Here is a 288,358-nt window from a genome sequence, read left to right on the forward strand (position 1 = left end):
ATCATAGGTGTGCTGTGGAGGCCAGTGACAGGGTTCAGGCCATGGGCATGCACATGTACAGCTGGATGGGGTCTAGCTGCAGGTGAGCCCAGCGGTGCAGGCCAGTGACAGAGGAAGATAGGGCCGCATCTGGGCCCACATGCAGCTGTAGGGGCCTTGGCTGTAGGTGTGCATTGGAGGCTAGTGACAGTGGTGAAGGGGTCTGTCTCAGGGATCTAAGCTGGCATCTTATGATGCACAGAGGCCTTGAAGGGCTGCTGGAGCAGATACCGGGCTCAGATGGGGCACAGGTAGGGAGCCATCAGGGACTCAGGTGACTGGTGTCTGCAAAGGGGAACCTGTGAAATCTGCAGGGGATCCACAGCAGCTGTGCTGGCTGGCATTGGTGTCTTCAGTGGTGAAAGCAGCTGCGGTCCTCTGCAGAGCAGGTCACTGTGATCCATGGTCACCACTGCTATGAGGCTGATCCTTATAGCCCCTACTCTTCTTCCTTGTTCTTAGCCATCTCTATATGTCTCAGCTTCGCTGGTCTCTGGGTAGGGTGAAATCAAAGTGAGTCCTTCACGTGGCTCCCCAAAAGACTGCAGAACCTGGACGCTCACCCTACTCTCCCTTTCCTGGTGAAAGGAACTCTTTCTAGCTGGAGCGGCCCCTCTTGGTGCTGTACAGTGCCCGCCTAGGGGATCGGATGATGCAGGGAAAATGAAGTTGTTCTTCCTTCCCTTTTCATTCAGTTATTCTCAGGTTTTTTCTTTCACTGTGTTGCTGATGTTTTTTAAGTGGACTTCTGTGCTCTCCCTGAACTATTCTTCACGGATAGCTGTCTAATTGTTGATCTTTCTGACCATGGAGGCTGGGGTCTCCTGCTCTGCCATTTTGGTCCCTTTCCTTCTGTCTTGAAATGTGTTTCTTTATTTGACTTTAGGGATACCATAATACTATATTTCCTACTTCACTGGCCTTTCCTTCCCAGTTTCCTTTGTTTGCTTCCTCTGCTCCACCTCTAAGATTGGAGGGCCCTCGGGGCAAGGCTCTGCTCCCTTTTATTTTTTCTATAGATATAAACTTTTTAGGTGAGGTCTTTAGTCTCAGAACTTTAATGAATCTCAAGTTTATCTCCGGTGTCAACTTGGCATTCTTATAGGCATGACTCTAAGACTCTACAAATCAAAACATGGCCAAAGAAAAACTTTTATTCTCCTCTCCCCAAAGAACAGGTTCCGCTCCTATCTTTGCCTATCTGAGTAAATGGACCCATATCTACTTGCTGATCACCAAAAATCTTGGAATTATCCTTTCTATTAGTTCTGTTACCATCTTTTCTACAAGTATATCCTGTGAATTCTACTCCCAAAATAGATTCCACATTCACCCAGTTCTTTCAATTGCCCCTACCTCTTCCGGTTCAAGCCATTTTCTCTTGTTTGGACTACTGTAACAATCAGCTAACAAGCCTTGTGTTTAAACTCTGATTCTTTGATTCTCCTCACTGGAGCCTGAAAGAGCTTTTGAAATCCTACACTGTACCCATATTTCTAGGCTTAAGAACTTCTAATAGAAAAAAGCTTATTTTTGCCCTTTGACCTTTTCACTAACTCTTCATTTTACTTGGATGTTCTTCCCATAGATTTTTACCACAGTTAGCTGCTTTGTGTCATTCAGGTCTTTGCATAAATATCACATCCTCAGAGATATCTTCTTAAATCCTCAGTCTAAATTTGCATTTACTATAACATTGCACTCTTAATTTTCTGCCAAATACTTATAACTACCTGAGAGTCTTCTTGGTTATTTGTTTGTTGATTTTTCATGAGTTGCAGTGCAAGCTCCATGATAACAATGACATTCTCTGTGTCTTTTCCCCTATGTCTCAGAATCTATGTCTATTGCTGTCACATGTAGGCATATATTTTTTGATAAAGAAAAAAATGATTGGGTCTTACAAGTGGACATATACAAAAATTATAAAATAATTTAGGAATAAATTTACCCTATCTGCATTAACAACCAACATCTGGGGAACCACATTCACAGTGGAAAAACTGATGGTGTAGAATGAAAAATAGTCACTAAGTTCTGTTTACTTACGTAGCTGTGAAGTGTCAAGAAGCTACAAAAAAATGCCTCAAGAGAAGGAGCCCATCAAGTAGAAGACTGGCAGAAAAAAATCAGTGTGGCCAAAAGTTCCAAATTAAGTAGAAGTTTACCAAAAATCTGAACCTGTTGTGTGAAGCACACAGACACATTTTATTAGCACCACTTATGAGTCACAAATAGCAGTGAATGGAAAGGCAAGAAACTAACCCCAAGTCAACTGTTGTCTCTGAAGACAAGTTCACAGGAATCCTGTTGTGCTGGAGTGGCAACAGGAAGCGACAGTGTGACATCTTAAGAAGTACATTATGTTGAGCTCAAGAAGAAAGCAAGATGAGTAGAAAATACTATATAAATAGCAAGCAGATCACAATAGAAGGAAATAATTGCCGTTGCTGGTATTCAGAATGACTAGATTATGCATTTTGGTAGAGGCAACTTTAAAGAAATAAATCCTTTCTATCCAAATCGGCGCAGCAGGCAATGAAACAAATATTTTTCAGTAATGCATTATAGAAGCAGAAAAGAAGGAACATCTCATTAGTTAATTTGGCCGAATGTTCAGTGTATTTGATGTCAGGTGCTCAGTTTCAGCCAGACTCCTGAAGTTTACAATTCAACCAAATAAAATATTAGCTGAATATTTAAGAGTTGGTGAAGAACTCAGCTTGTTAAACCTTTTTTTTTCCTATATATTCTCTTTGCTCTAAACCTGTTGGATTGTTGCATAAACAAAGTAGAAGTTTGCTTTAAGTAACATGGACTCCATTCCTTTCATAACCCATCAGTTTTGATAACTGAGGCTTGTCACCCTTACATAGCAAAGTGGCCTACTCTTTAAACAAAAATTTTAATAGAATGGTCAGGAAAACAACATAAACCCAAAATTCATGAACACTCTTCAAATAAGTTCTCAATCTTTAATGTGAATGAGTAGAACAATTCTTATGTCAATCAGATGGTTCTTGACTGTTGGAGCCTGATTAACATTGCACAGGATGAAATAGATAGAGGGGGTGTACGCTCACAGGGAACAGAGTTCAGAGAGTCTGAAGAGAGGAAAGGATTATACTTAATAATGGATATATTTTTGAACTCCTTAGGAATGTTTTGTTGCCTTGTGACTGCAGAGCACTGTGGGATTTTGCTATACTGTGTTTCCCTAGGGTCTTATCGTTAGATGGTTACCTAATTAGCACACAGCACATTCTTGCCTATGTTCTATTTGCACTGCAGATGCTTTCATTTCATACATCATTCACAACCTACAGCAATTACAAAGTGGTAAATGACCTTATGCGATAATTACACTAATAGATCTGTATTGTTTCACTTGGAGAAGACTGGAGAAATGAGGTGCCTGAAAGACACAAAGAGTAGTTGCAATTATGTTCTTTCTTTAAATCTGCAACATAAAGCAAGAAGAAAGATAACTTTCATCATAAAAGTTGTATCATATACTCAATCTAATGAAATCCTCAGGTAGAAATTTCTCTTAGAATGAATATAAACTTCCTGCTAATGTCTCAAGGTTGTACTTTTTCTTGGACAAATAGTATTTGGATTTATCAACTAGAACTGATATTTTAATAAATCAATAGTGTCCTGAACTGTTAAAATCAGGAAAAGAGGATGATTATTTTCCCTTAAAACTGCTTGACACCAGTCTTGTTTTTCTAATAGTTGTAAAAATCCACAAATAAGCTACGATCCTTGTCTTGAAAATGGTTGCAAGCCAAATCAGTAGCAATTTTCAAGAGAAGTGTACATTCATAAAAGATTGATGCCAATACAGAAAAAAAAAAAGAGACAAAAAATTGGTCAATGCTAGTTTCTTCCCTCCCCTCCCTTCCTTCCATATAATGAGGCACGTTAGGAAGTTGCGTTGAGATGATTCCCAGAAAGGATTTGTATAATATAAACACACTAATAAGACAATCTAAAAACTTATAACCAAGTGTATACATAGAATTTATTAATTTGACCTATATTACTGTCTTCCCCCCCACTCTCCCACCCCGGGACTTTATTTATTTATTTATTTATAACATCTTTATTGGAGTATAATTGCTTTACAAAGGTGTGTTAGTTTCTGCTTTATAACAAAGTGAATCAGCTATACATATACATATAATCGCATATCTCCTCCCTCTTACGTCTCCCTCCCACCCTCACTATCCCACCCCTCTAGGTGGTCACAAAGCACCGAGCTGTTCTCCCTGTGCTAGGCGGCTGCTTCCCACTAGCTATCTATTTTACATTTGGTAGTGTATATATGTCCATGCCACTCTCTCACTTTGTCCCAGCTTACCCTTTGCCTCCCCGTGTCCTCAAGTCCATTCTCTACGTCTCCATCTTTATTCCTGTTCTGCCCCTAGATTCTTCAAAACCATTTTTTTTAGATTCCGTATATATGTGTTAGCATACAGTATTTGTTTTTCTCTTTCTGACTTACTTCACTCTGTATGACAGCCTCTAGGTCCATCCACCTCACTACAAATAACTCAGTTTTGTTTCTTTTTATGGCTGAGTAATATTCCATTGCATATATGTGCCACATCTTCTTTATCCATTCATCTGTTGATGGACATGCTTCCATGTCCTGGCTATTGTAAATAGAGCTGCAATGAACATTGTGAAACATGACTCTTTTTGAATTATGGTTTTCTCAGGGTATATGCCCAGTAGTGGGGTTGCTGGGTCATCCACAGAAATAATCCCTACCCCTACTTTCTAGATCTGTTGCTGACGTAGTGAAAACCCTTTACGACTTAGTCTATGATATATTAACTGTCTTCACTAATGACATTCAAAAAATATTGACTCAGTTTCAATTTTCTTTGTACCGATCAGAAGCTTAAAGGTGAGTGAAGCACCATAGTATTTTTTCTGTACCTTAAACCGTTGTCAGGTGAAAACTATAATTAAAATAATTAATGTGATAGAGTAAAGAAAACATTAGCTTTATCATTAGAAGGGATGTGTTTTAGTCCTTGTATAGCTAATGCTTCATTGGATGTGAAATAATTAAACAAGAGGAGTTTTTAGCTGTACTTGAAGTGATATTCCCCCAAATGTTCCATCATATCCATGATCTGCTCACTGAGAATTCTATTTCATTGGCTTAGATCTCAATCTGGAAGTTACTTGTCCAAAAGATTCAAGAATGTAAGATGGATCATAGATTTAACAGTAGCTCTTCAGGAGGAAAAATAAAAGAGGGAAAATGAGGAAAGAAGGAAGGAAGGAAGGCAGAAAGGAAGAAGAGAGGGAAGAAAATAAAAGAAGTAAAACATGGCCTTTTCAAATGTACACATTAATTGTAAGTGTACTTATATTTTAGAATTATAAAAGTGTGAAAAAATAAACATATGATTTAGCAAGAAAGGATTAAAAATAATTTCCCTGGCTATGCATACACACACACCCTACAAGTAGAAGCTCTGACAGTAACTATACTAATGGCATTGAGCAGTCATTTAATTTGTTTGAACTTATAGTTTCTTCACCTGAAGATGATGGGGGGTGAGATCATAGACCACAATTTTCTATCATGATCTGAGCATGGTCTTATTCTATATTGATGGAGAAGTAGATTTGTTTTCCTTTTTAGAGCAAGATCTAGAACTCATATAGATGGAACACCAAAAAATGTCAGGGACCACCACTCACATATTTTAAGTATCTAATGAAAAATGTTAGACTCCATGTAGCTTTTGCCTGTTTTCTTCACTGCCCTGGTTTTGCTCCATGAGGTTTTCTGTTATATGTTTATCATGGTCACCATTAAGGTCAGATCTGTTTTTAGGCTGTCTGGCAATTTTTTCCTCCCCCTCACTAGTACCTCTTCTCACATACATTTTCCTCAAGTCTTTCTCATCTAGTCACACAGTGCTTTGCTTGACCCTCACTCCTACAGGGTAGTTTTAAACTTTGCTTCTTTTGTAATCTCAGGGGTTTTTTAGATGCTGTTTTGGTAACATCATGGGACCCACCTTTTTCCCCCCTGAACTAGTTGCCATCTGACAGAACTAAGAATTACATTATTTTCACTCTCTTCTCATCATAACTATTGTTATTTTATTTTATATTTTTTAAACCATACATTGTTCTTCTCTGCTCAAAGCTTGGCATTCTGAACTCTGAGTAATATTTCAAACAGGATGAAATGAAGTAGTGAGCCACACTGTGCCAAAATGAAATGCTTGCCCCTTCTAATCAGTGCAGTTAAATAAGAAAGACTTTGTTGAATGTCTTATAAAGCATTCCTAAGTACACATTTTATATGTAGCTGAGTGAAGAAACAATTGGGGTACTGTGAGTTGCTTCAGAGCATAAAGCTGAATAACACATTGAAACAACTTCAAGTACCGCAATTCTCTTTTAGAGAACTAACATGCTTTTCTTCATTAGAAGAGTCTTTCTTGATATTCACATTTGGGGAAACTGAGAATATTAATTTAGGCATTTTCCATTTGATTTTCTTTGTCCCTTTCTTTTGTCTGATGATCATAATTGAGTGAATTGGCTGTAGTAACTCAGAAGTCTGTTCACCTTGCTATCATGCAAATACCCTTTCTGAAAGCCATAGTCCATTTTTAATGGCAATTTCCCCCCTTTTGAGAGAGGGGAGTGAGGGAGAGGAGTGAAGAAAAATGACAACTTGAAAGAAAATCATACTGAAGGCAGTCTTGGTAACCTAGCTTATTAGGTACCCAGTGGGCTAGTCTCTGGTGCAGGAGGAAACAAAGCACAGGAATGTGTGGTCATTCACACATGAGTTTTAAAGTCAAAGAGTTTCAGTGTCCTGACTGCCATCTACTAGATTTGTGATCTTGAGCAAACTAAACAATTTCTGTGGGCCTCAGATTCATCTTCTTTAAAATGGGATCATAATAGGTCTTCCTTCTCAAGACCGAGAACTTTAATTTCTTTTTATTTCAGCATTTGCGTAAGCCTGTGGACACTTAATAATGTTATTCTTTGTTACTGGGGCTGCTGCTATTGTTGTATGGACCTTGTAACATAAGTTCAAAAATGACAGGGACAGTTACACTCCTTCAGTCAAGTCCAATCATCAGGCAGATATTTCACTAAAAGAATTAGCTAGAAGGAAATGCATTACTTCACACATTTGTTTCTTTCTCTAGTATCTTTCTTCTTAATTTTGATGACAAATTTTAAAGAACGAATGATTTAGCAATACTTTTCTGGAAAAGATACATTTCTGAAAAGAAGCGTGAGTGCTGTCTGAAAGAAGAGCAATTCTTAGAACTAAAAGTTTATAAACACATTGATTTGGACAAAAATTTTGCTTTTTTTAAAAAAGTTATTTCAGTTTCCTCACTTGAGAAAATAATTCCAGTTATTTGTTGGCCTATGTTGAAATGTCATGAGTAGAATGGAACAGCATTATTTTTCTCCCCTGGGGTTCAAGAGTTTATTCCTTTTGATACAACAATAAATCAACTGACAAAATGGAATTTCTTTGCAATACATATGCACCAAGTTAGGTTGCATGGACAAGCTGAGCTTCGGTTTAATTATAGAATCTCTGGAACATTTTATTATAAAGGAATAGTGCTTGGAAGCTCCTTAAAGAGGTAACTACAAGAGTAACTATGAGAAGAAGATGATATGATTAACAACAGTAGATCTTAAAATGATTTCTGCAGCTTTTGAAAAAGCTCACCAAGTCAAACAGCAATACGTATTGGGTGAGTACAAAATAATGCTGATTTAATCAATCTTTCTAACACTGTTATTTTCTTAAAGTGGACAAGATGATTGAAATTTTACATGAATTAGCATAGCTTTGTTTTACTTTCAATGCAAACTGAGTTTTTGAATCCAAGAATCCATGCTCAGTATCACAACACCTTTATGACATCACATATTTGGAAAACCCCGTAACCAGATCGGTCGCTTCAAGAGACAAAAGCCAACTTTGTAGTTATAGACAAGACACAAACGTTAAGCCAGCTCATATTTTCCTATAGCTTCTCTTTCTAGTTAAGTCTGCAAACTAATTTGGATTAAACTAAAACAGACTTTTGCTCCAAGCATTTTGGAAGTTTAAAGAGTTTGGCTAATTTTGGTTGTCTTTTCAAAATATTTCTTATATGGCTTCATGTCTGCGTCCTGGAAGGGGACCAATATATGCTCAAATCTTGTAAGAAGTTGCTCTTTTCTTCTTCCCAGGCTTCTGAAAGGCAACAAATACATGGAGGTTCTAAAGATTTTTGTCCACTTTCCTCAAATGAGGTGCTGGACAAATATCATTGCCACTAGGATCCAAAGTCATAGGGGAAGAAATGCAGAATATGCATTGCAAATAGGCTATTGTTTTTCTGATATTCTAAAACTTAGTAGGTACTTAAATAATTTTTTAAGGAAAGTAAGAAAGAACAGAAAAGTACGTTTTAAGTTCTTATCTTTTTTTTCTTCTTTCATATTCACTATGACTTTATTTTTTGCCAGTTGAACCTGAAGGCAGGTTATTTTAATTTCTCGTTTAGATTCTGTGCTAACATTGGTACATGGTACTACATAAGAAATCTACTCTTCTAAAAAATCTTTGCCACTGATGCCACATACAAATACCGTATGGACTAGCTCTCAGAGCCAAAGCAGGAAAAATCGCCAAAGGGTAAAAATAGTTCTTGATATGATGATATGCTGCTAAAAGCCACATGGTGTTTGGGTGCAGCATTTCACAGTCAAACAATCATAATTTCATGCCTAAAATGTGCATGTTATTTCAGGAAAATACAAAATCTGAGCATTGCACATTTGCTACAGAATGACCAGTGAGTGTTGCTATAATGATTTGTTTTTCTTTTAGAAATGAATATTTCTTGCTGAGCCTTTTCATGCCATATTGCCTAGGGGTGCAATGGGAGAAAGTACAAGCTGAGGTGAGAGTAGGAGGGAGTACTGAGTATATCTGGTCTTTTCTGCTAAGTTCCTATAATTCTACAAACTTGGTAGGTATTTTAAATAGCCTCTCTTCTTTTCTTTCTCCTCTGGAGTGTTAGGTAGTATAGCTTTCATCTCAGAAGAACTGAGCTTTCCGGGGCTTCTGCCTGATGGTAGGGGACAACCTTTCAGAAGGAGGGTTTATGTTCTGTCCCTAAAAGTACTAGAGTTCCCACGTAATCTTTAGTACATGTTTATGGCAGGAAAACCCTCCCTTAAAGTTGTAATGGATTTGAGAGGGCTCAGTTGGTCTGAAGGCATGGTCACTGCAGTGTAGATATAAGAACATAATGACAGTTTCACTAAGTACTTTTCATATATTAGTTAAGCTATAAGATGATACATACTCAGGCTGCAGGGGAGAAGGATAGTGAGGTACAAGGAATAATTAATGGGGACAAAATTTGGAAGCAAAAAAAAAAATTAATTAGGGTGTGTTTTTGTTTTGTTTCATTTTGGTTTGGTAAAAAAAAGTTGCTTACTCAAAGAGAAAAATGAAACCCCCAAATTATTGAACACAAGTTGAAGGTTTATGGTACCTAACAACTAGGAAAAAGTTTAAAAGCCTGGAGACAAAACAACAAAGCAGTGGAAAGCTTATGATAGTGATGATAGGTAATTAATCCAAAAATCAAACCAGAGTAAATGGAAAAAGGTCTAATTCTTTACTATAATAATAATTGACAGTTTTATATAAAGCTGTGTGCCAGGCACTTTAAGAAAATTAAATCATTTAATTATCTACAGAAAACTTTATTACTGTATCCATTTTACATATGAGGAAACTGAGGAAGAGAAGTTAAGATATCATAAGCAGACCTGTAGAATCCCAGCTGGTTTGCAAGCTGGATAGCTCTGAGAATAGTTGGGAACTGAGGCTGAAGCTGCAGAGACATAACCTGTCAGTATGACGTCAGCATGAAACTAGAGCTAAGGAAAACAATTACTAAATATTGGATTAATACAAGAAGACTATGTGAAAAGGAAATTATAATAAAAACTATTTAATATAATTGAGTGCTGTTACTCTGTACACTTGTTATCTACCTCAGCTCAATATTTTCTAGGCTGGCAATAACATATTTTAGAGCTGGAGAGGCTCTTAAATGTCATCTAGTCCAGTGGAATTCAACCTTTTTTTGAAAGACACTCATCTGAAAGACAGCACTCACATGCAGGGCACATCCCAAGATGAAGATGCTGAGGGCTAAAGAGACTAACTCAAGGTTTTACAGTTAATTATTAGTAGAGTGAGGGATCTGACTCAGCTGTTCTAATTCCTAGCTCAAATGATTGAATATATGTTTGGTGAGGGATCGCAGGAGAAGACAATGTCTCCAGGATCATACTGCTAAAATGGATACTGGGAATATTTATTGACTGTTATGTCTCCAGTGTTGTAATAATGCATAGCACAGATGTAATTCCAATCTTCACACTTCCTTTATCTAGCAAAGGAGAGAAACAGGGCAGTTGCAATACACTTGTATAGGGCATTCTCAGGCCATGAAGAACAGGTGCCAAATCTGGACTTTGGGAAGGTTTCCCAGATGGTCTTTGAAAAATGGGTAAGAATTGGTCAAATGAGGAATTGGAGGAAGATGAGTCCAGCCAGACCTGAAGAAGAAAGAGTGCTGTATAGGGGAACAACTAAAGGAAGTATTGTTTGACTTGAATGCAGAGTACATGTAATTGGAAGTGAGAGGGTAAAGCAGGAAGGTAGACAGGGGCCAGGTACTGAAGAGCTTTCCATGCAATATTAAAGAGTTTGAACTATATCTGGAGGATCTTGGAAGTTTTTAACAATATACTGATATTTATCAGATTTAAATTACAGCAAGCTCACCTAGTCTGCAGTGAGAAGGGACTCTTGACAAGGAAACCAATGAAAGAGGATATAGCCATAATCCATGTGAACAGGGAAGTACCTCTTAGTTCTGGAAAGTCCATGTAGATGGAGAGGAATGAATAGATTTGAGATGTTTAAGAGGCTAAGTGGTAAGTATCCTAACAATTAAGTGTGGGAGGTGAGAAAGAAATATGTGAAAATCAAAGTGTTTTGGACTGAATTTTGTCCCGCCTAAAATCTATATATTGAAACCCAAGGCCCCAGCATGACTGTATTTGGAGATAGGGACTTTATGGATATAACTACAGTTAAATGAGGTTATAAGGATGAGTTACAAATCCTTTAGAACTGGTATCTTTATAACAAGAAGAAAGGACATAAGAGCTCTCTCTCTTGCTCTCTCCATGAACACCCAGAAGAAAGGCCATGTGAGACACAGAGAGAAGGTGGCTATCTACAAGCCACGTAAAGAGATCTCATCAGGAACCAAATTGGCCAGTACCTTGACCTGGGACTTCTAGCTTCCAGATCTTTAAGAAAATTAATTTCTTTTGTTTAAGCCATCTAGTTTATGGTATTTTGTTATGGCAGCCCAAACTGACTAATATACTAACCTCTACAGTTTGTCACTCCTCTCATCCCTCGTATTACATAATAGTGACATTTACTAACTTTGGAAATATTGGAAAGGGAGTTTTAGCTGTGATTCTTAGAGGAGGAATCTCCCAAGGAGTTAGAGATTTAAGAGAAAAATCCTGAAAGTGTAGAGACACAGAAGTCAATGAAGATGACTTCAAGAAGGGAGTGGTCAAGTGTCAAATGCAGTGGAAAGGACAAGAAAATTAAGGACTAAGACAGTGTTCATTGGTTTTATCCATAGGAAGCTTGCATGAGAATGATTTAAAAGCTCAGGAGGCTGAGTGTCTTGTCAAGAGAATGCTCCACTCTAACATCCTGTTGCAGGAGCATAATTGAATGATGGCTTCAGCCATTGTCCTTCTGGATTTACCAGCATTGGGACAGAGTCCATATTTCCCATTAGCTGCTTAAGGCTAATGACTGAGCACAGTGGGAGTATAATGCAGATCCCTTTCTGAGAGACTTGGCATTCCTTAACTGAGCAACTCTGGTTCAAGGTGTCTCCACTGGCCAGGTTGAAACTATCCTAGATCTATGCTGCAGTCTGAGTCTCTTCTTAACCAATCCTCCTTCCTGCATGGCTCAGGAAGGGCTCATATCAGCCTGTCTGAAGACTCTCCCCACTTTCTATGCTCCCTCCCCTTTCTCCTTTACAGGTATTTCCCCCAAGAAGTCTCTTCTTGCACATTTAATTTTGTCCTGGTATCTACTCCTCTGAAAATGCAAACTGACAATTAGGAATCAATAAGAGGTAAAAACTGGACCAATGATCGTGCAAATGACATTTTCCAGAAATGTGGCTACTAGGAAAGAGTAAGCATTAAATGGGTAGAGAAGGTTCATTGAGAAGTCCGAAAGGGTAGAATCTAGAAGCCAACAAGAAAGTAGCCTTAAATAAAGGATACCACTTCTATTTTCACACAGTGGAGGAGGTGAAGGGGATAAAGATGCAATGATCTTGTAAGTTTAGTGGCAGGATCTTAAGACAGTTTTTATTTTCTGGCTCCTTTGTATTCTGTGAACTAGGAGATAAAGTCTCCCTTGAGAGCAAAGGGCATGTTTAGGGGTTTAAGGAAGGATGTCTGAAATAGACACTGTTGTCCCTGCAATGTAGAGAATTGGAGAGAGAGCAAACTAAGGAAACACAGCTGGACTTCTGGGCAGGTTCAAGGGCCAAGGTGACTTTGGTTGAGTGCTTTTATCTTTTTAGATGAACTCAGTAATTCTTCTATTGAGTGAGAAAAGCCTGAGAGTTGAATTTCAATTTCCCTGTTTTCAGACAATGCTTCCAACTACATACATCCCTGTCACTGTTTTCTACTGTTTGGGCAACTTGAATGAAAGTGTTTCTGAGAGTTTGAATCACAATGGCAGTTGTTTCAAGATCCCTGGTTCTTTAAGGAACCTGACAGAGCGTAGCAGTACTAGAGAGACTACTTGACTTTAGTATGAATAGTGATACCTGACTTCTAGTCCTTAACTAATAAAAATCAAAATGCTGAAACAATAAAAAGATTATCCTTAATATCTTCTCACCTCTCCTTTGCATACCTTTTCTGAGGCATTTCAAGTCTTCCTGCTGGACTACTCATGTAGCACCTACCATCTGGTCCCATCACTTATAAATAATGGAAAACACAAAGGGAACCCACGAGGGATGTTATTTCACCTTATTGGTAGCCTGAAAATACATCATCATGCTTGCAATTATAGTTTCATAACACGACAAAGGAATGGAGAAGAGAAATGAATGTATGAAATATCCTATAACAAGGAAAAGCAATATGAACAAACTGATGATAAGAATCAGAGATAACTGAGTTTTATTTCTTAAGATAGAAATTAAAAGATCTAGTTAGCTGTGAAATTGACACTGGCTATTGCTATATGCACACAGAAAAAGTGAATATCAATTTCTTCATTGTATTTGTCAAATCCCATTGGCAAATTTTTAGTAGATTGGTGTGTAAATAGAGAATTTGAGTATAAATGTATTTCTTACTGTTAATTATACATATCATTTGTTGAAAATTCCATCACCTGAAGGCACAATCAAATATGAACAACAGAGACTTTGACCTGACCCTACCACAAAAAAGAGAATGGATAAGGTGTTCCAAAATTAAATAACATAGAAAATCATAGCCATTAGGCGATAAATCGATCTTTAAACTTGTTTACTGGATTCCAGAGACATGAGGTAAAAACTATCCTGCATAATGAAGTTTTAATAACCATGAGTAAGTAATCTTTCTATATTTTATCTTCCTTTTTTTGTATGACAAACATTTATTGGTTGCTACCACATTTATGAAAGCCTCCTATAGACTGTAAGGAATTTAAGATAACATAAATTCATACTTTCTTTTTTGGAGAAAATGTATATTTGTGAGTAAACAGAGGATTTAAGACTACTATTATATACCATATGAGATCCTCATAAAAATGTTATAGGAAAAATGCATTCTCTTCATGAACAACATATTTTCTTCAGCCTACCTTTCCTTGAAAATGATGAAGATGCTTTTACTTTTCAATTTTTAACAAAAGAGGTGCACAGTTTTTTTAATTTTAGCAAATTCTGGTCTACTCACTGTACCAATAGGGGGAACTGGAATTAGGCATAATTTTTCAGGATTGATTGAATTTGTGTGTGTGTGCCTGTGTGTGCGCATGTATAATGTCAAGAGAGTAAAATATATGAGAAATGTTTTAGAAAGAATTTTCAAGGTAAAAACCAAGTTTATCCTAATTGCACAACCTATCACTATCTACAGTACTTCACAAGGTACTGCTTGGAGATAGATATTCATGTGTTTGAGGTACCATAAGAGTATTAAGACTTTCTGAGTAATTTGAAAAAAAAAAAAAAGTCAAAGAAATACTTAAGGTTTAATATAGGTTCTGTTGAAACCATATTTTACTTCTTCTTAATCAATAATCCATGAATTGGATACATGTGAACTTTTAATTAACTAAGGCATCATTTTCAGATTATTCCATTTAAATAATTTATCCAATAATTTGTAATAATTTTGTATTTAAAAAAAGAGAAAAATGTATTTAATATCATGCCACAATTTCTGCAAATTGTGTTTTCAGATGGTAAATTGATATTTAATTCTAAAGGCTTAGTATTTTGTAAATATCAGACATTTTAATAATAACAAGGATGATGTCTTTTAGGTTTTTACTTCAAATTCTCAAAAATAGTTATAACTACCAACTTTTAAATTTTACATTTAAAGCATGCAGATTGATGGCAGTTTTGAATAGCAAACAGAAAACTTAGAAAATCATAAGCTAGCTTTTATACTCATGCCTAAATTTATGTAACTTATTTAACTTTTATAGGCTTCGTTTTGATTCCTGTGATCCTTGACACATCTAATGTTGTTCGTTATGAGTAGGTTCAGCATTTCTATATCTTCCCTAATACATGAACTAATTCAGTTTGCCGTCAAATTTAATAAAATTATGAAGAAATAACATAGACACTGTCTCAAGCACATCACTAAGTAGTTAAAGTGGAGATCTCGCCATTGTAGGCCTATATGCTAAGGGAATTTTTATGTTTTTATTCTCTTTATAGCAGCTTTGCCATTATGATAAAAACAAAAAAGGTTGATTCTGAGTAGGATGGCAATGTATTCTCTAGTGATCTCTTGATAAGTCAGTTTCTCCTTTGGACTCTGGCACCCTGTGATTTTTACTTTCTTTCAAAGACCATATTTATTGGGACTGTGTTTTGTTTGTTTGTTTTTGAAACTCAGTCAAGCTTCATGAGGAAATAGCCTAAGAAATCATTCTCAAACTCAGATTCACACTATTTTTAAATCGGACTTGAGAGTGACAGGCAAGCTACTTGCAGGGACAGTCTCAGCGGAGGAGGAAGTGCCTGGGGCCCTAGCAGCTGAATGCCCCAGGCAATGTGTAAAGCCGGAACTGCTCTCTGAACCAGGGAAGGCACCTCGCTGGAGAGATTTGCTTGTTGGAGTTTTTTTTTTTTCTTTCTGCTTTTGAATCAAGATGGAGAAATCATTTTGCTCTGACATTATAAAAAAAGGAGTCAGGCAAGACTTAACTCATGAGATGTATATTCTGTTCTCAGTGTGTGCCTGTAACTCCCACTGACAGTGATGGCAGTTATGCAGATGCATGCAGAAGAAAATAGACTCTTTTTAACATTAAACATCAAATTTGGGTCTCCCCAGAGAAAGCTGGTCACTGGAGTGGCTGTGAATGATGCATTTTCATGCAATGTTTTAGTCATAAATCAATCCTGAATCATACTAGAGTCCTTTGCTGCTCTTCTGAGATCCTAGTGTATCATGCACACACTGACTCTATTTCAGACTGAGCTTAAATTCATTTACCAAAATAAGGTTCAAATAATTAAATGTGACTTTTATAATTGTTTTCCTCTGAAGATCCAGAGCCTAATCTGGCTGTGGTTAATAGTTTTAATTTGACTTATAATACAGTGTCAGTTTATTTAGTTGAAATTAGTTTTCTATTTCTCTCCTTTTTGTAAGCGCTGCCTGTTTACTTAACAATATTTGGCTTTGCCTAATGATATGTACAGAAGACAGTGCTAAGTGGAACATCAGCTGTTTACATCAGCTCTAACAATTAATGCATGTTAATTTTTAATTACACTGATTGTACTAGAGGCAGAATGTATGTTTCTTCACAGAACAGATGTACTAGTCAGCTTGGCTGGTGAACATGCATATCGATCAGATGTTGATGCTGCCAGCAATTCAGCAAAGTCTGCTAAGAGTGTCGGCTTCTAATGTACTTAAAGTTTATGGCTTAGAGTCCTGGTGGAGGCAGTACAGCTCGATGTTACATCCTCTAATGTTTACAGATAATCACAATATGTCTGTTTTGTGGTTAGCTCTACAGTGTATGATCAGAAGATTGAATAGGTATGAGGTGATCTAAAGGTGTCTTTGCTTGTGGACTGCTTTCTCCATTCTTATTTCGAGGCAGAGTCTTTCAAGATTTTATTTTGCCATTAAGAATTTTTTTTTTAATTCATGGTGGTTGTGTTAATATTAGGTGTCTGACATGGATGACCACTGTCATTACAAGGAGAAATTGAAAAGATAATGTAGTTACTTGTAAAGAAATCTGTCTCTATTGAGTCCTATCACCAGAGCTAGTTGGAAAATATATAGAAAATGCCAAGTAGTAAGGTAGCAGACCGCAGACGGGCCTTCAGTCAATTGTCAATTAAGAAGCAGTTATTGAATATTTCAATGTGCTGAGCATTTCACTAAGCACTATAGGTTGCCTAGCTGTGAGGGATAGAAAGAAATCTCAAAGTCCTTTGCCCCTAGGGGACTCAGACTCTTACTGGAGAAATAATACTCACAGACAGAAAACAATTAAAGAACAGTTATATACTGTGGTTGGTAATACATAGTTGATAATGTGTACATTCTTTTCAATAAAAAGCATGGAGAAAATGCTTTATGATAGAGTTGAACTAGAGTAGAACTGGAGTTGTTTACCTCCAAAATATGGTTTGACTATATAGGTATTAAGCAATTGTTTTTTAACTAGATTTGTCCAAATCTTCTACACTATTTTACAGATAAGAACATCAAATAAAAATGTTTTCTTTTAGCATATTCCCAGCTACTTCTCTCTAAAATATTTCCAAAGGAATTCCTTGGGTCTCTTTTCACTTATGGATAAAGAATGATTAGGTAGGAATAAACCAACCTAAGAAGGCAAAAGACCTATACTTGGAAAACTGTAAGACACTGATGAAAGAAGCTGAAGAGTTTACAAACAAATGGAAAGATATACCATGTTCTTAGATTGGAAGAATCTATTATTAAAATGACCATACTATCCAAGGCAATCTATAGATCCAATGCAATCCCTATCAAAATACCAATGGCATTTTTCAAAAAATTTTACAATTAGTATGGAAACACAAAAGATGCCAAATAGCCAAAGCGATCTTGAGAAAGAAGAAAAGAGCTGGAGGAATCACACTCCCTGACTGGAAACTATACTGCAAACTATACTACAAGCTAAACTATGCTATTACTACAGTAATCAAAACAGTTTGGTACTGACACCAAACCAGACATATAGATCAGTGGACCAGGATAGAAAGCCCAGAACTAAATGCATGCACTTATGGTCAGTTAATCTACGACAAAGGAGACAAGAATATACAATGGAGAAAAGACAGTCTCTTCAATAAGTGATGCTGGGAAAACTAGACAGCTACATGTAAAAGAACGAAATTAGAACATTCTCTAACCCATATACAAAAATAAACTCAAAATGGATTAAAGACCTAAATGTAAGACCAAATACTATAAAACTCCTAGAGGAAAACAAAGGCAGAACACTCTTTAACATAAATTGCAGCAATATTTTTTTCAAACTGTCTCCAAAAGCAAAGGATATAAAAGCAAAAATAAACAAATGAGACCTAATTAAACTTAAAAGCTTTTGCACAGCAAAGGAAACCTTCAACAAAACAAAAAGAAAACCTACTGGATGGGAGAAAATACTGCAAATGATAAGACCAATAAGGGCTTAATATTCAACATATATAAAACAGATCATATAACTCGACATCAAAAAAGCAAACAGTCCAATTCAAAAATGGGCAGAAGAAATGAATAGATATTTTTCCAAAGAGGAGATGAATATGGCCAATAGGCACTCGAAAAGATGCTCAACATTGCTAACCATCAGGGAAATGCAAATCAAAACCACAATGAGATATCACCTCACATCTGTCAGAATGGCTATCATCAAAAAGAACACAAATAATAAATGTTGGCGAGGATATGGAGAAAAGGGAACCCTCATACACTGTTGGTGAGAATGTAAATCGGTGCAGCCACTGTAGAAAATAGTATGGAGGTTTCTCAAAAAACTAAAAATAGAAGTACCTACCCAGTCACAAAAAGGAACAAAATTGAGTTATTCGTAATGAGGTGGATGTACCTAGACTCTGTCATACAGCGTGAAGTAAGTCAGAAAGAGAAAAACAAATACTGTATGCTAACACATATATATGGAATCTAAAAAACGGTACTGATGAACATAGTGGTAAGGCAGGAATAAAGACGCAGATGTAGAGAACAGACTTGAGGACACAGGGAGGAAGGGGAAGCTGGGACGAAGTGAGAGAGTAGCACTGACATATATACACTACCAAATGTAAAATGGATGGCTAGTGGGAAGCAGCTGCATAGCACAGGGAGATCAGCTCAATGCTTTGTGACAACCTAGAGGGGTGGGATAGGGAGGATGAGAGGGAGACTCAAGAGGGAAGGGAGATGGGGATATATGTATACTTATAGCCGATTCACTTTTTTGTACAACAGAAACTGTACAACAGAAACTAACACAACATTGTAAAGCAGTTATACTCTGATAAAGATATAAAAAAAAATAGAAGCACCATGTGACCCAGCAATCCTACTCCTGGGTATGTATCTGAAAAAAACAAAAACACTAATTTGAAAAGATATATGCACCCCAATGTTCATAGCTACATTATTTACAATTGCCAAGATATGGAAGCAACTTAATTGTCCATCAACTGATGAATGGATAAAGAAGATGTGGTATATGTACACAATATAATGCTACTCACCCATAAAAAAGGGGGAAATTTTGCCTTTTGCAGCAATATGGATAAACTTGGAGGGAATTATGCTAAGTGAAAGAAGTCAGACAGAGAAAGACAAATACTCTATGTTTTCAATTATATATGGAATCTAAAAAAATACAAAAACTAGTGGATATAACAAAAAAGTAGACTCACAGATACAGAGAACAAGCTAGCAGTTACCAGTGGAGAGAGGGAAGGGGGATGGGACAATATAGGAGTAGGGGACTTAGAGGTACAAACTATTAGGTATAAAATAAGCTACAAGGATATATAACACAGGGAATACACCCAATATTTTATAATAATTATAAATGGAGTATAACCTTTAAATATTGTGGATCACTATATTGTACATCTGTAACATATAATATTATACAGAAACTATACTTTAATAAAAAAATGAAGGTGAAATCAAGGCATCCCTAGATATTAAAAAAAATACATAAAAAATACTTAAGAGAATCTGTTGCTAGAAGACTTACTTTATAAAAAACATTAAAGGAAGTTTTCAAGCTAAAGGTAAGTGACTTCATACAGTAATTCAAATCAGTATAAAACAAATCCAGTAAATACAATTTTATAATTATAAAAGACAGTATAGATGCATATTTCTTCTACTTTCTTTCCTTACAGATTTTTAAAGAAATTGTTTATATATTTATAAACATATATATATAGTTATATCTATATGATATAGACATATGCAGTCATCCCTTGGTATCCTTAGGGATTGTTTTAAGGACCCCCTGTGGATTCTGAAATTCACAGATGCTCAAATCCCTTATAGTTGGCCCTCCATGTCTGTGAGTTCTACATCCATGGATATGGAGGACGGACTGTATATTTATTGAAAAAAATCCATGCATAGGTGGGCCCACATAGTTTAAACCCATGTTGTTCAAGGGTCAACTATAATATATTTGCCAATAACAGCACAGACAGGTGGGTAGATGCAAAGCTGTATTAGGTCAATGAAATGACTACAGATGGAACCTTAAATCAATAAGAATAAATGAAGAGACTTAGAAATGATAAGTGAGAAGGTTAATATACAAATGTTATAAATACACATTTGCTCACATTGTTAGCTTCTTTAAAATGCATAAATTATATAAAATAATTTCCATGATGCATTGTTGATTTATAGCAATTATAGATATAATATGTAGGATAATAATACCACAAAAAAAAAGTGAAAAGAGAATTGGACTATATAGGAATAATGCTTCCATATCTTACTGGAATTGTTGGCATAATATGAAGATGTTTCTTATGAGTCAGTATGTATATGGTAAGCCTGACATCAACCACAGAAGAAATAACTCATAAAATAGAATAAAAGATTAAAGAAATTAGAACACTCCATTAGAAAATATTTACTTAATGTTAAAGAAAGCAGTAAAGGAAGAATAAAGGGGAAATACATTAGAGATATAGAAAACAAAAAGTAAAATGGCAGGGCTTCCCTGGTGGCGCAGTGGTTGAGAGTCCGCCTGCTGATGCAGGGGACGCAGGTTTGTGCCCCGGTCAGGGAAGATCCCACATGCCGTGGAGTGGCTGGGCCCGTGAGCCATGACCGCGGAGCCTGTGCGTCCGGAGCCTGTGCTCCGCAATGGGAGAGGCCACAACAGTGAGAGGCCCGCGTACTGCAAAAAAAAAAAAAAAAAAGTAAAATGGAAAATGTAAATTCAACTATATCAGTAATAACATTAAATATGAATAGATTCCAATCATAAGTCAGATATTGTCAGATAGGATGAAAAAAGACCCATCTATATTCTGTCTATAGGACACATAATTTAGAGTCAAAAGTAAAAATAGTTTATAAAAACAAAGTATGAAAAAAGATATAGTATGCAAATAGCAACCATAAGAAAGTTGGAGTGGCTATACTAATTATAGACAAGATAAACTTTAAATAAAAAATATTACTAGACATAAATGGGGACATTTATAATAATAAAAGGATCAAGCCATCACGAAGATATGACAGTTATACACTTATATCTGCCTAACAACAGAGTACAAAAATACAATGAAAAGAAAATGACAGAAATGAAGGGAAAAATAGACAATGTAACAGTAATAGTCAGAGATTTAATACCCCACTCTTCAAAATGGATAGACCAAAGAGGAAGAAGATCAATAAGAAAATAGAAGACTTGCACAGCATTTTAAGCAAAGTAGACCTAACAGATATCTATAGGACACTCCACCCCAAAACAGCAGAATATACACTCTTCTCAAGTGCACAAGGAACATTCTCCCTGATAGATAATATGTGAGGTCACAAAAATCTAATAAATTGAAAGGAATATAAATAATATAAGGTAAGTTTTCTGACTACAATGGAACGAAACTAGAAATAACACAAAGAAATTTGAGAAACTCACATACATGTGGAAATTAAACAACACAGTCCTAAATGCCCAAAGGGTCAAAGAAGAAATCAAAAGGGAAGTTAGAAAATATTTGAGATGAATGAAAATGAAGACACAATATACCAAAATATATGGGATATAGCTAAAGCAGTGACTAGAGGTAAATTTATAGCTGTAAATGACTAAAACAAAAAAAGAAGAATGCTCTCAAATCAATAGACTTATTTTCCACATTAAAACACTGAAAAAAGAAGAGGAAACTAAACCTAAAGTAAGCAGGAGGAAGAAAATAATAAAGTTTGGTATGGAAATTAATAAAATTGAAAATTTTAAAAAATAGAAAAAAATCAATGAAACCAAATCAGTTTTTTTAAAAAAAGATTTAAACATTGGCAAATCTTTACCTAGGTTGACCGAGAAGAGATAAGATTCCAACTACTAGAATCAGAAGTGAAAGAGGGAACAATACTAATGCCTTTACAGATAAAAATAGTTATGAGATACTATAAATTGTGTGCTAATAAATTTGATAACTTAAATGAACTGGCCAAATTCCTAAAAACAAACAAATACTGAAACTGACTCAAAAAGAAATAGAAAATTTCAACATATGTATATCAAGTAAGAAGATAGATGTGATAATTAAAAATTTTACCACAAAGAAAACCCCAGGCCAAAATCATTAGAGAAATGCAAATCAAAACTACAATGAGATATCATCTCACACCAGTCAGAATGGCCATCATCAAAAAATCTAGAAACAATAAATGCTGGAGAGGGTGTGGAGAAAAGGGAACACTCTTGCACTGCTGGTAGGAATGTGAATTGGTTCAGCCACTATGGAGAACAGTATGGAGGTTCCTTAAAAAACTACAAATAGAACTACCATATGACCCAGCAATCCCACTACTGGGCATATACCCTGAGAAAACCAAAATCCAAAAAGAGTCATGTACCAGAATGTTCATTGCAGCTCTATTTACAATAGCCCAGAGATGGAAACATCCTAAGTGCCCATCATCGGATGAATGGATAAAGAAGATGTGGCACATATATACAATGGAATATTACTCAGCCATAAAAAGAAATGAAATTGAGCTATTTGTAATGAGGTGGATAGACCTAGAGTCTGTCATACAGAGTGAAGTAAGTCAGAAAGAAAAAGACAAATACTGTATGCTAACACATATATATGGAATTTAAGAAGAAAAAAAAATGTCATGAAGAACCCAGGGGTAAGACAGGAATAAAGACACAGACCTACTGGAGAACGGACTTGAGGATATGGGGAGGGGGAAGGGTGAGTTGTGACAGGGCGAGAGAGAGTCATGGACATATACACACTAACAAACGTAAGGTAGATAGCTAGTGGGAAGCAGCCGCATGGCACAGGGATATCGGCTTGGTGCTTTGTGACCGCCTGGAGGGGTAGGATAGGGAGGGTGGGAGGGAGGGAGACTCAAGAGGGAAGAGATATGGGAACATATGTATATGTATAACTGATTCACTTTGTTATAAAGCAGAAACTAACACACCATTGTAAAGCAATTATACCCCAATAAAGATGTTAAAAAAAAAAAAAAAGAAAACCCCAGGCCCAGATGGCTTCACAGGTGGATTATACCAACCATTTAAAGAATAATTAATTTCAGTGCTTCATAAGCTCTTCACAAAACAGAATAGGAGAGAACACTTCCCATCTTTCTCTGAGGCCAGTATTACCCTGATACCAAAACCAGACAAATAACGCCAGAAGAACAGAAGACTACAGCCTAATATCTCTTATGAATATGAATGCAAAATTCCACAACAAAATACTAGCAAGACAAATCAGCAACATATAAAAAGTATTATACACCATGATGAAGTGAGATTTATCTCAGGAATGTAAGCTTAGCTTAATATCTGAAAATCAATGTAATAGTATACCATATCAGTAGAATAAAAAAATAAAAAACACATGTTTATCTTAATAGACATAGCATGCAAAAAAATGCAGAGAAAGCATTTGACAAAATCAGACACTCTTTCTTAATAAAAACATTCAACAAACTTGGAAGAAAAGAGAACTCCTTAACCTGATGAAGGGTAGGTACAAAACCCACAGCTTGCATCATACATAATAGTGAGACTGAACACTTTCCTCCTAAGATCAATAAGACGAAGACAATGTCTATTTCCCTTACTTCTATTCAACATTGTATTAGAGATTCTAGCCAGGGTAATTAGGCAAAGGAAAGAAAATAAAAAGCATATATGTTGAAAATAAGAAATAAAACTATTGGTATTCACAGATGACATGATCTATTTATAGATAATCCTAAAGAATCACTGAAATTTATTAATTTTTAATGAGTTCAGCAAATTATTAGGATTCAAGATGAATATATGTAAAATCAATTGTATTTCTGAGTACTTCCAATGAATAATTTGGAAATAAAATTAAGAAAACATTTTCATTTACCATTGCATCAAAAAGAATTAAATGCATAAGGATACATATAACAAAAGTAGCGCAAATTTTATACTCTGAAAACTGCAAGAAACAAAAGGAGATTTACATGAATGGAAAAACGTCCCATGTTCATGGATTGGAAGACTTGACATTGTTGAGATGGCAGTACTCCCCAAACTGATCTACAGATTCATGGCAATCCTATAGAATCCCAGCTGGGTTCTTTTTAGAAATTAGCAAACTGTACTTAAAATTCATATGAAATTGCAAAGGACTCAGAATAGGCAAAACAACTTGAAAAATAAGCACAAAATTTGAATACTCAAAAATTACTACAAAGCAACAGTAATTGAGACACTGTGATACTCACATAAGGATAGACATATAGGTCAATGAAATAGACTTGAGAATAGAGAAATAAATCCATATATTTATGGCCTACTGATTTTGACAAGGAGGCTAAGACCATTTAATGGGGAAAGAATTGTGTTTTCAACAAATGGTATGGGAAACTGGATAATGATGTACAAAAAATGAAATTGGACTTTTCTCATACCATATACAAAAAGTAACTCAAAATTTTTGAAAGACATGGCCTAAATACTAGAGCCAAATATATAAACGTCTTGGAAGAACTATATAGGTAACTCTGGATGACTTTATATTTGGCAATAAATTCTTATTTATGACAACAAAATATGAATAGCAAAAGGAAAAAATAGATAAATTGGATTTCATCAAAATTAAAATCTTTTATGCTTCAAGTGACACCAAATGCCTCAACTGTTTCATTCTTGTTTGTAGTGTCTGTCCTCAAGATTCTGTCAGTCTGAATATTTGGATGCACAGACAATTGGACATAACACAAAGTGTAATGAAGTAAATGCTCTCACAGAGAATCAAAGAAGCTCATAAACAGAGGATGAGGAAACACAAAATACTGCTTGGAGGAGGGATTCTGCTTGGGGGGTTGTCGTAATGGCCATGAAACAACTCTGAAGCATAAGTAACATTTCAAAAATATAATTTTATCTGGCAGTTATTTTCTGTCTTTCCAGTTTAGAATGATACAGAAAATTAATTATCATAAGGAGCTTAATAGAAGGTAGTTAGTTGTAGCTAATGTCAGAGAATAATTTTACTGTATTTAATCTTAAAATATAACAAATATATTAAAAAGTAATAGTAATAATTAGAATAGCATTGTACTGGAACAAAGATCAAGAGACAGATCAGTGAATTCATCACCCAGAAATATGTTCAAGTACAGGTGGGAATAGAGCATCTCTTATCAGTGGGGAAAAGACAAATTTGTAAATGAAAGGATGATAGAATAAAAGCATTTGAGCAAAAAGAAGTTTAAGCTGGATCTCTAATTATCATTTACGAAATAAATTCTTGGTGGATAAAAGGTCTAAATATAAAACACTCAATCCAAACAGTACTTGGAAAAACATAGGTAAGTGTGGGAAAAGAATAGAAATACTGTTTTATCTTTTATTGTAAAATGTATTGGACTTTTTATTGATTGTTTCTTTTGCTGTGCAGAAGATTTTTAGTTTGATGTAGTCCCACTTGTTGGTTTTTGCTTGCGTTGCTTGTGCTTTTGGTGTCATATCCAAAAAATAACTGTGAAGACCAATGCCAAAGAGATTTGTCCCCATGTTTTCTTCTAGGAGTTTTATGGCATCATATCTTATGTTTAAGTTTTTAATCCATTTCAAGTTAATTTTTATTAGTGGTGTAGAATAGGGGTCCGATTTTATTTTTCTGCATGTGGTTATCCAGTTTTCCCAACACCATTTGTTGAAGAGACTATCCTTTCCCAATTGAGTGTTTGTGGCTCCCTTGTCAAATATTATTTGACCATTTATGTGGGGGTTATTTCTGGCTCTCTACTCTGTTCCATTGTTTTATGTGTTCATTTTCATTCCAGTACCATGCTGTCTTAATTACTATATCTCTGTAGTATAATTTGAAATCAGAAAGTTTGATGCCTCTTTGTTTTTCTTTCTTAGGATTACTTTGGCTACTCAGGGTCTTTTGTGGTTCCATACAAATTTTAGGATTGTATTTTCTATTTCTGTGAAAAAGACCGTTGGAATTTTGATAAGAATTACATTGAATCTATAAATGGCTTTGGGTAGTATGGACATTTTTAACAATAGTAATTCTTCTTACAGAATGGGAGAGAGTATTTGCAAATCATATATTGGATAAGGAATTAATATCTAAAATACATAAGGAACTCATACAACTTGTTAAGAAAAATACCAAATAATCCAATTAAAAAATGGACAAAGAAACTGAGTAGACATTTTTCCAGATAAGCCATCCAAATAGCCAATTCAGGTACATGAAAAGATGTTCAACATTATTAATCATCAGGGAAATACAAATCAAAACCACAATGAGATACCACCTCACACCTATTAGAATGGCCATAATCAAGAAGACAACAACAACAAGTGTTGGTGAGGATGTGGAGAAAAGGGAATCCTTGTTCACTGTTGGGGGGAATGTAAATTCGTTCAGCCACTATGGAAAACAGTATGGAAATTCCTCAGAAAATTAAAAATAGAACTATATGATCCAGCAATTTCACTTCTGGGTATATATCCAAAGGAAATAAAAACAGGATATCAAAGAGATTTGTGCACTCCCTTGTTTATCACAGCATTAATCACAATATCCAAGATAGGGAAACAGCTTAAGTGTCTGTCAATGGATGAACAGATAAAGGAAATGTGGTATTATATATGCAAGGAATACTCTTCCACCATGAGAAAGAAAGAAATCCTGCCCTTAGTGACAACATGGATAGACCTGGATGGCATTATACTAAGTGAGACATGCCAGACAGAGAAAGTCAAATAATATCTGATATCACTTTGATATATCTGGAATCTGAAAAAGCCAGACTCAGAAACAGACTAAAATTGTGGTTACAAGCTGGGAGGTGGGGGATTGGGAAGATGTTATTACAGGTCACAAATTTTCAACTAAAAGATGAATGAGTTCTGGAGATCTAATGTACAGCATAGTGATTATAGTCAACAATACTTCAAGTTGTTAAGATGCTAGATTGTAAATGTTCTCACCACAAAAAAGGAATGATAATTATGGGAAGTGATAGAGGTGTTAGTAATGCTAGGGTAATAATCATATTGCAATGTATAAATGTATCAAATCAACATGTTGAACACCTTAAATTTATACAAAGTTTTATGTCAATTATATCTCAATAAAAATAAATTAATATAAAAATAAAATGAAATAGATTACGCATAAGAGATCTAATTACAAAAAAAATTTTCAACCGAACTTTAGGAAGAAGATATACGTAAATTTTGTCTTTATAATTTTAAAGAAAGTAACTTATAAGCATGTCAAAAAGGCCAAGAAGCTATTATCTCTTGGTCTATTGTGATATCCTCATAAATGTTCTCCGTGCTACAACCTTCGTTCTCATCCTCTATAGTCTATTCTCTGTAGTGCAGGAAGAATGATCCCTTAAAAGTAAATCAAATACCCTGCTAAAAATCTCCCAGTGGCTTCTCACATCACAGCCTACAAAGTGCTACCTGGTTTGATACCTGCTACCTCTCTGACCTCATCTACTACTACTTACATTTCACTCATTGACTTGGCCTCTGGCCTCTTTGTCACACTTAGCAGGATCCTGTGTCACTTGCTGTTTCCCTGCTTGGAAGGCCTGTCCCTGTGTGGTTCACTCTTTTACTTCCTTCTGGGGTCTGATTAAATGTCACCCTCTCAAAGAGGCATTTCTCAATTGCCTTACGTAAATGGGCAGCTGCACACCCCTCAACACTTTTTGACTATTTCTCCCCTTATCCTTTGCACAACATAGGAATCACCTTAAAATGTAAGGTGATATGATAAATGATATGGTTTCTGTGTATCTTCCTCATCAGTAAGATTCAGAACATTAAAAAAGTGTGATGGTCCGCAGGGTTGGCAAGGGTTGGGGAGAATAGGAACATTTACACAGTCTTGGTGGTCGGGCATGTTGGTAAACTAGGTTAGAAGGCAATTTGGAAATATTTATTAACATTTTAAATGCTCATCTGTTGCACTTTTAGAACTCTTTAGGCTGAAAAACTCACACAAGAATCCAGCATTTACTTACGACCATTTTATTCCTTGACATAGTGGAAAGATGGAACCAACTTGAAGGTCCTAATGATACATCCATTCCCTGAAACAGCACACTGGCATATTTATTCAGGTCTCTGTTCACATTTTCGCTCCTGCCTCCTTGATCACCCTCTCTAATGTATGCTCCACATTTTGTTTTGTCTCCTAACGTGTAAGAAACACTTAAATATTTATTAAAAGGAGTCTATCAAAACTGTTATGAAAAGATAGTCATAGTATGTTGTCAAGAGCACAAAACAAGTCATAGATACCTTCAAGAATATAAACCAATCAGTGAACAATGATTCCTTCAGAAGAGTAGAATAGGGAACTAAGCTCTTTTGCTTTATATCACACTCAACTATTTGCTTTATTTTTTTAACAAGGAGCATGAGTTTATTTGACACTTTAAATTATCCAATAACAACAAAGTGTTGACCTTATCTTTAAAATAGTTGGCAAAATTGTAATTACTGATATCCTTCAACAATTTCAAATTGGGTTTGGTATTTGGGATTATAATTTTATTTCATGACATTTTCTTTCTAGAGAGTGTATGTGAATGAGGGAGGGCATGTGCACACAAGTGCAGTGAGAGTACGTGTGAGCTTGCATACATGTGTATGCATGTGAGGTGTTGCTTCTCTCTCTGTTCCCATTTGAAAGGTATGGGACACTTTGGGTTCAAACACGAAGGAGTTTTGATGCACATAGGGGAAAGGAACACCCTAACTTTTCCATTTATTATTCCTGCAACCATCCTCACCCTCCCATCACAAATGCAGTATTTTTAATTGAGAAAATGAAAGTTGACAGCATGTGTTCAGTATTCCAATAAGGCCCTATTAATTTAAGAAACTGGTATTATAATCCATATTTTCTCCATATTGTTATTCTGTATTTATCTAGCTGAAATTTATGCTGTGCCAACACATTTTGTATTTTAAGACAATTTTAGAATATGAAGGACTTAATGTAAAAATCAGTTCTTTTGCTGTGTCGTGCCAGAAAATTCCAAAGAAGTCAGAACTAGCTGCTCTAAACTTCAGAAGAGATGATTTTAACCCAAACTTGAAAAGCACTCTTGTTTGTAGTGTAAGAAAATAGGCTTTAACTACAACAGAGCTATGTTGTATAATAATCTGAAAAGGAAAAGACTGAAGATTTTTAGGCTGGTAGATTGTAATTACCTAATTGGAATATTAATTCCATTTGTCTTCCTTGGAAGGATGTTTCATCTTTTGTTTAACTCCTTGGTAGTACAACCAATTACTGAAAACAGGATGTGCCTACTTAAAAAAATTCCAATTCCCAGCATTGAGGAGCAAATTCACATTTACTATTAATTGTTTTCATTGAAACTGGGTACCCCAGAAAACCAAAACAGCAAGTGGTAATATTAATAATTTTTAAAACACTCACCATATTGTGCAATAAGTAAAACAGAAAATATGTTTCAGGGTTTTGGTTTGCTTCCCCAGAACTGAGACTACTAAAAGGGAATGAGTTAGTTGTACTTGTCAGTTCCATTCCATCTTACTTTGTGAAATGTACAGAGTTGGTACAAGGCTCATATATTTACTGGACACTGTTCCACTGAAAATGCTGAAGTCCACATACTCACCCACCCATGTGAGCTACGTCAGCATTACTCAAATAGACAACTTCTCCCTTTGGCTTGTTTCTGTAATGATAACAGTATCCTCGGTATGGAATTCAACACACCTATTGCAGTCAAATGTCAAAGGAGAGAAAAAAGAGGTCACTTTAGCATTTTGGAATAAGGTGTTAAAAAAATTCTTTGAAAAATTATTATCTGATTGAATCAAAGACTAGAAGAGATGGTATCATGCTTTCAATCAGGTCTGTGTTTATATTCTCCTGGACAGTAGAAAATATGCCCAATTATTAACTTATACACAAAAAGATTTCACAGACTCTCCTATGAATTCTAGTGGTCAGATGTACAGGAGACCTGTTATTTACTTAATGTATTTATTGATGTTCCACAGTTCTACAAACTGGCGAGAGAATATTTTACTTCATCATTTCTCTTGGGATGCTGCCATTTTGAAGGAACTAGAGCTGTCTCTGATGTTCTATTTTGTGCTTATACCCCCAAACCAACAAAGACTCTTAGAGAATTCTCTTTATAATTTGCCATGCTTTAAGCTTTCATTCTGTGATTCATTAGCCAAACCTTTTCTAAACATTAGAGGATTTAGTTCTTTGTATGTCTTAGGATTGTGTATTTATTTCAACTCTATCTCTTCTTTATAATGAGTGCACATGAATATCTTATATGTGAAACTTCCCGTATGTAGGGATGGTGTCTATTATTTATTCTGTATAGAAGCCAGCACAGTTCTTATATACATGTTTTCTGATGATGCTGCTGAAGAGGGAGAGGAAGATGACACCAGATTAAATGTGGCCAAATATTCTCAGAATGAAAGATGCTTGCTTCAGTTTATGCTCCTCTTAGGTTAGATGGGAGAAGCATCGGTTGAAATCATGGTATGCAAGTCATGTAGCTGTAGTTGCTAAAAAAAGTCAGGGCTTGACTTGGTAACAAAGGCCCTACTTTTTATTTTATTTAATATTTTTTAGATTTATCCTTTATATTTGTCCCGATATCCTGTTTCTGAAATCTGTGTTTTTGATAACTCTCTAAAATTTGTGAAATCTTGAAATTCAAGAAGTATGTCTTCAGATCATTCAAAGGACAAAATGTGAGTGAGAGATTAATGCAGTAGCACATTTGCTTTCTGAATGTTGCCAGTCCATTCTTCTACATTCATGTTGTGTTATGATTGTTCAGCTGATTATCCACTGAATTGCTTTGGCAATCAGCCCCTATTATTTCCTTACCAATTGCTCTAACATCAATCAAGATAGTCTAGATTTATGATGTGAAGACAAACAACCCTAACATCTCAGTGGCTAGGTCAGTTTTTTTCTGCTGCTTAAAATTTACTTCCAATTCAATAGCTTAAAACGACATACATTTATTATCTCACAGTTTTCATGAATCAGAAGTATGAGCGTAGTTTACCAGAGTTTTTTTGCTCAGAATCTCACAAGGCTGCAAGCAAGATGTTGACCAGGCTGCATTCCTTTCTAGAGATTAGGGTACTCTCCCAAGTTCATGTCATTGTTAGCAGAATTCAGTGCCTGAGATGGTAACACTGAGGGTCCAGCTCTTTTGCTAGGTATTAGCTAGGGAATACCCTTAGGACCTAGAGGCCTCCCAGAGTTGCTTGCCACAGTGTCCTTTCCTTGGGCAGTTCATATCCTAGCAGCTTCCATCTTCTAGGCCTGAAGGAGAGTCTCTCCTCTGTGGTCTATTAAAGCAGAGTCTTTTATATTGTAACAGAGTCCCTTGCCACAAAGCATAACCTATTCAAGGGGTTAATTGTCCCTTCACCTTTGCCATATTCTTTTGGTAAGAAGCAAGTCCTAAATTCTACCTGCACTCAAGGAGAAGGGGTTATACAAGGGTGTGACTCATTAGGACTCACTTTAGGATGTGCCTGCCACAGTGGTTTAACAAAACCAAGGGTTTGTTTCTTATGCATGCAAACTCTGCTGCAGTATTGAGTAACTATGCAGGGCAGCTTTCCTCCATGTGGAGACTCAGCCATCCAGGCTGACTCAGTCTTGTGACACTCACATCTCACATCAGATCGTGATCACTGCAGCAAGGGAACAGAGTGCCAGAGAGCCTCACACCAAGAGTTAAAATTATCACATACACTTATAATCAATGGGCCAAGACTAGTCACAAGTCTCCACTTAAGTGTAAAAGGATGGGATGTTTGATTTTCCCAAATGCCTGAGAGGAGAGAAAACCAGGTATGAGTGAGCAATCACGGTTTCTATCACAGTTATCCTAAGAAATGTTCCTTAAGATTTTTGATAGTGTATATGTGAACTTATTTGACTTGTTACAGACTGAAATGTGTGCCTTCAAAATTCATATGTTGAAGCTCTAACCCCCAATGTGATTATAGGAGCTAGGCTTTTAAAAAGGTAATTGATATTAAATGAGGTCATAAGGGTGGAGCTTAATCCAATGACCAAGGTCCTTATAAGAAGATGAAGATAAACCAGGGATACACATGCATAGAGGAAAGACTGTGTGAGGACATAGCCAGAAGGTGGCTGTCTGCATGCCAAGGAGAGAGACCTCAGGAGAAACAAAACCTGCTGACACCTTGATCTTGGACTTCCAGCCTCCAGAGCTGTGAGAGAGAAATTTCTATTGTTTAAGCCACCTGGTCTGTGGTATTTTGTTATGGCAGTTCTAGCAAATTAATGTAACACAAAAGAAAAAGAAATGTAATTAGCCTAATATTTAAAGCATTATTAACTTACTTTCACCCATTTGCTTATTGATTTGGTAGCCATCCTGTAAATTACATTTGTTTGTTTGTTTGTTTTTAAATTCCAATTCTACAGATCAGGAGGAAGAGACTCTCAAGAGGAAATGTAATTTATGCAAAGTTACCTAGTTAACCAGTGGATCAAACTCAGTACAATGTTTACTTTGTGTTCTGGGGTAATTCAAATTTTCAGTAATGAGTTGTCTCAGGCAAAACTATTTATTTAAGAAGCCTATAAACATTGGCCTTTGGCCATAGAAGAACTAAGCTTGCTACCTTAGTTTTATTAAGACTTGCCCCATGGAAACTTCAATTTAATTGAAAATTCCCATGCAGCATTTATTTTAACAACAGCAGCTTGGGGTTTAACTAAGTTTTCAAATTTCCTGTGGTGTGGAAAACAATATTTGAGGCACCTACTTGTAGCAACAATATTTCCTAGTGCTATTATTAGGGTACACCTGTTAATGGCCAGATTTCTACGAGTGGAATAACCAAATATCTCAGTTTGGGCAGTTTTTGTTAGTAAAACTGCAAATATGGCTGGGGGTGTAAATTCTTCTTCTGCAAAATATGGGATTGTTTAAATAATAAGGGAATACCCCCACCCCCTATAAAGTTTTGATCTTGTTTAAGTGCACTCTTCCACAATGTGGGCAATCATGAGTTTCCGTGGTACATTTAACATAATTAATATATGTGTTTGTATTGGCAAGAATCTGTCCTCATTCCTGTTTGTTTATCATGCAAATCTTACTCACCTTCCTACCTGTTTTCTTTACTGGCTATTGGCATCTGTCCTTAAAGTATACTTTAGTTCATTGAATAGTCAGTGCATAAAATTTGCTAAAATGCACAGAGCTCATTCATGATCATAAACAATGTTTTTTCTCTGTCTCTTTTCCTATTGTCCAAAACAGTTTAATATATTTTGCCTGAAGTCTTTGTTTTAATACATATATTTAGTGTCACTTGGTTATAGATTTCATGAGATTTTCTAATAGCCTTACAGTGTAACTCTTCCAATCCAAACCACTGCATCCCAATCTTATTTTCTATATTTGAGGTGTGTTTGTTTTGCTTAATTAGGATAGAAGTACATTTTCTATCCCCTGCCACCGTCACCACAATGAGCCATTCCAAGTCACTTTGGTGTCTATTCGAAGATTCAATCAGCTGTACCCCGTACCAGAACATCATCTGAGGTCCTGGTCGAGTCTCATGCTACACCCATCAAAACTCCCAGGTTTTGTTTCAGTCTGAGCTGATGACACTCTACAAATTCAGATCCACCTCAGGCTTTCCCCAAAGAGCGCCAGAGAGTGGTTAGCCACCATTTTCCAACTAATTCTATGGAGGTTTATGTGCTGGAGGATTTGCTTTAGGTTAACAGACTGCTGCAGTGTTAATAAAAATATATGCAAAACTGCACACACAGTCTTTTTTTTCTTAAATAAGTGCCCATTAAAAATAACTATATGATAATTAATGAGGAAGGTAGGTAGTACAGTGTAGATGGTTTGTCAATATTGTAGTGAGGTCATTCATCTGTGGAGCAGTGATATTCACCTACTTTCTCCTTTGCTTCAGAGATGTAGAGTTAATATTTCACTTCTGATTTTAGATACTTTCTCAAGCATTATTTTAAACAGGTAAACAGGGACTACTTCCAAGATAAAGAAAGTCCCCATTCTTTGATGAAGAATTCATAATGAAGGGAATCCTCATTCCAAATGGACTTCTGTAAGCCATCATTCCCCTGAAACTAATGTTCCTAAGTATGTGGGGAGAACTAGTTAAGGAATGTTAAATTAAGTTGTAACATACTTAGAAACATGGGCGATGTGTATATGGCACTAGTTTACTTTAAAACACTCCCTAATGACCTTTACAAAAATAATACGATAGCAATTTAAGATGAATATTTACAGTAGGTGGAAATAGTTCCCAAGTGCTAATTCCCAAACCCTTGTTTGTGAAACGTCCTGATTCTTTGATCTATATTTTTGTTAGGCTTCCTCAGGCAGAGATGGGCAAGATTGCCAAGACGATATCTTACTTGAGAACAGACAGTACCTGCAGCGCTTAAGTGGGAGGAATCAAGTAGTCCAGGTTACTAAAAAAAAAAAAAAAAAAAAAAATACGCTTGATTCGTCACATGATAGCACGTGCATTGAAACAACTAGGTACACTCGAAGAAAGCCCGAAAATATGTAAGAGCAAAGAGATTATATCTGTTAAGTGAAAAATCTGCAAATAGTAACACTTGGTACTTTTATATTAAAAGTGCTATTTTTAAAAAATTAGTTGTATTTGTTGATGAATATTGTCTTTTCCGTGGATATCTCTCTATTCAGGTCTTATGTACTTGTAAGTTGTGGGGAAAATATTTTAAATCAAAACTGTAAAATAAGCATAGATAGAGAGCTAACATGAGGATTTTTACTTCATTTACATTCATTACATATTATGAGTTTAATTACCTTCCTCATATAATACTGGTATGATGGAAAGATGCTGAAGAAGGCGTACTTCTGTGATGATTTTATTGATTGTGACTGATGGATGGCATCAACATTTCATAGTGAAGAATCATGGTTTTGTTACATCAGGAAAATTAAATTGGGAGAGTTATTTTCTTTCCCAGTGATAGTGGCAGTTAGAATATTTCACCTGTAATGAGATGTGTGCGTTATGTGCCATCGTGAACCACGGCTCAGCCATTAAATATATGTAAATGAAGAGAAACACAAGAGAGCCTGGGCATAATAACATGCAGAACAGAGAAATGGATCCTGGAAAGTGATTAATTTATTTGATGATGCCTCAAGTGAGGAATTTTAGGTCACAAATGAAGTGACAGAATGACAAATTACCATTTTAAAGAATTTACTGGGCATCATTACTGAACAATTGTCAGGTAGTTTATGGTGGCTGAGGAGATGGTATAAATATAGATCTTTTCCTTATCTGAGATGAATTATTAATCACCTTTTTAAAAATCTTTGTGAGTGATGGTTGGCTATCTGATTGGAAATAATGTGTTCTACAATTTTAACTAAATTCTAATATGATATGTAACAGGAATCTTTACAATTAAAGTCTCAGTGGAGAGTGGTAGGAGGTTTACAGTCAATTGCAGTTTTAATGTGATAGAAGAGGATGAATCCACTAGCATTTTTCAATAGATTTTCTTAGGTATATTATCCCTGCTGTGATGTTATTCAAATGTTTACAGTTTATTTTCATTTGAAAAATGACATTCAGATACTTAAATTGTTTTCCTTGGTTTATTAGTTAATGAAAATGAAATTCTAGTAATTACTATAGTTTTGCAGCATGCCACATTATTTAAAGTGAAGTGACTGCCTTTGTCAGCGGCATTATAAATATCATCTTCCTGTATTTTGGTCAATTTTTGTTTGTTTTATCTATGTCATGTCCCTTCTCTGTCTATATGTCACTGTGTCTAATACCAGTAAGAACTGGAGTATAGGAGACAAAGTCAGAATTTGAAATAAAGACGTTTTCTCAAGTTTCTTTTTATGTTTGGATAATTAAACACACACTAACCTACTTTGTGCATGGCACTAACAACACCAAAAATAAAAACAAAACTTGACAGTAAGAGGTACACTGAAAAATCTAAACACATTTTAAAATGTCTGTTTGTGTCAGGCTACCTAAAGCAGAGTTTATACATCTGCTCATATATGATCAGCCTCTTAGATCAAATGTACTTGCTATTACAAAGTTCCTTATACTTTGATCAGGATTAAGGAAAGGGGTTGTTTCTTAAACATTGTATGTTAGTTATCTAACGGAGTGGAAATGTCTAGAGAACTATTTTTAACAAGCTTGTTTCTAAAGCAAGCAAAGAACAGTTGCAGTTTTGCCTTTGAGATGGGAAGGACCTAAATGACTAATCTTTCACCTGGAAGAAGGCTTGAGATTTTGCTCCTTTTACATTAATATGTGCACCTCCTCATTTTAATCTTGATTCATTCTGAGAGTATACGAAAATTTTAAATAAGTATTCCCTGTGTTACCCATGACATCTAACATTGCTGAACTGGCAAGAAATTTAAATTTTGAATATACATGCTACTTTTTAACAAATTTTGTTTTTACTTTTCCCCTCAACCTTGGTAAAATTTTACTGAAACTTTGTCATTAAAAAAAGAATCCAAAAAGAATGTTTGCTGTTAATTTCAGGGTCCAGTCTCTACATGGAGCTGATTTTAAGGACCATCTTGGCAGTGCTGCTTCTGCGTGGTGCATTCCTTTTCCACAAAGCATGCTCCTGTCTCCCCTGCTATATGTGATGGCACCTTTCAGGTCAGTCCACTCCTGCATTTCTCCTTTAGAGACAACCCTCACCTTTCCCTTTTCCTTTATTCTTGCTTGCCACAGAAAATATAAACATGCAAACAAATGAGTGAGGGCATGCTCCTCAGAGGAAAATTCAAATACTGTATGAAATAATATAGAGATTGGACTTGTTTAAGCCAGCACAGTTCAGAGCAATCAAGAATGTATCAGAGGAGAGAATCACTGCTTTATGTGAACTGAGCGCTTCTGCCACACTTTAAATACCTTTCGTCTTCTGCCAGCTTGCATCAGCTGTCAGAGGGAGTCACAAAAAGGCAATGAAGATGCCTTGAACTCTAAAGCATTGAGAGAGCAAAAGAAAGGATTCCTAAGTAGAATAGTGAAGAATAGATTTTAAATGAACATACAGACATGGAAAAGGAGATGCCTTATGCAGTTAAAAAGACTATGATTTTTGGCTCTTAGCATGATTCAAGAGTATGCTACAGGAAGAAAAGGAACACTTGATTAACGGAAATGGCAATGAGTGGTCACTGTGCCACGTGTTGGCTATGCCCTTAATAGTCTCAAAAACTGGTGAGCAGTTTTGGGCCACAAAAAAACATCCAGACATTTTTCCCGATTCTACAAATTGAGATTTGTGAGGAATTTTATCATACCAGAATGACTTAATTATGCTCATTTCTTCTTTTTCTGTTGGAGTTGGTTTATTCCAGGACCAGCGCCTCTTCTGCTTTTTCCCTACAAATCCTTGCATTGATATGACATTCCTCATATCAAAAGGAAATCCAGCCACATAAGTTCCAGAAACCTTCTCCCTACTGCCTATTTCCCCAACATTCTGTTATAAAAATTTTCAAACACGTAGAAAGTAAACATCCATGTATTCACTACCTAGATTCAGTAGATACTTGGTATTTCTCTATATTCATTTTATCACATAGCTAACCATCTACCATCCAACCAACTTGTAAATTTGTAATTTTTAAATGTATTTCCAAGTAAATTTCAGACATTACATTTCCCCTAAATAATTCAACATGACTATCATGCCTAGACTTTAATATTTATTTTTGGATTTTTTCCCTTGAAGTAAATTTTACATCCAATGGAATATATACTTGTTGAGTTTCGATAAACACATGCATTTGTATAACCCAACCCCTTATCAAGATATAGGACATTATTCTCACCCCAGAAAATTCCCACATCTCCCTCCCAATCAATACCTTACCTCCACCCACAAAAGAGGAAACTGCTGTTCTTTTTTTTTCCAACAAAAATTAGTTTTGCCTGTTTTAGAACTTCATATAAAATGGAATCATATAGGATATACTACTTTGTGTCTGGCTTCTTTAACTCTGCACATTTTTTTAGATTCGTCCATGTTGTTACATGTATCAGTAGTTTATTTTCATGGATGAGTAATATTATATTTTCTGAATGTACTCCAGTGTACTCATCTCTTCTGCTATTAATGAACAGTTGGGTTATTTCTGATTTGGGGCTATTAGGAATATAGTAGCTATGGACATACTTTTATGAATATACATTTTTATTTCTTTTGGATCAGTATCTATGGGTGGAATTGCTGGCTCACAAAATATATGGTTATTATAAGAAACTGACAGAGTTCATTTCTACAAAATTATTGTGTGTTTTATATTCCCACCAACAATAAATACAAAATTCTAGTTGTTTCACTTTCTTGACAACATCTGATGTTGTCAGTCTTTTTATTTTAGGCTGCTTTGCGTTTTTACTTTTCTAGTTTTCCCCTCCTCTCTTCTATGTCTTCAATCACTCTCTCCAGGATTTTTTTTTTAATCGACCTTTTGACCAAATGTCTCCTCTAGCTGCCAAATTATTTCTCTACTCTATTTAACAACTAAGCTGCTTCATTTTATCAATGAAACTACCTTTACTTTATCACTTGAAAATTCCTGACTTTCAGATGCTGGGGTTCCTTAACCCTTAGTGCTGAGTCCTCTTAGTTCTAACTATGCACCTTCTCCCAGGAGAATCATGTTGATTCTCATGCATTTCAAGTCGACCTATATGCAAGCAATTCTCAAATTTATATCTCTGGCCTGGACTTCCCTGAGTTTCATCTGCCTGCTTTACATTTCTGCATATCTAAGATTCTGATATCTCCAAGTCATTGTATCTGATTTTGAACTTGTGCTGTTCCTCCAATCTCTGCTAGGATTGTGCATTCCTTTTTCTTCCTGTCTGAGAAAAAAAAAATCTATTAATTTTCAAACCCAGTTAAACAATGTAAAAGCTATATTTCAGGAATAATAAAAATAATCTAAAAGGAACACCTAAAATGCCTAATGTCTAAAAAGAAATTAGACAATACATAGAATGAATTAAAAATCCATGTATCAGTACCTAGTGGATGTAGCTAAATACATCCACTGAAGTGGTGTAGTCATGTAGTGGAAAATGTTCAGCCTTAAGATGCTTATATCAAAAAAGAAGAAAGATAAACATGAATGAGTTAAACAATTAAATTCAGACAATAGGAAAGGAGCAAAAGAAAAATCACAGATAAATGAAGGATGGAAAAAATATGGATCAGAAAAGAATAAAATAGAATCAACATAAGAAATAAAACAAGTAGCATGATCAAAAATGTCAAAAAATGTAATATTTGAATAGACTAATAAAATTGTCAGATCTCTAGCAAGCCTCATTGAAATAAAAATAGAATGTCCAAATAAACAAAATTTCAAACAAGAACTCTAAGAAAGCAGGCATAAATACAATAGACATTAAGATAATAATAAGAAAAAATAATAACATTGATACCAGTAAATTAAAAATGTGAAAGTGTAGCTAACTTGTCATATTTCCAGCAAAATTCAGCCTACTAAAACAAGAAGAAATGGAAAATGTTAGTGATTCTATAACTATTAAAGGTGTTGAAACAGTAATTAAGATGATCACATAAAAAGTTACCAAATCCAGGCAACTTTAAGGGTGATCAAACAAATATTAAGCAATGCCAAACATAGTTAATACCAAGCATAAACAAACTATTCCAAAGACAATAAAACAGAGAGTATTTTGCAAAAAAAATAAATAAAACATAACATAAAAATGTGTGTGGCTTGAATAGCATTGAAAAAAAATCAAACAAAAAACATATAAGAAAGAAAAATTATAGGCCAGTATCAATCATAACAATAGATGCAAAAATTATAAACAAACTATTACAGATGAAATCTGTCAATATATAAAGTATATGAACCATGTAGGATTTATCCCAGGAATTCAAGTTGGATTTAATGTTAGAATAGTTATCAATTTAATTCTCCATTTTAACCACTTAAAAGAAAAAAAAAGGACCTACAATTACAAAACATGCAGGGAAAAACATGTGGTCAAAGTAAATATCAATTTATCATAAACAAAACAAATAAAATATTAGATAACAAGGGATAGAATGGAAATTCTTTAATCTCAAAAGTGTATCTATCAAAATCCTTTATCAAATGGCATCCTAATATTGAAATGTTAAACTCATTTCCATTAAAATTGGGAAAAAATAAGAATGCTTGTCTTCATCTATTTCTATTGTAAATTTTGTTTCATTTGAAATCAGCACAATAAGACCAAAAAGTACAAATATCATATCATTATTTGTAGACATGATTGTCTATTATAGACTACTGAAAACAATGCAAACTATTAAAATGACAGCTTTGTAAATATATATTTATATGTATAGCATACATAAATTTTATATATATATCGCATCAATACAAGAAAGAAAGCTGATATAGCTATATCAGTCAGAATAGACTGGCAAAAAAGCATTATGCAATACTTAAGAATCAATTATAAAAAGAAAGCAACAATCAAAAGAGAGGAAAGTCATGAATAGGCATGTCATACAAGAGAAAATATGAATAGTTAATAAACATGAAAAGATGTTCAACATTCTAGAAAAATATCCTAGTGAATCCTTGCATATGACACTGGGAGATATATAGAAAATGTTCATAACAGTACTGCTTATAACAGAAAAACAGAAGGTCATTTTTTTGTCACAAAAGTCACAATGACACGTTTGAATGCAAAAGTAAATTGAAATATATGCATATGATAAAAGGATAGCATGCTGGTAGAACAATATGCCTCTCCATGAAGACTCCTACAAAGATAAGATTTAGTAAATCAGGATACTTCATTCATAATTACTCCATTTATAAAGTTTAACACTCTGTAAAAGTAAACCATATCTATTTATGGATGCATGCATAGGAGGCTAAAATATATATTTATTAAAGTGAATGGTAAACACTAAATTCAGAATAGTGATTATATCAGGGAGATGTAGGAGGAAAATGCAATTTTATTTTAAACAATGTGCTTTCAATGTACTCTTAATGTTGTAATTCACACACAGGTGTTTTATTACATGAATATTCAGTTCAATATTATTCTTTATATTTATATGAACATTATATACTTTGGTATGCATGAATTATGCATAATAAAATTATTTTTGAAAACAAAAATAAAAACACTTTGGATGTATTTAGTCTGAAGATAGAAAAAATCTGATATTATTCTATGTAAAAATGAATGCAAACATATTCTAACTAGATATATTCCTTTAACTCCTATTAAAGACAGAAAATTATACAAACTTAATGAAAATAAAAGCAAAAGTAACAAAAAACCCCGAAATCATGATGCCGTGAAACTTCTCCTGTGCACCTAAATTTATTTAGACAATATAGGATTTCTATATCTAATTAAGTTATAATTATATGTAAAAACTGTGAGAAGATTATAAACTAGGTAAAGTCTTAAAAATATAGTCTTGACTCTTTTGGGGGCGGGTGGGGCACATCTTAAATTACTATAATGAAATTACCAGTTGAAGTTTGCAGTCTTGGCCTGACGATTGCTAGAATCAGGCTCTGATAGTTGGTGCTGGATTGGCAGCCTAAACTTTATTTCACTTTATCTTGTTTGGGACTCCACCTAGTTTGGAAGATTTCTTTAAGGAATTCTCTCTGGTTAATCTTCAGTCTCTCTCAGACCATATTCTGTGCTTTCAAATTCACTCTGGTTTGATTATTAAAAATAAATTAAGTGTGGTTTCTGATTTGGAAAGCAAATTTGTGGTGATAAGGCTTTATCAACCAGCCAATAAGAAGTTATGGCCACCACATGAGAAAGGAAAACATAGCTTTACCTAGGGCAAGTATGGAAGGAAATTAAACGATATTACAATAAAGGTCACAATATTCTCTAAGTATAATAAATTCTTGGTATGTACTGGGTTTAGAAATTAATTTGCCATGAGAATAGTACACTTTCCAGTCTGAATGACTCTAGGAGTTAAATATTTTTATTGAAATATAATTGATATACAATATTGTTAGTTTCAGGTGTACTACAAAATGACTTGATATTTACATATATCATGAAATGATCACAAGTCTAGTAGTAATTTGTCCCATATAAAATTATTACAATACTATTGACCATATTCTGTATGCTGTATATTACATCCCTATGATTTGTTTATTATATAACCATTAGTTTGTACCTCTTAATCCCCTTTACCCATCACCCCTCACCATTCTGGCAACCACATGTTTGTTTTCCATACCTATGAATCAGTTTTCCTTTTGTTTTGTTTGTTTACTTATTTGTTTCATTTTTTAGACTTCAGATATAAGTGAGATCATGTGATATTTCTTTTTCTCTGCCTGACTTAATTCACTTAGCACAATACATCCATCCATGTTGTCACAAAATGCAAGATTTCATTATTTTAATGGCTTAGTAACATCCCATTGTGTGTATGTGTATATATATTTCACACCTTCTTTATCCATTCATATATCTGTGGACACTGAGGTTGCTTCCATATCTTGGCTGTTGTAAATAATACTGCACAAACATTGGGTTGCACATGAATTTGCAGGTTAATGTTTTTGTTTTCCTTGGATAAATAGCCAGAAGTGAAATTGCTGAATTATCATATGGCAGTTCTGTTTTTAATTTTTTGAGGAAACTCCATACTATTTTTCATAGTGGGTGTCCCAATTCACATTCCCACCAATAGTGCAAGAGGGTTCCTTTTCTCCACATACTCACCCATACTTGTGCGCTTTCTTTTTGATGATAACCATTCTGACAGGTGTGAAGTGGTATCTCATTTTGGTTTTGATTTGCATTTCCCTGATAATTAATAATGCTGAGCATCTTTTCACATGTCTGACGGCCATCTGTATATCTTCTTGGAAAAAATGTCTCTTTAAGTCCTCTGCACTTTTTAAGTTGGGTTGTTTGTTTTTTTGATGTTGAGTTGTATGAGTTCTTTGTATATTTTGTATATTAAACCCTTATCAGATATATCATTTGCAAATATCTTCACCCATTCAGTAGGCAGTTTTTCTGATTAGTTGAAAGTTTTCTTCACTGTGCAAAAGTTTTTAGTTTGGAGTAGTCCCATTTTGTTTATTTTTGCTTTTGTTTCCCCTGTCCGAGGGGACAGTTGCTAAGACCGATGTCAAAGAACATACTGCCTATGTTTTCTTCTAGGAGTTTTATCATTTCAGGTTTTACATTTAAGTCTTTAAATAATTTTGTTTATTTTGTGTATGATATGAGAAAGTAGTCTAGTTTGATTCATTTGCATGTAGCTGTCCTACTTTTCTTTTCCAGTTTGGAGTCCTTTAATTTCCTTCTTTTTTTTTTTTTTTTTTTTGTCTGATTGCTGTGGCTAGGACTTCCAATACTATGTTGAATAAAAGTGGTGAGAATGGGCATTCTTGACTTTTCCTGATATTGGAGAAAATGCTTTTAACTTTTCAGCATTGATGATGAAATGTTGGTTTGATGTTATTGTAGGTTGGTCATAAATGGCCTTTATTATGTAGATGGCCTTTATTATTCTATACCCACTTTGTTGAGAATTTTGTCATGAATAAATGTAGAATTTTGTCAAGATGTTGTTTTTTGCGTTAATTGAGATAATCGTATGATTTTTATTCTTCAGTTTGTTAATGTAGTGTATCACATTGATTTCTGGATATTGAACCATCCTTGCACCCTGAGAATAAATCCCACTTGATTATGGTGTTCGGTCCTTTTAGTGTATTGTTGAATTGAGTTAGCTAAAATTTTGTTGTGGATTTCTGCATCAAATTTCATGAGTGATATTGGCCTGTAATTTTCTTTTTTTGTGGTGTCTTTGACTAGTTTTGGTACCAGGTTGATACTGATCTACTAGAGTGAGTTCAGAAGTATTCCCTCCTCTGCAATTTTTTGGAATAGTTTGAGAAGGATAGGTGTTAATTCTTATAAAAATTAACTTGTGAAACTGTCTGGTCTTTGGCATATTCTTTTTTTTTTTCATTATGCTGAGTAATTTCTTCAGATATATCTTCCAGTTAATGAATTCTCTCTTCATCTGTGTCCAATTATTGCAATAATTTTTAAATTTCTATTCCCATACTTTTGTATTTAAAAATTCTATTTGGTTCCTCACAAAAGGGCTCTGTGTTTTTATTTTAAGTGTGTGTTCTTATTTCCATGTGCATTATATATATTTTTTATTTCTTTAATCATTTAAAAAAAGACTTTATTAGTTGCATGATCTATGCAGATTTTAGGGATACAGGAGTGAGCTAAAGAGAGTTCTGTCCTTATGGAACTATCATTTTAGTGTAAAATTTATTTTTATTTCCATGACCTATTGTTATTATGTTCTCTGCAAATAGGGGTAGTGGTGATATAAGTCTGTTTCTTTTTGTATATGTTGACTCATTAATGTCACACATTTCTATTTTCTATATTTTGAATAGTAATTTTAAAAATTAATTGTATGTCATCTTAAACATTATCTCTGCCTTTTCATCTCACTTCATGTTCCAGGATAACTGACACTGTCTCAATTGTTGGACAATTTCTCTCAAATTGTAGAGACATTTCAGTCTTGATACAATATTTTAAGGTTAATTTATTGGCTTGATTTTTCTGAATAGTAATTTATATTTCATATTCCCAACCCACTTGTTTAAGTTAGGTGTAAGTTAGGATATATATTTTTTTAGAATATTTGCTTTTTTCAGAGAATTGCATAAATGCAGTTTTGAATTTTTTAAATAAATGCTAATTTATTACAGAATGTTAAGATGATTGTATGGGAATGGCCTCAACACTGTCTAAGCTGCATATTATGAGAACTTAATGTCTCTAGATTGCTTTCGAAGATGGGAGAGTATTATAGACTGAATTGTGTCCACCCCCCAATTCGTATGTTGAAGTCCTAACCCCCCAATGTGGCTGTATTTAAAGATACTCTTTAAAGGGGTAATTAAGGTTAAATGAGGTTACAAGGGCAGGGCCCTAATCTGATAGAGATGATTTCTTTATACGAAGAGGAATAGACACCAGAGATTTCTTTCTTTCTCCACTTGTGTACAAAGAAGTGGTCATATGTGCACACAGCAAGATGTCAGCTGCCTACAAGCCAAGAGAAGAGGTCATGGCATCTTGTCAGCACATTGATGTTAGATTTCCCAGCCTCAAGAACAGTGAGAAATACATTTCCATTGTTTAAGCCACCCAGCCGGTGATATTTTGTTATGGCAGCTCAAGCAGACTAGTATAAAGAGGAAAGAGGGAGGTATTTTAGCTGTTATTGAGTGAAGGACTATGATTTCCAAATAAAATAATTTCAGTGCAAAGGAGAGGGAAAACACACCAAAATGATTCTTCCTGTTTAATATCTGCATCTAGGAAATAATCAAAAGATTCACTCCAAAATTTCAAAATCTTGAAGTGATTTCAGAGAGTGTGAATGAGAGAATCAGCTAAGCATTAGTAATGGATTTCAAGGTATAATGATATTGTAAGTGTAGAATCAAGCCTGTTAGATAAGGGGAGACTTAAAAGCCAATAAGCAATTAAAAAGATGTCCTCATCCTAATCTCAAGAATCTGTTACCTTACATGGCAAAAGAGATTTTGAAGATGTGTTTAAGTTTATAAACCTTGATATAGGGAGGTTACCCTGGATTATCCAGCTGGACCCAATCTAATCAAATGAGTCCTTAAAATGGAGAATCATTCTCAGCTGTAGTCAGAGAAAAAGATGTGATGACAGAAGTTCTTTGAAGGTGAAGGAAGGGGGCCACGTGCCAGGGAATGGGAATGGTCTCTGGAAGCTGGAAAAGTGAAGGAAACTGATACTCCCATTGAGCCTGCAGAAAGGAAGGCAGCCATGCTGAACTTTGATTTTAGTGCAACCCATGTTGGAATTCTATATTACAAAACTGTAAGATAATAATTTTTGTCGTTTGAGCCAGCAAGTTTGTTGTAATTTGTTATGGCAGCAATAGAAAACTAACATCAGTTTTGTTTTACAAATTTAGACCAGAATATATAAAATAAAGACACAAGAACGTAACATAAATATGCCAAAATGTAACATAGCACACAAAGAAAATATTAGTCCAACTACACTTAGTAATATAAGGATGCTGAATACTAAAATACCTATTAGTATTTTAATTCATAGTATGTACAAGAATATAAGTGTGTGTTACACAAAATTATTTAACGATTTTAACATTTAAAACGCTTTTACATCACCCACAAAAAATGTTTTACGTGTGCCAGTAATTCATAAAAAAAGGAATACAGAGATACAGATGGTGTATAAATACACAAAATGTATTCAAAATATACTTTTTAAAGTATCCCAATTCAAAGTATCCCAATTTTAGAATGAAATATGTTTTATCACCCCAAATTAAGTTTAAGAAAAAAAAGAAAAGTTTCTTGTACCTAGTGAACTTTGAGTAAGTTAGAAAGCAAACTCACACACCCCAGATGGAGTGTAAAATAATGCAGCATTACTAGGCCAGTGGAAAATTTGGAAGTGTAGAGTCTTTAAAATATCCCTATTTCACTGACCAATTTCAATTAAGGAAAAATATTGTGACATATGTTACAGTATCTCCAATTTTAGGAATGATCAAGATATGTGACAACATCCATTTATAGATATGCTCAGCAAAACATAATTTATAATAGCTAAAATTATATTACTATGGTTAAACAATGCCATATTAGTTAAATACACTGTGGAAAGTCTACAAAGGGTTACTATGCAACTATAGAATTATTAAATTATAAGAAGCTTTAAAACCTTGGGAAACAAACTATTTTTATCAAAAAACCTCATAGAATTTATCTGACAGTCAATAAGAATCAGGAAGATGATATGCATGTATTGTATACATAAACAGTCTCCTGCACAGAAAAGTCCCTTTTCCATTCCCACTATAAGAGATTCTACCTGATCCTCTTTTCCTTACTATGTTGTTCAACTCTTTCCCTCCTTTTCTTCTTCTCTTCCAAGATGAAATTCCCCTTTCCATTTTTTCTTTATTCATTCCCTTACTTTCTCAGCATCTCTCTTCTTTCCTTCCTTCCTTCCTTCCTTCCTTCCTCCCTTCCTTTCTCTGTCTCTCTCTTTCAAACTATTGGGTACAAATTTTGAACAAATTTTGAATTCCTCTAATTTTTTAATGCAGAATGTTTCAACCCTCCTTTATTTCCTGCCTTCTCCTTCAAGACTGCCGCCTTTTATCCATATACGATCTTCCAGGGAATCTTCTCTGATAAAGAGCCAAGTTATTTGATATAAGTTATACACCTTTCTAAATATAAAAAGCAGATTCAGTATCAGGTCTTTCGTAAAACATTTAATAGCATATTTTTCTTATTGCTTCTACACAGAAAACTATGCAAAAGCAAAAGTCACAAATGCAAAGAGATAATTATCTATAAAGATGTTCATCATAGTGTTTTTTATAATACATTTTAAAAATATGAAGTAATCTAAATGTCCTTTCCTTAATTAGTAGGTGCGTTTTACACTTTGCCATATTCACATTATATAGTATTATAATATATATTATGTTATATACACTTATTTATAATGATATATCAGTGTGGGCTAAATAAATGCATATTAGCAATATTTGTAACATGGTATATATATATATATATATATATATATATATATCTTCCTCAACTTACTATAGGGTTACATCCCAATATACCTATTGTTACTTGAAAATATAGTAAATCAAGAATGCATTTAATACACCTAACTTACCGAATAACATAGCTGAGTCCAGCCTACCTTAAACATGCTCAGAACATGTACATTAGGCTACAGTTGGTCAGAACCATGTAACAAAAAGCCAGTTTTATAATAAAGTGTTGATTATTTCATGTACTTTATTGGATACTATACTGAAAGTAAAAAACAGAATGTTTGTATGGGTACAGAATGGTTGTAAGTGTGCGGGTTGTTTATCCTGATGATCGTGTGGATCTACCAAGCATCATGAGATAGTATCATCCTGAGTATCACTAGTCCAGGAAAAGATCAAAATTCATAATTCAAAGTATGGTTTCTACTGAACATGTATTACTTTCACACCATCGTAATGTGGGGACTGTCTCTAAATGCTATACCAGAGAAGCTAGAAGAAGTTGCTTCAGAGATTTCAGATTTCATCTACAGTTCAACTTCTGAAGTTAAGGCCTGAGCATAAGGTATCTGCCACAGATAGTGTACAAATTGTGGACTAAAACAAGCAGAGAAAAGCATCAACCTTCCAGAGTTACTGTCTGGTTAAGGCAAACATGAGCAGTAAATAATGAGGAATATGAATTAGCTTTAGTGTTGAAACTAACTTGGTATTACTTGTATGTGAGATCTTAAGAGTATCAGATGAAGGCAGGTGGAGGCATGCTCTTGTAGAATGATGGCCCATGTTCCTTTTAATGAATAAATGTGCAAGCCAACATCCAAGTTCTCTTATTATTACAATCAGATTTCTTGTAGCTGTTTATGTTACTATGCATAACAAAAATATATTGGCCTATTTTTCTGATTTTTCCCTTAAAGCAGAAAGACTTTTTTTTTTCTTTTGTTGTAAAGAAGAAGGAATACATATTAAAGTAATTGATTTGATTTCTGTTTCATTGTCCACTGCTATTGAACGTCTAAGTGTTTGCGGTTGACGAAATAAAATGCCTCTAAAACAAACAAAAAACAAAAATAAAACAACAAAATACTGGCATGGGTTAATTCAAACAGATCAATCAGATGGTCTGGGATGGGACCTGAGAATTTCTAATATTGAATATACAACCCAGATAATTTTTATCATCTGTCAAATTTGAAAAACATTAAATTAGTTTAATAAGATCAACTTACATCTAATAGATAATTGAGACTAGCTGCTCTGGGAAAAGTTGTTTCCAAATATGAAGGAAAGGTGAGGTAGGTAATTTTAGGTCACATGTGATAGAACTGAGAAATTGCAACATGAGCCTATTAGGTACTTGAGAACATAAAGAAAATGATACTTTGAAGTGAAAAGTGGTGCAGAATAGATATATATGTACCAAAAATATTTTACGCATTTTAATTTCTTTCTTAGAATGGTATCTAGGCATCCTTTTATTCCCCTCTTACCCTTTCCTGTATGTAATGTCCAGATTTCAAACCAGTACTACAGGATTTATAAACTAGTCCAATTTTGGTTGAAATAATTTACTTCAGGACATCCTGGTCTTAACTACAATTATAAAATTATCTACATAAAATACATTCTAAAGTTCAGGGTTCTCTTATCAACATTCGAAGCACAGCTAAGTTTAAGAGTTGATACCACCTACAACTTTATTTTTACCATACAATTTATTTTAATTCTCCTTTCTCTCTAAAAATTTGAGAATATGTACACATTACCAGATCTTTAGCATCCAACATATATATGAGCTTAATCACAAGTGCCATAAAACAACATGATCTATGACAGCATTTCCCTGTCATTTCTCTTATAGGCAGTGAAGTTATTCGGGTTTAATATCTCTTTAAATTTTACATTTCACCAAGGAATGTAATAGCCCATTGTATGGCATTGTAAGGCAAAATGACTAAATTACAAAGATGTAAAGGGATGTTGTAAAATCTAGTGGAAATTTTCAAATTTGGACTTCCCACATAAAAGCAGGGCAAACTAAAAAACCTGAGTACCTTAGGACCTGTTGACAACCTGTTAGATGAACTTAATCCGTTGCTGAAAGAAATATAAAGGGGTGTTCAATTTAGATTTCTAAATCATGCTTCTATATTGAGCAAGGAAAAACCATGTATTAAACTGTTTATGGTCAATGTGTATGCCAGTTTATATTAAAACATTAAAAATGTTCCTATAGGGCTTCCCTGGTGGCACAGTGGTTGAGAGTCCACCTGCCGATGCAGGGGACACGGGTTCGTACCCCGGTCTGGGAAGATCCCACGTGCCGCGGAGCGGCTAGGCCCGTGAGCCATTGCCGCTGAGCCTTGGCCGCTGAGCCTGCGCCTCCGGAGCCTGTGCTCCGCAACGGGAGAGGCCACAACAGTGAGAGGCCCGTGTACCAAAAAAAAAAAAAAAAGTTCCTATATCTTTAATGAAGTAATTTATACTTGTATTTCAACCTAAGGAAATAGAGTGGGTAAATGTAATTTTACAAATGTTCTTTGCAACAATAAATTTAACAATAACAAAAATATCATAAATATATGACAGTGCACCTTTTTCACTAATCTGTAAACCACGCTTGTAGTTAATTTAATTTAATACATATAAAATAATTCTGTACACATATTTATTTGCTCCCCCAAATAGTAGGCAATTAATGATAGTACAGTGGTGATTCCAGTTCTAGGTCTTTGCTAATTTTTTAGTTGTGACATTGTATCCAATTTTGACACTTAGGAACCTCCTGCTACTGTTTTGCTACAAATATAGTAATAAAATTAGTATCAGCTCTTTGTTCTTACTTAATAGTAGGTGCTATTTAAATAATTTTAAAAGAAAAATCATGGTTGCTTTTATCAAAAAGTTTTTTATGATTTACACTTAGAAAATTTCCTTCTCAAGTTTCTATTTGTAGCAAACAGTTGACTTTTTTCACTAATTATCAGCACAGTGCTCCTTTTCTTACAGATTGATGTTTATAGTAAGAAATCTTCAAAAGAAATATATTTTCTTTGGGATTCATTCATGAGAATGGCCTTCATTGTCTTCTGTCTTCTCTCTCTCTATATGTGTGTGTGTGTGTGTGTGTGTGTGTGTGTGTGTGTATACGCATACATATGTTTATTTAAAATGTCATTTGTGTTGTCCATTTCTGTTTTTCATTTATGTTATTCAATTCACCTCTATCTTTAATGTATTGAAAACAGTATCAATTCATTCAAAATCACTAAATCAGTAAATTATTTTTATTTTTTTGCGATACGCAGGCCTCTCACGTTGCGGAGCACAGGCTCTGGACGCGCAGGCTCAGGGGCCATGGCTCACGGGCCCAGCAGCTCCACGGCATGTGGGATCTTCCCGGACCGGGGCACGAACCCGTGTCCCCTGCATCGGCAGGAGGACTCTCAACCACTGCGCCACCAGGGAAGTCCCAGTAAATTATTTTCAAACAGCTTAATCATATTCATTTCTGTGATAGCTTCTGAATCTTTTTTTCCTCCGCAGATTAGATTTCTTATTCTGACACAATCTTCCTCACTCTTTTAGTTAAATTTTTTTAAAATTTCAATTTCTCAAAAATAAAACTCTTCAGTTTATTTGTAGCTTCTCAATTTTGTCTTCTTAATTTGTATATTCTAATTCCTTAGCCTACCACTTCCTTTCACTCCTTTTTTTTAAATAATTGAAAGTATCAATAAATATTATCTTGATTTTGTGTTGAAAAACTCATTTTTTTCTCATAAAATTTTCTCATCTTCTCTTTAATACTCAAAAATTCTGCATCAAAATATCCCCCCCATCCTTGCTTCTCATTAGGAGTTATGTACTTTATTCTGTAACATCTTGATCAGTTATCATCATCGGATTCTGAACAGCTTTTACCATCTGTCATCTTGAAAGAGAGATGGTTGCCCATCTATTGTAAAAATGCTTCTATTTTTGCTCAGTCACAATGAGACAGATACAGGCTGTGTTATTACTTCAGTTTACCATATGAGGACTATGATGATTAAGCAGTTTTTTTCTGGTGGCATAACTTGCTGATAGCAGAGCTGAAGTAAAACCCTAATTCTTATTATTCTTAACTCAGTGAGCATTCTCTTATACATTTTTTTTTAAACTAATATGATAGTTTGAAATTTGTTGTGGTATACTGAACATACCATATGACTTCTCTGGTTTCATTTCTCTATCTGTGAAATGAGGTAGAGTTACACCCCTTTTAAAATACCTACATTGGGGCTTCCCTGGTGGCGCAGTGGTTGAGAGTCCGCCTGCTGATGCAGGGGACGCGGGCTTGTGTCCTGGTCTGGGAGGATCCCGCATGCCGCAGAGCGGCTGGGCCCATGGGCCATGGCCGCTGGGCCTGCGCATCCAGAGCCTGTGCTCCACGGCGGGAGAGGCCACGGCAGTGAGAGGCCCACGTACCGCAGAAAAAAAAGAAAACAAAAAAACAAAACAAACAAACAAAAATACCTACACTGAATAGAGTGATGTTTTACATGTATTATTGAGACTTCCATCAATTTACACTGGTTGGTTAATTGAAAGGACTCAAAAGACTCCACAGAGTGAACTCATGTAAGCCTGTAAGAAAAGTGAAGTATACAGCACAACAGGAGAATGAAAGAACACGCAATCACAGAAAGGTCCAAAAACTTCCAGGTACAGCCCTCTGGGATCCTTTTCAGCCTCAAAGGACATGCTTCAGGTTCAGATTATGAAACACCCAGATTTGTGTGAGGTGGCTCAGGTTCAAGGGAACCCAAGCACCCAATTCCAGAGAGGGCTTTTTGCCCACTGATCATACAGCTAAAACCATGCTTGGTAACCATTTACACCAAGTACAAAACATCCATTTATACATCCTGAAAGAATGGAGAGAAGCTGGTGCCTCCCATGGAGTTTCAAGCTTTAAAAAGAATATTATAAATCACTAACTAGTGTTATCTCAGTCTTACTTTTTGACTAAGAGTCCTTACCAACCTTCCAGATGTCCCTAGAAATAAACATAAATTTGCTTCTTTCCCACCCCTACCCCCAGTACTACTAATCTCACATATTGTTATTATTGCTAATGATGAGTACTAAAAGTCTTTGTGGTAAAGACATTTCATAAACATTAAGGGCTTTGGGGGTATAAAAGGAGAGGACATGTTACTAGATGGGACTATAGATGGAGCATAACACCTGGATTGACTCACAGGAGGGTGTGTAGATTTATTTGATTTATCATTAAAAGTAGGTGTGGGAGAATGGAGAGATGGTATAAATATACATCTTTTTGCTGCTTCATCCATGCTGAAAATGTAGTAAAGAAAGGAAAACAAATTTCCAGAGTTTCTCTCCATTTCAACAAAAATTTTATTCCCAAACTGAAATTCCTTTGGAGACAAAATAAGAAAGGAAGCATACAATTTGGAATCAGTAGACTAGTCAGACTGATGAGGAAGGATCAGAATATGTTGACCATCTATGTATGTAGACAAGTAGGAAAATATAAATACTTAGCTGATCTTGAATCTCAGAAAAGGAAATTCCAGAATGCCTAAAGAGAAGAGGGGCCTAAAAGGAAGAGATTTGAATATGTTAAAGTTAGAAACCTCTTGGGAGGTTTTTCTTCTGGATGTTTTTAAGTCTAGGCCACAATGTCTATACTGAGAGAAAAATCCAGTAGCCCTGGTTTGGTGTATTTGTGGTAGTAAATTGAGTAACTTGTATAAAGCTGGACATCAGGAATCAAAGAAAAATATCAGTCTTCAATTTGAAGAAGGCACTTTGTGTGGAGCAGGATAAACACTAGCCAATCTTTTTTTTTTTTTTTTTTTTAGTTGGGGTAGAGTTGCTTTACAATGTGGTATTAGTTTCTGCTGTACAACGAAGTGAATCAGCTGTATGTATACATATATCCCCTCCCTCTTGGACCTCCCTCCCCTACCTCCATCCCACCCATCTAGGTCACCACAGAGCACCAAGCTGAAAAGCAGCAATGCCAGAGCCTCAGTGGGAACAAAGATAAAAACCGGAAAAGTCATGTCACTTTACATACAACTAGAGAAATTTCTAATATGTAAAGGAAATTAGTAAACTGTGAAAAGAGAAAAAAACCTTAAAGGAAAATGATTTCAAATACCTAATTGAAGAAGATCTTTGCAACAGGGAAAACTGAATCACAGTTCCTCTAAAGTTGTTGCTTTTTTCCTGCTGTGTTAGCTTTTCAGAATTAAGGATTACCTGATAGAAAGTATATCAACCTTGAAGTATCTATCCTCCCAATTTGCTTGGTTCTGTTTGCTTTCTGAGCTATTTGCCTAGTGAAGATTCCTGGGTGCCATTGCCAGTGACTCATTTCCTAACATTTTTGGCTGTATCAACCTGACCCTGGGTAAGTGTAGATCTCCAACAAGACCTAAATTGTGCCTGTTATAGAGAAAACAGCAGCAGTTCTGGCTTGTAGATCCAACCCAACCAGACCCTGAAGGTTCTGGAACTTCTCACTGCTGTCGGACTCTGGTGAAGCATCGTACTGTGGTATATATATCTTTCCTAATGGCTACTTGGAGGAGATAGGTAACCAACATAAAAAAAAAAAAAATGGAATTTTGACCAGTGAGAGACAGGAGACAGGAAGGAACAAGTAATGGCTGTTATGAAGCATGGTGATTCCATATGGCCATTGCAGTAATATCTCATGTTACTGAGCATTGACCTAAGTTTTCTTGTAAAGCTTTGATTTACTAGTTCAAGTACCACCTTGGATTAGTTTTTCCTCTTTCTCTGTTTTACTTTCCTTTTCCCCTTATTCTTGTTGCCCTGGAATTGCAAATCTTTCTCCTACTTTCCCTCTGCCCAAAATTTTAGCATGTAAATTTTGCCATAAGCTAGAGGAGCCTGGCTATGACAAGAGGTGTGGTATTCTTTTCAGTGGGTAAGAACAGCAAAGAATAATATAAATATATCATATGTACCATAAATTGTGAGCTCTGTTATATATTAATAAGAGTTATTCATTAAAGTGCTCTGCAGCCAATGGTGTTTCAAAAATGTGTTTAGTCGAGTTTCTTTACTTAATAACCTTAAGCGTATTGCTTTATTTTTCTTCCTCAGAGCATTCATTGAGACTAGCATATCTGAAACCCATCATGAAAACAACATTTAGAGAGAAGAAATGATAGAAAACTTAAAATCCCATTGGATCCAGGTAGGTAATGTAAATAAGCAAACCAACCTGGTTGTACACCATGCTAAACTAGAGAGTGCTTGCCCCAGCTGAACTGGAGCACTTTCAGAGGATAGGTTGTATATGGGAATGTGGGTTCTGTGTTTTAGAATAAGTCAAACATCTATATTTGTTTAAAAAATATAAAATCTCCTAATGTAAAAAGTATTGACACCTGATTCTAATATTTAAAAGTCACTGCATGGTTCTAAGATAATATGTCTATAAACTGGGCCAGAGCCAATGGTTTGTGACAATGGTGAAATTACCATTGGAGTACTCTGATCAGTTGACTGTGTTCTAGGCACTGATGGCTGAAGGAAAAAAGAATTCAAAGAAACCTTTCTTATTTTCAAGGAGCTCACAAGGATCAAGAATATTACCACTTTATGTCTAGTTTATGGGTGTATACCCAATGCATTTTCTCAGATCATCCCAGAATGGAAAGAAATCTATCTTAAAGAAGAATTTGATATCCTTGTTCAGTCTGAAGACACAATTATACAACATATCAATTCTACTTCAGGATGTAATAAACTACTGGTAAGTTGTTTACTCCTTTTAATCCTTCCTTTCTGAACATTGATAATTGGATAAGGATTAAACAAACATTGATAATTATATTTTATACCTAGATACACTTCTTTTATGCAATTGAAGCAAATCCTTAGGTAAGTGGCTTCATTTCACAGAAATAATTTTTTTTAGAAGTTGAGTTAAAAAGATCATTTTCACCAACAATTACAACCTAGGGAAGTGTAACAAAGTTAATTATTGATAATGCTTCTAAAATCCAATCACATGTGATGTGATGATATGTAAGCAAAACCAGAATTAAGTTACAAGGCTTTTGTGAGTGACTATGTTGTCAGCTCATTCATGAATTCATTATTTCTACAACTAAAGTATTTTAGTGAAACAATAATGAACATTTTGCTTTCACTAAATATCAGTCTAACATGGTTGACAGTGGTATGAGTAGTATGGTTGGCAGAATTCTAAGATGACCCTCATGATCTCCACCCCATGGTGGTGTTACTGTCATTATTCTGTTATATAGAAAAAGGGATTTTGCAGACATAATTGAGGTTATTAATCTGTTGACATTAAGTTAATGAGATTATCCCCATAGACCTGACTGAATCACATGAGCTCTTTCAAAGCAGAAAGTTTTCTGAGGCTATCAGCAGAAGAGAATAAGAGATTGGAAGTTTGAAAAGTGTTGATGTAAAGGAGATTCTGTGTTGCTGAGATAGAGGGGGCCTTGCAGAGACCTTTTGGATCTGAGAGCTATTCCTGGCTGCCAGCCAGCAAGAAAATGGAGACTTTATCCTGCAAAATAAAGGAACTGAATTCTGCCAATGACAATAAGGAATGAAAGAAAGGAGGTATCTATCTTATATTTATTTTTCTTGTCTTATTACCTAAATAGGAGGATCAGTAAAACACTGAATCTAACTGGTAATATGTGGCATCATTATCTGGCGTCTGACTTTAACTAAAATGTTTCCAAGTTTCACCATTCTCTAGTATGCTTGCTGTAGGTTTCTGTAAAATAGATGCTACTAGTCTAAGAAGTTTCATTTCTTTTCCCATATTTCTAGTAGGAATTTTTTTTCTTTTTCTTTTTTTTCTATACAAATGTTTCGTACCTAAGAATTCTTTATTTTTTTAAAAGGCTTATAAAATTTACCTGTAAAAGCCTTAGTTCCTAGTGTCTTTTTGTGGGGAAGTTTAAATCACTAACTAACTTTATTAGGATAATAAATTTATTAGGATAATTTAAATTATATTTCCTATTTCTTTGTAATTCGATTTTTTGCAATTTATATACTTCTAGAAAAATATCAATTACTTGTAAGTTTTCATATTTATCTTCGTGGACTTGTTCACAGTGCTTTCCTTTTTTTTTTTTTTAACAACTTTATTGGACTTTAATTGCTTTACATTGTTGTATTAATTTTTGCTGTATAACAAAGTGAATGAGCTATATGTATACATATATGCCCATATCCCCTCCCTCTTGTGTCTTGCTCCCACAATACTATCCCACCCTTCTAGGTGGTCAAAAAGCACCGAGCTGATCTCCCTGTGCTATGTGGCTGCTTCCCACTAGTTATCTATTTTATATTTGGTAGTGTATATATGTCAGTGCCACTTCCTCACTTCGTTCCAGCTTACCCTTCCCCCTCCCCATGTCCTCAAGTCTATTCTCTATGACTGAGTCTTTATTCCTGTCCTGCCCCTAGGTTCTTCAGAACCCTTTTTTTTTTTCTTTTCAGAGTCCATATATATGTGTTAGCATACGGTATTTGTTTTTCTCTTTCTGAGTTACTTCACTCTGTATGACAGACTCTAGGTCCATCCACCTCACTACAAATAACTCAATATCATTTATTTTTATGGCTGAGTAATATTCCATTGTATATATGCACCACATCTTCTTTATCCATTCATCCGATGATGGACACTTAGGTTGTTTCCATGTCCTGGCTATATTGTAAATAGTGCTGCAGTGAACATTGTGCTACATGACACTTTTTGAATTATGGTTTTCTCAGGGTATATGCCCAGGACTGGGATTGCTAGATCATATGGTAGTTCTATTTTTACTTTTTTAAGGAACCTCCATACTGTTCTCCATAGTGGCTCTACTAATTTACATTCCCACCAACAGTGCAAGAGTGTTCCCTTTTCTCCACACCCTCTCTGGCGTTTATTGTCTGTAGATTTTTTTGATGATGGCCATTTTGACCAGTGTGAGGTGATCCCTCGTTGCAGTTTTGATTTGCATTTCTCTAATGGTTAGTGATGTTGAACATCCTCTCGTGTGTTTGTTGGCAACATTTATGTCTTCTTTGCAGAAACGTCTATTTAGGTCTTCTGCCCATTTTTGGATTGGGTTGTTTGTTTTTTTGATACTGAGCTGCATGAGCTATTTATATATTTTGGAGATTAATCCTTTGTCAGTTGCTTCGTTTGCAAATATTTTCTCCCATTCTGAGGGCTGTCTTTTCATCTTGTTTATGGTTTCCTTTGCTGTGCAAAAGCTTTTAAGTTTCATTAGGTCCAATTTGTTTATTTTTGTTTTCATTTCCATTTCTCTAGGAGGTGGGTCAAAAAGGATCTTGCTGTGATTTATGTCATAGAGTGTTCTGCTTATGTTTTCCTCTAAGAATTTTATAGTGTCTGGCCTTACATTTAAGTCTTTAGGCTATTTTGAGTTTATTTTTGTGTATGGTGTTAGGGAGTGTTCTAATTTCATTCTTTTACGTGTAGCTGTTCAGTTTTCCCAGCACCACTTATTGAAGAAGCTGTCTTTTTGCCACTGTATATTCTTGCCTCCTTTATCAAAGATAAGGTGACCATATGGGAGTGATTTTATCTCTGGGCTTTATCCTCTTTCATTGATCTATATTTCTCTTTTTGTGCCAGTACCATACTGTCGTGATTACTGTAGCTTTGTAGTATAGTCTGAAGTCAGGGAGCCTGATTCATCCAGCTCCATTTTCCTTTCTCAAGATTTCTTTGGCTATTCGGGGTCTTTTGTGTTTCCACACAAATTGTGAAATTTTTTGTTCTAGTTCTGTGAAAAATGCCATTGGTAGTTTGATAGGGATTGCATTGAATCTGTAGATGGCTTTGGGTTGTATAGTCATTTTCACAATGTTGATTCTTCCAATCCAAGAACATGGTATATCTCTCCATCTGTTGCTATCATCTTTAATTTCTTTCATCAGTGTCTTATAGTTTTCTGCATATAGGTCTTTTGTCTCCTTAGGAAGGTTTATTCCCAGGCATTATATTCTTTTTGTTGCAATGGTAAATGGGTATGTTTCCTTAATTTCTCTTTCAGAGTTATCATCATTAGTGTATAGGAATGCAAGAGATTTCTGTGCATTAATTTTGTACCCTGCTACTTTACCAAATTGACTGATTAGCTCTAGTAGTTTTCTGGTAACATCTTTAGTTTTCTCTATATATAGTATCATGTCATCTGCAAACAGTGACAGTTTTACTTCTTCAATTCCGATTTCGATTCCTTTTTTTTCTTTTTTGTCTCTGATTGCTTTGGCAAAGAAGTCCAAAACTATGTTGAATAATAGTGGTGAGAGTGGCCAACCTTGTCTTGTTCTTGATCTTAGTGAAATGGTTTCAGTTTTTCACCATTGAGCACGATGTTGGCTGTGGGTTGTCATATATGGCCTTTATTATGTTGAGGTAAGTTCGCTCTATGCCTACTTTCTAGAGAGTTTTTATCATAAATTTGTGTGCAATTTTGTGAAAAGCTTTTTCTGCATCTATTGAGATTATCATATGGTTTTTATCCTTCGGTTTGTTAATATGGTTTATCACATTGACTGATTTATGTATATTGAAGAATCCTTGCATTCCTGGGATAAATCACACTTGATCATGGTGTATGATCATTTTAATGTGCTGTTGGATTCTGTTTGCTAGTATTTTGTTGAGGATTTTTGCATCTATGTTCATCAGTGATGTTGGACTGTAGTTTTCTTTCTTTGTGACATCTTTGTCTGGTTTTGGTATCAGGGTGATGGTGGCCTAATAGAATGAGTTTGGGAGCGTTCCTCCCTCTGCTATAATTTGGAAAAGTTTGAGAAGGATAGGTGTTAGCTCTTCTCTAATAATAGAATTTGCCTGTGAATTCATCTGGTCCTGGGGTTTTATTTGTTGGAAGATTTTTAATCACAGTTTCAATTTCAGTGCTTGTGATGGGTCTGTTTATATTTTCTATTTCTTTCTGGTTCAATCTCAGAAGGTTGTGCTCTTCTAAGAATTTGTCCATTTCTTCCAGGTTGTCCATTTTATTGGCATATAGTTTCTGGTAGTAATCTCTCATGATCCTTTGTATTTCTGCAGTGTCAGTTGTTACTACCCCTTTTTCATTTCTAATTCTGTTGATTTGAGTCTTCTCCCTTTTTTTCTTGATGATTCTGGCTCATGGTTTATCAATTTTATCTTCTCAAAGAACCAGCCTTTAGTTTTATTGATCTTTGCTATTGTTTCCTTCATTTCATTTTCATTTATTACTGATCTGATCTTTATGCTTACTCTCCTGCTGCTATCTTTGGGGATTTTTTGTTCTTCTTTCTCTAATTGCTTAGGTGTAAGGTTAGGTGTTTATTTGAGATGTTTCTTGTCTTGAGGTAGTATTGTATTGCTTTAAACTTTCCTCTTAGAACTGCTTTTGCTGCATCCCATAGGTTTTGGGTCGTCGTGTTTTTGTTGTCATTTGTTTTTAGGTATCTTTTGATTTCCTCTTTGATTTCTTCAGTGATCTCTTTGTTATTTAGGAACGTATTGTTTAAACTCCATGTGTTTGTATATTTTACAGTTTTTTTCCTCTAATCTCATAGCGTTGTGGTAGGAAAACATACTTGATATGATTTAAATTTTCTTTAATTTACCAAGACTTGATTTGTGACCCAAGACATGATCTGTCCTGGAGAATGTTCCATGAGCACTTGAGAAGCAAGTGTATTCTGTTGTTTTTGGATGGAATGTCCTATAAATATCAATTAAGTCCATCTTTTTTAATGTGTCGTTTAAAGCTTGTGTTTCCTTATTTATTTTTATTTTGGTTGATCTGTCTATTGGTGAAAGTGGGATATTAAAGTCCCATACTATTATTGTGTTACTCTCAGTTTCCCCTTTTATTGCTCTTAGCATTTGCCTTTGTATTAAGGTGCTCCTATGTTGGGTTCATAAGTATTTACAATTGTTATATCTTCTTCTTGGATTGATTCCTATATCATTATGTAGTGTCCTTCTTTGTCTCTTGTAATAGTCTTTATTTTAAAGTCTATTTTGTCTGATATGAGAATTGCTACTCCAGTTTTCTTTTGATTTCCATCTGCATTGAATATATCTTTTTCCATCCCCTCAGTCTATATGTGTCCCCAGGTCTGAAGTGGGTCTCCTGTAGCCAGCATATATACAGGTGTTTTTCTGTTTTTTTTTTCCACTGAGCCAGACTGTGTCTTTTGGTTGGAGCATTTAACCCATTTACATTTAAGGTAAGCATCAATATGTATGTTCCTATTCCCATTTTCTTAATTGTTTTGGGTTTGTTACTGTAGGTGTTTTCCCTCTCTTGTGTTTCCTGCCTAGAGAAGTTCCTTTAGCATTTGTTGTAAAGCTGGTTTGGTGGTGCTGAATACTCTGAGATTTTGCTTGTCTGTAAAGGTTTTAATTTTCCGTCAAATTTGAATGAGATCCTTGCAGGGTAGAGTAATCTTGGTTGTAAGTTTTCCCCTTTCATCACTTTAAATATGTCCTGCCACTCCCTTCTGGCTTGCAGAGTTTCTGCTGAAAGATCAGCTGTTAACCTTTTGGGAATTCCCTTCTATGTTATTTGTTGCTTTTCCCTTGCTGCTTTTAATATTTTTTCTTTGTATTTTATTTTTGATAGTTTGATTAACATGTGTCTTGACGTTTTTGTCATTGGATTTATCCTGTATGGGACTCTCTGTGCTTCCTGGACTTGAATGGCTATTTCCTTTCCTATATTAGGGAAGTTGTCAAGTATAATCTCTTCAGATATTTTCTCAGACACTTTCTTTTTCTCTTCTTCTTCTGACACCCATATAATTCAGATGTTGGTGCATTTAATGTTGTCCCAGAGGTCTCTGAGACTGTCCTTTATTCTTTTCATCCGTTTTTCTTTATTCTGCTCCGTGGTAGTTATTTCCACTATTTCATCTTCCAGATCACTTATTCATTCTTCTGCCTCAGTTATTCTGATGTTGATTCCTTCTAGAGAATTTTTAATTTCATTTGCTGTGTTGTTTATCCTTGTTGATTTGCTCTTTAGTTGTTCTAGGTCCTTCTTAGACGTTTCTTGTATTTTGTCCATTCTATTTCCAAGATTTTGGATCATCTTTACTATCATTACTCTGAATTCTTTTTCAGGTAGACTGCCTATTTCCCCTTCATTTTTTTGGTCTGGTGGGTTTTTACCTTGCTCTTTCATCTGCTGCGTATTTTTCTGTCTTCTCATTTTGCTTAACTTACTGTGTTTGAGGTCTCCTTTTCACAGGCTTCAGGTTCATATTTCCCTTTGTTTTTGGTGTCTGCCCCCAGGAGATAAGGTTGGTTCAGTTAGTTGTGTAGGCTTCCTGGAGGAGGGGACTGGTGCCTGTGTTCTTGGGGGTTTGGCTGGATCTTGTCTTTCTGGTATGCAAGACCGTGTCTGGTGGTGTGCTTTGGGGTGTCTGTGAACTTCTTACAATTTTAGTCAGCTTCTCTGCTAATGGGTAGGGTTGTGTTTCTGTCTTCCTAGTTGTTTGGCATGGGGTGTCCAGCACTGAAGCTTACTGGTCATTGAGTGGAGCTGGGTCTTAGCATTGAGACGGAGGTCTCCTGGAGAGCTCTATGAGACTGATAATATGTGGGGCTGGAAGGTCTCTGGTGGTCCAATGTTCTGAACTCAGCTCTCCCACATCAGAGGCACAGGCCTGACACCCAGTCTAAGCACCAAGACCCTATCAGCCACACGGAAGTTTATTCCTTAACCAAATTGGAGTTTTCTGTAGTCTACTCCACCTCAAAGGGCCAATAATATTCAGAGGCAGCAAGAATTTTAATTCTTCATATTCTCTTTTCTTCCTGTGGACTTCTTTTTTTTCCTTTTTGTGTAGTCTAGCTTCAGTTTCTCATAGGGTGCTGTGTTCACAGACCTCGCAACAGTCCTTCAGACTAGAGCTCCTAATCCATAGTAGTTTCTTATTAAAAACAAAACAAACAAAACAGAAAAATCCAAAACTAGCTTCAGGGACTTCTGGTTTCAGGTTCTAAATGTAAAGAGCTTGGAATTCACCATTCTGTAATTACAACAAAAGGTAAGTTCAGCAAACTGAAAATTAATAACTTTTCTTGGAGAAAAAATAAGAAATATATTTATCTTTAGAAACCATGCAAGTCAGAATAGAATGAAGTGAAATAAAGTATTAAAAAAAACTTACCAACTTTGAATTCTATATCCAGAGCAGTTATTCTTCATAAGTGAGGGAGCAATAAGGACCTTATCAGACAAACAGAAAACTGTGGGAACTCACTGACTGCAAAACTGTCCTGCAAGAAATATTAAAAGCAGTTTTTCAGAAATAAGGAAAATAATATAGTTCAGGGCTTCCCTGGTGGCAGAGTGGTTAGGAGTCCGCCTGCCAATGCAGGGGACATGGGTTTGAGCCCTGGTCCGGGAGGGTCCCACATGCCATGGAGCAGCAAGGCCTGTGCACCACAACTACTGACTGTGCTCTAGAGCCCACAAGTCACAACTACTGAGCCCACCTGCCACAACTACTGAGGCCCATGTGCCTAGAGCCCATGCTCCACAATGAGGTCATAAGGGTGTGACCCTAATCTGATAGGAATAGTGTCCTTATAAGAAGAGGAAGAGACTCCAGTGGTGTGTATGCACAGAAGAAAGGCCATGTGATGACACAGGGAAAAAACATGCTGTCCAAAAACAAAGGAGAGAAGGTTCAGGAGATACCAAACTTGCTGACACCTTGATCTTGGGCTTCCAGCCTCCAGGACTGTGAGAAAATAAACTTCTGCTGTTTAAACCACCCAATCTGTGGTACTCTGTTATAGCAGCCCTGGCAGGGTAATATAGTAAGGAAGGGGGATTTATCTCCCAGGTTCCCACTTGTCTCTTTAATCTATGGGTTAAAATTTATCCCGCTAGGTATTAACTTCCTCATACTTAAAGATTACATCATCACTTGGAGAGCAGCTCTGTACCATGTTCCTTGGTACAGAGTTTCATCCAAGTCTGGAAATGTCATTAGAGCTGGAAACTCCAGATGTGTAGCTGGTTGGCTGAGATATGCAGGTAGCCAAATATGGGTGACTGGCATATGGTTTATGTGTTTTAGGAAATGCATCCCTTCCTATAATCTGAGGATATCCTTATCCTATATAACAGGGGAAGTATATCATTTTTGACTTCTTAATTGGAAAACTCATATATTTTTATTCTCATTTCTCTTATCTTTATTTTCATTTTACTTAAATAAGCATTTCACACTTAAATATACAATGAACACTTGGGATTATCTTGTTTAAAAGTGAGAAAAACTGAGGCCCAAAGAGATAATAATATTTGCTTAATTTGTTAATACTAAGGAGTTTGCTTTACCAAATTTGTTTTGTCTGGGAATTTAACTCATTGGGAAATCCAAGGAACTTCCCATTATTTCATGCTTGTATTTTATGAGGATATAGTAATAAGGTATGAGAAGCTGTAAGGTTTCAAATGGCACATAAATTGAGCTATTTACTTTTGTTTCCCAAATATGGTATCTAACATAACAAATCTTGTATAGAGTAAGGTGTTCAGTATAAAAGGTAAAACAGTGATATTGACATCAAGGTTAGCAGATGAAACCAATTACTTCTTTACAGTGAATTGCAAAATGTCCATTACCAGTGAGAAAAAGCTCAGCTAAGGCTTAGATTTAGTGTCTCAGTGTAGCTGGCATTGGATAACCAGGTTAACAAACTTGCGTTAGTGGCTGTCTTTTCGTTATTTATTTTTCTGAAAGTGCATTTTAAAGTCCAATATATTTTAATTAACAGAAACATATGATTATTAGAAAAATACATGAATCAGGAAGAATAAAAGGATTATAAAGAAAAAATAATCATCACAAATTGAAATTTTAAAAATGCCATTTCTTAAGCATCTAGGTTAACAAAATTATGAGACTGCGATACAATTTTGGGGACCTAATCTTTAAAATGAAAATAATGCATATAAGGCATATTCAGTGTTTGAGAGTATAACAAGAGCTAAATTACAAAAAAACACTCAGATTTTCTTCTTTACACTGCAACTAGAAGCAGATATTACCTATTTCCTCGTTTGATGCTGAGTGAATAGGTGATAGTTGCCGTTCATTCAGAATAGTTCATATGCAATCAGTAGACACAATGCCTTATGCGACAGCTCTTCATTTAGTTTAATTTACTGTAACTCACATGTATTAATATCCCAGTAAGCTCCCTGGTGTCCCATTTCTGGCAGCGTGTGTGTCTCATTTTCTCTGTATGAGATTCCCTTGTGAAATATTTGGGAACTCTATCATGGAAATCATCAGGAAGGGAAGAATGCTGCTTGGAGGTGTGGTTTTTAATAGGGTTGACTAGGTAATTTTTTACTCAAAAGATGAGTAAAAACATGTAGTTTGGATAAATTGTTTCAACATTTATTATAAAATGTCTAATAGCATATTGTGTTGAAAATAAGACCATTCAATGAATGCAATATCATTTGCTTTTCTTACTGTATTTTATTCCTAGACTCCACAAATATTTAAGTTCATACTATGTGTAAGCACAGTGGTATATGTTTTAGATATTCAAAATGGTTTGTAAGAAATTCCATTTTCACCAATATGATTAAATAGATACCTCCCACTAAAAACAACTATGAATGCTTGATAAACTATAGTCATCTATTTATGTATTTATTTATTTACATTAGTGTGGCTCATGGAATTTTATTCTATGCAATAGATTGTATTCCATTAATATCATTATTCAGTTTTGATGTACAATTTATATCAGATTTTTTCAATGGGCAAATCTGGCACTTTTGTCCTTTTGATTGTTCCCATTTTTAATACCTTCTTATTAAAGACAGTACAAGACATTTCAGACTTATTATTCATTTTCATATCCCAGCTCTGTAATCAACTTTTTCTCCAAAAACACCTGATAACCTTTATTGGAAAATGGTGTTTAGACACGAAGATCAGGGTGATAGGTGTGCTCATTGTTACCCATGTCATTGCTTCTAGGCCCTCTTTGTAGGAATATGACATATATAGTAACATTTTCACATCTATCCATTTATTTTTTCTCTCTTTCCTAAAAACCATGAGTTCATACTGATATTTTAAATTTCTAAAAGTGAGAAACTGGGCTTTCATTACTGTCAATATGTTTATTCATTTGCTCAAGCCTAGACCATACAGGTAGTTTCAAAATTACTAATTCTTATGACTACAAAAAGGAATTTGATCTTTATTTACTGTTCTCTTTGTACAATACATAAATCTAGAACATTCAGTTCAATTAGTTTTTTCACAATCAAATGCTCATGTAATTCCATCCCTATCAAGAGATAGAATATTTTTATTACTTCAGAGACTTTTCTCAGGTTCCTTTCTAGTTGTTACCCTCTCATTCCAAGCTAATTTCATGATTTTTTTTTCATGCATATTCCACAATCGGCTTATCCATTCTCCTGTTGGTGAACATTTAAACAATTTCCAATTTTTGGCTCTTATGAACAAAGTTTCTACAGCTATTCTAGTATAAAACCTTTTGTGAACACATTTTTATTTCTCTTGGATAAATACCTAGGAATGGAATTATATAGATTATATCATAGGTGTATGTTCAATTTTATAAGAAACTGCCACACTTTTCGGTAACTTATTGTTCTAGTTTACATTCTCATTATCATTTTGTGAACATTCCAGTTAGCCAACATCCTTGCTTGCATTTGGTGTTACTTTTTAAATATTATCAATTGTAGTTGGTGAGATTTAGAACCTCATGTTTACAATTTTTGCTTCTCTGATTTACTATTAATGCCAGTTACCCCTTCATGTGCTTGTTGTCTAGTCATATGTCTTCTGTAAGCTTCTATTAAAATATTTTGTCTTTTATTTTTAACTCTATCATTGAGATGCAGGTTTTTGTTTTTGTTTTTAACTATGTATAATCTGGATACAAATCTTTAATCAGACATATGCTTAGTACATTTTTTTAGTGTCTTTTGATTTAAAAAGTTAACATTTTGATAAATTCTAATTTATCTACTTTTTCCTTTTAGAGATATTGTTTCTGTGTCTTTTCTAATAAATTTTTGCCCATCCCTGAAAATATTTTCCTATGCTCTATTCTAGAAATTTTTTTTTTTGGTTGTTTACTTAAGCTAAGTTTGTACTACCCCAAATTTACTTTTAAGCATTGTCTGAGGTAGGAGTTGAATTTATTTTTTGTTTCCATATGGATATCCAGTTGTTCAGACACAGTTTTGAAAATAATTTATACCCCCTTTGGAGTCCTTTAGCACCTTTGTCAAAAATCAATTGACTATATCAATATTGGGCTATCTCTGGATTCTACGTAGAAATTTCTTGATTATTGTAGGTTTACATTAAGACTTACAGTCAGATAGTGTGTCTCTTACTTTGCTCTTTTTTCTCTATTATTGTTTTGGTCACTTTCATTTTTTTCATTTCCCATATGAATGTTAGAATCAGCTTATCAATTTCTATATGAAAAGTGCATTATCCTAATGACTGACTATTGATGTTAAACATCTTTCTTGTGTTTATTTACTGTCTATATATTTTCTTTAATGTAGTGTCTTTTCAAATATTTTTTCCATTTCTAATAAGATTGTTTTTTTTTTTCATTACTGAATTCTGAATAATTTGTATAGTTTGGACTCAAGTCCTTTATCAGTTATGTGATTGGAAATATATTCTGTTAGTCTGTAAATTGTCTTTTTATTAATAGTATATTAGTGGATCCTTTGCTGAGCATCCTTTTTATTTTTGATAAACTCCAATTTAACATTTTTTAATGGATATTGCTTCTGGTGTCATATATAAGAACTTTTTTCATAACCAAGAATATGAAGGTTTTCTCCAAAGATTTCTTCTAAAATATTTCTAGTTAAATGTTTTATATTTGCCTCTATGACACATTTTTTAATTTGTTTTGTATATGGTAAGGGTTACGGATTGAGATCATTTTTTCCCCATAGAGGTATCCAATTTGTCCAGCCCTATTTCATTCAAAGGTATTTTTATCCATTGAATTGCCTTTACACTTCTGTCAAAAATCAATTTACCACATTCGCGTGTGTGTCTGTTTGTGTGTGTGTTTAGTCTATTAATATGGTGAATTACATTGAGTGATATTTGAATGGTGAATCAGCCTTGCATTCTTGGAATAAACTACTTGGTTATAATATATTATAGTTTTTATATATTGGTGAATTTGATTTGCTAATGTTTTGTTGATATTTCCATCCATGTTTTTTAGTAATAGTGGGCTATTTTTTTCTTTTCCTGCAAAGTCTTTTTCTAGTGTTGATATCAGAGACGGGAGTATATTGGATTCATAAAATAATTTTTGAAGATCTTTTTCCTCAGTTTTCTAGAAAAGATTGTGTAGAATTGGTATTTTTTCCCTTAATTGTCTGGTAAAATTTGCCAGTAGACCATCTGGGCTTGAAGTTTTTTGTTGTATGGTTTTAAAACAGAAATGTATTTAATAAATACATAGAGAATTATTTAGGTAACTTTCTTTTTGAGTGAGTTTTGTTTATGTCTTTCAAGGAATTGATCTTTTTACTCTAAGTTGTCAAAATTACGGGCAAAACATTGTTTGTAATACTTATCCTTGAAATGAGTATCTGAGTTTGTAGTGAAGTCCTCCTTTTTCATTTATGATAATGGTAATATTGCTTTTTCTTTTTTTTCATTGTCAGTCAGACTAGAGATATGTCAATATTGTGTATATTTGCACACCTAGTAATTTTTAGTTTTTTTCCTGGTAATTTTTTGTTGATTACTGGGCATTTTAGATAATATGTTGTAGACTCTCTCTACTTTATCTTTTGAAGTGTATTATTTCTTAACTATTATGTAGTTACCTTGGCTGAACTCAAACTCAATTCTCACCTACTTGAAAGAAGGTGAAACCTCTGCTCAGTTTTCAGCTTTACAGCTATGGCATTTCACCTTGAAATCTTCCTCACGCATGTACAGGTTAGGGGTAAAACAAGGATTTAGGTGGCGTTTAAATGCAGCTTTTATGGCTTCTCCTTCTGTAGCTGTCTCCTCCTTGGGATTTCTTCCTTCATTTTCCATCCATTTAGAGAATCCTAAATGTTATCCTCTGCTTCCGTAAGACCAAGGACTGTGACTTTCTACTTGAGTTTTAGCTGCCCTTTACTGTGGGGACTATAAAATATTCTCAATGTGAAAAGTTGTATAAATTTAGGTCCTACATAGTATAGCACCCTTCTTTCAAGGATCAGCCTCTTCTCCTATTTCTACCTACATTTGGTCACTCTTCAGTGTCTTTAAATAGTTATTCTTTACATTTCATGCAGAGTTTATAATTGTTATCTGTAAAAAGCCAGTTTGACAGTAGCAACTCTGCCATAACTGAATCAATACCTACTCCACAAATATATGAAAGGCATCTTATATTCTGTTTTTGAGGCAAATGATTTGATATGCATATACAAGTATATTCATACCAGTTATTTTTTTAAATTAAGTCCTTATCATTTTTATTTTTGTTACTTGTTCTTTTGGATGGAGAGATTCTTAAATTTTCTATTCTGGTTGTGTTTTTTTGTATTTTTATCTGTACTGTATTTTTAATTTTCTTTCTCCTTTTCTCTCACTTTTCTTTTGGTTATACAATTCATTGCTATGTCATTACTTCATAAAGGTACACATTGTTATACTTCTTCTTATGTCATATAACACTTTTTTTCCTGCTCAATTATATTCTTCTTGAATTCTACCTTTGCATCATCTAATTTATTACATGATTTACCATTGGTCATTCCTTTCACTTAACTTTTCTGAGAATGTATTATTTCTTGAAGACAAATACTTTGTAATATGTTGATAGACAGTTTCCCATTTTCTAAACTTATGAGAATTGCATTATGGTGGTAATCTGTTGCTTAACTACTGGCCAAACACTTATACTAATAGAGAAGTGGATTTTGCCTAAGAACAGGTAATGTAAATTTGCTTGAAAATTTTCACTATGTCAAAATTTTAGTTTTTAATTTTCAAATGTGCTGAAGTCAAGTCATGTATAATATTTTCTTTACACTCCTACACAATATAGGGATTTCATTACCATACTTCACATTATAATAAAACCCTTTATTTGTTTCATATGTTGATGTTTGTCTAACTTCCCATTAATCATTTTAATAAATTTTTTAAAGAATGAACAGGGATACAGATACTTTTAGCAGTTTATAATTCAGTTATTAGCAGCAATATTCATGGTCAAAAGTGGCAAATAGGGATTTTCTTCACTCTTGAATATTCAGCATATTTTAGTCCTAAATGTTGTCTAAAAACTAAATTACATACAAGTTTGAATTCTGAAATTATAAAGAAGCTCCTGATGTGATTTGTTAGTTTTTTAAAGTATATTATAATTTAATAGTCTTTGACACATTTTCCTTGAATTAATTTTTAATATCGAGTTACAAATCAGAGTTTTAAAATCATAGTTGATACTAAATTGATTAAATGTTAAAATAGGCAACACCAAATTTATAGTCTTGATACATGTTTTTTTTGTTTAATAGATGATGAAATATTCTATGATCAATATTTCAGTTAGGATATCATTTCTTTCAGAGTATTTGTATTTATTTATATAAATCAAGTGCAAAATTTCTGAAGCAAATGAAGTCTATTTTAAGGTGTTCATTTTGAAATTGGCAATTAGGTAAGGATATATTATTTTTTCTTAATCTTTAAAATATAGTACTCAAGCATAACACAGATGATATAGTTAATTTTGAATTAATTAAAAACTTTATTGGTTTTTGTCCATAGACCTCTGATATTCAACATTATCATAATTATTAGACAGTTATGACCACCCACAGGGAATGCACCACTATGCTTGAGTCTAATGGTTAATCAAACAAAATTCAGGCTCTATTTTCATAACAGAGAATTAAAATAAAAAGCATAAAGCATGGCCAAAAGCAGTAAGAAAAGCAAGAAAAGTCTAGGAAATATCCTAAAGATGCATATTCTAAGTAATTTTTCACTAGACAAAAGAGATATACTTTGCTTAGTATTGGAACATAATGGATTGATTATTAAATTTAGGAAACCTGAATTCTAGATCCGTGTCTGCCACCTACCAGGAATATGGATTCAGAACAGTTACTTAAATATTTGAACGTGATCTGTAAAATAGGGATAATGATACCCTTTCTCTCTCCCTCACGGAGTTATTGTGAAAATCAAATCAAATAGTTTTAAACTTAAAAACACTTTCTAAAGCTGCCAAGCAATATGTAAAAATGATTTTATTTGTAGATATAGCCATTTCTCACATATTTCTTTATATTGTGTTCTTTTATTATCTTTTTAAGTGATTTAATATTTTCTACTCAATTTTCCATAGTCTCAATTTCATAAGAATATGAAGGAATATTCAACAGCTTGCCATATTGAAGAGTTTCATTATTATAAAATAGGTATGATCTAAAATGCACTAATCAAAGAGAGAGCAAGCAAAAATGGCTGTCCTTCTAGACTATATGGTTCTCATCTTCATCAATCAACCAAGATATTCTTATCTATTATGTACTCATGAAAAAACCTTATTCACTTCTGTGGTAGATTAAAAGACAGATTCATGCTATTTTGCCAGTTCTCATGGAAAGATGTGATCTATTTTCAGTCTCTTCCATCTGGTCTAGTCTTTGACTAATATAATGTGGAAATCACATTGTGTGAATTACCCAGCCTAGCTCTCCAGAGGTCTTGCAGCTTCTGCTTTCACCCTTTGAAATGTTGCCTTACAGCTGCCATGTTTAAAAAAAAAAACAAAACCCATTCTAACCTAGAAGAGAATGGGAGGCCACATACAGGAAAACTGAACCAGAAGCAAACTCTAGATTAGTTAGTGAGGTTATCTTGAACATTGTAGCCCAGCAGTCACTACAGTGACAGAAAATTCAGCAGAGGAACTATACAACCCACCTTCAGATTTGTGAGGAATAGCAAGATAGCAATTTATTAATGTTTTAAGCCACTAAGTATGAGGTGTTTTATTACACGATAGATAACTGATAAAATTTTAAAGGAGTGAGGTAACACCTTGGCAATAGCTTATTATTTTCCCCATCTGTTTATAGTTTTGACCACATTATGACTAATGCAAAAACTTTTTGTATACTAAGATAAAACTTTGACCGTGCTCAGTTTATTGCTGGCTTTCAGTTAAATGAAGTAAATTAGTAATGATTGAACAATAATCAGCAGTAGTTGTCCAATTCTATATATATAATTTCAACTTTAGTCCTGCTGATAAAATAACTATTTTTATTTCCTCTTTCAAGAGGAGTAAAGGTCATTGTAAGTGTATAGATTTTTGTTCCAAGTGAAAGATTTTTGCTTTGTGTTCATTCATGTATGGTGGTCTGGTCTCAGTCTTGGTTGTATCCTAGCTTCACTAGACTTCTCAGTGTACTAAGAGCATTTCTTAGACATATCTAATTGTTATGTTGGTTTTATATCATCACGGATGTTTGGGGTGAGAGAAGCCTGAATTGAATAAGAAGCAGTACTTTAAATCAGGGGAATTTTTAAAAATCTAAGTTTACAGATTTATTGGTGTTATTGTCATATTTAGATTCAATATTGATATTATAATACTATTATTTTATAATGAAGAGAAAAGATTACAGGAAAATATTTGTGTGGTTTTTTGAACAGAAATATCTTAGAATGGTGTTAGTAGATATCATTCTTAAGGAATAACCCTCTGGTCAGTTTTGAAACTAATCCTCAGTAAGGAGTAAACATATTTGGAATATTATCTTCTGAATAAATGGGTCCATTTCTTTTTTGCTAAATATTCATTCCTTAAGGATTAAATTGATTACCTGTGGATCCTATCCTAAGGTTCCAAATTTGTCCATTTGCCAAAACTTAAATCCATAATCTTTCTAATGACTCTTGGGCCTGAACAATGATTCTTGAGACAAGTTATCATGCTACTTTGACAATTATGCCCAAATTTGGAGAAGAAAAGTACATACTGGAGCAAGAATGCTATACTTAGCTTGCCTCAGAACTTTTTTCCCTTTAATTTTAATGTCAACAATTAGAATTTACCCGTAAGGGCATTGTAATCAGATAATGTCAATAGTTTAAGTCATGTTTGTGAGATGTGGTATGAGAAAAATCTTAAGTTTCCTCATCTTGGGACTTAATGTATTCTTCTGGAAGGCTTTTTTTTTTTCCATGTTGTGATTTACTGTTTTTACGTAAAAGTATATCTCTCTATTGCTTCTTTTAAATAGTCATATTAAGATAGATTGGCTTAGTTCATAACTTATTAATTCTTGATGAAATGTGACCAAACTTAAGGAAGTTGTAAGTGCCTCAGTCTGAGTTCTGTACCATCCATTCTCCAATTTTTCAACAATAAGCTGAAGGAATAAAGTATTCAATTTTGGAAAATAAAAGCTGTATTATACAAATACAGACTTAGATAAAAATACTATTAAATTTCCATGCAGATAGGATATATTCCAGATGAAAGAGACCACTTGACTATAAGGATTAGTAGCAATCTAACTGTCTAGAGTGGATAATGAAATCAGGAGGAAAGAGAATGTTATGTGACACTTCCAGATTTGTTAGTTGCACTAAAATCTTCATAAAGTATCTTAATTTTTAACAAAAGTTGGAATGGATACTAACATTGTTTCCTGGCCTTGATGTCACTTCAAAGCTGAGTATTTCTGAACATTTCTGTACCATAGTACCGTATTGTATTACTAAATACACTGCAGATAGGTTTCCCTACACTGATCTTTTTACTGTCTCTTTAGCTTTGCCTTTTCCAGAATATCGTGTTGTTGGAATCTTATGGTATTTAGTATTTTCAGATTGGCTTCTTTCACTTAGTAATATGTTTTTAAAGTTTCTCTATGTCTTTTCATGACTTGACAGCTCTTTTATTTTTAGTGCTGAATAATATTCCGTTGTTTGGATGTACCACAGTTTATTGATCCATTCACTTACAGCATTTACAGAAGGGCATATTAGTTGCTTCCAAGCATTGGTAATTATAAACAAAGGGGCTATAAACATTCATGTTCAGGTTTTTGTGTGGACATAAGTTTTAAAATCCTTTGGGTAAATATCACAGAGTGCAATTGCTGGATTGTATGGTAAGGGTATGTTTAGTTTTGTAGCAAACTGCCAAGCAGTCTACCAAAGTGGCTGTACCATTTGCATTCCCACTAGCAATGAGTGAGAGTTCCTGTTGTTCCACATCCTCACCAGTACTTGGTGTTTTCGGTGTTTGGGATTTTGGCCACTCTAATAGGCTTTAGTGGTATCTCATTGTTGATTTGCAATTCCCTGATGACGTGTGATGTGGAACATCTTTTCATATGCTTATTTGCCTTCTGCATATCATCTTGGTGAGGTGTCTGTTAAGATCTTTGACCTGTTTTTTAATTGGGTTGTTTTCTTATTGTTGAGTTTTAAGAATTTTTTTGTATATTTTGAAAAAAAAAAAAAAAAATATATATATATATATATATATATATATATATATATATATCTGTCTTTTATCAGATATATTCTTTGCAAATATTATTTCCAACCTGTGGTTTGGTTTCTTATTCTCTTGCTAGGGTCTTACACAGAGTTTTCAGTTATACTCAGAAGTTTTTAGTTATAATGAAATTTAGCTTATCAATTATTTCTATGATGGATTGTTTTTTGGTGTCATATCTAAAATATCATCACCATTCCCAGTTATCTAGGTTTTCTCCTATGTTATCTTCTAGGAGTTTTACAGTTTTGCTTTTGGACATTTAAGTCTGTGATCTATTTTGAGTTTAATGTTTACAAACAGGTATAAGGTCTGTCTAGATTCAGTTTTTTTGCATGTGAATGTTTTGTTGTTCCAGCACCATTTATTGAAAGACTACCTTTGCTCTATTGCATTGAAACCAAGCAGGACCCTGTGAGGCGTTCCCGGGCACAAAAACCCTTTCATGTCCCCCATTTATTGTTTGTAGGAAAAGGTTTCAGCCTCCTAGACCTTTCCTGAGTTCCAAAGGGCAGATTGAAACAGTTGCTAGAGGAGTGAGGGAATACAGAAACAAAGGAAAGGCCATCAGGAAACAATAGGGCAGTGGTGATGGGTCAGGGTCCTGGTTCCTCCTCAAGGGATATACATAACAATTTGATACATATCTCTGCGTTCTTCTACAGGAACTAAGGCCCCTACCCAGGTGGAGGATAGTAGCTTCAGGCTGAGCACAAGCATGTGGAACTCAGACTGTTTAGAACAAAAGGCTGATGATTGAAATACCTGGAACACCATCCTGTTACCTTATCACCAACCAATCAGAGGAAGGTCACACACCCTGCAGACCTCCCCTCATGCTTTGCCTATAAAACCTCTTCCCCATAAACCATCAGGGAGCTTGGGTCTTTTCAGCATGAGCCACCTGTTCTCCTTGCATGGCCCTTGCAATAAACCTTTCTCTGCTCCAAACTCCAACTTTTTAGTTTATTTGACCTCACTGTGCATAAGGTACATGAACTTGGGTTCAACAACAGTATTGCCTTTGCTCCTTTTTCAAAGATCATTTGAGTGTATTTATTTGAGTCTATTTCTGGGCTCTCTATTCTGTTTCATTGGTCTATTTGTCTCTTCCTTAGCCAATACCACACTGTTTTGCTTACTGTAGAGTTATAGTAAGTCTTGAAGTTGGGTAGCATCAGTCTTCCAGCATTGCTCTTCTCCTTCAGTATTGTATTGGCTTTTGGGGTGTTTTGTCTCCCCATGTACAAACATGGTTTATCTTTTTTTTCTTTTTTTTAAATTGGAGTATAGTTGATTTACAATGTTGTGCTAGTTTCAGGTGTACAGCAAAGTGAATCAGTTATACATATACATATATCCACTCTTTTTTAGATTCCTTTCCCGTATAGGCCATTACAGAGTATTGAGTATAGTTCCCTGTGATATACATTAGGTCCTTATTATTTATCTATTTTATATACAGTAGGATAGATTCTCTTTCATTGCCCATTCCAAAAGAAATGACTTTAATGTGTCAAAATTTTTCTTTACATATAGTACACATTCTGAATACTTGTAGTACTCTTTTTAAACCTTCAGTTTTTTCTCAGTTCTTCATAATTTCCTCATTTGCTTTGGTCTAATTCAGGTGTTCCACTTTCACCTGAATAAGTTTATAAAGGACTTGAAATTTTTTCTGACTCTCTCATTCTCTCTTCCTGTTCTTTCTTCCCCTCACAGCCCCTGGTTTCTTATCCTCTTTTTTTCTCAATGTTCTTTGAGAGTGAGGCCTTGGATTAACAAGTGCTTCACACTTTTTAAATAGCATCAAAGTGTTGTGAAGATCATAAACACATGGAAGAAAATAATTAAAAAATAGATGCAATTAAACATTACAGATAAAAAGCAAGTATTTCCTTTTATTACAAAATTTTAAGTAACTGTTTAGTGTTTTCTCAGAATTCTAGTCTCTATATTGAAATGTGGAAAATGTAATTTTTCTGAAAAATTCATCATTTGTTATAGTTTTCAGGTAAATTGCTATCACATTAATTCTGTCAACATGGACCCTTATTAAAATGAAACTATATTTCTTGAAACAAACATTTTCAGACTGGAAATTCTAAATTATCAAATTGTATTTATTGGTATAAATTGATTTAGAAAAAAATGAATTAAGTGCGTAAACTAGTTTCCATAAGATCACTGTAGTAAATTTTGCTGTTATACTTTCACAATTAAAATTTGCTATATGACTACTATAGACAACAATCAGTGAATCTCAGCTTCATCAAACTAGAGGTTGGCACTTCTTCATGTAGGGGATTGTATTTAGAAATTTCTTTGCCTTGTGAACTGATAGAGTACAAGTTGATTGACCTTCAGGCCTGGGATCTTGGGTCAGGCCATTGATAAAGTTCAGTGGCTAAGAAAGAGGTCACTGATTGCTATTTATAATTTGTTTTCTGATAATTTTATCATGCACATGTACTCAGAGGCCATGGGTTGCAGTTCATAAATTGAAACAAATGAGTAAAAATATGTAAAACTAATTCTGTCAGTTTTCAAAGCACTAAGATATTTGTTATATTCATTTAAATTAGTATGACTTTATGCATTAACTCTAAAGCTGAGGTGGACAGTAGCAAAATATCATCCTGTGTGTGCTCCTTTATGAATTTTCAGATATGAGTATTTATAAAAATGACATAGACAAAGAATTGCAAAAGTCAACAGAAAATATAAAGTGATGCTTTTCATGTGACTCTGACTCACAATTCTTCATTGTTATTCCTTTTATTTCTTGATAGTCAAGAATTTAAACAATTATTTCATGTCTTTCATATACATAATAAAATGTTTCCATCTAAAATATATATATTCCTTTTTAGACTTGTCATTGATAAGTATTCATCTCTCACTATTTTTCAAATCTCTTTATTGGTAAATTCTGCCAATACTTTTTTGGGGCCAAATGTTCTATTCTGCTTTATTGAAAAACACAATTCTATACTGAAGTTTTCTCAGCAAATTTTGTCTTATATTTAGTTAGGAAAATTCTTAATAGCTTGGAAAACATAGTATATAGCCATAGGTTAAAAGAATATTTTACTAAAAAACAACAGTAAGAATAAGCTTTAAAAAGCAAACAAACAAAAAGAATAAGCATTAATTATTAAATCAAAATGCCAGTAGATATTATAAGACATTAAATTAATTCTGAAAATGTTTTCCTTTCATTTGTATTTTCTTTTGCTTGATTTTCATGGAATTCTGTGTGGATGGGAAATACAAGGTCATTTCAAACAAGGATGATTGCATAACGCAAATCTAATCAAATTGAGAACTTAAAAAAAGGCTAGAGATGAGAAGTGTAGCCATTTCTACCAAGGCTTTACTATGCAGAGGACATTGTAAGGAAAGCTTTCCTTGGAATTTTGTTCTTGAAAAGCTGAAAGCAGGTAACAGAGCACAGCAAATAGTAAACAATCTTCAAGAAGTACATATGTGGCAACATAAGTGAATATTTGATCTTGAATTTTGGACAGCTCGGATATCCATTACTAGGGATCACTCATTACCATGTTCCCTTTAAGGATAGGTCTATATCTGTTTTAAATAGTGTGATATGTTTAAATGACCAGAATCTTTTCCTAAATAATTCAATTTAGAATACGTTCCTATTAAAATGTTTAAATGTCACATAGAAGATGAGCATGGGATTAGGGGTAGGGTGTTGATGCCTTTTATATTAGCACATAAACTAAACTTGGTAGGAAAGATTACTCTAATGGTTAAGTGACTGTTACTAGGGAAAGTGGTGTTTCTGAGAAAATAGTTGATCACACAGAGTGACCAATTTTGTTTGGCATAAGAATCCACAATAAGAAAGGCTGATGTGTGCACAAATCAGACTCGGTGTGACCACTGTTAGTGGGGAGGCTGAATAAAACTGTAGTTAAAAATGAGAGCATTGGGGCTTCCCTGGTGGCGCAGTGGTTGAGAGTCCGCCTGCCGATGCAGGGGACACGGGTTCGTGCCCCGGTCCGGGAAGAACCCACATGCCGCGGAGCGGCTGGGCCCGTGAGCCATGGCCGCTGAGCCTGCGCGTCCAGAGCCTATGCTCCGCAACGGGAGAGGCCCCAACAGTGAGAGGCCTGCGTACCAAAAAAAAAAAAAAAAAAAAAAAAAGAGAGCGTTGGAATTGGGCTGCCTCTATTTCAACTTTGGCTCTGGCTCAATCTAGCTCTGCGCTAACTGTGGGGAAGTTATTTAAATTCTCCAAACCCCAAGTTCCTTATATGTATTATAAATTAGAACTAATAAAGCAATTGGTGTGAGGAGTAAAATAGATTGTGTGTATAAAACTCTCAGAATAGTGGCTGGCACATATAAGTGTCCAATAGATGTTAATATGTTAAATGTTATTTAAATCTCACACTACTCTATAGTATGGTTTCTATGGTAAGATTTAACATACTATAAAGTAGAATGTTTATATGCTCACTGTATAGAAACTATTTTATACACATTAGTTGAAGATTACTATTAGTTGTGTCGCCAAGCATAATTTCTCCCTCAAGGGGGAGCAGTATTTCCCGTGGAGTTTAGGACTATTAAATCTGTAAAGTGATCAAGCAGCCCATAAACTATACCATGGTGGCAGCTGCCATGTTTCCTTGCCACACTTACATAGATTCAGCCAATGAGAAAACAAGGAGCCCAAATGAATCCACAAAGTATATTACATAGCAATTTTATAGACTCACAGAGAAACTTGGAGCTATACCTTAAAATGGGGCAAGGTAGACCTGCATGATACTACAATGAGGAATAAGGATGAGACTCTCCCATAAAAATATAGATAAGAAACTGCATGCAATAGCCATGTATCATTATTTGCAGGGCATATCACCAAGACTTGGTCAAGCATTTCACCAAAACTTGGTCAAGCATTGCCTATTGATCTATGTGGTTACATGCACTGTCTTCAGGTTACCATAGCAGATTTGTATCCCTACAAAACCATTTAGATTAAGAAGAGAACCAAAAGCTGGGGGATGTTATTGACCTATTTCAACCTCCTTAAGAGCTTCCCAAGTTCAGTATCCATTGTTACAGACACGGCACTGTCACCGTAATGTTGCTGTGCTTGTACCTCCAAATTTGAAAAAAGACTCAGTAGGACTGAGTCTCTCCTTCTCCTCCTCAAAACATACATTCCATCAATACTAAATGCTATAGTTTTCTGACATGCACACTTCCATGCACTTTTGGTCATGCTACTCTCTCTGCTCAGAATTCACCTCTGCCAATACCCTCTAAATCTGATGAACTCTTATTTATTATTTAGAATTATCTTAAGTTCATAAATATGCTCTTCCTTCCTACTTTCCCATCAGTGATCCTCACTGTCCTGTGCCTTGGATATATTTCTGTTGTGTTCACAACATTAAATTATTATTTCTCTTTACATATTTATCTCTGCTAACAAGCTCTAACACCTTTGAACTCCAGTTCATGGTTCATGGTTTTGCATTCCTGGCATAGAGTTCTTTAAGTTTCTGTTAAATTGAATTGAGTTGAATTTAATTAAATTGAATAGTTGTATATTTTTCTATGAAACTGTCCATACTCTTCCCTCACTTTCTTCTAACCAATGACAGGTATTTGAGAGGTAGACAGGTTTAAGGGCACATTCTTTTGAAATGGAGCAGAACAATGTTAAATGATCAACAAGGAGACCAATGCCTAGAATTAGACCATAGACGTATAATACTCAAACCAATAAGCTCACCATCTTGAGGACTGTAAAGATACTAGAAATATATTTTCTCTTTCTTTGCTGTGGTTTAGCCTTAAGAGGTCTATATTTCCAGACTTACAGGAAACACATACCATTAAAATATAGTCAGTTATTATTGGTGAAGTTATTCATCTGTTTAGTTAAGGAGGTAAAACTAATATTAGTTCATATTATCTTACACTTTGAATTAGTAATAAATTGTACTGAAAAGTCAGATAAATAGAGGATGTGGACTTTCTCTGTTCTACTAGATGCTTCCAAGGAAATATAATTGTTTGACTTGCCAAGGAAGTAAATAATTATCTCATAATAGGCTCTTGGTGGAATTAAGATTGTCATATATTTCATTTAACATTTGTCACTGTAGAAATAAATTCAAAGATGAAGTTTTTGATTTGATCTGTTTGCTTTTTCTCAGTGGGTCAAGTTTTGGCTAAAGATAACAGCATCATGGATATTCTCACCTACCGAAATTTTCTAAACTTGTCAGATAATAACAATCACCAGGATACTTATTATAGCTGTAGGTGATCAGTTAAATTTGATGAATTTGTGTTGGACCCCAAGAATCTTTTTTTTAACCTGAAGTCCAGGTAATTCTTATTTTTCAGTGTATTTGGACAACTGCGTCTCTATGCTATTTTAATGAATGAAAAAATTTGGAAAATTTTCAGGTCTTTTTGATCAGAAAGTACCCTTTTTTTCCTTCGAGATATCTACTTTCCTTTCCAGATTTATCTCTCACCATTAATCTTTTTGTTTTTAAGAAATCGTCATGATGGACTGCCTACACGCTCCCTTTTTCTTTTGCCCATGCAGTTCTTGCACTTCGAATCCTGCTGCCCATGAGTTTCCTTCACTTGGCTGACCACATTCATCATCTGAGACTTAAATCTAGTCTCCTCTAGGAATGGCTCCTTGACATCCTACGGCCGAGATGTCTCCACCTGTTGTACTCTAAACCACTTTTGCCTACCATTAATGGTCAGCATTTTTCACTGTACTATTATTTTTTAAATCTTCTCAACTAGACCATAGATTCTTATGGACAGGCACACTATTTATTACTCTTCATGTTCCCCAACTAGCCTAAATCTAACAATGGATGTCTAATAATGTTTACTAAAGGAATGAAGAGTACAAATTGTTTAGGTTCTATCTTTATAATTTTAAATCTCTAAACATGCATATCTTTTAGGAAATGTGCCTTTTTTTCTTCTTGTTGTGTCTCCCATCTACATGAAGAACTGTCATGGCTAGTTTTATATAAGTAGCAAGAGGTTATTAGCACAAAAAATTGAATTAACTAGTTTTAAAAAAAATTATAAAGTAATATATATGCAGATAGTGTAAGGAAATGTAAATTAAAAGTGAGCCTTCTTACTATCTCTAGTTCATGATAGATAACCATTATTAACAGTTTCTTGTTTGTACTTCTAGAAATGTTAATATACATGAAGCATATATAGGTAGATATAAATATCTTATACATATTCAAATAAGTACAAAGACACACATACATATATGTTTGTTTTGTGTATACTTTTATACATGTAAGATAATACTATGTTTACATCTTGGAAAAATTCATATTAACTTACATAAATCCACTTCTTTCTTTTAATTGGCTGTATATTATTCTATTTTATCATGATATAGTTAATCCCCTTCTACTGGGTAGTTAGGTTGTTTTAATTTTTTTCCCATTATAAGTAATACTTCAATGAATGTTCTTTCATACAATTCTTCGTGAAGAATGTTTCTAATTAAAGTAATATGGAATTTGGATACATATTTCTGAATTAATCTTAAGAAAGACTGCTACAATTTATACTTCTATCAAGAAGAGAATGTTTCTCCATACTCACTAATTTTGTGTTATTCAATTTATATTAGGGTGATCTCATGTGTTTTAATTAGCATTAATGTACATACGAGTGAACAGGAGTATTTTGGATATAATTAAGGATTTGTACTGCTGAAGCACATTGGTTCTTTGTCTTCATTTATCTTAGATACTATTATATCTCAGTTTTTCTCTGCTTTAAAGCTCTCCCAAAGTTTGTTTTTTCATCTTTTGTTCTCTAGTTCTCTGTTCATTTTCAAAACTCTAGTTTCCATACCCTATTTGAAATATAAAATGTTTTATATAAGGTTAGTTTTCCAGTTTTGCCATTATATTTGTTCCATTAGAAAGAATCTGAGACTGATACAGACTTAATTTTTTTTTCATTTTTTTAAATCCTTGCAATTTAATGAAATTTGAACAGTAATATTTCCTCTGGGTTTTGATTTACAGTACCTACTTACCTAGAATTAATAATACTACCTGATCCACAATTACAGAAAAAACTTTCAAAGTTAAGAAACAGTCTAAATTTGAGGTATAAAAAGAATATTCAGGGCTTCCCTGCTGGCACAGTGGTTAAGAATCCGCCTGCCAATGCAGGGGACACGGGTTCAAGCCCTGGTCCAGGAAGATCCCACATGCCACAGAGCAACTAAGCCCATGTGCCACAGCTACTGAGCCTGCGCTCTAGAGCCCATGAGCCGCAACTACTGAAGCCCGTGCACCTAGAGCCTGTGCTCCGCAACAAGAGAAGCCACCACAACTAGAAGCCTGCACACTGCAACAAAGAGTAGCCCCCGCTCGCCACAACTAGAGAAAGCCTCGCACAGCAACAGACCCAACAGAGCCAAAAATAAATAAATAAATACATAAGTTAAAAAAGAAAGAAAGAAAGAAAGAATGTTCATTTAAAAATATGGAATCCTTCCCAAATTTGGGTGTCATCTTTGCACAGGGGCCATGCTAATCTTCTCTGTATATGTCCAAGTTTAGCATATGTGCTGCTGAAGTGAGCACTAAACTTAAGTTTTCTAATTATAGATTTGCCTATACTGGTATAATTTGTGTGTGTATGTGTGCTCCAGTATTTAATTTAACTTGTTTCACTGCTACCTAAGTGCTTTACTCAGTGTTCTGGAGCTGCACTTGATGAAAAACACTAAAATAATCTGCATTATAAGTTTTGTGTATGCTGAGTCTTCAGAATATTTCATCTATCTTCATCCAATCCTAAAATAATAAAAACTGGAGATAACTTGTAATTATTTTAGTAATTTCTTTTTTTATTGAAGTATAGTTGACTTACAATATTTAAATATTAGTTTCAGGTGTACAACATAGTGATTTAATATTTTTATAGATTATACTCCATCTAAAGTTATTATAAAATATTGGTGATATTCCCTGTGCTATACATTACATCCTTGTATCCTATTTATTTTATACTAATTTCTTAATAGTCAGTCCTACATGTGTCTTAAAACATGAGCTCACTTGCCATTAGAAAGCTCTTTTTTTAAAGTTTAGCATCCTGTGTTTACCACCCTATTTTTAAAATGTATTTAAAATTTTTGCATCTTAAAGCATTTATGCTCATATATTAGCTTCTTTGAAACTATAGTTGAAAGGAGATATTTATGTTTGTTACATTTTGCGTAAGTCTCCCCCCCCCCTTCTCTTTCCTAAAGGAAGGCAGGTACACAAGTCAAGAGGAGAAAGGCAACTGACCCCTTGACCAAGTTGTTCTGTTTGGTGAGGTTGTACCACATTGCCCTTGTGAGGTTTACAGTAAAAGCGGAGCAGAGGTCTGGAGTAAAGGACTAACAGCGTTAGGATCAAAGTCCTAATTGTCTGTTTTCTTGAAGTTAGGGTTATTGGCAGCTGCCATTATACCATCCATGCTGCTGTCACCCAGCACAGCCAACCAGCATGCACTAATTGCAGTGGCCTTTTCATCAAGTAAGATCATCCCACTAAACACAAAGAGCTGTCTTTCCATTAGCACAGACAGTAGCCAGCTAGATCAGCTGGGCTCCTTCAGTATGATTGGACTGTCATATTGTTATGATTTGTTCAAGTTTAGAGCATTTAGCAGATACCCTTTGCACCTCTCTTTGTACCTGAATACTATAACCTGACTGCCCCTATCATTTAAGAGGGTACTATAGCTTTTCAAAGTTCAGCAGCGCACAATTGCAGGCAGGCAACTGGTTTCTGACAAGAGATCAATACTGTCCTTCCAAACGCTGGAGTCAAGCTGCTGGGTCTGTCAGAGGGATGTGTGCTGTAATTGGATCATGGATGCTGCAAGTCATCTGAGTTTCCCTTCAGCACTGTCACAGCTGTCAGATGTCATCCCTTTGTACAGCTGTCACTGCGGGAGGGTTGGGGCTCTTTTTCCGTTCTAACCCAATGCAAATGTCCACTTAGCAGATGAATATTGAAGATATTAGACACTTCTTTATGCCTTTATGCAAAATAAAGATCTGTGTCATCTGTGAATTTCATGGAAATAAGTTGCAATTTATTCACTGTGAGAAAAGTGAAGTGAAGCCTGTAAAAATGAGAAATTATTTGGTTCAGGCTATTAAAAAAAGGAATATTTTACAGAATAAACAACAATATGCAGATATTTTTCTTGAGATGGAAAAACTAATACTGTGCAGTATTTAGAATGGTCACCTGATATTTGATAATATATATATATATATGTATGGTCACTGAAACCTTTTATCTAAGTTATTACAAGTTAAACAGAAAGACATGTTCATAGCTGGGAAAATAATTGCGTAACCAATGAATGGCTTCTGTCAATTTCAGTCAATTTGCTTTTGTTTAAAGAGAACAGTCAATAGAAATGCATTTTATTTTATTGTACTTATTCTTATAACACTATATTTTTAAAAACAATGAGTGATTAGCTTCCAGAATTGCACAACTTGAGTCATGTGCACTTGCAACACGTAGTAAAAATGAAGAGATGTCGCCAATGTGGTTTTGGCAATTGTATTCTTAGTTCAGGAACTTCCGTTCATCATATTGTGATCGATCTGTGAATTTCCCTAGACTATCCTAGAATAAAGTACAATCTTAACTTTTTTTAAAAAATCATTTTCTTCTTGTCTCACTAAGCTGATGTCAGAATCATTTTTTTGGATGGTCAACAGGGTAATTTTTGATCTGGGTGGCTGACTTCCTTTTTCTTGAGGTCCAGACCACATACCACCTTCTCTGTCAAGCAAGCAGCCGGCACCGGCCCCAGTGACAGAGTAGCATGAACCTTATTTTCCAATATCTAACCTTAGCATTCTGTCATCCACCAGGGTACTCACTGGGTCAGCCCCTCAAATATCCAAACTTTTTCCCTCCATCTGGCATTATGAGGTGACCTTCACCTCATTTGCAGTGGCTCAAGTTTTTTGGACCCTAACATTAGTGGCCACCAAAATCAAAACATAGACATTTGACACACAATGTGCGGTAGGGCAGTAAGAAAGGAGGGAACCAACCACAAGAAAATGCACATTCATTTAAAAGACAATGTATTTGAAATGATTGAAATATATGCTAATCAGGATAAGAAGTCTTACATTTCCCCTTTTGCCTCAGTTAGCACTTTTCTCTCAATGTGATTTTACTTTTACAAGAAGCAGGATAAAAATCCTACGAATATTAAAGTGTTTTACTCCTATAAAATGAATTATTTAGCAATCAAATCTTAGTTGACTATCACTCGTGTAGAAAAATGGTCTTCAATAGTTACTTGGGCAGAAAATATAAGAATGAATGAAGTAAAAATTTTAAACTTAGTTTCTTAAGGTTATTCTTCTGTGATGATAACTGTGAACTTTATATGCAACTCCAGTGACTCAAGTAGGCACACCCTCTCTCTCTTTTTTTAACATGGTTTATGGCTAATTATATCAGAGATCCAAAACAGTCTTTTTTACATTTGCATTAATAAGGATGTCACATGACCACATTGAAGTAGAAGTATACATCAAAGGTAGATTAAAGGTTGGTTAAGCATCAAACCATGTTCCATATGTAAATTTATAGCAATGATGTGCTATAGAAAGATAGCTTACCCTCTGTTTCTCTGCTACTAAATAAAATTAAAAATTCACAACTCTGGTTTATGGGATTTTAAATGAATTTGATCTCTCTTTTGGGCAGGGCAAATAAGTGTTTTGTGATGTATTATTTTATAAAAAAAAAAAAAAAAAAGACCACCGTTCTGGCTCATTTAATTTTGCGAGTGAATGATCTAAGATTAACTACAGACTAGTCAGTGCAGTTTAAAAGCTGAAAGCAATTTTCAGCCATAGATGGTAATGCCACATTCAGTCCACAACCGAATGACTCTAAATGACTAAGCTTCGAGGTCTTTGTATATGACCACAGGGCCTGATAAAGCCATAGGAACACAGTAAAAGCACAAAAATAGTTCCAATTTATTTGGTGCCATCACCTTAATGAGATTAATACAGACGTGTTCATGTGCCTAATTGGTGATTTTGTTTTAACTAGTAATGAAGGATTAAAACTTCAGGCAACAGGCTGCTTGCTGGAAAGAGGATTTGAGAGGAAAACAAGATTTTAATTATAAAAAGGAAGCCTGTGAAATATACCACTGCAAAGTTAATAATAATTCTTAAAAAAAGAACTGATTAAAATGGATACCCTGGATTGTTCCTGGCATTTTGGGAGAAAGGGTGATTTTATGAGCAGAGCCACATACTGCTTTTATTTACCAGTAGACCCTCTGGCATACGAAAACATATAAAACTGTTCCTTATAATGAAAAAGTGTTAAAACTGAAAAGCATTGGCCCTCAGGCTACTGTGGAATTTAGAGTATGTAGCATTTTATTCTAATTCATTTTTAATGACTTACTATGACCGAATGACCTGTGGCTAGCTGTCCCACTAAATCCCACAGCATCCCAGTAAACCAGAGCTTCTTTGGAGAAGCTTCACCTATGACTTGCTATGGGTTTGCCTCCCTTCAAAGTCTAGTTGTAACCGTTTAAATGCTAACACTATTAAGCATGCTGCCAAAACACAAACACTCAGCCTAAGTCATTAAAATTTAATTATAAGGGGGCAGCTGAGCCCAGTTTGAGTTTTGAGTCTGAAAAATCTTATTTAAAAAAAAAAAAAACTAATAAACTACCCAACCAAACCTATCAGCATCTGTCTGTACTGGCCCAGTGAACTATATTTAAATAAAATTTCAGGTTTTACCAAAGTTCACATTAAAACATATTTGGGTTATTACTCATCTATCCCAACGGTAAAACGGGCCATTGTTTTACCTCGTCGTTGGTGGTGAGTTGTATAACCTGTGCCTTGTACGTCCCTGCCAGCATGTTAACTTTGTCTCTCAGAACAAATAGTAAAATAAAGGAACTATATCCCTCCACCACCAACTGAATAAAACCATATTATCTAGGTCATTCTCTTCCCCACGAAACTTTGGCCAGTGCTAGTAAGATGTCTTTCTGATTACTTAAAAATCCCTGAAATGCAAGAATTTGGTCTTTGATGTTCTATTATGAACCACTTTAAAAGGACTCTGGGTAGTGATACGGCGCAGTGTAAGATGCTACCTTCCCAGAGAATGAAGACAGAAATATATTTTACATTTCTTGTCAGATTGAACTTTAAGACATCCTGACTGCTTTCTCTATAATTTAAACATCACAGCCAAAATGGCAACATGCTTTGTTCAGTTCCAGTTGTGTGGAGTTTTAGTGCTTCATTGATTCAGAGGAAGGCTGAGGCTGGCACAGGGAGCAGGGCGACGGAATCACAGTCTCACTGCAGCATGTCAAGCCATTATATCTGGGACCAGAATGTCACCGTGGTCTCAATGGTTCGTCAGCTGAAGGATATGGTTAACAAATGTGAAACCAAACTTCAGAGGAGCTGGTTTTCTGTGCTAAGTGATCTGTATTCCCTCTGAATTTACTTTCCCCTAACCCCGTGAAATTAACAGTGCTTTCTGACATTCGACCCCCTGACCTCCCACATAATAAGAATTTAAAAAGCACCATGCATGAGTGTGTCTCTGTAATGCAAAACTGGAAAAAATGACCATGTCACAGTTTTATTATACAAAACCTTCTCAGTCTCCATTGCATGCTTCATATATGAGTGCTCAGTTTAAAGTTATTATAAAGAAAAACACAATTTTAAGAGTAATAATTCACTGTTCGTGACTTTTATAGACAATAAATTGTAGCAAATACATATTGCTACCAAAAAGCTTTGTACTCCGTTAATGCAGATATTTACCAAGATGAGTGTTAAAAATAGTCCGCTAGAAGACTCTGATGGTTCAAAGGAAGGGGTTTCCAGGGAGCCGATTGCCAAGGGTGCAAGTGCATGCACAATGTGTAGGTCTCAAGGTTTAAGAGGCAGAAGCAGGAAAGTGTTATGTGGAAATGATTTTGTGTTATCAGGCTCAGGGGATGACAGCATACAAGAGTAAGAACAAGGTGCTATGTGGCTTTTTCTTCACTGTGGAGTAAAGATTGGCACCTGGAAGTAAGGCTTACAGACAGACCTGCACACAGGACCTCTTCACCTAGGACTCATAATCACTACTCAAAGGAAAACGCATTTACCAGGGAAAAGCGGCTGTAGCCATCAGAAGTGTGCTTAAAACACCACTTAAATATCACTTTATACGCTATTACTTGCAAACTGTGGCTTCGTATTAAATTATACTTGCATAGGCTTTTGCTTAGGTGCTGATAATGCTTTTGAGGTTGCATTGGTGAAGAAGAATTTAGGCTGCTTTACAAGAGACGTGACCAGAATATTCCATGCAGCTGACAGTGACAGGGTGAAAAATTGCAGAACTGTACTTTCTTTCCCCATATAGATTGTAATTTTAATTGTCATTGTGGCCCTTCTGTTTTAATTATGGGACTTCTTTGATATATACCAGGACATCGTATTGAATGAAAATATGGTGCTATAATAGTCTCTTTATAATTAATGATCACATGTAGATCTCGGTGCATAAAAGGGAAGGAATAAATGAACAATTTATTTAACTAGGTTTTGGATTTCTTTCTGTCTTCCATTGAATATAAAATGATCCCAGGGCTTCTGAGAATGTTTGATATAAGAACTGCACAGGATATCTAATAAAATTACTTTAGGCTGGATTAAAAAACATATTATGTTTTAAAATGTTTTGCCCCATAATGGTAAAATGTATCTATTTACCACATTATTCTTTTAACATTTCATCTGAAACCAAAAAAAAAAAAAAATCGTTTAAATTTATTTACAAGCATATTTTAAATGTGTGTATTCTTAGATTTTCCTTGTGGTATAACAGATTCTTACAGGTAAAATGAGGGGTCAAGAAAGAGACTTTTGAAGCTTGATTTATCAAACTGCAAAAAAAAAATTTTCCTTTGAACTTTTTCTTTCAAAATAGAATAGATCTGTGCTGTATCCTTTCTCTGAAGGAATAAATTTTTTCTTAGTTACTACTAATAAACAGAAGCTGTTTTTCTACAAATCAAAAATGAGTTGTCTCTTCATAGGCAATTTAAGTGCCCTGAAAACTGTGAAGACAAAACGAAAAAACACAGCAAAGGCTTAACATTGTTCTGAAACTATCACGTAACATGCTTACCATATAGAACACTGTGACACAAATATGCTGGGCTCATATACATTTCAAGAGAGCCAGACCTCTATGGATTTCTGGAAAGCAGACTTATTTGTCCAGGGTCTGTCACGGTAAAACAGGAAAATGCCCCCTGACAAGCTTCTGCTAATTTTATTGTGGCACGGAGTCCTGTGCATACATCCTCTACTGTATGACTGCAGTTCAATTGCAGAGCACGATGAAATTGGATCGGCAGAGACAGGGACTACCCTGGGGTCAGCTGTGACCATGCCACTTCTATGTGATGTCTAGTTGGGGTGATGGTGTGTAAATAAACGTAGAGAATTGCAAATCTTGTCATGGCCACGCTGAACAGCTCAAGCATTTAAAGATGGTTGCCCGCAAACCTAACTGGAAGGTGGTTTCTCTGTGTGGTGGCTGAGGAAATACTCAGTTCCTTGCTGGAGTCGTCTTCTTGACATATCTGAAAGTACTGACCCAGCATTATGTTGCTGAAGGGCTTAATCACTAAATAGTTTTTCATTGTAGTGGAAAGTAAAGAAACAAGCTAATCATGTTTGAATATTGTGCTTTTAGAGTTATAGTGCTGATACCAAGGATACTTTTTATTTATATTATCCTACTTTGATTTATTTGTTTTTTTTAAATGAGGTGAAGCATCTTAAAGTCTTACTGTTTATTGAATTTAGCACATTAAAGTTCTATGAGTTCTTGTCATTATTATGAACTTTCCTAATGTTACAAAATAAAATATTATAGAATTCACATTTTCTGCTTATGAATCTAATTTTATTTAAATACTACTTACAGTACTCATTAAAATATACTTAGGTTTTCCTACCTTCAACTCATAAGATGTATTTTGTACCAGTTTTGCATTTACACATATCTGTTTTTCTGTTACTTTTCCCACATGCCAATTACCTTTCATTACAAATTTATAAAATCATTTACATTTTAGCAGTTTAAATGTTTCTGCTGACATTTTGTAACTATTACCCTCTTCTAGAATGGCATATGTTCAGGCAGTTAATAAAAAATTAAATGGAATAGCACTAGACAAGGTGAAGCTTTGTATCAGAGTGTTCTCCACATTTCTGAAAATACCATCTTTGTGTTGCCAACTGTGAAGTGAGGTTAGGTCTGTGCCAATATGTGTATTTGTCACAACTGTCACAGAGACCACGGACTAGCCAATCGCACAGCCCTTAATTAGACAGTTCTATTTTGCTTTTTAGAAATTATCCTCATGTAAAATGGTGTCTAAGACTCAAGAAAGGTGCTGAGAGCTAAGAATGCCAAAAATGCCAGCAGTAAAACACTTTGATTTTTTTGGTAGAAGATTTATTAACTGCTGCATGATTTCTTAAATATAGAAATGAAATATGCAACATAAAAGAAATTGTATAAACGTAGCAGGAAAGAAAGGCAATGTTAAGGGTTATTGAAATAGCAATAGTCTGAATTAAACATTACCATGGTATGATATGTTTTCATATGGATTTTAGAACTATAAATTAAAAAATCTACAAAATGAGCATTCAATTAGTGAAGAGATCATGGATGCCTTAAAAATCTTTATATAGGTTCACAATTGTGATACTGGCTTTATTTAAAAAATTCCATTTCAATTATCTATTACTGAAGGTAAATTACATATTTTGGTCAAATATTATTTATGTTTAACATTTTAAAAATTCTAGAAACATCTATATATAGCATAATTCTATAGATTTTTAGAAAATAAATTCAGAGTTCTTCATTCTCAAAGTAAAATGTATTGAATACCTTGCAATATCTTAAAACATGATTTTAATTTTTATAATATATTTATACACAGTGGTAAAGTTTCATGGAGAATGAAGTAGATAAAAATATATCAGTAAAATTGTGTCTGTGCAGTTATTTTATCTTCATATGCATTTTCCTTGTCTGTGAAAATGCATACTAATATACCCTTTTACTGATATTATCTTCATATATTTTTACATTTTGATAATTGGAAATTGAAATTACATTTATCTTTTAAGTAATAAATCATCAACACACTTGGTAATGTTTGCCAGTGATATTGCCTTTGGATAAAAATATGATGAATTTTATAATATTGCATATAAGTAAAAGTAAATCAACATGATTTAAAAAATATTGTAAAACTTATTATAAACTTCTTCTTTTATATGATTTCGTAGGTCTTAAGGTTTTTAAGCTAATTTCATCCAGAGTAGAAATACTTTGGGTTCCTGGACCCTGAGGGTGGGAAGTCCTAAAAATTCCAGTAAATGAAACCTACACAACATCATAAAGAACCTTTTTTAAGAAATTAATAATGTAGATGGAAGATTTAAATCTCTAATTTAGATGGAAGATATTTAGTTTATTTGTTTGTTTTTAACAGTGGAAATTTCATGTATGTTATGAGCAAAAAAAAAAATCTAATTTGGGGTAACTTGCACGGTTCATCCCATTTTGAATCTTTATTCAATAGGCATATCATAGAAGTTTTAACAGTCATAGCAGATTAACCTTGCCTGTGCTTTTGGAGGCTAGTCATCTGATGAATTTACATGCAGCTGGATGAAAATGCTATTTGGAGAGAGATTGAGAGTTTATTTGATTAAATCCCTTTCTCCACTACCTTGACCTCTTTCTTGTGAAATAATCAGAACTGTTTAGCAAGAATATTCAGGCATTAATAATGAATTGCTTTTGAGCTGGTTTCTTCTGCATGCAACAAGCCCATTGGTGTCCCTGATCTTTTCTTTTTTCTTTTGAAAATTGTGCTTTATTTAATGAACACTGTGATTAGAAACAGTAGAAATATATCTTTGAGAAATTTTCTTTTATAATTTGTAGGCCATTTTACTAGTAGTACTAATTGCTGTGCTTTGACCTCCCTCTTCTCCCAAAGACTGTCTCCCCACGATCTGTATGAAGATGGGATGTGTTAGGCAGGGCCATATACTTCAGTATGATTGGATGGCAGCTGTGTGGTTTATCCTCACCAACTGTAAGAGTGGTTTTGAGAGTTCACAGAATACTATGATGTTAAATAGTGCCATTGTTTGTGATACCATGGTTTGTGCACTTATGTACTTCCTCCATAGAGCTTTGCTTTCTAACAGTTTTGTTGCTCAATTTAATCAGATCACAGTTATTTTTTGGAACAATTATTAGGTCATATTTCATAGACTTACCCTTAATGTTAAGAAGAGGAATTTACCTCCTTCACACTCCTTGGAATGTTACTGGATGAATCCCAGGCTTTATTTGGCAATAAAACATTGGTCAGTGTTTGGGAGATAAAATAACTTTCAAGTGTAACTTTGACATGAAGTAATAGGAGCAAGTGGAAATTTTTAAAGTGCGGTGCTGTCACTCCTGGCATATTTAATGCTCTTGATAGTTGAAGGTGGCAGATTTGCTGTGTACATACATACACTACTGTACTGTCACCCATTATAAAGCTACAGTATCTTGTCTTTATACTAAATTGAGCTTCATTATAATGTGTTTCTTGATAATAACATGCACTTGACTGTAATATGTAAAATGCTTGGCTTTCATGAACAACTCTATGGAAAAGCTGTACAGCATCTCATTTGCATTTAGCAATTATGTTACATTTACAATATACTAAGCTGCAGAAAATCTAATCTAACATCATAATTTAAAATAATAATTTCCAGGACCTTACAAGTAAGATACAAGTCAGATTACAATAACACATTGTACTATTTCTCTGTTGAGTAAAACAGAATTGCTTCACTATTTTTTCCCTCAAAATTATTCAGGAAAGATTTAATTCTTTAATAATGAGAATAGCATTACATTGAGAGGGAAAGACCATTTAAATTGTTCATAGGTAGGTAAAATTTGTCTTTCTTGATCATAAATTAGTCATTTTGGGGGGATCTACTCATATCATTAATATGCTAAGTTTAGGGGAGAGGTTTTATGACACGCAAATGACCTGATAGCAATCCTGTTGTAAAGATCATATATCTGATTTTCAAAATGTCTATATTTTTAATTATGAAGTGAAGTGATACATAATTCAAAAATTCACAGTCAAGCATAACAGAAAAAATAGAAAATAAAATAATTTTCATAGTGACATCTAAATACACTCACTCTCAAACTTTTGTTATATATATATTTTTTGTTGTTATATTTTTTGATGTTTCAGATCCTATAAATATCATGTGTTGCAAATCTGATGCTTAATTTGACCATATGGATTTGAGGGTGGGTTTTACTTTAATATTGATACATACATTTATGAAGATTTCTGAAAAATATAAAATCTATTTAATAAGTATTTGAGAACCTATCATGTGCAATTCACTCTAGAGTACATGTTAGAAAACACAATCTTGCCACCAAGTATTTTATGATGTATATCAGAAGTAACATTTTTACATATTAATTATAAGAATAAAGTCAGCGGCATAAAAGAATGAAAACCTCAGCTCTTAAGGAAAGAAGTCATATTTAATAGAGGATCAGAAAATGCTTCATGGAGAAAGTTTTATTTTAGATGAGGCTGAAGTTCAATTCAATTAAACCCAGGAAGCATTTATTATCATCAACTATGATATGATCTCTGCTCGGAGGGAGCTTATAATCTAGTTGCAATAAGGACACATTGGAAGGGACAACAAATTCTATGTGAGCTGTTAGGAAAAGCCTTGAGAAAGAAGTCACATTTGACCAAGATCTTAATTAAATGAGATAAAGAGGGGGAGGAGGAAGCATTCTGGGATGAATGAAAAGCATAAGAAGCATAAGAAAAGAGAAAATATTAGGGTGTGAAGGAGCATGTATCTTCTGAAAAGAGAAGACTTGCCAGTGTGGCTGAATCATGGGAAACTGCAGCACTGTGATAGCTGGTGAAATAAGAATGGAAGCTGAGCTTGAAGCATCTTGTATGTCTGACCAGCCAAGTGACATCTGTCCTGATTTCTTTTCTCCTTTTTCTTTTCACCTTTTTTCCCTCCTTTATTTTTTCTCTCTCTTCCAGGAAGATACCCTTGACAGTTTTGCAAGAGCTCAGTTAGAATGGGAAGAAAGAGAAATGGAGAAATTTCACTTCAGATTGAGGCAAAGTCAACTGCTAGAAATAGGCTGAGTGCAATCTTAACTTCTGAATGATATTATGCCCCTGGCAACGTTTGTGCTTAACAATTTCCATTGCATTCTTTACTTTGTTTCCAATTAATGAGACAGTACTACAAAGTAGAGATCTTAAGTGAGAAATTTAGACGATAGTCCTTGTAGCTAAGAAAATCAACACCTTTCTATTCCCAAATTATGCAAATTAATTTTAGGGTAAATTAAAGGCCCAGGTTATTGTTCTGCCTCCATTCTGCTTTATTTTGTAAACAAAACTTTATTGAGTAGGAAGTAACTTCTTTTTTAAGAGCTTTTTTTTTTAACATCTTTATTTCTTTATTGGAGTATAACTGCTTTACAATGGTGTGTTAGTTTCTGCCTTATAACAAAGTGAATCAGCTATACATATATCCCCATATCTCCTCCCTCTTGCATCTCCCTCCCTCCCACCCTCCTTATCCCACCCCTCTAGGTGGTCACAAAGCACCAAGCAGATCTCCCTGTGCTATGTGGCTGCTTCCCATATATATGTATATGCCACTCTCTCACTTTGTCCCAGCTTACCCTTCCCTCTCCATGTGTCCTCAAGTCCCTTCTCTAGTAGGTCTGCCACTCTTTGGCTCGATCTATTTCCTGGCTGTATCAAATTCTGCATGTCAGTAAGGAGAAACCACAGCAAATAAAATTAATTTTATTCAGTTTTATATTCTTTAAAAAAACTATTTTTTTTTGGTTTGACTTTTTTCTTTCTCTTGCAAATAAGCTTTTACTTAGAAACTAAAATCAATAAAAATGTGCCAAAATTTAAAAAATATTTTAAAGAATCATATCCTCTCTAAATATACTTCATGTTTATACCAGATGTAAATATTTCTAATTTAAAGCAATGTCTTCATATTACTTAGAAAACCTATGAGAAATATCTTAATCATTAACTACATAAAGCAGTTACTCTAGAACAATCATATTGGGAAATATTATGTTTCAGCTATTTTTTATTCTGTATTACTCAATGCTGCGTAAAAAAAAATGTTTCATCCCTTCCTTGGGAAATCTGCAAGAGAACAATACTGGGAAGATGTATTTCCAGGAGCTAGTGTAAATGAAAAAATGAGAGAAATAAAACAAAAATATATACTTTACCAACAATGTTGATTTATCTCCTATTTCTAAATACTTATTGGCAAATTAACTTTGAATTTGACTAAATTCTAATGAAGCCTAAAATTGTAGAAATACTAACAGCAGCAAAATGGGTGATCTGACTCATGATGGGCTAAACCAAGTTTTTTAATGCTCAAAATATTTAGAAATTTTAGAATGTTTAGAAGAATGTTTTATCTATGTTGTGTACAACCAGGATGAGGTTGGCAAGACATTTTAGTACATTGCTTTATCTAAAAACTTGACTCTGACTATATTCTAGAAGTTTAATTGGCTATTCTTTTTATAAAAATCAAAAATGGAATTAAAAAAAATTCTCTATTGCCTTAATCAATCAGCCTTTCTAATATCACAGAACCTACTTGATCAGCAAAGTCTTCTCATCATCTAACCCAAATCCCTCCAGGCAAAGCTGAAAGTTCAAATTCAGTTCCATATATCAATATTTCGCTTTGTGATATAAAGTTATGGAACATAGCATGTGCCCTCCTGTAGAAAGAGTTTTGGGGACTGGAATCGACACCAAAGGTAAGGGCCGTATTTCAAAACTGAGTTTGCCCTAAGAAAGATGTCACATAAACAAGCATATAAGTTCATTACTTTAGAGCCCACTCCTCATTTTTCTTAAAAAGCCTTCATTGTACAGAGCAAAATGTGTCAGTATATCCTTTAAGTCTAGTACAGCAACACTTTCACTGGAACACAAAGGACTGCATTCGTAGTCTGAAGTTCCTTCTCATTTCAGTAAAGTCTCAGTGTCTCTTGGCAGTTTTCAATTTCATTCCTTGGTTACCTCAAAATTCTTGAAGTTTCACTCCTAGATTTTCTGTGCTTTCCTTAGGGCAATAACCTCATCCCACAATGAAAGGAGGTGGAATCTACTGATTTTGGTCATAGGTTGGTCATGGAAACTAGGCAAGGAATAAGGAGTAAGGAAGAATGAGGAGTTCAAGACAATTCTGAGTGATGGGGAAGATGAGGTGCTATTAATAAAATTAGAAAATTAGGAAGAAAGCATGCTTGAAGAAAGTGGTAAATAATAAAGCAAGATTCTATTTTACTTTGAAATTTATGGCTTGATGGTTTGCTAACCTTCATGAGAGTGGTTTTGGCCCAGGTGTGAGAAGCAATCCACATTTCAAGAGAGTAGAAGTTGGTGGATGATGAGATGTGCGGTAGAGATGATAGAGGACAATTTTAAATACTTGGCAGCAAAGGTAAAACCGAAGATAAGATGATGTCTTGAAAATGAAAAGGGAAAATTTTTTCTAGGGCAGAGAAATCATGCCTGGGTTGAAACGCTCTAGAAAAGTGAAGCGCAAGCAAGTTCAAATAAAAGAAGCATCACTTTCTTGAACAAAGACAGAGACTAAAGGCAAGAGGAAAAAGTTGAGGTTCTGAAGTAGAAGGGGGTGCTCACAGCAGATAAACTCCATCTTCTCATGAAATAGTAGCCAAGGCAATTTGCAAAAGTGGCTATTCTTTTGAGCAAGGTGGAGATTGTTTCAGAGTTCCTCTCTCTCTCTCTCTCTCTCTCTCTCTCTGTCTCTCTCTCTCTCTCACACACACACACACACACACACACACACACACACACACAATGTAAAAAGAATCCTGAGAAGTAGTGAGAGCCTGGCTATGGTTTAGTAGAGTTATTCTACATTTATTCTTCCAAAATACCCTATTCGAGTGGGGTTTCAATTTCTAATTGTTTTCTCCATTTCAGGATTTTGATTCTTATAATTAAATTTTAAACACTGTGTCAGATTTAATGTGTTTGAGGCCATTATGTGCCAACTTTGTAATATTTTTCCTTATGGTGAACTGAAACTTTCCTCTCTGTAGCTCTGGAGTTAATCTGTCAGAAAAAAAACCTACTCTCTCATTAGGAGTCCTTGTCAAATGCTATTGCATCCTTCTTTGCTTTCAAAACTCTAGACTAAACACTTTCTTTTGTTAAATAATTTCTGATATCATTGAATTTCTTTCATCTTCAATGAGAAAAAATTACACATTATTTTGCCTGAGAACTGAACGTACATTTAGAAATAGCTGTTAGCTCAAATAATGTAAATTATTACAAATAAAGACCTATTGCTTGATTTACTTTCTGTTTTGTGTATGTTTATATAAAAATTGTTCTATTTGGCTAGAACTCTATTCAATCAATTTACATAAATCCATGCTAACATTTCCAAAGATAGAGTGTCATGAGGATAATATGGAGGCAAGGAATCAGTAATAAGATTTATAAAAGACCTTGAGAAAAATATTCAAATATTTTTATTATTTGGAATTTTTATTCTTGATATTAGGAGGAAATGGACTATATATTAATCCCCTATGAGTAAATTTATTCCTGGAGTGGGGTTGGCATACTTTAGAACAAATGTGCGTATTTCTTATTCTCATTGCATTTTTCCAGATGATAAGAAAATGATTGGAAAATTACTTTTTATGGTTGATATCCTAGCTTTATTAGCTTTTTCCAATGTTATAGAGTAAGTCCACATGTTTATGAACATTTCCTCTACTGTGAGTGCCTATGTTCATTAAAAAGAAAATATTCATTAAATTATACTCCTCACATTATGTCTAGATAAGATTAATTCACTTATACAATATGATAATATTATTCTTCATAGATTGATTTCTTTATTGACCACCATTTAGATTCATTAGTTATTGATATACATGTTAAAATATGGGAACATTCTCATATGTTATAGGACTGTTTTTCTTTGAAATTTAATGTAAATCAAAAAATAACCTTCAGAGAATGCAAATAAGAGTATGCATATAAAAATTATTTGTATACTATTAGCTTTGAAATCATTGCAGCTAGCTTAGAAATGTTGGTAGAACTACAAAGCTATCTACTTGTTGAGTCAATAAAATAGTGTATACCCAATATTCAGTCCATTTTCCACATTAAAGCTAGTCTAAATATTAATGAAAATTGCAACAGAGAGAATTGCATTAGTTTCTGACAAGATTATAGACTGCAAAAGGAAATTTACAATCACTTGTCATAGCCTAGGCCAATTCAGAATCCCGAAACCCTCTGTCTTGTCAAGGGTTTTACCTTAGGCCATATATACCCTTCCCACCTGCCACATTTGCAGTAGGAATCTTCAGAACAGATTTATTAATCCTTCAAAAGCTTCCACACTGGCATAGTCTACACTGATTATCTAAAATGTTCAGAACACTTTGAAAAAATTAACCATTACCAGAGTGAATTTCCCCTCCTTTCTTTCCCCTTTCCAACCTAGAAGCGGGATTGAATGGAGAATCCAATCTTTTAAGCTTCCCCCTTTCAAAATAAAATCAAACTAGTATATTGAGATAATTTAAGCTGGTTCCAGGAAAGCAAAATTAGGGTTGTAATTTACTGTTTCAGAAATTCAAACCTAGTCTGAATTTTTCTCTTCTTTAGAGTACTGAGAAGTTAATGCATATTTAATTGTCTATGATTAATTCTAAATAATGTGTTATTTCAAATCCAATCATTCATTTGATTTACATTCTCTGGCATTTTCGGCTTTGCTTCTGTATTTCTTCCCCACTTTTCTTATCAATGGTCTTTTTGAATATATCCCACCCCAAATTAAGATTCTTAAATTCCACACAGCAGTTGCAACTTTAGTTTCTCTTCTATTTGTGAGAAGTGTTAATGAAATGTCATTAATTCCTTCAATTGTAGATTGATATTGCTTAAAATGACCTACGATTCTCTTACTTTGTGCTAAGGATTGCTCTAAATTCTTTGTATAAGTAGTTGCTTTAATTCTCAGAACAACCCTGTGCAGTATTGTTATTATTATTACAATTTTACAGATGGAAATTGTGGCAGAGTAACTTACTCAAGGTCAAAGAGCTAGTTGACAGTAAAGAGAGAAATTTTAAGTAGTGTAGCTCCCAATTTCTGTACTCTTAACCATAGACACTGCTAGATTTCCATAAAGTAGTAGTTTTGGGGGTCAGGGCCAAAATTTTATTCCCAAATCAGGTCAGTTATTCTTTTTTTTGTAAAATTCACTTTTATGCATAATGGTTATAGAATATGAGATTTTTATAAGTCTATTAGGGAAAGATTATCAACTTTGAAATCAGGTAAAATGGGCTCGAAGTCTCATTTTTATAATTAGCTTATTGTATGACTGATCTTGAACATTCTTAATTTCTCTGACCCTATTTCTTCACTATTATGAGGACTAAAATAGTGACATATAAAAAGTGACCAGCACAAAACCTGGTTCACAGTAGATTTTCTCCCTTTTTCCTACAACAAGGAGGAAATAATCTATTTTCCTTTTTCTCTGTTATTTCATATAGGTGTAGAAGTAATTGATATCCTTGGTCTAAGGCTGAAAAAAAAGCTGGGCATTTTATGTACTGATGTGCAATATTTAAGGATTTACGCTTCCTATTTTTCCATCTATGAATTAATTAGCCGTGTCACAATAGAAGCACTCTCCCCCTCTGCTCCAGAGTTTTATTTTGCCTTCTGAGGAATGAAAATTTATTTTACAGATATCAGTAGAACCACAGATGAGAGAGGGAGAAAAACACTCTCCACCATTTCACAAACAACCACTGCTTGCCATATTTTTGGAAAGTTTGTTCTTCCTTTGTGGGGAATGTAAGTAGCCGGTTCAAGTTCCATGTGTTTGGTGAAATGCTTAAATAAACTCTTTTAAAACTGGGGATTATGTCTGTTGATAAAGCACTCCCGTGAATATTTCATTGAAACCTGGATTACCTTTTTTTTCTTAACTCATTTGCCTTTTCAGACATACCATAAGGAAACCTATGGAACTTTTGAAAATGGAGAAAAGTCCTGTTGATCACTGACAGTACATTTTGAGTATTAATATATGTGGCCAGTTTGAAGGAGTATAATATCTGCTGTTAATCTGGGCTTTGCTTCTTGTGTTAATTTGAGGTACTAAGGCTACAGTACAATATGCTGACTATTACTAACAGTAAGCCTCAGTAAAAAATGGTTACTTGGTATCTCATTAATATGACAGAAGATTCCAGTAAAGCTGAACTTACTGACAGTAAGAATAGACAAATGGAAAGAATAAGTCAGTTAAAAGGTGAATGATTTTTAATACTTTCTAAAGTATTTGTCAAAAATGAAATGTGTCTGGAATGGAAATGTTGCTTTGCTAAACATTTGTATATTGCCACGAAGTTATTCAAGTGTCTGTATACATTTTGGAAGTATTTGAATTGTATGTCAAATTCAGGTTAGTTATGTGTTAATAATGTAAGTGTCAACAGAGATATTAGCAAGACCCAGGAAGAAGGCAAATGTTACACTTACCTTGTGCAGTGTTTTTGTTGTTTCTCTTTTTATCACTTATATAAGTTTCAAAACAAGTGCAGAATCACTGAAATGATTCAAACAACATAGAGAAAACTGAGCATATGAAAATTAAAATAGACCTAGAGACTCTTTCCTTTTCTGACAAATTTACATACTACTAATTCAATACTTAGGGCTGATGCTAAAATTTTAAGAGCTTAATGGCATTATCAGTTATTTACTATAACCATATTTGGGTTTGCTTTGTATAAAACAAATTCCCAAAATAGCTCCTCTGAAATCTAAAGTTCACTATCATTTATAATATTGGAAAATGAGTTGTTTTTAGCCAGTATCTTTTCCCAGCTAAAAGATATCTTTTAGCCAGTATCTTTATATATGTAAAATAAAATATATTTTATTTTACATTTCATTCACCCAGTTTCACTGTCTGGTGATGATCACCTGTGTAATATATGTTAGGAATTTTCACTTGAAGGACCATGTATCTTTAAATGTCTTCTCTTTATTCGTCCTAGTTCTAACACATGTAATTTCCCCTTTAATTTGACATCATTTAACGGCACATTACACGTCAATGATGTGATCTGTGAATATTTACAATGTTCATGTCATTTTTATTTTCTAATCCAATTTAAGTAGCTCTGCTTTTTATGACATCATGAATTCTTCAGTCTTTTTGGTCTTTTTGGGACTAATTATTCCATTAGTTCCTTTGAACTAGCTCTGTGTTGTCAGTCATTTCTTCCCTTTTGATCATAAGACCTTTGCTGCCCTCCTTTGCATGTACAGTCAGTTGTAGGTCTATGCAACCAAGCTAAGAAGTAAGTACTAAGTCCTCATCCTTGCAGACTGCTATTCCCAATCATTTCTGTACGGAAGGCACTTTGTAGGTAAATCTTTCTATTGTAAAACCATGGCTTCTAAATTTCTTACGTACTGAAAACACATTTGGATACATTTTAAAAAATATCTTTTATAAAGATAGTAAATATTTTATGCAAAATACTTTCACTTGCTAAGACAGAGATTTAAAGAAAAAAATGAGTAAAAAAATAACCAGTAGAAAAGCAGACTAAATTTCACTTGTTGCAGTATTACATGACACATAGTCTATGTTTATTTTTTAACGCTGGTTTGGGCAGAATTACAAAATGTCTTAGATTCAACTTTTGAAAAAATGTAGTCTTTCCTGGTACTTTCCATATCCATTTGCCTGCTAACTTATATGAGAGTTTATAGATGTGATTAATTTTAAATAGCATAAAGGCAAAAGAAAATTTGGAGTGATTTAAGCATGACTTTGTCTTTAACCCTCTTGTTTACTAGGAACTTTTTTTTTTTAACATCTTTATTGGAGTATAATTGCTTTACAACGGTGTGTTAGTTTCTGCTGTATAACAAAGTGAATCAGCTATATGTATACATATATGCCCATATCCCCTCCCTCTTGTGTCTCCCTCCCACCCTCCCTATCCCACCCCTCTAGGTGGTCACAAAGCACTGAGCTGATCTCCCTGTGCTATGCGGCTGCTTCCCACTAGCTATTTTACGTTTGGTAGTGTATATATGTCCATGCAACTCTCTCACTTTGTCACAGCTTACTTACCCTTCCCCCTCCCCATATCCTCAGGTCCATTCTCTAGTAGGTCTGTGTCTTTATTCCCGTCTTACCGTTTCCTCTGTGATGCTAAGGAGCTCTGCTGTCTGTTGCTGCCCTCTGTAGTGATGACTAAGAGAGCACAAGATCAGCTTTGTTAAACGCGTTAGAAATTGACTCTAAAAACTTTCTCCAGAATGCAAATGTAGCCTATTTGAGATTCACATATTCTCTGAAAATAAAAAGCCAATAGGAGTATTTTTGCATTTGAAGAGTTCTTCCGCAAGTGCTAGACACTGAGAACATAACCTGACTGCTTTTTTAGGTATCATTTTAAAATATTGCAATGTTATTTATTTAGTCTGATCGAAAGCACCACCACGAATATTTATATATAAACTAAAGTTAACCTAATATATTTTTAAAAGTAGATTTATGATTTAAGATTTCAGATTGGATGGCAATGGCTAAGAATAGTCCAGAATTTCTGCCTTTATAAGCCAAACAATCTTACATTAAGCCATTTAATTCTCCATGAGGCTGTTTCCTTATCTATCAAATGGAGATAATTTTAAAGCTAAACTCTTACAAAGAATGTAGTTTGTACTCTACCAAGCTCTACCCAAATAACAAGCATGGTTATTTCCTTATTTAGATTTAGTCTGATTTAACTATGAAATAGTTAAAATCTGTTCCTCCCTTCTCATTCTACTCCTAAACGTTGCTCCCACTGCCCCTTCTTCTGGGAATAAGGTTAGAGAGGATTAGTCCAAGGGACAGGCAGTTGCTGAAATCAGGAGGAACTTAACAGGACCTGGGTAGTGTCTAGGAAGAGACAACAGAAATGTGCCCTCTTGAAAAGAAGGCTGGATGAAGCTAAACAGGGATTAGGGCCCTAGCTAAGTGGCCTGAGGCTCAGGGCAAGGGATTCTTGGCAGAAAAACTCAGACTCAAGCACTACTGTAAAAATAAGGCCCTCTTTGCTAGAGTTAGGGTCAGTCCAGAATATGGTGGCCCTTTGAAAGCAGAGCTAATTTCAGATGATGTCTCTTTTAAAATTCTTTTATATTACAAAGTCTGCAGATGTGAGTTTGTGTACTAGCGTTGCCATTTACTGGCTGCCTCGTCTGGCCATTCCAGAGCCAGGTTCTTCAATTTCTCTGAGCCTCCGTTTCCTCTCGTAAAACTGGGGATAATTGTGAAATAATATTGCTAAAACTCCTGATCTAATGTCTATTATTAAAAATAGTAGGTATTTATACTTACCTGGCAGGGGAGATACCATGATCATGAAGATGGTTTTCCCAGGGCAAAGCTTATCCATTGCACTCCAGATGTGCTGACCCCTACAATTTCCCCAAATGTGGGAGACTCGACTGCATAATTTGTGGTAGTGGGGGACTGCGTTCAGACTGAAAGAGCAGTACTTATTAAAAGTTAACTGAGGGCTTCCCTGGTGGCGCAGTGGTTGAGAGTCCGCCTGCCGATGCAGGGGACGCGGGTTCGTGCCCTGGTCCAGGAAGATCCCACATGCCGCGGAGCGGCTGGGCCCATGAGCCATGGCCGCTGAGCCTGCGCGTCCGGAGCCTGTGCTCCGCAGCGGAAGAGGACGCAACAGTGAGAGGCCCGCGTACCGCAAAAAAAAAAAAAAAAAGTTAACTGAGTCTACATCTGGTCAGGATAAGTGCAGGAATTGGATAGGTCAACCTGAAAGTAACATCAATGACTTTATTTAAGAGGAACCGAAAGGGGCCATGAAACTCTTTTCTGTATTTCTGGACTTATATGACATATGTGATTGTCTGTTCTATATATTTTCACAGTAGAGGACTCTGGAACTCACTGTAGGAAATTGACATGTGGCCAGGGCTCAGCTCCTGTACCATGTTTTCTATGAGTCAGTTGCCATGTTCATGTTCGTATTCGTTCATACTTCGATTTTTCAAAGATACCATTCCTACAGTGCAAGTACTGCGTAAATCTTACTGTGATTCCAAGATGTGTTTACAGTTTGTGGAGGTAGCTCACATGATTAATATTTCAATGTTAAGAACCAATTTGCTTGCCTAAAGGATAGGTGGTATAATTAATTTTGCCTCTTTTTTCTGTTTAGTGGCATTGCCACTGCGAATTTTTATAGAGTTCATATTTAACTTTCAATGTGTGTTGGGAGAGCATCTTCAAAAAAAAAGGTCATTCAACGGACCACACATTGTTTTTATTTCTTTTAGCTTAAAAAAGAAGTGACCAATTTTATTAACTCACTTCAACATAGTCACCACTCAAAATGTTGGATGAGGAAAGGGTGAGGGTTTTGGAGGGTGATTGATAAAGCCACGATTCACCAGCCTTCTTACATTGTCTCAATTTTCTTTTGAGGACAAAAGAACACATTAAACGTTTTAATATTTAAACTTTCATAAGTAAAAGTAAGAAGTGATTTCTTTAACAATGTTCAAAGTGAACTTTGGAACTGATAAAAGTAAACATATGGGCCCTGGAGCCAGAATATCTGGTTATGAATCCCAGATTTGCTACTTCCAAGCTGTGTGACATTAGGCAAATGTCTATGCTTTTTTGTGCTTTAGTTTTCTCTACTTTAAATGGGACGAATTACAGATCTCACAACACTGTGTTGTGAGGAGTAAGCAAGTTAATACATGTGAAGCATCTACCTATATTTGTAGGTTTACAGGGAAACAAAATAATACAATGTAAATCCAAGGTTTAGAGACAGTTACAGTAACACAAAACAATACGCAGGCTTTAAAATTGTTGTCCAATTAGATAAGTTTTTCTTTGAATAATTATAATAAGGATCTTTATTATACAAAGTCCATAACATGGTAATGTTATTTAGAAGTCTCTGAAGTTTTTTTAAGAAAAAATTGAGCCATAGACTACTAGCAACACCCTCCATCTCTACCAGCTCAGGGTTGCTCCTTGGCTGTCAGGTTGTTCTTCAGTCAGAACATTTAGCAGTTTGATGGAGAACGTCTCCATTTTCTAGGTGCATTTAATAAAATATGTGTTTCTAAGTCCTGTGCATGTTACATTATTGGTGACTGGATACTTGTAAAAAGTTAAGGTGGTTGTTGGTAGTAGGCCTCCATGGTGATGGCTCTTATTTTTTAATGCCTTCTTTTGTAGTGTGCAGTTTAATCAATGTTTTAACTGTGAGTCAAAAGTACGTATGTTATGAATTCTCCTTAAAGGTTTCCGGTTTTTTCTTTTACTACTAATATACAAAATGACTATTTTATGTCTCTAATGATTGTGCCTCAGTAGCCCAATACAACTACTAATAGAGAACTACATGGTCTGCAATGAGCTATAATATAATTATTTCTATCCCGGGGTTGTGGGTAATTCAATCTTCAGTGCTGATGTACTCCGTTAAACATGGTGGATTTACACACCCACAGTCTTAGGTATATATCTAAAGAGGCCAGCTGGTATCATGAATAATAATCATTTCATTTTGCTATTTATCTAGTGAAAATCTGGTTTCTGAAAGCCTTATATGATTTTTCTCAGGTGCTCAATATTAATGAAGGAGAGAAATTTATATGAATTACCTAGACTTATAGGTAATTGAAACAGAGTCTGCCAAAAGTAGAAATGGTACTTCAAAGTTTGTATTTTAAAATTTATTTTTTTCCATGTGAATTTACTGAAAAGCTATTTCTCAAAACAGTCTCACAAGCAACTAATGCTTGTTGTTTACTGAAATTTGTACTATATTATGTATTCTTGGTAAGTTAAGTACAATAATAAATACCACATGAATGATTGAAATAGAATAATGGTGATATGCTTTGACCTTGTTTAAAGAGTTATTCTGTAGTTCCAGTTTACATAGCCTTCTACTCCTTTTTGTACTACTCTATAATTTCAAGAATTTAGAATATTAAACTAGCTCTGCTGCTAAAGGAAAATTGAGACTAACTGCTGTGATTACACATTTGTTTAGCAGCAAAGTTGCTAAGCCACAAGAGCTGAAGCAAACACTGAATCATGAAGACTATTAATTGAGATTGACTATTAATTGAGCTTTTGCTACCCCAAAGCATCTATTTGGTAAATATAGCACAAAGTACTTATAGATCCAACTGGCTTAGAATATTTTTTCCACCTCTGCTATGGTGCCTGAAGTATCTAGAATTAGAGATATTCCTCTGGGTTCAGGCATTATCACAATTGTTACCTGGAAGGTTAAACTGTTACTGCACATTGGCCTACGAACACATATGATCTTGTCAGATGTGTAGCTTGCACGGTATTACAAAATTAAAAAAAAAATTAGTATATTGGAATAGAAAAACCCCCAGTTCATGGATTATCCCGGAAAGGGTAACTTTGGGTGGCATAAACAATGCAGGGTTTAGCTCTGATATAAAATGTTATTATGAATCTAATTTTTTGCCATTGAGCCCAAGTATTCATTCTTTATGAAAAAATAAATCAATGGAGATATTACTTAACCTAAAATGAAAACTATGTAAGTTCTTTGGACTTGATGAATGACTTACCAAATATTTATTACATATTTTTTGGCATTGGCTGTGTGCAAGCTTATTTCTAGGATTGCTGTAAGGGTGCGATAGCTCAGAAATAAATAAAATACAGTTTCTGGTCTTTAAAATACTTTCAGTTTAAAGGAAGAGACAGTTTTTATACAAATAACAGTGGACAGTAAATGAAATAAGCTGAAACTCTTGAATAAGAAGGTTAAGGCCACATTTCAAATTGGAACACTGGAAAACTAATTGTAATGTAGGCATTCCAAATGTTTTCTAGAAAGTACTATGGAAATGTAGTATAAGGGAAGACTTTTAAAATAAACAAAACAAACATAAAACACTTATTTTATTTTATTTTATTATTATTATTTTTTTTGGTGGTACAGGGGCCTCTCACTGTTGTGGCCTCTCCCGTTGTGGAGCACAGGCTCCGGACGCGCAGGCCCAGCAGCCATGGCTCACGGACCCAGCTGCTCCATGGCATGTGGGATCTTCCCGGACCGGGGCACAAACCCGTGTCCCCTGCATAGGCAGGCGGACTCTCAACCACTGCACCACCAGGGAAGCCCATAAACACTTATTTTATTATAAAAATACATTCTTTTCCCCAAAATAAAACAAAGTTAAGAAAAAAATTTCACACTATAGATAAACGTAAATACATTTATACTTGTTCTTCCATGAAGACATATATATTTTTTCCATCAAAATGGGATCATTCTAAAAGAACTGTTTTCTAATCTACATTTTAACTTAATATATCATGGACTGCTTCCTATGGTAATAAATTACCTTATATAGTACTTGAATATTTATCATTTGTTTATTCATCTAATAAAAAAATACTCACTGAGAATTCACTATATTCTTGGCATAGTCACTGTCCAGGGATACAGTGGTATATATCAAAGACATGTGTTACTGATGGTATCAAATCATAGGAGAATTTGATGCAAAAGAACAAGTTGAATACAAGAAGACAAGGGGAAAACAGATTTTTTATCTCCTCTCTACTTAGTCGTGGTTGAGGATGTTAGCTAAGTATTTGGATAACATACATGTTCAATGAACTACAAGACCAAGGTACTGAGAATTACTTAAGTCTGTTCTGCTTACAAAACAGAGATGATGTCTATTTATTACAGATAAAGATGACATTATACAGTAACAACAATAATAACTTTAAAAGTAGAATGGGGTACAAGTCCTGGCTCCATCACCCAAAACCTGTGTGACCTTGGGCAAGTCAGTTACTGAGAATTGGTTGAAGACTTTCCACTGATTACTGGCCTGGCCCTAAAAGTTCAAAAGGTAGGTAAAGAAAATTCTGCTTTTCTGTAGTCACATGATTCTGATCATCTGAAACAGGAAAGCATAAATTAAATGCTGGTTGAACATACAGAGAACTATTTCTTACTAAAGTATATGTTTTCAACACAATAGTTTTATAATCATTTGTCTGTCATCCATTTATCCACCTGTCCATCCAACTATCTACCTATCATCTATCCTCTATCTATCTATCTATCTATCTAGCATTATCTATCTCTCTATCGTCTAGCACCAGCCTAATCAGCGGTAAGATCCTTTTTCTACATAAATGAGTGTAGATTTTAAATTCATTACAGATAGACAGAGATGGAGAGGAGGAAATTATTCTTTTCATAAATGCAAGAGCAAGTATGTATTAAAATATGTGTGAGTAAATATGTGTCCATATGTTTATGTGTGTACCTAGTTCCAGTCTTTTCCAATTGTTTCCCTCTACAAACCTTGTTCCCTTTCTTAACTTTTCCTCTACCTAACCAAATACGAATGCATCAGAAAGCTCTTTAAGTGGAAGAGGGTATGCTCTCCAGTTGTGTAGGATTGGTCCATATGTATAAAAAACTAAAGGGAAATAGAGAGCTCTTCGCTTAAAATTAGTGTTCAAAACAGAGAGTAATTAGGTTTAGAAGAAAACTCAGTTAAAGTTGTTATGTGACGACACTATTAGAATTAAGAGGTAACTGAGATTTCCCAAGTGATAACAGATAATTTGCCATTTAGCCTGTAATGAGGTTTGAAAAAAAGATGCTCAACAAGATATCAGCAGTAACTAGAAAGGCATTTCTTAGAAGGTCCACCCAGTGTGCAGTTATTCCTTTATCCTTATAAAAGAGACAAATTGTCTAATGCAATGTACTCTCAGTAGTTATCACTGGTGCTCCCCAGAAAGATTTCTATTGACCCTAACCATCTCTACTGACTCTTCATCCCCCGCCCGCTCCCTTGCCCACCCACCCCCTCCCACACCAGCTTTTCCTAGTTTTCTGCTGAGCTATTCTGTCATAAGCCATCTGGGTCAGATGTGGTGGGATAGTACAGAAAAATAGAACTCATAACCTTCGGTGTTGTAGTAATTACATTTTTACTTGAAATAGTCAGAGAAATATGATGCAATCTTTAAATGCATATGCAAATCATGTGCAAATTATATGCTAATACATGTGTGGCCCGCCTAACTATTACATATAACTGAATGCAGCCCTTGGGAAAATCTTATTGGAGATCATCGGTCTAATGAAAATTGCTGCTGCACGCTAATTATAGTGACATGTGTGCTGCTGTATTGCCCCTTAGTGGTGAGGGGGATGACAAAGGTTAGTTGAAGTTAGATGACTGACTGACAGAATTATGTCTGTGATCATAGATGTAAATAGCAAAATATCTCTATTCTCTAAAATCCAATTTTATGACTTTACACCTAAATTAAAATGCAACATGGGTAACTACTGACAATGTGTTCAGGAGGATAGGGGTCTAGGATACAAAAGACACAAATTACCACTTGACTGATTCGGTTTAATCTTTCTTTGCTGTCGTATTTTCACCAATTTTTCATTTCTTACCAATTGGTTAACTCATTGGAAATATGCAGATTATAGAAATCTACTCTATACATTTAGAGAAGTAATATCATGTTCACATTCCAAAAATAAGCTAAATGCTAAAAGGATTTAATAATTCCTTTGAAACAGGTAAATCCAAGTTCAGCTATGTTCAGGCTGTATGATTTTGAGCAAGTCTTTTCACAACTTTGAGCCTTCAATTACTCAACTATGAAAATATGATAATATAAACACCTCCTTGGGTAGCTCAAGGATCGCATGAAATACTATTTTGCAGAGCCTGTAGTATGACAGATACATGCTTATGGACCTATCACTCTATTTGAAACGAGTTCTTATTAAAAGTATTTGTAATATCTAAAAGTCTTCTGTTGTCTAGACTAATTTCTAATTTATGATATTTACATTTCCTAATTAGAGAGATACTCAATATTTGAGAGATGACCCATTCTTATTTAAGCTATAAACTAAGAGAAAAAAAAATTTAGTCTTAATTGTGATGTAGAATATTAAACAGAAGTATAATGTGTGATTGTATTTAGGAGTTCTAATACCACCATTTAAGACTTATGACTAAGAGGTGACGAGATTGAATTGTGGGAAGAGTGAAAGAATTACCTTAATTATTCATCAACCTAATTAGCTTAATTAATTTAAGCAGTTTCCCTGCTTGAAAGAAGTACTTTCCTGAACTTGTTCAGAAATTATATCTACCTTAATTAAAGCCAAAATAGGCAGAAAATGTTTAGTGGTTAGCTTATGATGAAGTTTAGGAATAAAAGGACTTGCCAGTTGTGTTGGTCAGGAAATAGATCGTGGAAAAGATCCCTTGATTTCTAAGATTTCTCAATTCTTGCCAGGCTTCTTCATTTATCTTGTTAAAAGATATTATTTTGCCATTTCAAATACTATGCCAAGTTAGAGATTTTAGCATGTTTAAGAGCTTCTTGAAGCATTGGCTAAAACCAAGGGTATTAAGATTAGTGTGTATGGGTGATCTACTGGATTTCTAACTGTAGAATATATCATTATTTTTAAGTTTTAAAAAGGGAGTAATTTATGTCTTGTTCCGTCAAATAACTGTGCATTTAAGCGACTATGCATGCCTGCCTTACACTAGGCATGAATTTAGGTAACTGAATATCCCTTTGTCTATGATCACTTAGAAACAGAGTGGATAAAGGAATATAAAGGATATGCAGCTCATTATACATATGATAAAAGAAAATGTTAGCAATAAACATATGTTGGGGCTCAATCCATTGAAAGGGCTATTTTGTATATAGTGTGTATTTACTAGTTACAGTTAACGCTTTCAGGCTTGTCTTCAGCACTGAGCATTTTCCTTACCATACAAACAGCATTAAGAACAGTGCTTTTCTATTATGAGGATAATGACAGCCAATATGATTGTTTGGGCATTACCCTTTCACTGAATTTGTTCTATGTGACACCTTAAAATTTACGTATAAGGTTGTATTATGATGGACACTTAGTTGGGCCTTAAATCTAACGTCACGTTTTCCCACACACAGATGACTTAATTACTAAAATTGAAGTCATTGTCCGGTTCTTAATGACTTAATTGTTTGGAAGCAAATTGATTTACCCTTTTTAATCTCAATAAATTCCTTACCTCCTGTGTTAAGTAGAAGGAGAATGTATGTTATGAAATAAAATTGAAGGTTTAAATATGTTTGATCACAGTTTTCTCCTAGTGTAAAATGTGTGAAATCAACAGATTCAACACTTTTAGCTTCAGGAAATGCTTGACTCTCTGAAAGGCATATAATTGAGTGTACCTGTGGTACGGGGCTATGTCTAATCAGTCGACTGTGTAGCTGGGTAGAGCCAAGTGCCATTCATCTGCCTCCCCTGAGATTTGTGGAAACAAGAAGGAGGAGTAGACATAAGACAAAGATATATAACCATGTTGACCACTGAAGTTCATGGTTAACAACTTAATTATCTGAGTTCAGCTATCACTTAGAAACAAACCTGTGCAATTTAGGCACATTTTGTAATTTACAATAGAAATAGCATAATGCTAAGGACATAATTCTACATTCTAATTCTTAATGTAGAATTAGAATCTACATTAAGTGTGTTTAATTTAATTTTTCTAATTATATTTCTAATAGCTTAAATATCTGCACTGATAAAACGGTTAACCACCTGCATTTAAATGCCACCTGATGCGTTTATTTTGGAACAGTAACAGATTGGTATAATTTGAGCTCAAGTTCCTCTGAAAATTCTTCTATTAATGGGTCCTAAATTAATCTTTGTGCCTGATCTGCAAATGATGTTATGAAGCAACAAGCATCATGAGAATTGCCATTACATGGTAATATCCTGTTTTTTTCTTTCCAGTTTGAATTTGGATCAGTGGATAGTTAAAAATAGGAATTTGCACTGGCATTTCCATATTCCTATGGTGCTTCAGTGTTGGAATAGTGCCTGTTTTTTTTTTTTTAAATCAATTCAGTGAAAAGTTTGCACAGCACCATGTGAAGAAGGTTAGGTGAACATGCACTATACCTACCGTGCCAAGTGAGCAAACATATGCAGACTGCCCCTATTTCCATATAGTTTCTATATGTTCCACATATTGTGCGTTGGTAAAATCATGTAACTTAAACTAATTCATTGTTCAAAGCAGTACACAATCTAACCTTTTGAAAATCTGATAAATGATATAGTTCCTCATTAAAAAAAAAAAGAGAAAAAAATGCACAAAGAAGGCATCAACGTTTCATCAAGACAGTCAGTCAAATGAAAGTATTCTATTTCTTTCTGGTTAGAAATGAACCTAGTCCTAGCAAAACTCAGAGAAGTGAAAAGATCAAATAGGCTACTTGTCCATCCTTAGACACACAATTATATTTGAAAACGTTAAGTCTTAACATACTGAAAGTAAAGACTTCCAGAGCTCTGACTCTAGTGATACCTCTCTCTCACTGAACCAGTACATGGTCCATGCTGAATACGCTGTTACTCAAGGAAGCATGAGACAATGCGGCCACAGGGAATAATGTACTCCCACAGAAGTTCTGATGTTAATTAGAAGTATGGTTTCGATTAGTAATGGTGATAATAATATTGATGATTGTTATTGTAATATCTGTTATCATCATTTTAGTTGAATTTGGTGCAGAAGAGAGCTGAGCTGGGAATCACAAGTTTAGGTGTTGGTGCTAGCTCTAACTCACAGAAGGTTATGTGACCTTGATTAAATCATTTACCCAATATGTGCCACAGTTTCTGCCTCTGTAAATGTGGAGGTTAATACAATGCGAAAGGGACAAAATATGAGCTTTGGAGTCCCCAAGACCTGGTTTCTATTTAGACTCTACCATGTATTATTGATGTGACAATTTTTCCAGAACAACCTCTCCCATCCTCACTTTTCTTTTGAGTACATTGGAGATAATTAAACTGATCAGACAGAGCTAAAGTCAAGAGTAAAGGGTAATAGCTCATAGTAGGTACTTAAATGTTTGTTCATTTTGTTTCATTATGACTACTACTTTCCTTGACTACGAATGTGGCAGAAGGGACAGAAACCATATCAGTAGCCAGTGATAATGTGATTAGAAAAATGTATGGGTTTGGAGTAGCTCCTCCTTACAGGACTCTCACAGTAGCCTTTGTCCCACGTGTAGCAAAGTGAATTGACCATGCCATCCTGAACCTGAAATGCTTAATTTGAAGCCTGTCCTCTGTGTCAAAGAGACAAGTTCACAGAGAAACTGCAGCAGGCTAAAGCAGTGGCTCTACTCTGGGAAATTCATAGATATTTTTGTTGTTCTGTCCACAACCATGCTCTTAAAAAGGACTGCATGACAGGGTTCGCCGATTGCTATTCGTTAAAGGCCCTTTTTATGGCCCTCTGTGGGATTATAAGGTGGTGCAAACACTGTATCTTAATTCATAATCTCCCAGCAAATGTAAAATGGCTGAAGGTTCACTTTTCCTAGAGAGTTTTAGTTCTTTCCTCTCTTTGGCAGAGAGAATTGAGCTCACTATGAGTTCTAAAATATACAATTATAGGAAGCCATGTTTTGAAATGACAGTGGGGATGAAAATGGCATGCGTGACTCCTGTTTGGACATGAATGACTATCGGAAAGGAAGTCAACCTTGAATGACACTGAGAACCAGGATAATGAAGCATGAATTGACAGGTGATGGGCTAGATTTAAAACATTTGAAGAGCCTGTATAATAAAATGAGTGAAATAGGTTGACTCGATCAAGGGAGATTATGGGAAATTATGTCATTTCTATACTGTTTGTTTCTGTGATGAATGAAGAACTTTATTTCCTTGACTCAGGTTTAAGATCTTTTCTATTCATAATTTCTCCCAAATCTACTTTGGAAAAAAAAGAAATTCATCTGTAAGGTATTATTATATTTTATCTCCTGGTCCAAATTGTGTATGCTATTTTGTGCTACTCAAGATGAATATTGTGGTGATGATGGTCTTATTTTCTTTCCCCGGTAAAAAAAAGAAAAACAATTCCAGGTAATGGTAAGTTTTGAGGCCATGAGAAATAGCCAGTACATGTCAAAAATATGTTGGTAAAAATTACTTAAAATTTCTTCAGTAGTAAATGGATAGGGTAAAAAAAAAGTATGCCAATTTGTATTCAAGTCATTCTTTACCCTTGCCAACATTTTCACTATCAACCAGTAGCATGTTCTGATTCAGAACTTGCCGTTGGAGTAGTGTATGTGTCTTGTCCCAAATAAGGGTTACTGACTCTTCTGAAAAGAAAAATTACTTCTAATTTCCTCAAAGCCTTGCTATCACTGAGTGATAATGAGAACAGCAGAGTGAGGCAGACAGATCTCAGAGGGGCTGAACTGCTGACAAGGAACTACCTGAGTGGACCAGGGATAAGGGCTACACTGCCAATCACTCTTCTCCCAGCAGAGAATAATGCCAGATAACCACGGGGCATATGTCAAGCATCGTTCAATAGGTCTACCTGTTGAGGTTTCCAGATTGACTGATAAAAACAACTTGTCTGCAGGTAGTTTGTCTACATGAGAAGTGACCCAGTTGCTCTATTTAATTGTGTGGATCCAATTGATACTTTAACACAGAAAAAAATAGGTTATCAAGGAGGAGTCAAGTTGGAGGTGAAGTAAGAGGGTCAGTCTTCCCTTCCATCTCCTTGAAACACATAATGTCTTGTAATCATAGCTAAACAAGTGTGCAGATACATCAGTAGCTTTTCTGAAAATGGATGTTTTTAAATTTATTGAAAGAAGACATTTTCTAAGAAATCATTTTTTTAATAAAGATTATTTTCAAATTAAGTAACTTCTTTATGTTTTCTTGGTGCAGAGGATCAGCAGATATAATGGAGATTTTAGAATCAGCAATTAGGTTTAAAGTTTGTCCACTTAAAGCACTTAACTAACTACAGGACCTCAGTTTCTGCTCTGTGTTTTATTGACCTTTCCAGACTCATCTAATGCTACATTTCAGTTATACTGAATGTGTTACTGTTTCTGAATCAAGTTATGGTCCTCTCATCCCTCCAGCGTTCACATGTGTTGTTACCTCTATCTGGGATATTCTTCGGTAATTTAACTTTAATCAGCTATTTCCCATCCCCACACATATACACACTCGTGTACCTGATTTCTCACCATCCTTCAGGACTTACCTTAAATGACACCTCCTCCAGGAGTCCTTCTTTGACCCCTACTTGAAATTAGATCCCGTGTATGACCCTACACATCTTCCATCATAAGGCATCTTATTGAATGATGTGTTCATGTCTTCCCAACAAGACCATCATCTCTGAGAGCAAAGATCGTGTTGCTCTCACTCAACACACTATCCTTAACACCTATCCCAGCTCCTGGGAACACAGGAGACCCTCAGTGAAAATTTGTGGGATGACATCCTCCAATGTGATTCGTTACTTATCAGAGTCACATATCCAAAATCTCACCAGTTGTGCTATATAACAACAGTGTAACACACAGTAGCCATTCACAAACATCTGTTCAAAGAATGATTAAACAAGTGAATGAATAAATGAGTAAAGTGTTGAGAAGAACACAAAAGTCTTTCTGTCTAAAGTATTTCTTCATAAAATTTGAAATCCTGAATCATATTTTTTTGTTGAATAGCTATTAATTCCCCACACAGCATGGACTATAAAATGACAGGAAGCTGAGCAAGTTCCCATCTGACAGCAGATCCTTGGGACCCTGGAAAAACAACAACAACAACAAAACAATGAAGACCCCAGGAAACAAAAGAGTGGAGGAGAAAGGAGGGCGAGACAGAAAAAGACTAAAACCACCTGCCTCTATTCGTTACAGTACTTCTCAGAGCAACATTTTTGAGGGCTTCTATAGCAACGACCTCAGAAACAAAGGAGACATATGCAAGTTCAAGAAAATGAAATCAGTGTTTAATTACTAAATATTCTACCTCTAAAATTAAAGAAAAAAAGCTTAAATAATTCAGTTTGATTTGGTCTCATTAGTCTGATTTCCTAGTATTTAGCCTTAATTATGTGATACATAAGCCCTAATTATGTGGTACATATACAGTGCACTCTCTAAAGTTAAAGATCAGAACGGATACTGACTTAAATGATAAAATATGTTAAATTATTAATGGTAATTAATCTTACAAAATAGGCATAATTAGTTTAAGTACTTTAGATATTATTCTTAATAGCATTACAAATAATATGACACAGTTTGATCATTTTAAAAGTAATTTATTGGGAAGAAAAGCAGTTCAAGGAATGTTTTTTTACTCAGGAGGGTGAAGGGATTGCTTGGTGCTGCTAAAATATTTAGCTGTCCTTGTTGAAAAGGTGAGCTTGTTTTAACCCATTAAGTGCTGTGTCCTAAACAAAATGGGAATTTAATTTTAAAGAACATTTTTTTTCGTGAATATATCATCCTTACAAATAACAGTAGCTATTCCATTAAGAGTTTTCTAATATTCTTTCATTCAGTGAGTTCTGGGTATCGTGCCATGAATTGTTTAGAATTGTTCAGTTTGTTTTTGTGTTTTCCCTTTTTATTGTTGAGTTTTTGTCTTCTGCTGAGGTTAATTTAAATTTTTGGTTATTTAACTTTGATGCTAGACCAAAGCCTTCTGTTTTAACTCTTTCTTTCTACCTCTGAATGAATCTGCTATTGTCATTTAATGTCTAACATGGGGTTAAACTCTGAGAAGTTCTACAGGAATATACAAGGAATACAGTTTGCCTTTGAAGCAAAATTTTGAAATGGATGTTTCTTTATTGAATGGGAACATGAATGGAATCAGATAATTGGTCATCTCTCCTAACTGGAATTTAGTGATGAAGAATAAGATGATAAATTACACACCAGAAATCATACTACTTGCTCTCTAGACTTTACTACAATGTTCCGAGTCCAGGTTTAAAAATATCTTTACTGTCTACTACTGAGGAAAGCTTATATAATCCAACTGCAGAACCTTTTCTCAGAATGTAGCCCAAGAGAATGACCAGAAACATGATTTCATCCAATAAAATTCTGATGTTATTAAATTAACCCGTTATATATGAATCAGTCTTGAACTTTGACATTCTAAGATGCTACAATGGTTAAAAGTAAGTAAAGAATGCTATTGAGCATCTGTCTCTAAAGTCATACAGGGAAAGTTTCTAATATTTGTTCTAATGACACCCTTCCACAATGTTCAAAATCAAAACAGCATTCTTCCCAGACACCACACTCACCATTTAATGTGTTTTTCAAAGCTACCATCACCAACATTTTGAGCAAACATCTTCCCAGTATTCAGACTCCCTAATTAGATGTAAAGCAGTGCTGATCTGATACTAATTCAAATTTGGCTCTACTGAATAAACACTCGTTAAGGACACAGATAAAGGTTGGCTCCTGAGTAGGAAGGCTGGCAAAAGTGGGGTCTGGACTTCCCTGGTGGTGCAGTGGTTGAGAATCCGCCTGCCAATGCAGGGGACACAGGTTCGAGCCCTAGTCCAGGAAGATCCCACATGCCACGGAGCAACTAAACCCATGTGCCACAACTACTGAGCCTGCGCTCTAGAGCTCATGAGCCACAACTACTGAGCCTGCATGCCACAACTACTGAAGCCTGCATGCCTAGAGCCTGTGCTCCGCAACAAGAGAAGCCACCACAATGAGAACACGTGCCCCACAACGAAAAGTAGCCCCTGCTCGCCGCAACTCGAGAAAGCCCGCGTGCAGCAACGAAGACCCAATGCAGCCAAAAATAAATAAATAAAATAAAAATAAAGTGGGGACTGTCAGGGAAAGGAAATCTCAACACTGTCACGATGTTTTACTGAGAGGACTCCAAGGAATACGTAAGTGATTTCCATACTTCTGACAAATTTAAATCAACGATAGTAAACTTTCTTCAAATTAGATCTTGCATAGAATCTCATTTGTAAAACAGATGAAACTGATATTTTAGAAGTCAGTGAGAACAATAAGGGTATTTCACTGAAAAAAGAAATATAAAATTGGATGTTACAGATGACATTGCTCCATTTCAAGAAAATCCACCCAGATAAAGTATAACATGTTTTATTTATTTTTCAATAGGTGGCCTTGAGTCTTAGACTGCTCTTCAACTGATTATCATAGTGTCACAAAAGAAACTTTCATCTGAGGTAAGCAGAGAAGCAGTTGTTGGAACTGTTAGTTTCTGTGATTTTTGTTTCATCACATTGTATTGGGATCTATATGCTTATTTGTTGAGTGTTCTTATACAAAATATTATTATTTTGAAACTCCTTATTTCATATTTCATATTGCTTAAGATATACATTACATCATACAAGGGGCTCTTTATGAGGTCTGTGCTGAGAAATTCCTGTTTGAACTTCATTCCAAAGAAGAATGGTGGTTTTGAGTCTAAAAAAAAAATCTTATTAACATTGTGACCTGTGTAATTGCCAAGTCTTATTTTTTTATTTTGGCTGCAAAAAACCTTGGGGCCATCAATTATGGCCAAGTACTAGGTGTGTGTGTATGTCTTTATACCATAAAATTCTGGCCTCATTGCCAGTATTTTTCCTTAATAGTCTTTTGTATATTTTCCCATATTTTAAAATACACTGTTGTCATATAATTTCACAAGTTATCTTAAATATTATCTGAAAAAATTGTAGATCAGAGCAACATAAATAATAGATCATTTCAAACAATCTGACTGTTTCTCCCAATGACTTTCCCACTTTTGAAGAACAAGACCACGTCTAATTCATTCTTGTATCTTCAGACCTAGGAAAGTGTTTGCCATTTAGAAGGATTGTTGAATTAATGAAAATACTAGTAATTCTATATCTCTACTTATAAAATTTCATTTTTTCTATTGCTTATTAATAAAAATATGTGATGAAGGCTTTTAATGATGTGGTTCCTTTTTTACTCTGTAAACTTACTTACTGTTTCTCAAGTTTGCAAATACCTGAGCATACCCTATGCCGTTTAATAATTATACTCTTGCATGCAATAAGCCGTGCATTATTCTTTGTCCTGGAATGTTTGTCTCCCATCTTATTAGTTTTAACCCAAGTATCACTTCCTCTCTGAAGGCTTTTCTAACTCTGTCAGAAGTGTTCATCACCCTTCTCTTGAATTTGCAATATAACTACCCTCAAAACTTTATATAATTTTTAATCAAATTGTATATTAATTTTATGAATATAACTGTTTATCCTGAAAGTCTATGATCTTTATAGGAGGTCACCTTTGTGTCTAACATATCATGAATGCTCCATAATTTTTACTAAATGTATTCTATTTAGCAAATTTAAAAACAACATTGACTGTCAGTCCAATAGTTTTAGCTTAACAGCTTGAACTGTTAAAATAGTCCATATGTTTGGTATTATTTTCACTAACTTTGGCTAATTTCTAGTTTTATTTTTACTGTCAGAGATGTCCTTGTTCTTTTCCTAAATTTAGAGATAACTGGTGTGATTAAATCTTTTATGTTTCTGAAAATTTTAGGAATGTTAACAATCATCTTTAGGGATTGAAAACATTGTCAACGTTAAGACTAAATATACACATGCATATATAATATATATTTAGGTAGGTAATTAAGCAGGAAAACAGTAAGCTAAACTGTATAATGTTGGGAATTGTGCAGACAGAGCTGCAAATTCTTCTGGTGCTGCACACAATGCATGGAATTGGAATGTTTGGTAGCTGTGTATTTGCTACCTCTGTTTAAATTTGTAATACTTATTGATTTCTAAATATTTTCCTTGTCTGTTGCCTGGAATTAAATTGATGAAAGTTTCAGAATCAACATCATCAAAAGAAACTCCTGGATTTTTCATTCATTTGCTTTTTTTTTTTTAAACCTCTGAAAAAGTTACAAAACAACCACAGTTACATTATTACATAGTGTTAAAGTTATAGCAATACATAGTTTTCAAATTGGAATGCTTGTGAGAGGTATTTGCACTTAATGAGAAAATATGTGTTAAAAGGACATTAAAACTGATTAGCTGCATATCACTTTTATATTTATAATCATATTTCAACAGTATTTGTTATGATATATGACAATAATCTCTATATGAAAATATACTCATGGAAATTAATCATACTAATTTAATACCAGAATGTTGCCTGCATTGTCCAATTTAATAATCATAACATCAAAATGTTAGTGTAAAATAGACTCATTTCTCTTAGGTATTTTCATTTTGGCTCTCTCCTACCTGATCCTTCCACTTGCCTATTAAACAGTAACATACTGACACCAAGATGTATGAAGAAAACATTTGAAGTCAATTCTTAATTCTATTTTCCCAAATTTCTCTCATTTGTTGGAAATCAGACACAAATGCATTTAGTGCATTGTTAATGAAAAATTTTAGGTAGTTTCAATACTTTAATGTTTTTTCCTTTCCTTTTCTTGCCTAATTTTAGTTTTTTAATGATTCATTTAATGAATTTCAATAACATGCTTACTTCCGAGGCCTTAGGAAATGAAAACATAGGTTTTTCCTGTATTTTTTTACATTATTCATTCTTTCAGCAAAACTTTTATAATTCATATTTCAAAGGAGGAGAGAGAAAGAGAGAAGAGAAGTGAAGAAGAGAGAAAAGAAGAGAAGAAGAGAAAAGGAAAGGGACACTCACTGGCCAGATCTTGGGCTTAGGAGAAAATCTAGCTCCAGTTAGGTGAGTGAACAGAAGTTGAAGATGCCCCAGAAAGGTGGGAGAAGCCAGGGATGGTTTGAATTCTATAGCAAAGTCAGAGTAAAAGTATTAATCTATCATAGGCTACTTCTGAACTAATTCAAAACATTCAGGAAAACAGTGTGAATATATAACTTGCCAAGTCTGTCCTTAATCAGCTTCCACCCTGCTACTCTGGGTGATGAATGTCTTTTGAATCTTAAGCACTGAGTTCCATCAGAGTGGAAAGGAAGGAAACTTGTTATCTGACTGTAATAATCAGGTGAGTCTTCAATGGAAAATGTAGTCTTTGAGTTAGACCTGGCAGACTTTTCACAAAGACAGACAGACTAGCATGATTTTTCTCCATGTCTTGAATACTCCATGTCAAGAGAGCAGAATGCTCAGGGAGAGGTAATAGGTAATTAGGTAGGTTTGGCTGACTACGTTTGAAATATATAATAAGGATTTTGAAAGTTAGGAAATAATACTAATTTTGCAGGAGTTTACATGATTGGAATTTAATTGTATTAAATTTAGGGGCAGTATTTTAAGTGGTTTATAGCAAGGAACATCTGAAGGAGAGGCTAAAATAAGCCTAGTAGATAAGAAGAGACTGTGGTATAGAGAAGTAAAAGTAGGTGGGGATCAAGTGAAATGAAGAGGCATAAAATGTTCTTGAAGATAGCTATTTTTAAAAATTTTATTTAACAGACCCAATAAGTACTTATTTTCTATTAGACACTGTTTTGAGCACTTGTAAAAGTTAATGTATTTAATTTATAAAACTTATTCCTAAATATTGGCTAGAATGAGAAACAATTTTAAAATGACTACATGTTTGTGTGGTCAGAAGAGTGAACAATGAACGTCTAATGGAAATATAATTTTAAAAAAATTTGCTATCGGGTGACCTATAGTTTGTATGTTTAATGAGATAATCTACGTGAAATAATTTAATAAATAGCAAAGCTTTGAACAAATGCCCAAGATATTATTGTTCTAATTATTCAAAATTGACCACAAACTTTAAAAAAATCATATTTGAATAAGCTTGGAGTCAGGCAGTAGATTATCAGAATTACAAGAGAACTAGTTAATATATAGCACTTGCATCTAGGCAACAGTAGAAAAAATGTTTGCATGATAACAGAGCTATATGGCCATTATTTGGAAACTGTTATGTGACTATTTTCCATGTACTTCTTAGCATATTTTTGAGATGGAAAATCCATGGAATGCTCCATTTTCCTTTTTGCATTAAGAAGCCTTGCATAAGAAACTCATTGTGCCAGAGTGATCATTTTGCATAGTTGATAGTTCCCATGAATCATGAAACTACTTTCAACCCACACATCATTTGACCCTTCTCAGCTTTTACACACAATCCCAAAAGACAGAACTTGGATAAAATAAAGAAGTGCCAACCGTGAAAAATTATACTGGATTAAAGACAAAGATGAAGGAATTATTTTGAGTGCTATATAAATGTACTATATGACATGCAAAGCAAAACGATGCACCATATTAGGGTGCATGGAACAGAGTGACAGAGTTAAGTAAGAAAATGAAACTCTGTGGATCCCCCAGTGGAATGAATCAGCTTAATTTTATTATTATTTTGTAAATGGTAAACATGCTAAGTTTTCTCTGAGCTTCTGTGTAAGTCAGTTTTCAATTTTATTAGCTATATAGTGTAGAAAAAAATATGGTCTAGACTTCTTGGAGAAAAATCTATTGTCTCCTTTGAAAATTTCTCACACTCTCATGATTTCAAATAGTATTTTTAAGCTTCATATTATCGAATATTTATCCATAGGTCTGGCCATCCCAAGATTTGTACATTTATACATTTAAACCTGCTCTAAACTTCCTGCTCAAAGTCCAGTATATTCCTTAAGCTTAACATATTTTGAATTGAATTGATTATCTTGTCTGCACCCTCACTGACCCATATGCCAACCCCCAAATTTCTTCCTCTTTTTCTGATTTGGCAGCGTGGGAAAGCCTGAAACTTAGGAATTTTCCTTGACTCTGACTCAGTCTTACATCTCTTAATGAAAAGTTGTTGATTTTACCTCCTAAGTATCTCTTTCCTGCCCCACTGTCATCCATGTACTCAGTATCTCTCTCCCGGCTATTAAAATAGCCTCTTAATTGATCACCGGACACCATTCTCTTCCATATCAAATTAGTTTTTCAGATTGTCATCAAAGTGATAATGCTAAAATGCAAATCTGGCTGTATAACACTTAAATTTTCTCATTTGTTTCCTAATGCCTAGATTATAAATCTAAGCTCATTGTTTGCTGCTGTACTACACATGTTTATCTCCCAACTTTAACAAACTCTCAGAAATGTGTTTGATAGAGTGTCAGTAGGACCAGGGGGGTCTATTCAAAATAATGTGTAGGGTGAATTGATCTGAGGAGTGAAGTGAAAATTTAGGAAGAGACTCAAACATGCCACATTTATTGGCACGTATTTATAAGCATTAAGTAGGTAATAGGTGCTGAGGACATAAAGACTGATAAGACAGGGTCTTTGTCCTTGAGTCATTGCTGGTCTCCTATGAGAGACATTTAAACTGCAAATCTATTTTTGAACAGGTTAGGAGGTGGCACCTGGGCAGAATCTTGAAAGACAATGAATGAGGTGTTATTTTAAATAAGTAAAGAAGAAAGCGTTCTTAATCAGAAGAAACATTGTGTCAAAGGTACAGAGACTAACAAGATCATACTAGATTCTAAAAACTATAAAAAATTTAGGCTACACAGTTAGCAGACACAGGCTACACAATGCAGACAAGAGAAGCAGAGGCTGAAACATAAAGGTCCTTGATTCTCATTGTACAACGATTGAACTTTGTTATTCAGGTAGTGGGATGCTTTTAGTATATGTTTACTTTTCTGAGGTTGGGGTGCATAAATACAAAAAATTTAAAAAGTATATGTAAAGTACAAATTAACAGCACCATATTAACACCACTTTAAATGTATGATAAACAGGGGTGACTTGATTAGCTCTGCATTTAGAAAGAGTCTTCCAATCTAGGGACGAGATAAAAGGGAACTAAATCATGCAGAAAGCACACTGATTTGGAAGCTACTGCTATAATCCAAACAAGACATATAAAGAGCCTGATGGAATGGAGAAAAGAGCATGTATTTGGAGATATTTAAGTGGTAGAATTGATAATATTTGATATTTGATCAAGGAAGTTAAATGAATGGAAAATACATTCCGTTCTAGTACAGCAGAACTAGAAAAATGAAAGAAAATTGATTTCTTTGCAATGGTGTAAACAGAATCGTTCTAGGTAAATTGCACAAATGAAGGACCAAGACCAACTATACACTTACATGCTGTCATTAAATGTTTATTTGGGTGGATTAAATCCATTTAATGTGGTTAGGATGTAAAAAAAGTAGTTATCTCAGTCACGTGTATACAAACAACAACAACAACAAAAACTAAAATGGAGATACAACATTCAGTTTTCAGAAATTTCAGTGTAAACAACACACTTTTTCTGATTTGAGGCACAAGGAGCTATACAGTATATAAGTTGTTTATTTTTTCTGTATATGACTATAATAGCCCTTTGAAGTTGGGAAGCTGTATCCTAAGTTATGGATATTGGTTCTAAACACCCTTAGGTTTTCAATATTCACCACTACTCCTACCCCTGTCTATTATTTATGGACAGAAAAGAGTCAATGAAGGTGAAGCAATGTTAAAAAGATAGAACATAAAGGGAAAAAAAAAAGCGATAAGTGACCTGAGAATCTACTCCGTTAAATTTGCTGAGCTTGATTTAAACCTTCAAACTAATTTTAAAAGGAGGCATTCTTCATTATTCTAACCTCAAATTCTGAATGTGATTAAGCTTAAACTTGAGCTTATAATATGATTAAGTTTTAATGGAATAATTTCCAGATTTCTCTTTTCTAGGCCTGCATGTTTTCTTTAACCTTAATTATTCTTCTGTTTAGAAGTTTAATTGTGTAAATTTATGACCTGAGCAACTTTATTTCAACAAAAAAGCATGGTGTATTGGGTATCCAAGTTTTCTGTCCAATTTTTCTTTTATCTTTTATTACTAATATGTTTACTGTTAACTAGGGAGTTAAATATACAGCTCCTCTTTGTTCTATGCTAAAAACAAAACTGGGGGAAAGTTAGATTGTAATTATTTTAAAGAGAAGCTGAGATCCCTAATGAAATCTAGAAGCTAGGAAAGTTGATTTGTGAAGGCCATGGGTATGCGTGAGAGCTGTACAGAATTAATCCAATGAGGAAATTTGAATCATGCTTCAAGGCAAAGGATGCCTGTGAACCAGTCATTACATAAAGACGTTTTTGTTGCCCCATGCCTTTGGCTTCTTAGTGAGGTTGTTCTTTTGGCAAATGATCTATCTTAATATTACACAAGGAAGCTTTGTGTGGGGCAGTGTATCATCAGAGTTCTCTTGTTCTATAATAATGTAAGGAAAAGAATGTGTGCAGTTCTAAACACTAGAGTCCAAAGTAAAGATCGTATTCCCTTGTTACATATATGTAAAAGTGATAGTGAGAAGCAACCACTTAAAACAAATACTAGAATTACAGAAACTCAACATCTTTGGAAGGTTATCTTCAAACGATGTCTTATAGTGCCGATAAGAACATCAATAATAGCTAATATGTGTTAGGTGCACTATACGTGCCAGTCATTGTACTAAGTAATTTTTATGGATTATTTCACCTACTCCTTATATCTACTGAAAAGATTGGTTTCATTATTATTCACAGTTCCTAGATGAAAGAACTGAGGCTTTGATATGTTAAAATTTTAGCCACAGTCATACTTCCTGATCCAGAATTTCAACTCAACTCAAATGATTTAAGATATGATACTTAAAACCACCATCCAATATTTCCTTCCAATAATGATGTAAATTTTGGTTCCTCAAGTAATGCTTAATGTTATGTGGTAAAGAGTTTTGTTTACCATTACGTTAAGTTAGATCTATGACAAGCTGAAAGAAATTTTGATACATTATCTGCCTGTCTCATATTGTCAACATTTCTAAATTGTATTTGAATCATGGACTTTTTTTTTAGAGTCCATAGATCCCTAGGAAGTATATGGACGTGCCTTAGGGAACAAATGACCCTATAAAATTATATCTTAAATTTCCTGTACCTGCAGTTTGCTATATTTTTCTGGTAAGTGAGAACATTGCTTCTTCAGAATTTTAAGCTGTATATGTATGACCCTCCAAACATTTAGGAACCATTAGTCAGATATTTTGTACTCTGAAAGTAAAAGAAATCTAAAAGTAACACTTTAACAAGCAAAAGGTAGAAATGAAGTGATCTCTGACTTTTAATAGGAGCAATGACAGCAGAAGTGTATAAAGGTTTAGATTAAATGTCACTAGGATCCTAAACAGTGATTTTTAAAATCATGTGTAAGAGAGTGTTACATCTATGTGATTTTGACTCGTTATGCAGTATCAAGCCCAGTTACAATACTATTTTTCAAATTTATTCATGTCAAATACGAATGACTATTTCAAATTCTCTTAATATGAATCTGTCAAATCTGTTCTAAACTTTGGCCTACAGTCATCTGGATTAACTGTTTTAATTCCATTTAGCCATCATTTTCACTTAAAAATAAATGTATTTGTATGGTAAGTGTATTTTTTTTTGTTTTTTGTGGTTTTTTTGTGCTTCACAAACATAATTTTTTATTTGCTATTTGGAATAAACACTGGGGAAGGGAGACACAAAAGTTAGAGACACCAGTTAAGAGAGTGTTGTATTGCAAGGGTACAAAATAATAGGAAAGGGCAATTACAGAGGTAATTAGGAGAGAAAACCAATTCAGGAAATTATGTTTCTTTCTAATTGATAGACTTCCAATAATTTTTTTTAACATCGTTACTAGAGTATAATTGCTTTACAATGTTGTGTTAGTTTCTGCTGTATAACAAAGTGAATCAGCTATATGTATACATATATCCCCATATCCCCTCTGTCTTGCATCTCCCTCCCACCCTCCATATCCCACCCCTCTAGGTGGTCACAAAGCACCAAGCTGATCTCCCTGTGCTTTGTGGCTGCTTCCCACCAGCTATCTATTTTACATTTGGTAGTGTATATATGTCCATGTCATTCTCTCACTTCGTCCCAGCTTACCCTTCCCCCTCCCGTGTCCTCAAGTCCATTCTCTACAACTGCGTCTTTATTTCTGTCCTGCCTGTAGGTTCTTCAGAACCACTTTTCTTTTTTTAGAATCCATATATATGGGTTAGCATACAGTATTTGTTTTTCTCTTTCTGACTTACTTCACTCTGTATGACAGACTCTAGGTCCATCCAGCTCACTACAAATAACTCAATATCGTTTATTTTTATGGCTGAGTAATATTCCATTGTATATATGTGCCACATCGTCTTTATCCATTCATCTGGCAGCGGACACTTAAGTTGCTTCCATGTCCTGTCTATTGTAAATAGAACTGCAATGAACATTGTGGTACATGACTCTTTTTGAATTATGGTTTTCTCAGGGTATATGCCCAAGTAGTGGGATTGCTGGGTTGTATGGTACTTCTGTTTTTAGTTTTTTAAGCAACCTCCGTACTGTTCTCCATAGTGGCTGTATCAATTTACATTCCCACCAACAGTGCAAGAGGGTTCCCTTTTCTCCACACCCTCTCTGTAGATTTTTTGATGATGGCCATTCTGACCTGTGTGAGGTGATACCACATTGTAGTTTTGATTTGCATTTCTCTAACGATAAGTGATGTTGAGCATCCTTTCATGTGTTTGTTGGCAATCTGTATATCTTCTTTGGAGAAATGTCTATTTAGGTCTTCTGCCCATTTTTGGATTGGGTTGTTTGTTTTTTTGATATTTAGCTGCATGAGCTGCTTGTATATTTTGGAGATTAATCCTTTGTCAGTTGCTTCATTTGCAAATATTTTCTCCCATTCTGAGGGTTGTCTTTTCATCTTGTTTATGGTTTCCTTGGCTGTGCAAAAGCGTTTAAGTTTCATTAGGTCCCATTTGTTTATTTTTGTTTTTATTTCCATTTCTCTAGGAGGTGGGTCAAAAAGGATCTTGCTGTGATTTATGTCATAGAGTATTCTGCTTATATTTTCTGCTAAGAGTTTTATAGTGTCTGGCCTTACATTTAGGTCTTTAATCCATTTTGAGTTTATTTTTGAATACGGTGTTAGGGAGTGTTTTAATTTCATTTTACAAGAAGCTGCTAGACTCTATTACATGATGTTTGTATTATTTTACATTTCCCACAGAACTGCATGAGAGTTCCGGTGACTCCATGTCCTCATCAACACTTGGTGTTTTCCGTCTTTATAATTTTAGTTTTTCTTGTATGTTTGTCGTGGAATCTCACTGTGGTTTTAATATAAATTTCCCTGATTACTAATGATGTTGAGCATTGTTTCTTGTATTCATCATCCATTTGTATATAATCCTTTGTGAAGCTACTGTTCAAGTCATTTCAACACTTTTAATTAGATTATTTACCATTTTATGACTGATACATTTTATATTTTAGATACATGCTCTTTGACAATTTATATGTTGTGAATATTTTATTTTGCTCTGTGGCTACCCTTTTCATTTATTTAATCATGTCTTCTAAGAACATAATATTTTAATTTTGATGGTTCACAGTTTATCAATATTTTTCTTTTATAGTTCCTACTTTTTGTAGTCTATCTAAGAAATCATTGCCTAATCCAAGTTTGCAAAGATTTTCTACTGCTTTCTTCTATAACTTTTCTACTTGTGACTTAGTAATGTTTAGGTCTATGTTCTTAAGATTAAATGTGTGTTGTGTGAATTAAATATTGAGATTCATATGCATATCCAGTTGCTCCAAGACTGTTGAAAAGACTGCACTTTCTTCATTGAATTGCCTTTTGCTTTTGTCAAAAGTGTAATAACTGTGAGTCTTTTTCTATAATCTATTCTATTCCGTTGACTAATATATCTATTCTAACAATAACACACTATCTTGATTACTATAGCATTGTCGTACGTCTTCCAAAATTCTTTTTTTATATATAAATTTATTTATTTATTTTTGGCTGTGTTGGGTCTTCACTGCTGCACGTGGACTTTCTCTACTTGCGGCGAGCAGGGGCTACTCTTTGTTGCAGTGTGCGGGCTTCTCATTGTGGTGGCTTCTCCTCTTGTGGAAAGCTGGTTCTAGGCATGTGGGCTGCAGTAGTTGTGGCACTTGGGCTCAGTAGTTGTGGCTTACAGGCTTTAGAGCACAGGGTCAGTACTTGTGGCACACTGGCTTAGTTGCTCTGGGACATGTGGGATCTTCCCAGACTAGGGCTTGAACCCATGTCCCTTGCGTTGGCAGGCAGATTCTTAACCACTGCGCCACTGGGGAAGTCCCCAAAATTATTTTTTAAAACTGTTTTTGGGGTTTCCCTGGTGGCACAGTGGTTGAGAGTCTGCCTGCCAGTGCGGGGGACATGGGTTCGTGCCCCGGTCCAGGAGGATCCCACATGCCGCGGAGCGGCTAGGCCCGTGAGCCGTGGCCGCTGAGCCGGCGCATCCGGAGCCTGTGCTCCGCAACAGGAGAGGCCACAACAGTGACAGGCCTGCATAACGCAAAAAAACCCCCTGTTTTTGGTTATTCTAGGTTATTTGCATTTCTACAAAAACTTTAAAATCAGCTTAATCAATTTTACAAAAAAAAATCTTTTGGAATTTTAGTTTGTGATTGCAATGAATCTAGAGATCACTATCAGAAAGATTGATATCTTAACAGTATCAAGTCACCCTGTCCTTGAACTAATAATTTTTGCAACTGTTTCTTTCAACATGAAAACTTTATATATATATGTATTTTCTTTAGAGTTGTTTCTTTAGATCCTTCATTCAATTATAGAGAGCTCTTTCTAGTTCTTTCCTTTTCAATATTTGTTTATCCCCAACTTTAAACTTGAAGGATCTCAAAGCACTCTACCACAACTGCAAAAAAGAAAAAAGTCTATGTCAGGGCAGGGAGGAATTGGTCTCTTCAAAATTATAAAACTAAAAGGTCATCTTCCACATCACACTCCTCCCCACCAGGTGAGCAAGATGGAAGCTCTACTCCAGGTGGATGCAGCCAAGATAAAGCTCCCTCTCACCCCAGCATTCAGTCCAGGGCTATGATTTCTCCCAGGAGTGCCAGATCAACAGCATTTCTAACCACCCTACCCACCTTGTAAGGCACTTGTAGGGCAGAAGCTCCACTCCAGGTGTGACAGGCTGAGAATACAGAACCCTCATTGTTATCACTACAGCTCACTCATAGGGCAATGGATCTCACCTGGGAAAGGTAAGCTCAGAAGACCAGAGGCTGCTACCTCCACCCAATGCCTCACTGATAGAGTAGGGTTTTCACTCTGAGAAAAACAGGCTGCTGTCCCCATGCCAATTCTGGAGCAATGATGCAGAGGAACTGTCCAGGGGAAGAGGCAGGATGCAAGAACAGAGTTCCATGACTCTCCCTAAGGGAACTGACTCTACTTGGAATAGAGTGTGAGGAAGTTCAAGCCTAAGAACACTGTGTCAAAAACAAGGAAGGTTTTGGTGGAAAGCAGTTAAGAGGAGGCTGGTATGAAAGCAACAAGGAAAACAGTAGACCAGTTAGAAGTTTCACAGAGAAAGAGGTAAGAAGTGTCCTCATGGGAATGTTCATAGCAGCACTACTTATAGTAGACAAAAAAGGGAAACAACTCGTGTCCAATAGCTGATAAGTAAATGTGGTATATCCATACAATAGAATTTTATTTGACAATAAAGAGAATAAAGTACATGCTGCAACATTAATAAACCTTGAAAACGTTGTGCTAAGTAAAAGAAGTCAGTTACATAAGACCACATATTGTATAATTCCATTTACATGAAATGTCTAAAATAAGCAAATCTATAGAGACAGAAAGTAGATTAATGGTTGCTTTGGTCTGGGAAGGTTGGAGGTGGGGTGATGTGAAGTGACTACTAATGGGTGTGGGGTTTCTTTCTTGTGTGATTAATATGATATAAAATTGCTGTGATGATTGTTGTACAACTTTGAATATTGAATTGTGCAATGTTAAGTGGGTGAATTGTATATGAATGATATCTCAAAAAATGCTTAAAAAACAAATTATAATAATAGAATTGGAGATTTTAGAAGGAAGGACAAAGTGGTTTAAAAATTTTGCTTATATTTGTGTGTTATGGAACGAATGTTTGCCCCTGCTCAATATATGTGCTAAAATATAATGCCCAATATGATAATATTTAGCGATGGGGCCTTTGAGAAGTAATTAGATAATGAGGGTGGAGGTCTCATGAAAGGGATTAGTGCTCTTAGAAAATGCCAGAGAACTAGCCCACCTGTGAGTGTAAAAGCTTACTCATTGAGGATACAGGAAGTCAGCTGTCTGCATCCCAGAAGAGGGTCCTCACCAGAACCCAACAATGCTGGCAGAACTGTGAGAAATAAATTTCTGGTTTTGATAAGGAATATAGTTTATGGTATTTTGCTATAGCAGCTGAGCTTTTAAAGAAAATTCTCTCCTAAATCATGCTACTGAGAAGGTAAGTTAACTCTAATAAAGCCAAAAATAAATAAATACAGGTGACCCATTTAAGAGAGGATTTGGGTAGGTCATTTAGATTCAGTCTGTAGATTGGCTCTTAACCTAAAAAAAGAAAAGAAGCTTACACATTTAGCCCCAGTTAACAGAGTACATGGTCAAAGTCTTATCTATTTTTAAAAATCATATTTGTCCTTAAAATCTCAGAATGATAGCTTGTATGTTGTTAATGGTGAAGGAAGGAGTAGATTAGTGGCCAAATTAGGATTTAGAAGGCTTGTATATATTTTTCCATCAGCCAGGGCTAAAGAATATTGAATAAACCTTATTTTTCTGAAAAGCCATTTAATCTAAAATTTTTAATTAAAATTTAATAAAAATTTTAATAATACTCTTTTTTTAATAGGAAGCCTACTCAAATACTATCAAAATTTTCCTCACATTTGTCCTTCTTATAATATTTTCAGTTTGAACCATCATTCTTTTAAAATTTTATTCAAACAAAATGTAACAGACTTGTAACAGTTGACCTGCCCTCCCTGTGTTCTACCTAGTACAGTGTTAAAATATAGACATATCTTTTATGAAGACATTAACCTCCTGATGCTATGCCTTGTCTCACCCACCCTCATTGGCTCTCTGTTGTCATAGAGCAATAGTTTACAAACTGAAATTCATATAACATTGAGTTGCACAAGTGACCCATTTGAGTATTTAAAAAATATTAGACTTACATTTATTTTGCTTTGTAATCTCATTCTTTTTTTATACCTTTATTATTTTTTAAATTTTACTGAAATATAGTTGATTTACAATGTGTTAATTTCTGTCCTACAGCGGAGTGATTCAGTTATACATATATATATATATATATATATATATTCTTTATCATATTATTTTCCATTATGGTGTATCGTAGGATATTAAATATAGTCTCCTGTGCTATACAGTAGGAGCTTGTTGTTTATCCATCCTATATATAATAGTTTGCATCTGCTAATCCCATACTCCCAGTCCTTCCCTCTCCCCATCCCATCCCACTTTGACAACCACTAGTCTGTTCTCTATGTCTGTGAGTCTGTTTCTGTTTCATAGAAAAGTTCATTTGTGCTGCATTTTAGATTCCAGATATGTGATGTCATATCGTATTTGTCTTTCCCTTTCTGACTTTCTCACTTAGTGTGATCATCTCTAGCTCCATCCATGTTGCTGCAAATGGTATTATTTCATTCTTATTTACTTTATTTATTTTCAATCTTTTTCCATTGTATACATACACCACATCATCTTTATCCATTTATCTGTCGATGGATATTTAAGTTTGTTTCCATGACCTGGCTATTGTAAATAGTGCTGCTTTGAACATAGGGGTGCATGTATCTTTTCAAATTATAGTTTTGTCTGGGTATATGCCCAGGAGTGGGATTGCTGGATCATAGGGCAACTCTGTTTTTAGTTTTTGAGGAACCTGAATACTGTTTTCCATAGTGGCTGCACCAATTTACATTCCCACCAATAAAGTATGTTCCCTTTTCTCCATACTCTCTCCAGCATTTATTATTTGTAGACTTTTTAGTGATGGCCATTCTGACTGGTGTGAGGTAGTACCTCATTGTAGTTTCGATTTGTATTTCTCTAATAGTTAGTGATGATGAGCATTTTTTCATGTGCCTATTGGCCATCTGTATGTCTTCTTTGGAGAAATGTCTCTTTAGGTCTTCTGCCCATTTTTCGATTGGATAGGTTTTGTTTGTTTGTTTGTTATTGAATTGTATGAGCTGTTTACATATTTTGGAAATTAAGCCCTTGTTGGTTGCATCATTTACTAATATTTTCTCCTGGTCCATAGGTTGTCTTTTCATTTTGTTTATGGTTTCCTTTGCTGTGCAAAATCTTATAAGTTTGGGTCCCATTTGTTTATTTTTGCTTTTATTTCTCTTGCCTTGGGACACTGACCTAAGAAAACATTGGGACAATTTATGTCAGAGAATATTTTGCCTATGTTCTCTTATAGGAGTTTTATGTTGTCATGTCTTATATTTAAGTTTTTAAGCCATTTTGAGTTTATTTTCATGTATGATGTTAGGGTGTGTTCTAACTTCATTGATTTGCATTTGGCTATCCAACTTTCCCAATACCGCTTACAATCTCATTCTTTTAAATATCTGTTTACCTATGTTTTATAATGTACCTATTATATTGGGGGGTACTAGAAATTAGTGGATGAGGAAGGGGAGCAGGGAGGGATGTTAGATGTCCTGTATGGCACAGTCCCAATCAATGAAGTTTTTTCCTGAGTTCTGTATCATTTTCAAAAGAATCACTGGATAGTAGCTGGGTGAAAAGACGACAACTGAATTTCATTTCCCAAGTAAGTAAAAGGTCTTTTTCTTTTACAGTTTTGTTGTTGCTGAAGTTTTTCAGAAATGTAGCCCTATGCAAATTGAGGGAAAATTTTAAAAACTTCACCATTTAGGAAAATTACATCACTTGTAACAATCATGTTAGTGGTATATATGTTGCCAATTCAACACACCTGAATCAGCCTGCCTTTATACGTGATTCTATCTTTAGTGATTCAGGTCCAAGCATCTGAATTCTTTATTATGTCTTCTAATGCACTCACGTCTGGGCATTTCTGTCTTGAAATTTTCTTCTTTATATTAAAGTTGTTTTTTGTAGTTAAGTATATGGATAGGTTATATTATCTATAAATTTTATTTGTAAATAGTGAAGTGAAGATTATATCTTTATACTATTTCATATATATGCATATGTGTGTGCACATACTACTCATATATAATAAATATATATTTTTTATAAAAATGGATCTTTGGGGCAGACAGAGTTGAGATCACCACTCTATGGGCTGATAACCATGTAATCTGTGGGCTTCAGTGCCTCCCATCAGTTTTCCGTTCCTACATCAGCCTTTGCAACTTCTCTACTCTATATGTTCTGCTTTCACCACACCGTACTGGCTGATCATGATTTCCAAATGTGCCATGGATTTTGGTGCCTATCCTATTCCTTTCCTCCATCTCCTTTTTCTGAAAAATTTATACTCCGTTTTATAATACTCTGCTCAATCGGAACACCGTTAGCCAGAGTTTATTTCACTCATTCCTGAACTACTGTATAATTTTGCCCTTATCTCCAAAACAACATTCCTATTTCTATCTTCCCAGTTAAACTGTAAACTTCTAAAGGGCAGGGGTGATGTTTCTTTTTCATTCCTCGAGGGCAAGGATTGTGTTGTATTCATTTCTATCAGCACTTGCTTGCCTAAAAGAATGTTTTTTGATTATTCACTAGTCAATATAATTTTCTTTCTCAATGAACTAAATGACAAATATAAACAGCTTAATGCATGACGTTGATTTGAATTTTTGCATTTTCAGCCCCCTCACACACACACCAAAAATTAAATGTTTATGGACACACAGTCCTAACCTCCGTTTGAGCCCTGGTGGCCTTACCTGCCAGGCTTCCTCCAGTACCTGCCACCACTGTCATATTTTTGCACATATTCTCTCGTGGCTCCGGCCATTGTCCCAAAGTAATGCCAATTTCTCATCAACTCTTCCTCTTTACATCCTGAAACAGAATTAAAAAACAGTCAAAACATTAGGAAAAATATTGTCTCTTTGTCAGCGTGTTTTCTCCAGCGATTTTGATTCCTGTGATTGAATTACCAGTCCGCCATCCAGGCATTCTTAACACCCAAGTTAGTTACTTCCCAAATCAACTGTTGGGCCACTTCTTCCCATAATACCAAAGTTGGCAAACAGCCTTTGAACTTGAGAAACATCTCATGTATGCAAAGCCACGCACTTTAATTAATGGGGGTAAATAAAATGGAGGTTTTTCACAAATACGCTTTTCATTAACAAATAAGTTGTGGAAGGCAATAGAAATTGTTTTAATTTAGCATCTTTACTTTAAAAAGATATTACATAAGCGTTTACAATTATTATGAAATATAGAAGTTTACTGAATTTAAATTTATGTAATAAATGTGCTTACAAAATTCAAATGGTAGCTAAAAAATTCAGTCAGAATAAAAGCAAAACTGATTACTATATAAAGAGTGAGCCAGTGTTATACAATAAGTGATGGTTTACTTGTTTACTGATTATCTTAGTGTAACCCAAAAGTACTACTAGTGTGGTTTCAGTAAATAAACAAAGGAATGGACTATACAGGGTCCTGTATTAAAATGAGAAGACAGGGCTTCCCTGGTGGTGCAGTGGTTGGGAGTCCGCCTGCCGATGCAAGGGGCACGGGTTCGTGCCCCGGTCCGGGAAGATCCCACATGCCGCGGAGCGGCTGGGCCCGTGAGCCATGGCCGCTGAGCCTGCGCATCCGGAGCTTGTGCTCCGCGTTGGGAGAGGCCACAACAGTGAGAGGCCCGTGTACCGGAAAAAAAAAAAAATGAGGAGACAGTTTTATAAGAACAGCATACTAAATCTTGAATATGATCTTTGAAAATATTTCTATAGGTAAAATTCTATGAGTCTTTCCCAGCTATGTTTCTGCCAATAGGAATACAATCTATGGTTTAGAAGAGATGTGTCCTTGTGAAATTCCCTGTAAATTTCCTTTAACAGAATCCTCTGTTCTTACTAGTAAAATAAGAGATTATACTTTTGTAATAAAATTTCACTCTAAAGATTAAATAAAATTTGTATTAAATGTGACAATAAACTTCTCTGTCTGAATATTTAATATTGAAATAACCCATAATATATAAATACTCTAAGAAATCTCAAACTACAAATAATTTTCCAAGTCTGAAAATTTTTTCCAGAAACTTTTTATCCTTGGAGGCCAGAATCATATAAGAAGATACATCCTTTAGGTCCCGTGCACCCTCCCTCCTTCTCTTCCTTTAAATACTGAAATTTTTTCTTAAATATTTTTGTGTGGAGATTTAAGCTTCAGTTTCAACCATTAATATTATGCCAGAAAAATAGGATTTAGAGCTGGAAAAAATAGTAGAAACCATATACTTTAATACAACCTTGGTGTTTTATTAATTCTAAATGAGTTCTAAAATTATGATGAATTTCTAGGGCACTCACCAAAGTAGTACTAGAATCTGGGTTTCCTTGCAATACTGGAGTCTTCTAATAATTGCAAGAAGTTGAAACGCTTGTGTTACAGTCCTGGTTGGAGCATTTTTGAAGGAAAATGAAATTATTATTTTTCTCTCTTCTTTATCCTTCTCTTTTTCTAAACTTCATAATCAATCTTTCTTCTACATGTCTCCAAAAAACAAATTATCTATCTTCAGTAAAGCTACATTTGATGTCAGGACTTCCTCAACAGCCAGTCACAAATGCCCTTTGTAGTAGTTGGTAATTTAATTCACCCTTTTATCAGTCAAGTTCAGCAGCTAATATTTGACAAGCAGGGGTTACAAACCTGGGTAGCTTTTGACATACACAATTTACTAGCCAGAATCCCAAATCAATGACTTTGAAACTGAATCTTGCTGCCAGTGTATATTTCTTTGATTGCATAGACTTTTTAAAAATTGAATTTGAATGCTTAATTAAGGGCAGACTTACCAGTGTGTCACAATTTCTACATACCCTGTTACTTCTGTGTGTGACATTTGATGTTCAGTTTATGTTATGGCTATGGAACTGAAACCAGCATGAATATTGCTTTGTGGTTGTTTCATTTTGTTATTGGAGAGGAGGGTGCATGGATGTTTTCTTCTCATAACAATAATGTTTGGGAAGGATGAAGACAGTCATCAGACTAATAGTGCCACTGATGCTTCAAAGACAAATTCTTCGCACTTGATTCAGGAAATCTTAAAGACCATAAAACATCGTTAACTGTACATAATATTGTGACATATTTCATATCCCTACCTTGCTAAATAGAAAGTGGCGTAATATCTGTTAATGTGATTAAATGGGTCAGTTTCTAAATACAGTCTTACTTAAAGCTGCTTTTACATATCTTTTAAAAATGGTTGATTATAGAATTTTAAAAAAAAACCCAAAACATTAAGACAGTTAATTAGTATTTTAGTATACATCTTTGAGTATTAGAATTAACTTTTTGTAATAATGATTTTAATTAGAAACACAGTAGTAATATTTTGGTTAGTATTTCATGATATCAATAAAAATATTGCATTGTCTTTTCCCATAAATGCAATGACAAACAGCAAATGGTAAAGATTTTACAAGCTAATTAAGTGTCATTAATGAGGGCTATAAAATATATATAAATTGTAGTTTCACTTACTTTTGGAGAATGATTATATTTGACCACAATGGTTAAAAGACTTAGACTTACAAATAATACTTAATATAAGCTTTCTTGTGAGAAATTTGGCATGAAAATTAAATATGGCCTGAATAAAAGAGTAAAAAAATTATTTTGCAAATCTTGCTTCAAATATGCTTCCTCTGCAAATGTATTAGAAATCAAAATCAAATAAATTAAAATTTTTCTTTTCAACCAACATTAACAACTAATGATTAATCTGAATCTGAATGAGCATGACAAATTGGAATCTTATTTGCAAACAGTCAAAATTATGAAAATCAATGCTGCATGGTCTAAATATTATTCTTCACTGACTAGGAAAATATAACCTTTGTTTTGGGTTTATATAAAATATATTATAATTGTTCATACAGTTTTATGAAGAAAGACTTTTCCATTTTAAAGTTATTAGATAATTTTAGTAATCATATTGACAATAAGTGGTTTATCACTTTTCATAATATTATTCTCAATATTTGTCAACATTTATTTAATTTTATTTAATTATTTTCATATTTGATAGTTTGCTTATCCTTTCAAAGTGTGAAATATACAAATATGCCATTTTATTTTTTTCCAACGGAATAGAGCTTTAAATTTGTATTTTCCTTTTTTTAAAAAAAGCACTTTTATTGTGTATTGGATCTAAAACAATGGTTTGATTAATATTAATACAGTCATGGATTTTTTTGTGTGTATTTCAAAATTTATATTCTCCATCACAACACTAGGAAAAAAAATATCTGTCCCTCCGCCGGACTACTGTTAGTTTGATGATTATACTAATATTAACTGCTTCACTTGAGTAAGCAAAGAAGAAGTAAAATACCAGTCAGACCAGCTGTTAATTCACAGAGTGTTGTACTATGCTTATTAAAAATACCCAAAAGATGTACCTTTGTGGTTCAGTCTTTTGAATTAGAATCAGAATATTAATCATGCCTCAGGCCTAAATTAAACATTGGAAGGCCCCTTAAGAATTTTCACCAAATTTTCTTGGATTTTTCTTTATTGGGTCTTCCTAGACTCTGTTTAGCTCTGTAATTGCTTTGCTCCTTTGTTGATAGGTTAAAGCACAATGTGATTTTCTCCATGTCATAATATTTAAGAGGACGGCTCAATGGTCTACTCCAAGTTGCAAAGTGCAGCTGAGACACTGATTTATAACAGAAATAGTGTTTACAATGTCAAATAAAGTGTGAAGTAAGAACAACTATGTATCTCAAAATCTATAGCTATAAAAGGATCTGAATCATTACTATCTTCATATCATTTATATTCTGAAGGGGTTATCTTAAGTGACCCTGCCAAATGTGGATGACCTCTTATATATGAGTATGCAAATGCAAGAAAAAATAAGGAAAACCTATCAAGCATGTTCAAAATATACTATAGTCTGATTTCAGAAAATGGTCAATGTTACTCATGAATGTATGCCTGAGTACTTACATATGGACCCAGTTTCAAAAATAGAAGTGTGTGATTAAGGTAACATTTGTGCATCTATCTGTCTAAGAACTGTGTCTTGAGTATACTGTTTATTTATACTGGAGGACAATTTGAACTCCACACATGAGACCAAAAGGAATGTTATAACCTTGAAATATTTCTTTAACATTTAACATATCTCTACCACCTCACTCTCCAGGCAAAAGGATGAAATGGAAAAGTATATCAATTTGAGAGAGTGTAGTATTTTTAAAATAATCAATGATAGTCATAAAGTGCCAGTGCTCTTCCTATATCACAACACTTTTTTTCCCATTTCTCAGTTGAATTTATGATAAACTACTAATATTTAAATAAGAACTTTGTTAATTCTGAACCCCCCACAATTATTTTTGGAAAGAGAAAACACGTCTCTTAAAATTGATATTTGATTTATTAACACATTTGTTTGAAGCAACAGGCTCAGGTTTTTAAGGGTTTGCTTAACAATATTTTGGCTAAACTGACAGTATGTGGACTTTATCTTAGCAGTACTTGTATATTATATAACACAACACAATAATAACTGCTGTGCAATGTGATAAAAACAAGGGGAAATTTTATCTATTCATAGTATTGTTAAGAAAAAAACAAAAAAAATTATATATTTTGGGGTGAAGTAGTAACAGCTTACCCACTGGTATGTTAACTAGTTCCTATTAAAAGACTTAGCAGAGGAAATATGAATTCATTTGACCTGTTAGGTATCTAAAAATTAGTGCTGTACACTGTTATAGGCAATTTTGGTAGCTATTAACCTGGGGGAAAAAAACCCAACACAATAACCAAAAGGAAGCATGTATCAATATTTCGGAAAGAAGTGTGACCAGTGACTGGTGAGTACTTGGAGAATCTAACTTTGCAAGTATGGCGCCAGTGGTGCTTTGTTGTGAAACAGAACTTCATTGATGTTCTGAACTAGACCATGCCTCTCTTCTTCCCTTCTCTTTGAAAATCTTCAGAGCTGCTTGGGTGATGGACAAATAAATTACAGCTTATTCTTAGAAATATGTGGATTATGAAGTAATCTGCTGGTTTTAAAAAAATCAAATGCAATTTTGTCAACTATTTTCATTAGAGATCAAACTGTGACCAATAAAGAAACAATAACTGAAGGAAAAATTTCCAGTGACCCTCTGTGATAACATTAGAAATGAAGATTAGAACAAATTCAATAAATATAAAATATTTAGTAAACGGAAGACTGATGAGATCTATGAGCTTATGACCTCTTCTGTTGCTCCAAACTATCATGATTTAGTATTTTTTTGAAGAGGAACTTATAATAGTTCTATAAAATCTAACTCTAACCACTATAACTATTTTACCAATTTTGTTTTGTGTATCCTCCATTTTTTGTTTGAATACTTTAAAGCACATCCCAAACAGCATATCATTTCACCCACAAATACTCAAATATCTGTTATTAACAAAGAATACCCCAATATTTTTGTTGTAGTTTTTTTAAAACATTTTAGCCATTTTTTAAATTGAAGCATAGTTAATTTACAATGTTTTGTTAGTTTCAGGTGTAAAGCAAAGTGATTCAGTTATATTCTTTTCCAGATTTTTTTCTATTACAGGTTATTACAAGATAGTGAATATCGTTCCCTGTGCTATACAGTAGGTTCTTGTTGTTTATCTGTTTTATGTAGAGTAGTATATATATGTTAATCCCAAATTCCTAATTTATCTCTCTCCCCTTGCCCCTGCTATCTCCTCTGGTAATATAAGTTTGTTTTCTATGTCTGTGAGCCTATTTCTATTTTGTAAATAAGTTCATTTGTATCATTTTTTTAGATTCTACTTACAAGTAATATAGCATTTATCTTTATCTGACTTAATTCACTTAGTATGATAATCTCTAGGTCCATTCATGTTGTTGCAAATGGCAATATTTCCTTCTTTTTTATGGCTAATATTTTACTGTGTATGTATACCACATCTTTTGTATCCATTCATCTGTCAATGGACATTTAAGTTGCTTCCATGTCTTGGCTATTGTAAATAGTGCTTCTGTGAACATTGGGGTGAATGTACCTTTCAAATTATAGTTTTCCCTGGGTATATGTCCAGGAATGAGATTGCAAGATCATATGGTAATTCTATTTTTAGTTTTCTAAGGAACCTCCATGCTGTTTTCCATAGTGGCTGCACCAATTTACATTCTCACCAACAGTGTAGGAGGGTTCCCTTTTCTTCACACCCTCTCCAGCATTTATTGTTTGTAGACTTTTTAATGATGGCCATTCTGACTGGTGTGAGGTGATACCTCATTGTAGTTTTGACTTGCATTTCTCTAATAATTAGCGATGATGAGCATCTTTTCATGTGCCTGTTGGTCATCTGTATGTCTTATTTGCTGAAGTATTTTAAAGGCTAACACCAAAAAGTTCCATTCCGCCCTAAATTCTTTAGTATGTATTTCTAACAATTAAAGTTTGTTTAAACCAATAAAATTAAAAATATAATTCCTGGGCTTCCCTGGTGGCGCAGTGGTTGAGAGTCCGCCTGCCGATGCAGGGGACACGGGTTCGTGCCCCGGTCCAGGAAGATCCCACATGCCGTGGAGTGGCTGGGCCTGTGAACCATGGCCGCTGAGCCTGCGCATCCGGAGCCTGTGCTCCGCAACGGGAGAGGCCACAACAGTGAGAGGCCCGCGTGTTGCAAAAAAAAAAAAAAAAAAAAAAATTTATATATATATATATATATATATATATATATATATATATATTTCCTTAATATCATCTAATTACCTGGTCCATGTTAAAATATTTCCATTTTTCAGATGAGCTCAATTTTTGCAAATAGTTTTTTTTTTTTTTTTTTTTTTTTTTTTTTGCAGTACGCGGGCCTCTCACTGTTGTGGCCTCTCCCGTTGCGGAGCACAGGCTCCGGACGCGCAGGCTCAGCAGCCATGGCTCACGGGCCTAGCCGCTCCACAGCACGTGGGATCTTCCCGGACCGGGGCACAAACCCATGTCCCCTGCATCGGCAGGCAGACTCTCAACCACTGCACCACCAGGGAAGCCCGCAAATAGTTTTTAAATAAGGATATAAATACAGTTTATACATTGCATCTGGTCAATTAATCCTTTTAAATAGTTTAAAGTATATTACAGTTCATCCTTTTTTTGACATTTATTTATTTAAAATTCTGGGTATTTTCCCTGAAGAATTTTCCACATTCTGGATTTGGTTGATTCCCCTGTGTTTACTATAAACTTACAGTCACATTTAGAGTTTGATTAGATTAAAGTTTAATTGACTCTTTACTTTGTATTTTCTCCCATCAGAAGACATATATCTAGCTGCTACACATTTAGTGATGATAAAACATATCAGTAATAAACTGACAGAAATATGAAAATATGCCTTACTATTTTTAACAGCAAACAATAAGAAAGAATGCATATGTCCATCAATAAGGGATTGGTTAAATAAACAAGGGAATACTATACAGCTGAATAAAAAAATAGAACATAATCTCTAGGATGTGCTGTTCAATGAAAAAGCATTTCAGAGAAATGTGGCATGGTATACGCATAACATATATGTGTATGCTAATATTATTTTATGTATATAGTATGCCACCATTTAAAAATTAGGAAATGTGTGTAAATATATGTATATAATATTTAGTTATATTAAAATAAGCATATAAATCATGAAATTTAAGTAAGTGTAGGTATCACCTAGAATGGATGGGAAGGAATAGAGTGGATGGGATAGTGATAGAAGCTGGACCTCTCTGTAGATAAATAATAGATTTGTAGATTTAACTTTGGAGCAGTGTAAATATTTTATGAATTATAAAACAAAATAATCCTTTATATCTGTAGGGTAACATAGACCTAAGACAAAAAACAAGCCTTCAAATAACTCTAACTTGTCTTCCATACCATGCTGTTGACTGTAAGGTTGAAGTTATTCTGAATTGGCTGTGTGTATATTGTGGGATAAGTCCAAAGATTGAGAATGTCCATTTTGATTAAAGGAGAAACAAATTTAAAATGAGATTATGTTAAAATCCTGTATTTGAATTGAAAATCATCAATAAAAACCGGCCATATACCATGCCTTAAAAAAAAAGTGGACACACACAGAATTTCTATGGCTCTCCACTCAAAAGGCCAGGAAATAAGACCAACCTAGTTTAAGTGAACATTCCTAGCACTCAGAGTGCAGTTTCTAAAATCTATTTTCACTGGAAGGACAGTAGCCCTTGCAGAAAAAGCTGATTCTATGTTCTAAATCTGGACCATGTAATGTTCAATATGAGCCTGGAAAATATGTTACATCAGAAAGCAAATAATTTATTCAAGAAACCTAGGATCATATTCATAAAATTAGAGTCAACCTAAATAAGCTCCCAAGAAGCAAAGACGAAATGATTTAAGCATCAATAAGGATTAGAGTACAATGGATTGTAACTCATCAAATATGTTTAAGTACATCAGTTCATAATTACATTAATATACTTAGTCACCTTTGGAGAAAGTTGGGCAAATATTTAGGAAATATTGGCAAATAAAGGAAATTAAGCCAGCATTTACCCTACAATCCTATATAATATGAACATCAGCATAAACAAATAGTCAATGACCAAAAGTTTGTCTTTATGAAAGTATTCCAGGTAATCAATGAAGAGGAATGTTGGAAGTAAAATATCAATATTTTTATGCCTAAGGAATTAATGGATCTAGGTTATGATTATCAATGATCTTCCCTCACAAAAAGGGAAACAATCAGACATTATATACTTCATAATGAACGTACACAAAACTACCTACAAAGCAATCTTGAACAAAAATCCAAACAAAACTGAACAACACTCTAGATCTGACTATAAATTTTAATAAATTGTGAGGATGGAAGGCCATGTTAAACTCACAAATTGGATAAAATATACAACATTCAGACTATGGAAAACTACAAGGGAAAAGACAGAATAAAGAGGCAGATATATAGAGGAAGGATCTAAAATGGAATATTTTAGAATAATCCAAAAGGAAAAAAGGATCCACAAATTGACTGTATGAATCTTAGTTGATCCAAATTTAGACAAACACTTCAAAAAATATTCCCAAAGAATCAGGGAAAGATGGACACACTTGATTTTGATGACATTAAGGTGCATTATTATTATTTTAGGTGTGCTGATTATATTGCAAATATATGTTTTAAAAAAAGAACTCATTTAAAGGACATTTTGGTTGCTTTCAAGTTTTAGCAGTTGTGAATAAAGCTAAAGCTCTACATATTTGTGTGGACATAAGTTTTCAAATTATTTGAGTAAATACCAAGGAGTGCAATTGCTCAATTGTATGGTAAGAGCATGTTTAGTTTTGTAAGAAACTGCCAAACTGTCTTCCAAAGTGGCTGTACCATTTTGCACTCCCACTAACATGAGCGAAGGTTCCTCTTGTTCTACATCCTTCCCAGCATTTGGAGATATCAGTGGTTTGGATTTTAGCCATTCTAATAGGAGTGTAGTGGATCTTGTTGTTTGTATTTGCAATTTCATAATGACATATGATGTTGAGCATGTTTAATATGTTTATTAGCCATCAGCGTATCTTTTTTGGTAAGGTGCCTGTTTATATCTTTTACTCATTTTTAATTGAGTTGTTTGTTTTCTTAATCTTGAGTTTTAAGAGTTCTTTGTATGTTTTGGATAACAATCCTTTATCAGATATGTGTTTTGCAGATTGTCTCCCAGCTGGTGGCTTCTTTTCATTCTCTTAATAGTGTCTTTTGCAGAGCAGAAGTTTTTAATTTAAATGAAGTCCAACTTACCAATTTTTTCTTTCAAAGCTCATCTTTTGGTGTTGTATCTAGAAAGTCATCAACAATACCAAAATTATCTAGATGCTCCCCTGTGTTATCTTCTAGGGGGTTATATTTTTGTGTTTTGCATTTAGCTCTTTGATCCATTTTGAGTTAAATATTGTGAAGGATATAATATCTATGTCTAGATTCATTTCTTTGCATAGATGTCCAATTGTTCCTGCACCATTTGTTAAAAGATTATTATTTCTCTATTGAATAACCTTTGCTCCTTTATCAAAGATAAGTTGACTTTGTGTGGGTCTATTATGAACTCTCCTTTCTGTTCCTTTTATCTCCTCTATTCTTTCCCCAACACCACACTGTCTTGATAACTGTAGCTTTACAGTAAGTCATAAAGTTGAGTAGTGTCACTATTCTGTGTTCTTCAATGTTATGGTTGGCTATGATGGGTCTTTTGCCTCTCTATATTAACTTAAGAATCAGTTTTGACAATGTCCACAAAATAACTTGTTGGGTTATTGGTTGAGTTTGCATTGAGTTTCTAGATCAAGTTGGGAAGAACTGACATTATTTATTTATTTATTTATTTATTGGCTGTGTTGGGTCTTTGTTGCTGCACGCAGGCTTTCTCTAGCTGCGGCCAGCAGGGACTACTCTTCATTGCGGTGTGCAGGTTTCTCATGGAGGCGGCTTCTCTTGTTGAGGAGCATGGGCTCTAGGTGCGCAGGCTTCAGTAGTTACGGCACATGGGCTCAGTAGTTGTGGCTCACGGGCTCTGGAGCGCAGGCTTGGTGGTTGTGGTGCACGGACTTGGTAGCTTCGTGGCACGTGAGGTCTTCTGGGACCAGGCGTCAGGCCCATGTCTCCTGCATTGGCAGGCGGATTCTTGGCCACTGCATCACCAGGGAAGTCCCAGAACTGACATCTTAATAAAATTGAATCTTCCTATTCATGTACATGGAATATGTCTCCATTAATTTCTTTTTATTTCTTGCATCAGAGTTTTATTGTTTTCCTCATATAGATCTTGGACATATTTTGTTAGATTTATACCTAAGTATTTAATATTTTTGGTGATAATGTTAATAGTATTATGTTTTTATTTCAGATTCCAATTGTCCATTGGTATTATGTAAGAAAGCAATTGACTTTTGTGTATTAACACTGTATTCTGCAAATCTTCTATAATTGCTTATTATTAGTTCCAAGTCTCTTCTTGTTGTTATTAATTTAGATGATCTATTTCTTCTTGTGTAAGTTTTGGCAGATCGTGTCTTTGAAGGACTTGGTCCTTTTCATTTAGGTTATCAAATTTGTTGGCATAGAGGTGTTCCTCATAATCCTTTAGTATCCTCTTAATATCTATGGAATCAGTAGTAATTGGCTCCTGAAATATCAGAAATAAATGAATCACTAATGTCAGAAATAAAAATTTCTGATATTCGTGATTTCTGTCTTCTTTCTTTTTCTTACTTAGTCAATCTAGAGGTTTGTAAGTTTTATCAACCTTTTCAAAGAACCATCTTTTAGTTTCGTTTTCTGTTGATATCCTGCTTTCAATTTCATTGATTTCTGCTAATTTTTACTACTTGTTTTCTTCTGGTTATGTTAGATTTAATTTATTCTTATTTTTCTAGTTTTATAAGGTAGAAGCTTATATTATTCATTTTAGATTTTCTTTCCTAATAGATACATTCAATGCTATGGTTTTCCCTCTACGTACTGCTTTTGCTCTATCTCACAATTTTGATGTTATGTTTTCATTTCCATTTCAAATATTTCTAAGTTCAAAATACTTTTTAATTCCTCTTGAGACTTGTTATTTGACCTGTGTGTTATCTAGAAGCATGTTGTTTAAACTCCAAATATTTTGGGATTTTTCCAGCTAACTTTCTGTTATTGGTTTCCACCTTAATTCTATTGTGATCTGAGAGCACAATACATATTACTTTAATTCTTTTAAATTCGTTAAGTTGTGCTTTGTAGTCCTGAATGTGGCCTATCTTTGTTAATGTTCAGTGTCAACATGATGAAAATGTGTATTCTGCTGTTGTTGGATGAGATATTATATAAAGGTCAGTTAGATCCAGTTGATTGGTACTGTTCAGTTGAATTCTGTCTTTACAGATTTTCTACCTGTTGAATTTATTAATTACTGACAGAGGGGTGTTGAAGTCTCCAACTATAAGAGTGGATTCGACTGTCTCTCCTTGAAGTTCTATCAGTTTATGGCTTATGTAGTTTGATGCTCTGTAGGTAGTTAATGTTACACATTAAGGGTTGTAATGTCTTCTTGGAGAATTGACCCCTTTATCATTATTTAATGCCTCTCTTTATCCCTGATAACCTTCCTTGCTCTTATGCCTGCTTCGTCAGAAATTAATATACCTATTCCAGCTTTCTTTTTATTAGTTTTTGCGTGGAATATCTATATCTATCTCTTTATTTTTAATCAATCTGTATTTTCATATTTAAAATGGGATTTTGTAGAGGATATATAGTTGGGTCTTCTTTATCCACTCTTCCAGTCTCTTTCTTTTTATTGGTGTATTTAGAACATGGTGCCTAAAGTGATTACTCCTTCTCTAACAACCTTCCTTTCTTTATATAGATCTGGGTTTCTTACCTATATAATTTTCCTTCTCTCTGAAGGACTTCTTGTAACATTTCTTGCAAGGTAGATGTACTGACTACACATTACCTCAATTTTTGTTTGTCTGAGAAAGTCTTATTTCTCCTTCACTTTTGAAGGATAATTTCTCCGGGGACAGAATTCTAGGTTGATAGGTTTTTGTTTCTTTCAGCACTGTAAATACTTTACTCCGCTTTCTTCTTTTTGCCATGGTTTCTAAACAGAAGATCAGTGTAATTCTTATCCTTGCTCCTGTTCGGTAAAGTGTTTTCCCCCATTCTAGGTTCTTTCAATATTTACTCTTTGTTTTTGATTTTCTGCAGTTTGAATATGCCATGCTTAGTAGTAGACTTTTTGGTATTTATCTTGATTGGTATTTTCTCAGCTTCCTCCATCTGTGGTTTAGTGTCTGTTGTTAATATTTGAAAATCCTTAGTCATTATTACTTCAAATATCTCTTCTGTTCCTTTCTTTTTTCTTCTTCTGTTATTCTCATTATATGTATGTTACACCTTTTGTAATTATGTTACACCTTTTGTAATTGTCTTACAGTTCTTGAATATCTCATTTTGTCTTTACATTCTTTTTTCTCTTTGCATTTCAGTTTGGGAAGTTTCTTCTTCTTTTTTTGAATTTATTTATTTGTTTATTTTTTGCTGTGTTGGGTCTTCATTTCTGCGTGCGGGCTTTTCTCTGGTTGGGGCGGGTGGGGGCTGCTCTTCGTTGCGGTGCACGGGCTTCTCATTGTGGTGGCTTCTCTTGTTGTGGAGCATGGGCTCTGGGTGCATGGGCTTCAGTGGTTGTGGCTTGCTGGCTCTGGAGCACAGGCTCGGTGGTGGTTGTGGTGCATGGGCTTGGCTGCTCTGTGGCATGTGGGATCTTCCCGGGCCAGGGCTTGGGCCCATGTCGCCTGCATTGGCAGGAGGATTCTTGGCCACTGTGCCACCAGGGAAGTCCTGAAAGTTTCTTTTGACGTATCTTAAAGCTTACTCATTCATTCCTCCTACATGTCTAGTTTATAGCTGAGCCCATCAAAGGCATTCTTCATTTACTATACAGTGTTTTTTATTTCTAGCATTTTCTTTTGATTTTTTTTGGAATTTCCATCTCTTTGCTTACAGTACCCATCTGTAATCATATTTGTTTAAAATTCTTGGTGTGATACTACCACAATCTTTGCCATTCTAAATCTGATTCTCATACTTTCTCTGTCTCCTCAAGTCATGTTTTTTGTCTTTTAGTATGGCTTATAATTATTCTGTTGAAAGCCAACCATTATGTACCAGGTAAAAGGAACTGAAAGTTCCTGCAGTGGTTGTTTGTGCTCTTGGATTTCTGCCAGCTCTCTGTATCTTCCTGTGTGTCACTAAAATTTGGAGGGAAGCAGTTTTCCATATTACCTCATCTCTGATAGATCTAAAAAGAGATATTGATTTTTTTCAATATATTCAGTTTTGTCTTATTGTAAGAATGAGAGTAATATTTCAAAGTTCCTTACAAGAAGGAACAAGAAGTCTTTTTCATCTTTTTTAGTGTATGCATTTACAGGTATAAATTTTTTTTAGTGAGCGCTGCTTTTACTGCATCCCATGTGTTTTGCTATGTTGTGTTTTCATTTTCATTTGTCTGTATTTTCTAATTTCTCTTTGATTTTTCTCTGATTCATTGGTTGTTTAAGTATGTGTTATTTAATTCCCACATATTTGTGAATTATTCAATTTTCCTTCTGTTATAGATTTTTTAGATTTATTCCATTATGGTCAGAGAAGATACTTTGTATTATTTTAACCTTTTAAAACATATTAACCTTGTTTTTTGGCCAATATACAGTCTATCTTGGGGAACATTCTGTGTGCACTGGAGAGGAATGTGTATTTTGCTGTTATTTGGTGGACTGTTCTATAAATGCCTGTTATCTCTAGTTGGTTTATAGTGTTCAAGCCCTCTATATCTTTATTGCTCTTCTGTCTAGATGTTCTGTCCATTACTGAAAGTGAGGTGTTGAAGTCTCAATTCTGTCCATCATTGTTTCATATATTTAGGGGCTCTGCCATTTGTTGTTTGTATGTTTATAATTAGTATATCTTGATGAATTGACCCTTTTATCAATGTACAGTGCCCTCCTTTGTCTGTTATAGTATTTTTTAACTTAGAATCTATTTTAAAAGATATCAGTGTAGGTAGTGACCCTTCTCTATTTTGGTTGCTATTTGCATGGAATATCTTTGCAATATCATTCTTTTCCCTTTAAACATATTTGTTTCTTTGGGTCTACAGTGGGTCTTTTGTAGATACCATATAGTTGGGTCATATTTTAAAAGTATTTTACCAAATCTCTGCCTTTTGATTGGAAAGTTTAATACATTAACATTTAAGGGAATTACTGATGAAGACTTACTTTTGCCATTAAAAAAAAAAGAACTCATTTTTTAGAGGAAATACTGAAAATTTGTAGATAAAATGGTAGCATGTCTGGTATTTCTTTAAAATTGAACTGGAATGGGGAGGGAAGTAGGTCAGAGTACAGGTGAAATAAGATTGTCCATATAGTAATAATTGTTGAAGCTGAGTAGTAAGTATGTTGAGTTTATTATACCATACTCATTATCTTTTTATCTATTTGAAAATTTCCTTATAAAGATTGAAAAGAATGTTGATCTGTGTTCAGGTGTTATCAGCTCAACCCCCCCCCCATTACACCTCTAGGATTTATGTTAATTATGTTAATGAACATTAGTAATTATGTTAATGCATTTAGTATCAATTGATAATCATTGACAAGATCCATTACTTATTAGGTTGCAAAATGGTGATTTTTTTTTTCTAATTCTGTCATTCCATTTCCATTTACTGGCTACAATTTATTGATAAAATGAAATTTACCTCAATAAATATCTAGTTACCTTGAAATAGAGTTTGTACAGAAAAGGCAGGAAAAATGCTTAATTTTTTTTTAACCTTTATTTAGTACTTTTTAGAGTAGCAGTTTGATGACCTAGCAATCTCCATTTGTAACAAATAACTAGGGTAAATATCATTGTAAATTCTTTGATTTTTATGTGCTTTATGTTTAAACCAAATGCTAATCACTATTATTTTTGATGAGCAAATTATCATCTTAATTCAGAGCAAGCCCCTTTGATTTGACTTTGGATTCTTTTAACATGACCCCATTTTCTCCCTTACTTGTAATTCCAAGTTGTCTCTGGTTCATCTTGAACTTTTCCTGCCCCAGGCCTGAAAAAGTCATTTCTGTAAGGAACTATCATTCTCTATGTAAGCAAAATATTTAGAGGCCATTGTCTGAGCTCTGGGGATTTTCTGATTGCTCATTTCTGTTAGGTTCATACCTTCTAGACCTTTTCAATAGATAAAGCTAGCTTTTATGTAGAGTTTGAAATAAAAATTAAATTATGAGTTCTTATATTTTCTAATCAAATTCAAGATGGTAGAGTTTTAGTTATCTGCTTTGATATTATACTTATATTTCTTGTTCCTTATATTGAACACCTTGGTATTTACTAATTATTTAAATTTTATTTATTATTTACTAATTAAATATTTAATCATTTAAATAAATTTATTATTAAATAATTAAATAAAATTTAATTATTTAATCCATAGATATAATATTTTCATTTTAACAGTGCTAATATAGCTGCTAATATTAAGATTACTGATTGCAGTTAAAATTTTTTTGAAGTCATTTTTGCTTTGATTTTGACTTTAAATGTTATCTCACTAGGTGTTTATAGTCAAAATACTTCATTTAAAAGTAGTCTGAAAATTTGCTTTCCCTCTGATGTTTATGCAACCAATTTATGTATAGTTAGATTTCCATTTTTCAGTTTGCTTTCCAATGTTAGGGATGGTGTTCTATTTTCTTTTTGGATTTTTAAAAATTATGTTAAATATATTATGGTTCCAAATTTAAAACAAAGTACCTTCAGAGAAGGCTAGTTTTTAAACCTAGCCCACACCCTCTTTCCTCCCTCTCATTTTATGTAATCATGTTGTTTTCTATGCATAGATATTAATAGGGAAATCTTGGTGAAATTAAATATACTGGCAAAGGATTCCCCTACAGTAAGTATATAAGAAGTGTTCATGATAAAGAAGTAGAGTTAGATATCATCAGTCTAAAAACTGTACCAACAACATGACAAACTACATTTCTCAAGGTAGCAGGCAAACTGAAAATGTAATAAACTAAAAATATAATCCCAAGGCATATCTAGTATGTCAACAAGACAGAGAACAATACTGAATCTGAATCTCTGTGTAGATACCAGGTGAATTAAAACAAAGAAGAGAGCTGAAGTTATTATAATGCTACAGATTTAAATACAGTTGACCCTTGAACAGCATGAGGTGAACCGCTAACCCCTGTACAGTAGAAAATCTGGTTATAACTTTACGGTCGGCCCTCCATATCTGTGGTTCTGCATCCTCGGATTCAACCAACCATGGGGTCATGTAGTATTAATTGAAAAAAAAATTCATATACAAATGGACCCACATAGTTCAAACCTGTGCCATTCAATGGTCAACTGTAGCACCCTTAATGCCTCAGAAAAACTGTAATATGGTATATTAAATACTGGGTGTCAATATAAGAGAAATGAGAAAACTCACAACACTGAAGTACAAGATGGCTAACCCAAGACATTTAACTGTCCAGAAATCTTTGGAAAATTCTTACTGTGTTTTAATAAACTGGGTAGACAATTATCAAAAATGGCAAATTTTTAAAGAGTTGGCTGATGTTTGCCATGCTAAACATTGTAACTTAAGGGGAGAAAATACTTCTTAGTCTCAATAAGGGAGATAATTTTAGTATTTTTACTTAATATTATTGTTAAGAATACTAACTTCCAGTTGCAAATAAATGAATCAGGGGTTTAAAATGTACAGTGTGTGTGTGTGGGGGGGGTGGCTTCCCTGGTGGCGCAGTGGTTGAGAGTCCGCCTGCCGATGCAGGGGACATGGGTTCATGCCCCGGTCCGGGAGGATTCCACATGCCGCGGAGCGGCTGGGCCCGTGAGCCATGGCCGCTGAGCCTGTGCGTCTGGAGCCTGTGCTCCGCAACGGGAGAGGCCACAGCAATGAGAGGCCCGCGTACCGCAAAAAAAAAAAAAAAGTACAGTGTGGGGAATATAGTCAATAACTATGTAATATCTTTGTATGGTGACATATTGTAACTAGACTTATTGTGGTTATCACTAAAAATATATATAGAAATACCAGATCACTATGTTGTGTAAACAGGAACTAGAATGGTGTTGTAGGTCAGTTATGCTTCACAATCAAACAAAACAGCATATTCATGGAAAAAGAGATCAAATTTGTGGCTACCAGAGGTGCAGGGTGAAGGGAGGGGGAAGTGGAGGAAGGCCGTCAAAAGGTACCAACTTCCAGTAATAAGATAAATAAGTACTTGTGATGTAATGTACAACATGATAAATATAATTAACACTGCTTTATGTTATATATGAAAGTTACTAAGATAGTAAATCGTAAGAGTTCTCATCACAGGAAGTTGCAAGATATTAAAATAAAAATCAGCATGAGTCTGGAGTACTTGTTAGGGAGTTAATTTTAAGCATGTAAGAAAAAAGAGATAAATATTAGATTAGAGTGGGAAGAATACATTGATATAGATGTGCTCTCCTGGGATTTGGAATTTATTATGTTGATTTGACTTGAGCATCTGGCATTGGCCTTAACAGTCTTTTATATTGCTTAATTAAAGCCTGGATTTAACAATGGTCTAAAATCAATGAGGTTGCAATTCTGGCGTGTTCCTAGCATATTTTAGGCTCAGGAAGAAGGGAATACTGGAGTGAATTTATGATGACCCACTCAGCCTCCCCTTAAGCATTTCTCAGATGAGACCAAGAGAACTCTTCTGGCATCCTTGCTGTCCTCTGTAGACAGGGATAATTGCGGAAGGCACCACAATGAAATGGGATTCTGTGGTTTCTGTGGAAGTAATGGGACGACTGAATGGGAGAGGCCAAATCATGGCTCTCAACTGTTAAAGAAAAAGCATATACAATGACCCTATAAACTACAGAGATGGAATAGTAAACAGGGATCTATTACACTGTCTAATTAATAGTGTCATTAGGGACAAAACAGGTAGTCTACTAAATTATTACTTGGCAAATATAAAGAGAAAAATTGCCTGATAAACAAAAACCCGATACAAATAACATGTGGGTATTCACAGTTTCTTATCCAGGTCTCTATCCTACCTTTGTCTTGCATAAATTCACTGATGGGAAATTATCTCTATGAAGTGGTCCATTCCATTTTTATAATATAGTCATAATTTCTACCTTTTGGTTCTTGTTCTCTCCAGAGCCTCACACAAAGAATCTACCTCTAGACTACCGAGTAGTTCTTCAAGTAATTGAAGACAGTTTTATGTTCCATTCTATCCTCAACGTTTTAAGTTCCTTCACTATTCTGGCTGTCACTTAGGTGCATTCCAGTTTGTTAATGACAATGTCTTGAGTCCTTCCATTGTGTGAGTTGAAGCCCAGAAGTTGGTCAGAATTATGACCACCAGGCTTACTGGTTACAGTGGTTCTAATAAAGCAGCCTAAGATTGAAATAGCTCTATTGCCTACTTCCTGAAAAGTTGAATTTAAAAAATAAAATGTAATATTAAAAGTTCTGGAAAGCATGGAATAAATAGTTGTTTTAAAATGTATGTTTATGACGAATCCTTTACAAAGTTCCCTCCTCAAACCCATATCATTCCCCTACTAGTTAAAATATGTCAGAAACTCCTTCTTGAAATGGACTTCCGGCATATAGTCGTGGATTTAATAGTCTCATTGGTGTAAAATTGCTTTATGCTCATGGTTCATTTCAAGCTGAGGTATAGACAGAGAAAACATGGTGAATATTTAGGTCAGAATAAACTTTATACAATAAGTGATATATTTTACCCACCAGAACTTCCTTTGCTTCACGTGACATGCTCAGTTTTCACAGGACTAAAACTTCTGCCTTTTCAAAGGACACTAATATGTGCTAACCTAGATAAAATCAAGGTTGATTTTAAAATAGATCTAGAATTAGTACACTTATAAGAGAGCTTGCCATAATTCGTCTATGTCATTCCTCCACCAGCTTTACGGGAGAAAGGAGAAACAAGGTGTATATACCTGCTGGAGATATTTTGCAAGTTAAGTTTCTATTTCAGAGCATATTAGGGCTAGATAACTTTGCACAGAATTCGGTCAACCATACACAGCTAAAGTTCTTCTACTGGATTCCATTGATTAGACATTTGGAGACCAGTGAAATACTTGAAATCAAATACATAGTTTTCACGATAAATGTACATGTGCATTTGTCTAAAAAACATCCTCAGATTTGTCAGATTTTCAAATTGGTCCACAAAATACACTTCCCAAAAGATTAAATGGCTTGGGTGGATAAATGTGATGTGTGATATATTCAGAAACTGATAGTCTTTGTTTTTAAAATTAGGGTTTTTGAAGGAGATACTGGAACTTCCAAGTGGGATATTCATGAGTGGAGGGACGTAAACTCCAGGTGGCAGGTACAGTTCAGCTTTGGCTCTGTTTGATTGGAATAGAACACTGTAGATATTAGTTCCTTTTTGAAAGAAAATGTTTCATTGTAGAATAGTATTCTATTTTTTAATGTGGTTATATTGCATTTATAAAGAAACCAAGATTGAAGCAAAATAAAACTGTTGATAAATTGGTGTGATTAAATAATACTGGAGAGAAAATCGGCAAATATCCTAGTTGGTGGGACTTATCAAGGACCTGATTATTTCTGTCTGAGTTTAATTTACATAGTTGTTAAGACAAAACTCGCCTTTCTTGAAAATACATAAGACTGTGTTTGTGGGGGGAGGAGTAAAACCTGTGGGCTATCATTTGAAAAACTTTTTGATCAGTGCCCTGCAAAATAATTTTGTGTAATACGTACCTTATTCGTTTACGGTTAGAAATTAAAGTGTTCCAATGTAATCAGCTAGACTTTAAGCATAGTTTTGGTTTTTTGCTAAGAAACTACTTGTCATATTCTATATCTTGTTAATCAAGCTATTGTTTTATATCCGTGTCTTCCAAACTTTAGTATCCACAAGAATCACAGAGGAACCATGTTAAAATGCAAATTCTGATTCAGTAGTTCTGGAGGGGGACTTTTTTAAACAAGCTCTCAGGAGAGGCCAATATTGCTGGTCTCTGGATCAAACATTAAGCAAAGCTCTGTCATATGCTTATTGTGTTTCTTCAATATATTAGGCAATTAAAATATTTTCAATTTCATATGAGTCTTATTTTTATAGAGTACATTCATTAGACAGAATTGAACTAAAAACAAATTCATTAAATATCTCTATATGAAAGAAATAACAGTTTATATCTGAAGTAATATTAAAGCATCATGCTAAAAATAAAAATGTTTTATGTTAGAACCTTTTAAAAATTGATTTTATGTGATGAATCCAGAGCTGTATAAAGGATCTATGGTTAGTATCATTGTCATAGATGCTCTAGTTCCGTTTTTAGGGGATATTTTTACATAGTTTATGAGACTAGAAAACCGAAAATTCTTACTAGCAATTTCTCTGTCATTTATTTGAATAATGAGATAGCTTCTGGCAATAGTGATTTTAGAGTGTGATTTAAAAGTACACACACACACACACACACACACACACACACACACACACACCCCCTACATCCTGCATTCAAAATCCAATGTTTACATGTAAAACTGAGAAGGATGAACCTAGTTTAAATCTGCAATCAGCACCTAGTTGACCTGCTGAGAATTGGCAGTGTTTTGAACCACTATGTGGCTTGTTTCCTAATGTACAGTAAATGTCTTTTAAAATGAAGGTGTGTGTGCTTTTTGACTTTGGCAAGAAGGACAAAACAGGAGCATAATGAACTGTAAATTTTAGTGTATTTATGAGTACTTATAGCTCACCGTAAAGTTTTACTTTCTGTGTTTTCTAATATTTCCTTCAAACTTGGCTCGGGCAGTAAGTTCGGTATGTTTGACCTTCTGACTAGAACAGCAACATCAGGTCCACGTTAGCCCGCAAATGTTTTATTCTGTGGAGAAACTTGCAGCGTGAGGAAGGCTGGAATGATTCCTAATACAACACGCAGCTGGCGCTACTTTTAGGCAGAAGTTTGCGTTTCTTTTTAATTTCAGTTTTATTTTTTTAAGATAGAATTAATGATTAGCCTTATTAGTAATAACATTAATTAGAAAAATGCAGCTGCCCTGGTCTTTCCAATGTGCATTATCATTTGTCCATACGGGAGCTTTTGAATGTGAAGATCCCTTTGAATGTAAAGGGAGAGGTAACTATGCTAGCCTTCTGCCTATACTTGGGATTATTTACAAACTGCAGATTTGAATCTCTGGACCTACTTGACTTGTACCAGTAGGGGGATGATTGCCCAAGTTAACTGTGTTAGGTTTGCTCCAGAGAAGAGGAAATGGTGTTGATTGACGATGAAGCCTCTGCCACTTCGATTGTGGCCTAGTACTTTCTATAAGATGTGTCTCTGCTATTATAGCTTGTTTCCCTTCATGCTGCCTCAAAGTGCACGCAGTGGGATAAGGGGAGAAACTGTGAGGGAGGCCTCCTCAGCTGGAGCAGGTCCTGCAGGCCCACTGGTGGGCGGAGGCCTGCTGGGGTGTCAGGGAAAGGTTGACTCTGGGGACCAAGGCTGTCACTCAAAGAGTCCCTACTAGATGGCAGTGCACAGGGGGCAGAGTGTACGTTGGAATAAGTACTCTTATTTTCATGTAAGAGAATAAAAAGTGTTTACAATTGTGTTCATCCAGATGAAGTATTTAAGGCCTCTTTTTTCCTCCTTTCACTGTTTTTTCCTTAATCACCTCATTAATTTGTAGTTTGGCTTAAAATAGCTAGTGGGCTGGAACTATATGGCTCATTTATTCTACTTTACTTTATTTACTTTTTCAAAGTAAAATGGATAAAATCAATTAATAAATTTAAGCCCATTTACTATAATTTAGAGAGTTGCTAAATAATACATCTTCCTTTCTTCACTGAAGTGCTCTAAGGTAATTCATCTGTGAGAGTAAGGCAACCCCTTTCTTGAGATATTTTTAAGGAAACGGCAGATTGCTATCATTCTGAGGTTTAAGTTCAGTTCTGCCCAGACCCAGGATACAGGCTAAACAGCCTGCACAGGGATTCTAGCATGTGCTCACAGAGAAATACTTCATCACTCACTTGTGTTACTTGTATGAAAAGCATAAATAAATAATTAATATTCTGATTCTCTTCCACCTGGGTTTAGCGGTAGCTCTTATTTCTAAAAGTGATATATACTGATGATGTGTTCGTTTTTTAAAACTAAATACTGTAGAGAGAATGGCAAAACCACTCTTCAGCACCAATTTGGAAAGCATTATGATTGAGAATAGTGTACTAACACGCAGGCACAATCTCTGAGATATTGTCAAGTATGTTAGGATGAGTAAAGTTATGTCTTGTGGGAAGGGTGGAGAAGATCTGGATCAAGCTGGAGGGGGCAGGAGAGGGAGAAGGAAAGACTTTTTCAATGGCCTAGAGAAAGAGATCTTTAGACCTGCCTGAGGCCAGGTAAACTGCTGACTATAATAACCCACCAATGTAGGCACAGGTGGTTTTCCTGGTTACAAAAAAAGGACTCAGAAAATGCTTTCAGGAACACAGCTCCTTCAGTATCTGGTAGCAATGAGAATGCACACAGGGGTGTCAGGGGTACTGAGGGGCATAAGAAAGGTGGGTAGACTGATGTCTGGGACAGTTAATGCTCCATAAACATTAGATGTAATTGAGGTACACACATACAGACACACACACACACACACACACACACACACGCCATGAGACGTATGGGTATATGTCAACTGTTTATGGAAGGAATGGTAAAAGAAATAGGGCTATGAAAGAAATGGGTACAACTTTCGTAAGGCTAAAAATATTTTTCTTTTTTCTTCTCTTAGTTTTTAATTAAGTAACTGTTTGCTCATTGTGGAAAAGTAGATGGCTATTTTTGTCACGCATAACTGTATTACAACTTTATTCTTCATAGTGTATGAATTTAACAAGGTTGACTTTTTTAGATGTATATCTACACCTTTATATCTTCACTAAGGAATCTAATAGCATAAACATAAGTGCTATAACAAATATCCAGTGAAAGATATTTTAAAGTTTCTCTTAAAAATCTGTGTTAATGACCTGATAATGCTTTGTTATGGCTTTCGGGAAATGTGTGAAGTGTTCTGACAGTATGTCAACAAAGTGTCAAATATGGTGAGAGAGAAGCTAAGAACTGGAATCATAGTGTCATGAAGTGTTAAAGCTGGAAGGGACCTTAGACCCCCTTCATGTTGGAAGTGATGGGGCTGAAGCCCAGGAGGATTAAGCGATTTGTTCAAGGTCACATCTAGAGCAAGAAAGGCCCAAGGAGTAGAACCTGGGTCCCCTGGCTCCCAGTCCTATGCCCTGTTAGGTTTGCAATTTTGCTCTTGACTATATTAATTGTTTTGTTTTGTACAAAATGAAACACAGATTGCAGAAATGGAGTCAGTTGTTTTTGGAATCTGAGTCATTTTAAAGGTCACCCCATCTCTCATAAGTCAGAGTATATAGCTATCTACCCCCAATCATTTATTTAAGCATTTTTTCCACATGTAACTCTTGGAGATATTAATTTCCCTGACAGTGCAAAGCAGTAGCTGTAGTTTTGAATAATACAGTCATTTCTCACTTTAAATCTACTTTTCACTGAAGGAAGCATTCTTGCTTTTTAATAATTATGTCCTTTCTTTTTGCCCCACTATATCCTGTCAGCCAAATGAATAAAAATCATTACCACAAGTACATACACACAATCATACATACACACACACATCACACATGGAGCTCTTGACAGATTTCAGAGCACTTTTGTATATGAATTCTTGCTATAATTGCAAATTAGTTACTTGGATGCTCTCAAAAGCCCATTTTATAGATGAGAAAATAGAGTCAGGGAGTTGTGATTTTTCAAAGTAAAGGTGGAAACTAAGTCGTTTATTTTCGAAATATGTTCCCTTTCAATATACATACACATAATGGACCATACATCTTTAATGGATTAATAAGGTAAATGAGATTATTTCAGAGTATACTGTAATTTTTTAGGATCAACATAAAGGAGGATTAAAATAATTTCTACATACTTCTCATTAATAAGGACTGATACTATTAGAAAATCTAAACCTTGACTAATTTTTGATGTTTTAAAATCTAATATTTTAAATTCTGAATCTGCTTTGAAAGATCAAATAGATTTTCCATATTTCAAAATTGATTTTAGTCATATATGTTCAGAGAATATATTTTATTTATAATCACGGTATCTATTTTTAATTTAGACTGATCTCCAGTTGGTTTCCATCACTTTCACTCTATTTTGCTTCTTTGCTTTTCCTCCTTAAGCCACTTAAAGAGTTAACTTATACCAACATATTGTTAACCAATACCAGTTATATTGGACAATGGAAATAACCAGTCCTGGGGCTTGTGAAGTGTCTTGAATCAGGAGTCAGAAAACTTGGGTTCTGTTCCCATCTTGTCCAATGGTTTGCAATGTGCCTTTGGTCTAATCACTTACATTTCTGAGTCTTAGTCCCGTCTTTTATTAAAAGAAGGTGTTAGGGGCTTCCCTGGTGGCGCAGTGGTTAAGAGTCCTGCGATGCAGGGGGACACGGATTCGTGCCCCGGTCCGGGAGGATCCCACATGCCGCGGAGCGGCTGGGCCCGTGAGCCATGGCCGCTGGGCTTGCGCGTCCGGAGCCTGTGCTCTGCAATGGGAGGGGCCACAATGGTGAGAGGCCCGCGTACAGCAAAAAAAAAAAAAAGGTGTTAGACCAGATGATCAACAAGTCCCTTTGATCAACATAAAGGTCGATGGTTTATAATGTATCTCTCCTGTATATTGGCTTTATTAAATTAAGATCTTATGTTATTGTATTTCTTAAAGCAGATAACGTATGTAAAAAATCCAAATATGAAAGACCAATTCAACAATTATTATACATATATACCTTCATGAACATACAGTCACAATTTCTCAGGCTTCATTAACATGCCATCAAAGTAACTACGTCTTTCAGAGAAAAACAGTGAAAACAATTTACAGATCTTTTAAGATGAATTTGTGCTTAATGTAGTTACTCAGTGGTAAATGTACTTAGTTAAGCATGTTAGTTCAACTGGTTCCCTGATTTGGTTGAGGTATAGACATTGAAACTAAGAGATTATAAGATAAAACCTTGAGGCCATAAGCTAAATTTCATTCTTCAGAATATGTGGACTCATTTTGGTTAGTTACATTTTTTTAACATAGTAGTATGTTTAATAATACCAAGATTCATCAGCAACTTCACACATATATATATATATACACACACACATATATGTATGTATGTATATACTCTTATGTACATATGTAATACTATGAACCCCTAGAAAATAAACTCCTCCTAAATGTTTTTAAGATCATATGTAACATACAATTTAATATGATTTGAAATGTGTTACAGGTTTTAATTTTTAAGGTCAGTGTGGGTAGCACACTCGGACATCAATAATGGGGAATAATTTCTGTTTGTCTTTGCTGGAATGTTTAAAAATCTCTAGCATAGGGTTAACATGAAGATATATTTAGTTTGTCATAAATATATCTAGAGTAGAATGGCTAATAGGTCCAGATCAGAATATTCAAAATGTCAATGGCATTTTATGTGTACGTACATTCCCAGAATCTGTTGGCATTGCTGAAAGCATGGCAGGAGTTGAGGCAGGCAGCGCTACCCAGGCAACATTGTATTGTCTTCTGCTTCAGAGGAAGACTCTGGCCAGTAGGTGTTGATAAAACCACATTTCTACTGTTGTTTAATATGCTGAAAATCCATTGTATTCGTTTCCTGTGGATGCTGGGACAAATGACTAACAAATTTGGTGTCTAAAAACAACAGCAATTTGTTCTCTCTCAGTTCTGGAGGCCAGAAGTCTGAAATCACTTTCACTTGGTCAAAAGCCAGGTGCTGGCAGGGCCACAAGCCCCCTGCAGGCTCTAGGGGAGATTCTGCTCCTTGACTCCCAATTTTTTGTGGCTGCTGGCATTTCTTGACTTGCGGCCACATCACTCCTATCTCTGCCACCATGGTCACATGGTCTTCTCTTCTGCACCTTATGTGCTTCTTTTTTTTTTTTTTTTGCGGTACACGGGCCTCTCACTGTTGTGGCCTCTCCCGTTGCAGAGCAAGGCTCCGGACGCGCAGGCTCAGCGGCCATGGCTCACAGGCCCAGCCGCTCCGCAGCAGGTGGGATCCTCCCGGACCGGGGCACGAAGCCATGTCCCCTGCATCGGCAGGCAGACTCTCAACCACTGCGCCACCAGGGAAGCCCCATGTGCTTCTGAATCTCTCTTGTAAGGGCATTTGTGATGGCATTTAGGACCCAGCCAGATAATCCAGGGCAGTCTCTTTATTTCAAGATCTTTAATTTAATCTCATCTGCCAAAACTTTACTATATAAGGTAATAGTCATAGGTACCAGGGATTAGGACAGGGCTTTATCTTTGGAGCCATTCTCTGCCTCCTCCATCCATCCTCTCATCATTCAACAATGTGTAGTTAGTGTGCAATGAATGCTTCAACCGTGCACCACATAAAATGACTTCTAATGGCTTAAGAGTTTGTAATCCAGGTGTAGAAAATTCACACATTAGTGCAACATTTTAAGAATAGTGGAAAGAAGATGAAAAACAAGAGATAAAACCCAGCTATTATTTAAGACCAAGGAAATGTTTTAAACTAATTAAAAGGTAGTATTTAATATTTAAATTTAATGTAAATATAATGTGACAGTTAGACTAGATCAAGTCTTTTTCAAACCCAAATTTTAATCAAAGTCCTTTTCTATTGCTCTGGCTGTGACTGTTGCATGCTTTTGCACCTGCTGCCTCCTATGCTTGGAAATGCCTTTTCACTTATCTTTTCTTTTCTTCTTGCCTTTTATGTCTCAACTCAAATATTAAAGCAGCATATAGGAGGCTGTATCACATAATCTTGATAAATTTTAGCTCTAATCATTAAGAGGGATTTTAATTATTCGTTGCTTATTTTATTATCTGTCTCACCAATCTCCCCATGGAACATTAGCTTTATAAATAAAGTTGAGATCTTTTCTATCAACTCCCAGCCCCTAGAATTGCACCTGGCATAACAGGTTTCAATGAGTATTGCTCAGTAAATTAGAGATTCTTAAAGATTTGTTCAAACGTCAGGCTCTCCAGGAAGCCTTCCTTGAACCAACTGCCTGGGAGAAGTTTTCCCTCCTCTATGCACCAACATTACATAGCTTGTACATAAAACTAACATTTGTCAAGTTGCATTATATTAATTTATTCATATAGCTATCTTTTAAGAAAATTGTAAGTTCCTTGAAGGCCAGGATTTTATCTTAGTCTTCTTCATATCTGTAAAGTCGTATCCATACTAGTTCCTGGCACATAAAAGTCCCTCAATGAATATTTTTTCAATGAATTACTCTCTGAAAACCCATGAACTGTCATAAAAGCAGTTTGTAAAATCCATCTATAATAGTTTTATGTGTAAAGCTGACTAAACTATAGCGCCCTATTATTTAATCAAACACTAATCTCAGTGTGGCTGTGAAGCTATTTGGTAGGTGTGGTTAATATCTATAATCAGTTGACTTTAAGTAAAGGAGATTGCTCTCTATAATGTGGGTGGGGCTCATCTTACCAGCTAGAAAACCTTGAAAGGAAAACTGAGATTTCTCAGAGAAGAAATTCTGCCCCAAGTTCACAGCATTAACCCTTGCCTGAGTTTTCAGCCTGCAGGCTACACAATACAAATCCCCCCAAGCCCCCACTCCCCACTCCCCCTCTTCCCCTTCCTTTCCAGAGAGCTCTAATTGATATACCATCCATCTTTCCATTTAAATCCAATTTAGGGTGGTGGTGAGAGTTTAACCATATCTTACCAGATTAGACTTGAAGCAATTTTGTAGGCTTTAGAAGTAAAGGAAGTAGAATATTAAAATTGAAATTAATATGTCCACAAAGGAAATGAAAAAAAAAAACCTTGAAAAATTGAACAAAGAGCTAAATAACAATTCAGAACAGTAAAGGATGTTTTGAGATTTTAAACTAATGATAAAAAGTTGAATTATATTCAATAACATTTACTTAAGATAGGGTAGTTCTCGATAATTTTTTTGGAAGATACTTATAGAGACTTGAAAAAAAATATCAACATGTCAATGTGTTTGTGTTATACCAGAAGAGGGATGTCTTAATAGTCATTTGAGATACTTCACAATAGTTTGCAACTTCTCAGCAAGTGGAGTTGGAAAAGTCTTTTTATTTTTCCCCTAGACTGTCGCTTTTGCTCAGGAAACTAGGTGATGTCCATTAGAAGTATTTCCTTTGAGATTTTCTCTACTATTGACTGAGCCATCAAAATTTTGATGAGGCTGCATCTCAAAATTCCAGCTGTTGGCCTCCTCCTGAAGTGGGAGTGAAGACAGGAACTGGTTACTCTCAGCTCTCACCTTCCCCAGCCTACCTGATCCTAAATGACCGCTTCCTTTTCAGGATCAGAATGCAAAATTCCATCTACACTGGATACAACTATGTAAAACATTGCTAGCATAACAAAATGTGAACAAAGATACAAAGAAACACAATTCATGTGTTTTGGTATTGATATTGTGAAATGTCTCTTTCTATCTTTTTTATTTCTTGTGTCTTACATGTTTTGTGCAATAAAATAAGACCACAATAGAAAATTATGTCTACCAGCATCTCTGATGAGATTTTGGTATACAAATAAAAAATGATTCGAGTGGGGTGGGTTTGATCAAAGTTGACTTGCTATAGGAAGAATTTCTCAAGAATCAGATGAGCCTCTTCTGGTTTTCAGTGTGTTAACAAAAGGGCCTCTCTTTCTTGGGAAGAACTTTGAGGTGGCCTGGGAAAGATCAGGTACAGTTGATGGCAGGGAGGAAGGGTAAAGAATATAGGCTGCTGACTTAGTCTGACCTGATCATTTCAGTTTCAGTACCTCTAAAACCTAATATCTCCTCTGTAAATTGGCCTCACTCCTGGCTTCTAATTTTTTAGGTAGCTCCGCTCTTCTCCAGCTGTAGGATCTCTCCATCTTTTGCTTTATTCCTTCTCATTTGCTCCCCCTACCCCAAATCCTATCTGTTCATCATTTTTTCTAGTTGTTATTGGTAAATTTTCTGCATTGTTTTATTCTACTGCAATCACCCTAACTCATTTTCACACTATTACAACAGCCTTTTAACTAGACACCCTAACATGTAAACTCTCACTCCTTCAGCCTTTTTTACATTCACAGTGACCAGGTTACTCATCCTATAATACAACTATCAGGATTCCCCTTGATTTAAAACATTTCATGTGTCTAAGGATTACAGGCAGGATATTCAAGATTCTTCCAACAAGAATCTTAGTCACACAGGTTCTTCCAACCAGAACTTTACCTGCCTTCTCCTTTTATCCTTCTCCTTTCCATTGTCCCAAATTAATCTCCTGTCTTCCAAACACAAACCAGTCTATGTCTTGGCTATACATTTGATTATGCACGATGTGAATTCTATCTCAATGCTTTGCCTCCTTCAAGAATAGAGCCAGAGATTTCCTTGTTCAAGAAATCATGGGAGGGTGGGAGGGAGATGCAAGAGGGAGGGAATATGGGGAAATATGTATACATATAGCTGATTCACTTTGTTATACAGCAGAAACTAACACACCATTGTAAAGCAATTACACTCCAATAAAGATGTTAAAAATAAAAAAGAAATCATGGTCAAATTCCAACATAAAGCCATCTTTTTCACCACTTTACCTCTGGTGGGTCTTTTCTGAGATACAGTGTAACGTAGCACAAAGATATACATTGACTCTCAGCTCTGCCATTACACCAGCTGTTGGAGTGTGGACAGATGACATCACCACTCTGCCTGTGTTTTCTCATCCACAGAATGTGGATTAAAATGTTTACCTTAGTTGCAGTATTTATCTCTGTGTGTTTATTTTTATTCATTGCTCCTCTCCCTCCATTATAAGTTTAAGAAGCCAGACATGTTGTCTGTTTTGTTAGTTGCTTTTTTTACTCCTGCATATAGATCGACGTCTGGCACAGAGTCGGAAATTCATACCATTTGTTGAAGGAATAAATGGTTAGGCACCTAGTAAGTGCTTCATGAATGGTGGCCATCATCATCATCATTTGTTATTACAGCATCTTTTTAATGTTGCTTGGCATTGCTATTTATTTTTTATGTGAAGTCAGGATTATATTATTTCTCCTTTATAGGTCCTTAGTAACTAGTTGGTACTTGGGCCTATGCAGAAATATACCATAGCTAATACTATGCAGGATTACATAGATCGATTATTTGGGGACATGAATGTTTGAGGATAGAATCAAAGCTTATTCAGTGGCATTTTTTTCCCCTAAAGACAACATATTCACATCTTACAGCAAATAATCCAAGCAGAGATTATCATCTGCCCATGGGCTCTTCATGCCACACATATTTACTTTTTTAGCAGTTATTTTTAATTGTTTTCTATTCCCCTACAAAGCCCATAAAATAATAATTTGTCACATTTTAATAACACCTCAGAGAAAATAATTTCTGACTAACACAGGAGAGTTTTTTTAAAAAGTCAAATTTACAGGCATGTATGTGAGAAGGGGTGATGTTATTGGTAGGATTCTACAGTGACATTTTAATGGTGCTATGAGAAATCAGTTCCAAACATCTAACCCCACTCCCAACCTATCCACCTGCACAGGATAATTTTGTAGCCACTCAACTGATCAATTAGTCTTACCTCATACACTATTATGTCTTTTGGAAGAGTAAGTTTTCATCTTCCTCAGTCAGTCATACCACAGCTTGGAAGAGTTCATTCTATTCAACCTTTCCTATGCAAGATTTGATAAAGAAAAATCAGGGAGAGCATGGCCAGCCCTGGCTCATGGAGTTTGATTGCTTCTGTATCCAGAAGATTTTCAACGCACCAGAAACTTACAAAACCTTTCTATACGCCTAGTTAAAACTGAGAGTATTCATCAACAATGACACAAAATAGGTGTCATTATCCCCATATGCAGACTGAACTACTGAGGTTCAATGAGGTTAACCCACTTTTCAAAGTCCTGCTCATAATCTGAAGGCCTTTATTCAGTTATGAAAAATCAGGCACTTGAACAAGTTAGAATCAATTATTGGCTTTAAATAACTTCTTTTTGTACATTTTCTTACCGGTGCCTGTAAAATCATCTGTGGTGGTACGAATTAAAGAGCAAGTTTTCACATCTCTCTACCAGGTGTCTCTTTCTCCAAGTGCAGACGTGCAGAGGGTGAAGAAAGGAAGAAAAAAAAGTATTTGATCAGTAATCATAGTGATACTGACCTGCCTATGTGCTTATTTGATAATTTTGACTGAATAAATTTCTAATAGTTCAGGGAGAAGAAAGTTATATTAACAGGAATTTGACATTAAATCTCTGGTAATATAGTCTTGAAAACTGAATAATATCTTTATCATTCCTTTTTCATAATAAAGGAAAATTCAAAGAATATTTTGTTCTTAAATTACAAAATTATGGTTCTGAAATTCAAGCATGTATAATTTTGATGTGCCCTCTCTATTATTTTTTGTAACCGTTACATAAATATAGATTCAGAATATTGTGACTGAAATTCCCAGAGGGCATTTTTGTGAAACTTAACAGCAAAATGTAGTTGACACTCGTTCTGTGTTACCCTAGGGCTACAGTTTTGATCACAGTCTGTGGGGATTCATTCCTGTCGGGACAATGAATTTTATACTCATGTTATAGGTAAATTTTACAATCCTTTTGCCTTTTTAAAGTAGAAATGAAGGAAGAACAAATTCAGTTAAAATATTTCAATCGAAAAGTAAAGAAAATAATAGTATCAAACAGATATAACATATAGACCAAAATCAGTCCCCTTTCAATTCTGATTGCCTAATTAAATATATTGTAATGCTAATATTAATGTAAATACATGCACATTTATACAATTACAATTATTTTTAACATTAAATTTATCACTATAAATAGAAAATAGGAACAAATGAGCTAGGAATTTATCAGTTGCTCTGTAATCATAAGAAAGCAGGGGCTATTTTGCTACTAAATCATATAAACAGTACAGTCCATTATATATCATCTTTGAGTTTTAAAACATTGTTAAGTCCTGATTCCCCTTTGCACAGGTATAAGATACCAGTGACAGTTGCTTTGAATTTTTTAAAAAAGTACATTCTGATGGTAGGTTCCCAAGAAGGTTAAATATAAATTAGTCATAAAGCCAATGGAACTGACAGGAAATGATTAGGCTGTATGATTATTTCTAAATGTATAGTGTTTTAACACTACTAGTGTTTAATTAAGGAGAAAAAGGAGTCAATTTTATTTTATATGATTATATAAGACCTCAAAAATTAATGTTCATCTTACTCTGTAATGCTGCAGTTCTAAAGCGATGTTGAAGACAACAAAGTCCCATTTGATAGTCTAGCCTTTCAGCAAAGAGCTCTTCTTCCTGTCTTTGATGTAGGAATGGTTGATTTAATCAATTATTAATCAAAGTTATGGCATTCTTCTTATATATTTAGGTAAAACTAAAAGATGACTTTCCCAAGCCTTATTGCTTAAATAAAAGTTTAAATAGACTATGAAAACACTGGACTTTGACATGGCAGATATGGCAGTGATTTAAGTTTCAGAGAGCCACTGGTCTCAACTGGGTGCTTAAATAAAAAGGTGTGTGTGTGTGTGTGTGTGTGTGTGTGTGTGTGTGTGTGTGTGTGTGTGTTCAATGCAATTTTCTAGAAGTAGATGATAAGCATGAGCCGAAATACCCAGAGCACTTTTGATAACCTTCCCATCACAAAAGGCAGGACAGACAATCGGATTTGTTTTCTTCACACAGGTGTTAAAGTTGACAGGAAGCAGCTGAAAGACACAGCCTTGTGGTGCGAGCCAGGCAGCTGGACACTGTGCATGGAGAATCTCGAGCAGTTGGTAACAGTTGGCAGCTTAACATAGAAAAAAAAAAAATCACTGCTAGCAAAATCTCAACTGCTGCTAATTAGCAGCAATGAACTGTGGGTAGGACAGTGCGTTTTAATGTGAGAAGATTTTTACAGTAACCACCACACTAAGGGGAGAAAGAGAAAGAAATGCTCCTTAGCTGACCCTCATGGCAATCCAAGCTGCATATTGCAATAATCCTGTAAATTACTATGCTTTCTTATACAGTAACTTGGAGTTAATTAGTAATTTAACATTCCTCTACACTATTAAATGTCTTTCTTACATTATATTATGTTGTTTCATGGGCTTACCTTAACACTAATGGGGTTTTGTTATATTTTCTCAAAGCAGTAACAGTAAAATAAAACTGAGCTAGAAAATTAATTAGTTATCTTTTACCTTTGATTTACCTGTTATTAACAATTAAGTGGTGGTACACGTTTTTAAAGTAGTTCTGGAGGTTAGGCTGAGATGAAGATGCTTCCAGAATATATTACAGAGGAAAAGTGAATAAAAATGAGTAGTGTACAGGCTTCAAGAGACTACACTGTAATGCCGAATGCAATGCAAACATGTTTCATATTTCCACTCTAATAGGGAGGGGTAATGAATGGTGGGTGGAGGAGGGAGGATAGAGGTAGAGGAGGAAAGCTTATTTAGCTACATTCACTAATTTTTAAGAGAATCTTTGCAAAGAAACATTCATATCATTCATGGGTTTATGCCATAAAATGTGAATATGCTAGAGTGAAGTAGTGGATTTTACCATATAGCCATACAGAAAAAAAAAATGCACTTTTTTTTTTTTTTTTTTTTTGCGGTACGCGGGCCTCTCACTGTTGTGGCCTCTCCCATTGCGGAGCACAGGCTCCGGACTCGCAGGCTCAGCGGCCATGGCTCACGGGCCCAGCCGCTCCACGGCATGTGGGATCCTCCCGGACCGGGGCACGAACCGGTGTCCCCTGCATCGGCAGGCGGACTCTCAACCACTGCGCCACCAGGGAAGCCCAAAAAATGCACATTTTTGTAGCTCTGTGGTTTGTAAATGCCAAAGGATTTTGTAGGATTCTGTGACTGGGGAGAAGTGATATTCAAAAATTTAAATAATACAAATTAATGCACACAATATTAACATTCAAGTAAAACCTGAGGTGAGAAATTGTGGTAATCAAAATTATTCTGATCACCTGAATGGAAAAAAATGTTAAAATTATTAATATGTTTTAAAAAAATTTCTTAACCAGCTACCTCTTTCTTCCCCTGCAAACTTAATTTCCCTATCGAAGGAGGCAAATACAGCAGTATTACACACATGCACTTTAAAAACTGTTCTTACTTAAAATTGAAATTCTGTGTATTAAAGATAAAGGAAGTGTTTTTATCTGGCATATCAGTGATCAATGTGAACTCGAAGGTGTAACAATTTAGTAAAAGCAGGGCTTCAGAAGAAGAAAAGCTACATATGTGTACGTGGAAAGGAATGAATTCAGTACAAAACACTTCCAAAAGATTTCGTCTCTTGGGGCTCCCTCTAAAAGAGTGTCTGCTACCATTTAAAACCCTATCCTTTGCAGCTGGATTTGAACATTCCATAAAAAATTCATCTGCGCTTTAAGAGATTTCTGCTTTTCTGTCCTCTCTATTGTTAGACAAATTGAAGTGTGCACTCAGAAGGAGAGTGGCAGTGAACTGCGAATTTATTTACTCATTCGATTCTAATATTGAGAGAATCTACTCACTCCGTTCAAAGGGTAGAGCAACAATGCAAGTGACATCAGGTCACCCAGCACTTCATAGCTACCTGTGAGATAGAATTGTTCTCCTTGCAGATAGGAAGTGACTGAAACCTCTTTTTCTCATCAATGTCTATTATGATTGATGGCTCTATGGTCACACTGAATATGCCCTTTTTAAATAATTCACAGTGTCATCACCATAGTACTAGTTTATAACTAGCCTGTTATTTTTACCTTTGTTCATTCACTATCAGAAGGTTAGATAAATTAAGTACTGTGTGGATTTTGGTAGCATTATAACCAACCAAAATACAGTGTTTATAGCCCAACAACAACAAAGCATCAGTTTTATTTTTTTACGACACTCTGAATGTCTCCCTCTCAATAAATCCTAAAAGGAAATTCTGATAAAGCAGAAGCACTTGTAGCACACTTTAACCTGAAACCACTCTTTGGTATTAAGACATCATTAAGACTTTCAGTATAAGAAGCAGTTATGCTGTAGTGAGACAGATGAAAGTTTATCTGAATTCTACACTTATTTCAAAATAAAATATTATGTTTATTTAATGCCTCCATAAGAACAAAATTTACAATTCACTTCCAAATATCTAATGCACAAAAAAGCAGTAAAAGCATATATTTAAAAAACATAATGCTTAATATTGGGAGTATACTATACAAGAAATAATATAATACTTTGATTCATTTTCCAAATTGATTCAAAATCAGTTTTGTCAGATGGACCAGCACTAAATAGTCACTAAAACAAATAATTACAAATTATTTGTAATAATACAAATTTTTTAAAATTGTGCTATACCCTAATCATTGATAGGTCCATTATACAAATTCAAAATATCAATTAAGGGACTATATACTGCCTTAAATAATCAGAGTTGCTTTAGATTTTAATTTTAATGTTGCGATCAATAGTAATTCAAAAACTTTTATTTGTGCAAGTTTTCTCACATAGTATGAAAGCTTCGAATCCCAGATTTTTTTTTTTTAATTTAGGTATCATGTACATATTCAACCTATAATAAATGTATAACTTTTAGAGATGAACTGTGTGGTTTAATAGACTTGTGTCTTTCTAAACATTTACCTTGGTGTTTTTCTTTTCAGTATCCTAAATTTGGATTCTTATCATTTGTTGATTTTACTGTTGAATTGTTTCTCTAAGTATTAATATCAGGGGGAATGAAAGACTATAAACTTGTCTGCACTTAAAGTATGTGGTCAAAGTCTCAGTATGCTGTCATAAGTAAAAGAAGTCAAACTGATAGCTAGTAATTGCCATGTGATCAGGAATGCTATAATTAAAAGTTCGGAGCTTCTATTCATTGATTTACCCAATAAATATTTATTGGCCACTAGGAAATGGAGAGACCTGGCTCTTGTTTGTATGAAGCTTAGATTCTACCAGGGAAGACAGACAACAATTTTTTTTTTTTTTAATAAATAAGGCAACCACAGACAGCAATATGTGCATTGAAGAAAATAAAGTAAGGTGATGTGCTAGAGAGAGACTGGGGTAAGCAGGTCTTAAGGGCCTTATTTAGACTGGTCAAGAGAAGCCTTCCTGTGTGGGTGATACGGTGCTGAGACAAATAATGAACAGGTACGATATGAAAAGATACGGGGCTAGATTATTCTAGATCAGTTAATCCCAGTTCCTGCTATGGAAAAAATAAGCATGGTATTTCAAAATAACTAGAGTGATGAGAAGGCTGATCCAAGATTGGGTCAGGGAGACAGGCAAGGGCTGGGACAAATGTGGCATTTAGACCATAATCTGTTTGGATGATATCCAGTTGTATGCTACTTAACTTCTGGGAGCCTCAGTTGTTTTAACTCCGGTATAGGGATAGGTTCAATAAGAAAGATCAATAAGAAAGTACCTAACACAGTGTTTGACAACTTGTAATGGCTCAATTAATGTGACATCTCTTTACCATGTCTTTTGAATGTAAAGTTTCAAAATTACTAAGCACAGAATTCCACATTATCCCTACTGATATTTATTAATTCTCGTTTTTATATTAATTAAGCATTCCCAATGGCCAAGAGTAGTGAGAGCCCCATCAGAAGAATCTTTTTAAGAGGGACAAGGGGAACTGGTTATAGGGGGGATAAAATATGAAATTAATATCACTTATTTAAAATGTTGGACAACTATATTTTATAATGATGGCAAAAATGAAAACAAAGTATTTTTCTAATTTTCATAAAATATTCAGAATTTATAAAATTCAGAATTCAGTCAGACCATATATTTAAATTTTACCTGGTATTTTTTTTAATTGGAATATAGTTGATTTACAATGTTGTGTTAGTTTCAGGTGTACAGAAAAGTTAATCTTATACATATACATATATCCACTTATTTTTTAGATTCTTTTCCCATATAGGTCATTACAGAGTATTGAGTAGAGTTCCCTGTGCTGTACAGAAGGTCCTTACTACTTATCTATTTTATATATAGTAGGAGGTATATGTCAATCCCAATCTCCCAATTTATCCCCCTCTTCCCCCCGGTAACCGTAGATTTGTTTTCTACATCTGTGACTCTATTTCTGTTTTGTATATAAGTTCATTTGTACCATTTTTTTTAGATTCCACATATAAGCAATATCATATGATATTTGTCTTTCTCTCTCTGATTTACTTCACTCGCTATGACAATTTACCTGGTATATTTAAACAGGCTTTTTGTGTGTTTATTAACATGTTGTGTTAATTCTTCCTTATATAATTATCCTTTATTACATAATATAGGATTATCTGTGACTTAAAAAATTCGGGAAAATTTGAGTGGGATTTTCAGAGGTGAATGTCACCAGCCTTGACACATGAAAGTGTGTCACTTATGAGAAGATTCGCAGCCAGTTCCAGCCAGTTATCAAATCAAGCCACAACTGGAGATTTGAACTCTAACAACAGTATCACAGAGTCATTTGTTATATTATGATTAAGATGTTGGCATTTGATACATCCTACTATCTACAACAGCGCTACATATAACCAGGGTTCTAATTAAAAATGAAAAATAAGTTTATGGTTTGGGAACCCAATCAGACTGGGGAAAAAAAAATCAAAGTCTGGAGTAAAGGACTCACTACACTAAGCAAATTTTTTCTAGAACAAAAGACAACAGATACTCCGTCATTTCTAACACTCTCTTCTCAGATATAGTATAGCATATTGTGGTGCAGTATATTATCACATCTGATTACTTATTATTGTGTGGATATTGGAGTTAAGAAAGATTGAAGAGATCATCTTTCCAAATCCTCACTTATCACACACTTTTCTAGGAATATAATAAACATAACAAATATAATCCCTACCCACATGAAGCTTGTCATTTGATTTAAAAAGACAAATCCAATAAAAGTGACTTTTCTAACCCTCTCCATTTCCCTCAGCTAAAAATGGAAAATTGGAACAAGAGTTCAAGTCTTCAGGCTTCTGATTTATTAATATTTCTAGTACTCCAGTCCTGGGAGTCAGAAGGATTATTTCAGTTTTCTATTCACTGACAAATACTTTAGAAATACTTTAGAAACGACCTTTGTATATGATATATTCATTAGCTTACATCTAAAAAAATAATTATTCAGACCAGTAGATGGGAATGCAGTTCTCAGATACTAACAACACCTTTTAATTTTTCATATGAGGAAGGCAAGAAACATAGACTTAAAAGAGAACTCCCATGGTCTAATGATGTCCCACAGAACAATGAAACAAAGCTGTTATTCAGGTTAAGTTATATGCAGAGTAATCGAACTAAGTTGGTCTATGACAACTTTCCAAATAAAACTTCTAATTCAAATTTTAAAAAAATGTTCTCATTACTGTAATACAAATTTCTCCAAGCTTTGAGAGCAAATGAGGTGGCATTAAAATTAGTATTCAAATTTAGTACGTTATTTCTTCCTGTTACTTGATATTGTATATTCAGCCCCCTATAAAATACTTTTGTCCACAAAAATATTTCCAAATGTTGCCAGTGTTTCTCTCACAGACTCTGCTCCAATTCTGCAACCACCAACTCTTGTTTAATCTGTTGAGCAGTATCTTGTCTGAAGCTCCTCCAGTCACGTCAGTTCTTGCTGTACTTGCCTCCACTGTATTGGGCATTGCAGTTATCACCAACTCACCAGCAGCACAGCCATCTCTACAAGATCCTTGCTGTTTAATCTTCTCAACTGAGTGCCACGTTCATTCCTACTGTTCCTCTAAGAATGACAGCTCACATTTGGTCGTTTTACTGTTCTCTTTCAATGCCCAAAGTGATTTGGTACCAGTGGACAAATGGTATATTCTCTTAGGTGTTAATATTCTTTTAGGGGGTGTCCCTGAGTAGTACTGATTGGACTCCAGTATTATAGAGCTACAACTCTTAATTTACTTACCAACACTCTACCATGTATATGATCATGTCTTAATGAGTTAATACTTATACTACAAAATTATTACTCCTTTTTGAACATCTAGGTAAATTAGGTCAAACTTATACTTAGCTCCTTATCAATGGACTCAAACGAAGCTAAAATTAAGGTTTTAAAGAATCTTAGAAATGCAATGTGAATAAAGGATAATGTTTTTAAACAGAAAATGAAAAGCTAAGCATCATTGCCAACTCATTAAGATTTCTTTCTAAATACCAAGACAAAGAGCAAAGGTCAATACTTGGGTATCCATCTTATATTTCTTTATCCTGCATGAGTAATTCTCTAGTGACTTCTAGATGGTCTACATATTGGTGGGATATTTAGCTACTGGAGGACATTGATTCTGCCAAAAGTTCAGGCTTTCTAATACAAAAGTTTGAGCTTACATGAATTACTTCTCTATCCCAAAATTGCAGAGAGAAGGAGCATTCATTTTATCTTTCGCCTTTTTGTCTTTAATGGATAATACCTGAATTTTTGTATTCCATTGACAGTGGAAAATATTTGAAGCCAACATGTTATCTTACTGTTACTAATATAAAGGGAACAAAAAAACTAACAGAAAGTGCAAACAATCAAAAAGAAGACTAACTTTATCATTGCTGTTGGCTGATGGCCTTGTCTGATCAAAATACAGTAAGAAACCCTGATCTAAGAACTGACTAGGATTACACAAGAGTTTTATGGATGTGACTGGAGTGTGAGAATTCCACATTGATTGTACATGTGTTTTAAAGGATTGATCTTCTACAAAAACAAAATAGAAATAAATTACCCTTATCCATACGAAACACATTATGAGCAAGATTGGTTTCCCAAAATTCATGTAGATGGGATTGTGGTGTCTGAATGGAAGTCTTTGCTTTATGAAAATTATAATTATTTTGATTTTTGTCCACAATCAGCTTGAAATGTTGCAAAACTCTGCAGGTGCTCGCTGTTATAACAAAACCATGGGAACAGATGGTGCAAGGTACCAGGCCAGCTCAAGGGATTAAATTTGAGGCTTTTGAAATTTAAAATGGAAGCTGGGTGATCTTGGGAAAGTGTGCCTGCCAAACATGGTTGCTTAAAAAAAAAAAACTAAAAATAAATTATCCAAATTCTCTTGACAAGCTTATTTACATTCAAATGACTGGGAAATATTAAGTGGTTATAAAGTACTCCTGGCAGGGTATGGCCTACCTGACCACATTAAAATATGAAATGCTCACATCCATTATGGTGCTAAGGCTTTGCCTGCAGTGACCCCCCTCTTAGGTTTAGTTCCTAATGGGAACCAATTTCTTTGGGCAAGGTGGTACATTTTAGGTGCTAAAATAAAGGTAACCTAAACACTATCTCTTTTAACTAGACAGAGTGAAGTATCTTGGTTGAATCGTTGAGGATGATTTAAAGATTTACATGAATTGCTGTTGGTAGAATAAATGAGAAAAGCAAAGTTTCAAAAGTTAAATGGTCATAGATTTACTTGTCTTAAGAACTAAACCCATGCTAAAGACATATTAATGAAAACTTTTAAAATATCAAAGTTGTTATTTTTGTGTCTGCACTCTATTTTTTATAATAAAATAATGTCTTATAATACATATTACCACATCTGAGCAACTGCTATGTAACATGAAATGTGTGTTATATTAACTTTAATGCTCCCAAGTTTTTTTTTACAAGGTAGATACTATTATCTGTATTTGCAGATGTAGAAACATTCTAAATTACTTGGCAATAAGTTTTGTAAAACTTGTTTATAAGACTAGGTGAGTTCGGCTTCAAACATCTTTTTTTTTTTCTTTTCAGTTTGCCAAATGTATTTGTATCATCTCATTTGATCCCATCAGCAATACTTGAGGGACTTCCCTGGTGGCGCAGTGGTGAAGAATCCGCCTGCCAATGCAGGGGACATGGGCTCAATCCCTAGTCCAGGAAGATCCCATATGCCGCGGAGCAGCTAAGCCCGCGCGCCTAGAACCCGTGCTCCGCAACAAGAGAAGCCACTGCAATGAGAAGCACGCGCACCGCAAGAGTAGCCCACGTTCGACGCAACTAGAGAAAGCCCATGTGCAGCAACGAAGACCCAATGCAGCCAAAAAATAAATAAATAAAATAAATAAACTTATAAAGAAAAAAAAACAATACTTGGAAGTGAATGCATAGGTGATAATACCCATTTTATAGATCAAAACAACAGAACTTTTGAGAGGGACTGAGAATTGCAGCATTTCACGTGACCATGAAATGGCAGAGCCAGGCATAAAGCATGGGTTTCCTGTACTGTATTCAGTATTATTCGCATTGACTGACTGATTGGGTTATATAACCCCGGAGTAGAATGAGGCATTTGAGGATGTGGGTGCATGTAGTTTAGTCTTTATTGTTTCCTCTGAAAAAAAAAAAGAAAAACATCTAGTGGCTTAGATCATCATGTTTCTTCTTTTTTTGGGTTATAGTGTTATTCATGATCATGGGTTAGAATTCTTTTTATCTTCTCTAGGGGATTTGAGGCTTATAAGAAGTTAAATGAGTCAGACCTATATGCAAGATATTGGTCTAGGCATTTGAGACATAGAGCCTGACATTAGAATAATCATAATCTAGTTAAATTGTATAATACATATTTGTATTATACATATTTGTATATATAATTGTATAATACGTATTTACATATTTGATTTCATCTAATCGCTTTAAAAATATGTTGAGTTAGTATTGTTATTCCTATTTTAAATATGAAGAAATTGAGGCTCTGAAAGATTAGTTTATTTTCCTGAAGGCACAAAGCTGAAACATGGGAATGCTGGAATTCATGTACAGGTCCAACTGACTAAAACCAGAAGGGGACTGAGAATGTACACAATTGAGATGAGATGTAGAAACTGGGATAAAGAGTCAGAATTGGAATGTAAATGAGGTGATATGAGAACATTCTGATTGGAGGAGGTTCTCATTATAGGCGGTAACGTTTGGGTTGAGTTCGTGAAGGGGGATTTTGCATCATAGACTAGGGAATGAATGGAGTTTAAGCAAGGGTAGTGTCAATAAAGCCATGGAGTCATGAAAGTTCATTCTACATTGAGAGAAAAGTGGAATGTGAGTTTGGAAATCCTCATAACGGAAAAAATAATCAAAATGATAAATACAGAGCACATTTGAGGAGGGAGAGGTTCAAGGTCATCTATTTATCTTGGATTTGAGAAGGCTATTATAAATGCTGAGGTAAGTGGAGCCACTGCAGAGCTGAACCATCTGTCTTTGCATACATTTCTCCCAAGTACCTAATGAAATGTTTCTAAAGCTAAGCTTTAGATTACACAAGAAGGCTTGGATATATTCAGAAAAAACGTTTACATTGTTTATGAGAATGTGTTTTTCCTTCCTAAGGTTTACAACACTTTTCTTTTCTACTATCTTCTTGACTCATTCATTGTGAAAGCCACAGTGCTTTTTCATGAAGAACACAGTCTTTATTCCAAGTTTTAAAGTCCTATACATTATACCTGTATCTCGATTGAACAGAGAATTGAATATAAATAAAATCCATTATGTTTTATAGATCTTTGATGAAGATTTATCCAGGGTAAAAGTGTGACTTTTATTCATCCACTATTAGTGGGTGAGTTTTTCTAGTGTCTGCAGTATCAGTGACCATTTCGTACTGATTAATGGTGTTAAAGTAGGAATACATGTAGTGGAGACTTGCTATTCTCAGTAGACCTGGAAATGGAATGCTTGCCCAGCTTTATGTCTCTCTACTTTGCCTCTGTTTACCTACAGGAATATTTCCAATATCCCTAAAAGTTGTGGCCATATTTGCAACTGCAAAACCAAGTATAGCTTTGCTAAATTTGTGGTTATCATCTATATAAATATGAGAATAGCTATAGAGGAAGCCATTACAAACAATTTATAAAATAAGATTAATTGCTGTGCAATCTGTTACTTTGAACCACCTTCCTAAAGAAATATTTTGCCATTGACCAGGTCACTCATAAAATTTCCTGGTTATACATCAGCATTTTAGCAACTACAATTCCTAATAGACTTTAGAGGAAGAAAACCATCTACTTCTCCTTATTCATTGAGACACTAAAATGAGCCAGCTCACAAGCACTTAGAGAATAACAGACTCAAAGTGAAGTGAGGCAAAGATTGTGTTCAGATTGTGTTTCAAGAATTTCACTAGCATTCATGGTAACTATTATTTCATGGAGGAGTGTGGGTTGTACAGTCTTTCTGTATATTTAGAAAAAAATCAAAACTTACTACAACATTTTTGAGAACATTTAAGCACAAGAAAGAAGGCATGTACTTTTCACTCAGACATGAACTTGATAAGCAGAGTTGTGCAAGGCTGAAGAGGCCACAATACCAAAGCATCTTACAAATCCAATATTACTGGCCAATCTTTGCTTGCATCTTTGTTAATGTTCTAGATAACCTATTAATTATAACTTTATTATTCGTATGAAAAAATGTGCCTGGAAAATAATTTAATCATTTATTAAGGCACTTTATTTACTTTCATCACAGTTTTTTCCCCTAAGAGTTTAAGTTCATTGACAGTGGAAAGACCCTGGAAGCCACAGTAAGTTCATTGTACAGTTAAACCTTATGACCTTGGAAAAGGAGAACCAGCAGCTGACCTGATGGTATCAGATGTTAAAGGCCTGGAAGGACCTGACAGTGGCAGGAAAAAAACAGGTTGATGAGGATTTGTGCCATTGACAGCAATTTGATAATAATAATTGACCGACTCTCTTTTCTTCCTCCTTTTATATACCTGATCTAGTTTGTCTTAGTAAAAATTTTGAAGACTTTCATGAGGTATTATGGTTATAGAGATGGAATAAACAAAAGTCTGCCAGCATCAGACCAAACCTTTCTGCTTTGCACACCAGACACTTGATTAGGATGTTTTATTTGGCAGGTACAGGCTGACAGGCAGAACTGATTTAAATTAACTAGAGAAGGAAAAAAATGTGGCAATCTAAATTTTAAAAGGGAGAATTTATAGCAAAGGCCTGTGTCTGTCTCCTTGTGCTGTGTCATTGAGCACATATGGCTCTTTATATTAGCCTGCCCCATGACAAAGCCAGTGTTTATTCTGGCTCCTGCTTAGAAAAAAAGTGAGCTTCAGAATAAAAGCATGAGGGACTGGGTCGAGACATTAATTATAAATGTACAGTTCTTAGAATGTTTTTCTTCAAGACTTTACTCTCTAGTAAGATTTTCCCCTTATATTAAAAAAGAAATAACTTGTCATCCGAGGTCCTTTATTTTTCTAAATAGAAAGACAATGCCTTCACTAAAATATATGTTGAGGCCAAAATTCCATTAATACTATAGCCAAGTAAAATATTATCCAGCTTGGGAATACTGCAGCACATCAGAATTATAGTTTCTAGCATTTTGATACATAGTAATGATTTTGGTGTGAAAGAATATATTATTCTAAGGAAGAAAAAATACATTACTTTGGTTGCATCCAAACTATAAAGCATTTCTCATTTAAAATTATCCATCTTTTTTCAATTTAGAAAGAATTTGGTTCAGTTGAGTCCTATTTTTGCAATATCTTAGGATTTTAAAATATCACCCTGTTTTGAAATGTAAATTAGCACACATTGGTAGGAGAGGAATGGATTATGAGTTATATATGGGCCAAAACTCTAATATCCAAACCATATGGTTCTAATCCAAATTGGAGTATTTCTTTTTTAGTGGAAATAATTGGATTTATTCTGAATCACTGCGACATTATCCATTTAGTTTTCAGGGAACTTTGAAAGTATCTCAATCTAGATGAAGAAGTGGACAGGTAAGTCATTTCCCTCCTGTCAAACTGATAATGAAAGCTACTGCTATAACACAGGCTATCACAAAAGAGAAAAAAGAATACCCTTTTTCATACCTCCTCCCCCACAAAGTGTATGGCATATATGCCTCAATTCCAGATGTAATAAATAGAATTAATAGTTAAAGCAGAGTAAAAGTTGTGCATCAAAGATGAGCCATTTCCATTGCAAATAAGCCCAGAAAAGACAAACATTGACCATTTCTTACCATGGGGTAGAAAGAGTCTTGCAGATTCTCTGTAGAACACCAACCTAACAATTAGTTGAGACTACTTTTCCATTAATCAACTAAATATTTGCTATGAAATAAATTAGGGTTTAAAGGAACTGAAGGACATTTGCAAATGCCTATGTTTTAATGTGTATGATACATTACAGAATTTAGAGTCTTCACAATATGTTAAGTTTCAATTTCTACTGAAGTACAGTTGTCTTAAAATGATTTAAATTATATAATAATAATGAATATCTGACCATATTTAGGGCCTAAGTATTATATTTTTCTGAAAATAAAACAAATTCCAACAGTGCATTTCAAAATCAAATAAAGGAGACTTCCTCTTTTAAGACAGAAGAAAAATAAAATGCCCCTCTTTTCTTAGAAATAACATCAAAACAACAAGGAGAGCAAGAAACAGAAACATATATTCTTCCTTGACAAAACTAGGAGTCGACTACAACCTCAAACTACAATTTGTGAAGAAGCACTGCTAAATAGAAGAAAAATCAAACAATTATGTGACGGTGCTGTCAGAAGAGGTCTCAAAGTGGCAGAGCAGGGTTCTCTAAAAAAGGAGAGAGGTTTACACCGAAGAGCAGATCAAACAAACTGCAGCTTGGAGTAATGGAATGATGGAATGGGTGTGTGCTGCAAGTGGTAGTCAGCACCTATGCTGGGGCATGAAAAGGAAGCACAGACATAAGGGATGAGTCTCACAGAGACCTGTAGTTTCAAAAGCACTGTGACAGTGAAGCAGAAAAAGAGAAACACTGCATTGGAAAGAAGGTTATAACTGTCAGTATACGTGGCTAGAAAAAAGTAAAAGTAAAAAGCTTGTGTCATAAGGAAAATTCCTGCTATTCTGGAACATGGCTCCTTCTCTACATAGACTCCCTCCAAACAGCCTCTCCAGGAACAATTCATTCAAAAATAAATATAAAAAACAAATGAGCACAGACTGTAGAGTAATAATATTTATAAAATAATATTTATAAAATATTTATAAAAAGACAGTGCAAAGAAAAAATAGGAGAAAGAACAAAAGACAATGGCACATGGAAGACACATGCTGGGAAACCATTTTTATAGAGCAGACAAAAATTGCAACAAAAACATTGCTCTGAGTTACATAAATTTAAACTTTTATGAAGTATTTGCCTTTATAAACTAAGAGTCCAAAATAGATATACAAAAGCTTAGGAAAGATGTAATTAAAAATTAAAGCTAACCATGAGCTGGTAGTAATCAGGAGAGCAGAGAAAGATTATAAAAAGTGTGATGTATAATTGAAGTCCATAGTGAAAGCAATTCAAAGGAGATTTTCATCTCTGAAAAAAAAGCCCCCCCCCACTAAAAAAAAACCCACGATAACAGGAATGGCAGCAGTTAAAAGAGTTTTGAAATAAAATGCAAATAAACAAGGGTTTTAAAAGATTAGAAAAAATGTATATAGTCATTAAGAAATGGCTAACTCATATTTGATATTCATGAAGATGACAAACAAAAACAGAAAAAGACATGCTTTAAAAAATTCCAGAAAATCTGAATCTATAAATTAAAATGGCATATCTTATTGTAAAAAAAAAAATGATGCAAAACAATCAATACCCAGACACAGCCTAGGAAAAAATTAATTAGTGAAAACAACAACAATATCAATCTCTGGCATGCAACATAAAAATGAAAAACAATGACCATCTCTTAAACATCTTTTGGGCCAATGAGAAAATCAAATCAATAACTTTAAAATATCTAGTAAATAATGACAACGTAAACTTACACGTCTAAACTCTATGGTCAATTAAAGTGACGCTCAAAAAACTGTATGCCTTAAATATTTATATTAAAATACAAGTAAGAATAAAAAGTAAAGTAAGGCTCAACTAAAGAAGTTAGAAGAATGAAACCAAAGTAAACCTTAAGAGTCATGAGGAAGGAATCAATAAAGAAGAGAGCAGAGATTAACATTATAATATAGAAAAATAATTCAATAATGAATCTAATAGTTCTTTTCTTTCAAAAAGAACCAACAAAATATAAACATTTAGCCAACCTAATTAAAAATAAACTGACAAAACATAGATATACATGAAATGAGAGATGACATTCAAACAAAAGTGATAGAGGAAATTAATATAAATAAGTAATATTTAAATGTGAACTCAGAAAAAAAAGTATATCTAAGTAGACAAATAACATAAAATACAGAGATTGTGGCCAAAGAGCTATCCTCAGATGAGTACCAGGCTAAGTTAGTTTCACAGAGAAATTATACCAAACCTTAAGAAGTCAAAACTCAAATGAACCAGCTGTTCCAGGATATACAGAAAAAAAATCCATATTGTCATAAGTGACATACATCTGTATAACTGACATAAATAACACACAAAAGAGTGTACAAAACAATCATATAAGATGAATATTGGTATAAAAATCCCGAATAAAGTATTAACAAATAGAATTTAATTGTACAGTTAGATTACTACCTCAAGATGTACCTCAAGATGGACCACATTCTATCAAACAAACAAAAGATCTATCTATAAAAGGACTATGAGAAGATATACTAGATTTTAAAAATAATCTCATAGCAGTAAAATCATTTCTATTTATGTAACAGAACTCAGAAGACAAAAAAGAAAATATCGAAACTATAAATACATAAGCAATAGGAATATTCTGCATGGCAAGATTCATAATAAATGAAATCAAAGAAAAACATTGTAACTTAACACACAAAATTTTTGATTTCCATAATATGAAAATCAAGTCCAGACTATCAATAAAAAGGTCAACAACACAATAAAATATTTTGTACCTAGTTAATTTTAAAAAATTATCATGTAAAAAGTTGTTTCAAAACCACTTCCCATGAGAAAAATAAATATAAAATTGTGAGAACCATTCTTCACATACAGTTTGGCCAACTCAGAGTTCTGCTGTGAGAAGTTACAGTTCTTTAAAGAGTACTGTATTTCAAATTTAAAATGGACACACCCTTTGCCCAAGTAATTCTACTAGTAGGAACTTACCCTAACGTTATAGTTACACGTCTATAAAGCAATCTTCCTCCTTTGAGATTCATGCAATGTTGTTTGTAGCTGCTCAGGAAAGATCCCTTGAAAGGAACTTTGTTCTCCTCTTTTTCATATTATTCTCAAAAACTGACTAGTAATGGTGGTTTGTGAAAGGAAGGTGCCATACCGAGTATCTGTAATCGAGTTCTCCAAGAAACAGACACTGAGACAGAAAGAGCAAGAAGTGTTCTTGGGGGTGAATATCAGGAAGGGAGTAAAGAAAACAGAATCGGGCAGAGGCAGGAATTGCAGTCTAGTCACAGAAATTACAGAGGCTTTACCTAATTGTACAGGAAGCTCTGGAACTAAGATGGCTCTTCAGATTGTCTCAACTCGACACATAGGGGCTGGGCTGGGTCTGTATAGCCCTGGCCTCAACCAGTCATAAGATGCAGTCTGCCTTTGGGAGGTGTGACTTTGAGCTGGGTGGCTCTCTTTAGCTGAGGACAAGCCCATGAGAAAAACTCAGTGGAGAGAGCTTTCAGCTGCCAACATTCCCAGAAGCTTTGAGGATGAATGTCTTAGTTCCAGCAAAGGGAAGGCGGTGGAGGGTGAGATCCAACACATCACAACTACTACACTGGCAGATAGTAGGGAGAGGGATATTTTCTTTTCATTCCAAGTCCTTCTGTATCTTTTCAATTTTGTGTTGGTATCACAATATATATGCTCACATAATACTTATTCAAAAACAAACAAAAAACAATTGAAAACAGCAACCACAAAACAAATGCAATGAGTGAAAGGAATAATTGAAGCATAACTGTCAGCCAAAGAGATACAGCAAAAATCATCTGCAAAACACCATTTCCCCCAAGCTGTTCCACAATTCTCTCGTCTTTGCAAAATTATGGTGGGAAAGAATATGGGGTGTTATATTCAGTAACAAGCAGAACATCATCTGAACAAAGTCCTGTTTGAATGCTTGACAGTCTGCTTACTTCATCAAGTCTTTGACAATTGCTAGGCTTCAGCCTACATGGGGCCATAATCTCAAGGACAATAAATTCAACCATACCTCATATCCCTGTCATCTGTGGCCACTGCCCAAAACTTCTGACCCTTCTAATCAGTAATAATCTTTCCTATACTTCTCTGCATTGCTTCTTCCTTACTTCTACCCACTGTCTACATTTCTCCCAACCCTTTCATCTGAATTCCTCTTGTCTCAGTCTATGTATATAAAAACTCCCTTTCATCCTCAATCTTTTCAAGAAGAATTCCCTCCACATCCATAAACTTAATAGGAACCCTACTCTTTTTTAAGTACTGCACTTCCTCAGCAGCCTACCTATGCAGATGCTGCTCTTCTTGCATAGGTAACACATGGAGGGAAGTGCAATTGTACAACCGGGTAGCCATTTGACACAAAATATCTGTTTCATCTTCCTCATTGCTCCTTTTGTGGAGGGAGACATCTAGACCATTGCTTTGTCACATGTGTAAAGCCCACCTTCTTCTTTTGAGCTTCAAGTCATCAAGCTGTACCATCTCTTTCCCCACTTGTACTCTTTCTCCCAACCTAGCTGACCTGGACTAGTCCACTAACACAGAAACACCCATCTCCAGAGAAAGAGAGAAGGCAGCGAGAGCAATCTCCATTCCTGATTTTATAGCTCTTGGGTTGAACTCCTTGAAAGGTCCAGTTATCTTGCCAGTGCCTGGATTCCACGAGAAAGTATTGTATTCCTTACAGGTAATTATTTTTAGTTCTTGTGGGAAAAGTACTTGCCATAGGGAAAAACACACTGGCTACTTGGGAGGCAAAATAACTGTTTGTCCTAATATTTGTACTTGAATCATATTATTCAAGTTTCCTTGTGTCTTTAGGTCTCCGTTTTTCATCAACAACCCCTTTAAAAACAGTGTGGTGCAGTGGATAGAACACTGAATTAACGGCCAGTAACCAGATTCTTTTTCCTGTTAATCTGTTTCATTTTAGGAAAGACAGTTAATCTCAGAGAGTCTTAATTTCCTCCCATTGGAGATTACCAAAGTAGTCAAAGAAATTCAATAATAAAAATAAATAAATGAAAATAATTGATAGTCAGAATTTTGGCACATGGTTGTGGAAAATCATTTACCCTCATTTGTCCTATGCATTGGATAATTTGTGCTCACTTTTTTTTTTTTCAGGGCAGAGAAGCCCTTTAAATGAAACTTGGTATAGGACCCCATTTCTAAAATTAATATTTATCATTATAGGATAGTGTCATAACTTATAAGTGTTATTAAATGATGGCACAAATTATGTCAGCCTGTAGTATACATTAACAAATTGGCAATGCTACTAACTATTATTCCATAAGATGGTTTTGTTTCAAATAGTACAATAATATGCTATCTCCAATTCTTTGAGCAGTAAACTCCATGAAGCATAAACTGAATTCTTCTCTGTAATAAAGTTCCAATATATTAATAAATTATGATTTAGTGAATTATGTTTCTTATGAAATGAAGTATGTTCACTCTTCTCTTAGTCTACATATTCCATTCTTCTGACTCCCTTTAGAATTGTTGGGTTGAAGAAAATGAAAATACATGTGTATATATTTTCTAAGCTCTGAAATATTAAAATATTGTACATATATACACATTTATATGTATATATTTGTCACTGATATAAACATGAAAAAAATTAGTTTCTGTCTATTTTCTGGAACCATGCATAATGTTTACCCATGTCCTTTCAAGCTTCATTTAAAAATATGTTGGTAATACAAGTACGTATTTAAAAATATTAGCAAACCCTTTATGTTACTTGAATCTCTTGCAATTATTAACGGATTCACCAAAGCTTCATTATTCACCAAACATAGAGTAGTTAACATTTAAGCCTTTTAACAGTGGTCTCCAAGTTGCTTGTAGATGTTTTATTCAATAATAAGGATTGTATTGTTTAATCCTATGAAAAGATACTGTAATTAACTGGCAAATTGCTACAGCATTGGTAAGTATTTTAAACCTTAATTACTTCTTCCTTTTGCATTCTGCTTCAGATCATCAGGTAGGAAAGTCTGGCACATACACTTAAAAAAATAGTAAAAGAGCATTTAGTTGAAGAACCAAAATATTAATACCGAAGTTTCTTTATTTTACAGATATTCAAAATCTAAACTGTCTGGTTCTTTGTAAAGTTCTAAATTAACAGCTAGGACAAAAAGAAGCTTAATTTGTAGGAAAGAAATCTCAGATGCAAAGAACTTATTCTTTTAAGCTCCAGAGAAATGTAGTGCATTTATCAGCTTTGAGTGGATATCATTGTGTTTATAACAGAGTGGAGGCACCATGCAATTTTGCTCTTGAAATTGGTTTATATAGATGACTGGTTGCTGTGAAGTGTGTGTCAGAGTTCCATGCAGCTGTTATGAAGTAGTACAATTGTCATCGCTTCTTACATGGTTGTTGAGAAGAGCTTGAGAGCCCAGCTCAGTCAGCTGTTGAATAGATAACCCAACACAGTTAACGTGGCATACATTGTAAAGAATTACATGCCTACTACAATGAGCTTTGGGCCTTTGGTCTAGATAATAATCCTGGTGGGTGTACCACGTGTAGTGGCTGTCTGATCACTCAGATATAACTGACGAAACATAAAGAAAAATGTCAGTCGACTGAAAGAAAAATGCTGCTGCAAGTTTGTTTAAGGTTCATGTAAACGACTATGTGTATTTTTTAACCCCAAGTCGGCTAAGAGCTTGACGGCAACGTTCGATGTCTCACACTGCAATGCAAGATCTGGAGATGATGACCTATTAAGGCTGCATTTAAATATGCTGGTGTGTATGAAAGCCCTGTCTTAGTGCTTTCGGTTACAGAGATGAGCATTTCTGTTTCATGGAAAATAAATCCTTTTTGAAAAACAACTTACATGTCCAGTGTATAAATAAAGCAATACTAGAAAAGATAATTATTGACAACTTTTGAGTAATGATGGCATTTCATGTTATTTTCCAAAAATAATCAGAATGGCAGTTTAGGCATTTTGGGTTATTATTAATTATAATGAAATTAAAAAGTGGGAAGGAAACCATTATTTGCCATTTAAGCATAGACACAACAATTAGGATAACTAACATGTTAAAATAATATTCATGAAGCCCAGTGAGGGTGAAAACAAATAAAGTTATAGGATTTCCAACTTAAAGCTTTTATTTATTTTTTGTTGTTGTTCCCTAACTTGTGTTTCTGGACTTGGTTGTCACAGCCCATACAGCATGTCACAAATATGGCTTGAACTAGGAATGCTTTGATTCCCATGCTGGCTGAGAGGATTTATGGATATAACATCTTAACTTGGAGAGTTTTTTCGTATCTAGTAATTTATACCTTCAAACTCACCATTTTGTCTACTTAGCTTCCGTAAATAATAACTGGTTTATCAGCAAATGACATAAATAAAAAATAAACAAAATAAAGTCCTAGTTTTCTTTAAGTGGCCCACATAATAGGAAACTGAGTTTTCACAACCTGAGCTAATTTAAGATTCTAAGTAACTAGATTTTACTAATATGTATTTAGAGTTTATCTTCAAACATCACTTGATCAGGAATATTTAAATGTTAGTGATATATTTTAAAAAAGAGAAAATTCTTTTAGTCATTTCCCCAAATCTCATATTCTTAAAGTCAAATGTCTTTTAGCTCAAACTCTTACAAGAAGCATGAATCACATTTAAATTTACGACTGATTCTTTCTATAGTAATAGTGATAGGTTCAACTACCTGAGAAATATTTTAAATAATATACTATCTACCATTTAAAATATGTTTGTTTTAACTCCTACTTTTATTACTTATATTTTCTGGGGGTTGTCTTCTGATAAGCATATTTGTTAAAATCACTGTTCCTCAAAGTATAGTCCAGGTACCAACTGCATTAGTCTTCTGATACAAAGTTGCAAACATTTAAGCTTAATAAGCTACCTTGTTTATCAAGGTCCCCCTTATACACATGAAAATCATATCCCTTATATATTTTAAAATATTATGAACTTGTGAAAAATATTTATAGATCTAATAAAATTGAGTTTTCTGTGATGATCATTTCTGAAAAATTATATTTTGTCATTAAGGTCACCCCAAAATGATCAACTCACACCTAATTAATCACAAGCCAATTGATGTCTTTATGAAGTTATGACCTTATGTTTTCTCAATAATAAACTCTTCAAATACTATCTTTGCTTATTCTAGAAGGACTGTAAAGCACAAGAGTGGCTGGACAATATGCGAATGATATATTTTCTGTCCCCATTTTTAATGGTATGAGTTTAAAATTTCCAAAATAAAAATATTTGAACATCCTGTATTAAGACAAATGGAAATGAGGAAGATTTAACGTGGCCACAAATTATTTTTCATTCCTCCCTTCAGGAAGTGAATTTGTTTTTCAACCCCTTGAATCTAGACTGGTGTTTGAAATAGCTTTGATCAATGGTATGAGGCAGAAGTGACTTTATGTGACGTTTGAGCCCAAGCCTCAAAAAGCCTTGAATTTCCATGATTGATCTCTTGGAACACCGTTGCCATTTTGTATGGAACCCGGGCTATCCTGCTAGAGAGGCTATATGGCGAAGATTCCAGGCATTATACCTGACTGACCAAGTTAACCACCAGACTCATGAGTGAGGCCATCTTGAAATATCGATCTCTGTTCAAATCTCCAGGTGACTGTTTCTGTATAAGTGACACCAAGCAAGGGCAGGAAAACTGTCCATCTGAGTGAGCCAGCCCAAAAGGCAGTCATGAATAAATAAATGATTATTATTTTAATCCATTAATGTTTGGTGTGGTTTGTTACAAAATAATAGATAACTGAAACAGATGGTGCTTATTCTGATGATTTCTTTGAGAAATATTTTTGTATAAATGGCACCATAATAATAATGATAATAGCAGTTTCTATCTCAAGATATTAACTTGTATTTCAACAACTCTCATTCTAAATGCAACAACCGAAGCACAGCATATACATATTTGTGGCTGAAGACATAGATTTCCAAATATTTGCCCCTTGTTATAAAATAAGTGATCTGAATAGTGAAAATTTTATTCCATTGACTGTATTGGAAAAAAATACTTGTTTTTGTCTTGTCTAAATGAAAATAAATTTGCTTTTTTCTTATATGAATTGACTAACTTTTTTAATACTTTGACTATGTTTGGTTACTTGGAGAAAGAAAATTCATCCTTCTCTTAAAATAGGGTCGTTCATTGTCTCACCTTGATGATAGTTCCTACCAAGTCCATATTTCTTGGATATGTTAGAGCTAGTCAGAGCCAGCCCTTAAGGAAAAGATAGCATTTTAAATATTTACTCTTATTTAAAAACTATTTGAGTGACATGGTTTGACTGACCCTGAAGCTAGTTAATGAATTATTTGCTAGAACATGCCATTTGGTGCTAAATATATAGATTCTGACAGTGATTTTTATAGATATATTTCATCTATTCAAGCCTGGTTGCATTTCTGAGCAGTAGGAGTAGGTTATAGTCTAAAAAATAAGACATTTCTGTCTTTCTTTTGAGACAGACACATGGGACATTTATGAGTTTGTTTCCTTCCTTCAGCCATCACTTCTTCTGAAGGCGGAACAATAAATGGGGAGGTCCTCCTTTCAGAATCTAAGCTGGAGTCATTGCCAGAACTTTATTCCAGTGGGAAATGTTAGCAACATTCTGCCCAAGAGCCCTACATTCTTGTGTGAGAAGCCAAGTTCATATTTTGGAACCCATAGCTTGATGGACAATACTTGATGTAAAGCCATTTCTCACAAAATAAGCAAAAAGGCAGGTTTAGAAAACAAGCAGGTAAACAATACCAAAACACAAAAATAAATTATCTTGAAAACTTGCGGCTATCTTCCAACTGATTTTAACAAGTAAACAAAACAGATTTCTGGAAGAGCACTAAGCATAGAGAGTTAGCCATTTTTCAACAGTTATTTTCTTTTATTTGCATTTTTTAGACTCCATCTTTATTTGGATTTTTTAGATTCCATCTTTCATTTAAAAAATATTTATTTATCATTAATGATATTTGCAATAGCCCAGATTTACCTAAAATTATAATTGCAGCATGACTATTGTATCTGGATTTATTGATGTAATTGGAGAATTTATAAGTTATGTATCTTTAATACTTAGTAAATATTAAATACAAAACATGCCATAGGACTTTGCATGGTTAACATACAAAATACTATATCAATTTCTGAGGGAGAAAATTATAAAGTCTTTGGTTGCCAGTATTACACAAATGCAGAAGTCACCTGTGTTTCAGAGAGTATGTGTTAAAAAATTTAAAATTAGAGTAAATCACAAGTTAGATATAGAAGATTATTGCCTACCAGATCAATTTCCAAACACCTTTTAACTTCAAGGCACTTGTTCCTGTTGGTATGTGATTCTCAGCCTCCTTATGCTCAGAAGACACTTGCTGTGTTCCCAGCAGGAAGCTCAAGTTCAGTAGTACATTTAGAATCAAGCTTTTGAGCCTAGGAGCTGCTAAGAATTGTTCAAATATGAAACACGTATTCACAAAAGGGCTTGTAATATATTTGTATGGTGTCTGAAATTTGACCTCTCAGAGAATATTATCATATATAACCTTGAGGGCTCTTCCCACACCCAGATTTGCTGAGACCTAAGTTTCTGCTCTAGACAATAAAAGAAAATAATATGAATGACATAATTATTTTAAGACATCTAAACAATTATTTATTTTCACTAAAATTTTATCCTCCTACTATGGATACACTGGTAGTAGATCACATGATCCTTTCACATATTTTTTCTGTAACTCATATATTTTGATTCATTTGTAGTATCATCTGGTTGATATTAAAACATAGATACATTCACTTATTTACTTGTTCAACAAGTTTATGGAGCAACTATTATGTGACAGACTCTCTTCTAAGCTAAGGAGATAGTAGTAAACAAAACAATGTTCTCCTGCTCTCCTGGAGCTTGCATTCAAAAGGGGGAAATAGTCATACTGAATACCTAAAAAAATACCTAAATAAGTCTGGGCGTATACATGCTCACACACATGTAAAAAGAGGCACAAATGAATAATTATGATTAAAAAAAAGAATGAGTGAAAAGGGGCATTATTTTCGATAGCACAGTCTGAGAAGATCTCTCTGAGAGTATGATATTTTCCCACAGACCTGAATGAAATGAATAAATGAGGCAAACAAATATCAGGAAAAGTGGCATTCCAGACAGAGGCTGTGAAGGGAGAACTTCGAGGAAGTGTCCAGGAATAAGGAGGAGGGCAGGCAGGTAAAGCCAACATAATTGCACGCATGTTAAATTTTCCTGGTTGCTTTCAAGCAAATTTCCATTTGTATTTTAATTCAATATATTGGCATTTTTCTTCTGCAGCCTCGCTTCAGTCAGTCTTATTCCACGTAGTATTCTCTTCTCAATCACTCCCTCGTGTTCCACCTGCTTCTGGAGTCATGAACTTCAAAACTTAGCTCTTCACTGTCAATGGCCTATCCTCGGGGGCCCAGGAGGCCAGTGGTAAGGACAGTTAAGTCGTTTCATCCAGATATCAATGCAAAGCACCCCACTGGCTTGACTGCTTTTTCACGGTGCACTTTGGACATCCTGAGATCTCATTCTGCCAATCTGAAATTTTCCACCTCAATTTGGGCATTTTGTCTTTCCCCTTCAGACACATTATTGTAGAAATTCCCTCACTGATCTCTCTTTGTTCACTTTCTACTTGTTACTCCTATTGGTAAATGATAGTTTGAATTCCAGCCGTGTTCTTAAAGGTTCTGGGTCCTTGCTCTGTAAACGGCTGTCATTGTTGGGCTCTTTCTTCTGTCACATAAAATTATTGGTGAAAATGTTAACTCTGCTGGATGCTAGAGCAGTGCTGGTTCTTTCCCAGGATTGAGGGTGATCCAGTGAAGTCTCTTCATTGACTGCTGACTGCTCCTCATGTCCTACACACTAAAGAACTTGCCATTCAAAGTGTGATAACAGACCTGCAGCTTCAGCAGCACTGCAATCACCCAGTAGCTTAGAAATGCAGATTAATGGGCTCCATCCCAGATTTGTTTAATCTGATTCTGCATTTAACGTGATCCCCAGAGGATGCATATGCACATTCAAGTTCGAGAAACACTGCACTAATGACCTCACAGCAGAGTTCCTCCCAATAATAAAGTCCTTTAAAAATTGTCTCCAAGTTGTCATGGTGTGAATGATTGTTCTCAGAGGAACACAGTAGATGCCAACCTACACTGTATTATAATTACCACACCAAATTTGATTATTTTTGTTGTACATTCAAACTATCACTTCCCTATTTCTGGCACTACAAAGTGCGCCAGCCTCATCTTGTAGATGTCCTGCCCAGTCCTAGACTCAGCCATTTCTCCAAGGAGCCCTGGTTCCTTTTATGTAGAGGATGGTATTAGAAACCAAGATTAGTGCACTAGCTGTGACACTGAGGTATCATTGCTCCTAGGTACTGCAAATGACAAAACAAGAAACTCCAGTATATGTGAAGTATTATAATTGTTAACCCATACCACTGTGGGAAACAATTTTATCAACTGCAATACAGTGCTAATGTACAATTCTTCCCATTACAAATATTATAAGTATTTTTCACCTGCGTAATGTCTGTGGCGATTGTGACACCCCTGAGCTACACAGAATATTATAGCATATTCAGCATCCCTGGTCCTCACCCACAAATGACAACACTGCCTTTCCTTCAATAAGACAAATTACAAGTTTTCTCTACAATTTCACCCTATTGAGAACAACTGACCTACTAGAAAGCCAATATTAATACAAGAAGTAAAACTCCCTTTAAAAAAGTATAGGCAGGGCTTCCCTGGTGGCCCAGTGGTTGAGAGTCCGCCTGCCGATACAGGGGACACGGGTTCGTGCCCCGGTCCGGGAAGATCCCACATGCCGCGGAGCGGCTGGGCCCGTGAGCCATGGCCGCGGAGCCTGCGCGTCCGGAGCCTGTGCTCCGCAACGGGAAAGGCCACAACAGTGAGAGGCCCGCGTACCACAAAAAAAAAAAAAAAAGCATAGGCAAACTTTGCGCAGCTCGGTTGCTCCCTCTGTTCTTTCTACAAATGTGTACAGACAGAATTTTTATATTCTGGCAGTGCTCCTTTGGTACCTTTTCCTTTGGTGCATTCTCCAGTGGTCCTGAGAACACCTGGACTATAGTCTTTTTAAAAATTGAGCCTAGTGGTTGAATCCTAATACATGGGAAAGAAAATCTGACATGGTATGGAAAATATATATTTTTAAAAATTGTAATGTTTTCTTAGACACTTTTTGGTATTGTGGGATAAACATACCAAACTACTAAAAAGAAACTCTGAGAGCGAATTTTGGCGCTAAGACGAAGAAGAGGTGCTTTACATTAAGCTCTTAGGAAGAATTTATCTCATATGGAAGGAAGTCAATACATTTGGAGCCTTGGGTTGTTTTCAGGTAACTTTATTCTACTTCACAGTTTCAAGCTCTTGTCCTGTCCTAACAAGAAAGGATAGCAGTGATTTTTGAAAGAAACTATTTAAGCAGATTCCCCTGACTCTGGCCTCACTTACTTTAAATTGTATTTCATCCAATAAAAACTTGATGTTTTTAAAAATAAAAATCTGGCCATGTTTCTCTCATGCTTAAACATTTTTCATTATTATCACATGGTTGAGTAATAATCCAAAATTCTGTGATTTTTCCTTTTCTATAAATCTAGAGTCCACCTCCAACTCCTGCATAAAGAAACTATTTACCTGTCCATCAATAAGCCATGTGGTATTGTCATAGCTTTTTAGAGTATTTTCATATTTTATTAAAATTATTTTTTTACATGATTCTTATTGTGTTCTTTAACATAAGGGCCATGTCTTATTCAGCTCTCTACTTTGTAACATACTTACTGATTCTTAATAGGTATTTATTGAATAATAAATCATAATTTAATGAAAATGAATATACATTAATATAATCAAACATATGTTATATATTATAAATGTATGGTTAATAAAAACATATACATATATATCTTTTTAAAATATGTGAATGTTTTTCTAATTTGTTAAAATGTAATTTTACATCTTACAAAAAATTCTTCAATATCTGAAGAGTGAAAGAAAGCATTTTTATAAAGCAATTATTAACATAAGCATTAAGTGTACTGCATCATAGCAATTAAGTAACATATGGCAAAAGTTCATACCACCTAAAGAGATGGATATATTTTTTTGTTTGTTTTAATAGAACACTACAGTTATAAATTTGTGTTCTCTAAGGTTAATACTACTGAAAAACATAATTTGTTTATATATTTTCATTGCATTTTTATTAGTTGCAATCCTTTATTATAATTAATTAGTCTACATATGACACTTTGTGCTTTCAGTGATCATTAATTAGTTCATTATATGCATAAAAAGTGTAAGTCAATGTTAACATTCCCATTTTACAGAAATAAAATTTTATTTTTGATGATCAGAGTATATAGAACATAAACTATTCTTACCATTTTGTCCCTCAGCGATCAAAAAATAGTAGTGGGTAGTTGTATTCTAGAACATTTTCTCAGCTTTGTTTTATACAATAAGACACTTGGATGGTATAAATAATAGATATAAATTTCAATATTTCATTTTAATTTAAAAGTGAATTAACAGAATAAAGTAAGTCACTGTTGAAGGAATTTAAGTTAATGTTGCATGTGGTTTGAGTTATTAAAAGGGCACACACTATGAAAAAATATTAGAATACCTCAACTTTTTGCCCTGATTCCTTTTTGTCTCACTAGTCACCCCATTCCAGAAGCTTCCATAGATGAGTGTTTTTGTTTTCTCTTCAGAATTAGATAAATGGAAATACTTCAGAAATGTGTTCATAATTTCAAGCAAAGTCAGGGATTGCATTGGCTATGGAATTCAATAGGATTGCCTGGTATTTCTTTAGATATATTTAGATCACTATCACTTAATAAAGTGCCTTGACCACTTGTTCAAAGCCAGCCTTTAGAAGGGTGTGCACAATTAGGAACTCTCCATATTACGGTGGGAGTATGAATTGCTGCAAACTTTTAGAAAATTTTAGATCACATTTAGAAAATGTGACAGTATCTATCCTAGCTGCAAATGCCCATTTAAAAAAATCCCTTTATGACATCTCTCCTACAGAAAATAAAAGATTTTTTTTTTTTTTTTGCAGGCCCAAGCTGGAATCATCTGGAATGTTTTTCAAAAAGGAAAGTATTTGAATATACTTTGTTATAGCCATACAACTTAAATAAAGCTATATGCACTGATCTGGAGTAATGCCTATGACATATTAACTTTATAAAGCAAGTTGCAGAGTAAAAATATATCAAAGCATAATTTTTGTTAAAATATTTTAAATATGTATTTTTGTTTACACAGGTTTTATAACCATAGTGCTGTGTGTGAATAGATTTCATTGATCTCTTATCATTGTATACTTCAGGGAATGGGGATCACATAGTAATATAGAGTCATGGTCATTATTATTTACTTTCCTTTCTTACACTTCTATGTTAGTTAACTTATTTCAGTGGTGTTAAATATCTTTTTAGTTAAAAATAAGAATAATAAGTAATATATTGGGGGGAAAGGAATAAAAATTATATCTTGGAGTGGCTTTTGTTAGAAGATCTCCTATAATGATTGACTAGAGTTGAAACTATAGAAGAATTATGACATATAATAAAATGTTACAGTATAGTATCTGATTTATTAGACTGACTTTTTAAAAAATGGCAACTTGTAAAGGCTTACTAGTTGATTTCCTCATCTTCTTATCTCCCTAGTTTATTGCTGTTCTTTTTTGTTGTATATTATATATACTGTTAAATGGATTTTTCCAAAGTTGTTATTTGGGGTCTTGTCCTTTAAATTCAAGCACTTCTGAGAAATAAATAGATTGTATACGAAAACTTCACTAGCAAACTAGTTGTTTTGAACCATTGTACTTTTTTCAAAGCTTGGATTGGATCCTATGCTTGACTCACATTTATCCATTTGGTTCTATTTTCATGTGATCTTGGAGATACAGAGCTGATATAGTTCTTGGGCCTTGAAAATGTTTATTTCAAGCCCAGAATTTTTCTAACCTAATGTTTTTCAATTCTGAACCTAGCTAGTCTCTCCGCTCTCCCTGCAGTTTTCTAAACCCTACTGTCAGTGTCTAATGGTTGAAAGAGAAACCCCTTAAGGTACATATCATAAAAAGGCTAACCCGAGGTTGAGGTAAGAGATGTAGCTAAGACTAAGGGAAAGATAACAAATGAAAGAATTGAGACAGAATGTGGAGTTGCTGAACCAGCAGGGGCAGGGCAGGGTTTCGCCATGGAATGTTTATGACTCTGATAAATTATATCAAATTAGGCCAATCAATATCACTACAAGATAAACCAATACTTTAATCCTGAAATATTTTAGAGTCCTGCCTAATTTCAAGTGGGTGTTGCTGCATGTGTACCTCCTTTTGCATATTTCAGTATAATCACTGAAATCTACTTCACCTACTTGTAATAAGCGTGGAATGGAAAGACTAAATCAGCGTCAATAGATATTTTAGAGAGGCATCTTCTTGTTAAACTATAGTTAAATGATTTTATGACAGACAATGATCCATTCTTTCCTTGTCTTCTAAAGTTCCAGGCAAGAACTTCCTAATCAATGGAAAACTTTTAGCAGCATCGACGTTATTGAAATTTGCCAAATATGAAAGATAAGATATAAGACCCAGACTAATGGAGAACAGGTAAATACTTGTGCCTAATTCTGCTGAATAACAGATCATCTTTTCTGCATCTTTGTAGAGCAGGTCTATCTTGAGAATGGCCTCCAGAGTGTGAAATTACCCCATGGTGCTGTGGAACAAGTCAAGGATATTTTATGGATATGGTCATCTATCCTGACTCTTCACGTGCTCTGATAAACTCTGCTCAGTTGAGAAAAATCATCACCATTATTTTATATGAGACTGTATTTAACCAAATAGATTTAAAACTTACATGTCACTCTTCTTTTCATTTTAAGCAAAAATCTAAATGTGAAATTTTAAGTGGGACTGAGCACATATAAATTTAATTTTAAGAAGCAATTATTTTGCTTTTCACACAAACATTGTGCCAGAACTTTGATGTTAGGAGAAGACAAGGTACACTGCTTATATCCTTTGCATTTAAGAAACCCACAAGTCATACTTCTAAATTGTTCTTTTGTTTCAGTTTCTAAAATTCCAAACACTTGCATCATTGATTTAAGTGTCACCTGAAATGTGTAATTGCAAAAACATTCTGAAAATTAAAATGCTTATATTCTTTTACCCATCCATTACTACTGAGGTGTTAAAATAATTTATTCCATTATATTAACAATTGGTTGATGCATCAAAAGATAATTTGCCATGTAATTTTGTTAAACCTGAAACTGTAGCATATTTTCTTGATAATACCATTAATATATCAAGAGTAAATAAAATGTTTAGTGGTAGGCACATTAATTATCGCCTTCATCTATCGGTGTTTAAAACTTAGAAATAATTAAATGTGCTTTAATAAGATATGGTTTTGAGAAAGCAGGATCATTTATGAATTGCTAGAGGTGCATGGAGCTGCGTTTCCCTTGAGAGACGGAATTTATGCCTAACACCCCGCTGATTGTTCAGGAGGTAAAGAACCAATAGCAGCATGTACAGAGGTTTAATTTAAAGTGTGTTTCTCACTAGGCTGCTCACAACACTTAATTAAACTCTGCTGTTTTGGCAATGACAAATGCTGTAGTGCAAAAGGAACCAGAGTTCCAGTGACTGAGAAGCTTTTGTAATTTCTTTCATGTGCACTGGCAGCCAGATCCAGGTCACAAAAGAAAGTAAGAATAAAAGAAGACGGATTTAAAGTGTTTGGACAAAGTTGTCACTTTTAAGCATCTATTTTAGGTACCCACAAAAGTGCTGAGTTATTTAAAGGATTTAATCATGTTTGTGGAAAATATGGCATGTGACCAGAGACAACAATTTAAAGTTGTTGTGGGTTTGGGAAAAAGCTTCTTTTTCATTAGAGAGTATAAAGCCTGAAATAATAAGTGATTTGAATTTAGATAAATATGTAGTGGAAACATTACTAGGCAATATTTTTATGATACATTTTATATGTACTTTGCATAAAATGCGTAAGTTCATTTCTGGGTATATTTTCAAAATTACGAAAGTCAATTATATGGAGCAAAGAAAAAAAGCCGAAATTTTAATATTTATATAAAATTAATTACAAAGTGAAGCACAGACAACTTTTAAAAATTCTTCCTCTAGAAATACTTAGTTTGAACAGTAGCCTAAAAGTTCCTTTATATGAATCATCATCTCTTATGCCCAGTCACACTTACATAGCACAGTGCTTTTCATAGAGCCATGGCTCCATTTTTATATCATCTTTATTCCCAAATGAGATAAAAAGTAAAAAGAATAAAAGATTGAAAAAGACACAAACAGTGAACATTTATTGAATGATGTTTACTATGTGTCAAAAACCATTTAAACGCTTTTACATGTGCAAACTCACTTAGTCCCTATGATAATCTATGCATTCAGTACCAGCATAATCACCACTGTACAGATCAAAAGACTGAGGTGCAGAGAAATTAAGAAATTTACACAAGATTACACTTAGTAATCATTTAGAGAGAGAGAGCAAAAATTCAAACACAGGTGATCTGTTTCCATAACCCATATCATTAACTAACATACCATACTGACAAATAGAATTATTACCAATTATAAGCAGAGAAATCAAATCAAAGAGAAAGTGACATATACACATCAATTCTTTCCTTGCTTATCATTAAAAATCTATGCCCTCTCTGAGAATCATATTGCTGGAAGAAATTCAGATATCCTCCAACTCCTGTCTAGGTACAAAAAAAAGAGGCCCAGAGAAGTTAAGGAAGTGCACAATATCGAAGAATTAAGCAGTGGTAGAACTAAAAATAAAACTAAGCTTCCTACTGCCAGCCTTTTTGCTTTCCAGAATACCATGCTTCTTTGCTCCTGACTGCAGGCATACCTTATCTCAGAAAGAAATGCTTATACCAGGTATTACAAATAAGTAATGGTCTATTATTGTTTTCTGTATTAATTAAAATATGACCATATTATTAAAATAATTATATCAGATTTTTCACTTGATTGAATTTTGTAGATAATAACTTATACCGACATGGTGCTCAAAGTGGTTCAAATATATTTCTCTGAATGGTTCATTTTTTGTCTATTCAACTGGTATCATAATTTCAAATAGACTCATGTCATAGAACTATAGAAAGAATTACAGAGCATGGAAAATATAACTTTCATTCTCTAATAGATGAGCATTCCATTGTACCTGAAAGCATCCAGGTAAATAAATAAATAAACCCAAAAATTTAACAAATTTGCACGATAAATTTTCATTTTCACAAGACTCCAATAAACAATTTGCTAACTTATTTCAGCTCTTGGAACTTGCCATATTGGTTTAGAAAGTTGCCAGAGCTCAACGTTGTGTAGTATCATGAAATCTGCTGCAAATTTGAAACAACTAAAACTTGTTTGAAACCAAATAGCATGAAAATATTACGGAAGGTGGGGAAAATTAGCTTAGCTCATTTCAGCTTTATATTTGGGGCAGTTTTAGAACATGCTATGTTTAAAACTATAATAGAAGTTGTATAATTAAATCATATCAAATATTAGGTTATTCATGTACACTGTAAACATTGTTGAGGTCTAGAATAATGAACTCAATAAGAATTTTATGTCTTTGGACCTTCACGATAGCAGAGGAGTAAGACGTGGAGACCACCTTCCTCCCTACAAATACATCACAAGTACATCTACATGTGGAACAACTCCTACAGAACACCTACTGAATGCTGGCAGAAGACCTCAAACTTCCCACAGGACAAGAAACTCTCCACGTACCTGGGTAGGGCAAAAGAAAAAAGAAAAAACAGAGACAAAAGAATAGGGACGGGACCTGCAACTCTGGGAGGGAGCTGTGAAGGAGGAAAGGTTTCCACACACTAGGAAGCCCCTTCGCGGGCAGAGACTGTGGGTGATGGAGGGGGGAAGCTTCGGAGCCGCGAAGGAGAGCACAGCAACAGGGGTGCAGAGGGCGAAGCGGAGAGATCCCCGCACAGAGGATCAGTGCCAACCAGCACTCACCGGCCTGAGAGGCTTGTCTGCTCACCCACTGGGGCAGGGGCGGGGGCTGGGAACTGAGGCTCAGGCTTCGGAGGTCAGATCCCAGGGAGAGGACTGGGGTTGGCTGCGTAAACACAGCCTGAAGGGGGCTAGTGCGCCAGAGCTAGCTGGGAGGGAGTCCAGGAAAATGTCTGGACCTGCCTAAGAGGCAAAAGACTGTTGTTTCAGGGTGCATGAGGAGAGGGGATTCAGAGCATGGCCTAAACAAGCTCCAGAGATGGGCACGAGCCACGGCTATCAGCGCGGACACCAGAGATGGGCATGAAATGCTAAGGCTACTGCTGCAGCCACCAGGAAGCCTGTGTGCAAGCACACATCACTATACACACCTGCCCTCCCAGAGCCTGTGCAGCCTGCCACTGCCAGGGTCCACCTGAACAGAGACAATGAATCATCCAAAAACTGAGGCTGTGGACTTTGGGAGCAACTGTAGACTTCGGGTTTACTGTACGTGACTGACTAGTTTCTAATTTTTATATTTTACTTAGTATAGTTTTCATTGGTGAATTTGTTTATTGGTTTGGTTGCTTTCTTATTTTTTTAAATTACTTTTTTATTTTAATAACATATTTTTATTTCTTATTATAATAACTTTATTTTTTTGTTTCTTTTTTTTCCTCTCTTTTCTTCTGAGCCGTGTGGCTGACAGGGTCTTGGTGCTCTGTCCAGGGGTCAGGCCTGAGCCTCTGAGGTAGGAGACAAGAGTTCAGGACATCGGACCAGCAGAGACCTCAGGCCCGCATATAATATCAATCGGTGAGTGCTCTCTCAGAGATGTCCATCTCAACGCTAAGACCCAGCTCCACTCAACGACCAGCAAGCTCCAGTGCTGGACATCCTTTGCCAAACAACTAGCAAGACAGGAACACAACACCACCCATTAGCAAAGAGGCTGCCTAAAGTCATAATAAGTTCACAGAAACGCTCAAAACACACCACTGGATGTGGTCCTGCCCACCAGAAAGACAAGATACAGCCTCATCCACCAGAACACAGGCACCAGCCCCCTCCACCAGGAATCCTACACAACCCACTGAACCAACCTTACCCACCTGGGGTAGACACCAAAAACAAGGAACTACAAATCTGCAGCCTGCAAAAAGGAAACCCCAAACACAGCAAGTTAAGCAAAATGAGAAGACAGAGAAACACACAGCAGATGAAGGAGTAAGGCAAAATCCCACTAGAGCAAACAAATGAAGAGGAAATAGGCAGTCTACCTGAAAAAGAATTAGAATGATGATAGTAAAGATGATCCAAAATCTTACAAATAGAATGGAGAAAATACAAAAAATGTTTAACAAGGACCTAGAAGAACTACAGAGCAAACAATGATGAACAACATAATAAATGAAATTAAAAATTCTCAAGAAGGAATCAATAGCAGAATAACTGAAGCAGAAGAAAGGATAAGTGACCTGGAAGATAAAATAGTGGAAATAACTACACAGAGCAGAATAAAGAAAAAAGAATGAAAAGAATTGAGGAAGGCCTCAAGAGACCTCAGGGACAAAATTAAATGCACCAACATTCGAATTATAGGGGTCCCAGAAGAAGAAGAGAAAAAGAAAGGGACTGAGAAAATATTTGAAGAAATTATAGTTGAAAACTTCCTAATATGGGAAAGGAAATAGTTAATCAAGTCCAGGAAGCACAGAGAGTCCCATACAGGATAAATCCAAGGACACACATGCCAAGACACATATTAATCAAACTACCAAAAATTAAATACAAAGAAAAACTACTAAAAGCAGCAAGGGAAAAACAACAAATAACATACAAGGGAATTCCCATAAGGGTAACAGCTGATTTTTCAGCAGAAACTCTGCAAGCCAGAAGGGAATGGCAGGACATATTTAAAGTGATGAAAGGGAAAACCCTACAACCAAGATTACTCTACCCAGCAAGGATCTCATTCAGATTTGACAGAGAAATTAAAACCTTTACAGAAAAGCAAATGCTAAGAGAATTCCACAACACCAAACCAGCTTTACAACAAATGCTAAAGGAACTTCTCTAGGCAGGAAACACAAGAGAAGGAAAAGACCTACAATAACAAACCCAAAACAATTAAGAAAATGGTAATAGGAACATTCATATTGATAATTACCTTAAATGTAAATGGATTAAATGCTCCAACCAAAAGACATAGACAGGCTGAATGGATACAAAAACAAGACCCATATATGTGCTGTCTACAAGAGACCCACTTCAGACCTATGGACACATACAGGCAGAAAGGGAGGGGATGGAAAAAGATATTCCATGCAAATGGAAATCAAAAGAAAGCTGTAGTAGCCATTCTCATATCAGACAAAATAGACTTTAAAATAAAGAGTATCACAAGAGACAAAGAAGGACACTGTATAATGATCAAGGGATCAATCCAAGAAGATATAACAATTGTAAATATGCACCCAACATAAAGCACCTCAATACATAAGGCAAATGCTAACAGCCATAAAAGGGGAAATTGACAGTAACACAATCATAGTAGGGGACTTTAACACCCCACTTTCACAAATGGACAGATCATCCAAAACGAAAATAAATAAGGAAACACAAGCTTTAAATAACACATTAAACAAGATGGACTTGATTGATATTTATAGGACACTCCATCCAAAAACAACAGAATTCGCTTTCTTCTCAAGTGCTCATGGAACATTCTCCAGGATAGATCATATCTTGGGTCACAAATCTAGCGTTGGTAAATTTAAGAAAACTGAACTCATATCAAGTATCTTTTCCGACCACAATGCTATGAGACACGATATCAATTACAGGGGAAAAAAAGCTGTAAAAATACAAGCACATGGAGGCTAAACAATACAGTACTAAATAACCAAGATCACTGAAGAAATCAAAGAGGAAATGAAAAAATACCTAGAAACAAATGACAATGAAAACATGATGACCCAAAACCTAAGGGATGCAGCAAAAACAGTTCTAAGAGGGAAGTTTATAGCAATACAATCCTAACTTAAGAAACAAGAAACATCTCAAATAAACAACCTAACCTTGCACCTAAAGCAATTAGAGAAAGAAGAACAAAAAAATCCCAAATTTAGCAGCAGGAAAGAAATCATAAATATCAGATCAGAAATAAATGAAAACGAAATGAAGGAAACAAGACCAAAAATCAATAAAACTAAAAGCTGGTTCTTTGAGAAGATAAACAAAACTGATAAACCGTTAGCCAGGCTCATCAAGAAAAAAAGGAAGAAGACTCAAATCAATAGAATTAGATATGAAGGAGAAGTAACAACTGACACTGCAGAAATAAAAAGGATCATGAGAGATTACTACAAGCAACTATATGCCAATAAAATGGACAACCTAGAAGAAATGGACAAGTTCTTAGAAAAGCACAACCTTCCGAGACTGAATCAGGAAGAAATAGAAAATATAAACAGACCAATCACAAGCACTGAAATTGAAACTGTGATTAAAAATTTTACAACAAAAAAAGCCTAGGAGCAGATGGCTTCACAGGCGAATTCTATCAAACATTTAGAGAAGAGTTAACACCCATCCTTCTCAAACTCTTCCAAAATATAGCAGAGGGAGGAATACTCCCAAACTCATTCTACGAGGCTACCATCACACTGATACCAAAACCAGACAAAGATGTCACAAAAAAAAGAAAACCACAGGCCAATATCACTGATGAACATAGATGCAAAAATCCTCAACAAAATACTAGCAAACAGAATCCAACAGCACATTAAAAGGATCATACACCATGATCAAGTGGGGTTTATTCCAGGAATGCAAGGAATCTTCAATATACACAAAATCTATCAATGTGATAAACCATATTAACAAACTGAAGGAGAAAAACCATATGATCATTTCAATAGATGCACAGAAAGCTTTTGACAAAATTCAACACCCATTTATGATAAAAACCCTCCAGAAAGTAAGCATAGAGGGAACTTACCTCAACATAATAAAGGCCATATATGACAAACCCACAGCCAATATCATTCTCAATGGTGAAAACTGAAACCATTTCCTCTAAGATCAGAAACAAGTCAAGGTTGCCCACTCTCACCACTATTATTTAACATATTTTTGGAAGTTTTAACCACAGCAATCAGAGAAGAAAAAGAAATAAAAGGAATCCAAATCGCAAAAGAAGATGTAAAGCTGTCACTGTTTGCAGATGACATGATACTATACTATAGAGAATCCTAAACATGCTACCAGAAAACTACTAGAGTTAATCAATGAATTTGGTAAAGTAGCAGGATACAAAAGTGATGCACAGAAACCTCCTGCATTCTTATACACGAATGATGAAAAATCTGAAAGAGAAATTAAGGAAACACTCCCATTTACCACTGCAACAAAAAGAATGAAATACCTAGGAATAAACCTACTTAAGGACACAAAAGACCTATATGCAGAAAACGATAAGACACTGATGAAAGAAACTGAAGATGATACAAACAGATGGAGAGATATACCTTGTGCTTGGATCGGAAGAATCAACATTGTGAAAATGTGAAAATGACTATACTACCCAAAGCAATGTACAGATTCAATGCAATCCCTACCAAACTACCAATGGCATTTTTCACAGAACTAGAACAAAAAATTTCATAATGTGTATGGAAACACAAAAGACCCTGAATAACCAAAGCAATCTCAAGAAAGAAAAACAGAGCTAGAGGAATCAGGCTCCCAGACTTCAGACAATACTACAAAGCTACAGTAACGAAGACAGTATGGTACTGGCACCAAAACAGACATATAGGTCAATGGAACAGGATAGAAAGCCCAGAGATAAACCCACGCATATGTGGTTACCTTATTTTTGATAAAGGAGGCAAGAATATACAGTGGAGAAAAGACAGCCTCTTCAATAAGTGGTGTTGGGAAAACTGGACAGCTACATGTAAAAGAATAAAATTGGAACATTCCCTAACACCATACACAAAAATAAACCCAAAATGAATTAAAGACTTAACCATAAGGCCAGACACTATAAAAGTCTTAGAGGAAAACATAGGCAGAACACTCTATGACATAAATCACAGCAAGATCCTTTTTGACCCACCTCCTAGAGAAATGGAAATGAAAACAAAAATAAACAAATGGGACCTAATGAAACTTAAAAGCTTTTGCACAGCAAAGGAAACAATAAGCAAGATGAAAAGACAACTCTCAGAATTGGAGAAAATATTTGCAAACAAAGCAACTGACAAAGGATTAATCTCCGAAATATACAAGCAGCTCATGCAGCTCAATATCAAAAAAACAAACAAACAATCCCAAAAAGGGCATAAGACCTAAATAGACATTTCTCCAAAGAAGATATACAGGTTGCCAACAAACATATGAAAGAATGCTCAACATCACTAATCATTAGAAAAATATAAATCAAAACTACAATGAGGTATCATCTCACACCAGTCAGAATGGCCATCATCAAAAAATCTAGAAACAATGAATGTTGGAGAGGGTGTGGAGAAAAGGAAACTCTGTTGCACTGTTGGTAGGAATGTAAATTGATACAGCCACTATGAATAACAGTATGGAGGCTCCTTAAAATCTAAAAATAGAGCTACCGTACAACCCAGCAATCCCACTATTGGGCATATACCCTGAGAAAACCATAATTCAAAAACAGTCATGTACCACAATGTTCATTGCAGCACTATTTACAACAGCCAGGACATGGAAGCAACCTAAGTGCCCACTGGCAGATTAATGGATAAAGAAGAAGTGGCACATATACAAAATGGAGTATTACTGAGGCATAAAAAGAAACGAAATTGAGTTATTTGTAGAGATGTGGATGGACCTAGAGTCTGTCATACAGAGTGAAGTAAGTTAGAAAGAGAAAAACAAATGCCATATGCTAACACATATATGTGGAATCTAAAACAAAAGAAAGCAAAAAATGGTTCTGATGAACCTACGGGCAGGAGAGGAATAAAAATGCAGATGTAGAGAATGGATTTAGGACACAGGGAGGGGGAAGGGTAAGCTGGGACAAAGTGAAAGAGTGGCATGGAGTTATGTATACTACCAAATGTAAAATAGATAGCTAGTGGGATGCAGCCGCATAGCACAGGGAGATCAGCTCGGTGCTTTGTGACCACCTAGAGGGGTGGGACAGGGAGGGTGGGAGGGAGACGCAAGAAGGAGTGGATATGGGTATATATTTATACATATAGCTGATTCACTTTGTTATACAGCCAAAACTAACACAATATTGTAAAGCAATTATACTCCAGTAAAGATGTTTAAAAAATGATAATAATCTTGTGTCTTTGATTTTTAACAATGCAGGGACAAGTATCACACTCAATGAGGGAGGGAGTCATAATTCTCTTTCCTATTGGAATACATTGCATAATCAACTTGACAGTTTATAAGACACGATCCACCAGAAGCACCACATTTGAAAAGCTGTGCTGGGGCATGTGAAATGATACCTCCAGAAGGAAAGTAACATCTAAAGCTTTCAATTCAAACACAGTTTTAATCCCATTCATTGGCAGTGAAGACTTAGTTTTTGGAGGGCTACCAATACCCATGAATTTTGTTTTCCACTTCTTCACATTTAGGCAACTTTACATTTAACAGAATTCACAGTTTCATTCTTAAGGTCCTAGTTGATCATTTTGATCAAGTGATTTTAGCTTCCACAGTAGACTTCTCAAAACTTTGTATCATATCTAGATGATTTTCAGTTTTTGAAAATCATTTACAACTGCGTTGAAAATTCATTTTCTCAATTGTAAACAGTATGTTATTACTCGGGTAAATATCTTTCATTTTGGCTTAAACCACCTTCCTATAAATGCATTCTTGGACTATCCTATCAAAACTATGCTCTTTACCCTTTTTATTCTTTATTGCCAAGCTCAGTTGCCTTCAAAGCACTTGCCAAATTTTGAAATTTCTTAATGTACATACATGTCTCTTTATTTTTATTTCTATTGCCCCTTCTAAATAATAAACCTAGGGCAGGGACAAAAATATTATTCCTGTTTCAATCCTTAGCATCGATAAAATCCTTGTCATTTAAGCTGCTCAGTAAATTTTTACTGAATGAATTAATAAATAATGAATGTACAAAAAAGGTTGTTCAAATATCTATAGATTCACTATTGTTTCTTTCTACATATTCTTTATTTCTTGTTTACTACTACTCTGTAAGTTCCTTTTCCTGGCTCTTTACTCGGGAGATTTGACCTGGTAGGCAAAAGTTCACTGTTCTACCCAGAACAGAGAAAACAATTTGAAGGCTCCCATATTCTAAACTCTTGGATTACAAAGCACAGGTTTTCTGAAGCTTGATAGGTATTTATCTACAACAAGAAGCACATAGTCAAGGACAGATAGGATTTCATAGGTGCAAGCGGCTGGTGTGACTGAGTATCAATGTTCTTGTGCTCAGTTTGCTTTCTAACTAGCTGTGTAATATTGGGCATATCATTCCAGCCTCTCTGAAATCTATATTATTACATGTAATATGTGGGGATAATTCTGTCATATTAGAGACAGAATTATCTGTCTCTAATATGACAGAATTATGGTGAAGAATCAATTGAGCTAACATATTTGAAAGAGCTATGACAAGTTAAATAATTATACAAATTAAAGTTACAGTAATAGTAATGACCAGTATGTTGAAAGTGTATGATACTCAATAGTTTTTTTTTAATATAACAAGCCATCATTTCTTTGATTTTTGTTTTAGTTTTTTCTATCTTCAGTAGCAGTAATTTAAGTTTGCTCAAACATTCCAAGCAATTGTTCTATCTCCTCTATAATGTATTCGAGCAAATGCAGGAAAACACTATAGTGAGGTGTAGTGATAGTTACAGTTTATTATTCCTAACATTTATTAAAATAGACCTTTTCTCTTTGGCCTTCCTGCATTTTCACTCCCTTCGATCTTCCTAAAAGCTGAATGGCTTCTGAGAAGTCAAAGCTGCTCCGTCTCCTGTATTCTCACGATGTCCTTTGCAATGTTTTAAATGGACTTAAGCTGTAAAGGGGCTTAGTAAATTTCACCTCTCTAGACACTCAACTCTCTTTGCTCACATCCCATCACCTAACATGTAGTGGTTACAGATTGTACTTGAGTGGTTAAGGCTGAACTTCACGTCCCAACATTTAGAGAAGCAATTCAAAGCAGATAGTGAGCAATTCAGCCAGGGCCTATTTACCCTAGTCATTTATTTTAAAACCCTAACACTAAAACCAGACCATTTTAAATGGTAGATAAAAGGCAGTGAAATTGATGAATGCCTTTTGGCAAGTACAGTTGAGTTTCCAAGGGGTTTTATACATTATTGACACTGTCAGTGATTTCGGTGATTGTGGCTACAGCTGGGATGTTATTATTACCATGTTGCAACACTTCTGTTGGGAGGTTATTCCGTGGTCACAGCTGGAAGTGTTAGTGGCATTTGATGTTCATGACCTGCAGTAATTGTACTATTTTATAAGAAGAGTTCACAAAATCCACAGTCAAGAATTAAGCTGTGCCCAACCAAGTGACTTACGCTAGTAGGCAAAAGAATGAACAGGAGTGGCCTCAGTCAGAATTCAATAGTTGCCACGAGAGACTGAGCAGGTCGTTGTGAGGGTAATGTTACCTCACAATGGCACCAATCTACACAGAAGTCTAGGGGTTGCTGTGTTGGCACTGAAACATCTCCTTCAAGGCTGTCTTTGGGGTAGGAATTTTTTATGCCTTTAAGGCCAAGTTAATTCTATTCCACAATGTATTGTGTGATGAATAACCCTTTTACTTTCTCTAAATTTATTTTTTTCAGATTATAAAAGTAATATATGATCTTTATGGGTAATCTGAACAATACAGCAAAGGATAAAGAATAAATTTGAAATCGCATTTAATCTCACCACTCTGAGGCAACCACTTTTAATATTTCTTTGGATGTCTTTTCAAATATACATGCATATATGTTTTAAAAATTGAATTAATGTTTTATACATAATTTAAAAAATTATTCCTTTACACACTTAAGACTAGGACTTAAGTAATGAACTGATTCATATAAAAACAGGAATCAGTGACATTCTTTTAAAATTCTGAAATAAAGAAGAATAACTTATTACAAAAACATTCATCAGGCTTTTGACAAAAACAGTCTGTAAAATACGTTTCCTTTGGTGTGTTGCTTATAGGCAACCTTAAAATGGCAAGGATCACACCTAGGTAGATCAAGCAGTTGCTTACCTTACATAGGACAACGGGGCACTGAGAGACAGCTGTAATATCCTTGCCTCCACAATACTTTCCTTGTTGACCATTTCTAGTTATCTAAATTCAATCCTGAGGCATCAGTCTTTTAGAGCACAACAACAGTGTATGCAGAAATCCTTTGTTGAAAAGCAACCGTTTTTAGTGGGGTAGGACAAGTATTATATTATCAGTTACTGCCACTGGCTATTTGGCCAATGGCTTCTGAGATTTTGGAAAGCAGAGAGCAGAAAACTGAGGAAAAGGAACTCAGGCAGGCAGTTGGTGATGAGGGAAATGAGGAATATGACTGGTGCATAGGCTGCAATTTATATGTGTGTATATATGTGTTACCAAAGTCATAGGATTGTCCAGGTCATCAGCTAAGTGCTGGATTTCATGTCTACCTGTGTGTGTGTGTGTGTGTGTGTGTGTGTATATATATATATATATATATATATATATATACACATACTCCTAGCACAACAAACACTCATTAGAGTGTTGTAGTCCAGCACAAGTCAGAAGGTACACACGCCGACCTCCTTGTTCTGAATAATAGTTATCTTCTCAGAGTAATATAAGCATTATCGTTGAATCTTCCCTCACTCTCACACCTACTATTTAAAATACATTGTCATGATTTGTTAACTTTACCTAAGTAATGATCCCTTCTTACTAATTACTAGGGCCTTATCATCTTTCACCTGGCCTGTTAGAATAGGCCCCTCATTAGTATCCCTCCCTCTAATATTTCCTCTATCAAATATTTCTACACATAATAATGCATGAATATTCTCAACAAACTGTTTAGTCCGCTGATCAAAGCTGGCAGTAGCTCTTCATTGCTAATAATAATAATACCAAAGAGCTTAACTTAATAAATGAGATCCTGGACTTCCCTGGTGGCGCAGTAGTTAAGAATCCGCCTGCCAATGCAGGCGAGACCGGTTCGAGCCCTGGTCCAGGAAGATCCCACGTGCTGCGGAGCAACTAAGCATGCAAGCCACAGCTACTGAGCCTGTGTGCCACAACTACTGAAGCTCACGTGCCTAGAGCCCATGCTTCTCGAAGAGAGTAGCCACTGCAATGAGAAGCCCGCGCACCGCAACGGAAAGCAGCCCCCGCTCGCCGCCGCTAAAGCCTGCGCACAGCAGTGAAGACCAGCGCAGCATAAATAAATAAATAAATTTATTAAGAAAGTTTTTAAAAAATAAATAAGATGCTCTAGAGTATAACTCAAATCTCTCTCCCCAGACTTAATCTCTAATTACTTTATGGCATCCTCTACTTCTGTTTACTTGGTCTAACTTCTGTATCTTGTACTTTCTCTCCTCTGTGAGTTAGCACACATTGATCCTACTATTTTTACTCCTCTCACCATTATTGTTTGTTAAAAGTATTTCTACATTAAAAGTGCAAATTAAATCATTTATTTTCTGAAGTCAAAAAGAGAACGGCAAATGCCATATGATATCACTTACATGTGGAATCTAAAATATGACACAAATTAACTTATCTATGAAACAGAAACAAACTCCCAGACACAGAGAACAGACTTTGTGGTTGGCAAGGGGGAGGGAGGCATGGGGGAGGGATGGATTGGATGTTTGAGATTAGCAGATACAAACTAGTATATATAGAATGGATAGCAAGGTCCTACTGTATAGCACAAGGAACTATATTGAATATCCTGTAATAAACCATAATGGAAAATAATATGAAAAAGAATATATATATATATACACACATATATGTATGTATAATTGAATCACTTTGCTGTACATCATTTATTAACCCAACATCGTAAATCTATTTGTAATTAGTTACTATTTGTAATCTAACATTTGTAAAACTATATTTCAATCAAATACATTTTTTAAAAAGTGAAACCAAAAAAAAGTTTTATATTTTAGCTCCTACATTGAGATCTTTGACACATTTTGAGTTAATTTTTGTATATGGTGTGAGATCTTTGTCTGACTTCATTCTTTCTTTTATGAATATCATAAAGAAATTATTCTTTCTCCATTGAATTATCTTGTTACCCTTGTTGAAAATAGATTAACCAGTATAGTGGGTTTCTTTCTGGACTCTCATTTCAGTTCCATTGATCTATAAATTGATCCTCATGCTAGTATTAATATAGCTTTGTATTGTAACCTGAATCATAAAAACAAAGCCATCGTCCTTCTTCAATTCTCAGACTTCAGCCAGTTTACAGACCCAGAACTCTTCGGGTGAAGGGGAGGCCAGTCCCCCTTGATGAAGGACCCCAGTATAGTATCGAAAATTTATGCGGTTAACCTTTCTCCCAGACTTTCCCAAAGAGAACACCTACCTTATGCCAGGGTGACTGTACACTGCGGAAGGGAAATAATCAGAACTTTAAGAGACTATCAAACACTGCTCTGAAATGACACTAATTCCTGGAAAACCAAAACATCACTGTGAGCCTCCATTCAGAGTTGGGGCTTACAGAGGTCAGGCAATCAATGGAGTTTCAGAGTTCAGGCAATCAATGGAGTTTTAGCTATGTCCTTCTTTCTGGGCTGTGGCCAATGGTTTGGCTATACAGTCAGGGACTTGGAAGGCACATGATTTGAAAATTGATGATACTTTCTTACTGTGATCCTGCCATTTTTCTAAAGCAAATACACCTTGGGTTGTTGTAAGTCTGCTTAATTTCCAGAGTTTGGTAAAAGCTGATTTCTGCCAGTGTTCTCATTGCTCTTCTGGGAGAGGACTTTGAGAGGTACTTATCATGACATTCCTTCTGATGCCTTGAAGCTACCATTTCTAATACTGAAATTATACATATGTTAATTAGATACAAATTAATTAATTTTTAAGAATGGGGAACTAGAAGCAGAGAAAGACCATGAAAACTACAGGCAAAAGAGAAAAGTTGCAAAGTGTGTATGAAAGCACGAGCTCTTTATGAGTACATGTAATAGGGGAGTTAGATAAATTAGAGTTTAGCCAACCTTTTTTATACTATATTATATAAGTGTAATTAATGGTTAACTCTTTCTGGCTGTGAAATATATCAATAGCCTTAGAGTTATGCTTTATATTATGGGATAAGCCTGTGTTCTATATTTTATTTAAAAAGTGGAGGGAGAGGTAAAGTCATTTGAAACTAAAATGTAAGCCTTTGTAAGTTATCCAGAAAACTGAGGTATGGGTGACAAGATATGAGTAAACTCTAGATAAAAGTTGCCTATTTAAGCACTCTTAGGGAAGTGTTTGATTATGAATGTGTAAACTTTATAGTCAAAAATATTTGCGGAGGCTTCCGGGAAGATGGCGGAAGAGTAAGACCCAGAAATCACCTTCCTCCCCACAGATACACCAGAAATACATCTACACGTGGAACAACTCCTACAGAACACCTACTGAACGCTGGCTGAAGACCTCAGACCTCCCAAAAGGCAAGAAACCCCCCACGTACCTGGGTAGGGCAAAAGAAAAAAGAATAAACAGAGACAAAAGGATAGGGACGGGACCTGCACCAGTGGGAGGGAGCTGTGAAGGAGGAAAGATTTCCACACAGTAGGAAGCCCCTTCGCAGGCGGAGGCTGCGGGTGGCGGAGGGGGTAGCTTCGGAGCCGCGGAGGAGAGCACAGCCACAGGGGTGCGGAGGGCAAAGCGGAGAGATTCCCGCACAGAGGATCAGGGCCGACCGGCACTCACCTGCCTGAGAGGCTTGTCTGCTCACCCGCCGTGGCGGCCGGGGCTGGGAGCTGAGGCTCGGGCTTCGGTCGGCGGCAGGGAGAGGACTGGGGTTGGCGGCGTGAACACAGCCTGAAGGGGCTAGTGTGCCACAGCTAGCCGGGAGGGAGTCCAGGAAAAGTCTGGACCTGCCGAAGAGGCAAGAGACTTTTTCTTCCCTCTTTGTTTCCTGGTGCGCGAGGAGAGGGGATTAAGAGCGCTGCTTAAAGGAGCTCCAGAGACGGGCGCGAGCCGCGGCTAAAAACGCGGACCCCAGAGACGGGCATGAGATGCTAAGGCTGCTGCTGCCGCCACCAAGAAGCCTGTGTGCGGGCACAGGTCACTCTCCACACACCCCTTCCGGGGAGCCTGTGCAGCCCGCCACTGCCAGGGTTCCGGGATCCAGGAACAACTTCCCCGGGAGAACGCACGGCACGCCTCAGGCTGCTGCAACGTCATGCCTGCGTCTGCCGCCGCAGGCCCGCCCCGCACTCCGTGCCCCTCCCTCCTCCCGGCCTGAGTGAGCCAGAGGCCCTGTATCAGCGGATCCTTTAACCCCGCCCTGTCTGAGCGAAGAACAGACGCCCTCCGGCGACCTACACGCAGAGGTGGGGCCAGATCCAAAGCTGAGCCCCTGGGAGCTGTGAGAACAAAGAAGAGAAAGGGAAATCTCTCCCAGCAGCCTCGGAAGCAGCGGATTAAAGCTCCACAATCAACTTGATGTACCCTGCATCTGTGGAATATATGAATAGACAATGAATCATCCCAAATTAAGGAAGTGGAGCTTGAGAGCAAGATTTATGATTTTTTCCCCTTTTCCTCTTTTTGTGAGTGTGTATGTGTATGCTTCTGTGTGAGATTTTGTCTGTATAGCTTTGCTTCCACCGTTTGTCTTAGGGTTCTATCCATCCGTTTTTGGTTTTTTTTTTTCTTTTTTTCTCTTAATAATTATTTTTTTTATTTTAATAACTTTATTATATTTTATCTTACTTTATTTTACTTTATCTTCTTTCTTTCTTTTTTCCTTCCTTCCCTCCTTCCTTCCTTCCTCCCTCCCTCCCTCCCTTCTTTCTTTTTTTCTTTCTACTTCTACTAATTCTTTCTTTCTACTTTTTCTCCCTTTTATTCTGAGCCGTGTGGACAAAGGGCTCTTGGTGCTGCAGCCAGGAGTCAGTGCTGTGCCTCTGAGGTGGGAGAGCCAACTTCAGGACACTGGTCCATAACAGATCTCCCAGCTCCACATAATATCGAATGGCGAAAATCTCCCAGAGATCTCCATCTCAACACCAGCACCCAGCTTCACTCAACGACCAGCAAGCTACAGTGCTGGACATCCTTTGCCAAACAACTAGCAAGACAGGAACACAACCCCACCCATTAACAGAGAGGCTGCCTAAAATCATAATAAGCCCACAGACACCCCAAAACACACCACGAGACGTGGGCCTGCCCACCAGAAAGACAAGATCCAGCCTCATCCACCAGAACACAGGCACTAGTCCCCTCCACCAGGAAGCCTACACAACCCACTGAACCAACCTTAGCCACTGGGGACAGACACCAAAAACAACGGGAACTATGAACCTGCAGCCTGAAAAAAGGAGACCCCAAACACAGTAAGATAAGCAAAATGAGAAGACAGAAAAACACACAGCAGATAGAGGAGCAAGATAAAAACGCACCAGACCTAACAAATGAAGAGGAAATAGGCAGTCTACCTGAAAAAGAATTCAGAATAATGATAGTAAAGATGATCCAAAATCTTGGAAATAGAATATAGAAAATGCAAGAAACATTTAACAAGGACCTAGAAGAACTAAAGATGAAACAAACAAGGATGAACAACACAACAAATGAAATTAAAAATACTCTAGATGGGATCAATAGCAGAATATCTGAGGCAGAAGAACAGACAAGTGACCTGGAAGATAAAATAGTGGAAATAACTACTGCAGAGAAGAATAAAGAACAAAGAATGAAAAGAACTGAGGACAGTCTCAGAGACCTCTGGGACAACATTAAATGCATCAACATTTGAATTATAGGGGTTTCAGAAGAAGAAGAGAAAAAGAAAGGGACTGAGAAAATATTTGAAGAGACTATAGTTGAAAACTTCCCTAATATGAGAAAGGAAATAATAAATCAAGCCCAGGAAGCACAGAGAGTCCCATACCGGATAAATCCAAGGAGAAATATGTCAAGACACATATTAATCAAATTGTCAAAAATTAAATACAAAGAAAACATATTAAAAGCAGCAAGGGAAAAGCAACAAATAACACACAAGGGAGTCCCCATAAGGTTAACAGCTGATCTTTCAGCAGAAACTCTGCAAGCCAGAAGGGAATGGCAGGACATATTTAAAGTGATGAAGGAGAAAAACCTGCAACCAAGATTACTCTACCCAGCAAGGATCTCATTCAGATTTGATGGAGAAATTAAAACATTTACAGACAAGCAAAAGCTGAGAGAGTTCAGCACTACCAAACCAGCTTTACAACAAGTGCTAAAGGAACTTCTCTAGGCAAGAAACACAAGAGAAGGAAAAGACCTACAATAACAAACCCAAAACAATTAAGAAAATTGTAATAGGAACATACATATCGATAATTACCTTAAATGTAAATGGACTAAATGCTCCCACCAAAAGGCACAGATTGACTGAATGGATACAAAAACAAGACCCATATATTTGCTGTCTACAAGACACCCACTTCAGACCTAGAGACACATACAGACTGAAAGTAAGGGGATGGAAAAGGATATTTCATGCAAATGGAAACCAAAAGAAAGCTGGAGTTGCAATTCTCATATCAGACAAAATAGACTTTAAAATAAAGAGTATCACAAGAGACAAAGAAGGACACTGTATAATGATCAAGGGATCGATACAAGAAGAAGATATAACAATTGTAAATATTTACACCCAACATAGGAGCACCTCAATACATAAGGCAAATACTAACAGCCATAAAAGGGGAAATCAACAGTAACACATTCATAGTAGGAGATTTTTACACCCCACTTTCGCCAATGGACAGATCATCCAAAATGAAAATAAATAAGGAATCACAAGCTTTAAATGATACATTAAACAAGATGGACTTAATTGATATTTATAGGACATTCCATCCAAAAACAACAGAATACACATTTTTCTCAAGTGCTTATGGAACATTCTCCAGGATAGATCATATCTTGGGTCACAAATCAAGCCTTGATAAATTTAAGAAAATTAAAATTGTATCAAGTATCTTTTCTGACCACAACTCTATGAGACTAGATATCAATTACAGGAAAAGATCTGTAAAAAATACAAACACATGGAAGCTAAACAATACACTACTTAATAACGAAGTGATCACTTAAGAAATCAAAAAGGAAATCAAAAAATACCTAGAAACAAATGACAATGGAGACAAGATGACCCAGAATCTATGGGATGCAGGAAAAGCAGTTCTAAGAGGGAAGTTTATAGCAATACAATCCTACCTTAAGCAACAGGAAACATCTTGAATAAACAACCTAACCTTGCACCTAAAGCAATTAGAGAAAGAAGAACAAAAAAAACCCAAAGTTAGCAGAAGGAAAGAAATTGTAAAAATCAGATCAGAAATAAATGAAAAAGAAATGAATGAAATGATAGCAAAGATCACTAAAACTAAAAGCTGGTTCTCTGAGAAGATAAACAAAACTGATAAACCATTAGCCAGACTCATCAAGAAAAAAAGGAAGAAGACTCAAATCAATAGAATTAGAAATGAAAAAGGAGAAGTAACAACTGACACTGCAGAAATACATAAGATCATGAGAGATTACTACAAGCAACTCTATGCCAATAAAATGGACAACCTGGAAGAAATGGACAAATTCTTAGAAATGCACAACCTACCAAGAGTGAATCAGGAAGCCATAGAAAATATGAACAGACCAATCACAAGCACTGAAATTGAAACTGTGATTAAAAATCTTCCAACAAACAAAAGCCCAGGACCAGATGGCTTCCCAGGCGAATTCTATCAAACATTTAGAGAAGAGCTAACACCTATCCTTCTCAAACTCTTCCAAAATATTGCAGAGGGAGGAACACTCCCAAACTCATTCTATGAGGCCACCATCACACTGATACCAAAACAAGACAAGGATGTCACAAAGAAGGAAAACTACAGGCCAATATCACTGATGAACATAGATGCAAAAATCCTCAACAAAATGCTAGCAAACAGAATCCAACAGCACATTAAGCAGATCATACACCATGATCAAGTGGGGTTTATTCCAGGAATGCAAGGATTCTTCAATATATGCAAATCAATCAACGTGATACACCATATTAACAAATTGAAGGAGAAAAACCATATGATCATCTCAATAGATGCAGAGAAAGCTTTTGACAAAATTCAACACCCATTTATGATAAAAACCCTGCAGAAAGTAGGCATAGAGGGAACTTTCCTCAACATAATAAAGGCCATATATGACAAACCTACAGCCAACATCATCCTCAATGGTGATAAACTGAAAGCATTTCCACTAAGATCAGGAATAAGACAAGGTTGCCCACTCTCACCACTCTTATTCAACATAGTTTTGGATGTTTTAGCCACAGCAATCAGAGAAGAAAAGGAAATAAAAGGAATCCAAATCAGAAAAGAAGAAGTAAATCTGTCACTGTTTGCAGATGACGTGATACTATACATAGAGAATCCTAATGATACTACCAGAAAACTACTAGAGCTAATCAATGAATTTGGTAAAGTAGCAGGATACAAAATTAATGCACAGAAATCTCTGGCATTCCTATACACTAATGATGAAAAATCTGAAAGTGAAATCAAGAAAACACTCCCATTTACCATTGCAACAAAAAGAATAAAATATCTAGGACTAAACCTACCTAAGGAGACAAAAGACCTGTATGCAGAAAATTATAAGACACTGATGAAAGTAATTAAAGATGATACAAACAGATGGAGAGATATACCATGTTCTTGGATTGGAAGAATCAACATTGTGAAAATGATTCTACTACCCAAAGCAATATAGAGATTCAATGCAATCCCTATCAAACTACCAATGGCATTTTTCACAGAACTAGAACAAAAAAATTCACAATTTGTATGGAAACACAAAAGACCCCGAATAGCCAAAGCAATCTTGAGAACAAAAAATGGAGCTGGAGGAATCAGGCTCCCTGACTTCAGACTATACTACAAAGCTACAGTAATCAAGACAGTATGGTACTGGCACAAAAACAGAAATATATATCAATGGAACAGGATAGAAAGTCCAGAGATAAACCCATGCACATATGGTCACCTTATCTTTGATAAAGGAGGCGGGAATGTACAGTGGAGAAAGGATAGCCTCTTCAATAAGTGGTGCTGGGAAAACTGGAGAGGTACATGTAAAAATATGAGATTAGATCACTCCCTAACAGCATACACAAAAATAAGCTCAAAATGGATTAAAGACCTAAATGTAAGGCCAGAAACTATCAAACTCTTAGAGGAAAACTTAGGCAGAACACTCTATAACATAAATCACAGCAAGATCCTTTTTGATCTACCTCCTAGAGAAATGGAAATAAAAACAAAAATAAACAATTGGGACATAATGAAACTCCAAAGCTTTTGCACAGCAAAGGAAACCAAAAATAAGACCAAAAGACAACCCTCAGAATGGGAGAAAATATTTGCAAATGAAGCAACTGACAAAGGATTAATCTCCAGAATTTATAAGCAGCTCATGCAGCTCAATAACAAAGAACCCAATCCAAAAATGGGCAGAAGACCTAAATAGACATTTCTCCAAAGAAGATATACAGACTGCCAACAAACACATGAAAGAATGCTCAACATCATTAATCACTAGAGAAATGTAAATCAAAACTACAATGAGATATCATCTCACACCAGTCAGAATGGCCATCATCAAAAAATCTAGAAACAATAAATGCTTGAGAGCGTGTGGAGAAAAGGGAACACTCTTGCACTGTTGGTGGGAATGTAAATTGATACAGCCACTGTGGAGAACAGTATGGAGATTCCTTAAAAATCTACAAATAGAAGTACCATATGACCCAGCAATCCCACTACTTGGGCATATACCCTGAGACAACCATAATTCAAAAAGGGTCATGTACAAAAATGTTCATTGCAGCTCTAATTACAGTAACCCGGAGATGGAAACAACCTAAGTGTTCATTATCGGATGACTGGATAAAGAATATGTGGCACATATAAACAATGGAATATTACTCAGCCATAAAAAGAAACGAAATTGAGCTATTTGTAATCAGGTGGATAGACCTAGAGTCTGTCATATAGAGTGAAGTAAATCAGAAAGAGAAAGACAAATACTGTATGCTAACATATATATGGAATTTAAGAAAAAAAAATGTCATGAAGAACCTAGGGGTAAGACAGGAATAAAGACACAGACCTACTAGAGAATGGACTTGAGGATATGGGGAGGGGAAAGGGTAAGCTATGACAAAGCGAGAGAGAGGCATGGAGATATATATATATATACATACTACGAAACGTAAGGTAGATAGCTAGTGGGAAGCAGACGCATAGAACAGGGAGATCAGCTGGGTGCTTTGTGACCGCCTGGAGGGGTGGGATAGGGAGGGGATGAGGGAGGAGACACAAGAGGGAAGAGATATGGGAACATATGTATATGTATAACTGATTCACTTTGCTATAAAGCAGAAACTAACACACCATTGTAAAGCAATTATACTCCAATAAAGATGTAAAAAAAAAATTGCATCATAGAATATTTCTGAGTAAAGCGATTGTCACCATATAATCCTGATAAGAATATTACAGAAAAATTTTAATTATTATGACAAAAAATCCATAGTAATATAATTCATTAAAGTACAGAATCAATCAAATAAAAGAAGTATTCTAATTTTCATAGTTGGATATAAATTAAAGATTTTATGTAATAGAACTCAATTTCTTTTAAAAATTATTTTGGAGAAGTAATTTGAATTCTTTGGAAGATTTGTGAGTGTACATATTCTTCTCGCTCACTCTCTCTCTTTCTTGCTACTAATATATTATATTTAGTACATGATTTGAATATAATGATATTGAACCTAGTAATTATATAAGGAATATGTATTTGAAAAAAATGTGTTTTGTTCAATTCTGTTGTTATTACTCTATTTGGGGTTTGTTTCCCATTTTATGTTTAGTGGTAATAATACAGGAAAACATCATTCAGATGGCCCGTGGGCTCTTCTAAGATTTTAGGGAGCAAATAATCCCACAAACAACTCTGTAGGAGATGTGTGAGGCAAACTTACTGCCTAGTAAGGAGGTAGGCAGCTAGAGTGTTTTGAGTGCCTACTACATGAGAGCATGGCACTTTTCATGTTTTCCAATATTAAAGTCATCAAGGAACTTTTTCTTGTGCTTTTCTATATAATCTCAGGTCTGAATTCTCCTCTTTTCACTTATTTACTTTCACCTGTGTATTATTCAAAGAAATATGCTCTCTAACTACTTCAGCCAGCACCGTCAATCTGGTGCATTGCTTCAGCGATTAAATACAGACTATAGAGAACATAGTTATTTGAGACAAGTACAAAATTTGCTTTGCTGATTATATTTTTTCCTCCTTTTCTACTCTTCCTTTAAGAGACTGATTTCTCTGTCTCTTTTTTCCTTGTCCTCTCTCTCTTTCTCTTTTGTCATTCTTCCCTTCTTCCTTTCTTTCCTTCTTTCCGTCCCTCCCTCTTTTCTTCCTTCCTCCCTTTCTTCCTTCCTTCCATCCGTGTTCAGTGTGTTTGTTGTGTGTTTCTGTGTTTGCATGTGTGTATATTAACCTTCTCTTTAATTTTCACCTTTCTATTTTCTTAGAGGACCCAGTAGGATATCTGAGATATATATTTTTTTCTTTCTCTGCATTATTATCTCAAAACGCTAAAACAGAGACGAAAACCAAAAAGGCCTCCAGAACTACGGAAGCTGATCTTTAGAGAATTTTTCTCGTGGAGCACTAGAGGTGAGTGAATGGAAGCAAATTACTTTCTTCCTCTTCTCTTTCCACTTTAATCTTGGTCAACCTTAAATACACACAGAGCTTAAGTTTAAAAGCCCAGCGTCTCCGTCCAATTAGTGTTTCTGTGAGAGAGATTTGCCGATGCCTCCAAGTCCCTTTATGATGATCTCAGGGTTATCTAAAAATCCAAAGATTCTGATGTCGTGCTTTTTCAGGAAGTAATGAAAAGTATCTTGTGCTGATTGGAATGTGTGCACAGAAGGGAGAGAGGGTTAAGCACTTTGGGGAAGAGCAAAGGATGAGATTACCTGAACTCTGCTTCTCTCCGGTGGCTACAGGGGCAGTTGTTTTCAGCAGAGCTCACAAAACAGACTGCAGAATAAGACTATACCTTTAAAAATTATTGCAAAGGTCCATCCAAATCCCACAATGAAGTGTGTGTCTGAGCCACTTCTACTTAATTTTTAGCCCAGAAGATGCTGCTAAACTTTCAGTGAGAAATGAAATATTTTATTTATATTTAGATAGCATGAATTCTTAAAATACATCAGGAATTATGATCAACATTCACAACTGATTAATTTGCCATTAGTGTTTTTTATGTAAAAAATGTTGAAGTCATTTTATTTTAAACATTCTTCAAAATTTAGAGAGAAACAAAACATTTACCAAAAAATTTATCCGGAGTAATAAAACCAATCTAGAATTTTGGTATACTTTCTTCCAAAATTATATCCTATATATTTATATTTAACTTTTTCTTTATTGGATTTATCCATAATGCAGAATTATAACTACTTATTGTATAATAAATGAAATAATACAGGGCTAAGGTGTATAAAGACAAAGCTAAACATGTTCTCTGACCTCCCCTGTGCTTCTCCAGTCTCACCACCGAGTAACCAACATAAAAAATGTCTCACATAGGGCTTCCCTGGTGGCGCAGTGGTTGAGAGTCCGCCTGCTGATGCAGGGAACGCGGGTTCGTGCCCTGGTTCGCAAAGATCCCATATGCCGCAGAGCGGCTGGGCCCGTGAGCCATGGCCGCTGAGCCTGCGCGTCCGGAGCCTGTGCTCCGCAACGGGAGAGGCCACGACAGTGAGAGGCCCGCATACCGCAAAAAAAAAGTCTCACATATTCTTCAACACATGTTTTTATACAAATATACCTTGTGCTTATTTTTACTGATACAATCATACTACACCCATCAATCTGCAACTTTCTAATTTCACTTAAGGTAACATAATCCTCCAAGTCAGTACACATAATTCTAACTATGTCATATTATACTCCTTTATATATATATATATGTGCATACATAGACATATATTTAAACAAACAAGAAGAGGATATATCATGTGACTTTGTTTTTAAGGACTTTTTTCTTTTGCTTCTCATTCTCCTTCTATTTCCTCTGCATTTCTACCATTTTTGCCTACCTCCCAGATATATAGAACCAAAGTGGTAATAACCCTTGAATGGGATGGTATCACGGTAACCCATGGTTGATTGAAATGTACAGCAGGTTTTAGGTGAGGCTTTGGCACTAATAGTCTGAATACCAAGAATGCTCTACTTTAATGACCCAGGAAGGTAAAGACGATTAATGAACATGACAATTATCTCATACATATGCTGGGGCAATAAGATCCCCCCATGAATTCTACAAGCATTTGAGTTGAATACATATTAAGACTCAAAACAAAGAAAACCACTGGCATTTTTGAGCCTGACTGAAAGATAGTCCCTAGAAACAACTAAACTTGCATATAAGACTTTGTGTAAGGATTAGAAATGGGACCAGGGCAGAGAAAAAGTAGAACTTTTCAGTTTATGTGGCTGGTCGACAATCTTCCCACCAGTGTGACTCTATTGCTTCCTTCTGATCTAGAAATTTTCTTTACAGAGCTAAGGACATTGCCAACTTTAGCCTAAGGTACATAAACCAAGGTTACTCTGAAATAAAAGTAGAGCAGAGAGTGAGAATAAGAATATAAAAAATTCTTGTGTCTTCCACCTCAAATTAAGGCTAGGGAAAATTCAGTCCTCATTACCAGAGATTTCCATTTAATCCAGCAGAAATGAAATAAGCACTTATTTAAACAGTTTAGCCATACGTTTCTAGGTCATAGAAGCACATACTATATAACAATGGACACATTATCTCAGGTTCAGATGGTGTTAGGTTAAGATAGGGAAGAAGCAAAAAAACTTGTGGCACAAGAGTTGAAGAAATATTTTGATATAGGTAGAAGAACTATTTGAATCTATGTTAAAGATTTACGTGGATTTCTCCTTAGTCTTCACAGATGCAGAGAGACTCTAATTAATCTAGGATTTTGTTGTTTTTGTTCTTTTTTATGATAGATTTACCTGGGTTTGGAGTATTGGTCTCACAGTTATTTTTTTCCATCCTTGCAAGTTTAGGAGAGTAAACGCTGATATAATTGTTTATGTTCAATCTTCAATTTCTTTACTGAGGTGAAAAGAACTCAATAAATACTCATGTTCTTAATATTTCCTATATCTTTTACTTTCTGTCCATTCTCTTGGACAATTTCTTTTTCTTTATGAAAAATTTAGCAAGTTTAGCAAATTTATTCATGTTTGAAGAAACATGTGTTGTATTTTTCACTCCTTTACCTGTAGGTATTATGCTTGCTGAATAATTTAAAGGTAAAATCAAAACTTATAACCATCAATGATAAAATACAGCTGAATTGTGCTTAGTTTTACTTTGAACAAAGAAATAAATTATGGCTAAAAAAGGGACAAAATTTAACTATGACAAATTAAACAAAATTCCACATTAGGCATGGCTAAATAGATTAAGACAAGTGATTATGATTTTAGTATCTTTCTGATTAGAAATACTTGTGATATAACCTTCAGGAAATTAATTTACCAGAGCTTTACAATATTTGTGGGTTTTTTCCTCCTAAATTCAACCACCAAATGTGCTTTAAATATTATTAATGAAAGAACTTGTGTTAAGTTGTAGATAATAGCCTTTAATTTATCCTATTTTAGTCAATTCTTAATTTTCTCAACCATAAAGAGAAGTTATGTTTCTAGATTGTCTCATAGGTTCTTCCTAAAATCAAAGTATTACATCTCATTTTTAATCTTTAGACAAATTCCGTTGCTTCTATTTCCATAATGCCTTGACTCATTTCTATAACCCTGTGCATTTTCTTAAGTTTGGGACTCTTACCTGTATTTTTCAATAAATATTATTATAACTTATTTGCCTGTCTCCAGTATGCCCTCATTTTAATTGTACCATCTATTTCTAACACATTTTTGTTTTTAATATAAAAATTTGATAATATCACTGTTAGTCATTTCTTTAAACATTAATAGTGAAGTTCACCAGTTTAATTTAATTTTATCATGTAGGAAAATGACTACAATTCATGCAACCCTTTTAGGATTATATAATTTCTATAAGCAGAAAGGTAATGGTTAAAACATTCTTGGATAGAAAATGTTGTAAACTTCCAATTATATAGTCTAGGTGTTGATAACCAATATTCCTTGTAAATTTGGAATTACTGGGACAAAATCAATACCTAATTTTGATTAATAACTCTGGATAATATGAAGTTTCTGTTTTATGTTTTTCAAAGCTTAATGCAATAAATTTTCCACTTTGATGTTCTTTGACATTTTGCAAATTAAATGGAGCCTTAAATATGATCCTCTTCAGTACAAAAGTGGACAGAATCCTTTGTGACTACTTTATTAACTTCTGTCAGAGCACTCAAATCATGATCCCACAAGGCAACTGTTCGTTTGACAGATGATGATTATTGTTATTATATTTAAGATACATAGTGCTTTAAACTGTGTTTCATGGAATGGTGAATAAGCACACATAAATGAAGCCTCAGTAAGAGATTTTAAATGGAGGAAGAATAAAGCTTATTATGATGCTATCCTTTTATTAAAATTGTACAACCACTACTTTAAACCAGTTAGAATTGTACTTTCAAAGTGCAGATCAGGGCTTCCCTGGTGGCGCAGTGGTTGAGAGTCCACCTGCCGATGCAGGGGACACGGGTTCATGCCCCGGTCCAGGAAGATCCCATGTGCCACGGAGCGGCTGGGCCCGTGAGCCATGGCCGCTGAGCCTGCGCGTCCGGAGCCTGTGCTCCGCAACGGGAGAGACCACAACAGTTAGAGGCCCGTGTACTGCAAAAAAAAAAAAAAAAAAAGTGCAGATCATTCTATGATTCTGACATGCACAAATAATAATAATAATGATGATAATATAATAATAGTAACAATAACAACAAAATAGTCATAATGACGCAGTGCTTACTAAGTGCTACATACTATTCTGAGTGATTTACATGCATTAACTAGTATAAACCTTACCAAAACCCTAAGAATTAGGTACTATTATTAGTCCCTGTTGCAGCTGTGGGAAATGAGGTGCAACTTTATCAAGTAATATTTCCCCAAATCACAGAGCTAGTGAATGGTGGAACTATGTTTTGAAACCAAACGATCTAGCTACAGAATCCATGATCTTGATCGGTATGACATACCTTCTTGTAACTCAACTTTTAAGATCATACTGTGCAAAAGGAGTTATGCAAGACAATTGGGGGTTGTAAGAATCCTACAACATGCTCTCTTAGTTTTAAAAACTGAAATCTAGTTTACGAAACGTCAGAATAGCTGGCCGTATAAATGAGACTAAAAGGTAAAATATGGCTCTCCAAGAGTGTTGTGCAGTTTTGCAATCTTATGACTTTATTCATGCTCCTCTACATTCTATATAGCAATCTGTATGCTCTCTATATTCTGTATTCTTTCTGTGCTATTTTCCTCTAAGAATCCTTCATGTATAATAACCAGTTTACGTAAAGTTGTTTATGTTCCTCCTAATAGCAGAATGCACTCTTTTTTTGTGATCCCATTGTACCTGGTATTTTTACTTCTATTTAGGACTTTGGGCCTACTATGTGCCAGACACCATTTCCACAAATGAAAGCTAGAAGTAGCAATAGAGCAACACATTAGTAATAATCCTAGTAGAGAAGTTCATGAAAAGACATATTTGTTGGCCTGGCAGTTAATGGTGGCAAATTGAACACATTTATTAGCCTCCATTTCCTCCAATGTCTTTGGTAAAACAAGAGAAAGATGTTTCCCTAAAAAAAAGGGGGGAGGGGCTGGTGATGGATAAATCCACAAAATTAAAATGAATATAAAAATAGAAAAAAATTTTTGAAACTTGAACACAGATAGATGAATGGTCACTGTCAGAAGATTCCAGAAAGATGAATCCAGTAGTTCTTTGGTAAGAACCAAGAAGCCTATCGACACTTCCAAGGTTTACTAGCAGACCTTTGAATTCCCCGGCTCTTCTAGTAGCATAATAAATATAATATATACATAAATAGTATAAAAAATAATATAATAAAAATGTATTCTATTTCTATTTGTTCTAGAAATTCTGACTATTCCAATCACCTTAGCCTAATTTTCTGATTCTGAACTTAAACGGCAAATGGTTGAGAATTAAAGAAATAAAGTTTGTTAAAGCAAACTTCAAAATGTAGTAATGGGAATTTTAAGTAAACTATTCATATTTTTTGTGAATTCTCACCCTCTCTTTAAAAATTATTTCTGTTTCTTCAGATATTCTATTGCTATTTTTTCAAGTAGATCATTAATATCTTTTAAACCTTGTAATATAGTCATATTACATTGTTATTAGACATAAGTGCATATTAACACCTAATAACAATAGCAATATTGACAATAATAATAACAATATAGTTGTGAGTAGCATATAATACTGCAGTTCTAAAATACATAAAGCAAAAAATTGGCAGAAATAAAGTAAAAAAAATATAGAAAAATCCACAATTGTAGTTGGAGGCTTTAACTTTCATCAATAAGTAATTAATAGAACAAGTAGATAAGAAATCAATAAGAATAAAGAATTGAACAACACTATCAGTTAAGTTGACCTTATGAATGTTTACACAAAAAGAGATCAGTAACAGTAGAATATGAAATTTTTCTCAAATGTGAATAGAACACTGACTAATATTGACCATATGTTGGGCCAAAAACAATATTAAATATATTTCAAGTGATCAAAGTCATTCATACTGAGCATGTTCAAGGACCACCATTTGGTATTTAATTAAAAATCAATAGTAATGAGATATTTATTTTTAAAATAATTTTTCTTCCAGTTTTACTGAGATGTAATTGACATACAGCACTGTATATGTTTAAGGTGTATAGCATGATGATTTGACTTACATCATGAAATGATTACCCCAATAGGTTTAATGAACATGCATCATTTCACATAGATACAAAAGAAAAGAAAAAGAAAAAAAGTTCTTTTCTTGTGATGAGAACTCTTAGGATTTACTCTCAGCAATTTTCATATGTAACAGAGTTAATATTATTCATGTTGTACATTACATTGTAATTTTACATGATAATTTATCTTATAACTGGAAGCTTGTACATTTTGACTGCCTTCATCCACTTCCCCTCACCCGCACCTCCTGCTTCTGGTAACCACAAATCTGATCTTTTTTTCTATAAGTTTGCTTGTTTGTTTTTTAAACTATAATTGACCTTCAACACTATGTTAGTTCATGGTGCACAACACAGTAGTTAGATATTTCTATACCTCACAACAGCTTTTAATGTATCTTAACTAGGAGGGCTCGTAGCTCTCCAAAGTCAATTTATAATGAAACCTGATTTCACCATATTATTTACGTTTTTGTATTACCTTTATTCATTACTGTCCCTTTCATAAAACTGAGTCATCTATAATTGTATTTTCCCTGCATCTATTCATTCTCCTCATAATATAATCTCCAGATTAAGGGCAGGGTGATAATTGTAAAAATGTAAATCTGATCACCATTCTCCCTTGTTTCAATTATCACAGAGAGTTTTTTAAAATTCTGAGATAAGTAAACATTTGAAATGTTTAAGCAGAAATAAATCGGCTTTGCAATGCTAAATGGAAGAAGACAGAAAAGAAAAGTTTATTTCAGAGATAAGTTATTTATGTGTGAATATTATAGAAATATTTATTTGAGCAGTAGCCCAGAAGATAGATCCTATGTACTTTAAAAAAAAGTTGACAATTTAATAGATAAATTAATATTAAGATTGAAAAATTAGAAGATCTTGCTATTAAAAAACAACTCTGAATAAGTATAAAAAGGATTGAAAGGATGAGTATACATATATTATATATATAATATATTATCAAAATATCATTTAGATACAAATAAGATAAAAATAAAAATGGGTATAAAATGTTTCAGAACAACATTGTAAGCTGATAAAAATTAAAACTTGTGGTGCACACTAAGTTGTATGTCCCATGTCCCCATTGAGGATGGACTTGTAGCAGCTTCCGGCAGACAGATTCTAGTTGTCAGCTACTTCAGGATCTATCTTGGTGGCAGAGAGCAGCCTTTTGTAACAGCTCACACTTCCTAGGGTGATCCACATCCAACGACTGACAGAGAATATGGTATCAGGACAGCCATTCTGGAGAGAAACTAGGATGGGTCATATATGCTCCAGAGATCCATATGGCATTGCCTAAGGCATGTTAAGCTTATATTACAGTTCAGCCTCTCTCAATCCTGCTTTCCACCTTTCCTTCCACAGATGTTGAGCCCTAAGAAATATCCTGCACGCTCAAGTCTGTATTAGTGACCAATTGCAAAAAGCCTAACTAACAAAAGAAGATTACTCATAATTATGAGGAAATGGGAGCCTTTTCACTTTTTATACACTACTGATCCATTTTGCAGTAAGCATATCTTTCCACTTTCCTTTTTACATGTGATCATATAAGAGGATTACATTAGTCACATTCTTTATCATTATGTAAAAGTTTGGAAATTATCAACACAACTTTAAGCAGCAAAGAAAAATCCAACCATTTAATTAAAATGATCAATTCTACCTGACACTTTGAACAGAAAGAAATCAGAATTGCAACTAAAAATTATTTTGAAAATAATTATAATGGGCGGCATGTTGTCTACAAAAAGTTATGCCAGTTCTTCCAAAAGTGCACCTCATAGCAAATTCACAGACAAAAATGATTTTATTTTTAAAGAACACAAGTTGAAAATAATCAACTAAGCACCCAACCCACAGAGTTAGGCAAAAAGTGTCTAAAAAATAGGAAGAAGAAATAAACTATAGAGAAATCAAACCATCAAATCAGAAAAAAAGGAGAAAAATAACTATAAATATTTAAATAGACCCAAAATGTAGATATGATACATGGATAAATATCATCAGGAAAAAACAATAATAAACAAGCATGTGACTTAGGGCTGTATATATGAAATGACTATAAACAAATAATTAACTACATGCTAATAAATGTAGCAAGCTCTAATGGGCTTGCTACCAAAGGGGGACTTCTCTTGTGGCTCAGTGGTTAAGAATCTGCCTGCCAATGCAGGGGACACAGGTTTGAGCCCTGGTCTGGGAAGATCCCACATTCCGCAGAGCAACTAAGCCTGTGCACCACTACTACTGAACCTGCGCTCTAGAGCCCACAAGCCACAACTACTGAGCCCGTGTGCCACAACTACTGAAGCCTGTGTGCTTCAACGAAGAGTAGCCCCTGCTCACTGCAACTAGAGAAATCCCGTGCGCAGCAACGAAGACCCAACACAGCCAAAAATAAATAAATTTATTTTTTAAAAAAAAGACAAAATAGGGGAAACTAACATGTAATGTTACCAAGTCCAAGCTTGTACTGCTCACCACAAGACAGGCCAATAAATCAAGAGACGAGTTTGTTGGGGCAAGGAATAGTGACTTTATTCGGAAAGCCAGCAGACCAAGGAGATGGTGCACTAGCGTTCCAAAGAACCATCTTGCCCGGGTATGGATGTTAGCTTCTTTTACAGAACAAAGAGGGGGAGGTGAGGTGTTAAAGTAAAAAGGTGACACATTTTGCAAATATTTCCTGGTTCAGACAAGCTGCAGAGGGGATGTGTTAATTTCTTCTTTCCTTCAGCTATTCAGAGGTGGGCCTGGTCAGGATGTTTCCTGTGAGCTTAAACAAAGGTATTTTAGCTTAACACTCAGACATGGGAGCCAGGGTTCCAGGGCATGGGCCATTATGTATACTTTAAGCTATAGGCAACATCTCTTTAGTGATTAACTTATAGCAAAAGCAATAGATAAAATACAAAGATTAAAAGAAACAGATCCAATATGGAGTCAGATTTGTGTTTTTCCCAATGACAGTCACACTTATGACTATACACTTACTGGGCATGCTGGCATCTATGCTAAGTAATTTACATGCGTTATACCACTTAATATGCTCAACCATCTGAAAGAGTATTTATTTCATTATCTCCACGTTACATAAAATACTAAGGCTTAGCTAGTATGGACACTTGCCTAAGATTATAAGACTAAGAGTGAAATGGAATATAAATTCAGATTTTTCTGATTTTAAGTCTTAAACTATGAACTTCTGCATACTACTGACTCTAAATATCAAAAATATAATATAGTAAAATATCAAGTATCAAAAATATTGAGTATCAAAAGTGATGAAATCACTGTGTGCTATTTTCTAAAAAGAATAATCCAACATTCAGATAGCTATTTGTATAATACTTCACATCAATATTTCAAAAGGAGAGAAATATTAACTCCACTTAACACATGCTAAGAAGGTTATTGGAAATATTTGAAATGCTTTTCTAATTTATACAAAATGCTATTATTCTACAAAGCTATCAGTAATCTAAGTTCTAGATAACAGATTATTTTAACCATGGGTTTTCTAGCACTTGACACAATAGCTCTTTATCATTTGCTCATATCAGATAATATTACCTGTATTGATAAAATATAGGTGAATTTCCTATTAAAATTTATATTTCTTATATTCCCATACTTATTGTTTAATATCAGATATATCAAAAGAAAAGGAAAAAGCTATAATATTAAGAAAGGAAAATAGTATTATGATTATTTACAGATGATACAATTCTTATCAGGGCAAACCAAAGTAAATTAACTGAACAATTATTAGACTGAGTAAGAGAGTTTAATAAGATGACTGGTAAGAAAATAAATGTTCAAAAGTTGAGTTTCTTAATGAAAGCAATAACCATATAGAAATATAATGAAAATAATTTTTTCACAGTGAAAAGAAAATCTGAAAATTCAAAATAATTAATAATCAATCATGTGGAGGCCCTAGAGAAACAAAACCATCAAATTTTAATGAGGAAATTATAATAATAATGTATATCTTACACATATAAGATATATATTATATACATATATAATAAAATATATCTTTACCCATAAATATTACTTTTAGTAATCTTAGATATATAGTTATTCAATTGTACAACAGATTAGAGAAGAAGGTATAGAACATCAGTTTGTGAGCTTGAGAAGGAACAGTTCTGTACTTCACGGTATACCCATCTTTATTAATATGTACATTGTATGTATATTTGTATATGTGTACACACAGACACAAACATATATGTATACAAATATACACACATGTATATATGCCTATGTTGTGTCTTTTTGGATTAACAAATTTTATAATTCAATATTATCTTTCAGTAACAAAATAAATGCTGCTGAAACTAGAAATAGTGATTTAGAATAGCAACAAAAGAATTTACCAAGAACAAAAAGTAAACAAACATTAAAACCATTAGGAAGGTTTCTTCTGAAAATATTATAAATGCTCTTTTACAAATAGTATGCAATCTCTTGTCATGCTTGCTTATAACCCTCAATGGATCCCCATTTCAGTAAAAGTAACTGCGAACCTCCTTATACTGGCCTTCAACTCACCTTATCTCTTCTTCAATCCACCTCTCCAACCTCATTGCTTTACTGGGTCGTCCTCACCCCTTCCTGTGCTTCACGGACACTGGCCTCCTTACTTTTCTTCAGCAAGCACTATTTGCATTTGCTCTTCTCTCTGCCTAGAATTTTCTTCTGCTAGATAGTCACATATATCACTTCCTCATCTCTGGGAAGTCACCTTCCAGCAAGGCCTGCCCTGACCACTGTATTTAAAAGTGCAACCTGTTCCAGTTCAAAGATCCTAAGGAGGAAGTATACTTGACATCTTCTAGGAATAGCAAGGAGGCACTGTGGCTGCAGAAGAAAGGAAATGTCTAATCTGTTAACAATTGTTATTACTTCATGATAGGAGTTGGTTATAGAGTAGTTATACCTTACATTTTCCTGTATTTTTGAAATTTTCCATAATAAGAATTATTACCTTAATATTTGGAAAAAATAAAATTACAATAAACAAATACAAGTTAAACTGATAACACAATAAGGTGACCCCAGAAATTAAGAGTCAAATATATGAATGGACTATATACAAGCATTGATGCAGTGTCCTTCTTCTCACTGTGGATGAGTATTTCCAATGGTGAAATGTCACTAAGCCTTTTCTGCATCTGGGACCACTTCCCAAGCTTTATGCTGCATTTGCTCTGTAAGACTCCTTGGTTCTGCCTCCGTGTACTCTGGGACAAAAGAAGTGAGAGATCACTCCAGGAATCTATGCATCACTAATACATTTCTGTTCATCATAAAAAAGAATCACCATATCATTCACGACTTTTTAATTTTATAATCATTTAAAATCTGTTGACATCAGGCATAAGATAGAAAGTAACCAAGTTAGCATTATGTCCTTACAATAGTTTATAGAATAAACCCAGCAGCATTCTGAGGAGCGCACATACCAAAATATCCAGCCCATTCCAAAACTAAATGTAATTATCATTGTGCAACATTTGGGAAAATAAAACTTTATTATCTGAATAAAATTTGATTTGTATAAGAGATGAAATGCCAAATAATGAATGAAATATTGATACTGATTACTATAGACAGTGCATTAATGTGTGGGAAATGAGTTTATGAGAAGACACATTGATAGATAGGTAGATAGATGATAGATAGATAGATGATTAGATAGATACGTAGTAGAACTCAACAGATTTCACACACAATTAAAAGAAATATATTATTGCCCCTATTGTCAAGGCCATTAAAAAATTTTTTCTTCCTCAAATTGGAAGCATAAATGAATATACTGAATATGACTTTTGCATTTGAAAATGACCAGGCAGACATATAAGAAAAAAGGGAAACTTTGTGTTTGTGGTATTTGCATTTGTTGACTAGAGGTAAAAAGACGTCAGTGTTTTTCTTCTACTCTCCTCACTGAAGCCTTTGCACATGTTAATTCTCCCAGAATAAAATATGAATTAGAAAGGCACTCCTCTCACTATGTAAATACTGCCTCTCATCACAGAACTCCTAGGATGCTTGAAACTTGTTTTTGAGAAGATTCGACTGTATTAACTGTGTTTTTTGAAAAGTAATCCTGAGGTAATTTTCTTTAAAAAATATAAAAAGGTAAATAATAATTACCATGAGAAAAAAATGACGCTTTTAATTAGGTTTTTATCTTTAGCTTAGAGCTTTATTTAAACTCTATTTTTGTCTCTTTTAAACAAGATATTCATACAATATTGCTAAATTCAAATCATACTCTATGTAAGGCACTGTGCTAAAAGCTGGGCAATATTCTTAATCTTTCGTCTTGGTTTCAGGAGGAAACACAGAAACTCACACATTCTCAGAGTTCAATAAGTATTTCTTAATTGGATATATTTATAAGAAAAAAATTGTCAGATCGTGTTATGAAGAAAAATAAATGAAGATAAAGGGATTAGAGAGTGCTGCAGTAGAGGGCGGGGGTTTTATTTTATAGAGAATAATCAGGGAAGGACTCAGAGATCAATAACCTCTGAGCAGAAAAGGAGGGCTTGTGAGCGTGAACCAAGCATTTCTCGGGAAAAATCGTCATAGGCTCAGAGAAAAGCATACACAGAGGCCCTGAAGAAAGAATGCATTTGTGATTTCCAGGACAGAAAGCAGGGAAGATAGCCAGTAAGAGATTGAATGTGGACTAAACAGGGATTAGTCATGTAGGACCTTGTGGGCCTTGGAAGACTTGTAGTTTTACTCTGAAAGTCATGAGAAAGCATCAATGGCTTTAAGCAACAACAGTGACACCATCTCACTTAGGTTTTAAAAGGATCACTGTGTTTTGTATTATGAATCAACTACAGAGGAACAAGAGTACAGTTAGACCAGTCGGGAGGGTATTGAAAGAATTCAGGCAAGAGTCTATGATGGTCTAGACCAGAATGTCAGTCATGGAGGTGATTAGAAATGTCTGGATGTATTTTGAAAGGCTAACAGTGTATTGTGCTTACGCTCAAAACCCAAACTGGCTTCTCATCGGACCTTGGTCTGCAAGTTCTTCCAGGGGCAGTGTCCTGACTACTTCTCATGTCTGATTTCTGTTAGTCTCTCCATGAATGCTCTCTTGTGTGTCAAATCTATTCACAAATGTCATGTCCTCAGAGAAGTCTTCTCAGAATACCCTCTTAAATACACCTACATCATTTACTTTCTCCTTGCCCTGGTATTTGTCACTTCATAACACTTATTACTATCCATCATTATATTACTTATTTATTAATTCTCTATCTCCCCTTTCAGAACATAAACATAAAAGAAAATATATTTTGAAATAGATTCAGAAAAATTCAAACAAGCTTGACATGAAATTGCTGTTAGTCTATAGATGTCAATTATGTTACACTGCTGAAAAAATCTAAAATCTTAGAAATACTAATTGAATTCTAGCTTCATTATAATTTGTGCTCCATACCTTATTCATTATGCTGTTTTCCACAATTAGATAATTACATTTTAATTGTAAATGTAAGGAAAAATTACTAAGCCTATATGTATTTTCCTTCACATTTATGATTCCATCACACTTAAAAAATAAGTACAATTTCTGTAAAAAACAAGGGTATGTAATCATGAGATTGTTTCACTACATTAATGATCTAATACTATAAATGTCTTGGCACTGATTATGTTGCTGCAGTCCTAAATTAATTCAAAAAGTTTTCTGATGGCCAAATGTGCAAGGCTATGAAGTTAAATTAGACATTACCCTGCCCTTGAAAAGCTTATAGTCTAATAGAGAAAAGCACATTGCTATCAATTTGGAGAGAAATGACATCTTGACAATATTGAACCATTTCATCCATAAACACAATTTATTTCCCTTATTTGGTATTCTTTAATTTCTTTAATGAGTGTTTTAGCATACAAATCTTGCACATGTTTTATGAGATTTATATCTAAGCATTTCATTTTTTTGTGTGTGCTATCAATTTTATGGTTCTTGTCAACAGCTAGATTTTGATTTGATTGTATTGTCTTGAATTTTTGTTATCAATTTCATTGATATATAACAGTATTTTAATTATTTTCTTCCTTTTGCTTGCTTTGGGTTTAATATAATTTGTTTCTAGTTTCTTAAGGTGGAATCTTAGATCACTGATTTAAAATCTCCCTCTTTTATAATTCATATTATCATTTATACTAATTATATAATTTTGCATTTAGTATAAATTAATATGTATTATATTTATATGCTATGTTATAGAATATATATGTGTATATAATTATAGTTATAACATTTAATTTACTTAATTTTTCTACTAAGCACTGCTTCAACTGCCTCCCATAAATTTTGATATGTTTTGTTTTAATTTATATTCTATTCAAAATATTTTCTACTTTCCCTGTAACTTCATCTTTAATCCATGTTTTTATTTTAAAGAAGCCTGTCCGTTAATTTCCAAATATTTTAGGATTTTCTCAATATATTTCTGTTAATGATTTCTAGACTTGAGAAGAAGTTTCATCTGACTCTTTGCAGTGTTCATGCCCCATCTCTCCGTGAAGGAAACTCTCTTTCTGTAGTTTTCAGAAAAGGTGGTTGCCTTGAGACTTCAGTTCTCTAATAGGTCCAACAAAAGTGATTTTTCAGATTAACTGGATTTTTCTTTCGATTAAGTTGAAAGATACACTCTTTCCATCTTTCCCTACTCTGGGTAGAAGCCAGAACTACTTTTGTTGTTTGAAATTTCATACTTCCTACTTTAACCAATATATTAATTTTTTTCTTCTTTATTGTTCTTTGCATCTACTTTTTTCTCCTAGTTTCAATTTCCTTCTGTCTGAAGTAGATCTTAGTATTTTTATTTTTAATCTATTTTATGTAACTGATAAAGTCTTTCAGTATTCATTTGCATGATGTTGTCAATAAGCAGTTTAGGGATAGAGATCTAAGTTGAGAGTTATTTACACAGCAAATTTTAATGATACTATTGCGTTCACCCTTGCTATTTGTTGCTGCAAGGAGACATTCATTGCCATCCAAATTATTATTTATATTTTCTCCCTGATTGTTTTTGTAATTTTCTCTTTGCCTTTAGAATTAGAAATTCTATTACAATGAAACTGGGTTTTTGTTTTGTGTTTAAGTTGTCCATCTCAGTGCTCAGTGAGCTTTCTGGACCTGAAAACTCATCTTTTTTGCTGGTTTACAGTTTGGAAAATTCATAATCATTATTTCTTTCAATGTATCTTCTCAATTTTTCATCTTCTCTTTCTATAATTCATAAGAAATATAATAGTGGATTTTCTCATTCTACTTTCCATGCTCTTACTCTCTCATATTTTCTTTCATTTTATCTGGATTCTGTTTTATTTCCTGAAATCGATTATACAATTTGCTATTTTCTTTCAATTTGTATCTGTTTTAATCCACCCATTGGATTTATTTTAATCCATCCCCTGGGTTCTTCATTTCAATGAGTATACTCTAGTGTTTCTTCTATGCATATTTTTCATATTCAACATCTCTGAAATTTTATTCCCAATGACATATTAAAATTATCCCCAGGTGTGTGTTATTATGAAGTTGTCATTGTCTCCACATGTATAAGTAAAAGCATTAGTCTCAAAACTTGCAGAATACTTGTTAGTCCACTTATAAAAAAATCTTCAAGGAGATTTTGGATTTAAAAATAGAAATATATTGCCAGTAGCTAATGCCAAATAACTGGCCATGCCTCATATCTACCTCTTATTTTTCTTAGAGTTACACATGATACCTTCAAATGGTATTTGAAGGACTGAACAGATTATATTTTACTTTTGTTAAAATACTCAGGTTTTTAATATAAGCTAGAATAAAATAATATAATTTTCTATCAATTATTATTAAGCTGAAATTAATAAAAATCAACTAGTCTTTATCAAGAAGCTACTATGTATATGATATAAGGCACTATGTATACATGATAATAGTTAAGAATATGGCATTTGATTCAAACAGGCTTGTCTTCAAATTTAGGCTCTACCATTTAACAGCTGCATGACAAGCAAGTAGTAAGTCACTAAACCTCTATATGCTAGAGAATACCAGATGACTCTTAAGTCTATTTTTCCAGTCTTCTTAATGATGCAAACCTGATGTTGAGTTTAACACATTGCTCCAAAGATTAAAGTCTATATTACCCAGCCTATATTATAGTTATATGAGGCCATGTGGCTAGGTTCCTGCCTGTGTGATTTAAGGAGAAAAGCAGCATGGAATTTATTGAAAGCCTTCTTAAGAGAATGGGGCAAATCCTTTTCTTCCTTCCTCATTTTTCATACTGGTTGGAAGATAAATGTAGTAGCTGAAACTGTACCAGTTAGCTCTGATTATGTGGTCATCTGCTGAGTAAGGCAGCGTGGAAAGAGGGAATTCTGACTTCTGATGACACTTCGAAGTTACCATGGCAGCTCTGGTCTTCTTTTATATGAGAAATATAAATGTGATGTTATAATATTGATATTTTTTTCTGTAATATGCTGATAAACTAATCTTAGCCAAGTCCTTGTTTAAGCTTTCTTCTCATGTTTCACATTTGTATAATTATAGTAACTTTTTCATTAGGTTATTTGTTGCAAAGAACAAATAACATATGAAATTGTGAAGATCACTGTCTGGAACATAGAAATTGCCTTAAAAACATTAGCTATTTTTATTCACTGAAAAATAATTGATAGGTGGTTTCTTCCTTTGAGAACCTCCCACATAATGATGCCCACTTTTTCTTTTTATCTTCTACAATCCATGTACCAACAATAGTTGATTCGCAAATAATTTCAATATATAAAATTTATCAAACTAGCTAAGGAATATGTGCAGATCCCTTTAAAAGAATTTGATTAAATGTATTGCTTGAAAAAAAGTTATTTCTTGTATATGATGCATTTACCATCTATGATTATAGTAGAAATTGATCATTTCATGTATAAAGTCCACCCAGATATTTACAGAGGTAGCTAAGAGAAATTTATTTGACCTTTTTTAAAGTGTGTGTGGTAAGATTCAGACAAAGAATTCAATACGTATTCTGAAATTTTTGAATAATGTACGGTTCTTTAATGCCTAATAAAAAATTGTTCCATTTACATGTGTTGTACTACTATTTTCTTGAAAACATTCCTGGGAGATCAACCCCTCTTTAGATTGCGTGAAAAAGCTATAGACCTCAGAGATTTTGTTTTAGCCTACTTGAAAGCAATCATTGAAATTTCGCATCTCTGCCAGTTGTCCCAGGTTTACAGGGATCCAAGATTATTGGCGACCCTGGAATTCCACTGCTTATGAGATCCCATATTCTATTTGGACCAACAGGAGAGATCTGGATGTCAAGCATGAGTTGCACTGTTGTGATTAACTAAGTTTCCACAAGTATTGGAAGCAGGGTAAGGAGAATGGAGAATCCAGAAATCTTTTCTTTGAATCCATATAACAGATAAGATGTCCTCTGAATTAGTCTAAATCTCAGTAGGTGCTGAATCACAGAAGCTTCTGCAGCAGTTACCTAAAGAGACCTAATTTTTTTGAGAACAGAATATGCATGTTTTATTATGGAAGTTGTCTTATCACAGTACCTGCATATGTACGATGAAATTCTGCAATCCTAAGAAGTGCTACTCCTTATTTTATTAAAACACATAGTGAGTAGCCACATAAAACCTATATAATTTGCTGGTTTGTGAATCAAAGCCTTGGGCAAACCATTTTTTCTTTTGTCTCCTATACTCACAGGGCAATCCCAGTGTTAAATTGCTGTACATTGAGAAGACATTTTTACACTCTGACCCCCTAAAATAATAACTGTCAAACATGTTTTATTTTTTCTGTATCTTAGATTTTATCTCGATCCTATTTTTTCTTTATTGTGTTATTAATGAGTGAAGTGTATATGTAAATATTAAGATGTACGATTTGGTCAATAAAAGACATACTTTTAAAACAACAAAAAAGTAAGATGAAAATAATGTTTTACTAACTTGGAAAGTGAAAGAGAAAGTGTTAATTATTCTGTGTTGGAACAACACTTACCTTAATACTGATCTAGAGACAGATACCATATTTATCTTAAACTACCCCAGAGCAAAGAACCTGTGAAGAAGACAGTTACCTTTGGAACCATTTTTATCATGTAAATAGCTCAGAAAAGGATACTGCCAGTTACATCTTTAAAATACAAAACTGCATGCATTTCACTATTTTGTAAATGCCAGAGAGATGCAGCATCCGTTAGAGTTAACGGTGCGGCACTTTTGTGTTCAGTAGCATGAATCATTAATCATGAGACAGGCCATATTCTTGTACTGCTTCTGCTTTCATTACTTGGCCTAATTAAACAGTTCTCTGAACTGGAATCTCAGATTCCTCTGTTACAGATTATCATTAATTATGGTGAAAGTGCTCAGAGATGTTGGACTCAATTATATTCTACTCAACTCTGGCACCGTGTGATTCATTGCGCAGCCTGCTCTGCAGATGTACTCTTTTCTTATCTCGCACTCTCACTTTTGTAAATTGGGCTCTGGCAGCCAACAAACTAAGAGTTATGTGCTGCGTTTTCATTAAAAACATGTTGGAGAAGCACAGACCAATTAAGGATTCTGTATTTTATAAGGAGTGATGAGATGAACAGTGGATTCTGGGAGAATTAGCTCAGTGAAGAAGCAATCTCAATCCCATTGTATTGCAAAATTCGGTGCCTATTTTCTGTTTGGGGTTCAACTGGTTAAGTCGCTGGCTCAAAACTTCTTTAAAAATAATTTAAAATATATCAGTCTATTGCTAGTCAATAGGAAGAAACTCAAAATTTTGTTTGGTGCTTGTGTGAGCTACTGGAAAACATTCCTAGTGACATATGCCAAGCACATTATAGCTCAAAAGATACTAATTTCATCAATTTTGACAGTCATTTTCCACGCTATGTAATGAAATCTGTTCAATAGCACTAAGTCTAGGCAGACTGGACTAATAAATGGCATAGACAAAGCCAGAGTATCAGGATTTGCAGGCTTTTGGTAATGTGAAATGTGTGTGAGGAAAGAGTGTATAATTTGACATATAGCACGTGCAAATCATATTATCCCAAAGTACTTCTACTGCATTTAGAATTTATTGGTTTAAGGATTCTCTTTTCTTCCTTCATTTGTTTACTCCTTCCTCCCTCCCCTCCTTCTTTCCTTCCTTCTTTATCTCTGCCTTCTTTTCTTTCTTCCTTCCTTTCTTGTAGGAGAATCAAAAGATCTTCCTTTTGTTTTGAATATTATGGAGATTGTGTGCACTTCAAACTGTATTTTAACAATTAAAATAAAACAAAGCTTACAATAAAATCATTTCTTCAGTTTTCCCATTGGCTACAAAACCACACACAAAATATAATGTCTAAAATCATGGGTATTTAAACATTTCATGGAAAGACAATGTTTACCTAATTTAAATTAAAACTACAAAAAAAAGAATGATATGAACTTTTCTTTGGAGACTGTCCATTAAGAAGTTGGAAGGACATTGAGACATCATGGCTCATAATTGCAGTGTTAAGTGTGCAAACACATTTGGGAAGAGCCTAAGAAGGATATCTAATTTTCTCTTCCTTTCCTATCATGAGTTTTAAATTATAATAGAAATTATCTGTTTATAGAACATCTGTTCTTAAAGTGAAATCCACTGTCATTTAATTTACTTCTGCTGTCATTTTTTAAAAATAACAAATTTTCAAGGTTTTTACCTGAAAATATTTATTTAATAAAAATGAGTATTGAGACTAATTTGTGTAATATGGAAAGTTTGTGTTATTGATAAGAAGAGATAATTATCTAGTTCAATAAGAAGTTATGTTGGTTTTCTGTGTTGTTCAAACAATTATTATTGAAGGATATGATTTCACAATATCATCTCCAGGGACAAAAAAAAAAGCTTTCAGAGCTGTACTTACAAACCAATCATTTATTTAAATACAGCAAATGGCTTAAAGCCAATACTTGCTACCACGTAAACATATTATTCTAATCAATATATGAGAAAAATATATAAACATTATTTGTTCAAAGTAAGTATGAGGTTAAGAGTTCTCTCTTTCCCTCATTCCACTTGAAAAGTATGGTGCCAAAGCAGTCAAAACTGGTGTGTTTGTTGCCCTTTGTTTCTCATTTGAGAGGTTAACAGAAATAACACACGGTAGTAACATATCACAAAGCTATGCTCAAGGGTGAAATATAAACAGCTCTGTAAAATGTTTGTTACATGATGAGTAACATGTTTCATTATTGCTAGATTTCTACTTTTACAGGCATCACCTTTGTTTATCTGACATTAAATTGTCCTCAACCTCATCTTAAAACCTCTTTTCTACAATGTAAGGTATTAACTGTGTATATTCACCCACAAAAGCAGCTCCAAAAATAAAGGGCACATCCTTTCTCTTACTTTCATATTTTCTAAAGTTTCTATTTTGATTTTTCCTAAATGAAATTTAATTTTTATATATTTCCATTGACTATATGTCCATTTCTCCTGAATGCGGTCAGGAAGAGAATAGAATTAAAACAATGTGGAGGGAAAAAAAGTTCTAGATGTAAGCCTTTTGGCTTAACAGTTTGTAGGTTTTCATATCCTGCAGTAGTTTCAGGTTTTAATATATATGAAAATCAGTGGTCTTGTATCTATGCATATGTGTCGTCTATAATATAATTTTGACAGATGGTGAGCTGGATAAATCTAGTCCCTGGCTTGTCTTGCACTCTACCAAAACTTGTTTAAAAAGGCATTCACATGTATTTATTTTTTAAATAAAGATGCATGTTTTTGGCCTGCTCTTATTTCTCATTGAGATGCTGGCATCCCGATCTTTGACGGTCCCATATACACATTTTACCTGAGCTGCTGTGATTTTTTTTTTACAGGGTTATTCCATGCATAATACTGATGCCTATATTATTCTACATCTTCTCCTTATTAAAAATAAATATGTTACCTTGCCCCTGTTTGCACTATCTAAAATTCTGACAACAATATCTTACTTAAAAAAATAAAAACCTAGAAACCAGGAAGCAGTTTCTCCCACTAGCAGCCCCAGACAGACTGCTCATTGAAAATGTAATACACTGCTGCCATGTCACAGGTCATCTGGCAAATGGCAATCTGAATTTTAAAAGGAATATGAATAAAATTCTGTTTTATTTTGAAAATGAACTTTCTGCCCTCCATCATGAATCCAATATATGTCTTAATCTTCTATGTTCTTGAAGCCTGCGGCTCCTGGCTGAGTCCTTTGACTTCTGAACCTAATAAGGAAATAGGTTGTTTTCTCATCCTCGTCTCATTTTTAGAAGGGCTGAAACAAACAGTCCCCTATTTCAAATGTAATTGACAAAGCACAAAAACATGTATGTTATATAATTTTAGGTTTACAACCAAGCTCAGCACTGGGATGTTTTTTTAAATTTGATTAAGATGTTATACCTTTGGAAATGTGCTGTCAAGATTCAAAATCAAAATTTCCAAGTGTATGATTGCATGTTTACCTTAGAACCGTACATGTGAAGCTGATAAAGGGTAGAATGGATAATGGTACACTTCAATTGGGAACATTTTCATTTAACCTGGACATATTTATAGCCAAACAGAGAGCTGTATAGACAGAATTTAAAATATATATTTATGGCTATTGTTCCTGCTTAAAAATCAACTGGGTGTGTACTGTGTCTGTATCTATGGTTTTTTTTTTCCTAAATAGAAGTTAGTTAATAATTATGCTCATACTTTTCTAAATTGAATGTTTCCACATTCAGTTAAATTTATGACTTCTAATTAAAGAATAAAATGCTCTTATTTTCAGAAAAACAATATTTTAATTTTTCAGTGTGTTTGTTCTTTTTTATTTAAAATCCTAAGAATTATATATTGCTATGCCTTAATTATGCTTGTTATTTTTTAATGAAATAATTATGGGAATTACTTTTTAAGAAGAAAAATGGTAGAATGTGAAAACACTTAAAATAAATGCAGTTAGGCATGCTATGCTGCAACTGTATCTCATAACCACAGTTGTGCAGCATCATCACAACCTAACCGATCATTCTAAGGAAATAAATGCTGACATGTCAGTGAATGTGTGTGTATGTTGTGTGTGACATAGAGAGAGAAAAAAAAGAGACAGGTACACATACACACTTAAGCAAAGAGTTAATAGTTGGACTTTTTTAGCTTAAAACTTGTCCATGCTATTTTTCAGATCATAGTTATATTTTAAATTTCTTTGGGAATTATTTGGCCATTCTAAGCTTATAGTAATTAACATATTACCAGTGATGCTCTAGTTATTAAAGTTCACAAGGACAGAAAACTTTTTGAAACTTTAACTTAAATAGCTTGTTTTAGTCTGCACTCCATTTCTTGATATTCTGATAACATATAGGCGTAAAGAAAACATGAACTAAAATAGAATCACTTGCATTTGAATTACAGTTCAACAAATAATTATTGAATATCCAATATGGTCTAAACATTGAATTCATAATTAATGTACACAGTGATGGTATAACAACAGGATAGATCTTTTAGTTGGGTAAACAGACAAATAATATGATAATTGTCATAAATTGTGACAAGTGAAGCAATAAAGGTGGGCAAAAAATAAGTTAGAAGCACAGAGGAGGGCAGACATGGCATGGGGAAAGAGGAGGCCAGGGAAAGCATTGTGGGTAAAGTGATACCTAAGAGTATTCTTTAAGGATGATGTGAAATATGTTAGATGAAGGGTAGTGTAGATTATCTTCCTATAGATTGAGTTTACTGGAATGTGTAAATGAGGGGAGAGATTCATATATTTGTTGGGTAACTGAAAATATGAACTATAGAATCCATATTTTAAGTGACTCCTGAAATATCCATTTTATTGCTTCGTCATTGTATAGCAGCCATGTAGTCTGGAAGAAATTAGTGCCAGGTCCAGAGACACGTTTCTTAGACTAAGCCAATTAAGATAGGTGCATTTCCCTAGAGAGTTATTGTTCCAGGAACTTAGGTTTACATAAAGCATCCTTTAATAGTTCATAGACATTTTATCTTGGTTCACATGTGAGTACATGACCTGATTGGCACAATCATACTACAGGTTAGTGATTTAATTTCATGGCTATAGGAATGATAATCTTTATCTCCCACTTGTATGAAGGCAGCAAGGATGCTAGAGCTCTAAATATCACATCCACATTCCGAGTAGGAAGAAGAAAGACAAAAAGCAAAAGTTATGCAGGCCAGCTGGATCATCTCCAATGAAGAACCTCTCCAGAAACCATATCCAATAAATTGTGTTTACACCTCAGTGGCCAGAATTGTGTCAAATGTCTACTTCTAGCTGCAAAGGAGCAGAGCATGTATTCTTAGCTGCCATACATCCACTCCAAAATAAATTGGAATTCTGTTAATAAAGAAGAGGAGAGTGAATATTATGTAGGATAATAACATTTTCTAATATACAGTCCCTGACCTCAAAGTGTTCATAGTCTGCTATGGGAAATAGAAACACAAAATACTTACAACCTATTTTAAATTCTACTTTAATAAGTGTACCAACGAAGTATTGTTAAGGAGAGAATTATCTTTGCATGGTGCGCTTTTACTAGTAAGACATACATAGATTAAATTTTTCTGTATAGAAATTCAAGGAAGTTTCTAGCTTCAAAGCCCAACAAACTCCAATATTGTAGAAAAGAAACAAAAAAAATAAACTAATCATTTTTGAAAACCAAGCAGGGACGTCATCTGTGGACTAATTCCCGGATGCATTGTTTTAGAGGGATGAGCAAAAATAAAACCAAGGTAAAAAACAAGACTGTGGTAAAAGTTTGAAGCTTTTCTTAGAAGTACTCGTCTGCTTCACTGGGAAGATGGTAAAGCATAGTGCCTGGTGGTCTTGGTGGCTGAATTTTCTGGGGCTTACAAGGCACATTGTATTAGAAAATCTTTGTAGCCACCTTATAAGAAATATCCACAGCTGTACACAGAGAAGAGCAACCCAGTCTCCTATTGCTGCAGAGGACTAATATCTTCTGCAGAGTTTGCACAACCCTCGGAAGTTTTAAGTAATGGAATATCACCAAACGTCTGATGTTGGAAATACCTTGATATTAATTGAAGGTAACAACAAAGAAAACACAAATAATACAGAAATCTGAAAAAGATGTTTATTTAATACTTAAAACTCATACATATTAAATAAGAATAGATGAGTATAAAAAATCGGAGATTTTGGAAATGAAAAATTTTACTTACTGCAACAAAAATTTTAACTTGATATAAGGCCTGATAGCAAAAAGGATGTAGATAAAAGCTAAGAAAATCTTCCTGAACAACATAAAATCATGTAAAAATATGTAAAATATAAAATACAAGCCAAGAGACATGGAGGATATATTGAGACATTCCAATATACATCCAAGAATATAACCAAAATAAGAAAATAAAATGAATAAAAGAGAAAAAAGTGTAGAAGATTGCCTGGAATTTTTCCATAAAATAAAATAATAAATGGATCTTTATTTTTAAATATTTACTAAGGAACATGAGATCATTTTTTCAGAGCACAATGTTTTTATAATTTATATCCAACAGAATAATTTTGGCCACAAATTTCTCAACAAGCACTAAGGCAAAATAAAAAAGATGTTTATTCATATAAGAACTCAGAAAGTTAACCTGTTATATATATGTGTATCGTATAGTAATGTGTATACTATACTATACTGTACTATACCATACTATACATGGGTAAACTAGACTAATAGGATAGTAGGGCATCAGAGAATGTACTTCAGGAAAAACAAAAAAAACAGGATAAAAAGTCGGTTTCAGGGCTTCCCTGGTGGCGCAGTGGTTGAGAGTCCGCCTGCCGATGCAGGGGACACGGGTTCGTGCCCCGGTCCGGGAAGATCCCACGTGCCGTGGAGATGCTGGGCCCGTGAGCCATGGCCGCTGAGCCTGCACGTCCGGAGCCTGTGCTCCGCAACGGAAGAGGCCACAACAGTGAGAGGCCCACGTACAGCAAAAGAAAAAAAGGTGGGTTTCAAGGAGCACTAATGAGCATACATATCAAGTAAACATAATGTTAAATATAAATAAATATTGATAATATTAAATAATTACTTTAATTACAGTATGGAATTACTGTTCCAGATTATAGTAACATGAGTATTGGTCAGGGAGTCTATGGGGGTAAAAACCAAGCAAAATAAGTGTTTCAAGATCCTTGTCTTCAGTGGGGTGTGTGGGAGGTGTAAAGTATTTTGACAGGCAAAGGAACAGGCAAAGATTTCTTAGAACACTAAAAATATAGATGAAAGAAATATGATAAATTGACTTTATCAATATTAATAACAGTTGCTCTTTAAAAGACAGTGTTGTGAAAAATGAAAAGACAGGTTAATAGGAAATATCAGCAATAGAAATGACAGGCAAAGAACTATCTAGAATATGTAAATAACTCATAACTAAACAATATGAATACAAACTAGCCAATTGAAAGATGAGTAAAAGGATTTAATAGACACTTCACTAAAGAAAAACTTAACTGGATCAAAATCACGTTAAAAAATTCTCAACATTAATATTCATCAGAGAAACGCAAATTGAAAACATGATGAGATACTACTATGCAGCCACTATCATGGGGATAAATTTGAAAAGACCGACAAAACCAAGTGTTAGCAAAGATACAAAATTAATGAATTGTTGGTTGGAATGCAAAATGGTACAGATAACTTGGAAAACACTTGGCTAAAAGTAAAAATAACAACTATGCCAATTGTTGAGAGGAACTAGAACAGGCAGAAATTTCATAACTTTTGATGGGAATGTAAATGGCATAACTATTTTGAAAAACTGTTTAGCTGGCTTTTTAAAAATAAATTTAAATATACACAAATCCAGTCCATTAATTGCATTACTAAGTATTTCTCCAATACAATAAGAAAATTACTACAGACCCAGCAGATATTCAAATGATAAAGGAATACTATGAACGACTCTATGCACATAAACTTAAAACTTAGATAAAACAATTCCTTGAAAAGCACAAACTACCAAATCACCTAAGATGAAATTGATACCCTGAACAGTCCTATACTATCAAAGAAATGGAAATGAATTTGTAGTTAAAAAACATTCCAATAATGAAATCTCCAGACCTGAAGATTTCACTGGTGAATTCTAACAAATATTTAAGGAACAAATAAAACTGATTTTGTACAATATCTTCCATAAAATAAAAGAGGAGGGAAAATTCTTATCTAATTTTATGAGAGCAGAATTATCTTGAATCAAAATTCAGATAAGGAAAGTCCAAATAAAGAAAAATGACATCATTAACTCTCATGAAAATAGACATAAAAAATCTTCAAGTATTACCAAATCAAATCTAACAATTAAAAAAGCAAGGCATCATGACTTAGTGGAGCTTATCTCAGGAATTGTAATATTCAATATTCAAAAATTAATCAATTTAATCTATTATAATCTACATGATCATATCAACTGATGCAGAAAAAACATTTCAGAAAATTCAATACTAGCTATTCATGATAAAACCCTTAGCAAACAAGAACTAGAAGGGAACTTCTTCAGTATAATAAAGGAATCTAAAAAAAGAAATCTTACATCTAATGTCATATTTAGTGGGGAAAGACTGAATGCTTTCCCCCTAAGACAGGGGACAGGGCAAGGGCATCCATTCTCACTACTCCTATCCAATATCTTACTGGAAGATCTAGTCAACTCAATACAGGAAAAAGAAAAAATAAAATACATGCAGATTGGAAGAGAAAAAATAAAACTCTCCTATTCATATGGATATGACTGACTACATAGAAAGTCTCAAGGAATCTATGAAAAAGAATTATAGAACTAATAAAATTTGGAAACAAATTTTAAAAAATAACATTTATGATAGCTCTAAAATCATGAAACTCATAGCTACAAATCTTTAACAAACCATTTATAAGATCTATATGCTTAAAACTACAAAATGCTCGGAAAATATATCAATGAAGATCTAAAGAAATGAAGGGATATTCTGTGTCCATGAATTTGAAAACTAAACCAAATAAAATGGTCAATTATCTGAATATTCACATAAAATTTTAACACAATTCTTATCAAAATCCCAGCAAGATACTCCATACATATAGACAAGTTTACTCTAAAATTTATATGGCAAAGTAAAGGAATTAGAATAGCTAGAAGAATTTTGAAACAGAAGAATTAAGAGGAATCTTAATCTTAAATCTACATGATTTCAAAACCTATTGTTAGATAGTTACAGCAAATAATACTGTGTGATGTTGGCAGAGGGACAAGCATATAAATCAGTGGGGTGAAATAGAAATCACCCCACAGAAAATGGACAAATAACATTTGATAAAGAGCAAAATCAATTCAATGGAAGAAAGATAGTCTTTTCAACCCTTAGTTTAGAGAAATTCAATATCCATAGCCAAAAAAAAAAAAAAAAAAAAGAATTCACCTCGAACTAAACCTCACATCTTAAACAAAAAATTTACTCAAAATGAAAATCACAGGTTTAAATGTAAATATAAACTTTTAGAAGATATTATAATATTTTTGAGACCTAGGGCTTGCTAAAGAGTTCTTAGACACCAAAAGAATGGTTTATAAATGAAAAAAATCAATGAATTGGGCTTTATTAAAATCAAAGACTTTTGTTCTTTGAAAGACCCTGTTGAAAGGATGAAAGAGCTACAGACTGGGAGAAAACATTTGGAAACCACATATATATGACAAAGGACTTGTAACCAGAATATATAATAATACTCAAAATTCAACAGTAAGAAAATAAATAACCAACTTTAAAAAATGGACAAATGACTTAGACACTTCACCAAAAATGATATACAAATGGCAAGAAAGCACATGAAAAATTTTACATCACATGCCATTTAAAAAATGCTAATTAAAACCATGAGTTAGTAGTACATACCTAATATAATGGCTAAAATATATTTCCAGAAAATATTGAAAAAAGCAAATGCTAGCAGGAACTCTCATTCTTTGCTGGTGGAAATGTCAAATGGTACACTTGGAAAACAGTTTGGCAGGTTCTTACAGAATTAAATCTACTCTTACTTTATGACTGAACAATCTTACTCTTGGGTATATAGAGAATACCCTAGAGAAAGGAAAAATTATATTCTCACCAAAACGTATACACAAGTATTTATAGCAGCATTATTAATAACTTCCAAAGCAACCTAAATGTGTTTCAGTAGGTGACTGGGTCAACAAACTATGCTGCATCCATACAATGGAATACTGTATTATTCAGCAATAAAAGGGATGAATTAGCCAGGTTATCAAGGTTAATATCAAAAGTGCTAAGCCATGTTAATAGTATATGGCATGATGTGATGTCATGAAAATGGTATTGTACCTTTGTGGTCTTCTCTCAAAAACCCATTACCTTAGTCTAAACGTGAGAAAAACATCAGACAAATCCCAATTAAGAGATGTTCTACAAAATAACTGACCAGTACTTCTCAAAACTGTAAAGATCATCAATGTAAAGTAGTAACATGAGTGAGATCTTGGCACAGAAAAACATTAGGCAAAATGAAAGAAATATAAATAATATATAAATTTTAGTTAATAATCATATATCAATATTGGTTCCTTAATTATGGCAAGTGTATCATACAAGATATGAGACAAAGTAGGTATGGAGTTTATGAGAATACTGTGTATTATCTTTATAATTTTCCTTTAAATCAAAAAGTTCACATTTGATTGAAAAATTTGTTAAAATATTTTTTTAAGTGCATGGAAATAAACCTTATAATTAAGGTCAAAAGTGAAAGAAAATATAGAATAACAAAACAAGAAGCTAACTATTGATATGTAAATTTGGACGAATCTCAAAGATGTTACTCTGAATAGGAGAAGCCAGTCTCAAAAAGTTACATACAGTATGGTGCCACTATGTTCTCAAAAATACTTTAGTGATGTTGACTAGCTCAATGATGGCCAGGAGTTAAGAGCTGGTGGAGGATTTGACTACAAAGTGATAGCAGCAGGAAATTTTGTGATGCTAGGGAACTATTTTATATCCCCATTCTGGTTATGGTTACACAAATCTGTACACGCGCTGAAATTCAAATAACTGTACATAAAAAGATCATTTTATGTTTATTTTTAAAATAAAATAAATAAAAAAATAAAGACATAAGTTACAGAAATATATGTATAGTATGTTGCCTTTGAGGGGGAAAGAGAAGGAAAAAAAGGATATACAGTTTTATAGGTTTCTGTGTGCATAACACTTATCTGGAAAAATAAAGAGCCCACTAACCATGGTTACTTGTTGGGGTGAGCTGTAGGGAGATTTATCATCTATGTCTAAAGTTTATACTAACCAATGATGTTAGATTTAACCTTAGGTATTTTACAGTCTTTGTTACATTTCTAATATTATCTTTACATTACAGTTATATTTCCTAATAATGTTTTACTGGCATAAACATGTAGTCATGATTTGGGATAACTTTTTGTATCTATTAATATTTCTATATATTTGCCTGGATTTTATAGGTAGGCAACTCCTTGTCTGAAAACATTACCGTTTTTTCTTCTTCAATTTCCAAATATTTTTCCTTTTATTCGTTTCACTGTTTAGAATATCTAATGCAATGTTGAATAGAACTATGATAGAAGGCACACTTATTTCCTACATGGATTTAAAGGGAGCTATTTATTTGCTTTGAAGAATAATATTTTGTAAATTTATAGTATTAATAAATAACCTCTATCAACAAAAATGTATTTTTCTATTTCTAGAGTTTTAAAATGTTGTAAATTTTATCTAATGGCTTTTCCTTTATTTGCAGTGTTATAAAATGTAAATATTATCTAATAGTTTTTCCTTCATTTATTGAAATTGTACTTTTTTCCTTCTACATGACAGTTATAGATATTATATATGTCCATACGAACATATATTTGCTCACTGAGTTGTACAAGTAATATATATTCTAACTAATATTTTCCACTCAATCTATCAATTACTGAAATAAGTATATTAAAATCTATAAAGATAGACTTATTTATTTCTCCTGATAATTATGCCAATTAGTGTTTGTATATATTTGGAACTATGTTAAATGAAACAAAAAATCATAAGAGTTATATTTTTCTGGTATGTTCTATTTTATCTTTAAAGATCCATTTTAGATCTATATATTAGTTTTATAAGTATAGTTTTATATTATTGGAAGTATATCAGTTTCATTTAGATTAAGGTAGGTTATTATTTTTAAAACTATGTATTTAAAAACTTTTAAATACTTTTAAATACAAAGTTCAGTCCATTTATACTTGCTATGTTTACAGACTTTATTTCCACCATACTATTTTTGTTTTCTATTTACCATCATTTGCTTTCCTTTTCCCCTTTTTTCCTGATTTTTATTTTCATAGATCGATCAAGTTTTCTCTATTCCATATTTTGTTTTACTACTATGGAAATTAATCATTTTGTTTCTCTCCTTTTGATATTTATCATCAAATTCTTAATATATACGTAGCAAAATCTAATGATACTAGTTATTACTCCCATTCTCACAAAACACACAATTTTTGAATCCCCAAGTCCAAAAGATGCTTATATTTTACATGATATTCAGTATTCATTAGCCAATTAAAAGTCATCATTGTTACAACAAAAATTCTTTTGTATTGTCAGAGATTATTCAGATTTTCTCACATATTTATCAATTTTTATTGCTCATCTTTGCTTTATTTATTTCACTCCTTTCTTCTCTTAATTTCTTCTTTCTGATTTACATCATTCCCTTTTGGAAAGGGTGGGAGAGTGTTATTCTCCCTCTATCTCATTTTCTGAAAATGTCTCTTTTCCTCTCTCCAAATAATAAACTAGCAGTATATAGAATTGAGGCTTGAAAAATATTTTTTCTCCACATTTTAAAGATATTTTCCCCCATCCATTTATGGTTTTATGTTGCTCTGGAAAAGTTACATATAACCCTAAGTGTCATTCTTTTACATGTAATCCTATTAATAATCTCTGGTTATGTTTAAGACTGTCTCTCCTCCTTTTAGTGAACTTCCCTATAATATTTTTAATTAACTTATTTAGGATTTTGTATATCCCACTTCTGAGAATTCATGGGTTAATAAATGCTGGGAAATTTGCTTTTGGAACACTGTGTAGATATATAGAGGTTATTCACTACACTTAACCTTTTCCATTACCTCTCCTTCATGTTTTGTATTTCATTTCATTTACTCTCAAAGCTACATATAAAATAATTTATAAAATTTTTATCTTTCATTTTACTAATTCTCTGTTCAACTATGTCTAATTTGATGGCTAACTTTTCCACTAAGTTTTTATTTTTATTTTTTTCATATCTTGGCTTTATTTTATATTGTCATGCTCTATTTCTGTTTTCTATTCTGCTGTTTTTCAACTTAATCAGTTTAAACATATGAAAGATATTTTCTGAAGTCTAATCCTGCTATTATTTTTACTTGTACAGACTCCTAATCATAGAGTCTTTTTATTCCCTCATGTGTCTTGTAATTTTTAATTGTGAGCTAGACTCTATCTTTTAAATTATTTGCCATCTTGCATGGAACATATTTGCTTCTCAAAATATTAGTAGTGAAGAAGGATTTTTTCTTTCAAATCCATCACAGATTTATACTTTTCTAAATAAAATTAAAATGAATTGCTAGAAAAAATGAAATAAATGGAGACATAAAAGTACTAGGTTTAAAAAATATTAGACCAAATTTTTATTACTTACTCCATTAAATTGCTATAACCATTTCTAACACTTTCAATTTCTGTACTTATCTTGTCACCACTGATGAGTAGAAAATAGTTCATCAATCAGCACCAATCCACAGATCACACTCTAAGTAACATTGCTCTAAAATATTTTTGTATTTGTTCTATGTTGTACAGCATATTTGTTTCTGGTGTGAGAGAAAATTTTAACTCTCACTGTTAATTAAAAAAGACTGTCAGATTATGTGGATAAGTAAATTTGAATTTCAAATTTACTTGAAGTATAGGCCAATGTTTACAAATTCTCAGGAGATGTTTGTTTGTTTGTTTCCCAAAAATAAACCAGGTAGGGAAAGATAAGCTTCTTTTTCCATCTCTCATATTGAAGGATCGTTATTTTTCTCAATCATCCCTTTCTTCAGGGTACAGTCTTTTGAAGTTTACTGCTTTTTAGGGAGCTTCCAATGATAACAGTCCACCTTGTGTGGGCACAGTCTCACAATCCTGGTCATACAACTACAGAATTAAGTGAAAAGCTTATTTCTTTAATATTGTCTTGTCATCATTTTTCACCTCTGCAATGAAAAGCAAGTTAGACATACTTTACCTTGCAGTTCTAATACCTTATGCAATAAGTTCTTTATATTATTTAGTCAAAAATAATCTAGAGGCTGACACATCCCTAGGAACCTAATCTTGGATTTGAAGAGCTTTCTTGGCTTGTTTGAGATTTACTCTTCAATGCTCATATTTTCTTTACAGTTTTTCTCTACTCAGAAAACTGGGTGATCTCTTGTTTACAATCACCCAATTCATAACTGACACAAATATATAATTTTGGAAAATTACCATATATAAACATAAAAAAATAATAATAAAGGACAGAAAATAAATAGCTAAAAACTTATGCATTCTTCTAACTCCAACAAAGGTTGGAAATATAGCCAACTATGTGTTATGTACAGGAGACATCTAAAACAAAACCATACCATGGTTTGAAGTACAGAGGGAGAAAAATATATTATTTAAATTCTAAAAAAAGCAAGGGTTACAATATTAATAACCGATCAAATCTACTAAAGGAAACAGAGAGAAAGACTACAATTCATTCAATTCAATTCTAGATATTGTACTAGGCATTTGGGTCACAAAAGTTATAATACATGGAGGATATATATTAGCAGAAAAAATAAACTATAATAAATGGATAAAATAGTTTTGGAAGTGGTATGTTCTAAAAAACAAATAGATATCTATATTAAGGTTGAGGGCTCACAATGTGGAGATACATTATATAATATGGTCAAGGAAGATTTTTCTCAAGTTATTTTTGACTTGTTATATAAGAACAGATAGGAGCCAGCATAGAAATAAACAGAGCAATATACCTCTTTCCCATTTGCACACTGGAATTACTACAGGAGCTCTTATTTTGTAAAACACTTGAGATACACTATACTTGAAGATCTAAGTGAATTATAGGAATTTTTAGTAAAATATACATAAACATTTAATAAACCAATAAACAAAGATATGAAAAATTATCAAAGGGCTCCCTATAAAAAATAAAAAGGTCTGGATTGTTTTGTTTGTAAAGTTTTTCAAATAAACAAGTTCAAATACTATTTAAACTTACCTAAAACATTACTTTCAGAGCAAAGCTTCTAAATATTTCCTAATCTATCACAACACTGCTAGCAAAACTTGACAAAGATAAAAAAGCCAGAAAGCCAAAATAACCTTAGACATATCTCACTTATTAAAATGATACCAGATTCCAAAAGAAAATATTATCAAACTAAATTAAGCTGTGTGTATAAAATGACATTCTGTGGACAGGTGGGTTTCATCCCAGACATGCAAAGGTCATTTCCTTTCAGAAAACATACTAAAATAATACATTAATTAAGACACAAGCAAAGATATTTAGAAAGATTGAGATGATGTCAACATAAAACAAATAAATATTTAGTCACTTGCTCCTCACTCACACTACACGAGTTCTATGGGTTGCTATATGACTGGACTCTAAAGAGCTCTGCTAGGCTACGTTGAGCTGGGCTGCTGGGGTGACTGTGTTTTCTAACTGGACCCAGTCTGAAGGATTAACCCATCTGGAGTATTCCATTCTAATGGCATAGGACACAGAGGTAGGGTTGGGTGTAAAAAACACAAACCCAGTTTAAAGCTTCTTCATCCATGTATCATTGGTCAAAAGCAAACCACATGGTCAAGCCCAAAGTCAATAGAATGAGAAATGATGCAAAGTGTGAGGAGAAAAAGTCACTGGGAACAACCCATACAATCTACCACCCAAAATAACATACATAAATTAACATATAAAAAATGTTAATAGCCTAGAAATAGATGTGTTATTTTTGATATAATAATATAGAGATAGAGCTATAAAAACCCAAAAGCCAACATATATCTGTAGTTTAGCACTAAATGCATTTTTATTTAAGCATTAGAAACAGAACAGATGCTTACTTTATCAGTATTATTGAACAATATTCTGGAAAATCTAGCCAGTGCAATTAAAGAAGAGAAAGAAATAAGTAACACACAAATTTGCAAAGAGAATAAAAATTTAACACTTTTTGCAGATGGTATGACTATATAAGCAAGAAAACTCAAGAGAATAAACTATAGTCAACAAGCAGTAAAATAATTCAGTCAAGTGGATGTTTTGCCAATTAATATAGAAAGTAGCTGTTCTATATACAAACAATGTCAAGTTAAAATATAGGCAAAGGAAAAATCTATTGTTTTATATTAACATCAATAGTAATAATAACAATGATAATAATAATTGAGTATACCTAACCAGATATGTAGTGAATCTATATTAAAAAAATTATAAATCTATGATCTATTTTATGCCAGACATCATACAAATTATAGATCACAATAGTCTTGAATGAATAGTAAGAAAGACAGTGTTCTTTGTTAAGAAGTATATTGTCCCTAAATTAAATTCATAAATTCTACTCAATACCAATTAAAATTCCATCAGCCTTTTTACATGGGGGGCATTTGACAAAATGACACTAGGGTTCATCTGGGGGAATAAATGTGTGACAATATCCAAGATATTTCAGAATAAGATCAGTAATGAGAACCTTATCAGATATTAAAAAGGCCACTAATGAGGGACTGTTTAGATAAATTTTTGGTCTCTTATATAATAATTAATATGAAGCTATTAAAATAGATATGAATGTGTCATATGCAGAGTTCCATGATACATTATTTTAAATATATAAACATTTAAATTTAAGAACACACACACATCAGAGGATTATAACCAAATACAAACAACTATTAAGTGGTTACATATCAGAGAGGCACTAATGGTTTTCCCCTAGGGGAAAAAATTTGCCTTTTTCATTGTCTGATTGCCTTTTTGCCATATGTGTGCATTATTTTAGGTTTTGTTCTTACTTTAATTGTCAAAAAAATTCCTAATGCTTATGGCTTATGATGTGTCCAGGAATCTCAATGAAATTTATACCCAGAGCAAACATTATCGTAAAACTTATTACAGAACAAAATGTGTTCAGATCATCTATGAAACTTTAATAATTTATTTCCTTAATGTGTTGCACTGTACTTACAATTTTAAGGTACACATTTGCCCCGCCGAATAGATTTCACATAGATTTCTCTGATTATAATATTAACCAGTAAAATATGAAGGGCTCCTATTTCACAATAGCTGAAAATTATTTGAACTTTCCATTAATTTTGATGAGTTTCTACTTTTTTTTACCTTGCCACGTGGATGTATTACTTTTCAAAGGAGACAGTCAAAAATATATGTAATATTTTAATTTAGTAAAGAGCTCAATAACATCATTCCTTTGAGACACTATAAGATTACAAAACTCTGAGTGAAAAGTATCATAATTGGGTGTACAATAGATCTCCCCTCTTTGCTTAGGGGCCTGATAACTGCAGATTCTACCATAAAAAAAAAATCCAAGTATTATTTAAACCTCATTCTTCACTGGTGTTTCAAGACTCTTAACTAAAAGGATCCAAGCCATTGTGACTTTCAAATATGAGTTTTTCAAGTATCTGAAATGGATGAATGCCTGAAATAACTCCCCAAAAGAGATGGAAAAAGTTAGCAAAGACTTAATGCAAAGGAGATATACCACATTACGTTAGTTGTAGCTGCATCACTAAAACAACTTTGCCCAGGAATCTGGCCCTATGGAAACATATTTGATGTTGAAACAAGGTCTCTTTGCTAGTTATTTCATTGCATGTCCATCTGCTGTGTTGAGATTTTGCCAGCTCACAAACTGGTCTGCTATTTTCAGTAAGCATGTGCCAAAGCAGCACATGGTTTAGACTGGCAGATTACATAAGGCTGTGAGTATCCACTATAATAAAAATGTGGTCTTTTGCCCAGTGTGTTTGATCCTTAAGTTGCTCACTGTACATTCATTAACTCTCAAAAATTCCCTTGAAAGAGGTGACATATCATTAGTTTACTTTATAGTTAGGGAACCTTGACAGGAGATGAAGCGACTTAACCAGATCCACAGGTGAATACTCAGTAGAATGTCTGGGTTTGTTTACTTGGAACTACATCTTCTCACCTGTTTTTGATACTTACATTGAGGGGAAAAAAGGTCATGTAATTCACTATGGTATAGACTGTGCTCAGCATGGTATGATACTCTTGACAAAAACACGTATTACTACAATAAATTCTGATGTATTTATGTGTCTAGAAATCCTTACTTTCAAACAAATAATTGACCTAGTATTATATTTTCCTCTTACAAGTCTACTGTGGTGCTTACTTAGGCTTTATTGGACTGGTAGTCTCTGTGCCAGAAAGGCCATTTAAGAAGCTTTAGAAATATTACCTAGTCCAGGACTTCCCTGGTGGCGCAGTAGTTAAGAATCCGCCTGCCAATGCAGGGTACACGGGTTCGAGCCCTGGTCCGTGAAGATGCCAGATGCCGCAGAGCAACTAAGCCTGTGCACAACAACTACTGAGCCTGCACTCTAGAGTCTGCAAGCCACAACAATGAAGAGTATCTCCCAGGTCTCCTCAACTAGAGAAAATCTCAGGCACAGCAATGAAGACCCAAACACAGCCCCCCAAAATAAATAAATAATAAATAAGTAAATAAACCCATTCTTCTTCATTTAAAAAATATATTACCTGGTCCAATAGAATTCTTCAGAAACCTTTGAATATATCAATAACTTCTTTGGAAAGATGTCAAATAATGTTTCAAATTTTGCCAGCTTTTACAATCTTTTTAAAGATTAAAATTATATAAGAAAATAAATATTTATGAAAATGCATAAACTTACTATTTCTAAATATAAAAATATGGTATTATAACAAAATTTCAGTATCACCATAGTTAAATATAAGAGTTTTGATATTTTGTGGTCCTTTAGATTAATTGAAGCTTATCTTCTTGATCAAAACAAATTTCTATGTTTGTTAAAAAAAATCAAATTTAAAATTTTTCTGGAATATTTTATTAAGGACTTTGATAAGCACTCAGTGTACCAATCACATCTGTGAAGGACCTAAGTCTGAACAAGATATAGAAAATATTCACTTGTCAATAACTAAAAAACTTTATGGGCAAAAAATAGACAAACCAATATAGTTATAATGGGGTACTGATTAATTTAATGTCACCTTGCTTCAGAGTCTAAAAAAATCCAAGTTTACAAAGACAGACTAAAGAAGGCCTGCCTCGGAAAAACCTGTATAAAAATCACAGTGAAGTTTTAGTTTAGCTTCATAATCAGTGTGAGGTGACCAGAGCATCATACTCAGCTTGGGGCACCACATTTTGAGGGGAATTTTAATAAACAAGAATAGAGAACACAAAGCATGATGGTGAAAGACCCAATGCTTAGTTTAAGTAGTGAGGTTATTTAACTTAGAGAATTTAGGCAAGACACAAATATTTAAAATTTTCTGAAAGTCTGCATGTGAACATTTATTTAGCCGTGATTTGTATGATTCCAGAGGCAAGAATAAAATCCAACAATTGGATATTACTGAGGGACAGATTTCAATTCAAGTTAAGGAAGAACTTTCTTTAAATATAACTACCTAAAAACTGAATGGGTTTTCTAAGAGAAAAATGGTTGAATGTCTTTTTGCAGAGGCTAGAAGACTATTTGCAAGTAGCATACAAAAGGGGATTCAATCATCTATCAGGAGAGGGGAAGTAAGGGATTTGGAGCATATTACCATCCATTTAAAATTCATACATGATTTAAATGAAAAATTTCTAGAAGCTAAGGCCAATTGGTTGTGCTGAGCTGATATGTAACACACATTATATATACATATATGATATATATATTACACTTATTAACATTTGGATAAAACCATGTCTGGTGAGTTTGAATTGCAAGGTTTTTATGGTGTAAGAAGTTAAATCTTAGTAAATATATATTACTTCTTTTAAATGAAACAAAATTTGTATTCTCTTCTTTTGAATCTCAAGCACTTTGTCTTTGATATCATTTGACTTCCTGCTTAACTGTTATAATGATTCTAACCATTGACCAGAGATAAAAGTGACAACTAGGACTGCGTGTACAAGGACAAAAAGGGGAGACGGAGGTTGGTTCCTTGAAGATGACAAGGGGAAGGCTGGATTTGCTGTAGGAGGCAAGAGGCCACGAGTAAACAGATTCAGAAGGTAATGGTTTGGTCTGAACAACAAGAAACGGGAAAATGTTAAGCTCTCAAAAGCTTTCCAAAATAAAAAGGACATGGAGAATACAAGATTTGATATGTCCTAACCCTGCTATCTAACTGAGAAATGCACAAAAGAAAGGGGCCAGATAACACTGGCATTTATCAGGAATGGAGCAGATACACCCTTTAACCTGATGACTCCATGGGCCGACTACAAGGAAGAGGCTTACTTGTTCTGGGAGGCGAGTTCAACATCGACGCGGAGGGATAAGACCTGAACAAAGAAACGCAGAAGTAAATCTAAGGACCTGAGGCGGAATCCTAATGGGATTGGGCAGCAATTCCCATTTCCTAGAGCAAAAATGACTTTTTCAGTAAGCCTTAGCAAGAGACTGCATTTTCCACGTCCCTGGGCTACCTCGTGGTGAGTCATGACGCAGCTGGATATAGAACACGCCGGGGATTTGCAGATTTCTAGTAGGGGCTACAAGTCATGCCTTTTTCTGTAGGGACAGATATTATTTAGAAACAAAAAAAGAGAGAGATTCTATTATATATGCATTTTTGCACACCAACCGGGTAAGCGATTTTGAAGGGCTTCAACTCTTCTATTTTTTTCCCACATATGTAATAGAATGATATTCACTTGAAGGAGTTCTTTGTTTAAAATGTTAATATTATTGAGATCTCTCTCTCTCTCTTTATATATGTATAAATATATGTATAACATATATTTATATATATATATATATATATATATATATATATACACACACAACACTATTAAATGAGTTCTATCAGACAAGTGTGTATTCAGGAAATAAAGTGTGCTATTACTCATCACTATTATTCAAAATATTGCTAGTAAATAGTTGACTAAGTTAACAGCCTTGATTCTATTAAGGTAACATTTCGTATTCTAAATGCTCTTTATTGAATGCATAAAAAAGCTGAGGTTCATTTGCAGGAGCCAAAGGTGATTTCAACAAACCTCACCCCAGAGGGGCTATCTCCATGAAAGAAAGTAGTTCTTTGACCATCCTCCAGTTACCAGTTCTCAGTGTTCACTGTTTATGAAACATTGCTTTCAGGAAAGAGAGAGTGAGAGTGAGAGAGGAGAGAGAGAGAGAGAGAGAGAGAGAAAGAGAGAATTCCGGTTGTGTGTTCACCTTCTAGAGTAGGATACCCAGAGACAATTACATAAGAACACTGGGGAAGGGGTGGGCTATAAAAAAAGGGCATCAAGCTAATGATACAATGTAAGTAAGTGAATATAGACAATGTTCAAGTCCTAAAGTTATCCTGAAGAAGAGAGCAAGAGAAGATCTCCAGGTTGGAGAGTGATTTGTAGATCGATTCTGGGTCTCATAAAAATTGTTTGATTGAGGGGAAGGTTGAGTAACCCTAAAAACAAACCAAAAAACAAACAAAAAACAAACCATATGAGATAACCCCACTACAAAGTAATGCTATTAAGGCCTTTTTAATCCCTTCACTCTTTACTTCTCCCTCTATAACCTCCATAAACCAACATAAGATAGTGACTGTATAGTAGTCTATGGCAAGTGAGTGGCAGGTGCCTGGCTCTCAACATGGGATTGTATAAATGAAAATGCCCTGATGGAAGGTGAGGGAGAATCCCATCAAACACCTGGGTGCATAGGTGGGCAGATAATTCCACAGACCCACAATTTAGAGAATGTCAAATCAATTTTCCAAGCACTAGAAAATTCTGAAAATCCACCTGTTGGATGATGAACCACACCTTCTGCATGTTTTATGTGAACATACTGGAAAAAAATTCATATTTTTTCTAACTATAGGCTCTGTGCTTTATTTTTCCTTTTAGAGATTAGCCTAGATTTAAATTTTAAAATACATGGTCTAAAGAATAATGTTCATTATTAAATTAATTGCTATTGACAAATAAAAAATAAATAAAATAAAATACATGGTCTACAGCATAAGTATTAATTGATTAATAAGACATCCACAGAGATAGGAGAAACACACATAAAATAAATTCTCATTGCTTCTTTATCATCATTTCCTTTATTTAATCACATTATCTATGGTTATACTTACAATCTTTAATTTTTAAAACATTCCTATGCCTTAATATCAAGTCAAGTGAATCATCAAGCTTATCTTATTCTTAAAATACAACCATGTGGTCAAATCTAGTTTGAGATAAATTTTTTAGTGAGTCTGTAAAAAAATTTTGAATAAAGGATCATTTATAAATGTATGTGTTAAACATTCTTTGACATTCATTTCTATTCATCTTGACAGTAAAAAAGTTTCGAATATGAAAATGGACAGAAAAGTACAATGAGCAAGTCTAACTTAAATAACCACTTAAACTTAAGTCATGCAAGGAACGTTTATTATAACAGCAGTACTTGAAATTACATGGGGAAAAGCTATGACAATTGGCAGATTATGGTTCAAGTACCTATAAATTTTTTATGACACTGTAATGTTTTAAAAAACGTAAGAGTAAGGAAGCCATATGCTATTCAGTTTTGGATAAATTAATAAAATTCTGCATATTATTATCTACTTAACTGGTATTTTGTGGTGCCTTCAGTTAAATTCAAACTACTGTAAGTCAATTCAGTAATATTTACTGAAATAACGAGAAAGAAGATAAAACCTTGAATAAATGTACCAAGAAAAAAACATTACAGTCTTGTCATGTTTATAGTTCAACAGGATATTAAGTTAGCAATTCAGCAAGAAATGAGCATTCCAAAATATTTAACAGTACTGATTTATTCTTTCATACAATCAGCCTAGTGATTTCTTTAAAAATCTCATCCATATGTGGACATTTATTTCTTGCTGAAGCCATTGATAGTTTACTACACTTTAACTAGGTAACTCAAGACCTATCTTTTTTAAGCCAGCACAACTATAGTTTTTCTCAAGATCAAGCATATGGTTTTGGCGGTTTTGCCATATGAAATAAAGCAATGCTACTTTTCCAGAGCCTGCTATTTATCTCTTTAAAAAAAGCCCACTAAAGTTTGACTGACACTAATTTCCTGAACAAGATACCCTAGAAACTCCAGTTTATCTCATAACATCATAACAGACAGGGTTTGTGATGTCCCCTCTGCAAGATTCTTTATTCTGTCAGTTTATAGCATTTGAAATGACGGAAAGAGATGCGTTCCTTTCATATGCCATCCAGGAGAACAGAACCTGTCACCAGCAGTGTAACGTGCTGTGTATTATCACTCTGAGTGATCCAGAGGCCCAGAGACTGTCATCTTTTTAGACTGTACAAGTCAACACAAATAAAACTGAGGAGGCAAATGATAATGTCTGAGACAGAGCCAGGCTCATTCGGGCCATTACTTTTTATTCAAACCTTAGAGATGACATGATGTGAAAAATGAGCCTGTGTCTAGTTCAGTGCCCATTAGTGTGTGAGCACATTATCTTCCACTTTTCACATTGAATCTCTCTGCACTCCCTCTGCCAGTTAGAGCTTGGCAGCCTGTCAGCTTAAGGGAGTTTGACTCCTCTTTTTTTTTATTATTAATTTTAGGTTATTATAAATAAACAGTAATACTACCTCTCTGATGATAAGTAGCAACCATTTGAGCTACTCTTTCAAAAAATTATTCACAGTATTTCCTAGAGCTTATGCTTCTTAGAGATTATTCTTCTGTACCTAAATAATTAGAGATGGCATCTGGCCTGTTATTTTGAACCAAAATACTCATGGAGGATAATTTTTTTAAAAAAAACAATAGAAATTCCATTTAAATAAATAAGCTGAGTATTTTAATCTGTATTGAAAAAGCATTTTGAGATAGAATTGCGCTGTCATTTCCTACCTATGATAGAGTTCACAGTTTTCTATATCTAAATACCTCAGATATTTCCTATCAAAAATAGAATAAATACTATACTTTTGTGCTGTGTAAAAGACTCAGGAATAATTTTTTTCTGTAGAAACTTAGTGCTGAAGAAAAACCTGATGAATATTTTTACAATCCTGCCAGTTGCCAGAACTTCACATTGTGTTCCATAGATATAAAAGAAACATCTTTGTGCCTGGTGATGTGAAGAAATCAATTAATTTATCATATCACTCTTTATGTGTCACATTATTTTGGCCAATGGTAGCAAATTGAACTATGAAAATGTACTTTTCAACAGCTCTATTGCATTGAAAACCTGACAGCCCTCAAAGTGTAGATTTGCCATCTTCAAAAATAGCTGAAAGCACATAAGCACACACACACACACACACACACACACACACACACACACGCAATTAGAATATAAATCCATTCCCGGAAGGTTTTTTAACATTGTTCACTAGCATAATCAATAGTTCGTTAAAATTCCTAATTTTCTATTTGCAACCTTCAATTATCCCCAGTATCCTCAAAATGCTCTTCAGTTACCTTATAGATAGAACTAGGCACATTTTAAAAGTTTTCTGAAGGATATAAACACTAAAGATGAGATTTCTGTGGTTCAATTATTTAAATTACAATGTACTTCATTGAAATAGAATAAAAAGTTAGTATTGCATATGACTTGAAAGATATGACTTGTGATTATTTTAATAGTTAATGAATATTTAGTTTTCTATCACACCATCACTTGCTATTGCCTTCATGTTGAATTATATTCCACCTTGTAGCCATAGAAATCCGAGAATTTTAGAAAAAGGAGCTGAATTTCTTGTTAGCAAAGTTTCACATGTTTCCTGTAACAGGAAGTAATGGCATGCTTTATGATGAGCTTTGTTTTATGTTAGAGTCGTCAGCCTTTCCCTTTTAGACTGAAGCATTGTTTGGATATCATAATTTCTTACAACAGAAAATGGTTTACAATGTTTTCAGTTCTCTTCTGAAATGTCAATGATAAGCATTATTGTCTGTGCAGAAGTTAAATGTTACAGCATTGGAACAATGGTAGATGAAGAGTATTTATTTTAACTTTGTCTTCCATTTTCTTCTGCATGGATTATCATCGTTGGGTTATTTATGGAGAAAATGATGGGGTGAATGTACAAAATTGTGTGTACTGCCTGAGTGAGATATTAGAACAACCATGATGACTTTCTATGGTGAATATTTTGTTCAGATATCACAACAATGTTGGTGGCATTAGTTGAGGTTTATTTTAAAATTTCAATTCAAGTAATAAATAGCTTTGCCTTCAAATGAATGATCACCTTTGAGGGAAACCAAAACATTATGTTATGGAAAGGTGATACTGATATATAGTGCATGATAAAATAAAATATTTTACCTCTTTTGTTTATTCAATATTTCAAAGAGTTTTATGTCAACTATGTAACTATTTCATTTTATTTTCTCTAAAAGCCAAACCATCCCACATGGACTAAAATTAAATTGGAATATTTTATTAGGTTTTGAATTGTTCTCTAATGTCTCATTTTTTTAAGAAACAGAGATCGAAATAGTAGCAGTTTCTTCAAATGTTAAAGTTGTATTTCCTAAAAAGAAATAGCTTTTTAAAATTTGAGGATGCACTTAAACCCCAATTGAGCTATTAGAAGTGATTTTTTTTCCCACTCTTTATGATGAATCCTAATGCTTTTTACTTTCTCGCTGTGATGCTGGCCTTGGTACATATATTTTTTAGAGTAGCTACTAATACTAAATTAGAGTGATATATTGGTTACCAACAGAAAGATGGCCTTAAGTTTATTCAATTCATTGGCAAGATCAATTTGTTACCAGAAGGCATCCAAATTACAAATAATAACTAGTAATTTAAATTTTACTCCCAATCTCTTTTTTATTCAGAATGTGCTTAATATATGTGGATTATTGTCATATTTGGTTTTCATATGACACTCATTGAATTAAACACTGCATTTCTATACTTTCAACCTCTGTGAAAATGGTTTGTTTGCCTCTTAAAATATTTCTAATTTATATATATATTTGTCTTGGTTTGGTCTTACTTTTTTCTTTCATTCTTTCGATTTTCCATGTTCAGAAAAATGTCAAGTACTTAATCCATTTGTTATACTTACATTTTTGAAGGAAATATCCAACTGGTGACTTTCTAATCTTGAATAAGCCTAATTTTTTTTTTAAGGGGAGGTCCAATATTCTTCTAGGTTTTTATATTCTCTTTGTTCTTTACTTAGTTATTAGAAATTTTACAAATTTAATTTTACCAAAGAACTTATTTAAAACATTGATTGATATTCTATAGAAATAAAATCAATTGCAACAGACTTTATGTGTTTATACTTTTTATAAGATTTTGATATACTCAGAGGAAGAGATTAACTGTTTAAAATGTTGGAATTAAAGGAGAACAGGAATGGGAGAAGGGATCACCTGTTCTAAGGGCTAAATTGTAGCAGAAATTCTTCATATCAGGAGCACTTATGACAGTTAAAGAGACCATCCCTTGGGGATACATTTTTTTTTAAATGTTACTAACTCTTACTCTAAGGTTTTTATTTCATTAACACTGGTTTCATAGATTCCTCAATTTCAAATAGATCTTTAGCTTGAATAACTTTATGCTACTAAAGTAAGTCATCTTGCCAAAGATTAATGGATATTAGAAGGGAAGGGCCAGTTTTGTGCATCTCAAGACTATTGTATTATTCAGGGCAGAGAATATCTGAACGAATCTTAAATAGGTTTATGCAAATAGTCCAAAACCAACTGGAAAAGTTTTTAATAGATTAAAATTTTATTATTCTACCAGTGTCCACATGGGAAAGAGTGTTGAGTGGTATCTCCCTTTTCAAAGATGAAATGTAGGGGGAAAAAAGATAAAATTAAATAACCAACAGATGCAAATTTTCAATGCAAGTGTTGTCTTAACGTAGTCTCCTGCCGGTTATCACAATAATAGTGGAAGTTCTATACTACACAAAGATAGAGAACCCATCAAAAAAAATTCACTAGAAGTATATATTTATAACTCTGGGGAATTCTGAGTCAGGACAAGATGATTTCAATGGTATTTTTTAAATCTACACAAATCCACTAATAAAATAGACAGAAAAATAACTAATAATGGGGAAAAAAGGAACAAAATAATAAGGTATACCTAGAAAATATAAAATATGAGTTGATAAGGTCCAATCACCATCAAATCAGAACCCACACAAGTTTTGCTTCTGAAGAGTTAATAGAATAAATTAAATGGGAATTGAGGAGTCTAAGAACCTGAGACCACAGCTATACCCAATACACAGCTACCTCTAAAAGGAGAATGGGATCCTCTCAGTATGGAATCCTCAGAAAATTGATCTGAGTAAAAGAACAGTAAAATTAGAAAATATTCCACAAGCTCTAATTTGCATGGAAGTGCAGAAAAGACTAAAAGGACTCACTACACTATGGAACTGTGAGACTATCAGAGTAGATTTGACATCAAGTCGATTATGGTACTACCCTGGCATTGGAGAAGAATGAACATTAAGTTTTGGGTGACCAACATTCTCAATTTGCCCTTGACTAAGGGGTTTCCATGGATGTAGGACTTTCAGTGTGAAAACAGTCCCAAGAAAACCAAGATAGTTTGTTACACTACATTAAAGACATTAGAAATATTCCAAAAATTCTTCTGCAGAAGGACAGAGACCTAAGACTACAGGAGAAAAAAATTCTGAAATTTGACAAAAAGAGCAAAACAGGAACACTGGGTGTACAGAAGAGAAAATGTTCAGACATAAGAGTTACAGAGAGAGTTTTATGAGACCAGGTGTCAGATGTATGAAAGTGTCTATGAGAGGACTCTAAAAATATTCATATTAATAACAGAAGATGTAGTTCTTAATCAGTGAAACTAGAAAATCTACCACTTTCTTTCTTCATTCAGGAAATTTCCCTTAAAATTTTGATGAAATGCATCTCATAGAAACAAGGACAAATTAAAAGATTATTGTCAAGATGAATGGATAAAGAAGATGTGATATATATATACAATGGAATATTACTCAGCCATAAAAAAGAATATTGCCATTTGCAGCAACATGGATGGACCTAGAGAATATTATACAAAGTGAAATATGTCAGCCAGAGAAAGACAAATACTATTATTATATCACTTATAAGTGGAATCTAAAAAGTAATACAGATAAATCTATTTACAAAACAGAAACAGACTCACAGACATAGAAAAAAGGTTGGGGGATATATTAGGAGTATGAGATTAACAGATACACAGTACAATATATAAAATAGATAAGGAAGAAGGATTTATTGTATAACATAGAAAATAATGTTCAATATCTTGTAGAAAACTATAATTGAAAATAATCTGAAAAATTATATATGTATAACTGAATCACTTTGCTATACACCAGAAACTAACACAATATTGTAAATCAACTATACATTTAAAAAAAGATTATTGTTATACTCTCTAAAATATATATAGTTGAGAAAAAGATAATAAACTGGATAATGTAGTGCTAGATAATGAAAGATGAATAGAAAAAATTATGCCAGAAAAGTAGATGAGATTATTGCCTATAATTTTTAAATGAATTTAAAAGTGTAAGAAGACCAATAGAACCCCCAAACAAGACAAAAATAAAATAAAGAAGTTTAAAGATGAAATAACCAAACAGCAGCAAGATAAGAAAAGAAAAATGATAGTGTTCAGAAAAAAAATAAGAAAAATTTTAGAAATCAAGTTTAAACTACAAAATATAGTAATGAAAATTGAAAATATAAAGAAGTTAAAAAAAAAACCTCCAAGTATATAAAGAGATAAATATATGAGAAATAAGTACAGAGAAAAAAAGTAAGGAAAATTTTAGAAATCAAGACTAAATTAAGAGCAACCTGTGTGAATGAATTTGAGGAACAGCAATGTGAGCAAGCAGGAGAAATTGCTGGAGGATCAGGAACCTCGGGTTCTAATCCTAACCTCTGTGAAAAATTACTGCATAGTATTAGGCAAGTAATGCAGTCCTTTCCATTCCTCAGTTACCCCACTTACTAAATAGGAGTAATAATATTTTGTGCCTATTTTGGATGGTTTTCATAGCACCATATAAGATAGTAAGGGGTACAAAGCAAATATAACACAAGAGATTTTTTGTTTATTTTTTGTTTATTTTGCTTTTGAAACCATTTGAACTTAGACTACTGATCAAAGGAATAAATGGATTATCTAAACCTAAAACAAAAAAAGCTAAATTACAATAAGTAAAAGAGTAAACATACTACTGCAATGGAAATAGAAAGTGAAAAGTAGTATAAAAACAGGGAAATAAAGGATAATAAAGAGAAAAATGTTTGAGAAAAAATATGGATTATGAGGAAAATGAAGAGAGAAGACATGAAAAAATCCACTGTGTATAATTGAGGTCCTTGAAGAAAAAAAGTCAAACAATTGAATAGAGCATATTCTCAAAATTATAATGCAACAACACTTTCTGAAAAAAAAAATTGAATGTGCAAGTGGAAAGGACTTGCCATGTACTACAGAAAGGACACTCAAAACAATCAATGCCAAGGGCTTCCCTGGTAGCGCAGTGGTTGAGAGTCCACCAGCCGATGCAGGGGACACGGTTCATGCCCCGGTCCGGGAAGATCCCACATGCCGCGGAGCTGCTGGGCCTGCACGTCCAGAGCCTGTGCTCCGCAATGGGAGAGGCCACAACAGTGAGAGGCCTGCATACCACAAAAAACAAAACAAAAATCAATGCCAAGACCAATTTTAGTCAATTTATTGGACTTTAAAGGTAGAGAAAAATAGTTTTTTAAGCCACTTATAAGTTCAAGCCAATGTTATGTACATTTATGAATTTAGGTAGCACTGTTCTGACAAGCATTTCCTGGAGAATCTTCAAGAGGGTAACTATCAGACAAAAATATCACAGAAGCAGTCTTGACATAAGTTTTGGTGTTGAGAATTGAATATAATTAATAAATGTATAACATTAAATGATGCAGGTAAAAATGATAGAGTACTATGCAAATGCCAAGCAATGAAAAATTTATATAATTCAACAAACAAAAAGAAAAGGGTAGAAGGTATGGGTATGTAAATGTAAAATAACCTTTATGAGAGTTATTCATAGCTATTAACTGGAAGTAAATTAGGTAACTGGTAAGGAAAGAAAGGGAAAGAAGATGTTGTTTGTAAATCTAATTATTACTCCTAGTAGAAAATAAAATATAAAATATTTTATAGAGAAGATTTATAATAATATAATATTGTGTATATGATGTGATAATCATTGTAAAAATGAACTTTTATTATTCTCTCAGGGACTACCTGAAAGATAGCATTGAATTAATAGAAAATATATTTTAATAAATAGGAACTATGCATATTATATAAAGGCACCCCTAGAAAAAGATGAAAATCTTCTGAAATATTAAAATATATACTAAAAAATAAACATGGAGAAAGCATGTTTATAGTATATTAGTTGTATATTACATTATATATTTAAAAGTTTCACCTATCTTCTATACATGAATATAAGCAAACAAAAATGAATTAATAAGTCATTTTAGTAATTAAGTGATCTATCTCCGTAATTAAAAGAAAATCATGCTCAGATTTGCTAAAAAAAAAAAGCAAAACCTAACTTGGCTGAATATAAAGATGCATATAAAGAAAAGGAGATTCAGAATGATTAAAAATGAAAGATGGGCAAAAGTATACTAGGGAAACACAAATGAAAACAGAGAATCCCAATCTTGATTTTGTAAAAAGTGTAGAACACAGGCTATAAAAAGGAAGGAAGGAAGGAAAGAAAAGAAGGTAAAAGGAAGAAAGAGGGAGGGAGATGTGGAGAAAGAAGATAGGGGAAAAAAAAGAAGGAAGGAAAAAAAGAAGGAAGGAAGGAATTATTTTGACTAAGAATTTTCCTTTGAGTACTACTTTAGCAGTATATCATAGATTTTAGTATTTATTTCCTATTTTCTTCTAAAAACTATTAATGATTTTAGAAAAAATTAAAACTTTGACAGAAGAGTCATTTTATAAATGGCTTTGTAATGATCAGATGGAAAAAACTTGCTTAGGATTTGTTATTAATTTCTTGTTTACTTGTAGTGTTATTTATCATAGTGCCAGTAGTTTTGAATTCAACAAAATTAAATGAGACTTTCTATATGACCAAATATACCTTCAATGTTTGTATATTTTCCATGGGTTAATGAAAAGAAGACATGCTCTCTATTATGAAGGTGTACAATCATATTGGTTAATTATATAAGTATTATTTTATAGGTATTATTAACCAACTCAGACTGATAGTGATAAATTAAAGTCTACTATTAACAATACTAGTCTCTGTTTGGGTCCCATCTAACTTTCACTATATCAAAGTAGCTTCTAGGTTTTGTATGTATAAAATATATATTCATAATTGTTATGCCTTCTTTGTAAATTGTAACCTTTAACTTCATGTGCACTAATTTCCTGAATTCATCTTAATTGATAAGTTCACAATATATTTCTTCTTTCTGTTTACATTTGCCTAGAACATGTTACCTATAATTTTATTTATTTATTTATTTATTTATTTTTGCGGTACACAGGCCTCTCACTGTTGTGGCCTCTCACGTTGCAGAGCACAGGCTCCGGACGCGCAGGCTCAGCTGTCATGGCTCATGGGCCCAGCCGCTCCTCTGCATGTGGGATCTTCCCAGACGGGGGCAGGAACCTGTGTCCCCTGCATTGGCAGGCGGACTCTCAACCACTGCACCACCTGGAAAGTCCCCATAATTTTATTTTTAATGTTTCTAAATCATTTTTCTTTAGTTATGGTTCTTGTAAATAGCAAAGATTTCAATTTTATGAATCAGTTTGAACAATTTTTCTTTAATAGGTGAACTAAAGCTTATTTCCATTATTGTCATGACAGATATGTTTGGTCTTAGTTCTGTTGTATTTATATGTACATATATATGTGTATGCATAAAAATACATATGTATACATGCATATATAACTATGTATGTAAGTATATATATACACCCCAAAATTTATATGATCTATCACTTCACTATTTTAGTTCTCATTGTTTTTTATTTAAAATTTTCTTCTAGTTGATTATCTTCATATTTGTATATCATTTGTAAACATACTTTTACTTATAACAGTTCATTTGTCATCTTTATTCTTTGACAAATCTGTAAGTGTATTCTAGTGCTAACATCCTCCCCTTTTCTCTCAACATATAGACTAATTATAAAAATCCAAGGTTAGTCTCTTTCAGAGTTTCTTCTTTTGGCCTCAAATGTGGTTTAAAGCAACATTTAAGATAAAGAGAAATGGGGACAGTTCATCTAGCACTGCCTGACATCTACACGTTAAAGCTATATGTTCAATGGGCTCTTAATGAACATAACACAAAACTGTTTTTCCATTTAAAGTCCCTGGTCTCTCTGCCAGCAAATACGGCAAAAATGCAAAAAGAAAAAAGCACTCTAAAGTCTAAAAAGCATGCATATCAACTTTCTTTTTTTGTATGTTTGACTCAGCAGTTTCTAATTGCTAAGGACTCAGAAAGCCAGTCTCGCGTTTGCTAAGGCTGTCACGTTCTAACATCCATGTGCTAAGATTGTAATTCAAGCACTCATGAGTCCTAAGGTCCATGCCTACAGCTTTAACTTAAAATAAAAATACTGTGTAGAGAGACATCAGAAGCTCCAGGTGCCCTGACAAGTTCTAAATCTCATACAACTATCCCTTAAACCAAATTCTGAATTTTAAAGTTCCCGTTAATATGGTTCAATTCCAGATATTTTGCTTCCCAAATGGCTCTCTGTGTCAATTTATTGAAATTCCTAGTCTTTGCACTGGAAGTTGATAATATTTCCTTTGTAAATAACCAATTTGAAACCAATTAAGAGATAAAGTCAAGCAGATAGGGACTAATCTGGAGTCAGGTAGTTTAGTACATTATATAGTACTAGTGATGTTAAATGGACAACATAGCTTATTGTGTCAGGTCGCCTTCTTAGCTCTCTCCCAAATTGCATTTCCCCTCTAGTCAGAGAAAGTGCAGGGAAACTACAAACTTGTCTCACAGATGCCTACATTGCTTATATCTTGGAATAATAGAACTGGCTACGACTATTTTGCAGGCAAGAAGAGCCCCAAAGGAAAGAAAGAAGCTGAGCCAAACAGTTTATCAATATTTGAAAAACTCACCTATCTTGTAGCTCATGCTCTCACCAACTACTGGAATTGAGAGAATGAGGCAAAGGGCCAAGAACATGGTAGACGTCTGTCAACATGGAAACATAAAGCATGAACAAGAGACATCCTTTCATAATATTTGCCAGTTCCCCTCTTCTGCCATGCTTCCTGTTTCCCATTTCTTCCTTCTTGATTCATTTCTTCATGAAAAATATCCTTCAGAAGTCCATTTAATGCAGTTTTATGAGGGACACTCGCAGTACTTTTTTTGTCTGAAAATGTCTTTATTTTTCCCTCACTCTTGAATAACAGTTTATAAGCATATAGAATCTGTAATATAATTATTATTTTCTCAGCACTTTATATATTACTGAAGACTCTTAAGGTTATCAGCTGTGTAAAGACACTTGTTAGTACAATTGTTATTCTGTAAAGATAATTTAAAATTTTTTCCTGGTATTTTTTTTAACATCTTTATTAGAGTATAATTGCTTTACATTGTTGTGTTAGTTTCTGCTGTATAACAAAGTGAATCAGCTATACGTATACATATATCCCCATATCCCCTCCCTCTTGCGTCTCCCTCCCACCCTCCCTATAACACAACTCTGGGTGGTCAAAAAGCACCAAACTGGTCTACCTGTGCTATGTGGCTGCTTCCCACTAGCTATTTTACATTTGGTAGCCTACATATGTCAATGCCACTCTCTCACTTCATCTCAGCTTACCCTTCCCTCTCCCCGTATCCTCAAGTCCATTCTCTACATCTGCATCTTAATTCCTGTCCTGCCCCTAGGTTCTTCAGAACCACTTTTTGTTTTTAGATTCCATATATATGTGTTAGCATATGGTAGTTGTTTTTCTCTTTCTGACTTACTTCACTCTGTATGACAGACTCTAGGTCCATCCACCTCACTACAAATAACTCAATTTTGTTTCTTTTTATGGCTGTGTAATATTCCATTGTATATATGTGCCACATCTTCTTTATCCATTCATCTGTCAATGGAATTTTTAAAGATCTTTCTTTTTATGCTTAATGTTCTGCAGTTTTAATGCAATGTATGTATCTACCTGTGAATTTCTAAATTAATCATGAGCAAGATGTATATTTTCCAAATCTGAAGATTCATGATTTTATTAATATTAAATCATTATCTCTATCTTCTCATTATATTTTAAATATTCTTTACATTATCCTAAATGCCCTTAGATCTAAATTAGACCTGTTTTTCCTGTCTTTTTCACATTTATATTTTTTTCACCTCTTTTACCTCTCAACCTAAACTGAAGATTTCCTCTACTTTGTCTTCCATATTGTTAATTTCATGTTTTACTGTCCAATATATAATTTTTTTCTCTCAATTGACTTTTTAAATTCTATTTTAAGATTCTTCCATGTATAAAATTTCTATCTTTTTTTAAAAATATGCCTTTTCTTTTTTCACAGTACTTTACTTTTTATATGGTTTCTATTTTATATTAATTAAAATTTAAATATATTATTATGTGGTCTTTGCATTTTTCTATCTGGAGAACTTGGATGCACTAATTTACAATATGGCCTGTGTTGATGTTATACTATCATGTTAAGTGGTTTACAATTTTTGTGTATGAACTTATTTTCAGTTGTTTTATTTTCCATCCAGAGACCAGTGCATTCTGGGTTTTTGAAGTATCAGTTCTGCCAAGTTTCTCACCAGTTCAGATTTTGAGTGGTAAGCTAGCGATGTGAAGAAGCAAAGACCACAAAAGCCCATTCTGGGCACAGATAGTGGCAAATACATTCAGTTTCCAGACAGCCATTCCAATTCCAATGGCAGCCATTCCAGATGTAAGATTAGAGTCCAATCTAGAAAGTAGTAGGGGTACAGATTAGGGAAATTAGTATGTCTGTCCAGGAGCAGTGCCAGTGGTATCAAACCGATCCTGATTTTGATTGTTGGTCCTGTTTGAATATTTCTCAAACCAGAATCTCTTTTTCCCTGCTCTTGCTTAAATTTCCCAGAGTCTACTGTTTTTTACAAGAAAATAGGTTTATTAATTAGAGTGGATTTGTATTATTCTCACATTTAACTAGTATAATTTCAACTATAACATTAATTATTAATAATTCACACTATTAATGATTCTGAGTGCATGATATTAAATTTTGAAATACATCAAAACTTGTTGAACCTACTCCCAAGTAGAAGGCAATAAGGTAATCTCCAATCTTTTCCTATTAGAAACAACAAATTACAGCCTAGTATAAAAATATGTCAAGTAAAGTTATGAAAATTCTTATAATTGGATAATATGCAGTCATTTAAAATTATGTTTATAAATAATTTTTGGAACATGCAAAAGAAGCATATTATAACATTATACACACAGTTTAAATTAGATTGTGTGAAGAAAAAATCCTGAAGAAAAGAAAATTTTTAAAATAACTGATTGTCTGCTGGAGTAATTTTTCAGTGTTTTTCATGATTTTCTGCCTTATTATATTTATTCTGATATTTTGCAATTATTGTGAGATTATTTGAACAAATTTGCTAAAGTTAAATTTTGAACAATCCTTATATTTTTGCATGGAAATATCTGCATTTTACTGTGAACTGATTTATAGAAATAGAATTACTGTACTAAAGGCACAAATCTTTAAAAATTTCATATTCAGTCAAATTTGTTTATTTCAGTGTTTAGAATATAAAATTTGAATTAGGTATATTTGTAGAGTTAACATATTAATTTTACAAGAGTGTAATGATCCATTTATAAAATAGAAATGTATAAAAGCCTACTGGGGCTTCCCTCTTGGTACAGTGGTTGAGAGTCCGCCTGCTGATGCAGGGGACACGGGTTCGTGCCCCGGTCCGGGAAGATCCCACATGCCGCGGAGCGGCTAGGCCCATGAAGCCAAAAAGTCTACTGTATAAAAGCTACTTATTGGAGACAATTTTTTAACAAAGGAAAAGTAGTGGGCTACATCAGAGATGAAGACCGGCTCTAGAGAAGATAATTTTGGTGTCTTCTTTCTGCTCTTTTGTTTTTCAGTTTCATTAGCTAAATAAATTGCTCATGTTAGAAAGAAGTCACTCTATAAGGCATGATAGGATATTATAAAAAAGGAAAAACAGTTAAGAAAGTATCTGCAGAAATTATTAGAAAAATTATTAGAAAATCCTAGAGATCACAAATTTAAAAATTATTTATATATATCAGGGCTCTAGCTGTTTGCAATTATTACATTTAATAGGTCAACTTTTTTCTACTAAGTCTGGCCCCTTTAAAAAGATAATTTTAGGTCTTTCACTACCTTTAATTTTTTAAATCAGCTCCATATTTTAACTCTCACCTTGTTGGATGATGAATTTCTTAAATGCAATAAACATTATTAATTAATATATCTATACGCCAGTGTCTCCATTAATATGAGTATAATTTAACAATCTGTTGTGGGTGGGCAATATCCTATGAAAGACTAATAAAAATTGCAATTGAAGAATTTATATTTTTCATCTTTGGTTTTACAAATTCAGTACCTTATTTCATTTGAAACCATGGAAACACAAAAGGCAACTTGCAAAAAAATTTGCACATCTGTTAAAACGCAACTGGTCTGTGCTGTCCACCATAGTGAACTGCAAATGATTCCACCACAGAACATTTTTCCAGATTGTTAATTCCCTTCCCAGATGGTAGTGCAGACAGCTTCATGGACTATATGACTTTTTTTAGCCAATTCAAGAAAAATTCTATTCTGAGAAGACAAGCTCTATTCTAAGTAGTGACATGAAATATAGAGGTCTTAGACTAGACTCCTTCTTATCACTCCATGACCCAATCTAGCTCATTATTCATCAATAGCGTATTCTTTCTTATGGAAATAAAGGTGAAAGAAGTCCCTTATATTCATCAGCGATATGGCATTCATGAAACATAAAGTATATTTGTCAGCTATTCAATTTTCTAATCCATTTTATTTATTTCTCCATCATTTTATTCTCTTTCTAAATATATAAAACATAACAAGAATGTCATATGGATACTAACATGCAAATACAATATATACCTGTCCATATAAGTTCTAAATATTTTGTATATTTGTTTCTGTTATAGAGAAAAAATTTTATTCATTTTTAATTGGGGGGAGATCCAGAAGATTATAAAAGGAGAAACCTTGACATTTTGTAAGTTCTAAAAGAAATACCAATTATACATATTAATACTCACTATTTTCCATTTTATGGAGGCTTAGCTTGGAAGTCAGTTCTTTGCCAGTCTCAAAAGAAAATTAGTAAATATTACTAGAATATATATTCTTTAAAAAGTAAGTTTGGTTCAACATTAAAAATAATATACTAAAAAATGTAAATGTGCACTTGTATGTTTTAGATTAAAATACCCAAAGAAATGTTGAACTACAAAGTTGCCTTTATCTCCATAATCTCAGACCAAAGGCAGAGATGCAAGCAGCCTAGGGAAGAAACTAGGAAATACATACCTTAACCATTTGCCCAGTATTTTTCTGGTGTCATCCATTGGTCAAGAACAAGGAAGCCAAGAAAGCAAGGAAGTCCACTTTGCAGGTGAGCATACCTGAAGAAGATGAGATGAGAAGGAAAAATAATAAATCAGAAGGGGCACAGAAAGAGTGAAAATGTGGAAAACATTTTTTGTTGTTGTTGGCAATGAAAATCCATGAATGCTTCTAGTTGTTCTAGGTTTGTTTTCTATATTTTTGTTCAAAGTAAAAACCAGTTTCATATGAGTCAGCACTTTATCAACTGTTGGGATCATCTGACTTAGGTGTCAGCTCTAGAATATTAGAAAACAGAAGGAAAATAAAGAGGTATACAATTTGATGAAGAGAACGGTCTTGAATGTAAAGGTAGCTTGTCTGATCTGAAGGGAAGGGATTTATACGGAACACAGCATTATCTTCTAAATCAAGGGTCAGTAAACTTTTTTTGGTAAAGAGCCAGTAAATACTTAAGGTTTTGTGAGATATAAAGTCTCTGTCACAACTATTTACTTTTGCCATTATAGCCACAAAACAGCCATAGATGTTAAGTAAGCAAATGAATGTTACTCTAGGCCAATAAACTTTTATTTATGGAAACTGGAATTTACGTTTCATATAATTTTCATATGTCACAAAATCATATTTTTCTTTTGATTTTTTCCAACCATTTTAATGTATAAAAAGCATTGTTAATTCATGAAATGTACAAAAATCAAATGGCAGGCTAGATTTGGCATTCACTCTATGGTTTGCTGATGCTTGCTATATATTAATGGTCTTCAAAGTCAGGTATGCACATTGTTGGGGTGAGAAGGGGTGTGGTGACAATCCACTGGAGAGTAAATAGTCATACATAATTTTTCCACACCTTTCCAAATTTCATTTTTGTATATTTTATAATATAAATATGTTTAATATAACAATGGATAATAAATATATTTATTAAGTGTACTCAAAATTTGTTTTAACTGATAGAAAACACAATCCAAAAATTTGCTGACAATATCACTAATATAACGTCACCTATTGGTATAAGTAACACTTGGACCCAGAAATATGTATTCTAGATGAGATACAAACTTTTCATAATATTACCAACAAGTGCTGGTCTCTCAATCTCCAGGAAAATTGCAAGGGTGACACATGATCTTGAGCCCTCCTTGTATAGTTCACATTCTCCATCTCTGTTTCAGATTTTAGTTTGTCATTCAGCGTTTGGTTCATTATGCAATACCAGAAGTGTTTTAATATGTCTCTTCCTATCAACCCCTTTTCTAGAAATTGTCCACTGTGCTTCTCCCTTATCCATTCTCCACTTCCAGGCTGATTGGAAGAAGGCACAGTTCTAACAGATGCAAAAATTTTAAGAAATCCTGGAAATGCCTACTTACTTTCAATAAATGGCTTAGAAAGGTAAGTTAATGAGTTTTCTCTTTTAGTATTTGCTTCAGTTTTATCACCCAAATACATGGTCTGAAAACAGTGATAAGGAAGGAGGTGTTGGAGGTTTGAATAGAGAGGAAACCTGTTATAGGACATAGAAATCCCTCACAGTACCTTGCTTAAATCTGAGTAATTCACCATGGAGCTTCAACAGGACAATCCAGGGTGGTTCCTTTCATAATTTTGCAAGTGGTGCAATGTGAAAATATCTCCTTATTCTTTTATTTATATATAATCATCAATGCTGTTTAAACTTAGTTTACCTGGACCCATTCAAATTTCATTGAATGAAGCATAATACAAAAAATATATTTTATCCCTTTCAGGAAGTAGATTTTAACTATGCATATGTGTTGTGAATCACATTTTTTAAAATTTTCAATAGAAGAAAGACTCATGTTCTCCATTAGATATTCAGATTTCATCTCTCTTCTTTCCTTGTGTAGATTTTCTATGGTTATCAGAAAATCACCTCCCCCCAATAATTCAATGCTTTTACTCCCAACTCATAATTTTTTCTATTCAAGTGTATCATTCCCATCAGGCTGAAAATAAGGTTGTTCACACACACACACACACACACACACACACATCAGGTACAATTATTTCTGCAAATTAAAATTGCTTTTTGCCACTCATATTTTTGAAAGGGAACCTAAATTTGTAAGATAAATTTACCAAATTATTTTGTTTCAGTATTGACTATAGTATATTTGCTAAAATTATGCAATTACTTAGCATAAATCATGATTCAAAGTCCGATACCATGAAGGCTACTCCTTGATTTTATTTTTATGATAAATCCTATATTGTTGTTTTTATTGTATTATATTAAAAAAGATAAAGACCTTATTTTATTTTGCTGTTCTATGAATTATTCTAACTGTACAATGAATGAAATTCACAATGTTTTCCCTTCTCTTGGTCTATATTAGCATAGTTTAAATCATCCAGTACAAAATTTCTCCTAAGAATATTCTTTATATTTGGGAAATAAAAGGGAAGAGTCAAAAGAAGGAAGGAAGGAAGGGGACTAAATTTGAAGCTACTTTACCCAATGATTTATAATCAGTAACCTTTTTTTCCAGGCCTGAGATCTCGCCAAGCCCATACACCATGACTATTCATCACTGCTGTTTAAACTCATGAAAGTTGAGAGCAATGACTTGGTAATTCTGAATTCACCTGCTGAGCTCATCTAGTCATTATTTGGAACTTTGCAATCTCCCACATTACACATGCATACGCTGCACCGTCATTTACAGATGCAATGAGAGAAAACCTGATAAGATGAGTCTCTGGGAGAAGAAAAGGCATATAACAAATACAAAAATTAAAACACTCGGGAATAAGGTAAATACTGAGAGTAAGAACTGGGAATGAGACAAATATTGGATTAAGACAAATACTGCTGCAGATTCCAATGTCAATTCTAACAGTGCTAGTAAAGATTGGGTTGTGTTGACTGTTGAAGATGAGCAGCTAAAACAGAAAGCAAGAAAAAATCTTCTAGGCTAGAATCTTATGTCACTGAAAGTTTTTGACTCAGGTGACTTAAATTATTAGATTATTAAAATAAACTTGAGCTGAGATGGCTGTATCTTTAAAGGTTATCAAGCCTAATAAATTAATATAACAAAATAAATTTAAATTGACAGTTAATAATAAGTGAAAGTCCCCTTAGCCTCTAAAGTGTTTTTATTTATTTATTTTATTATAGAGAGCTAAACTAGCCTCAAATATTTCACACTTATACAGAATTTTAATTATAAAATACAAGGTATTACCACAAAGAGCATTTCTGTTCATATAATATCAGCACTGAACCTATAAGCTCACATTATTCATTTTGTCCTCCTAATGTATTTTAATATATTCAGGTATAATACCATGATTATTGATGTTCATTTAAGAATATTTCTATTGGAAGAAATTAGGCAGATTAGTGTAACAGTGAAGGTCTAGGCTCTGAAACCAGACCATCTGAGTTTAAATGCAGATCGTGCTCCCTCTTAGGTGTGGATCCTTGGAAAACTTGAGTCAACTCAAAAGAAGGAGTACCTGGTCTTTCTTTCATTCTTGTTTTTTTTAACCTGATCTTTCTTGTCACAGCTTGCCCAGATGCAGGGCAGAAGGGGAGAGGTGGTGTGGGGCTTGAAAGTCGTCAGCCATCTAACATCGAAAATGGAGTCAGACTCTTTATTACCTTGGGTTATTTTGAGAATTAATTGAGTGGATTTTTCTAATGCTCACGACAATGCCTGACACTCAGAAAATACTCAGTGGATCTTAGCTCTTATATTTTACCAAAGATGTGGAATTGGAATGTGTCTAACATGTATGGCAGTGAGGGAAAAATGAGACATAGTCATGAGCTCAGAGGTTAAGTGTGCTTGACAAGAATGATGGGTGTGAGCACGAAGTACTGAAGGGTACAACTGAAAGGCATAAGATGGAACTGAGAGGGAGAACACATGGATACCTCTATTCCTCATACCATAGTTTCTTAGGAAATAAATTAATTCTAGCATGTATACTTCCTCTATATTGCAATCAAGTAAATGTGGTCACAGTTCAGAAATAACCTTTTAAGTGAATTATGCTCCTTTCAATATAGAACTGTGGACAGTTCTTCACAAGCAGAAATGTTAAAGATGGAAAATCAAAAGAGAAAAATTCCAAACCAAAAATAGTTAAGTACATATCCTTCTTTGAAATCAAGACAAATATAGCTAAATTATATGTTGTGTCCTCATACTGTTATGTAGGCACAAGTCGAAAACAGTGTTCCTTGGTCTCTATTTTAGTAGATTTGAAATACAAAACCATTTATGGTCTTCGTAAGCCATTAAAGCATGTATTTACTCTTGTTATCTAGGAAATATGATAGACTTGAAATGGTCTTTGTCTAAAAGACCCCAGATATCTTTGTCACTTCTAAGCCTTTCTAGACATTGGAATCTTCCTGTGTCCTGGAATTCTCTAGACCAAAGAAGCTGTGAAATCAAGTTGATATTAAACTAGAGTTTCCAACATATGTTACCTCAAGAATCCGCTACACTCAAAGCTTTGCAGTGTAGACAAGCTCTGTACACCACAGTTCATTCTTAACTCCCAGATTCTACCTCAGGTTGCATAGACGCACCAAGAATATATTTACAAGGAATAGGCTTGCAAAAAATCTACCTTTAACTTAAATGTACTAAATATTGGGTCAGTGTTCTAGGAATTTAAATGGGATGTAAATGTTCTTACTTCACTATAAAATAAATACATGTTATATCATATAGATACAGGTGACATTGAGAGGGATTTCCTAGTGATCCAACAAGAAGCAGTAGCTGTATTAATCATCACAGAGAGTTGAGATTTTTTTATTTATTAAAGACTAGAAGTGTCTGTGTTAATATTTAGCACTCTATCACATCCATGTTTCCATTAATAGCATCAGTCCTATCCCACCAACCAAGCTTAAAATTTTGTATATACTTTTGCTTTATCCTAAACATTATTCACCATAGAAGTCTAGGTCGAAATTTAGAGATTAAATTTAGCATTGGTTACTCCCACTCTATGAGAATTCTCTAAACTAATGTGAGTTTTGTATTTGCTATTGCTTCTTTAGCTGCTTTACCTCTCTGCCATATATAAAACACTTAAACACCCTTTTTCTTTCCTTTATTTTTTTCTGGGACCATTTACTACTTGTGCTCTTTTTTGGTACCTTAACCACTCTTGTTATGTGGCCCATATTTTATTCTTAAACTTCCAAATTGTGGTGTTATTCCCAGGCCACATCTTTGTTCTTTACCTATTTCCTTTGATGAATTCATCCACTTTTATAGTTTGAACAAAGGTGCTATTTCCAACCTCAAATTCTCCCTGGAAACTCAGTTACACGTCATTCAGTGACCAACTGGTTAACTATTGGAACTTCAAAGTCAACATGTGCAATTACAAATAACTTAGCTACATATCGACTCCTCTCTGGATTTCTTTGTTTCATTTAATGGAACTATACTTCTCCACTCAACCAACTTGAAATAGTATTTTTGATCCTCTCTCTACCTGGGAAACATATCTGTTTACACTTTCAGTTGTGTGCTTTTTGTAGCTGGAATATTTTTTACATCTATTCCTTTTTTACAATTTCTATTACTACCACCCTAGTTCAGTTACAAATAGATTTTCAACAAGATTCCTCAAATAGCCTCTTCACTAATTCCACCCACCTAGAATCTCTTTTCTTTATTAACATGACACATTATGTCAAGTCAAATATTTCTAAAGAACAATCACCCTGCTGAAAAAAATATTCACCATCAAATCCTGTTCTTCCTGAACTTCAAAGTCCCAGCTTGCTTTTCAACCTGTGTCCAACAACTCATTTACATACACTAAATGTTGCCACCAAACAACACCACACACAGTTCCCTATACATTACTTGTGTTTTCCGGCTCCACAGCTTGTACCTTCTTTTCTTTTCTTTGTAATTTCCCACCAGTTATAACATCATAGGCTGTCAAAATTTTAAAAATCTCTGGAGGTCCAGATCAAATACTATTTTCCCAATAATACACTCTTTTATGTTCCCTTCTAAATTAAAGTTAATCTCTTAATACCCATTGTACTTTGTTTGCAAATTTTTAAGTAGAAATTGTAGGATTTTTCATTATAGTTATTTGTCTTCATAATGTTCTCTCTTACCAAAATGTTAGCTCCTAAAAAAAATGGTTGTGACTTAGTTATTCATGGCATTTCTCTCATGGCCAATCATGATGCCTTTCATGAAATAGGCACTCTTTATATGTTTTTGTGAGTGTGTAAATACCTTAATGTTGTATTCTAATTTAAGAAATGAAAAGACTATTGTGTAATGGTGATAAAGTAACTGAACAAGGTCATACAGCTTGTCACTGGTAGAGCTGAGCCAGAATCCCAACACACAGAAGAAAAAATAGGTACAGAGAATAGATGGCTTCTAGTCCCTATTTCCAGTGCCATATTAGTTAGGATTTTGTTCAGTTATAAGTGAATGAAAATACAACTGCATGATAAGGCAGACAATAGCAATATGCAAATATTTAGCAAGTAAGTATAGAGATACTGATCAAATATTTAAACCTGTCTTATTGGTACTTTTATGCTTGAAAACAAAATTTGAACAGATATAAATCAAGTATTTTCATTTTTCTGGAAATCTCAATTGCATTGCTGCTGCAGAGAATCACCAATTATCCAGGGACCAATTAGCCTGTTTGTGGATTATTTACACCCTGTGGATTCTTCCTCTTTGCTTTTCTCCTCTTCCCTGCCTTTTGACCACTTCACAGTTGTTAGACAGAAGATATTAAAGAAGCACTGAAAAGAAAAAAGCAGAAAAAGTAAAATTAAGACTCTGTTACTATACATTAAACAGAATTGTGCTACTATTAGCTGGCTAAATCTTTTGAATGAAATGCCAGACAATTGAGCGAAAGAGTAATTAATTTATTACAAAAAAGCTTCAAATTTGTTTTATTTTTTATATCTTAATTGGAGTATAATTGCTTTACAGTGTTGTGTTAGTTTCTGTTGTACAACAAAGTGAATCAGCTATAAGTATACATATATCCCCATACGCCCTCCCTCTAGAGCCTCCCTCCCATCCTCCCTATCGAACCCCCTAGGTCATCACAAAGCATCATATTTGCAAACGAAGGAACTGACAAAGGATTAATCTCCAAAATTTACAAGCAGCTCATGCAGCTCAATACCAAAAAAAACAAACAGCCGAATCCAAAAATGGGTGGAAGACCTAAATAGACATTTCTCCAAAGAAGACATACAGATTGCCAACAAACACATGAAAAGATGCTCAACACCACTAATCATTAGAGAAATGCAAATCAAAACCACAATGAGGTATCACCTCACACCAGTCAGAATGGCCATCATCAAAAAATCTACAAACAATAAATGCTGGAGAGAGTGTGGAGAAAAGGGAACCCTCTTGCACTGCTGATGGGAACGTAAATTGATACAGCCACTGTGGAGAACAGTATGGCAGTTCCTTAAAAAACTAAAAATAGAACTACCATATGACCCAGCAATCCCACTACTGGGCATATACCCTGAGAAAACCATAATTCAAAAAGAGTCAGGTACCACAATGTTCATTGTAGCACTATTTACAATAGCGAGGACATGGAAGCAACCTAAGTGTCCATCGACAGATGAATGGATAAAGAAGATGTGGCCCATATATACAATGGAATATTACTCAGCCACAAAAAGGAAAGAAGTTGAGTTATTTGTAATGAGGTGGATGGACCTAGAATCTGTCATACAGAGTGAAGTAAGTCAGAGAGAAAAACAAATACCTTATGCTAATGCACATACATGGAACCTAAAAAACAGTACTGATGAACCTAGAGGCAGGGCAGGAATAAAGATGCAGACAAAATTTTATTTTAAATACTCAATTGTTTCATTTTAAAAGCTCAAGCTAGATGAATATGCTGATTTAGCAATAATAATACAAATCAAATTGGGGGATTATTCAATGTTTTATTTTATGCTATCCTGCATATTCACAGTTTGTTAAGAGCTTGTCAAATGAACTTTACTAAGGTTCACTATGACCTTTTATTGTCAGTCTAGAATATTCCTGTGCAGTTTATTCCCTGACAGTTCCCAATGATGTGCTTCTATTCATAGGGAAGTTCCCAATACAATTGGAAAAATCCATCTTCAACTACTAACATGCACTTTTCTATTTATGTACAGTTGGAAGGGGTCCTAAAAATCAATTTGTAGTGTTGCCCATTGGGGAATTAGTTCTTCATACTTGAATTTCATTTTGGCAGAGAGGAATTTACCTGAGCACATTTTAAACATTTTTTATGCACATGCTGTGTCCTCTGTCATTTTGGGCCAACTCTATATTGGCAATCTCTGTGGAATTTTCTCCTTTCCCTGGAGGCCTCTGCTGTGTTTCAT

At 34.4% G+C, this 288,358-nt stretch overlaps 1 long non-coding RNA gene, 1 other non-coding gene and 1 pseudogene across 4 annotated transcripts; 2 read left to right on the forward strand and 1 right to left on the reverse strand.

Annotated features, from left to right (window-relative positions):
- The first annotated feature begins 7,619 nt into the window (after positions 1-7,619).
- LOC117313037 (uncharacterized) lies at positions 7,620-179,545 on the forward strand. 3 transcript variants are annotated; one of them, XR_012333114.1, is made up of 11 exons: positions 7,620-7,811; positions 36,812-36,934; positions 55,125-55,218; positions 55,594-55,779; positions 108,831-108,996; positions 116,748-119,250; positions 121,666-121,783; positions 156,106-156,178; positions 168,523-168,594; positions 169,715-169,806; positions 177,815-179,545. It is a non-coding gene; the product is annotated as an uncharacterized lncRNA (long non-coding RNA). The 3 variants fall into 3 exon arrangements; XR_004527512.2 differs by lacking the exons at positions 108,831-108,996; positions 168,523-168,594; XR_012333115.1 differs by lacking the exons at positions 108,831-108,996; positions 168,523-168,594 and having other exon boundaries at positions 119,183-119,250.
- LOC117313103 (U6 spliceosomal RNA) lies at positions 83,200-83,306 on the reverse strand. The gene has a single exon (XR_004527566.1). It is a non-coding gene; the product is annotated as a U6 spliceosomal RNA (small nuclear RNA).
- LOC117313107 (U1 spliceosomal RNA) lies at positions 104,421-104,593 on the forward strand (annotated as a pseudogene).
- Positions 179,546-288,358: the final 108,813 nt, after the last annotated feature.

Source organism: Tursiops truncatus, chromosome 7 (genome assembly GCF_011762595.2).
Source record: "Tursiops truncatus isolate mTurTru1 chromosome 7, mTurTru1.mat.Y, whole genome shotgun sequence".
Taxonomy (NCBI): domain Eukaryota; kingdom Metazoa; phylum Chordata; class Mammalia; order Artiodactyla; family Delphinidae; genus Tursiops; species Tursiops truncatus.